Genomic DNA, 243,793 nt, shown 5'->3' with positions numbered 1-243,793 from the left:
AAGCTTGAGTTTCGATTCCAAAGGGCATTGGTGTTTATGGCTTCCACCGTAGCGCGAGCCCGATAGCCAAAACCCATTTCAAACAACACTAGTCGTGACAATTCAAACGAACGTTCCGCTCGATTTCGCGCGCCTCGAAAGTCCCAGCCTCGGAGAAACGCTGATACGCGATCCCTCGCTGGTCGATCCGTGCCACTTTCGTCGCCTCGCTGACCAGATGAAGCTCTGTCGTTGTCACAGTGATACCATTCGCCGTGCAATCGATCCTATTTCGCCATTCGACGAGCATCCGCGACAAACGTCGGTTTTCACGAACAGCGATGCTCGATCCCAACGTGATCGGCTTTCGTTCGCGAACGAAACGTTTGTCGACTTTCGCGTACAACGTTCTCGTTGCTCGTCTCGCGATTTCCCTGGATGATCGTTCCCATTCGATGGCGGCTCGGTCCTCTACTCGATTCCTCGAGCCCAACGGGACCGGTCCTGGCACAAAGTTCAGCGCGGGGCTAGTCCACGGCTGTCGCCGAATAGATCGCGTCTCGATCGATGCTGTCACGTGGACGTCTCGATCGACGATCCGACGTCGCCGACGGCGTCGGTCTGACCGCGTAACGGTCGACTCGTGCGCCCCGACGACTACATATGCTATAAGCAGGTCTCCTTCTGGTCGACCACGTTCACGACCACGGAGGCTTGGGTGGGCAGCTCCTTCTGGACGGGCACACCTGTCGGCACCTCCTCGAGTATTGGTCAAAGGGTCGTGGTCCTCGATACGGCCGCCGAGGGCGGGGGTGGCGGCGGTGGCGGCGATATCACCACGTCTGGCTCACCCGCCAGGTCGCAGTCGAATCTCCAGAGAATACTCTCAGGGTGGTCACCTCCTGCGCATCAAACGAATTTTGGTTTCGATTAAATAACAATTAAATATACAGAGTCCATTTTTGCTGATCTTCGATCGACTACACGTTGAGATACTACCTCCTTGACGTATGATTTAATTCCAAATAATTTCTCAAACGTACACTATTTAATTTTGTTTAAATTCGTACAAGGAATGGCCACGAAAAAGAATAGATTTGTTTTACGAATACCTCGTGAACGTAAAAACGTGTTGATTTTAATATACAGGGTATCCGGCCACCCCTGGGAAAAATTTTAATAGGAGATTCTAGAGGCCAAAATAAGACGAGAATTAAGGATACTAATTTGTTGATTGAGGCTTCGTTAAAAAATTATAGAAACATTTCCGGCCACACAGTATACTTTCAGTAAAGCGAATACCCTTATAATTGTAACGAGTCAGACTCGTCATTGTACGGCAAGGGGTTAATAAGATATTCTTCGAGAGGTTAAATAAAAATGATTGATTCGATACAAAAATAAGATCTTTCAACGTGTAAAGGAGAACGCTTGAAATGGAAAGGCGAAGACGTAAAACGTGACTTGGCAAGGTATTTGAACTGAAACGTTAAATGAACGATCGAAGAAAAATGAAGGAAGTGTACCTGTACGAATGTTATGAAAGAAGTAATTGTCAAACACTCGACAATATTAACCACGCGTGTAGAAAGAACAATTCCTTTAATAAAAACATATAAATGTATACGCAGTCTGTTGAAAAAGAGCTAAGTAGATAATCTATTTTATGGTTTCGAGAAGAAAAGAATTTAATTCTTTCTTTCATTTCTTAATAGTTGAAATTGCGAGAATTTTATCCCAGGGTCTCCTAAATTATTTTCCAGTAGTGTTCATAGATGATATATGTTAATAATAATGAAAATGTGAAGAGATGTTGAGATCCACTGACCTTGACCCAAGACGATGCTTGAAGAACCCCGTCTCTGTCTCGGTGGGGGTGGTTGGTGCTTGTGCGTATGACTGTGATTGTGACTGTGTGAATGTGAGTGGCAGTGTGTGTGACGCGTGTGCGTGGGCGTGGCTTTGCACGGTGGCGGTTGCTGTTGTTGCTGTTGCTGCGGCTGCTGAGGATGAAGATGAGGATGAGGCCTGTGCTAGGTGTTCCCGCCACGGGCCGCCGCCACTTGATCGAAGCTCAATGATTTCTTCATCTCCGTCATCGACAACGCACCACCCTCCTGCTGAGAGAAGCGGGCGCAGGTGTTAGCTATATCGGGGTAGTTATCTGTGAACAACCATCGTCGTGCAGCGACGTGGCCGCGGGCGGGAGAGTTATTAAAAGTTCCGTTCGGGATCGTTAAAAGTAGTTGGAACTTTTTAAAACGCTCGTAAAGAAGTTATTGCCGGATCACATGGCTCCGCGAATCGAATTGACTGCTTTACACTCGAATCGCTCGGTCGAAGGAATTTCGAAAAACTGTTCGAATTCGTCATCTTCGTGTTTCCTTCCCCGCTACGCGAACAGTTTTCTCCTGGGATTTGGGAAATCAAGCACGCTAGACTCTCCATTATTCGTATCAGAGTTCTTATTTCCCGCGGACAAATGGGTTTAAATTCTCTCTTGAACATTTAAATTATATGTAATCCTGTTCTTTGCAGCAGCGTTTTTTAACCTGTGGTTCGTGGGCCCAGAGAGGTCGTAAAAGCGTTGGCGATGATTTGCGATCTCGCAAAAGAAAAAGAAAAGCATAATATATAGAGGAATAGAAAAACTGTTCCTCGTATTTCATTCTTGCTAACAAACACTCGTTAAAAAGTTTCCTGTCGTCGGCAATAAAAACAAAAAAAAAAGACTTGGGGAAACTAAAAGCTCGAATGTTTGGAACTGCTCTTGAATGTTTTAGGAAGTTTCATCAACGCTGTTTCGCACTTATACCATATTCATCGGTTTTCGTTCCGCCTCCGCGTTCGAAACGATTAAACGCGGCAAGTTTTGTTAAATTTTTCGTCCACAATAAGAGAGTACAAGTATAAAATGGCCGAAGCTGCGCCACTTGACGAAAAGAAACTTATTTGCGATGAAAATGCACGTGCACGCGCCGAGGGGAAATTGAATTTCGATAAAATATTGAACGGAATCGAAAAGGGGCTTTCCAGGCGCTGCGGTCGGGAATTCGATGGATCATTTTCCGGGGTAGGGGGAAAAAGAGATACGAAGTTTGGAACGCATCGAGATGACCAGCAACGCGAAAGGTGTGCGGTCGGCACCGTTTCGATGGGATTGAGTTCGCGCGATTTTTCCAAACGTTTTCGAAATGCTTCGATTCGTTGGCCACAAAAGGCACCGAACGGAACCCAGCTGCGTGTAAACCCACCAAATCGGCGTTGAATTTTTTTACTAAACGATTTTGAATCTCTCGATGTTATTGGATCTGTACAACGATAGGCAACCAATTTGAGATAGTGGTTCGCTGTTGTGCGAAAGAAAATCTTATACGATCGAAACTTTTCGATTATTTAAAGATACGAGCTTTTGACTCGAACGAGAAGAAATATCGTTTACACGTACCAGGGAAGTTTGGAATACCACTGTACATATTCCGTGTCCATTGCCCGTCATTGGAAAGCAACGTTTCGAAACACCGATCGAAGCATCGAAAGGGAAACGATTGGAATTCGAGAGAGTTTGCCGTGACTGAGATACTCGTCTCCCGTTTCCCCTCCTTTCTTGTCCATGATGAAGGAGACCGGAAGACCAGAGAATCCGATTCTGGCGTAGTTTTGGGGAGAGAACTCGTAGATGAAATTCGATTGAGTCGCTAATCCAAGCCCAGGCCGAACTGCAATTAAACTTTAACCAGAGCGGGGACACGGCTGAAGCGAGTGTCATACGCTTCGTTCCGAACAAGATGACGTGAAGGGACGAGGGGAGGGGGCCGCGATATCCCGTTCGTCCCGCAGGAATTTGTCCAAAGTTGGTTTTTGCCGTATTTTCCGCGCGTCTCCTCTGGCGACGAAATTCACGAGATTCTCGCCTTTATTTCAGCGGAGACGAGAATAAAACGTACCGCTGCATACGAAACGTTTCCGAAAAGAAATCTAAGCTAATAGCGAAATTTTTAATTAAACCATACGATACTTCTGTTTTTGTAGTTTCGCTAATGGGATTACTTCGTACCGCGTATCAAACATATAATTTTTCACCCATCTGGTTGGATTTCTTGAAAATTATACGTTTACGTATTGAACCAGAGTTTAATTAATTTCTGACTTAATTAAATATCATAGAATCTCTCGTCCAGAAAATGCTTTGAAAATCTTTCGCGGCGTGATATCATTATTAATGTCGATGGGATCAACTTAAATATGCCGCGACATTATTACAAGAAAACGAATATCAAAAATTCACGACAAGATTAATTACTGACTCTGTGAAAAATTATAATGATTTATCGTGGTCGCCGCAAGATTGATGTTTGTTATAATGACTTCGACCGTCATTTCGACGCTCTGTGGTAAATAATGTTGTAATATATAAACGTAAATATTTTCTTACGTTTACTTATTATGGGATATAAAAACTACTACATCAAGAATCTTTGAAATGTTACAAGTAAAACGAAAATACAATTACAGGCAATTAAATACATGACAAGAGTAAGGCTACCGAAACAAACTAAAGAGGACATTCCATTAAAGTATTTCTACGTTTGTTTTTTATTCAAATAAATTATCCAAAACTTCTTTTACCTGAACAGTTTTAACTCGTCTACGATCTAATACGAATAATGGAGATTTTATTGTATTGCGATCGGATATGAAAATTCCCAAATCGATCCTATCGAACGTTTCTTTTGCTGTTCTGACCATACTGCCGGGATATTCCGGGATCCAGTGGTCCTGTACATAGTAACCAGGTTCGAGAATGTGACGCAGCCTGGAAAAATCACTTCCGCTACGATCAGGAGCACCATTCACACGAGTTTCGACGACGCCGGATCGTTTCGGCTCGACCACGTTCCCTTTCCAATCTTGTTTAACGAACACTCTATTCTCTCGCGATGTAACCGGTGGATCCGATATTTGCCGAGATCTAACGATAAGTAGCCGCCCACGAAACTCGATGGGATCAAATTTTACGAGTTATTCGATGCCAAAAACTATACGGAGAATTTTTATGCAAACAGAGTTTGGTCGAAGAACAAAGTCGTTTTCGGTTGGCTGTCGTACGGAAACGGAGTATAGTTTTACCGGTATGGCTCGAAGTTCTGTCGTTAGTAGTTCCGAAAGACCTTTAATAAACGTTGACCTGTCAAACTTAGCGTCTTCGACATACTGTTCGAACATAGTTAAATAACGTTCACGGAACAGTCGATTCACTCATCAGCAAAATATAATTTTGGTTACGTTGAAATTGAAAATTGTTAATTAGTATAAATTTGTTCTGGAAATTAAAAACTTTTCCTGTCAAACATGTTCAGACCTATGTTTCTCAAGACTTATTATTAATTCTCTGCTGGCGAAAAAGTTTTTGTAGGAATTTGTGGATTTTTTGTTCGATTTTGATGTTCTTTTAAATAGTCTTTTCAGACTCTTTCTGGACCGATCGATTCGAGCGAGCATTGGGCGCCGCCGGAGGCGTCGGAACGACGAATTTGAAATGACGTCGTCGTGGTACTGGTATTGCGATCGTCCGACAGCAGTTCGAAGCATGCAATCAAATATATAACGCGCATGTACAACGTGTGTATACTTATACAGAGGTGTGGTGTACTGCGAATGTAAGCGTGTGTAACTGAACTTTGCGCCAATCGTGGTTAAACACACACACACACAGCGGTTGAGTCGACTAGTAGCAATATACTGGACCGTGCCAAAATGCAGAATATATACAAAGTGACACGCTGAAAACAGACCGCACCGATATCATTGCTAGTTTAATTAATAGAACGAATCACCGTTTACGAAAGTTTCATGGTTTTGAGGGGCATACGAAACGATGTTAACTGTTTCTTTATGGGTGGAAACGTGGACGTAAACTCGAACATTAACTTCGAATCCGCGAAAGTTTGTAAATTATATTAAATATTGTTACAATAGTAAACGTTTTTGTTTTGATATTATCAGATGGTGCTGATAGGTTTCTCGAAATTACGGCTGGTTCTTGCTCAGCGAACGAGAACGTTGGTAAATGAATTTATTATGAATATTGAATATATTGTATAGAGTATATAATTTATTCAATCGTAGAACTAAAATTAGATATTTATGGCACACGCGAGCAGAATTATCTTATTTTGAGATAAATTAATCCAATTCGACCTGTTCCTGAAATGCATTCGGAATACAATAATTTCGTTTAAACCGAAGACAGATCAGATTAGAATATCTCTGTTCTGGAAATTCATTATTCTATCAAATTTTCTCACAGAAAATTAAATTATCCCTAAATTATCACCCACGATGAAACTAAGTCACGAAACTTCCGTGGGCAACGTTCTCCGTTATTCGAAATAGCAAAGAAACGGAGGTAACCTGTTTCCAGGATATCACTCTGTATATTCGTTACTTTGTACAGACGAACAAAAAGTTTTATCAACTTAACGCAGAACAGTGTCCAATCTAGTTAAGATATATCAGAGAGACGGATGAACTTAGACACAAATTACGAAGGAAAGATAATAAAGTGACAATTTTCACGCAGGCACTTCCCATTTGCAATACTCCCTTTCTCGTTACTCGGTCGTGGCTCGTATTTTCTCCCCCTCGGTTCCCGCGCATCGAAGCTGATGAAGAAATTGCGTACATTGTCGTTGGGCTTCGTGGAGGCTGTGCCTGGGTCACGGTAATTGGATATCACTCGTCTCTCTAGGCCAAAGATTATTCTCCGCGATTGTGTATCAATTTCGGAGCAGATCGTTCGAACGTACGCGCCTGGATACTCTTCGCGAATTGGTTGGAATGTCACCCCGGGAATTCAATTACCGTGAAATCGACACAACTCCGCGACCAACGATGGCTTCTCATATGAGGATCTTCCCGAAACGTTCTACATTCTCCGTTTCGCGTATTCAATTCTCAGTCGTTCGAATAATTAATCCCTGAAACTTTGTATTATATAAAATCAGAGTCCTAACGGAGTAACATTGTCGATTCGGTAGACGCGTAATTTTTATTTAAATGTTTCTGAAGTGGATTTGAGAATAAAGACAGTTGGAGAACAGTTTAACCCTTTGTACGTCACAAGTTTTTGATGTCAAGTTTCACAAGGCTAGTAACCACTCCTTGTACGAATTTATACAAAATTAAATAGTACACGTTTGAAAAATTATTTGGAATTAAATCGTACATCAAAGGGTTAAATCGGTTGTTTTTGAAAGCTCTTTTATCCGAGTTCGACTTTATTTCGTGAGAGTAATTAACGCGTCGAGCACACACATCGCGCAGTCAATGGATCGACTAATAACGGACTATAGTCGCCGATTGTAACCCAAGGGTTAAGTATAATAATGAACTGTACATGAAGTGTTTGCTCGTATAATACGCAGTGCTCGACTCCGCTGTTTGACTGTTTGTTTCTCACTGTTTGCTTTACTCTTACCGCGAATCTCTGGTGTCATCCTGACGTTTACGTTTCCCGATTGTGAATGTTCTCATACAGTAGTGTTAACCGTGCTTTTATCATTGCTCTCACAACAGTATATCTCCCTTTCACGACTATTACTAGCTCTTTTCGGATAAAATCCATAGCTAAATTATGTGTCTATCAAAAGTGGGTCCGCCCTACAGGTAATCTCGATAGTCCAAAAGGGTTACAAGTTTCAGTTTCCCAACAAAATTCCCAAGGGTTACCCGGAGTCAAGTATCAAAGTACATAGTACGCGTTCCGGGAAAGATGGCTAGCGTTCACCCTCGCTTTTGACACCCCTATAGTCTTCCAAACTATGACGACAATGTATGTTACCGGAATTGTTAAATCGTAAACTGTAGCAGGGACTTGAATGCCTATCGGACCTAGCCAACTTCTGTTTTTAATGTTTCGTTTATTTGGGTCCTGAAAGAAGCCATCGAAGGTGGTCGCGAGCCCATCGTGAGGGACAGGACTTACACCATTTAACCGCGGTATCTCGATGCTCGGTATGTAGGTGGTCTCCTCGTGGCCCGTCGAGCAATATCGCGTTCTCCTCCTGCTGGCTCGCGGACTGCAACGGCCGCATGGCACCGCGGCGTCGGAATTGCGCGCCTTCGCGGCTGGCCTCTGCCGCGAGCCGCACCGCACGGCAAACCGCAATTCCGAGGCCATCTCGGCGCACAGGGACTGCCGGACCGCGAAGTCGATCGAAGGTTTCCACGTGCGTCGTTTATATTTTCGGTTTGTCCCGTCGATGCACAGGCAGGCACAACAATACCAACAAATGATACACAAAACGATCGCACCACGAGCTGATTACCATGCGGTTACTCTCGCGCGCAAGGCCGTTTCTTTTCGCGCCATTTTCCTACTATGGACGTGGTTCTCGCGATATTAGGACGGTCTACGTACACGAAAGGCCCATGGAAGTATTCGAACGATGACATATTACTAATTGAAATTGACACAAACCGTACAGTATTGAAAATATTTTGAAATTGTTGTATATACAGGGTGTTTGGCCAACCCTAGGAAAATTTTAATGAGAGATTTTGGAGGCCAAAATAAGACGAAAATTAAGAATATTAATTTGTTGTTTGAGGCTTCGTTAAAAAGTTATTACAACATTAAATTTAAATCCTACGCATTTTCGAGAAAAAAATTCTTTAAAAAAAAACTTTAAACGTTAATAACTTTTTAACGAATGATGAGGTGGAACAAAATTAAGAAACACAATGATTATATCGAAAGAAGAATTGAAACACGAGATTGTTGGAATATGGCAGTCTATAGGCGTGAGTATTACGTCAAAGTTAGCATTTTCTATGGAAAATCGTCTCAGGGCTATAACAACGGCAAAAGGAGGGTCAACTTCATACTAAACGTTCGATTAGTCCAATCAATGTTGTTATTAATTAATATTAAATATACATTTCGAATGCTTTTGTGACTTCCGATATGCTATTAAATCTAACGAAGTCTTTCTAACTCAAATATGTTATTTCATTTTAATGAAATTTTTACGACAATTTCAAAATATTTACTATACTGTACGGTTTGTGTCAATTTCAATTAGAAATGTGTCATCGTTCGAATACTTTCGTGAGCCTGTGTACACACAGGGGCATTCGAGCACCTAAATATTTCTGTTATTTATGTTCGAAATGAGCAAACTACTCGGAAAATGATTACAGAGCACCTTTGACGATGTTAACAGTTTTGGTGAGTTCGGGATTCGAGGCTCCCGCGACCGGGGTTAACGTTAATATTTGTGGTACATAAAATACGAGTTTGCTAAAGGATATAATTTCGAAAAGCTGCACGAAACGGAGGGTTCATATAGGATATAAATTTTACATAAGTGAAAGAGGATAGAAAGAATTAAACGTACATATTAAGTTAATGAAACGATTTATTGCTACCGTTTGAGGATTCCGTGAATAAGCCACAACTATTTGTAAACTCTTGTAAAGCCTGTCCAAAATTACACGGCTTATACGCCGGAAGTTTCAAACAGTATCGACTGTGAACGAACCGCGAAAGCCTCAAACATCTCATTTCAAATGAAATCCGGATAGACGAGTAAGTGCATAACCAGACCAGAGAAATAGGATAGCAGAAACCGAAACGTTTATTCTGCGTTTTCTCTTTGTTTCCGAATGAAGGCGAATTCATAGTATACTGACTCTCCAAAAACACTAATTACTTGTAAATATTTTGCAAGATAACAGTATAAGAAGCCTACTTTGATTTGCATTTTCCAAGCAAGTTCTCAAGTATATCTCTTCGCGGGAGTCATCGTGTCGCGAACCATTAGATACGGTTAAATGCATTCGGTATCCATCAACTTCACCGGCAACGGTTCAGCTACGGTAAACGAAACGTAAATTACTGTAAAAAATTTGGCGATCTAACTACAAGAAACGAGATTCGAGGGTGTCCGGGCACGGCATGCAACTGACACCTCGAGCATAGAGCGTTCCAGCTAGGTACGAAGGAGTAGAAGAAACGGAAACACAGTGCTCGCAGAGAAACGGCCTTGCACGCTACAGAGAGAAAGGTACACTCATGCAGCACGTACACGCGAAGCACGAAATTGTACGGAATAATCTCGGTGCCCCGCACGCTTACCCTGTCCGACTGGACGTTCTTCTTGGAGTTCCAGCAGAACTCGAGGATCGCGACGAGGATCGCTAACGCCAGGCCGCAGAGCAGCACGACAAAGACACCACCTGGAACGAGAAAACCGGAAGCTCATTATTTTATCGCCGACGGGTATCTCCGTTTCTTTTCTGATGTCGGCCTAGCGCGACGGAGTTAATGTAACTGCCACCAAGGACCATTCCCTTCTATCCTTCCACCTATACATCACCGTCCAACCCCTTTTCCCGCCTCCTCCATTCACCCAGGTCCGTCTATTTGTCCATTTATCTAGCCATCTGTCTAGCTTCGACCGTCCATACGCCTCTGTCGTCTATTTACCCCCACGCCGAGGCCAGTCATTGTTAACCCCGTCTCCATCTTTTCGTATTTCCCTCTGTTCGTCTTCGTCTTCGCGTTGAAAGAGATTGACGGACGTCGAGGCGAGAAACTTTTATATCGCGGGTCAGGAGGACACGTTGAAGCTCAAGACGCTGGAAGTTGCTCTCGATGAAAGGTTCCCGCCGCGATGGCCGCACAATTAGACGAAGGAAGGCTGCGGCGTCGAAGTTTTTCGATTATTTATCGAGGACTGGCGACGTTGGGAATTTTGAGTTTGGCTCGAACGGGCTCCGGTGAAAATAATTGGACGCCCAGACACGAATGGATGGAGACACGCTCTAGCAAATAATTATTATTTTGAACGTATACGTTCGTTTTTGGAAAAAATAGTTTGCATTTATAGGGGTCGCCCTGAATATCGTCCACCTCTGCTTTTGGTATTGAAAGACTCGCATCAGCGAATGTTCAATACATCCCCCTGGGCTTGAATGAATTCGCGAGCGCTTCATTAAATCGTCAGGTACACTTGCTCCCGTATTTATGTTGATACTATCGAACGTTAAGAATTCATGTAGCTCATTCACGCTTTTCACTCTTGCATCTATCTTTTAGAATCGATTCAATAGCGTTTGCTTTGTTCGCTGAAACAAACGCTATTGAAAGCATCGAGGAATTTTGGAAATTAAGTTGCTGATGCCTTCGAATCTCTGGTTGTTTCAACCTCATGGAACTGTTTCAATAATGAAGCCATCATTGATGGTAGAATAAGGGACGCAAAGAGTATCTGTTTCCTCTCAACGTAATAATGACTTCAAACGTATATCGAAACGAATAAACATAAGGGAAAATCGAAGTAAACGTTATGGAATTGTTTCGTAGATTATTTTAAAATACTTGGACTGTCGAACATTGTGAATGTATGAAATTCCCATCTCCGATGCCAAGTTACTATTTTTGTTTTGCGTACAGTTATTTGTATCGCTGCTGTTATTTTTATTCTTGTATCTTGTCAAAATAAATATCAACGCGCGTGTCTCGCAAGCCATCCTCGCTGAAATTTCGCGATACTCGCATGGCAACGGCAGATTCCTCTCCCGAGTTGAAACCGAGTTCTCATTTCGGTGCTCGCGAAACGAGATCCGCGAAGTTCGGTTTCGTTTGTAGTCGCGAGGTTCCGCGTGCCTTCGTAAACTTTTTCGAATTGCTGCATATGCCGCTCTCCGCCGCGTCTGCATACTCTTGAATCGAGCCAGCCCCGTGTTTACCCCCGACTCGAATATCTGATTTTTTCGTTTCGTTCTGCGGGAGCGCTGCTCGACTCGTATCGCCCTTCAAAAAGAAGTCTACCGCGAATAAATGTTTCCAACAATTTCTGCTTGCCTTCGCGCGGAAACTGAGTTGACACCGATCGATAAAATGCTTGCTTTCATACGAAATTGATATTATTACGAAATCACAGAGCTCCAAAAACGAGAATTGATATTAGTTTGTTAATTCCATCGTTATCTGTTCCGGATTAAATTCACGAAACCGTACAGTTTTCGTTACGCCTTTTTCTGTTTATTCCGTGAATTTTTTATCTCTCCTCGTAGCTCTAGAGTTTGTTGATTCATTTGTTCAGAAGCACGCATGGAATCGTACGTTATTGCCGTGGGAAATAACTCGTCAAAATACGAGCGATACCCGTTGTTTTTAATTTATCCAATTCTGGAATTCGGATAATTTTCTTCTCGCCTTAATTTTTTAAGTTATTAAACAAGCCGGTCTGTTTGCATTAGTTTTGTTTGCCAGTGCCATTATTATGCGTTTTGGCCGCGTCTCGGGAATTTGGTCACATGGTCTGACGTGATTTAAGCAACGTCCAAGACAGCACACCGGAAAGAGCAAAGTTTCTTGCACGGACCCCGGCCTATTTCCTCGCGCTAGTAGCTAAGCTAATTCCGCGACAGGACGAGAAAGCACGTCGCCGTTACAGCGTAGAATCATGGCGTGCCTATGAGACGATTCGTGTTTCACAGCGATAAGTTTAGAGTTCGCTCACCATGTTAGGATATCCCCGAGTTTCGGCCTGAAGGACAACTTCCGCGGGAGTCTCTGAAGGGGACTAGCGTTCTCGTTGTATAACGGAAGAGCCTAAGTGATACGACGCCCCGATTAATTCGACACCGTGTCATTCACCTGGCGAACTCCACGCAAAGTCTCACCTGTCGTCGAGTCTATCCGAAATTGGATTTTTGTGAAAGTAATAATAATCGTCGACGTTATTTTATCGTTGTCGCCTTGAGAGGGGCGGGGGATGGTTTGAGAAATTTCAATTATAATTTAAAATTGATCATGTAAATATTTGATATTAAAAATATTTTAATATTACAGTTCTTGAAGAATTTTCTGTTCCATAAAGGGAAGTAAATATTTCTTTAGGAAACGTTACAGGCAATCTAGCGATAAATCTAGCCAGTCTCGACTCGCTTTGATGTTAGGACAACGCGTTCGAGAAAGGTTCCGGTTTTACAACGGGGCAAATTCTTTGATCGATTGGTCGTTTCGAAGATTTCGATATTGAAAATTGTTCAATATTTCGAATACTTATGGACGCCTTGCAGCTTGCATTCCTATCATTTTTGCATTGTATATATAGAAAATTGTGTTTTGAAGTTTATTATAAGTGCTGAAACTTCTTTAGGTATATAACGTCAAAGTAAATCTCAAAATAAACATAGAAGACAAAATAAATTATAAAAGCAGTTACGTTCATTGGATAGAGGATGAAATGCCCTTTAAAATGAGCGTTTGTACGAGTCGATAGCTTTATTAGTTCCGGAGATATGACAGTTTTAATTTCAAGTCGATGCGATGGCTAGTTACGGAGATATAAGGGTCCGAAGTTTGTTTACGTTTTTGTTGCGCCCGCGCGAGTTCATTCATCCCCCGCGCGCGTAGATAGTAGCGCGTAGTAAATTCTTGGAAATACTACGCCGCGTCTCGGTCGCGACAGTCACGTACGCGGGGTAGGTCAGCGCCACGCACGTGCGACAAGGAGGTCCGACTCCGCTAGACGAAGACAGAGATAGTCGAACTGAAAAAATTACCTTTTACATAAATTACGATATCTCGAAAACGGAAAGTCGGATCGACAAAAACCAAAAGCCATTTTAAAGGGGAGGCCTTGCCGCTTCTAACAGTGGTTCAATTATTAATAAAACACCAATAGTTTCGGAACTGCACGCGTTTAAAATTTATGTATTTTTAATACGCGTTAATAGGCCTGCGTAAGGCGGGGAGCGAGACATAGCGGAATTATAAAAATTACGCTTTTCTTTACACGATGATATCTCCAAAACGGAAAGTCGGATTGCCAAAAACCAAAAACCATTTCAAAGGGGAGGCCTTGCCGGTTCTAACAGTAGCTTAATTATGCATAAAATAATAATAGTTTCGGAACTGCACGCGTCTAAAGTTTAACTATTTTTAATACGCGTTGTTAGACTGTTTCAGTGGAAACTGATTCTCTCTCTTTATCTTTGCTATACATATATTTCCTACTTACATCGAAAGCTAACCAGAATTTGATACCAAATTTTTATCCGGTTTTTTACAAAAGAATACAAATTATCAAACCGGACAGACTACATATTTTTCTCAGAAAACAAACAATAATAGAAGTGAATATTGGAAAATTATGTTATGTTAGATATTCTAAACGAAATTTTAAAGACGGTCATTTGATCAGTCATGGTAGGTTCAGATTTGTGAGATACGTTACACTTTGTAATTTTGAAATATTAAACAACCTCGAAAGAATCGATACCAAAATATCGTTTCATGAAAGATTGCGACGCTGTGGGCGAGAAAAGCCGACAAATTCGGTTTCAGCGTTTAAAAGAAGCGTACAGAAAGAACTCTATTACTTCTGTTTCAGTTTCTTTTAGAAGCACTTTTTTTTTTGTCCGAGTCCTGTGTAATCTTCGCGTCCCGTGGAAAGGCGATTAGCCAGCTCGTACCGAAATCTCACAAGACATCCGAGGGCCGTCCGTCCTTCTTCCTGTCTCGCCGAGTACGTTCGCGCTGGCGGCAAAGTGGGCACTTACCTAAGTTACAGGCTGGCCTTCGAGAAGGGGCGAGAGAAAAAGGGAGAAAGAATTGCGGGGATTCTCGCCCCGGAAAAAAGAAAGTGGAAGATTCACCGTGGGACGGGAGGGGAAAGACAGAAACGAAGAACTTGTGACTTCCATAAAATCCGGAAGGGGTTCCAGTAGACTCCCAAGAAAAATTCCCGGACGAACTTTCCGCGAGATTTCTACTGTGCTTGAAAGCTCTGCTCGTTTCTCTTTCACTATGCCCCTCCCAGTCTCTCATCGACAACACTTATTGCGCGAAGCGTCGCTGTAACGAACTGAATTTTCAGGCCCTCCATTGTCACGTTTCCAGAAACTCGATACAAAAAACACACTGTTTCGTCACCGTCAGGTCCGAAAGTGTTAAAGGAATCCACCCCTTTTGAAGTTATTACGTGATTCTATAGAGGACTGAAATCTATTCATGGTTCATCGCATAACCTAACACGTTTGTCGAACGGTCGTAAATTAAATTAGTCACTATACGGTCTATAGAAATATTCGACAAACCCAGTAATTTCGTTTCATATGCGATACACGTTAGCCGCGCGCATTTCACTGCATGCGTCAATAACATAGTGCTGGATTATCGTTCTATAATCCAGTCGATAAATATTCAATAGAATTCATGTCAATCTTACTATTATAGAAATCGTTATTCAAACACATCACACTTTCCTGATGCATGTCCGGTCAATTTACTGCATCGTTGCTACTTCCCAATTATGTTTCTCGTTTAATACGAGGTAACCGACGATCTACTGATATTGTTCAACCGGCCGCAAAATTCATCGAAACAAAATCATTTTAAATTAGGTTAAAATGCAGCTTCCGTATTTTACATTATCCATGTTGTTGTTTGTAGGACAATCAACGAACACTGATGTTATGCACACGGTAGAAACGAATATTAATAATTTAAAGGAAAATTGCAATCAAATTTCACGTTGTATAGAATAATCTTCGTATCATATATTTGATCAACGTCGCACACTGACACGTCAGAGACCGTTCTGCGTAATTATTATCCCATTAATTAACGTTAGTACTTGGGAAGAAATTGCGAAATATTTCGTGTTGCATCGTTTACTTAATTAATTACTTCTCGCCGCGCGTCACGAGATATCGTTAAAAATATTTCGTTCCTTCGGCGCGCAGAAAATTTCACAGCAAAATAGAATAAAATCGTGGCGGTCGACCTCTACTTCCTGCCGAGCAAAACCGCTGATAACTTCGAATAAAAAATTCAGCTCTACGAGCGCCGGTTCTGAGCGACGTCAGATAATGTTCCCTCTGCCCCCTTTTCTCTGGCAGTAAATTTCTCCGGCGTTTTCCTGCTCCCCCCCTCCCCTCCACCACCTTTCGTCGCGTGAAAAAATTTAATTTCGCGAGCTCACCGATATTTTCGACTCCGAGGGCGTTCGCTTTGCTCTCCTTGCTCTTCTCGTCCCTGTTGCACACGTCGCCCGTGTTCTTCCACCACTTATCGTACAGAATCTGTATCACGCCCTTCTCCTGCAGCTCCAGAATCGCCAGAGATATTTTATCCCTCCAGGGTGAACCTGCGTATGAAACGACTCGGTTAAATTTGGTCAAGAATTCAAGTGTCTTCGTTTTCAATCATATCTACGAGTTAAAATAATATTTTTCACTTTTAACGCGAGAAGGAACCGCAACGAGCTAGATATCAAAGAAATTAGGGGCAGACAGAGTTGACGGTCTCAAAGACCAGACTCGTTTCTTCGAGCAACTCGCTTAGGGTATCTTTTGAGAGTCTTCGAATCGCGCCCAAAACGTAATTGCGCCACTTCTCCTGCGATTCGTTATTAAGTGCTGGAACGGGCGGCGGGAGAGGCGAATTAAAACGCGAATACGCTGATCCAATTAAGAAAAATTATTGTGCTCTAGCTACCGTTGACTTTGCGCGTAACGTCTCAACGTTTCTCCGGCGAAAACCGAGTCGCGCGGATTCAAAACACCGAGCCAGCTTCGGTTCGTCCGTGCTTTTCAAGCAGTTAATTAAGGCGTTCCCTCGTCCTCCAGTGCTGAGTCGAGGTTCCCCGAATTTGTGTTAAAAAACATTGCGGTTATTTACACTTCTTTTCGTCCTCGAAGCGAGCGACTCGCGCGACACCGACGCGCCCGAGACTTTACGATGTTTTCTACAAACAGCGTTGAACGCAGTAATATTGTAGCTGCAAACAACTCTCGAGGAAAATTCACAACGATCGATGTTTGAACGTTGGTTTTGCAATCCTCCGCGTTGATAACGTTCTACGACGAGAACGGGAGCTTTTATCGCGGCCGTGCAATATGCAACAACGTTCAACGCTTGCGTTGTCGAATTTACTTTACATCCATCGCGGGTTAATCACGTTTGCGGAATGTCCGGAGAATGGAAAGCGAATGGTGTTTACCGTTCTACGTTTCGCTTTACGATTGTAGCTTTTTGCAGGGAGGGAAAGAAGCGCGCCCATAGAGATTTTTATGGCGAGCAATTTCTCGCTCCGTTAAAGAATCCTAGTATAAGCGATCGCGTTTCGGGAGAATTGAAAACGAAGAAGCTCAGTGTTTGATTGTACGGAGGTTAAATTGGATTATGCGAACCTTGGGAAAATTCTGAGATAATAAAAGAAGAACCGAAACTACCTTCTCCTCGCGATATTGGTTAAAATGAATTAATAAACAGTACACAAGTTATTTGTTCCATTAATAAAAAACGAATCCTGACCAATCACGAGGGAATATGATAAAATTAAAAAAAAAAGGTAACAAGTTTTGTTTGCTATTTTACTCCCTAATTTTTTACCGTACTTTCCTAAACGGAGAGGATCATTCTCGGAGACATTGAACAGCTTTCACCGCAAAGCTGAAACGCTCGAACGGAATTCAATTGTTTTCCGATATTACCTTTGGGGGTGGCAATCCCGTAGCCTTTGCTGTCCAACAGGCCACCGATTTGCGTAAGATTGCAATCTCGTTGTACCGCATAATCGAGCATAGTGGATTCCATCAAGAAAGCGTAGTTGCTCTCCAGCACCTTCTTCACACCCTCCTCGTAGCTCTGCACGAACACAGACTTGGACTTTGATTCCATGAACCTCCACATCTTCTGGTATATCCCGATCTTCGAATCCTGTTGTTTCAATAAAGAACAAACAGCGAAATTATCGACGTTCCATAGAAGCCGCGGCGTAAAAGTATTCTTGGAAAACAAGAAGTCGAGCGGAGAGCTTTCGAAAATAATGACGCGTCCGGTTTGATGTTCGTACATTTTCGCATACTGACCTAAAAACGGAACACACGAAAGAAACGCGGCTTCAGTAACGCGATATTAACGTAATGTAATAGCAACACGCGTCGAAACAGCGTTTCGAATTTAATAACGTTAAGTGTGGGTGTTTAAGGGCTCTCGGAAATTTAACAGCGCTCAGTGTACGCAGATTTTATACCGGCGGCGCGAAAATTGCCGCGCACGTTTCGCGGAATAATCAGTCGAATAAGTTAGGCGAGCGATTAAAACCGGCAAGTTTATGGTTTTAATATCACGGAATGAGTTACGGGCACATTGGAGTCCCCTTCGCTCGAACGCTTGCAAGACACGCATGAAATATTCATGGAAACCGCGAGTATTCGGTATGCAAACGACAAGTGTACCTAATTTGTAACCAAATATATTTTTAATTTACAGTTATTATTTCCCAACAATAACATTTTACCCGATAGAGCGCTCGAATAAAACAGAATTGCATAGAAAGTTTGCTGGAAAGAACTGGCTGATGAGTTTCAAGAATAATTTGATTCGCTTTTACAGCGTTTAAATATTAACGTTTAGTTATGCGCGATCCCACTTTGCACCTCAATGTGCATATTTGATGACACGACCAATAATTGCTAACAAATCCGGTTATGTAACTATGGCGCGAAAATTCCAGCAATTACGAAGCGATTTCTGTTCCGTTCGGAATTATCAAAGTTACTGAAATTGAAGTACATAGAGTTGAAATTGATTCAAAGGAAACGCGGTAACCTGAATTGCACAATTTCAACCGAGTGGCGATAAAGGCTGGAACACAATAGAACGAAAAATGTCAATTTTTGATGTTCAAATTGGAATACTTGACTGTATAAATAACAAACTGCCCTAGTAGATTTAAAAATATTTCAAATATATTTTAGTTAAAATATTGTATTCGTCTCTGACTGTTTTCACGTGTCTTTCATATTAGCATACGTGGATAAATGTATTTTACAGTGAAAGTATCAAGCTATTTCTAAACTATCCCATCGATCCGTTAGTGTCAATTTCTTATCGTTCTACCCGCTATTAGGCTTTCCCATTCGGGAGTAGTAGTTCACCATCAATCTTCCAATACTTACTCTGAAAAATGTCATCGTGCTCCCGCCGTCTAAAGTGCCATAAGAGATTTCGGTTTGCTCCGCGAGGTCGGCTGCGTTCTCGATCGGCGTTATCATTCTCTCCACTGTTAAGAACGCGGCCAGGTTCGCCGTGTAAGAAGAGATGATGATTAGCGTGAAGAACCACCAGATCCCGCCCACTATTCTCGTGCTAGTTGCCTGATAACGACGATCGATACTTTTCTTAGGTACGAGAAAGCTACTGCGTACGCGAGCAATTCCTTTCCGTCGATTCTACGAGCTCCCTTTGAGTCTTTGAAAATTGCAACCCTCCGGTACCATCGTTACATTCTACTTTGAAACGACAAAGAATCGAAATAACTAAGGAAGGAAGAATCAAAGTCTCCGAAGGCGAAAGAAAAATTGAATATAATTTACGAGCAGACTCTAAAACTTGCAGATTCGTTGGTTCACGGACTTTTAATGGGGATATATTTGAAAATAAGATGAAACATCAAATTTCATTATTTGAGTACGTAAGCATTAATATAGATAACAATTAGTAAATTATTATCGAAGTCAGTGAATATAATAATAAATTTTCATTTGATTCGATATGTAAATCGCACACGTAAATGAACATCATTTACTAATTGTCATCAGCACCGATGCCTTTGTACTGCAATACGAGAATAATTTATATCGAAAAGTGATTAATATTCCTGTGATTTCGTTTTCTTTTTCAAAAATGAACTTTATACAGATTATAAATATTTCTATCTGGGTATTTCCTTGTATATAAAATTTTCGAGACAACTAGCCATCGTAAACGACGGAGCGAGAAATTAAAGGAGGATACGTAAATTCCTAAACGATTAATGGAGGATGACGCGATGGAAAGTATGCAGTTCCATCGACACTCGCGAGTCGCTCGATTGTTCATACGACGCTCGTAAGACAATCGCTTTTCTCTTAAACGTCGTTTCAATTTCGCGTCTACGAGCCGGAAACCCATAAAGAGCATCGGCGATCAATCGAAACCGCGTCTCTGGGGCATCGAAGCAAAGACGATTTAAGACCCCCGACGGGGGGGCTCCCGTCGAAGCTACATTCCGCGCTGCGACCGAAGAATGCAATATGCGGTCTCATTTATGCACCGCGAGATCGCTAATGGCATATTTCGAGCCATTAGCGGCACCGAGTCGATCGAGGAAACGACTTAGCGAGACATTTCTGAGATATTCCTTCGCGTCTGCTCTTCGTCAGCTTCCTGGCGCAAAGACGATGCTCCAAGTTGGGTTGCAATTATCACGGACCCTGGCAAGAGATCTAGAATTACACTCCACTGTCTTCCAAGGCCCGAAGTGTCAAACGAAAAAACGTTAATTATCTAGAATTAATGACACACTGCGAATGGAACGCGTGGGCGATTCGAATATAAATGAAACTCTTTTTTGAAAAGAGAAAATGTCATCCGTATTCGAACCACCCTTGTAAAAGACGAGACATAAATAATAATTCGTGGAACTTTAAAGTTTCATTACCATTTTCAAGATTTAGGATTTTATGTATCCGACCAATCTCAGAAAGTATTCTGACAATTTTATGACAGGTATACTCATTTTCGTGGATCTTTGTTAAAGCAGATGGGAATGAAACGCTAAAAAACGCGGGTCTGTGAATATACACGGCGATACTGGTATTATAGTCCTCTTCTAAGCGAAGATATGTGAACGTCGTGGAGGAAAATCTTGTATGGTCTAATGACCTCTATTATCGCGAGATACGGTTATTTTCCAAGAGCACCGGTGCACTCGCAAAGTGCAATTGCACTTTCCTTTTAAGTGGACTGATTTTCTGATTGCCTTTAAATCTCTGTCAAACATTCTTAAAATTATAACAATACTCTTTGTCGAAATATTCCAATTCCCACGTGTTCTCCTGTCTTTGCAACGTTACAGGTCCCATCTATTTTAACATGAAGCCACGAGAATGGCTGTCAAACGTATTGTCGGAGTACCTTCACGGAGGAATGATCTACAGTCACTGTGTCTCGTAATTTCAGCGGTTGTTTCGAGGAGAAAAAAATCTATTGCTTGTCCTATCGATCCCCCTCGTCGATTGCGTTACGGTGTCATCGTCGGAAAAAGGAATTGCCCGCCTCCTAGCGGCTGATATTTATTCATGTCGCCAGCGGTGTCGCCGTGAATATCCTTCGAACGCGAGGCACTTCGTTAGTTCGTCGCCTCTTTCTCGACGAAACTTCGTTTCGCGTCAAATTGGCGAAGCTGTAAAGTCCCGGGCCAGAGTATTCGCGTATTATCTCGCGCTGGAAGGATCCTAATGGCACGCGTATCCGTTCGTCCGAGCTTTTAATGCGAAGTTCTGGGATTCCCGCGAGCACTTTGCTCTCTGGGATCCGCCAGTCTCTGCTGCGAGACTGGATTATTCACGGCTGTTCGCAGAGTCGCAACGACAACCCCGCATGTACATACATGCCACCAGAGCCGGCTAGCACCATATGTCGTACAGGCGTTACCTTGTCTCTCTGCTAACTCTTTTTTTTTATTTTAATCGACAATAATCGCTCCGATAATCGTTAAACTACTCGTAGCTCGTAACGTTCGCATGTATAATACGATTCGACCGTCTCTGTTGACGAATATTCCATCTATAGGTCAGACAATTATTCTAGAAATAGTTTGACCCTTTGCACTCCGAATTATATTTCAATTTTGTTACCAGCAGCTCCCAAAAACGTTACCTAAAAAATAGGGCAATTTGAGCGAATAGAAGAACAAACGAATTCAATTAAACATCTGTTTTATTTACACTATTGTTATATTTTGCAATTTTCAAGTGTATAATATCTTTTTGGTTTGGACTTGAAAAAATGTCGAGTGGGACAAAGGAGCTCCTGAGATAAAAACTGATGTCGAGTCACACTTGACATAGGAGTGCAAAGGATTAAAGATGTATTTTTTTTAAATTGAAATTGACAAGAGTACTGTGGGACTCGAGATATTTCGAATATTATCCTCCTGATTCTTCTTTCGCCGTATTATCATCAATTAACCCCCTAATCATGAGTTTCACGACTGTCTAAGGAAATTACAGTTGTTGGGATTGTCGAATTGCTGCAGTCGTTTGAAGCGAATGGCTCGGGAGGAGGGAAGTGGCAAACTAATCAACTGATCCTTTTTCTCTTCGCACGTGGCACCTCACCTGGATGTGCTAAAAATTGGACGTTCTTTACTCACGCGAGGTTCGAGTACCTCTCGCTCGTTTTCTCGCGTTCCGATTGAACGCTAAGCTTCTTTTTCCAACGATACACGTTCGCGAAGGAAATTCTAATCATGAAAAAAACGGTGCGGTTTTTGCGACGCGTTCCTGACCGAGACGGATATCTGTCGTTCGAATTTTACTGGAAAAAGTGTTTAAGATGTGGTTTCCAGAATCGAGTGTCATGGTGTACATTTAATTAAAATGGTCGCGACGAAAGTAAAATTACTACGACGCGCGGAAAGAAGTTTATACGATCAACAAAAAATAAGGTGCTTGGCTGCTATGTGCATGCAGGGGTGACATGCGTTCTCTCGATGCGTCGATTCTCTACGTTTCTCTAATAATTCTTCCGGTGTTCATCGGTGCAACTAAACCGTGGAGATCACGATAAAAATAAAATGTGCCCCCCCCCTTCCGACGCGGAGAAATATTCGATTTGTTTCTAATCAAGATGGATAGCTTTTTGACAAACAAAAATATGACGTTTTCAAAGTTTTTGATATTTCAACGCGTCGAGTCAACGAGAAATAGTACCGTTCGATCGCATTTGATCTCCGATTAAAAATATGTCTCCAATAAATAACATCCAACGATTTCAACGAGATTGTCGTACAACACACTTTCGAGAAGGACTGCTTACGCGAGCAAATAATTGGTAAAATTTTACTCGCAGATCGAGCGAATCTCCAATATTTGAGTTGTTCAAATATTTCTATATAACGTCAACCGATGAACATCCTTTGTTAAATGAATACGAGTGTTGTTTCATCTTATCGTCTGTATTTTCACAATGTCAACATGTATTCATATGGTGCTTGAAATGCTTTCTGGGGTTCGATTTTCGTTCGTGAAACGAGGCAGCTTGTTGGATATCGTTTTACCCGCGTGTTTGTACCTCGTGTCTGAACGATTGTCTCTACCTTGAAATGTCTTGGAAAATAAAATTGCCTATTTTCGTGGTCTGTTGCTCGCGGAAAATAAAATATAAGACGAATGCAGGGCTTCCAATATCCACAGTTCCTCTCGTAACTGTCTTTTTTCCAGAATATTATACGTATTGAATAACTTAATGGATTCACTATTTGAAATTAACAACAGATTTTTTAGTCAGTCGATACACCAGACGTCTCTCCAACGAATTTCCAATTTATTTTTACATCAAGGATTAGTCTGTTTCGATTTTAACATAATTCTCTGCCGCCTTGTGTACATTAAGAAGTATTGCTAGGAGGTAAAAGGAGCTGCAATACGAAACGAATGAGTTTTCGGTCTTAGAATCTGTTACTCTTCCTAGGTAATACGAAACGCACTGCTCGGATCCGGAAAACTGGTTTTTCAGAATCTCCATCCGCGCTGTACGCAGAGCGTTTCACATGCTAAACTTGTTTTCTGTGTAACTATAAAATTCACATTATTTTTCTAGCGCGATCACAGGTTACATTCTATTTTCGATCATGTTCTACAGATTTTGCATTTGTTATTTTAGGGTCTGTCAACGATTTTATTATCGTTTCTGCGGCCACAGTTTTAATAAGTCGAACATTATTGATTATAATCGCATACAAAAATTCGTTTTTGATAAGTTTTCTAATATTTTCGTTACGAGAATCCAGTTTGTTCCCTCTTGGGAAAATACATTTGCATGCACGATGCAAAAATATTCCATTGCTAATGCACAACGCACATGAACGATATTTTTACGTTAAATGGTATAAACATTCTGTTCCAAAGAGAGCAGAGTTTGGAATCCATAGTGAAAACACTACAAAAGCTACCAAATAAAAGTTTCATGCATTTCCCGAATTTTTGAAAGAGCCACCCAAAACGTACTGTTAAATCTGAATAGTTGAAGTACGATACGATCGATACGGTTAAAATGGAGATTTTGAACATTACGTCGACCGTTCTAGCACGTTAAAAAGAGGAAGTAGTTCCGTCGAAATGCGTCGGGACCGACCACCCACTCTCGTGGTGATTGAAAAACAGAAAAAAGGTTCCTTGCGAGGACGGAAGGAAAGAGCCACGCGAAAGCAAGGGGAGTAAAACGTAGTCGGGGAGCAAAAATGCGCAGAGAAGCTATTGTCTGCGTAATTGTTTGGCGAATAAAGCGTAGCAGGTTTTTCGTAGCTCGTACGAACACGTTTTAAGCACGCAGTTACCTGTACGCGCGTGTGGGTTTTCATATGTAAAGGCCCCGCAACGACAACTAAATTTCGCAAGCACGTTTAAACGACCATCCTCGCGGCGGATGATGTCGTTACGAGGTACAAGTTATTTTATAGACCTGGTGATATCGTTACCGCCCTAGTTTTTTATCTCTCCAACCTTCCCACGTCGTTCACTACGACGTTAAATCATGCAACTCGTTTTACCAAGCGTCATTCTTTACCCATGGTGTATAATTTCACGTTTACAAATGATTTTTAACCCGAACGTCTTGCCTCGAACTAACAACTCCAACTTCGCTGTAAAGAACGACCGTGCTTTTTATCGTTCTTATTATTAATCTTTGAGTTCGACTTGTTCTTTTCATTAATAAATGTCGTCTGCCTTTTCAACCGTCGTAACCAAAAGCTAGGTATCGTGTTAGAGCGTTGATTTTCGTTTCAGTGAATATATTATATTATAACGCGGGGCTGGATTCGCAGAATTCCAACAAGCATCCTCGTGTTCACTTTCGCGCGATTACGCGTTTAAAGCGAATCTTTCCTGTACGCCGACTCTGTGGTGACACGTTTACCTTGGGGTTGAGGTCGCTGCCCTGTTGCATGAGTGTGCCGACCATAAACCAGAAGCTGTTGGCCAGGGTGAATTCGTTGACGGTTCTCAGCAGGGGAATGTCGTCGCTGTCGGGGTCCAAGGCGCTCACGTGACCACCCTGATGACAACGTGACCCCCGCCCAGTGGTGCAAAATATCAAGGACAATTACACGGGCTATTTTCGGATTCATTGCGTTCTGTACAACTCGATTTTAAAAGTGTCACGTCCATTGATAATTTCTACGTATATTCGCGTCTCTTTACGAATTCCTAATAACTTGTCAGAAAATCTGAAACCAATCTTCGTAGCCATAAAGAATGAAATCTGCCATTCATAGAAATAGGTGAAGTCTTAACGAACATGGATACGAAAATCCTTTCATTTGGATTCATGAAACATTTTCTACGATGAAATGTTACCTTCGTGCACGGTATATACTTGAAATACTCTCTATTCATTAAAAGGTAGTCGTGTTTCTTTTGAAAATTCTATACACGCGTAGAAACCTCGGTTCTCTACTGTTCTGATTGTTATAGTGTAATATTTGATGTACTATTTACTGTGCTATTGGAAATAAATTCAGTATTGCAAAACTTTACGTATAATCGTTTATCGTTTCTGTATCATAATATAACTGTTAGAATATAACATAGAAACCACCCCAGAGAGAATCCGATACCCTGGTATAGGGATATTAGTTCATATCACGTAGTGTATGCTTAACACAAACACAATATGGTGTATTGATGTGAACGGTCTTGTTATGTTTACTAACTAATAATTGATAAATCATTACTCGTTAGACCTCGGATAGACTGGTTGATTACTGTTAAAATAAAGCTAGAAAATACAAAAATGAACAAAAATTGATTCGTAATACAACGCGATAAAGGAACATATTTTCTCACGCGTGTCTATTCTTCTCAATACAGGGTGTTCTGTGTTTTTTTTTTACACACTTTAGAAGTGTGTTCTACAAGTAAAACTAAGACTAAAATATTGTATGACAAAAAATCCATAAATGCTTTGTTAAGGAGTTATAAAAATATAAACTGTGAAAGATGTGATAACGCTGTTTCCAATACAGAAACACGTACAGGAGATGAATTAATTGCAAAAATCAATATCGCGTGTGAAGAGGTTCGACAAAATTTCAAGAGGTTCGAAACCAACTAAAGTCAACAATAAACTCAATAGTACATCGATGCCAAAAGTGCCTCAACAAAGAAACATAGGTATATTCAACAGCGTCAACATCATATTTCATATTTTTCTCATAACTTCTTAACGAAGCATTTATGAATTTTTTGTTATATAACACTTTAGTCTTTACTTTTAGCACAGGCAGTGCTAAAATCTGAGACTTTTACCGTCGGAATGGCCCGGTATTAATATTCTGTACGTTTCGAAAAGTGTTGCGTATAGCCAACGTTTGTTTCCAATTTTTCCAACGTTTTGCAGATCCAATTACACGGTCCACGTGCACCACTCGACGGGAGCCTACCTGCAGAGGGCATTTGCAGCTCGGGCATGCTCTAGGTTCCACCCACTCGTAAGGGGAAAACCTTGCCACTATCCAAATCGCCAAGGAGACCATCACGTAAGCGCCCAGCATGGATAACCAGATCTCCACGGCGAGCGGATTCATGAACGAGAACAGCCTCGACGGCATTCGACCGGAAACCTGAAGCAGTTATACGTATTCCGGGTATTACTGACCCCCGAATCCGTCCTCCTCGTCGACCCCCCGCACGGTTCGCCGACGAGCCGATTTTCTCGTCGTTAAACAATTCACCTCCCTTCTTTGTATTGTTTATTCAGCATTTTCACGCGCGAAATGATCCAGGGAGCCGGCAGTTTCGCGCCGGCTGTTCTGCCAGACCCTGAATGCCGCGCAAGACGATCCTTTATTTCGCTGAAATCACGGCTCCGCGCTATTCTTCGGCCCGTCAGACGCTGCACAATAGGCAGCTAGAACACGCCGCGAGTTCAACCGTTATACGAGTTCCTTTATCCTTTCGTTTTCCCTTTTTTTCCTTTTTTTTTTATATTCCGCCCCTTGCTCGGGGTTCCGCCCGAAAGTGGAACGCGACTCGCGATTTCAGGTTACGAGCGTGGGCGAATCTGGAGCGCGCTGATGCCTCGCGTGGACAGTTTCGAATGGTTCGTACCCGTGGAACGACGGCGACGACAATCGGTGCCTCCAAACGTGACAGCTTCTGATTTTCCTTCTCTCGGTTTTCTGTTATATTTTCCTTTTTTTTTTTGCGTTTCTCGAGTCGAAAGATTCACGGAGGAACGGATAGTAGCACGAAAGGAACCGGGGTTATTCAAAGCAACGGGGAACGAGACCTCGAATCCACATCTGTCTCCCCGGAGATTGGGGTTTGGAAAGTTTGTAGATTTCGTAGGAGAATGGCCGTAAATAATTTAAGACTTGATTTCTTCGAGAGGGAATCCCATTAGGAAAATTAAACGAATTAATTTACAATGGACTTTTTGAGTATGTTACGAAAGCTAGTCTCATGGTCCACTTGAAAATAGTATTCATTACTAAGAAATAAATTCCCAAAAATTTTTGCAATCGAGGTAGTCTAACCCCGTAACATCGATTCTAGTCACCTCCCTTGGGCCCAAAATATAGTGCAAAACTCATTACACGAAAGAAAATTGTACGAATTGAAATAGTAACATTACAAATGTTAAATTATTTTATATTTATACATTTCATTTCTTTTGTATTCTACATGCAAATATTGAATACAAAAATTATTTTTAATGTCGTACGTGTGTTTAGTTTCGTTCCTGACTGTATTTCAGACCCCAAACGGCACCCAGCTGTCCGATCGCTGGGTGTCTTCAACGATTGGGCGTCTACTAGATGCTAGAAACGTCTCCACACGAAATCTACAAAGTTTCCGAGCAGTGGCGCGATCCAGGCATAGTAGAGACGCTACTCGCGACAGGGGTAGTCCAATGGCGGTGCACCTCGTTGAGTGTACCTTGGGGTTGAGCCCGCTGCCTTGCCTGAGGAACGTGCCCGTGATAAACCAGAAACTGTTGCTGACGCTAAACTGGTTTTCGACGACGTCGCTCTCCGCTAGACACGGATGAGGATTGTTCCACTCGTACGGGCTGAATCGGGCCATAACGAACAGGGTGAAGCTTACGAGCATGTACGCGGCCAGCACGTACAGCCAGATCTCGACGGCCAGCGGGTTCATGAAGGAGAACAACCGCGTTGGCTGGCTGGATGGCACCTAAATTACGTTACGCTACGATTTTAATTAAAACGGATCCCGTACCGCTCCCCCGCCGTGCGACGGGACCTCCGCGGGAACGTTCTACGCTGCTAGATCGGTTCTATCGAGAACCTCGTTCCATCTACCTGATTCCACCACCGTGTTCTTAGTATCACATTGTCGCTTGCTAAACCCTGGCTGTTTGGAAACCAGCTGCAATAACGTACGACCTCCCTTGGCCGATCGCTTTGAGGCAACTAAATCTTGTCGCGGTCGAACATCGATAACACGAACCCTTTCGAGTCGATTTTTACAGGATTTCCCCTTCAAAAAAATTCTGAACACTATCTGGATCTGACAAAACGTTCTCGAACTTTACGAGCATCTGTCACTCCACGGTTTGGCATTTAACAAGCAGATTTGTAATTGAAAAAGATACCGATGAAACGTTACGACGGGAACTTTTATTTTTCCACGCGCGATTTCGATCTGGGAACCGCGTGTTTTATTTCGAGTTTTTTTGGAATCGTTTGTACCGGAACGAGATTCTCGATAAAAAAATGCACCCTGTATTTGTGTGGTGATCGCTACGTTTTCCGGTGTTCGTGGAACAACGTGTTGGTATTACGGACTAAACCTAAATGAATGGTAAACGTAAGTTCGCAACAGACTCCAGCGACTCACCTTAAATAGAATTCCAATACCGAGGTTCATGAAGGGTTTGGTGAAGTCTATCACGCTCTCCCGAGCGTAATTTATCGTCATGGATGCAACAGCCAGGTCCGCCCTCTGCGAAGGAAAAAAAGAAGAGATTTTCGGTTAAAAATGGACCGACAGCGTTCTCGTGCCTCAGGGCGGCACAGTGGTTCGAGAAATTCTATGCAAGAGGCATCGAACTCGTCGAGCACGGAACGTTATCCGGCCTGTTTTACATTTTCATCGAAACAAAAGATTTATTTCAACCCGCGCGAAAATATATTTTCTTTGACTGGGAAATTTTCGCCCGACGAAACGACGAGAGAAAGGGGGCAGGAACGGCGTTTTCGTTGGCCCGCGAGAAATCATCGTCGAAGACGCGACGTCCTCGTCCGAGTGTTCGAGACTTAGGAGAGATGTTTGCCTTGCAAAATAGCAAATGCATTTTTTATAAGAGAACCGCGAGCATGGCAGGTCACCGGCAATGACGTCTTCCCTTCGGGACGATCCGCTTACGGTTTCGCTGGTTTCTGGGTTAAGGTGGAACACCCTTTCACGGGGGGCAGATTGCTTTGCATCATTTATAAACCGCTGATCTTCGAAATTCAGGAGTTATCTGTGTCGGGGTCGTGCTTAGTCGTGCGAAACGCGAGAATCGCCTAGAGACATTCTTTGTATTCCGATCTTCTCTCATTTTCCGAGGAAATTATTAATATTCGGGATGTTTCGTAACAGCTACTTCAGCGATGGACATGGGATATAAGAACAATCAGAGAAATTTGACTTTATTGGGCTAAAACGATTTTTCTACTCCCACGACGAGATTTTTCAACTTATAACTTGTAACTATAGTCAATTATAATTAATTATATCTTCTACGTACACGTACGGAAGCGATTTTCATAATGTCTGACCAATTTCGAGCCATACTACTTGCCACAGATCTGTCTTGTGGTCTGCGTCTGACATGTTATCGATATGTACTACTTCGAAAAGCGTTAATCCAAATTAGATAGATTGACAAGGACAGGATTCCATTTTCGTAGAATGAATACAGGTTTTTAGTGTTATACACAGAATACTGAACAAAAATACTTGATGATTTATAAATGTTACTGATAGAAGTAGAAATTGAGGAAACAAGAATAGAAAGGAAAGTGTAGAAATGCATTGAAATGCCAAAATGTGTAGTATCTATTTTGCAAATAGAGGCAATTCTATTCGATGGTAGATCCAAATGTCGACGGTAGGAAAATATTATTATTTATTCATAACATCATCCAATAAAATTCGGTATTGATAAATTTTACTGGATTGTCACAGCTGGCCGGGTTGTCATTAATAATGAAATCTGGGTCGGAGCTTGTTGTAAACGTTGATACTCGCTGTTACAGTTGCAAATGAAAGCCAATTTGAAAGATAAAATATTTAGTCAACCGGGAAAGTGATTGCAACGAAAGAGAGTTCTACACGTGTCAATGGTGATATGTACTTTGTCACCTACAGTTACATTGGTATTTAATAATTTGCAAAATTGTGATCTCGAAATTTTAGTACGTTCCTAAATACAGAATTCTCTGTCTAGAAAAGATCAAAAACGTTTCTAAATAGTTTGATTAATCATTAAAAAACAGTGACTACTATTTCAAGAAAATTTCTATTAATATCTTTCAAATAATTGTTCAGTCGTTTGTAAAATGGTCGCAGAAGCTTCTTCTCTACAAAGTTAATATTTTTCCTGATTACTAAAAAAAATGCACAGTGTAATTATACAAATATAATGCACAAATATTCTTTTGACATCTATTCTATGTGCAATTTTATTAAAGCAAGCGAACATTTGCGTATTATTTACGTTGTGTCGATATCGTGCACAGATCCCGGAATGTCTGACTATGACAGCAGCTATATCACTTAAAAACATCGTGTTTCGAGTAGTAACAAAGCTCGACGGACAGTTGAAAAACGGAATATACATTCGCGTTACCTACTTACAAAGTTTTACCTGATATAAGCGTGCTCTGTGTCGCGGAATGAGATAAACCAAAGGACAGAGTGACGAAGGCATTTAATGAGACGACAAAAAGTCGGTCGGACGCGACGCTGTTGATTTATTTCGCGTTCATTATTACGTTCGTAACTTGCTCGCTCCATTTCCCTAGGATTTTCCACACTGGGCAGCGGATGATAATACTTCCATCAATTTCTTTGTCGACTTCGCTCTTCCCGCGTTAACTGCATCCCTCTGTTTTAATTACTCCTACCTTCGCGTTCCGTGTGTTCGGTTATCCGTGTCAGTCGTTCATATGGTGTTCCAATCAACGCTCCACGACCAATTATTATCGTTACGAGAACGTTTAGTTCTGCAATTTTGACAAAATCGATCCAAAAATTGTCCACCGTTTTCTTCCATGGTTCACTTAGACACGTTATTTTAATGTCTAGATACGTATGTTAGTATGCGTATACGGTTTTATTATATAATTCCTTGCACTTTACAAGCTCTTGGTTATTATAGGAAAGCAAAGTATTTTGGTTATTAAGTAATTTGGTTCGTGCTTAAAGAGGGTTTCACCATTTACGATTTTGTTCGCTTTATTGTTTATATCCTTAAATATTCGCTGTAAAATTCTCGGTTAAAACTCCGCGACTAACTTTAAAATTCTCTTGTAAAGTAATTTTACTGGAGACTTTGTTTCTCTTTCGTCGTAAAAATTTAAAAGGTTGTAAAAAAATTTCTTCTACACGTGTTGTTAGGATTATAACGATATCCTTCATTATTGCTATTAAGAAAAGAAGTACAATTAGGATTCTTCTAGATATTTGTTTTTCCACCAGCAAGTTACAAACAGAACTATGCATGAGACACTTTAATAAACAAACTTGACGAATTTTAAATTAATCGATCGAGTATACAAATTCCTGAATTTTAGTCTTATTTCGGGTCTTTCGAGCATAAAACCACTATCTTTTTCGGACACCGTTCTCTGTGAACCACGTTGCACAAGTCCATCGAACGAAGTTGCGCAAATAATTCCGAATCATGGAGAGGAAATGAATGCTTTTACCATAAATCTGCCTCTCGCATCCGTCCTTTAACCATTATCGCGTCAGCTCTGCCAATGCACGATCGTGAAAACCGTGAATCGCGAACGGGCAGAGGATTCATACAAATAATTCTAATTTATGGAAGGGAAATGAATACTATTAGCAGTGCGATGCTAATATCCCGTCCGTCGAACGATCGAGGTTCATAAATTACTCGGGGACGTCGTTCGAGCGTCTCGTATGTCGGATTCCGATTTAATAACCGCGCGTCTTTTTACAATTCAGATGTCACGTGGCAACAGCTGCGTGACTGTCTATGAATCAGAATATCGGGTACGTTGTTACCCGTTACAAAACGTAAAATTAGATACTCGTCGCAGTATGCATAATGAAATTCCACCCTAGATGGATTTATAGCGACAACGTCGGCCGGGCCGTTTTGCATATAAAATTGTTCCTCCCCCCCCTCTTCGACGTCGCCTCCTTTCGCGTTTGTTATTTTTTCTCAAAAAAAAAGTGTAACTTTTTGTGCACGCTACCAGTAATTCAACCGCTGTTCCTAGAAGATACGCCGTGTTTGCGATCGGCGATCCATCGTGTCCTCCATCTTATCTGTATTTCATTACGTAACCCACCGTGAGATATAGCAGGTAATTGGTTACACGGTTAACACTTAGCAGCAAATTTCAGTAAAAAATTACCTTGAAAAATCGTTCTTCTTTATTCTCGTGCCATTTAAATTTCCCTGTATATTTAAAAATCTCAAATAGTTCGAAGACCCTCAAAAATTGATTTCTTGGACCCTCCAGGTCAGATTACCCTCTCAATATTTTGACGACTGCTGTCACGTGTATGTGATTTTATTGTTTCTCTGCGTCTATATCGACGTTGACTTCGCTAGGAATTATTTTGCCGCGAAATGGAATAAATTTAGGGGTTTCTACGAGAAAAATTCGATAGTAGGGAGATTACGTTCGCTCTGTTGCGCAGTTATCGACGTTGAGACAGCTTTGGAGCAAAGGAACAGCGGATAGAAGCTTTCCGCCTGGCGAATCGCATGATTCTTAACTTCTAAGAGCGAAGGTCCTTACCTTCTCCATGAGTTCCCGTACGATTCCGTTCCACTCCTTGGTCTCAGGGTCGTAAACGCCGTACATACGATCGGGCACCAGCCTTATGGCGTATTGGAAGCCCACCTGACCGGCGATCCACTTGAGCAAATCGATGCAGAATCCCTCGTACCTTGCGTTCCCCGTCAGATTCTTGTCTTCCTTTACCATCACGTACGGTTTTTCCTGCGAAAGATAAAATCCCTTTGACGGGTCATCCGAACGCAAAAGTCGGAAGGAGAAGGGACGGAGAGAATCTAATTCCACGATAAAGAACAATCTTGGCGATACGACTAACAGTAAATCATCGAACGCACCAATGCCAATGCCCGAGAAGATTTCAAGTTGAACGCTTTCTTCTTTTTCGTTCGATGCCTTTCATCTTGGAAAGTTAAGTGTTAGCCCTATCTCGGTGTCGATCGCCTTTGACAAAGAATCCAGTGAAATTAGTTTCTTTCCGGAAGCCCTCTAAATCAAACCGGAGAAACCGTAATCGAAGGCTAATTGAAAGCTTCGAACGTTTGATCGTTAGGAGCTAACAATTTTCTCTGCTCTCTTTTAATTCGTGTCGATTAAAATTCCTGGGTAAATTACGATTTTATAATTCGATTGTTCTTATTGAATTTTTAATATCTTAAAGCACACGAAGAATATGTTTTAGAGAGAAATTCAGGACCGAAGAGGTTAAAATAATTCATTAGCGAATCGTCCAGTGACCTGGGACTCGTGTACGACAACAAGCTTTTCGTGTATGCAAATTAGCTGAATAAAATGTAATACGTACAATGCCTTGTGATTTAACAAACCGCCGAATTTCGAGGCGAATAAAGGCTTCAGGAAAACATTTATCGTACGCTCGAGATTCCCTCTATTATTTCCAACTTTCCTCTGACCTTTTCGGAGCTTTATCTCGAGCTTAATTTGGCTTACGGTTGCGCCAGTATTATGCTAATTACCTCTATCGTCATAACGACCAGAGTAATATTGGTCGCTGTGGTCTCGTAAAAGGCCCCCACGTCGGTGACGTTCACGCCTGTCCCGGGTTTCCATTCGCCTACCTTCACCAGCTCCTCTTTCTTCAGCTTCAGCAGATCCAGCTTGAAGTTATTCCGTTTCCCTTCGTTGAATTCTATATGTCCGGTTAGTCCGTGTAAGCCTGCCTGCGAACAGAAATGTTCGTAACCCTAAATTCGAGGTCGACGTGACTTTGCAACCCCACGATTTCAAAATGTTATTTTCCCTTCGGTTGCTTTTGGAATATAAATGATAACGTGCTTGAAATATTTTGTTAAAATACAATAATCAATTCTCTTTCTTTCGTTACATACCACAAATAACATAGATAAACTGGGATCAAATAGTCATCGGTTCAAAATTAATTAATGTTTTGAACGTGTATTTACACTGTGTTATTGGTACGTTCATACGTTTCACCATTTATCACGTGTGACCAACATCCATCAAGTAATCTGTATCACGAGAGTGTACTAATGTTATCGATTATTAATATTATTACTTGTTTCGGATTCGCCGTTATTAAGACAATAACGGACGCGACGCGCGAGACGGTTAGACCAGTAAACTGCCGTCTCGATGGTTACCGGTGTTTACCGTGCAATAAATTTTTTGCTCCCGGTTTCGAATCGAACCGAACCGAAACGCTTCGATACTGAGCTCAGTTGTCGTATCGCCGCTGACCGGACCACTCGAAATAAACTGTGATTTCTATTCCGCTAGTGATATCGGTCCAATACTTTTGTAACTCATCTTTCCTCCTCGTACGCCAGTGGTCCACGGCCCTGACTCCGAAACCATGATCCATCCGTGTGCAGAAAGATATCGACTCGGAAATAGTTCAATCGAATCTCGCACATTACTCCTACGACGTTTAGGAAATTAATTAATTTTGAATTTACACGATGAAATAAACGCGGTAACCTAATGTTAAATAATTTTTTGTGCCTGAGAGATTTCAAGAAAGAGCAACACAACGTTAGTTTGCTCAACAATGTTTCAAATGCTTTGGAAAGTTTAATAATACTTATTTCGAATATTTTGAGGTTTACATTTTATACCGTGGTCTGATTATTATACGCTGAATTCAACAAGTAACAAAGACCCGACTATGGTGAACGTTAATTAAAACTCGTACAATATCAAGCCAATTTTATATAAACTTTCCCGAGTTCTATGCCAGTGTTTCTTACGATAAACTTCATTTAAAACGTAATCGAGTTTTTACAACATATCGAATTAGCCAACATCTTTCTAATCATATCATTTTCGACCCGATATGTAGATCTTCTTTAATATAAAGATCTCTAAATAGAGAAAGAAGTTTTAGAGTGATACAGAGTTCTGTTAAATTAGTTGTTTCCTTTACGCGATCTATCGTAACGTAAAAAATTTCATTTCCACGCAACCAATCACGATTCGCGGCTAAAATTCCGCGAGGAATCGGACAGAGACATTTTTCACATTAATTAGCTTCCGCGTTCTACAATCTTTCCAATTTACGAGGCGGTTTTTCCATAGAACGGCTACCGTCGTTCGGCCAAATTTTGGCTTGTTATATTTCCCACTTTTTTATCGAACGAACATGATTTTTCCGCCGGCCAGCGCGGTAACCCAATTTCTTTCGGCCTTCCCGCGTCGCAGGGACCAACGATTTCGAAATCCCGCGAGTGGACGAGACCGGGAGACAATAGAAATTAAATCGTTCGATTCGTTCCGTGTGGTTTTTTTACGCTCAGTGTGCTTTTGCGTGGCTGCAGGTTTAAAATGACGCCGATCGAGATCGGGCACATCGTCGAGGACAGACCATTTCCTGGCAGCTGGCGAGTCATCATCGCGAACACGCTGAAAATCCCCGGAGGTATGCCAGATACGTACGTCAAATCGCTACGAACGAATGCCACGGGCGCACGGTGGAACAAAATCTCCGAAATTTGACTAAAATATGTAATTAGGAAATTCCTCAAACTAACTTGGAAATGACTGATGACGGAAACACATTGTCTTAGAAAAATAGTGTACCGTTATGTCGAGTATAGAGTTCTTCTAAGCTCTGTTTTCAAAGTTTTGTTGTTTCAATATTATAAAATTACAGAGTTAATTTTATTGCAGTATTTTAAATGAAGATTTATTTGTTAAATTTCTGGTAAAATTAAAATTTGCCCGGAATTCGTTCTTAACGTTTTTATAAAATTTTTATAGTTTCTCCGTCTGAGTTTTCAGCGTACTTGTCTGAAAATTTTTTTAGGTTTCTGTACTCAATATTATTTAACAAACTGTTTTGTCTATTGACTAATTATCCGAGGAAGGGTGGAAAGCTGGAACCAGAGACTTCGGTAGTTTTCTTCTCTCTTTGCCCAATATGAAAAGTAACTTCTCGCATTGTTCGACAATAATCGATCAAATTTTAACCACCTTTTGGGAAATCTGTACCAGTGTGTGGCGGCTGGAATCGAACGGTACAACGGGCATCGTATTTTCGGCGCTCGCGTGGTCCAGCCTTGTACAGTGGAAGAGATTTGCCCGTTAATTCATTTCGTATTTACGGCCACGGTCGTGTAAACCGTGGATCTATATTTTCCGGTTCGTGTTCTCGAAACATGAGCGTGGAAATCTATCGTGCGTTCCGCTCGTCTACCGCTTGATCGAACGTTTCTCAGAATATCGTTTTCTGAAAATAAGAGACATCGACGCGAACGAATTTCCGTCGAATTTTCATTCTGCGAACTGTCAAGCAATGAATTTTCATTCTTCGTATTAACAAGCCCATAAATATGAATGTCGAGTTTTGACGTTTCTCGGAGAATGAAAATTTATTTTTCAATGTAGCGTTATAAATTTATGTTTCCTTTTGTGTACAAATGTTACGTAGGTATGTGTTTCGAACGATTTACCTACGTTCATGTAAATTTCTTCGTACTAACAGAGATACTTAAGATACCCTGAAACAAGTGGTGCAATCTACGCTCGACGAACTTCAATTTAGGATCATTTCGAGCTCTCGGGATCATAGTATCGAATCGACACCGGTTTCAGGGCACCCGGTACGTGGAGAAGCGTGTCCCCGATCCCGTATACACGAGGGCATGGGCTGGCGGAGTGAATTATGTTCTCAACGTAGCCCACATAAATCCATTTACAAACGTTCTCTAACACAGCATGCTTGGTGCACCGCGAATGTCCGTTCCGCTGTCCGCGCCTAACGACTGTGTACAGAGCGGGGCGAACGCGAGCGAGGCAAGAACTCGCAAACTTATATTTCCCGTGCAAACTTTTCAGGAGAATCGCGTGCCCGGATGGCTATGCCCTCGTGTTTGCTTAAGGGAAGATCGAGTGAGTCGACAGTGGGATCGCGCGAGTATTTGCGGAGCGTCGCAGTCGAGTAATCGTCGCTCGCGGAATGTGATTTCAACGCTTGGCTGATTCAATTTCGTCGCGCATTTATGAACGAGTACCTTTTTTAAAAATTCCCCTAGCTTTGTTCTGGTCCAACGACTGGACGTGTTGCGTCACTCGTCCTTAATAGAGTTCAAATATTAATCTTATCGTCGATAGTTTTCATTACTTGGATATTTTATATACAGGTCGCCAATTCGCGCCATCGATTGGTATTAGCTCTTTGATTTATTTTCATCGAAACTTCGTAACTGCTCTTACGACAAAGATTAAAATATTAATATATAACATGGTTGTATATTCTCTAAAAATCGAAAGGTATCGTAGGTTAATATCTGTTCATTTGGAAGAAGACTGAGAGTAGCGCTCGACTGAGATGTCTGACTATACACGGTTAAATCTACTTCGCGGTAGGAAACAAACCTTTCCTTTATCCTCCTGAACAATTGTTATAATATAATAAAAATTTCCAACTAATTCTTCGAATCTATTTCGAACCGTGTTCTATGATTGGAAAATCTACGAGGGTTAATATACAGGGTGTTCGGCCACCCCTGGGAAAAATTTTAATGGGAGATTCCAGAGGCCAAAATAAAACGAAAATCAAGAATATCAATTTCTTGATTGAGGCTTCATTAAAAAGTTATTAACGTTTGAAGTTCCGCCCGTACCGAATTTTTTTCTAGAAAGTGGGTAGGATTTCGGGGGTATGTCTATTGACCAAAAATTCTTGCAATTGACCCCCGGAACCGAAAATAATTTTTTTAGAATTAATTAAAAATTTTTTTTTTCGTCGAAAAATTTAGGCACCTACACCCTGTCGATTTTTCTTAAAAATTCATTTTTCATTTTTAGTAATTTTGTTTGACACCCTACAGAAAAGTTGTCTAATACTTTTTTGTAGGTACCCATGAGCTCTACTTCAGAGAAAAGTTTCATTGAAATATATTCACAATTGTAGGAGTTATGGCTGTTTTAGGGGGTTTTTCTCATTTTGCGAGGTGAAGGACCAACTTTTCGAATATTTTTGCAATTTGTACATATTCTCCATCAAAATACGCGTAATTTGCTTTTTTAAACATTAAAATCGTCCAATCCGTTCAGAAGTTATGACGTTTTAAAGATTCGCATGAAAATTCAGGCAGACATTTCTGGCCAGAAATTATATCTTCGGTAAGGAATTTTTTTTTCGAAACTGAGTAGGGTTTCGGGGGTATATCTATTCACCAAAAATGCTTATAATTGACCCCTGCAACCAAAAATAATTTTTCCAGAACGATTTGAAATTTTTGAATTTAATTGTTAATAACTTTTTAACGGAACCTCCATCAACAAATTGGTATTCTTGATTTTCGCCTTATTTTGGACTCTAGAATGCCCCATTTAAATTTTTCCCAGGGGTGGCCGGACACCCTGTAGAGTTCGAATACAAAGTTTACCCGGAGAGTGAAGTTTCAGAAATATCTCTAAGTGGCATTTGGTCTTGTATACGGTATAAACTGATTTAAGTAATCGTCGGTATTCAGCTCGTGCAAACCGATAGAGAGTTCTGAATTGAATCCCCCGACAGATCTAATTTCAGTATCCGACCTAACTGCGTTCCGTCATACAGTAAGTTTCTGCACGTCGGGGGCGGTTCAACGTTACTTCAGGCTGCGTTCTATTGTATAATCTAAGAAAAGTAACTGGATTTCACCGACTCCGTGTCGAGTTGCAGTTAACGTCGAATCGTGGAGGGAAACCCGCGAGCATCTCGTTTTCGCGATTTGCATGAAGCGGAAACGGTGCGTACGGCTCGCACTAGTAACGCAATGTGGTGGATTACGTTCTGTTATCTCTTACTTTGCGGCTGACACCAGTTAGCGTTCCTACCATCGTCTACGATTCACGTCGAAAGGGATATGCATAGTCTTTCCCTAATGCTTTCACGCGTGAAATCGCTGTACAAATCCTTTGTTTTGCGAGGATGCTTTGTTTCATAATAACTTATTGCTTCCAACAGTACACAGCTTAGACAGTGCACAGTAATCACAGCAAACGTTGAAATAGGAATTACAGAAATATTAGTCTCCAAAAAAATAAGAATTTTTTATATTCTAAAAATAATGATATTCTATAGATCTGAATTTTCAGACTGTGACTGAATGCTTTGTTTCTTAATAACTTATTGCTCCAACAGTACACAACTTAGACAGTACACAGTAATCACAGCAAACGTTAAAATAGGAATTATAGAAATATTAAACTCTAGAGAAATAAGAATTTTTCATATTCTAAAAATAGTAATATTCTATAGATTTGAATTTCCAGACTCTGACGCAATGGTTGCATCTGCATCGACTGCTGCACTTTTCGATCACGCATCGTGCATTTCTTCAGGTGTCCCTTGGCAAAAATCTTCACTTAACGTTTCTAAAATCCATTTCGATGCGTACTTCGCTCGCAACCGATACTCGATCCCGCATATCCATTAGATGTCTGCCGTTCTGTCTCGAACACTTGTCATTTCCATCCAGATGCGCGATCTTTAACGCCTGGATGTCACTCGAGCTTGCGTTTAGAATGTAAAAATGTTCCTCCAAACAATGGAAGAGTTGCAGTGCAAAAATAGTTCTAGAATTTACAGAACTTTTACGTACGTACATATAAATTCTAAAATTATGAAAGAACCGTGTATTCTATATGCACGAAATTAATTCTCTCAAACGTGGAACGTATTCGTTGTAATTGCTTTGTATAATTTCCTTCTATTTTGTGGTGGTGTACTGTTTATTTTGCGTAATTAACACTCTGAGCAACTTCAGAAATATTTTTGCGTTCGTTATAATTAAATGTTGTAATTGTCAGACCTCTATGAATTTTAGAAGACTTCTGTGTTTGTTATGAATTTTCATTTTACCAGTGGAGTACAACCAGAACTCGGGAAGTTGAAATTAAAGTTATCTCTTCGCCGTCGTTAATTAAATTTCTTGAAATACTGCGGGTACATCATAGTATAACTGTTTAAACTGTAGCTAACAGTAAATTTACGATCCCGAAGATGAAATCATTTTTATTTGATATCGAAGCAGATGGATTGCTGTTGTTTACGACGCACACGGATCAAAAGTTTCCCATTGCACGCATTTTACAAAATTCTCGTGTCCCCCCACCGCGACTTGGAGCGTCTTCGATTATTCCACCAGCGCGAGCGAACTTTCCACGAAGCTCGCGTTCAATTTTCTTTTCCATCCACCGTCGAAAAAGAGAAACTTTATAATGGCAGGGCTAGAGATGGGAAAGACGCTGGAATAATTCGCAGGAAACCGACATTGTACCGTCTTCTAAGTTTTCATGACGCGTACGCTCATTGCTTCCGGTTGCAACGCTGTCACATTGACTCAATTTTATTTTAGCCACAGTTAAATTTTAATAAACATAAAAATTATTCAAACGGAAGTTAATTTAATGACGTCTTCCTAGAAAAGAAAATTCATCCACTTTTTCTGCAATCTTCCAGAGACGTTACCACAAATGATTGCACTTTTACGATCATCCTCTTTCGTATCCATCGACGGAATATGAAAATTATTGTTCCCCTATGCTCGACGTTACAATTTCCGATCGACGAGCAGGACTATTTGCCAACGCGATCGCCCCGTTGACTCGATTAATTAACGGTCACGACTTTTTGACATTGAATAACCGCGTGTCGTTAACTCCATTATTTATCGACTATCCATAACAATGGGCCCGCGGACTCTATGGCAATTCGAAAATGCACAGATCATTGTGCACGTGGCAGCAGTTATTTTCGCGCGTCCGCACACTAAATTTCCTGTTCGTTTTCCGAGGCAACTGTTTAATTTACACCGAATATGTGTGCTGTACTTCATTAATCGATAAATGCGCCGACGTAACGAATATCAGCCCCGGCGCCATATGAGCAGCCGTTACTTTATCGCAAGTGCCATCCATCCGTATTTACACGTACAAAATTGTATTTAGAAACGTCTGTGAAACAACACGATACATTTTACTTTCACGGATGTAGCTTCTTCTGCTTATAAAAAAAGAAATAATCTATTACGTGGAAGGTTGAGTTTCTTGCAACAGTTTCAGATTCCAGACGTAGATCGTCGCCAATTAGTCAAAGACAAGGAAAGTTCAAGCATAGCACAACCACGTATTCAGCAATTTAGATCGACCACGCGAATTCTAAGCAAGCAGTAGCTAAATCAAAACTGGAAATTACTTTGCTTGTAATATTCAGTTAATAGAGTTCTCTACGTGCTCTGTCCACGAACGGAACGTGAGTTGAGGCGTCTTACGAGCTCGAGAACGTGTTGTTCGCGGCCATGGACGGGAAGACAAGAATCCAAGGAGGCAAGGGTGGTGTATAGGAAACGGGATGATTCCTACAGGAAACAGGAAATGGACCGAGCAAAGACACGTAGAACAGAATGGGAAAAAAGAACGACCGAAGAAGAAGGTTGGATTTGATTAAGAGTCAAGACGCGTAGTTCGGTAAGAGGAGAGCTAAAACGGTGGAATTTTCTTCTATGCTCCAGCTAGAATAAATTAACAGACCCCGTTTCACGATTTTAGTACGATTCGTTTGTCTGTATTTATTTTTCCTTATGAATTTAGTTTGCGTAAAAACTTCGTGAGCGAAGAAGAACTGGGTGTCGTCCGAGTGTGAAAAATAAATAGGAGGAACGTAGAAAATAAAACATTTCCTCCAACAAATAACAGTGCCGCGGTACTCTTAAAAGGTACGGATATTTTTGCGAGAGAGGGTGTGTGTGCAGGATGGTCGTGAAGCAGAAAGACCGTGAATCCGTAAAAGAAGATGGACAGGAGACAGGGAGGACAGGAATGGTCCATTCTCCTTGGCTATTTGCTAAATACGCTGTTCAATTATTCATGTGTCAACGCTGCTTCCCTTCTGCCGTTCTCCGTGCACGTTTGCGGCTTATCGCTGGACGCCTACCAATCTGGCTGCTTCCAGGTAGAATACTGGAGGCAGTCGCCTGGATATACACGATTTTCTTCCCTTGTAGCCCTCGGGCTCCTGGCCGTCCTTTTTTCTCGCTACGCCCGGAGAAACCGCGTTCCCTTGCTTTCGGAATTACACGGTATTTGCATTAAACGTCTATTTCCTGTTGCGTCTATAGCGACTTCCAATGTATTATGTGCACATACGTGTGCGCCGTATTACGAAAACCGGGACGCGGCTATAAGAAGGTCGATTCTCTGTCTCGCGATTATTCGATCACGATATTGGAAACTCTCATACTTGGAAACATGATTCCAAGCGAGGAAATGGAATATACAAGATGGCCACGAGATTATAGAAGTTATTTTCTTGGAAATTGTTAACCCTGAAATTAGCATCGATCGAATTTTACATCGTATCATTGAAAAATTCATCGCTTCGTAACGGAGTTATTAAAACACTCTGTACGTACGATTTTTAAACGTCAGATTGGGAAACTGCACTCGTAATGAGCTTTCGTGTATTCTGTAAAACCATACGCTTTTAGATTTTTCGAAATATTCGTAAATTAAATTCCACACGTCCACGCGTATTAAAAGATAATGAAATGACACGTAGTCGAATAATTAATTTTAATCAAGTCGCGCGAGAAGGGTTTGGTATGAAACTTTCAGTCATCATTACATTGATAAATGTAAATAAATCATGAATAATGCGTAAATCGTGGCATATTTTCCCGAACAGCCTATCATAAACTCGTAACTGTTCGAGTCTTATTTCACGTCTGTATATTGTTCCAAAATATTGTTCCGAATGTTCACGTTCGAAAGCGCGGATGGCGTTATTCGTTGACGGAACGTATCCTCCTCTCCTGTTTGTTCAGCGATATCGTGATCCTGGAAAACAGATCGGTTTTCGAAACTTGTAAATAAAACTGGCGGCGTTTCGATTAAATCTCGCGCGAACGTGGTATCAGGCCGTTCGTCGAGTAAAAGTGATGAAATACGTTGCGCTGACACGGAGCACACGCGATAAAATATTTGATATGTAGGTAACGATAAAATCGGGACTCGGTTAAATGGAAGAGAAACACGGTGAAGTGGCAATTATCCTGATAAGTGTAGAGGCAACATTCGAGGCTCGATCGCCACGCGAAAATTCAAATGTGTTTAATTCAGAATATTTAACTAGTCGACAGAGCGTTAACTCTGAGTTTTGATTTCTGATACGATTCTCCGCATGTACCATTGCATTCTTTCCTTAGAAAGTTACTTCGATTACTCCACCTGTCGAAGGTTTATTTTTTAGGACAGTTAGACTCCTTCAAAGCTTACGTTGTTTAAGTATCTTTAATTTTGTTATTTAATATAGTATGTTCAAACTGTTTTAAATAAATGTGACAACTCTTCTTCCGGCTAGAATAAAATTTCTAATCCGTTCTTAATCAAAAGTATATGATTTCTCGTCGAAATAAAATATATCTTAACTGAATTCCTCGCAGGGTGCATTGTATGTTGCAGAAGAGATTGAAATTATACACCGCCATTTAATCATTCCGACCCGATGGCAGATGATGTATTTCTGTCCCCAAGGATGACGCTAAAATTTGAAATATTTCGACCTAGATAAGTGGATGAAATGAATCGTAACTTTTTAAGTATTAACTTTTAGACGTGACCTGAATGTTCTGGTGAATAATTGGGGATGTTGGTATGCTTCCTATGAAATTAATATGTTATTGAACGCACTCTCTAATTAATATATATTGATGAGTTTTTTTATTCAAATTGACAAATATTCTAAATGGAAAAATTCTATTTCACTGTTATGGGAACTTGCCCAGCCCCACTTTTCTAGCATTGATAATTAAAAAATAATTAACCCATTTTCTATTATTCATATATAAAAATGCATTCGTTAAAGAATAGATTTCGTAAACTACTGAGTATCTATTTACGAAGTTTCGATAAAATTGGCGCATAACACGTCGCGTGGTATCCCTATTAGTACGCATGAAAAAATGGGAATCAAACTTTGAAGTCGTATATCGAAATAAACAAAAAGTAATGAATAATTTCGCCAAACGTGGCCCCGAGAGATCCTTTGTTTTAGATTCATGAATTGGGTCTTGGAGGATCCAGAACCGTGGATCATCGCGGAACTGGCACTTCTATCGCGACATAAAATGGAAATCGAATGCGAATATTCGATATTTCCACGTGTCCATATGATTTTAATGCCTGGTGAATGTTTTATCGCTGCTTCGATCAAATTCTTCATCCGAGGGTCGCATAGGACACCAAGCATCATTCTCCGAGAACAGATAACTAAATTGCGTACGAATAAAATTCTTTACAAATATAAATACAATACACATCTCTTTGAAGATCGAATTGAAACCAGGGAAAAATATTTTCACGTATCGATTCGTTACTTTGTCTCTTTTTCTATCAAGTTTAAACGACGTCCTCGCAAGTTTGGTTATATGGAGTGACCCGTCGGACTATTTGCGTTCAACGGATTTGTTTTATCGCGCTGTGAAACATACTAGCCGCGACGCTAGTATTGATCTAATCCTTGTCGAGGGGCGCGTTTTGTTCGCTAGGAAAACAAATATCGCATGTGCTCTGAAACTGGTAAACAAGAGACGGATACGGCCAGAACTTCGGTCTGTTCTATAAGTGCGAGGAAATACATTCGTGGACAAAAAGGAAACATGTTTGTGCTATCGCTAGGTTCTCAGAAATTGATTCAGAATTCACCAAGTTCGATAAATGGTACGCAAACGTTACCATAAAATAATATACAAGTTATATTTAGTAACCGAGATTAAAAATTCAAATGTCAATTTGATCTACGAAATTCTGCGCTCGCTATAGCTTTATTCCAAGATAACATCATGCATTTTTTCACTCGATAGAGCATGTCGAACTTCCACCAAGGAGCGGCGCGTAGTTCGAAAACTTCTTCGAGACCCGTTCGTTTTTTTTTCTCGTCCGGATAAACCACCGTCGAATCGTTTCCTGTTTATGCGGCAGAATGCAATTAAGGAGATTGGAATTGTTAAAGAACCGTCTGGTTTCAAGGCACGCAAGAAACGCGGTGAATCATTTCCAGAAGAAGCTGTTCGATTCGTACGGCAATACATATTCCGCGTGCGCTACCTCGAACGAAACTTTCGGTTACTTTTTGGCCGCTTTCGTTCAACTGTTGCATAATGGAATTCTTTTTTCGAATTCTCGAAATAACTTCAGGAGTTTATTGTCGGTGTTCGAGACATTTCTTTGCTACGTGTCAGTGCGCCACGAACCGCAAACTATTTCCAACGTCCCCGAACATAAATATTAAGCTGCTCCAGAAAATACTGTGCGTTTCATTTTAAACTTCTGACAGAATTATTTTTTAATATCTTAAAACCGAGGACCATTTCAAGCCTGATTGCTTCTTTCTAGCCAACTCGATGAAATAATTATAATTATTATTGCTTAGTGTCAATACAAAATTTCGTTGCAATGGACGAGGGTAATTTTCGAGGATCCTCTTGCCAGGTCTGCTTAAGTCGGTCGACGCGAGGATAGAGGAGAAGGAAAAAACTGTAAAATTTAAGCGTATTCGAAAGAATCGGTTCTGGAATCGCGATGGAACTGGGAGGTACGAGGGCACCGTTGAATGGCGTGCTTTGTCGCCTGGTCCACTACTCGTTAAAGAAACCTCGCCTCGTAAAGCACCGAACATTGTAAAGCGCTGGCCCATTGGTGGAATTTATGCTGCGCACTCCATTCGGTTCCTGCCCTTTGACAGTCGACCCCGATCGTGAAATAGTGTGGACTGCCAATAGCATCGGTCGCCGACGGACGGTCGCGTTACCAGCCGGAAAAAAATTATTATATTTCGAGGCAAACGAATTGTTCTTGTACTAAACAACGAATAAAAGTTCCCCGTGGAATCTGTGATGCGTTGGAACACTGATTACACGGAAAGGAGAACGGCATTTTGGTTTAATGAATTTCCAACGGAACGTGTACTGCGAGCCAAAAAACGTGACACGTCGATTGTTTCCCAAATTTTCGATCATTAGAGAAACTTTCGAGTTAGATTAGATTCGGATTATTTTAGTACGCTGACACGAGAAGGAAACGTTATTGTTGGCGTCGATGATGGAATATTTAGATTTTCTCTGTGTCGGTGACTCTTTTGTTTATGATACGTAGGTAGGAGTTGAGAGGGTTCGACTTTGACAGCAGAAAGACTGCATCGAACTTTGATCGAGAGAAGTCGCTTATGTCTTTTATGTACTTTGTGTCAAATAGTTTATCGCAATATTAAATAATATAGTATAGAATCATTGAATTCGATCACACGCCTGCAATCATCCCTGATATCCTAACAGTATCGTCCCATCGCAGCTTTAATTTCCCGCGTTCAGCTTTGACGGAGACGGAAAGGGAAAACAAATCAAAATACGTTTCATCGTCGAATTCGTTGAAACGATTTTCGATTCGTTGATTGAGTTTGTTAATTGAAACAAGATTAAAAACGCCGACCATCGAATAAGAATGATCGCCATTGATCGAGGAACGAGCGAAAGTTCGCCGAAAGGCAAATAATTTCGACAAGTATCGCGTCGGCGATGTTTTCTTTTAATTAGCCGCCGGAAACTACGGGCCACGAAAGTTTCCAATTCGTCGTCCATCTTTTCCCAAAGTACGTATATCAAACTGAACGAAGTCCCGCGGAAACATTGCTGGCCACTTAATTTGCGCGAACTCGCAACGAAACTCTTCTGGACGAATCATCTTTCTCCGAAGAAATTACTTTCGAAAGTTCTCGGCGTGCTCTCGCGTATATTCTATCCGCCTTGCGTTGTTTTTAATTCTCGTGACTCCTCCCGTCCGTAAGGTAGATAGAATTGGATATTCTTTACGAGCAAGTTGTATGTGAAAAATTACAGAACGTACGTACGGAGTTAATGTAGTTGTAGAGCGACAGTCCATCGTCCCAGGGTTCCTCCCTCTCGCAAGACAAATTGGCGGGCCTCAAATCGTGACTGCGATCCAACGCTGCCAAACCGTGCGCGAAAACCTGAACACTGTCGTACACCAAAGCTGGTTCTGCCTGAAACATACGGTTCCCTTCGAGTGAAAAGCTGTTCGAAATAACTCGTGACGCAAAACAAATATTGCTTTTACCCAGAGAAACATAATCAATATCGAGGTGGTTATCTTTAGATTTACCGGGACATTGAAATGTGTCTTCTCTGTCAATCAGGATATATATATTCGATATAATAAATGTTTATCAAGTAATATTTATTAACTCCGTAACGTTATGTATGAAATCTTTCGTAAATCAAGTAGTACGAAGAGCGTCGAGTCAGACGCAGGCTCCACCTGGGCTGGCTATGTCCGCGCCAGTACTACTTACAATTCCTCCCAAGATTCTTTTTCCTACTACCAGCCTCAGCGATGACAGTTTTATTTTGTAACTCTATCGAAACACTAGTTATTTCGAAGTTTATTTTTAGTATCAACTTCAATAATTAAATTAATATAATTTTCAAATAACGCTGCAGGAAAAAATGACTGAATTACGCGAGAAACGGGAACGAGAATACATTTGAAATATTGTTCAGAACTCGGTAAAATTGAGCAAGTAGTAGATAGCGCGATAAGTCAAACTGTAGTAAAAATTTCCATTGACTGCGTGAAGATTCCGCTTAATCGTCAAAGTCGAGGCATATAAACGCATAATTTATTAAACGATGAATGCTTGAAACGGCAGAGAAACGAACTTCTAAAGTGGGATCCTCCTTTACCTTTCGAAATGAATTTTTGATTGAATCTCGGATCGTTTTTGAATCTCATTAATAGTTCCACGGTTTCGGTAATCTCGTTACCGTGAATTAGCGTCTTCGTTCCGGAGTGAAATTAAATGCTTGATAAAACCGTGAATAATAAGTACACGTGTCGCGTCGAGACGAATCCAAAAACTCGGAAATAGTCCATTCGCGACTGTCAGTGGAAAACGTTTCATCGCGAGGCTCTCAGGAAGAAAGTGGGCCGTGCATCGAGCACGCTCGATCGAGCTGTCTTAATTACGTTGCAGCTCGCGCCACGACCAGAACTCGCTTAATTACTGAAATGCTGACAGTGCATTGGATAGTCGCTCGTCGTGGACACCTCTGTCGTCACTTTGATCCTACTTTTCTATTATTCTCGATCGAGAAAGTCTCTTCATGTTCTTTAAGGGAGGATAATGCAATAATAGCTTGAAACGTTCGTATATATTCAGAATGTTAAATTTAATCTTCGCAAAATGAAATTTAAACCCTTAATTAGCGTTGCAATGGAACGTGTACCTGACAAACAGTTTCCTGGTTGTTTATTCGGATCCAGTTGGAAAGTAGTCAAAGTAATCATATTTATTTCTTCAATACGATTGATTTTAAAAACACTAATTTGCTTGGGTTAGAGGATTTACTTTACTTCAATGCAACTGAGTTGATATTCAAAGTCTTGGATGATGAATTCGTACCTTCACAAAACATGTGCTTGCTTTCAATCCACCTAATTGGATCTGTATGCCATGAAAGGGGAATTAAATATTTCAAAAATATGAATGCAATAGGGGACTTCTCAGCCAATGAATAGCAATAAATATCCAGAGTGTTTAAATTTCACTTCAAACACGGTTATCTCCACTGAAAGATTCTTTTCATATTGGTCTTCCATCGTGGACTGCACAGAATCGCGATCGTCTCGATTGCTTTGAGGAAAGTATTATTTGACATTCACGGCATATCGATTCGATACAACGAAAACTGAAAGACAATTTCTGTTTTAAAACGAATTAAGCGCTTGATAGAATCTTCTGTGTAGCGAACTTCACAAGTACAATACAAACACGTTAAGATTAATTGCAACATTCCCGTCAACTTCGTCGTTGCAAGTGTGAAGTATTGTTCGAACTAGATGTTCAACGCCAAGCCCTAATTAGATGTCGCGCAGCGACAAAATCGTTAATGCCTAAACAACCGACTAACACGACACAAACTAACAAAGCATATTCTACGATCGCAAATAAACAACGCGTGGTACAATATTTATTCATGGTATATTTTGAAATTGAAAGCTGTCTGTTTTCTGTCCAACCCCACGTACAATGTTTGCAGCAAAATATTATTTCGCGGAGTTATTGATTTTTGAAGAACAAAACACAATAAATAGACTGAATAATATGAAAGTATATTCTTTAGATATTTATATCGTTTGTCCTTTATTATTAAAATTGCTTGCTATTGTTAGCAAATTTCCCATTTATTATGATTAATGTCGCAGTAACATTAATTTGCTGTTTGCAAAATTCTGTACGAATTGAAAGCGATCTTCTGAGTATTAAAAATATCGAATGACGAATTTATAGCTTAACGGAACACGCGATTGCATTTAATCCGTTCATTTATACGTTGCTCAATAATAGAGAATTGAATATTTCTCTCAAAAATATGAACACGAATGCAAACTTTTAATAAATTAATAGCATAAATACGTGGAATGTTCAGATACAATTTCAGTCATAATTAATTATATCTGACCGATGCTTTTCACACTCGTTTCTCGTTGTTGGAAATTTCGATTTTTTCAGGCGCTTCGTTTTGTATTATACACAGCGTGCATTGTGAATGTGAGCTAGAAATTTGGACCACTCACGGTATTTTAAAATACTGCACGATTTGAGTAAACGGTGCCAAAAAGAACGTCCAGTATAGGTTCTTTTCGCCTCTCCAAACTCCTAGCGATCCGTTCATGGAAACACCGAAAACCGTTTTCTGTTCCAACGAGCAAACCGAGTTTCCGTACGTTCCCCGTTGCCCGATAACCACGACTTCCGGTCGGGGCATACCTAAGAGTCACTTGAACTTTCCACCAACCTGGATAACTCCGGTTTTGTTGAGGATTGCGTGGCCAATCGGCTGGAAGCGTTCCATCTGCCGAAGAACTTCGGCAACCTTTGGTTCCTCGAGGTCCACCAGACGGAACGCAGTCATGTTCACGCTGTTGTACTTAAAGTCCTCGAGATCGAACGTTTCTATGTCCTGAAAGCGGAATTTTTCCATTCAGAATGCATACAAAATGAAATGGAATATTTTAAAGCATTGATAAATTCTAGGTTCACGATACGAATTACTTTTTAGGAATATCGATTTACAGTAAAATTTCAATTATCCGGCATACTTGGGACTGGGGCAATGCGGGAAAATGAAATATGCCAGATAATTGGATTATACCTACACATGAAGTGATAAAAACGAGGAATATAATCACAGACCACTGGCCATACATTATATTTGTGATAAAGAATTTTTTTCTCAATAGTGCGTAAGTTTTCGGGGGTATATCTATTCACAAAATGTGATTGTAATTAACCCCTGCAACCGAAAATAATTTTTCCAGAACAATTTGAAAATTTTTTTTTTCGCCGAAAAATTTCAGTGAAACATATCAATATATGGTCAGACATTTTCGGTAAGGATTTTTTTTCTCGAAAGTGCGTAGGATTTCGGGGGTATGTCTATTCACCAAAAATGATTGTAATTAACCCCCGCAACCGAAAATAATTTTTTTAGAATGATTTGAAATTTTTTTTTTCGTCGAAAAATTTCTCCATCTATTTTCTATATCCTTATTTATTTATAGTATTGTAGAATTAGAGACTATAACTTTTAACCCGATATTTCGACCGTATCAATTATAGTGAACGCACCAAATAATTAATTATTACGTGTTCATAGGTTTAAGTTCAAATGCATTATTGTATAAATACTGAATGGGACCGCATCCATGAGACGAAAATGGTAAATTAATAATTACGGTACTACTGTGAGTGGCTAATTAATTAATACGTATTGTAGTTTTGTGTGCGAACGTGCAAAGGAACAAAATACTAGTTACGTTATTATTATTTTCAATTTTTTAAATATTCGATGGTTCTAGAATTGGTGTCACTGTTAGATTTCTACACCGGCGATCCTTTGAGAACACTTTAGACGACTAATATTTTGCAAATTTTAATATTAAATGAATTAATATTAAATGAAGTCCCCAGCCAGGACTCTGTTTCAATTTCAGGCAAAATGTACCACTCTATTCGTTGTAACGTTACGAGTCGCGAGATATATCGCGTATTAATGACTGAACGTTTCGGAACGTATAATATTTCTACGTCAATAAAACGTTACTAAAATTGCTATTTTCACTCTATTTAATTTCGTCGAAAATGGGACATTACACAACATTTCCGATTCTTCCACGCGAATTCGCAATAAATTCATGCGATATATTCGCTAATTAAATCCTGTATTACAGTTTCTGAAATTGGGCGAAAATGCGACGCAGGATTACGATAAAAATTTTGAGAAAAAAATGGTTCTATTAAAAAACGAAATACTGTTATTCACGGAAGTTTATTTATACACATTTATCGTAGCGTTATGGGATTGTTTATTTTCACAACGTAAAAAGGTCGAAATATTAATACTAATTAATATTTTATACTAACGGTAAATTAATTTTTAATTTGAATACTGATGAGATATTTATTTATGTAAAAGTAATGAAAGTAATATAATGTAGATCTAATATCAGAACAGTAGGGATGAAAGGAAAATATTGATGAACGAAAAATTTGAAAATACATCAATAGGAGGATTTCAGCTAAACATATATTAAAATTATGCAAAGTATAAGCAATGGATACGTATATCGGATGGTAAGTATGAAATACAGAATACTAAATTATGAGTATTATTGCTCGCAGGAACTAATCGATACGTCGTTCAGAAATTAATCCTTTATTATTCATCGTATCACTTTCAGTGTGCATCAGTCATTTTGTTATTATAGCAATAATTACGGACGCATTTGGAATATTATTCGTTAAAATTGATACAAGAATCCATTATATAATTTTCATCCTTTCAATCTTTCATTATCTTCTATAATAAAACAAATGTGTATTGAACAAGAAACCTAATATTCACTGTAACTAGGTGTGAATACGAATAACGAATAGTACAGAAGAAAGAAATTCGACGACAAATGGCTCCCTACTAATGAGTGCTGATATAAATGAGCGCATATGTTTCGCGTGGTCCCCAATTACAAGCGTAAGGGGTTAACAACCCTGCGATATTTTATGCACATTTGGCTGACACTGTGCTCTGTGTTTATCGATGCTTTCTTATAAACGAGTTTAATAAACACGAAACAAACGTGAGCATAAATTCAACAAATTATTGAATACTCACAGGAAAGTATCCGGTAAAAAATGAAAGAAAGAATCGGAAAAATGAGTTTGAGAATTTATGGATGTTCCAATGCAACGGAATTCTGTTTAGCAATTGGAGATCTTTTAATGCTATTACTTAGGTGTCTCATTTAAGAATTCTAAAGTAAACAGTTTGCATGGGTCCAGATAGACCCAGCGTTCGATGGACGAATTTAAGAGGAACAGTCTCTCAGCCCGTTCCATTTGCCTTGGAAAGCAAAGAAGATTTTCTAAATGGAAGAAAAACGGTCGCGTTATTGCCGCCGGCGCAATTACCGTCTGGCCGACGTAGTTCGTTCCCCCTCGACTCCCCGGGCAGCCAAGCCTCTTCGAGACGAAGTCGTCGAGTCAGATATGATTTATAATAATTGCAGGTTGATGCATCGCTCGGCTGGGATCGTTAAAGTAAATAATGTGGATTTCAACGGGGTCATTGACTCGCGGCGGCTACGTAGCTAAGTCGCCGCGACAGATAAAGCTAGCTTCCGCTTCGAAAGAGCTACCCTTTCTCTCTGCAACCTTTTATATCGCTGCACTCTTTTCGGGGGTCTCTTTTCCGGTCCCGAGCGTGTTACTTCCCTCTCGAATTGCGATATCACCGAGCGAACCTGTCGCGGCAGGAAGTGGCGCCGCGTCCCGCTGGAAGTGATTTATTCCGTGTCGCGCGGTTATGTTTATGCAACATGCGCCGAAATCGACCACCGGGGCTCCCGCGAACGTGACGAAAATTGCAGTTCCATTTTTTCCTGTATATTTCTTATTTTTATCTCATTTGGAAGGCGATAAAACGGCAGATTTTCCTTCGCATTAAGAACGTGGGTCACCATAGGGAACGTTTCAATAAATTTTTAAAAATTAAAGAATCGTATAATGCTAATTATTAATTATATTTATGAAACGTCTATTGTTCTCCGTGATACGCTTTAATAATTTTTGCTCGAATAACCGGTTTCAGTAAACTCAGCTTCTCTCGAATGTACCGTACATTCGTTTCGCCATTCTAACCAATTCCAGATTCAATCATAAGGTCACCATTATTTGTCGAGGTTTTACCATTTCTTCTTTCCATAAATCGTAGTAGTAGCAAGTAATGTCATCTGAACCGTTCAAATTGAAATTCTTTTCATCGGCAAATAGAACTCTTTTTCATTTAACATTACAATTCGCTCGTTGTAAAAATTATAAACGTTTTCCTTTGTGCTGCTTCGTTGGACGTTTCATCTTCGATCGTTTGATACTTTTACATTTTTGACAAACCTGAACGTTGAATTGGTTTCCCATTGTTCTATTCTAAATTCATTTGCCAAACTTTGCAATTTTAAAAAGCTATACGAGCTTAGATTTTTCAATCCCAGTAATTTTAATATTTTCTACAATTGAAAAACCTTATGTAGTCAGCTTTGAACTATTATTTTTCCCTATTCGCCCTGTGAAATTGACGATTTGAGTACTTTGTGAAAAGCAAACAATGAAGTACAACGATATTTGACCGTGGTTTATGCACGTCAATATTTACCCCATAATAATTACAATTACGCGAGCGTTTCAGTATCGTAATAATCAGCAGTGCCTTTAATATTATATCACGCTGGTTTCATGGTAATTTAATGATAGAACGTGCAGTTGGTCTAGCAAGTTAGCTGCATGAAAGAATTGCGACCCAACACAGATAATTAATTAATTCTCCATTAATGCGTTTATTATCGAAGCTAATGCGTCACTCGATTATTATCTTATTATCGCTGATTGGCAATGCGTTCATCACACCCTCGATTGCGACGCTTCCTCATTACTCGAAATGGAAATTTGATTTCTCGTGAATTAATTTGTTTGTACAACATTTAACGCGAAAGTACATCTAAGACGCGACTTGCTGAACAAATGATTTTCAAGTTAATTGGTTCGCCGGTGCTGGACGCAAGAAACGCGATCGCGCGATTTGCTGCGTTAATTATGTTTCTAAAATCTTCGGGTTCACGAACGTTGCACGCGAGGTAGCTGCAGCGAAATTATCATCGACGAGACTGTTCGTCGGAAAGTTTCGCTAGATGCTGCGTTGAAAATTTGTTGGAATTATTCTATTTTGCGAAATCGTTGTCGTTGTACTGTTTCGTGGTCTGACGATACGACGAGAGTTTCTACTTTAATCTACCCATTGTACATATATTTTGATTCAAAGGGTACACAGACAATAGGACTCTGAAGCTGTTTCAGAGTTACTAAAGCAGTTTATAAAGGTATTGTTTAACAGCTTTGTGCGTAATATTTTTTGAATATTATATTCCACTTACGCGAAGCGGTTCGACCTTTTCTCTGATTACAAAGTTTTAGACCGGTGAATGGAACAAAGCACTTCCAATATGAATTAATTTCCAAAAACTAGCGAGGTCAAATTATAGTTGTATGATCGTAAAAAGCATTTAACAGAGCGCGAATCCGTGACCAAAAGAGCAACGACAGGTTAGGCGTTTCGTTACTGATATTGTCACTTATCGTTCTTGCAAAAGAAATTTTATCACGATAAATTCTGCGTAATCGCGCGAGTTTCGAGGTCTGCGACGATTATTTACGCGTCTATGCTGCAACGGATGACTTCATCGCCGGATTTACGAGCGAACGTTCCATTTATCAGACGAGCTCCGAGCATCGAGAGCAGAAATTGAAAATTGCAACAGAGTCAAAAGGCAGACATAGTCAAAGCGCGATAGGTGGATACGAGTAGCCAACTTTCACGGACCGTATTAAAGCGAGCTTCATTAGACCGACCAGTCCCATGAGTGCTAATTTACATCGCTGCCCTCTGTGTCAGCGGACCCGCGACAGGGAAGAGAGTCGTCCGTGGCTGGACGTATACTTACGAACGTGGTGAACATGTAGTGGTATCTGTAATCGTTCATCTGCAGCTGGAGTATCTGCAACAGAGGAAAAGGGATTAGTTAGTCGCGCGACTAACCTCGTTTCGGCGCATAATTTATATTATAGGATCCCTGATTTCGCTTTAATCTACGATTTATTCACCGGGAGGGAACAAATTTGTACAATCGCTTTCGATTTTTGTATCGACGCCAACTTCGATGACGAAAACGCAGTTGGATGGTGGGGAACCTGCAGGGGTATCCTGGAGGGAGACAGAGTCAAAGTGCAGAGAACGAGGAGGATAGAGAATCGGAACGCACAAAGAGATGGATCGTGGAAGGGCGGAATTGCACGAAAGTCAGGGCGTTTTTTGATTACCCGAGCAAAGAAGGGATATCCGCAGAAATCCCCAGGAGATGCTGCATGCAAATAACGGGGTTCCCGTCGACCACGTTCTGAACCAAGATTGCTTCTCGCCGGGGGTAAGAGGGCAAAAGGCTCTGAACTCGACCTGAAACGTCTTCGTCTATCCATCGACTTCCCGTATTAAAAAGTGGTAAAGTGGCAATTAAAAGTGAAAAAATTTCGTCTCGCCCTTCGACGAAAGTGCACCGCGATTCAAAACCGGATATGAAACGGTCCAAGATCGTTTTATTCAACCGTTCGTATCGAACTCGATCTCTATTCTTTGGATTTCCACGTAGATGCTAGCGTCGCTACAGAAAGTTCGTCTAAAGGAATAATCCTTCGGTTTAATATTCCATCGACGGAGTCTGTTTGTACGAGGAAAATTAGATTTTTCCCCCGGGAATAAATTCGCTGACAAGTCTGTCATGAAATTGATGTCAAAAAATACCGTGAAAATTTAATCGCTTTGACGTCAATTCGGCAGCTATCGATCGCGACAAGCGTGATACAAACCGAAATGCGGTCGCGTTTGTTGTTTCAAACTAGGCATTCTTTTTAGGAAAGTTCGTGGAAGTTGTGGGTGATTCGATTCACGAACGAGCGTGCACAAAAGTGGTTGATATAAATTTAAGAATAATTCAGAATGCAGATTTTATGCGTATGTTCAGAGGGGGGAAAAACGAGAAGAAACCATAGAATTTAGTGGAGTGAAAAACAAGAGTGGACAGAAGAGATTTGGCACGTATAAATTTGATTTAAGGAGCATTATACAAAAACGTGTGTCGTAACGTAATAGTTTTTCATTTTATCGATAAAAAAAAGTTACAAATCGTTTGGAGATTGAGCAACGAACGCAAGAGTATCGTCATCTACGTTTCGAGATAATTAATGTTAATGTAATAATACCTGTGTCTGACTCTGAGAGATTGAAACGCAAACTTTATTCCCCCACCGTAAAAACTAATCATGGATTCGTGAATTTTCTCCAGCCACGCGAATAAACGAGGAGCATTTTCGACCAGTGTCAATGAAACCGGAGAAATATCTGACCGTGTCGACGAACACCAGTTCATGGCAGCGTGCAGTTCGTCGGATTATGCAAATTTTTCTACGCATCGAACATGCGCGGAATCGTGAATAAGAGGCTCGAAAACAATAGGAAAACACAGTTTCCTTGAATGCGCATTAACGAACGAACGCTTGACTCTCGTGATATATTACTTTCGACTCTTTTTTTAATTGTGAAGAAAAATAAATCGAGCTTTTTTAAAAAATAACGCTACGCAAGCTAAGCATTAATATTTATAAGTTAATACGATTTTCGTATTAAGCGTTTCTCGTGTTTTCAGTTCTGCAAAAGAATTTCGATAGTTTTCTTTCAAACAGATTGAAACAATTTCGTGTTATAGTAACCGATAGATCGAATTCCAGTTGGAACAGTCGTATTCGCTTTTGGAACGAACGCGACGCTGAAACACGTGGCGAATTGTATTCCATCGTCGACAATTTCGGTTTGGAGGATATTGATTTGTACTTGAATAAAAATAGAGAGGCGTGTTTCCGTTTGCAGTGTTTGTTCGTTTAATATTTGGTGAATGCGCGCCGACCACGTGTGTGCTGTTCGATGTGTAAATTTCATTTCAAAGTTTTCTTTGCTTATCTGTAATTCTGCTCCCGCCTCTGATCAAAGATATGTTGGCTCATCTAATGTTTAACGAATGTATTTCTCTTTTAAAAATTTTAATTACTACGGTTTCGTTCAAAGTGAGCTTTTTAATCAGAGTTAATTTCGAATACTCGTAGAACCGAGTAAAGAAAACTCACACAATTCCTGTTGGAACATTTTATTATAACTTACAGTGTTTTGGAGAACGAATCCAAAGCTCGAGTCGAAACGTTAAATTCGTGTTTGCATTTAGGACCTGCCCGTCATTTTATTCCTCTTTGTGCGGATCTCTATTATTCGAGCCTCGAAACGAATAGAATGGAAACTGGAGGACCGTTTTTAGATTCTAGTGTATTTAACAAAAGTACAATAGTAGCCGCGAAAGAATTGTGCGAATTAAATCTCGAACAGTGCCGCCGGGAGAAGGAACTCTCCACGATTGGACGGAACAATACGCTTATGAGTCTTCAACGAGTGCCTCGTACAAGTTTGTACACCGAGTTTGCGCGGGAATACCGGCCTTTTACAGTAAGTAAACGGCACGACGGAGAAAAGAGAGAATTCTCCCGCGTTGAATTGCATTAATGTATTTGCTTAAAAATTGAAGATCCCTGCGAAAGTCGCTCGTCTCGACTCTGGTTTCCCGTCGCACAAAAATTCCATCGACTCGAAACGACCGAATAACGCTCCGGGAAAAAGCTATCGCGATGCAACCGCGCGTTCAAAGTTAAAATTCAACTTACGCGGAGCGAAGAAAAAGGACGACGGAACAACCGACTGACGGATGCACGCGAACAATACACGGCAAATAAAATTTACGAGCAACGAATTGCCCTTTGGAACGCCGCACGTCGTCCAATTCCTCGGTTCAGCGTTTCGCGTTTCGCGTTCTGTCTTTTTCACCAGTTTTAAGGATTTATTTCCGGAAAATGGAAGAAAGATGCCTCGCGAGGAAAAAGTGAACGAGATGCGCCGTGACCTTTCCTCGTAAGAAAAATGTGAGAGAAGCGTGAGTAACGCATAATCGTAATTTGCTTCACCTTCGTTGGTGCCTTCTTCCAGGGGAATGAAATTTATTTCTTCTTCTTCGTCCAGGAAGCGAACGAGTCGACTTGGGAAACTTCCTGCCAGTATCGAGAATTCTTCCATTTCCTGTTGCCTCGCTTGGCAGATTAGAGCACAATCGGGGATTCTATGGGATTGTTTTCCTTTGGCCAAGTTGATTCTTTCACTTTCTGGACCATAACCCTTCGCAGTCTCTGTTTCTTTAATATCTTTAGATTTCTATTTAAAACTCTAAACATAAACTGCTTATACTTTCCAAGGAGCTCTCTTCGAGCACTGCTTAATTTTTTTTTTTTATATTTATAAGGTAAATCGACGTTTGTCAATCGGTCCCTCCGGTATCGAAGTCTTTGCAGATTAAATACCGAGCTAGCAAGTATTATGGGTCTTCGGTTCTGTGTCTATCCCCAAGCTATACATATTTTACTTGCGGCGTCGATCGATAGCGTTCTCTTTTTCCGGTCCCACGAATAAGGATGTAAGCTTCTATGGGTTCCTACGATGCGAGAGATCTCCAGCGAGCTCCTTGCTCCTGGAGATCTGCACCAAGCTCCTTGTTGCAGGGCGTAACAGTATAATATTTTAGCTGACGTTACAGACGCAGGCCGGCCCCGAGCTACGATAAAGGAACTATCCGGCTCAAGAATTCGAGACTGCAAATTATTCTCGCTTGTACTACGAGACTCCAAAGTGGAGATTTACCGTCAGCAAACAAAGCTGATTCGGCGCAAAGGACAATCGGATCGATTAATGCTCGTCGACGGGGTTTCGTAGTCGTTTTGTCATCGTTTTTGGCCGTTTCTGTATTCAGAATGCAAATAAAAATATTACGTTCCAAGTAGGTTGGTTTCGATCGACTAAAATTTTAGGAGACATACAATTCGTACCTAAAAACAATAAATATTGCACGAATGAAATGAAACTTTTCGCCGTAGGTCGAAATGACTCATTCGACTACCGTATCGCTGGCAAACTATTTGCCTTCCGAGGGTTAATTGCAACGGGGTCTGTTTCGGACTGTTTTCAGCTGGAAATATTGGAACAAGAGGATCGAGGAGGAGGAAAATTTCAGGGCTTTTGTCTGTGACGGTAGAAAACCGATGTTAATTTGTATTCTCGTCTGCGCGGAAATTACGAAACGGTGGCGTTTATTTTAGGCTTTGATTTATCATCGAATTTTTCATTCTTTTTCAACACGCTTTCCAGCAAGAAATACTCTGCTGTAATTTGCTGCAATTTTAACGACTACTTCGATTTGAGAATACCTTGTTGAAATATTCTTGGTTAATTGTTCGCGGAATGCTGTTATCTCGAAACGAGCTTAACGTTGAAAACACGCAGGAAATTTTCAAACGGAGACGTTAGTATATTCGAGAATTAATTCCACAGGTAGATTCCGCTATTTCTGTACGAGCAATCCTCAGGATATCGTTCTCCAATTAAAGTATGCAAATTCGTAACAACTGCCGCGAAAAGGATTCTAGTTTCCATTAACAACTTACGGCTCGAAAAAATTGTTGCATGTGCGCAGGATCCGTGTCGACGATCAGCTTGTAAATCTCTTTGTGTCTGACTTCTCGAAGAACCTGTCTGTAAGATCCAGGACCTGCCTGGCGAATGTACATCTCCGTTCTCGCGGAGGGCGGCGATTTCACGAGGTCCTGTAGCTTGAACAATCCTGGAAACAGAGGAACGGAGAAAATATAGCCGATTTCCCATTTAGAAGATTTCTCGTTAAGTTCATTTTCGTGTTAGCTAGACTACGTTGCTAGAACTATTTATATCGAGACATCGGATCAGATAAAACATAAAATATTTGAGCGGTTTCGTAAAATAGTTACAGTACGCAGAACCCTCCTTGAAGCTTTCTATTTGCTCTACGGAGCTAAGAAAATATTGAATTTTCTATTTATCTCGGCGTCGATGGAAATGTTTCAGCGAAACTCGGGCGAGCAGCGTGCAATTTCGCGAGTGGCTTTGGAAAGATGGGTAATTTATTGGCACGTCGATGAAGAAAGCTGCTGATAATATGAAAAGGAGCATCGAGAGAGCGTTAGAATCGCGGAACTAATGGTTCCCGCGGAATAATTCGGACAAGCTATTTCCGTTAAAACCGTGAAATTGAAAGATAACAGACCGCTTCTTAGGGGTTTCCAATTATCGCGCCCCATCCTTCCGCGAACGTGCACGTACATCAAGCCAGTTTCGCGATACAGTACACATATATTTAGAACAACAGGGGTAAGCTGGTAACAGGGATGGAGGAATAGTGATACCAATACTTCGAGGGGAAAGTCTGCCTCGCGGAGCAACCATCCGACGTAAGGGATGGTTCTTGAGGTTGGAGATTTATGACGGTTTCGCACGCTACAAAAAGTACGTAAGATTCAGAAAGAATCCGTAAAAGATACATTCGCGTCCAGAGGGGGGCAACATTTCATTCGAATAATACCCGACTAATAAAACCAACCAGTGATTTATACGCGTCGCGTTTCAATAAATGATTAAACTTTCGTTTCGTCGTTACGAAATATTTAATTTGATGAAACGGAAACCACAAATATTTTTCTGCTCCGTAAATAATATATACCACCGGAATAAATGTTTCAGAGACCATGCAAATTTTACGTTTCCTGCCCGATGCAAAAGTGAAAAAGTTTGAGATTTTAATATCAGATTGCGGAATACATTTGCTACGCTTCGACTTTTCTTACTGTTTAAAGTACAAGTACAATCTGGCAAAATGGCTGAAACTTCAAAAATCTTCGTATTATTTTGTAGATTTGGACGAGGAATATTTGTTTAAAGATATTTCAGCCCGTCGAAACGAGGATAGCCCTTTATTGCGGCGGAGAGAAGTTTAATTCACGACAGAGTTTCATTCGCATCAAAGACCGAGGTCAGCCTGTTTAAAGACCGAGAATAGCCCTGAGCGGGTAATTAACGTCGAAGAATAATTGGCAGGGACGGCAGCGCGAGGCATCGTGTGCACGAGGTGTGTTCACTCGCCTGATTTACATACATACGCGAGTTTGTACCCCCAAACGTCGTGTCGTTCCGTGTAACAAACGTTGAAACGACGTGACGTCCCAGTGAAACATTAATGCGGGTCTACTACGCATCCTTCCAGCGCGAAAGAGTTATGTTTTGTAGTCGTATTCGTTCGCGTTGCTTCGGGCGACAAAAAAAATTAGACAGAACCCCGAAAGCTGGGTCGAAATGTTGACTTTGGCGCTCCACGAATTATTAGAATCTCGCATTTTCTAGGCGATATTTCACTTTATTTTAAATGTAACTTCTTATTAAAAAATTGCAATCTTAATGAAGTTTCGAACAAAATTCCGTTCACTGTGAAAATGGGGCACAAGTCCATGAATACGATTTTATACTTCTACAATAGTAATGTTACCTTTCAGAACTCGTAACGCGAATAAAACGAACATAATGCCTTCGTTACGTTCCTCGAAATAATTTTACAGTTCTGCAATTTAAATTTGATTTCCTTTTTTACGGGGTTAGAGTGGATGATTCGATGTTGTAACAACTTGGGGAAAAGTTGATCCATATTACGGCGATCAGGATGTTCGGAAGCTTTATCAGATTCCGAGACGAGAAATGGTCGCGTATTTCCGACGAATGCTTTCGTGGGACGAAACGACGGAAATGCTCGATGACGTGCTCCGTCGCGAAAGAATTTTCGAAACGTTTCTGTTCCGCGATGGCTGGGAATTTATGACTGGCGTGGACATTAAAGCGATGTAAAAAAAGGGAGATTCTTTCCTCCGTCGCTGCAAAAAACGCGTAGCTCGTATATCCGTCGCGATCACGACGTCTAATCAGGGAAAATAAATTCAACGAAGGATCGATCTCTTTCCAGACGATCAACCGTTTCGTAACGCAGGACCAATTGCAATTATTCACAATGTAGATTCTACGCAAAATAAAAGAACCCCGTTTACAAAATCTATTTCGATTCAAATTCACATCGCTCGTATCTCGATTTCAACGTTTAACGTCTGCAAAACTGTTGGCGTAGCGACGCTGTAATTCAACGTCGAGTTCTCGGTGACACGGGTGAACTGGGCGGTTTTCGAAAAAAAAATCAGCGACTTCGGTGTCGAATCCTTCGCGACCGTACGCGGAACAGCTCAGTTACGTCTGCGTGCGAATGACAGGCCGACATTTCGCTCCGTGGCGGCATCCACTTCCGCCTGCTGATTTCGACGTTCTATTTGCATAGGGACGCATCACTGAGCCGAACCGACGCGGAGAGTACACCGTGAAAAATAAAAAAAAAATACGGGTATGACACGTTACACCATCCGAGTGCGGTGTTCCGTGATTACTTGGAGAGTGGTGCTCGTATAGTTGCAAATCTGACCGCGCCTGGAAGGTTTATCGTTCGGTCCACCTGGCGAATTTTTCACCCTGGCGCGCGAACCCTTACGAGCCACGCGAAAACTACAAACGAAAATAATCACCGTCGTTCGTTTCCGTCGCGCGAACACGTTCGTTCGAACTAAAAACGGGAGGACGATGAAATATTATCGAACATCTATCAATCTACGGTTTTATGAGTACGTTTCCAGTAATGCACGAAGTGAATTATGTAGCAAATCCATTAAGCAACGCTATAATGCTCTACCTTGGCTGTCTAACGTGTAAAGTTTTGACATCCGGAACTCCTAACTCAGAACTAACCAAGATCTGTTTCCCCCGGAGTACTCGAGCTCGCAAATACACGCGGGTCGCTCGAATACGTTTAGCGTTATTTCTTACGAGATTTTCTTTTAATCTGATTGTTATTCTTAGTGGCAAGATAATTGATTTTTTATATAGGTGTTACGAACGAGTGTTTGATAGCAGTTGAACATGGTAAATATATTTTCTCCGCTTACCGTAGTCTTCCTCGTAGATGATTGCGACTCTGGTCCAGTTTAGGAAGGACATAAGATCCTTGAAAGCCTTGTTCAAGTGGTCTTGCGAGGGATAGAGGTTTATGCTAAACTCTTTGAATGTTGGCTCGAAGTCGACTCTCGCTTCCAGATGCGGGACGTCCAAAGCCTCGCATATGCTCTGTATGTGGGCGCCCAATAGAGGATCTGATGGCCCGAAGATCCCCTGGACCGATCTCGATAGCTGTTTGCAAGCTGCAAAACGAAGCACCGACTCGATCAGTCGTAAACTCGTGCGAAGAAATTCCAGATACGATTATAAATAGGGTCAGTTGCTCTAACATAGAATACGTTTTTAATTTGGAATACCACAATATTAAAGAATCGTGATTTGATGCTCGTAATAAATCGTTACTACATTTTACATTTGACTGTTACCAGTCAAAAGAGTATAAAATTTCCTATAAATTCGTAATATTTGAGTTTTTATAAAAGGCCATATTAGGACAACTGACACTATATTTAACTGTGCAGAACTGTGTAATGCTACAGCGTTTGATTATTTTGCATCATATAAAATGATTACTTCTGCAAAATTTGAAAAAAACATCCTCTTTAATAACTGTAATATACAGGGTGTTCGGCCACCCCTGGGAAAAATTTCAATGGGAGATTCTAGAGGTCAAAATAAGACGAAAATCAAGAATACTAATTTGTTGATGGAGGCTTCGTTAAAAAGTTATTAACGTTTAAAGTTCCGCCCGTACTGAATTTTTTTCTAGAAAGTGAGTAGGATTTCGGGGGTATATACAGGGTGTCCCGTAAATAGTGTAGGAGCCGGAAATGTGGGGTAGCTGAGACGATTCTGAACAACAATTTCCTTTGCAAAAATGTCGGATGGAGCTTCGTTTTTGAATTATTAACGAAAAACACTGACGAATCACGGCGCGTGCCTGCCGCGCGCTCAGGGCCGTCCGAACTAAGAGAGCCACCGTGTCGGGTAGGTAGCAAGATGTGCATCGGAGATACGTCGAGGAACGAATACAAATAATTAAAAATACTACCACTGCAACTGTTACCTCTGCAGATTGGATAAATCAGTCAGATAAATCGAATTTATTAATTATTTGTATTCGCTGTTTCCAAGAAAGAAGAAATAAAATGTGGGAAGATGCTCTCGGAATTTTTAGGAAATTAATTCTTCGCACCTGAGTGACGCTTCTCGCCAGAGTGTGTTAAAATTAAAATAAGAATTATTTTCAGAAAATTAAAATAAATACGGTAAGAACCATTTGTAATCGTTTGTTATTAAAAACTGTACTGGAAAAGCAGACTGGATTTGTGCGAACCGAAACATTTTTCGCATGCAAGGGGTTAATAGAGAATTAATTGAAATTCGCCTTACCCATTTACTTGCAAGTTGCAATAGGGCCAGTTAGTGCACCCCTGTCGATCATGGAAAGGTCGAAGACCCCAATAAAAATCAGCTGATGGGACGGCCCGGTCACTGCACCCGCTTCTTACCCCGAAAATGTAAAAGTGAAAAGTGCTAGTGACCGTACTGTAAAGTGTTTTCGGGGTAAGAAGCGAGTGCAGTGACCGGGCCGTCCCATCAGCTGATTTTTATTGGGGTCTTCGACCTTTCCATGATCGACAGGGGTGCACTAACTGGCCCTATTGCAACTTGCAAGTAAATGGGTAAGGCGAATTTCAATTAATTCTCTATTAACCCCTTGCATGCGAAAAATGTTTCGGTTCGCACAAATCCAGTCTGCTTTTCCAGTACAGTTTTTAATAACAAACGATTACAAATGGTTCTTACCGTATTTATTTTAATTTTCTGAAAATAATTCTTATTTTAATTTTAACACACTCTGGCGAGAAGCGTCACTCAGGTGCGAAGAATTAATTTCCTAAAAATTCCGAGAGCATCTTCCCACATTTTATTTCTTCTTTCTTGGAAACAGCGAATACAAATAATTAATAAATTCGATTTATCTGACTGATTTATCCAATCTGCAGAGGTAACAGTTGCAGTGGTAGTATTTTTAATTATTTGTATTCGTTCCTCGACGTATCTCCGATGCACATCTTGCTACCTACCCGACACGGTGGCTCTCTTAGTTCGGACGGCCCTGAGCGCGCGGCAGGCACGCGCCGTGATTCGTCAGTGTTTTTCGTTAATAATTCAAAAACGAAGCTCCATCCGACATTTTTGCAAAGGAAATTGTTGTTCAGAATCGTCTCAGCTACCCCACATTTCCGGCTCCTACACTATTTACGGGACACCCTGTATAATGACCAAAAATGATTGTAATTGACCCCCGCAACCGAGAATAATTTTTTTAGAATTAATTAAAAATTTTTTTTTTCGTCGAAAAATTTAGGCACCTGCCCCCTGTCGATTTTTCTTAAAAATTAGTTTCTCATTTTTGATAATTTTATTTGACGCCCTACAGAAAAGTTGTCCAATACTTTTTTGTAGGTACCCATGAGCTCTACTTCAGAAAAAAGTTTCATTGAAATATATTCACTATCGTAGGAGTTATGGCTGTTTGAAAATTGGACCATTTTTATGGGGTTTTTCTCATTTTGCGGGGTCAAGGACCAACTTTTCGAATATTTTTGCGATTTTTACATATTTTCCATCAAAATATGCGTAGTTTGCTTTTTTAAACGTTAAAATCGTCCAATCCGTTCAGAAGTTATGACGTTTTAAAGATTCACATGAAAATTCGGGCAAACATTTTTGGCCAGAAAGTATATTTTCGTTAAGGAATTTTTTTCTCGAAACTGAGTAGGAATTTGAGGGTATGTATAATGACCAAAAATGATTGTAATTGCCTACTGTAACTATATATAATTTTTTTAGTATAATTTGAAATTTTTTTTATTTCGTCTAAAAATTTCAGTACCTTATCGAATTTTTTTTTCGAAAGTGGGTAGGATTTCAGGGGTATGTGTATTCACCAGAAATGATTGTAATTCAACCCCACAATCGAATATAATTTTTCCAGAATGATTTGAAATTTTTGAATTTAATTGTTAATAACTTTTTAACGAAGCCTCCATCAACAAATTGGTATTCTTGATTTTCGTATTATTTTGGCCTCTAGAATCCTCCATTAAAATTTTTCCCAGGAGTGGCCGAACACCCTGTATAAAAAGGACGAACGAACACTGAAAGAACTCCAATTTTCATAATACTATAAAGCATGTTCTACTTTTAACTATTACTTTCGTGGCGCAGATCACATAAAACGAAGAATTCGGAAGCCACAGACAGGAAAGGGGGTAGAAACGCCCAAAAAGAAGCAGCTCTACAGTGCGAGGACGGAGATACGCGGATGACTGGCTCCGACGCGGCGATTTCATATTTCAAGATGAGACGCGCTCGCGTGTCTCGTATCAACCTAAACCCCCGACAGAAATTTTCACGGGAAATTTCATGCCTTCCATATTTCCTTTATACTGTTTCCTCGCGTACACGGCGAACAAGAGATCGATGGGGAACGTTTTAGTCCCTATCGGCAATTGTCAAGTTCGAGGTCGAGGTCGACGTTGGAAAAATAGACAGGAAATTGATACGTTCGACTTTCTGATCCATTATCCTTTCAGCTGCACGCCTTCGACCTCAGACACGGTTCTCTCTTTCGGTAACGATTCCTGGCACGCGTGTAGAGGCCCACCGGGAACGAGAATGGATGAGTTCGATTTCGGCACTGGGATTTCGGGGTGTTTAAGTATCCTCTACTTTGTCCGCGCGCGTTTTGAATTATTCAGGAGACTTTTTTCGTCCTCAGACCGTCGCGCTGAGAACAACGACGATCCTGACTCATCGTTCTTGCATTCGCGAAACTGCTTTTTTTAAAAAAAGAATTGTTCGAATAATTGAGGATTTATCAAATTCATCTTTTGCTTTGTTCCGACAATTTAGTTTAATCGTTAAATTCTAATTCTACCGTTCCTTGTTACTTATTATCTTTTTAATACGTATCTGGAAAATAATTTTACAACTAACAAACTAGAATTCTGTCTTAATTGAGGAGATACTTGATATGTATTCTATTTTTAAAAAACATTTTCCCTTTCAGTGTAACGTTTCTTCAGAATGTAGAAACATAATACCGAAGGAACTCGAGAGCTTGCACAAAACACGGGAACGTAGATTAAAGATAGACTGTATATAAAGTTTTCTCTTTAATTTCTGTTTTACTTAACGTTCTTATTACCAAAGTGAACAAAATTTTACTTTTTTTTTTATTTTACTTTTCTGTGGTCCTTGGATGCTAAAACAGTTTTGGGAAAAAAGTAACTCGTGTCAGGTAAATAATTAATTTCAACGTTCTACAGAAGATTAATAATATTCTATTAGTAACAATTTGTATCTTGGTCTCGTTATTTTCTTCTCTCAGTTTTCATAAGTGGTAGATTGTTTTACATTTCGCTTTAGACGTACCTCTCCAAAGGATGATAATTGATCCATTGAGTGCACATTTTTTTACTTCTGTAAAAACACCCTTAGTCACCACTTAGGGCACTGTGTGTAGTAAGTTATGCATGACGTTGTTTTACATGGTATTTTTTGAAGTTGTTCGCGCACTGTGCGAAAGTTTCACAATGACATTAAGCTTAATAAGAATTTTATAATGAACAGCGTAAAGTACCACGTTTTCATAAATTGTACGTCTCCCACAAAAATATTCTATGTTACGCAACCGGTGGTTTTCATTCTGGCAAAAGAACTCAAAGGAACAACGTTGGTGCTTCAACGAGAATATGTATACTTTTATCGTTGAAATTAAATATTGTTTGTTGAATGAAAAATTCAATACTTTTCTAAGTAATGCGAAAGTTATCTCAAGAAATTTAGAACAAAATTACGCGCATAAGTTTTATTCTTGCGTCATAATGAAATTTATTTTTCTTTTTCATAATGTTATCTGTCGAACGTACTATTGAATATATTATTACATTTCGAATCTCTTTGATCGATTCTTCGCGGTTACATTAAATACAGACGAAGTGACGTTAATGTCCCTGTGAAATCGAGCGAGGAGAAAATTGTGGAAAATGTAACTCCCATGGAATAGCGAGCTTTCGATGTTCCCGTGGCGCACGTCAGCGGAACAACGTGGTTTACGGAACAAATTTATGCCGCGTTTGTTCAGATTTATTCACCGTTAAACGTCGAATCCTGATCGCCATTTCGATGTGCGTGCACGACGTAACAGTGAACCGATGAAAACTTTATTAAAACACAAAATTCGAAAATAGTAACCACGTCTCGCGTAAACATTTTTATTTACTGCAATAAAAATGGCTAAATAACCGAAATTACAGTCATTGTTTTAAACTCCATCGACTGATAAAACATAGTCGGGTACAAGAATTTGTTTTTATATTGTATACGAGTACCAGAATGTTTAGTTGACTCGAATGTAAACATATTCAGAGTAAACTGATGCATATTTGTTATTTCCACGTGGTTTATTGATAAACGCAGGAACATCAAATATTGCTTCTCTATAATATTATGCGATAACATACTTTACAGGATAGAGAATCAAAAATCAAATTATTGAACCGACACAGAATATATTTGCTTCGAGCAAGCTTATTTATTCGACGATTTTAGTTACCGTATAAGAACCAACAAGCAAAAGGTTCGTAAAAAAAAGTATACCAAACTGATTGGAAGAACAAGGTTCAATAAATACGGCTGTAAACGAAAGCTAAATATTTTACTCGGTCCAATTCTACTTCAAAGGAAAAGTCTCCTCATTCCCCGTAATCTTTAAATATTTATCAAAAGTATCATCGTCGACGACCGAACGTACTTTCCCAAACTTTTCACAGTTCCCGTTACTTACTAATAAGTCAGTCTCTATTACTTTTATTAATATTTACGGACTCTTACCAACTATAATTCAAGGAGCTCGAAGTACGCTCGAACCGCCACAAGGAGCAAAAGCAAAGACACACAGAAACGAGGAAGAGAAACCATTTCTCAAATTTCATTGAGCAATTTCGAAGGCAGCTTCGATGCTTTCGTGCGGAACAATATAATGAATATTTTCGTTTATTGCCGGCAAAGTTTCTTCGCGTTCGACGATTCGAGAGGTTTTACAATATGGTAGAAAATGCCAAAATGGATGTTCTCTACCCAGCTTCGTCCGATATAGAAATACCGAAATCAATTATAATTATTTTTGTTCGTTAAAAATCGTAACTCGACGACTCTGAAATAAAGTTTGAATCCGGGTGTTCACAGATTTGAGCGTTAAACGTGGTCTTGATATTTACGCGAACGATATTGTTCAATATTTTTCATTTCGTTTCGCAAATGGTTAGAAATGGAGGAGGCTATACGGTTTCACGAATGAATTTCGCGCTTCGCGGTCGTTAACTCAGCATTGTTACGCAATCCTTAGGTCTCTGTTCCGTATACAAATGGCGCCTGGAATGCCGTTATGCGACCCCCTACGGAAATTAGCGACGAAGCCATTTCTGGATGTCATCGTACGCGGTGACGAGTCGCGGTTCTCGTAACGACCGTTCGAACGATGGCTCGGTGCATCCGTTCTCTGTCCAGGGACACGCATTTTGCGATGCAATTTATGGGCAAGTCCGTTGATTCCGTCAATATTAACTAACGAAACCTCTGTGTAACGATTTTACAATTAACGTGACAGCAATTAAAGCTCTTGAGTTTGTGTTTCCGGTCATTCAGAGGCACTTTCTGTCTTATGGACCACGGTATAACGAGATCCTACTGGTCGAGCAGCTGTAATTTCTGTTTGAAATTACTAACTAGCGCGTACCATACTGTTAATAAGCTCGATTCGAAGGATCGTTACGTACCAACGCATCTTGCAATGGGTAGTATGCGATGTAATGCAGAAGCTGCATCGATTCTCTACAGGACGATTCAAAAGGAACTGCATCACTTATTTTTGATCGAATTAAATCGAAGAAAAGCTTTCCGTCGTATTGGAGTAATTTCAGCCCTGTTTTCGATCAATGTTGCGTTGGTATATTTATTTAGAATTTCCAGAAGAGTAATTTAACGTGAACAATATAAAAACAAAACGTGAAACCACAGTACTGTAAGGAACTTTTCTTATTGAATTCAAAAAATTCTGAAATTCCGAATAGATAATATTTAAGTATTAATTTGTCAGTGTAATGTATATTTCGTGATGCAAGTTTTGCATCGGCCTGTATTTGATTCTCCTGTTCCAATGTTCCGCAGGCTCCCTTCGAATCTCTAAGGTTTCTTCTTGCATGTTGCGTGGCGGTATGTTGAATGTTTGCGATTGACGGAGATGGCGAGGATGAGGGAAGTGCTGATTGCAGACTTCTAGATTCCAGAGGCGGAAAATTCCTGCGGAGGGACGAGTTAGTTTGCCAGAAACGGGTGGAGAGGATCGAGAAGCCAACAACTCGATGGTGGTTGTCTTCGTGTACTGTTAGTAAAGACGTATGTTATCGTCAGACGCTGACGTAGAGTTTGGCTGCACTTGTAACTTCTCTGTGGTACTGAGAGACAGCCTTCTGAGCAACTCTGCTTTTCTACTCGGATCTTATCTCGGTTGTCTTCTCTCGTAATTAATACGATCTTTGCTCCGTAATAATATAATAACTCGAACGTTCCTATACGGGACGATCAAATTCTTCGACGAAAATTATTTCGTCCCGTAAAATAATTCGTGTATTAATGTTTTAATTTTCGACATAGCTCTAATAACTACTGGATGTTCAGAGGCAAGAGTTTTCCAGTTCCTGTGGATTAACTCAAGCAAAAAGTTCTTTCCCAGTGTTTTTCGCGATAACGTCGTAAAAGCATAGTCTTGATACGGACTTTTCTTCCCAGGTTGAGTTTACTGGGACTCGCAATTTTGTCAGCTACGTTATCTTTATTTTCGGTCTTTTCTATTTACTAAAGTCTTTCTGTATCATTCTTAACAACTACCTTGGGAATACTTGAGACTACGTACATTCTTAAGACGACAGTATCAGAATTCACAACACAACCACTTTTTGAGAAGTCAGTGAATAAAGAAATGCATCTCCGTGGTTTGTTCCCACGTGCATGGGAAATTTACGACAAATACTAGTTACGGAATTTTGTTAAAACGGCGCACGTTCAAGGTATAGTTTTGACAATATAATAGGGTAATACATTAAATCCGAGTACCGTTCGAAACACAACGATTGTAACGCGACGGCAAACGCGTGAACAGTTCGGTTTGTTCGATAGACGGTGTCGTTGTTCCAGAAATAACGGTTCCATTGGTCGAGAAATACGCAGCTATGAAAACCGCGCGACAGGGGGGAAATGAAGTGTCTTCGAGGCTCAATAATTTCGGCCACGTTTACGACGAAATAGATATTCGTGGGAGATAGAACTTTGTTGCAAATTTATCGACGACCGGACGGATTTACGGTTTGCAATTTACGTTCGTCGGCCATCTACGATCGAGCAGCAAGAAACATCGTTACGGTTTTGCAGCGACCGACTCCGGCACTCGAACCGTGGTGCTGCATAAATTTTAGCTTATGCTCGCAGTTTCATCTCCGCCTTCGAATACACGTATCGAGTCGCCGTATTCCATTCCGCGCAAACTTGAATCTTCCGCGACAAATTCGCTCTACGGTGCCGGAAACGAGTTCGTTCGTCGAAAACAATTGTAAACTTTAGCCGGCCAACGGCAGCGTCTCGTTTCTAAACACCAAGGAACGGAAATAGAGGTCCAAGTAAGGAAAGAAACATAGAAAGAGAATTTAATTTCAACCGAGGCTCGATTTTAAATGAAAATTTAATTGAAATTATCCGTTCCTTCGCTCGAGTGATCGTTACTCGTCATAAATACGCCGACGACGCCCGGAAAATGCAGGAATATTTTACTCCGCGCCGGGAAATATTACTTCTTATTTTTGTTATAAATATTCCATAAAATTCGGAGTGGCTGGAAACGCAGTCCCGTCCGGAGTCACGGCAATAACGTTGCGTACTGGGTGGAGGAAAAAAAATCTCGACGAAGCGTTGAGTACCGAATCTAAGTCGTGCCGAGGATCCCGAGAAGATAATTTCTCTTTGGACGGGACGGAGTAAAAACCTTTCATTCGTATTTTCATCGACGCTCCGTTCGCAGATGTCCTCGTTAACGCGACGATTTAATTCCGACGTTGATTCTCCTCCGTGAAAGATCCATTTTCCTTCCTCAATGAGTGCAAGATCGTAAGAACGATCCCTTGGAAAGGATTGCTCGCGTTTTAAGGAAATGTGCCGTAATTCGTTCATAGCGTGTCAAATGACTGATCGATATCATATATCATCCACGCCTTGACAGACATTCGATAAATCTTAAATTTCTCTGCGCGTACATTACGATCATACTCATCTTTCACACCTGGACCGTCACAGTGATATTTACAAGTTGTATATTTCTGTTGTTAGAATTGCTGAAACAGCTTTACTTTTACTTCGAATTATTCTTCGAACGCTCTCCGAGAAATCATTCGCATAGGTGGAGACAGAAGTTCGCCAAAGACAAAGTTCAGAGCATTTTCCTAATTTATGCAGTGCCTGGAGCCCTCCCATAACTCATTTTGGGAACTCTATCACGAGAGAACTGCGCCTGGAGCACTTAAGATTATAATATTTAATCGCGACGTCATTATAATCAGAATCGTAACCGTGTTGTGAAAGTTCGATAAAGAGTTTCACGCGTGATATTATTTATCTGGAACGAGTAAAATCGTTTCCAAAATAAACGGACATTATTTGGGACTCGATACCAATAGAAGGAGCCGAAGTTCGAGGGCTCTTGGTTTTTTATCAGATAGAGAACTCGTGCCTTATCGGCGCCCGTGATGTTTTCGTGTCGAGACTTTCGCTCCAGATGTTTCGAGGCGTTAAATACGTTTCGCTCCCCGTGCAAGAGAGGACGAACCAAAGGGAAACCGGTTACCCTGTATATGGGTTATCTCGAGAAAGAAAAGAGAGTGTTCTTGGCGGAAGAAGATGTAATACAGGAAGAACTCGTGCAGCGAAGGCGCGTTGCAATTTTTTTTCGGTGGTTTTTGGCACGGTTTCGGCAACGATGTGGGTCAACCTGTTTCAGGGATCGTAAAGTTCCGTCGTGAAATACGACGGAGGAAACTTCAATCGAATTTAAATTAATTTATTTTCAACTCGTGTTTTGCGAGACGTAGCTTTTATTCTTTTTGATATTATTAATGCGCGAAGCTATAGAAAGAATCTTAGAAAACGGCACAAATCTCAAGAACAACGATCAACAAACGGGAAATATATTAAAAGAACGTGTTTCATCGTAAATTAAAATGTGCATTGGATGCAGCATCTTTGCATAATACAAAGTCTTAATTATAAATCAGTCTAAGTTGCAGGACAATGGGCCAAGTGAATGCAATGGAACTCTAGGTTATTGATGTTATTTGTAATCCAGGAACGGAATAGTATTAACGCGATATAGCAATAGAACTGAGTTCTTTCGTGTATTGTTTGTTCGTTTATCGAGGTATTGATGTTTGCTTGAATTAATTGCTACTCACCTTTCTTCGACGTCCTGAATGAATCGTCCTTAGGCACGTATTGGATATCGTAGACCAACGTCGTGTTCGCCAGAAGAGTTCTATCCTTATTAATTTTGTAAATGGCATATTTGAACGCCAGCTCCGATGGACTATCTTTCTGATCCTCCGTGAAAATCGCACCTGCAAATACGAAAAATCGAAAAATAGGCTCTAAAATATAATTTAAACTTCAATATATATCGCGAACGTGGTTAAAAAGTAGTCTAGTAACATAACCCAAGGATCTTAAATGTTAGGAACGTTATCAACGCTATCGGGATACAAGTGTCTTCGGTATCAGTATCGTGTTCGCCTTACGAAACTGCGACAAGAACATTCATGAAACGTTTATCGTATTACACGAGTTTCCTTCTTTGAAAATAATATAGCTTGACGTTGATACGCGACAGGTGCAGACGTCGAAAGTTTTCCCGACCACAGCTCCAATCTACCGCTTTTAATTACATCGTATTATATTAATTAGACAGCTGACAACTTCCGCGAGTGTAATTATAGATCGCCGGCGATGTTCTCCATCGGCGAAACGCTTATAATCGAGTTTCCTCTTACAAGCTGGTTGCCTCGTGGGAGCATAATCGGAAAAACATCGTCGAGCGAGCGTGAATGAAAGCGATCTCGAGTGATCTGTTCAATGCAACCCCCGGAGCCTTGCGGCGACTATGGTTATAGAAATACGAAGTGAAAATTGCAAGGAGATCAACGATAATCAACGTACAAAGATTTCGAGAAAAAGAGGTTGAATTTCTTCGTAAATGAAATTCTTCATATCGTTACAAAGATGTATTGGCTCGATTTAAAATTTCTTGACGGAAAACAACGGAGTTCGTAAATTCGATTGGGGAAAGCGTATCCATTCTAAAACTGAAGCTCTTTTAAAAGTCTGTCTCACGCGAGTTTCGAAACCCGAGGAGTAATCGCCAAGTTTACCTTTATTATCTCTTCTCATTAAACTAAAGGAAATTGTTAATCTTGAAACACGGTGAAGAAAATAGGAGAGAATTCCTTTAAAACTTACGTCGACAAGGATGAAACCGGGAAAAGAAAAATGAACAACCGACGAAACTTTCCTCCTTCGCTCATAATTTTACACATCAAGCCTGGCCCTTACACTTTCAACTTTCCCAGCTTCGATAGTTAATTTTATTTCGCCCGGGATTCGTTGCACCTAACCGCGCGTGCTTCCATCCGAACGAACCAAGTTTCGTTCTCTTCTTACGTTCTTTTCTCGTTTAATTCGCTGCGTACGACGTGTTAGCGAGTTTATTAAGAGCAATCCATCTTAAGGCAGCCAATCTCGTTCCCGGGACGCTTTAATCTTTTTCCACGTTGGCTCGTTGCTCCTGGCGAAGTATCATCGTCCCCCTTCCCGTAAACTCGAACGAAGCTACGTTCGATTCGTCTCTATCCTTTCATCTCTTCTCGCTGACTAATGATGCCTCGCGACAGACATTTTACGCTACGCGCGAACTCGGGTGGATTATTAATTTACACGATAAAATTGTCAGCCGAAATTGTTCGAATCTATCCGCGTCATGGCTGGAACTTCCCCTCGGACGCGAACTTCATTCGGGAAGGTCGAATCAATCTCCATCACTCTTACAAAACGACCCCGACGATAATTGGCTAACCTGAATTAATTGTTTCCAAACGATCTTCGAGCTAGGGTACACCCCCTCCCATCTAATTATCGCTGTAGAAGCGATTAATCCGCTGGCTTTTCGTCAAATTACTACGCGTTTTCCCCGGATTAGTACCTTACAAATGATCCTGAACTTTGATTTTGAAGTCTAAGGCGAGAATTGTGTTTTAAATATGCTACGTAGAGATCGATATAACAATTTTTCGTACTTTTACATATTTTCAAGTTATTCTACAGCAGCTGTCGTTCAAAGTCACATTAAGGGTACGGAAACGTAGGGTGAGAGTGACGACCTGGTATTGGTTATATGGAGATTCCAACAACTTGATAAAGATTTCAGAGAATCCAATACGTATTCAGCTCATATTTTTCATATTTCATATTTGTAGTTACTAACACGTGAACACTCATTTCCAACGAGAGTCAAAAAAGAAGCTTTTATCATTTATTCGAGTAAAGTTTTGTCTCTGATATTTGTCACCGGGGCAGGTATTCGGCGTCTGACTAGTATAGCCCCATTTCACTTGCTCGGTGTGGAGCAAGCTTCAGAAGGCGCGCGTTACTTAAAGGGACCCGCTGGCGTGCTTTACGAATCGCTTCAAAAGTGAAACGTTTCCTAGGAAGCACGAGAAGTTGCATTGAAATTGAATGTCACGCTCCGAGGACGAGAAAAATATTATTATTACTCCTTCGCATCGTCTCCACAGTGGGAGAAATAAGTTTCCGTAAATAATATGTCTACTCGAAAAGTTCCCAAGTTTCTCATTGATGCTTTATAGCGATCTTCCTAAACGAACTGGAGCATGAATTTATTTTATTTTATTTTATTTTATTTTATCTGGGTTCGTGTTCGATAAACGATTGTGTTTGAGTTCGGTAGATCGTTGGAACAGTTGCCAAATATTCGCGACATATTAGAGAATGGATCAACATCGTGGCGACTCGCAGAAAGTGGAATAAAGTCGTAGCGATCGCGGTCGAGCAAATTCCCCGGAGAACAGAACAGTTTGTTATTTGATTCGCTCGACCCCGTTCCGAACCGTTTGTCCAGCAAAACCTCTCGCAAGATCTTGAAATATCGACCATTCTGTACCGTCGACGTTGTTTCTAATTCTTGACTTGGAATTCCGCGCATCGACCGGCTGTTTAATTGATGAGATTGCACTTTCAGAGAATCGTGCGTCGTTATGACAAGCAGCATAATACTAAGTGCCAATTCCGTTTTGGGAAATTCGTCGAGAGTGGCACTTCCGCCTTGCGAGAAGTTTTACAGCCAGCAGCTTTTAATTAATCGCGAGCGAGACGGTGCTTCTTGCTCTCGTTCTGCCTCTCGACACCGGCCTGAAACGGGTGTGAATAATTAATGGCTTCTTCTGGGTGATGCGTCTGCGCCAGATAAGACTAGAAATAACTATCATACGTGCGGATAGTGAGATTTAATCATCAAGTTTTATTTAACGACACACGGTGGCTGGGCCTCTTACTTCGAAAGAAGCGCGAATTTTCATGTATATAAAAATAAACGAGTAATTTAAATATTTTTATTAACAATCGTTAGAGTTCAGTAATCGTAGAAGTGTATTTTTATATCGTTTCACATGTACGATTTGTCTCGTTTAATAGGCTGCCTTCTTGCCATGTTTGGCATCATTTTCTGGACTAAACTGTTACGCTGAGTTGATGTCATTTCAAGCTATTGCACGCTCCCGAGCATATCTATTTATATTTACAGCAGACAATGGAGGCAGATACGAAGTATCGGTCGCTGACGAGGGTGCATACAAAAGAGGTCACGTTTATGCACGTTAATGCATCTTACATCGCAACAATGTACCACCAAGTATTTCATGGGAGTGTTTAGATATGCAACGGTCTCAATTTCATGACTCAAACATGAGTTAACTCGCGTTCAGAACTTCAGTTCGTGTTTATATAGGATTAGCGAAGCGTGCTGCTCTCTGCTCTGACTCTGTACACTTCGAAAGTATCGAACGCACTATGATCTTCCAATTCGTGTAAAAATTAAACCAGTGTTATACAGGGTGTTCAGCCACCGGTGGGAAAAATTTTAATGGGACATTATAGAGGACAAAATAAGATGAAAATCAAGAATACCAATTTATCGATTAAAGCTTCGTTAAAAAGTTAACGTTTAAAGTTCCATATCGATCGAAAAATTTTTTGGCCAAAAAAAAAATTTTGCATCGTTCTGAAAAAATTATTTTCGATTGCGGGGGTCAATTACAATCATTTTTGGTGAATAGCCATACCACCGAAATCCTGCGCATTTTCAAGAAAAAAAATTCAATACTGGCGGAACTTTAAACGTTAATAACTTTTTAACGAAGCCTCCATCAAATTATAATAAATAAATTGGCTGTCTTGATTTTCGTCTTATTTTAGCCTCTACAATCTCTTATTAAAATTTTTCCCAAGAGTGGCTCAGCATTTTTTTTATTCTACTTTAATCATCAATGAGAATTTGTATTTAAATATAATTCTTAGAGCGTTAAGCGATCTTGAAAGTACATCTTGTCATTGTTAACGATAGATTAATATTTCATTGAGTTGGAAAGGACAACGCGAGCTCGCGCCATTATCTTTCATTGACGGTACTCGGTCATCCGGACCGACAAACTTCGCCGACACCCACGCCTTGTCTGCGCGGCGTCGATCGAGGGACTACCACCAATCCCGTGACTTTACCCACGCCACCACTTCCGGCGAAACGCGATCGTGAATCGAGACCCGGAAGCTGGGATAGAGACCTACGCGACCGCCTAATGCGATCGCTGGTAACTCGATTAAATCCGCTGGACCGACGTCGGCACGCTCTTCATAGTACCGCGTGACCCGTGTCGTTCCCCTTGGAAATCAATTTATTAAATAACTTTCAGAAGAGCTAAATAGAAAATGCCTTTAACGAAAGGTTTTACGAAAAACGAGAAAGTTGAAAATGTTCGAGGGACGCATTTCGTTTGTCGAATTTCTCGAAAGCAGCTTGTAAATAAAGAAATTTGAAGAAAGATCCGCGTGGGAGAGAGCAATTCGCTTTCTGCCGGCGAAACGATGTCGAGTATCGTGTTTTGGCTCGAATCGGGGCACTCGAAGATCAGGAGAAATAAAGAAAACTCTCTTAGCGGGGGAAGAAAACTTTTATGGGCCCAGCGTGGAAGCATGTTAGAGTTTAAGTAGGATCGAGAGGCTCCATAATTATCCAACGAATCTTTCTCCCAGAATTTGGGTTAAAAAGTTTCTCTGTTGGAAACAATCGTTTAGTATCCGGATTTTAAAACAGGAAGATAATCTGTTTTTCGTTTCCCTGTTACTCGTTTGCCAGCGTGTAAAATATATGAGCAGTGTCGACCGATCTTTGAATATTCTATTAATACCGTCGTTGGAGTGTTCCTTTTTCTGCGAGCGCCAGTTGAATGCGCTCCGTCGAAGCAGAAGGAAAAACGAGAGGGCGGACAAGAAGTTCTCGCTATAATAAAGCTTCTTATTTCTCGCATTATTTAAATTTTTCTCGAGCCACGACCTTTCTGAACCACTTTGAACCATGATTTCTCGATTGCATCGCGAGACAAGGAGATATTTTGCATCGTCCTCGATAAGAATCGGGAAATCCTTTCTTCCAGAAGATAGACGAGCGCGAAAGGATTTGTTTTTCAGCCCCAAGAAACGTGGGGTGTCATAAGCACTTCGCGATATTTATTTATTTATTCATTCACGGGATTAAATATCCATTAGTTACCCATTAAGTAAAGAAAGAGATACAAGTATAGAAGATAGTTACGTAACAAAGATAAAATTGAATGTTATGAAGTATGAGACTGACTGTGAATAATTACAAGGAGATGCCAAGTGAAGAGCATTTAAATGATAGGGTATAAATAAGGATTAAATAATAAGCAGACTAAATTAATTTAAACGAAATAAGAGGTCCGGTTAGTATATTCTGCAGCTTTCATAATTACACGAGAGGATATAGAGTAAGTTTGTTATTCTCACTGTTTTCCTGAAAATCGATGAACTTGTTAATTCATTCCATACTAATTTTGTCACGTTCATTGTAAAAGCTTCATTAAATCAGCCCCATTATGATGTTTTTCAACCGTCCACCCTTTGTCCCAGTACACTCCACATATGGCTATTACATGGCAAGGGAAGAACATAGATTTCTATTCGTGGTTAACCAATCGTACACGAGTCGCAATGCATAAATTAAGTTCCAACTAGATTGTACCAGAACGTTTGTGCTCTGTGTAAATAAACACATCACTGGAGCACAAAAAGGATAAATGCAAACAGTACACATATTCTTAATCAATTATTATGTCCATTTCAAAGATGGATTCTATACAAGAAAATAATAACAAAAGTTCATATTAACATGTGTCCTATTTGAAGTTATAGCGAGTTCTATGTTGGAATAATCTAAAGATGAGAGTAGTTAAACTAATTCCATTCAACTGTTTGTGGACGGAGCCATTAGAGTACTAGGTGTCTGCTTATCAAAATACGTCGTGTATGAAAAATTTGTCTGGTCAACAAGTGGCAGACATGATCCTCGAATATGGACTTATTATAAATATTGCCTTGACAAACAGAGATGGTAAGACAGCCAATGGTAAAACGTTTCCAGATTTATGTTTAGATGCAAATAGGTAATATTGAACACCTACTGTGAAGGTAAATAGATACAATGAAAAATAGGACACATGTTCATATAAACTTTTGTTATTCTTTTCTTGTGTAGAATTCACATGCTACGGGACATGCTGTATATTGATCGAATTGTCGCGCATAGTGCTCGAAATCTGTGACTTGTTTCTAAACAGCCAGTCTTCGGACACGTTTCTTAAACGTAGATCTCCCGACGATCTTTTCAATCGTCTCGAATAACAATCGAGAGACGAACGCGGAAGCGTCCATTTTCTCAGGTCATTGAATTTGTATTAAATTCGTCGGGACGTAGACGAAGAATGTTGCGTCTCGAGGTTGAAAAGGGACGCTCTTAATCGGTGTCTGGCAGCCTTCTTGCGATCGTGAACCCGCCATTAGCGCCGCGAGAGGATTTCCGCGCGCGAAAGGCCTTATTCGAGGATCCGTTCGTTGCCGCCGCGAAAGACCACGAGAATTTATATGAACGGCTCGCTGCAAACAACGGGCAGCCGGCAAAATGGCGGCCACGACAACAAAAGAAACTGCGACTCGCGTCGCGTCTTCGTACAAAGCCTCGCCCGTCGCCGTAGAGTACAATATCATTTTTATGCGAAGGCTACAAAATTGCTTTTATCAACGCGAAATATCGGACGCGTACACCGAAGTTATTGAATCTCCGCCATCGCGTTGTTTCTCGCGAGTCTCGCGCGAGAAAATACGGGACGAATGGCAGACGCGTGTTTCGAATAGCTCGATGGAACGAGTGCCCCTTTGAACCCGTCTTGGTGGACGCTCGTTCAGAGAAAGCGAACCGAAATTGTTTCGTTTCCAGCAATTCTCAATGGAACATCAAATAATATTTTGTAACATATAGTAATTCAAACGGAATGCCGTGTAAAAGATTTTTGAAAATATAATTTCTTATATACTGTCATTTCTTTGCAAAAATATTATAATCAACGAGCAGCATGCTCAACATAGTAGTTATTTCACATAGAACACCATCGAACACTTTATAGCTGCTATCACATGGTTTGATCGATGTTTTTAATCATTCAATTCTATCATTTAAACGTTCTTTACTTGACATCTTGAAATTATTCACAGTCAGTCTCATACTTCATAACATTAAATTTTATCTTTGTTATGTAACTATCTTCTATACTTGTATCTTTTTCTTTACTAATGACTATTTAATCCCGTGAATAAATAAATAATTGAAGATACCAGAGAACGCTTCCCCTAGGATTACATATGTATCTTTAGCTGCACATTTTTCTATGTCTAATTTCCTCTCCAAGAAAGGCCTCGAGCTTTTTCCAAGGGAGTAAATTAGTTATTCGTATGAATCCGGACCGCGTCGTATTAGAAAAGGCGTTCGAAAAATGATTAGCAGCCACGAATACGACGAAGATTGGTATGAATCAATGATCAAGTACGATATTGAATTACCGTCCTCTGCTGATCACCTCGTTCAAGCGCATCAATCGCATCGCCTGGCAAGCTTCGCACACGCAATACGCTCACAAGCGTCGCACTCGTCGTCATAATGTAATGAGTTATTAATCCGTCGGACAACAACGCGTGGCTGATGAGTCCGCGAAATTGTCTGGGCGCCTGCGTTTATATTAGCATTATCGGCCTCGTACGTGTATGTATTTCCCTTGGGCATCGGGACAGCGATCGCGATAACTCAAGTGTGGACGCCGGGGCTCGTAAATGAATTACTTCCATCGACGCATCGAACTCGATTTTCAACGCTTAACGCGTCGTACCACAGACGAGGTATACAAGTAAACCTTTCACCTTATATATTTTTTCGGCCAGTTTCTCTGGGGCCATTACCATTTCCGTGTCACTTACAACATTACCAACAGATTTAGAAATGAATTTCAATCCCTTCATAGTCAATTCACATGTATTTACACACACTACAACTGACCACCATCCATGAGAAGAGGACGCTAAAATCACCCCCGAATTTTCAGGTCGGTATGGTAGTCAGATTGGGCCACGAAAGTCCATAAGGTGTAAGGTTTATTCGTATACCTCGTCTGTGGTCGTACTGACTGATTATACGCTACAAGGACGAAGTGGCACTCGCGCGAAACTCGGTCAAGAAGGAGGAAATCGATCGCCTCGAACGACTATCGGAACGAATCCACCCGTGTCCATTTTCAAACCGAAATTGAGGGGGTCTTCTATTGTAAAACATGTAAAACAAGACCCCCTTATTGCAAAGAAATTGTCGAAGCTTCGTATCGCGGATGAGAAATCGTGGGAACGATATCGCGACGGAACGGTTGATAAAGCATCGTAAGAGGGAATAATTAGCTTAAAATCCAGGTACACCGACGCGATAATCGTAACGAGAGAGAACCGTGCTTACGCGACTCGCCGTGGAACCATAATAACAAGTTTTCAGGTTTCGCGGAGGAACTTCTTATCGCTGCACCCTCGTCCCTCGCTCGCCACTTAGTTCATTCGCGAGGCAAGAATCACAGTGCACAACTACTTAGTAACTCGTTAGTGGCGGCGACGTTTTTTAATAAAATCGCGATAACGCGTCGCGAAATTGTACCGCACAGAAACGTTGGTAGATTGCGCCGTTTCTTTACGCGACGTATCCATAACGCGTTTCTTTGCGAACAAGTCGCGCGGGACAATTAAATTTAAACAAGCAATGCAGTAAATTACGAGCTTCGACTATTTAATTGCCGTTCGGTGTACAAGTTCGCGCGGGTCCAAGTCCGACGCAGACTGTTTGCTTTCGACGACTCGTTGACTCATCAGCGAGTTTCAAAATTTTCCAAAGTACACGAGTTCGCGGCTGCTAGCGAACGAACGCGTCCCCGTTGATTACGGAGCGTCGCGACGCCGCGCCTGGATCCCGTCTTTCGAGAAGAGCCAACATCCTTTGCACACAACTTCGACGACTCCCTTAATTACGAGTTCGACTTATCATTGTCCCGTGATCCGGTCCGTTTCCTTTTCACCTTTTCCGGTTTCTACGGTCGAACTTTCTCGCTGTTGATCATCCCCGACCGCGAAACGCGAACTTTTTCCTCGGGAACATTATTCGTGTCATTACTCGTTGCATCGAGTCGTTCGCTTGTTTCTTTCGGTTGCACCTTCGTTACGAGCTCTTCGAAGTCGGATTCTTCAGACTCTTGTCATGCAAATCGCGCCGCCGGTCGACCGGAATTCTCATCCAACTACGTTCTTTCTCTTCGAGTCGCGCGTCAGCAAGATTAAAACCGCTCTCTAGATTTCTATTTGAGAAAAATTTACTTTTTATGAAGAAACAGGTTCTAAGACCTCCTGATTACGTTTTTACTATTTAAGCACACAAAATTTCTTTAATTGCGACTCTATCTTTAACCCTCGAGCACACAACTGAGAAAAGTTCAGGTATTCCACAACATAGAAACCTTAGTCCTTGTATCACAGACTTTTATTTGAGCTTGAGGGTTAAAAAAAGTTTAATCTCACACAGAAATGTAGAAGAAACATTTTCAAAGTAATATTTACCTCTCAGTTAATTTCTGAAATTCGATGTTCGCACGCAGCTGGATTAATGGAAATAAATTAAATCTTATGTATGGGCTCGAAGTCCAAACGTGTAGGAGATTCTTTCGCTACGATGTAGATGACAGAGAAGATCAAAGACACTTTCACAGTGCACTTAAAGAGTTCATCTTGAGAAAGATTCTTGAAAGTAAAGCACTCTCAGAACCCATCACTTTCTTTTACGATGAACTAGGACACCGATCTATGTGTCCGTAGACCCCAGCGTGACGCAAAGACTTAACGTAGCGATAGAGAACCTTTGATCTACGAAATTGAACGGGACGGAGCGGTCGATGGACTTTGAACAGTGCGTTGTATACAGAAATTCGCATTCTTACGATTGCTCGAATTCCGAGTCTATCGAACGAACGAGTTAAATCAGCGGGAACAGTGCCGTATTAAGTCTGGCGAGACCTTCGCTTTTGACAAATTGAAGCAACTATACTTTCGACAAACTTGACCACTGTGGCCAGACATTTCGGCGACGCGCGAATTTGTCAATTTCAATCTTGCCCAATTTCGTCCCGATCCAATTTCGACGAAACGCAATCAACGGCACTGGATCGTTGGGGCGTAAAATCTTTCGATCCGTGACTAATAGTCTTCGATATATCTCTGATTCGATAAATAATTTTCTACGCTGATTTTTATTATTCAAAGATTAAAATAGAAACTCGTTCGATCATAGACTTTTGATCAGAGATCTCTCGAGCTACGAAGATTACTCTAGAGTCTCTATTCCCATAAAATACGCTATTAATTATCGGCTGAAGGATTGTTTAACAAGGGCCAATCTATTCAGCCCCCCTCTCTCAGTTTAAATGCAAGAAATACATCGCGAACAACTTGCAAAATGCCCGAGCGAAAGGACACTCGCCCCCAACTTTCCCAATAAAAATAACCAAAGTTAAATCGGGAGCCAACAAAGTGCTGAAAGTAAAATATTTTCGTTCCCGTTCAAAGGGTCCTCGAATCTTATTCCCCGTCCGTTCCGACGCCAGTGAATTGGCGTGGCTTTTTCAGTTCCAGTCAAGCCTCGATAGTCAACAGACAAAAGGAGACGCTCGAGGAGACAGCTTCCTCTTTCCCTGGAGCCGCTCCTTAACCAGCAACTTTGCTAATTACGACTTCGACTTGTCATTGTCCCTAATTCGCGACTCCGCCTTTATCCTCGATCGAGGCTTTCCCGTCCTTACGACACGCGGCCAAAATTTCGCTCGTGAAACTTTCTTTGGACTTTGTCGTTCGTTCCTGCTCATTCAAACCAGCCATTTTTAGAAAATGTTACCACGTTGTCTCGCAGATATTCCTTCACGGAATAAGACAAAAGTAATATATAATATTGCGTATGTATAATTTTCGAAGAACTCTTGCGGAATTCCAGTTGATTCGTATTAATTTAGATATCGTAATCCTATCGTTAATCATTAGTGAGCAATATTAAGTGGATGATGTATGAATAAGAGCATTTGCAGGATGGACTTTTATTATATCAAGATTGGAACTTCGACAAATCTTGCAATAAAGCCTCTAAGATGATTTATAATAGTTCCTTTATCACTTGACTGTAAAATTAGTCTCCAAACTTTGTATCACAAATGTAAATATTTTAAATAGAGAAGCTGTCTTTTCTGCGAATGTTTAATATTTGTATTAAAATCGTAGTCGTCTTGCGGCAATCTAACGTTCGTCCAGAATAAATGGCGGGAAACGCGCCAACGGTCAGATTAATTTGTACGGGGTAGGTGGGGGGAAATAACGGGAAAACAGGGAGCTCTTTCGATTAATATAAAGCCGCTGACGATCCACGTTTTTCCAGGGAAGCGAACCACCGCGATTGCGGAAAAAGTTCGTCGATGTGTTCCCCTGTCCGTGAAAAAGAATTAGTTTGAAGTTCGGAATTGGGCGTGGTGGATTAATGCATGGTGAAATAATTCAATGGCATAAATCACGAGAGTTTCAACCATGTCCTCGTAGAAACGCGGGAGTACGTTCCTCGGTAATTCAAGCGATTCATTAGTATCGCGGAATTAGCTCGTCGATTCATAAAAACTAAATGAAAACCGACAGAGACCGGGATCGGTTCGTCCATTAAGCTCAACGCGGAACTAGATCATTCTTCTCATTACGGTTAGGTACTCGTAACGAGGTAATCCGGCGTATTACGAACTTCGTTTAATCCTTTCAGGGATAATTGAAGCAAACAAAAATTAGGATTGATCCATGATGGTTATCATTCTCTTGCGTCGTATCTTTGAAAAATTGTGAATGTTTATAAATAAATTTTATTTTATTTTCGGAGAAGCACGACTAAGGGTCCCCGTTTTAAATGTCTGGTGGGGAAGAGAGATTCGTGGAAACGTCGCGAAAAAATTGGCTCGGTATCCTCGGCGTTTCCGTCACTAGCGAGACAGATGTAGGGACGTCGACGATAAAAAAACAACGAACGATTGACGTCGGCGAGACGAGCGGGGCGCATCGCGAAAGTTGGATGAAATATGCACCCCTGACCGCGTGGGCGTTCGCGTTGAACCGAATTCTCAATTTCGCGAATAAATCTCGATCCCGCTGACCGGCTTTTCGCGTAACTGCTGCGCCGTTATTGCGGTGGTTGGCAGTTTCCTGGCGGCGGACGATCGAGGGCCGCGCGCATACGGAATTGTTCCTTCGAGTCGATACGTACCAGTGGCTAACAGGGTGTATTTATCATCGTACGTTCTTCCAACCCCCCAGAGACATAGACGTAACGCTGTTCCAAGAGCGCGCGTGCTCGTTTCGAAACGAGTATCTTTCTTCGACGCGATTCGACCTTCGTGCGCGACGAGTTGAGTTGCTGGTGCATTTGTATCCGACCAATTTAATTGCGTAATGGCTGCTGCTAATGGCTGGGAACAAGCCACGGGCGCGTAATTGGTTCCTGGGGGATAATTATTCCTCGATTACAGCTTAATTTAGAGTTTCTTGAAGCACTGACCCCCTCGAGGATTTATGCGATTCTTTAGATTTTTTCGGTTTCTCGACGATAGAATATTCTTAGATTTTGTTTGGGGTCGATGGACACAAAGATTCGGTTCCTTTCGTTAATAGAATTTATTATAATTTAGTTAGACGGAAACTTCAGATATTTTAAAAGTATTTATTGTCGATCCTGTGCGGGGTTACAATGGGCTTCAATGAAAAACGTCAAAGAAATGCTGGATTTAATTGCGTAATGGCTGCTGGCAATGGCTGGATGGACGTAATGAATGCGTAATTGGTTTCTGGGGAATAATTATTCCTTGATTATAGTTTAATTTAGGCTTTCTCTAGTTTTTATATAATTAGAAAATTTTCAGTTAATACTCCCTGAGGACAGATTGTAGACCATATACAGAACATACATCATAAATCTCTACTGTTCGTGACTGTATATCTCGTCTGTATACTCATATATCACGCGTGTACGCTCATATATCTCGTGTGTAATCGTTACCTTCGACTGAGAGCTTTCAGAAATTGATTAGAACGTGTATTATATTTCGAAAGATTTTTCCATCGAAAACACGACCCAATTCGTAGAAAAAGGGGCTCTCTCCGTTCGACTGTGTGCAGCATCGACAAAGCTCAGAGCTTCCTTAACGGTTTCCCCGCGGGTGCTCCGAAAAGCAATTACGTGGGTGGGTTTATGCGCGGCGATTCGCTCGGCGGATATCTGCGTTCCAGAATGGACATTGTCACAAAGACCATTCCATTGGATGTTATTTTGTCCATAACGTTGCTCTTAGAGCGTCAGTTTATCGTTCATTGCGTACCTTTTTCATCCTCCTCTTTATGCGTTGTTTCGGTTTTATCTGTACCATTTTGGTCGGTTCATTAGCATTCGTCCGAGTATTTACCGCACCAGGCTATTTTCCGGTCAGGGTTTACGCGCGAGCCAATTTTTATTAGTAGAATTTCAGCGAACACATTCACTATTCGTACCGGGAAATTGACATAAAACTCACGCTATCGTTTAGACGATAATTGAAGAGGACTATTCTCTATAACGTTACACGAAAAATCCTGCCGATGGAGGATTAACGAAGTCATTTTTATCATTGTCTAATATTCAATGGAATATAAAAGGGACTGTTGCAATATTCGCCGCGTTCCGTCGTTTGAAACGCTGGTGGATTGTTCCGCGTGGCAATCAATAATTTTTTGGCAGAAATGAAAGGTTCATCGAAACCGCTGCCCCATTTGGCATTTTCCATCGTCGACGATGTTTGTCAATTTTTAAAATCCATTCCCGTGCCCGCGCGCGGTGAAAAACATTCAAGACCGGGCGCGATATCGACAGCCATATTATTTCGCGGGAATTCGAGTTTCGTCGAGCTTCCGCGGATCGGGAACAAAGAGGTCCCCGCGGGCGCGCCCGTTAAATCTACAAACGACACCGCCGCGGAAAACGAAACAGGACGAGGCGAAAACGTGCCCTCGGTCTTCAAAGTGGCTCGATACAGCCGGGAAATAAGATCAAATCGCGCGAAAAGGGACGCGGGAGGCGCGAGTACGCGCGAAAACCACTCTTTATCGAGCCTCGTCGTGCCCGGTAGCACTTTGGAATTCATACCTCTAGCCCCTTTTTACTGCTCCTTCCGCATCCGCGACGCTACCAAACTCGAATTTCCGCTTCCTCCGCGTCTCGGTTTCCATACCCCTGGGGAACTCCCACCCTAAAGCTCATTGGCTCCCTCTCGCTCGGCAGAAAGACGCTTTTATCGTTGTTTCATATTTAACAGAGGCGCAAAGTACATTGATCGTTCGATATTATAATAATAGATTATTATCATAATAAAGTCGGTTGCCCTGATATGGAATACGTTCCCAATTTAGTACACTGAAATATTAAAGCAATTATAGCAATATTGCTATTGGCGATGAATGCAATCAATTACGATTGTCATTTGTTGCAACCAGCGTGCATATGCTCGAATTTTAAAGCAACACGAGTTCGTAAAAGAATAATGAAGAAATATATCGCAGTCTGAGTTTTTGCAAGGTGATCTTTGATCTAATATACATAGTATGTACGATCATAGAAAAGATACACTCGGATCCTAGAGCAACATTATTTCGATTTGTTAAATAAATGCTTCTGATGCTTTTTTAATTTATTAGAAAGTGTATAAGAAAATACATCAATATCCAGCAAGTAGAATATTCAATTGTGATGAAACAGGTCCAACTATCGTGCAATCACGCCAACCGAAAAATCATTCAAGATTGGTTCACTTACATCAGCAGAAAGGGGAAGTTTAGTTACTACAGTAATTTGTATGAGTGCTAGTGGAATTTATTTATACAACAAGATGATAAATAAACTTTTCTGCGTTTTCTAAGAGATCGAGCACATCGATCTAAAGCGATTAACCGTGAATCAGGTTCGTTTCGTCGTACCAAAAATTGATACCAATTATTCCAGGAACGGAAAGCCGAATCTCCGGTGCGACAGAATCGTTTACGTTGCTCGTCGATCTGTATCATGACGTACGAGGAACAGATTGATGGATTTTATCAACTCATACGCCGTTCGTTCCGAGCGAACGCCTCGGCCAATCTGACGAGCACCGTCGCACTAAATCCACCGAGAAACGTTACAACGGTACCGAACGTGCAACAACTTTCGAAAACACCCTCGTAATCCATTTCCTGGAACTAAACTCGAGCGCGACTGCAAGTCTCGCGCTTTTAAAGAAGCCCTTGCCATTTCCCTCTTTCTTTATAGTCTTCCCTAACGGCGTAGAAGTTTTACCTTCGACAGTTCCGACGGCGCGAACCTGCGCGGTATTAAAACAAGAAAAACCACCGGGGGCTCAGGCGGGTACCATTATTCTTAACACCTCGATTTCGGGCCAAATTCCGTGCAACTTTCGCCCCGGAGTGGAATCTCTGTAGTCCCATCACGGAATTCGCGCGGGCCAAACTGCGCTTCGACAGGGGTCGAAAGTTTCCTCGGCGAACGATCGGAACAAAAGGGAACGAAACGGACGGGACCAACGGCCTGCGATAAAGAATACCGCGAAACTAAAAGACAGACGTCGATACTGGACGATCCTAAATATTCTAGTCCACTGGACGGTGAATAAATTTAGTTGCTCGAACATGGTACAAAGAACAGGTTGACGTTACCGTGCAATTTATTTTATTTCCTTGCGTGGACTTTGGTATTGAAAACTGTGGATACACAGGGTGTCGTTTAACTCTTTCACCTTAATTTTTCTTGCAAACTACACGTTATATAAAAATATGTTTCGAACGAAAGTTGTTTGATATGAAGAGGGGCGTACATGGCATTCTATATTCAAAAAACTTTCGAATGGCATGATTAAATGTCCCATATTATGATTAAAAAACTCAAGGTGCCCTTCATGTTTTCATAAAAAAGAAAAACAATATGTATACTCCTCTGAATACCAACATTTCTTTGCACAACATGTAGTTTACAAGAAAAATTAAGACAAAAGGGTTAAATGACTCACTCTGTATAACATCCCCCCATTTACGATTAAATACCAATGATCATGAATTTTAGATTCGATACAATTAAACAGGGAATTACTTTCAATACTGCAATATTGCTTTCGACGTTTGGTTCTTAAACATAAATATTAAATCGTGCTACTACCACTTCACTCGTGCACGTCGTTATTTTCGTCTGTGAAAACAGTGGGAAAGAAATATAAAGGTAGGTACACGAACGATTCTAGAGCAGGTATTTTTCGTTGGTATTGTTTACTAGGTCCGCTTCATTGGACGTGTCCCGTGCCTCGATTTAAGTCTTCTGGCGTTCTGCCCACGAAAAAGAGAAGCTCCCAGCTCTCCTTCTTCGTTAACTCGCGACAGGCCGGGGGGTAGTTTATATCCCGCCCCTGCGCTGGACTTCGTCGGCCTCTCGGTGTAATTTATCGCGACGTAAAAGAGTCTTATGTCCAGAGGCTGGGCCATGATACCGTTGGCAGAGTTCGCGAAATGGCTGCTGGAATCATGTTAACGGGAGAGAGGAACGAAGGACGTGGAAGAGTATTGATAAACCGGATATGTAGGGTACCGAGCTGGTATTTGTACAGGGATTGTCAAGCGTGTTCGGGGCAGTAAACTTTAGGAGTGTACGACAATACGCTCCAATAACAGCAGAGTCGTGTCTAACGAAGGACCAGAATAGTGGTCGCCACCAGATGTACACACCTTCGAATGATTTTGTATTTGAAATACATGTAAAGTACGGAGTATGTGGAACGTCAGCCCAGAAACATGGTTTACAACGGTGCTTCTGGTAGAAATAAATTGTACAGGTCTATCGTCGTACAGTGCAGTTTTTCCCCTGAAACGCAAACTTACTTTTTACCCGCTCTATACATTTTTTACGCTTCGATTATTACTGTAAATCCTCTACAGAAGTTAAATGCAAATAACAGAAACGAAACCTGTCTCCCTCATTGTGGAGAAACAAGGGGATGAAGTACTATACGAAAGTGGGTCAACGAATAAAAATCTGCACGTAAGATACGGGCGATACAAAATTTAAAACACAAGGATAATTTTGGAAAGAAAAGAAACGTTGTTACCTGCTATAAATTCGAACGAAGTTTCATGGCCTGAGAACAGCCTTGCTACTAAACTATCGAATTACTAAGGCTTGACTGACAACGATTATTACCGGTACAAAGCCGAAACTTACCTAAAAGTTAATTAAAACAAGGCGTGTGTAACCAGTCGAAATACATGGCCGTAATATGCATATGCATGGAACAGGTAATGAAGACTAAAGGCAAACTTATGAAATTTTAATTGGATTATTATAAAGTATCTTTGGGGAATCATAAACTACAGAATGAAACGCGATCTATCTTACGTGAATGTATCGCCTTTGTAATCGAAACACTAACCGGTGTTCTTAGAAACATACTACCTTCATCGATCTGGTTTTTAATCAAGCAGAAGAATATTGCTTTCGTCTGACTTTTCTATCCTCTACAGTACACGAATAAAATTAATTTTTAACAATCTTCAAAAATTATTCAGTTTGAAAACAGTCGATATTGAGAGTTTCAGCGGTACAATAATTTTACTCTCGCACGGCGTAAGATGAGATTTTGAGCAACGGGTATCTCCAAGAGATCCAATGAAACCGGAGCTCGTCAACGAACATGAATAACATGAATATCCCCGGGCGATAGAGCTACTTCTATCTTCACGGACCACTTTTTTCATAGTCTTCCGAGAACTCCGTTGTTCCACGAGCCCTCGTGAAACAAGGATAATCGGAGGGGAACGAGACGTTGCTAATTGGGTGATTGCCTCGGCTCTGGCAAAAGACCGACGCTTATTCCAGGCAGTTTTCAATACCGGAAACGGAAACAACCCCCGAAGAGGCTCGAACTCGAGCTCGACGAAGAACGAAGAACGAAATACAGAACACGAACAAGAAGCAATCCGCGATGCTTCAGTTTCTGTATGTGAGAGTTTCGCCGAAGGTGATGGCGACTCTCAACTTTTCTGGGCAAGATTTCTCTCGTGTACAGCGATCGTAAATGCATTTCGAACGACACAAGCTCCTACAAAGTCTTGACTTTACACGCGTCCCGCTTTGGCGTCGTTCCCATTTTCTGTAAACGTCTGTGGTTGCTTAACTTTGGGACGTTTAAGATCTGTGACACGTTCTGCGCGGATAAATTTCTTGTTTCGCCCACCAAATTACGAATTCTGTCCTCGTCTGCCCCGAGCTGGACGTCCAGAGCGTGGCTGACCTTCGAGATTAAATTTCGTTGAAAATATTTATTAATCAAAATATTCTTCAGCAAATACGCTTGGACCATCGTAAAATTAGTGCATTTCCATTATCATGAGACAAATCTGTATTTCATCGATGGCTTCGCTAATTTAACGCGCGACAACCGAATGGTTAATTGACGTTGCAACGTGCAGCTGTTCCTCCTATTTTATCAAAACGTTCCTAACAGGTATTATATTGTACACTTCTCGTGTTTCGGCCAGCAGATTTACCCGGCTCCGTCTGCCACATTTCCAAGAATGATTCGTCGTGAAGCCAATCAACGCCCCGCAAGGATAATGCAATTAAAGCGTTAATGGATACTTCGTTAATTATGCGTAATTATGTGCCACGTCAGTTTACCAGGCTGGCCATTACCGTCGACGAGCGTACGCGTTAAAGTAGCACCTATCTCGCTCTGATTCTCAATACGAGCCTGCATCCATATAAATACGACTTCGAATTTCCTCGCACTCGTTACTAATGCATCACGGGGGCGTTCTAACCACGGTGCTTTCTTCTATGGCTGTAATTTAAAGATTCAATAACGGCACGGCTTCAGAGGCACGTGTTACGATTGCTTGCAAATGGTCCCGGCGAACGGAGAGCGGAATAGCGAGGCGTGGCTCGGATGCAGGCTTCAGAAAGTAATTCGCGCAACGGAAAGTTTGCGTTAGCTGCAATTTGAATGACGCGAGGGAAAACGGAACGGAACACGCGTATCTGGTTATCGAAACGATCGGACTAATTCTAATAACAATTCTCATGCGATTTAATAAGCAGATACTCAGTCGAATTGTAACTTACTTTGCGTATACAATGCTTTTTAATATTATAGGTAACAAATTTAAAAATATCAACGTGCTAAAAACACAATATTTAATAACGTTTTAGCGGAAAATCAAAGAAGCTATATAGTGGCGGTATAATGGCTCGAAAAAATAGGTGAGAATTATTACGCGAGAAGGGGATTACGGTATTTCATAAAATTCAATGGTACCTTTGAAATATTGGTGTAAATTCTACTAAAAACTTCGGTACGAATTTATGGGACGACCCAATATATCTATGTGAGCAGTTTAACACTCTCATACACGCATTTTATGGTATTTTTTAAAAATTGTTCGTGTTTTATCTAAATGATTGCACAGTTTAGACGAAAACTATTAAAGGGGAAGAGGGACAAATAGACGCAAATTAATTTCGAACGATAGTAGAGTCAGATGGTCTAATATGGAATACGTTCCCAATTTGGAACACCGCAATATTAAAGCAATTATTGCAATATTGCTATTGGCGATGAATGCAATCGATTACAATTATCATTCGTTGCAAGTAGCGTGCATATGCTCGACTTCCAAGGCAACACGTGTTCGTAAAAGAATATTGTTATTATATTTAAAATTTGACTGTTACCAGTCGAAAGAGCATACCTATAAATTCATAAAATTTAACTTTTTTATCAAAGTTCTGCAAGCAAGTGAAACGTGTGCACAAAGAAAATATTACATAATGAATATAAATATTATCCTATTATCCTAGGAATTTAATTTTTCCAGGGATCTCTGTCATAGCTTCTGATCGAGCGTCGATGTGGTCGTCCTTTGAGCTGCGCTGGAAAATGGGAGGCGACGCGTTCGAATACAAACGTACCGTCCTCGCTCGAAATTAGCAATTTCCAGCTATCCGATCCTCCAAGATAAATATTAGCACGCGTTGGCACCCGGTAGTCGCGATACGAGCCGTGAAAATTGTCTCCAAAAATCGTTCGGGCGCAATTCCGTCGCGTCGATTTCATCGAGCACAGCCGCGTCCAAATCACCGTCGCCACGAACTTGCAAAGTCAACACATACAGACCGACCGGCGTTAAGAAATTCCTATCGTAAAACGATCGTGAAAGCTCTGGGGACGCTTTTCGTTCGACGAACTAGCTCTCGATGGATTACATCGCGTCCTCCAACCCTCCATCAGTCGCTCGAGTGACTCGTCGCCCATTTTTTCTATTTTATTTCCACCGTCATATTTTTCACTCGAGTCGCGCAACTTCTCCACCCCGTGAAGAGAATATGGTCCCTAGAGAAAGTGGAATGTGGACAACGGAAGGCCACTCTAACTTCCGGACCCAATATAATCACTTTTTCCGGCGGAATACAAATTGGAAGGTCGCAATGGGCGCGACGTGTCTGGCCCGAGAGATTCAGTTCCGCGTCGGAGACGTTTAATATAATCTTCTTTGGTCGTGAAGCTGCCTCAGCTCCTCTTTAACGCTTTATGCGCGATCGTAGGAGGTCCCAGCCGGAATAAGTTAGGGTGTAGCATATCGTGAGCGTCGCGAGAGGACGACAGCCGACGAAGCTGGAACGCGAACGCTCGTCTCGTGCGTTACGACGCTCGTTCCCGTCTAAGCGACGGCTTTAAGGAACGAGAAATACGAGCCACCGGGAGATTCGAGGCTCAGCCAGAAATGCCAGGAAGGCAGCGAAGGTGCTCTCTCACACTATGTCAGATTACGCGTACGTGAGCTCGTGGAGTTTCGGAAACCCGACAGAGACAAAATGACACATGCCCTCTTTCTCGATTCACCGAAGCTGCCCAAAGTAAGTTCACACTTCCCTACTCGCACTTGAACAACTAATATCCGACCTCCCGTCAACAGGTCTCCACTGGCCTCTGCTGACCGCTGCTGACCACTCCTGGAATTTCTGACAATGTATAACGATTACTACTGACGTCTGCTAGCCTCCGCTGGTCTCTGCTGACCGCTGCTGACCACTCTTGTTACTTCTGACAACGTATAACGATTACGACTGGCTACTGTTAGCCTCTCTCAGCCTCTGCTGGCCTCTGCTGACCACCACTTATATTTCTGTCAACGTATAACGATTACTACTGACTTCTGCCTCCCTCCGCTGGACTCTGCTGACCGCTACTGACCACTCCTGATACTTCTGACAACGTATAACGATTACAACTTGCTACTGCCTGCCCCTACTGGACTCTGCTTGCCACTGCTTGCCATTGCTTGGCCACTGCTAGCCTCTGCTGACCACAGCTGACCACCCCTGATGCTTCTGATAACGTATAACGATTACTACTTGTTACTGCTTGCCCCTGCTGGACTCTATTTGCATCTGCATGCCTCTGCTGGCCTCTACCAACATCTCCAGACGTCAACTGACCATCGCTGACCACTGCTGACCGTTGCTGACAACTTGTGACACGATGTAATATAATATGATATGTTTATATGTATTAAAGTGTTGTATAATGCAAATCTATGACAATAAATGATATAATTTCAAAGAATTCTATGTGTTCTCATCATTTTTACCCTTCTTTTCCTATCGAAATCATTCCCTTAGTTATAAGACACTCCGAATCTTTTAAAATTTTCTAAGTTCCCCGGAAAGATTTCAAATCTCCCGCCGCCAGGAATTTTTGCGAATTCCTGGAAATGACGTCATTACGTAATATTACGTAATATTACGTAACATTACATAATCTTTACCGAAAAATTCCAGCCGGAGAAATTTTAAAGAGCTATTACGTAATATTACGTAATATTACATAATGTTACGTAATATTACGTAATTTTTGCCGAAAAATTCCGGCCGCGAAAATTTTTAAAGAGCTATTACGTAATATTACGTAATATTACATAATGTTACGTAATATTACGTAATTTTTGCCGAAAAATTCCGGCCGCGAAAAATTTTCGAGAGCTATTACGTAATGTTACGTAATATTACGTAATATTACGTAATAGCTCTTTAAATTTTTGCCGAAAAATTCAGGCCGGAATTTTTGCCGCTGCCTGAAACTTCTTGGAAATTTCAGGGATTCCGAGAAGTTTCAGGGACGCCGGTAAGTTCCAGGGATCCGCGAATTTTCAGGATATCTTAGAAATTACGTCATTTCCAGGAATTCGAAATTTGGAGAGGGAAAGAGGGGTAAAAAATGATGAGAATACATAGAATTCTTTGAAATTATATCATTTATTGCCATAGATTTACATTATACAACACTTTAATGCATATAAACATATTATATTATATTACATCGTGTCACAAGTTGTCAGCAACGGTCAGCAGTGGTCAGCGATGGCCAGCTGACGTTGGGAGATGTTGGCAGAGGCCAGCTTAGGTCGGGAGATGCTGGCAAAGGTCAGCAGAGGCTGGCAGTAGCCAGTAGTAATCGTTGTACGTTGCCAGAAGTATAAGCGGTGGTCAGCAGAGGCCAGCAGTGGCAAGCAGAGTCCAGCAGGGGCGAATAGTAACAAGTAGTAAGCGTTATATGTTGTCAGAAGCATCAGAGGTGGTCAGCAGCGGTCAGCAGAGACGAGCAGAGGCATGCAGCGGCAAGCAGAGATCAGCAGGGGCGAACAGTAGCATGTAGTAATTGTTATACGATGTCAGAAGCATCAGGGGTGGTCAGCAGTGCTCAGCAGAGGCCAGCAAAGGCATGCACAGGCAAGCAGAAACCTGCAAAGACAAGCAGAGACTTGTAGAGGCATGCAATAGTAAGTATTAATCGTTATACATTATCAGAAATACCTGCAGTGGTCAGTAGCGTTCGGCAGAGGCCAGGAAAGTTCAGCAGAGATAAGCACACGCTGACAGAGATCAGCAAAGACCAACAGAGGTTAGCAGAAGTCAGTAGTAATCGTTATAGGTTGTCAGAAATATAAGCGATGGTCAGCAGAGTCCAGCAGAGGCAAGCAGTAATCAGGAGCAGTCAGCAACAGTCGCTGTATGGTGTCAAAAGATGTCGGGAGTTCTGTACTTTTGTCAGCACTGGTCATCAGAGGCAAATAGAAACCATGAGTAATTTGCAGAGTTCAGTAATGAACTCTAGGAAAGACAAGTTAAAATACCTGGGCAGTCGAGATTCCGAATTGTATGCCGTTGACGGGAGGTCGGATTTCAGTTGTTAAGAGCGAGAAGGCAAATGTGAGCCTTTCTTTCTCGACTCCCACGAGGCGGTTCGAAATTACTTCGGGCAGCTTCGGAATAATCGAGAAAGAGGGCATGTGTCAGTTTGCCTTTGTCGACTTTCCGAAACTCTACGAGCTCACGTATGCGTGATCTGGTATATGTGAGTAGGGCACCGGGTGCTGAATCTGGCATCTCTGGGCTCAGCATAATCATGGAAACGCTGGTTCGCGTCGACCGACACTCTATTTTTTTTCTTTTTATCATTCTCTCGACGCCCTACGACGGCTCTCGTCCAGTCCTCGACGTTCTTCGTTGGTGGAATTACATTCTGAAATATGGCGAGCCACTCGGGAGCAGAACTTTCCGGTTAGGAAGACCTTGGTAACGTTGGCTACGTGACCGGCGTGTCTGACCGGAGACCCAAGTTCTCCTAGGATCGCTGGCTTCTTGATCTTTCGAATCGTCGACGACGTGTTCCCCGAATGATCCCTTGATTGAAACGACCGTGGAAGAAAAATATATTTCACCGATGATTTTATTCCTCCTACATTCCCAATGTTATTAGTTTCCCCTCGAGCAAACGTACTCTACGCATTCTAAAAATTTCTCGAGTTATTAACCCCTCACCGTAGGCGTTTTTTTAGAGTTATAAATGACTAATCCTGTATATCACGTTCTATTTTCATATTAATATTTTTAATTTAACGAGTAACTATCGCTAGAATACAGTGAATATTACCTTTCGAGTCTGCGAACATGTTCAATTTGAGCGAGATAACCGAGAGCTGTGTTTCGTTTCTTCTTCAACCGCGATAAATAAAATGAAAATAATTGCGATTGAAGTGAACGCAATTTCGGTGAAACATCATTACCAGTGCTATTTCTAAATTTCCCGTTGAGAGCCGAATTCGCTGGAGCAATTATTCGAATTCCGTTGCGCGAGTTTTGGGGAATAACGCGCGGCCTGATTTCGGGCGGTCAATAGGAAGTAGTTCTTTATTGTTGTTGGTGAAAATAATTCGAACGTCGATGGAAAAACTAATTCCATTCGGGGGTGCGTGGTTGGCGCCGCCGTGCGACGAGAAATAATCCAGTTATAGACTGAAACGTATGCGGGGGGGATAGAAATTTGAAGGCAGAAGCGTGTACCAATTTATCATTCGATTATGCGCGGTAATTCGGGCCCGACGCGACCATGGACTCGGTTGTTGTCATTGTATAATTTCGTTCGGCGCGAATGGCGACCAGGCAGCCGCAAAAATATTGCACGCACGATGAAATTATGAAGCACGTTTCGCCGCGTTCCGGTTCCCTTAATGCCAGCGATAAAATCGCCGATGAACGCCGGCTTATTCGCGAAACTTTTCCCTCGAATTGCAACCGCTTCCTTTTGTATCGACTGTTCCCCGATTAGCGACGAGATAGACGAATAATTTTCCAAAAAGCAATCGAGCGCGTATAATCTCTATTTCAGGGGAGAGAGAATTCTCGAGGAATTTTTAAATGTACCTATTTCGAATATTGACTAAAAATTTTTACAAAGTTTGCGTGTATAATTTATACAAATCTTGAAGAGTCCAGTCTTCGTGCGTGGTTTCGATTTTCTAAATGACTATTATTTTACAACTATCTAGCAATCGCGCGACCCGAACGAGGCAACGAAGTGGCGATTTTCCGGAATTGTCCTTTCCAGTCCAATTATCTTACTGCTTGTACCGTTTACTCTGCCATCAAAGCGACGGAAGATAAACCCCGTTCGAGTTTAGCGAGACCAGTGGAGAAATTTGTAATTTTCACGAGTCTTGTGGTACAGTCTGTATTTTCCAGCGAAGCGATCGTCCGGAGAAAGAAAACTCGAAACGTTGGCCGTCGAGCGTCGTGGCGCGGACACACTCGTTCCGAACAGGAAATTACAGTTTCGTCTGTCCGGCCATTGGGAACACCGGAGGCGATTTCTCTGCCGCAAGACACAGGGAGATATTCGATTCTTGTAAAGAAGTTGTTTCTGGAATCACTTTTGAAAGGAAATAACTAAAATCGACCGGCGGGAAAGACCGGATTACATAAAATTAGTGCGTTGCGAATCGATTCGAAGCAATCGTTTGTTTAGTTACTAATAGACTGTGGATGTTTATGTGAATGAAATATGTCAAACTATGTAAGTGAAATATGTTAAATATGTATCAATAATATGCCAAAATATACAGGAATATGCAAAAACGTAATGATAATCAACTATAATTTATGTTACGATATGTTACGAGTATTTTTCCAATATTGTTAAGAGTTAATTGATGACTAAATATTGAGGACTGAAACGATGGGATCGACTATCTGGAGAATCGATTTCGAATCGAAGATCCCCGAGACGAGCCTGTCGGCGAGTGTTAATAAATACGTCGTGGTCACATGGAATGGCGTGCATCTTCCAGCGCGGTGCGAGCCACGTAGGATCAGACGCGAGCGAAGCCTGGGAAGCCCCTCGCTGGCACGATTAGTTAAGTCGACGTCTACCTATATAAAGCGGTATACGGGGTGTCCCATTTTGCACTGTGAATTTAGGAGCCCGTAGACAATTTTCCGGAGTCGAAAGAAATGAAATTTGTCATACATAAACATGTCAAAGAAAGAGCTTCCGAAGGGATGTTCAACACAGTGAAGTAAACTTTGCTCGAACGAAGCTTAAAACGAAGCTTAGAACGCTTGAAAAAGTTAGACAGTGTACCCATGAATCAGTAGTCATTACCACAAAAGTTAATAACGGTGCTTATCATGCTTTTCATAGAATAAATTTTCAAATATTCGTAAGAGCAAATTTTCTGGCGTATATGCATACCTAAGCTTTATCGACCAAAAGTCTGAGGGGCACGAATTTTCCAGGATAATCTTCTCAACAATGGCGTTAAAAAAAAATTACGAATCGTCGGGATTTTCCAGTGCGTTATTAACCGCTTGTATTTTTCACCCGCAGTCCGTCGAAGCAGAACGCCGTAATTCCCGGTCGTTCGACCCTTTACGATTGCCAATCGAAGCCCTCTAAATTGACGATCCTACACAGCAAGTATTGGATTTTATTGACCGGGCAGCGAAACGGTCGCTCGACGTCTCCGCGACCAGTGCTATTCGACGTTTTTCGAATTGCCTTCCGCGGCCTCTTACGAACGGGAAAGTGAAAATAAAGAAACGAAAGCTGTCGAGAGGATACTCGTGGTTTTGCAAACGGTTGGGTGGTTTACTTAAACGTCGAAGGGAACGGTTGGAGAACGAGGCACTACGAAATCGCGAAAGTATCGAGAACTTCGCAAAGAAAGCTACCTACTGAAAGTAATTCTGCTAATAACCTGCTGAACAGCTTCGTTTCTTCTCCCTCGATACGGTATATTTCGAATCGCATTCGACGAGAATTTTCATCCAGAAATAAAGTAATTTTCAGATATTGAACTCGAGTAGATAGAGTGTGTCGATGATCAGACACGCTCGGGGTTCTCACTTACTTCTTTTTCTTTTCAATCTGTTCATTAAACACGTCGAGCTTAAGTTTCTGTAGAATGGCTTTTACTGTACGCTGATGATTCGAAGGTGTTTCCATAATGATACGATTATTTAAATGTAACGATCAGAATTTGTTGAAACGATTATTTCGTTAGTGGTGAAATTTTCATTTTTAAAGGCGGAAGGATTTACTATTTCTGCTTGAAAAAATCCTCGTTTCCACAATCTTGGCCCATCGGTTGCAAGGGTAATGCAAACGGATGAATTTCGTGGACGGGATACGGAATCGTTTCCCGTGGAAATTCGACGATCACGAGAATCAAATACGATCGTACTCGGATCGAAATCACCGCTCCAGACGGGAAGCAACGGTTTATGAAGCAAACGCCACGTATGCGCGGAATAATTCATGGCCTGGGAACCGCTGGTGGACGGTTGTTGCCATCATGATCCGCCAGGAATAGTTCTCGCAATGGAAAATGCGCGACCCTTGGTCGGACGGTGCTCTAACTTTATTTATGTCACTTTGAGCCACCTGGATTTTTCGACAGATTTGTTGGGAATTCTGAAACACTCTACCGACGATCATCGGTTTTTTATCACGTAGTACATCGACGTTTCTATTCGCGAAGATCCGTCACGGTGATAGAAAAATTGTACAATAAAGAAATTAATAGTTTGGAATATTAGGTCGACCCATAAGTACCGTTCGACTTTAGTTGAGTCTTTAATTTTATAAGAATACAATTAGTTCGTGATATTGTTGTCGGACCTAACACGGAACATTCTACTTGGATCATTCTACAGTCGTCCAGAAGTAGAAAAAGAAGTATTAATAGATACTATTTACAAAAAAAAAACATTTAATAGAATTGTTACAAATTAAATTACCTAAAGAATTTACTATTTATTGCAATATTTCAATAAACAGTCTAGCAACGCGTATCAAAAGTATATAAATTTTACATGCGCACAGTTCTGAAATTATTCATGTTTCCTGCATAATTGAGCCACTGTTAGGAGCGGTAAGGCTTCCCCTTTAAAATGGTTTTTGGTTTTTGTCGATCGGACTTTTCGTTTTCGAGATATCGTAATTTATGTAAAAGGGTAATTTTCCCATTTTCACTGCTTCTCTGCGTCCGCCTTACAAAGGCCTGTTAACACGTATTAAAAATACTAAAACTTTGGACGCGTGCAGTTCCGAAACTACTAGTGTTTTATCCATTATTGAGCCATTGCTGGAAGCGGTGAACCTTCCCCTTTAAAATGGTTTTTGGTTTTTGGCGATCCGACTTTCCGTTTTCGAGATATCGTAATTTATGTAAAAGGTAATTTTTTCAGTTCGACTATCTCTGTCTTCGTCTAGCGGAGTCGGACCTCCTTGTCGCACGTGCGTGGCGCTGACCTACCCCGCGTACGTGACTGTCGCGACCGAGACGCGGCGTAGTATTTCCAAGAATTTACTACGCGCTACTATCTACGCGCGCGGGGGATGAATGAACTCGCGCGAGCGCAACAAAAACGTAAACAAACTTCGGACCCTTATATCTCCGTAACTAGCCACCGCATCGACTTGAAATTAAAACTGTCATATCTCCGGAACTAATAACGCTATCGACTCGTACAAACGCTCATTTTAAAGGGCATTTCATCCTCTATCCGATGACTATACCAACTACGATATTTTATGCTGTCTTCTATGTTTATTTTGAAGTACAAATATTAAATAATTCCTAATTAGATTTTACTTAATCTTAAAATAACTTTATTCCGTAATTCTAATTTTTATTTCACGTTTGATGCAGAAAATGTTTACGTTTTACATATTACATTAAATTTAGACTTCACAAAATATTAATAAATTGGTTAACAAACTATAATATAGAAAGTTTAATAAAACAATGTTTCCCCGTTTATTATAGAACTCGACACGAACTTATGGCGTGATCTAGTAACATTGAAAATAGCGCTCGCGAATACTAATTGGAACATATCCGCTACAGTTCGCAAACTAAGCGTAAACTAAGGTTGTCCGTTCATCGTCGCAGATAACGTGTTAAAACGTGTTACGGCATTGTCGAAGAACTTTCGTCGATATTTCTACGCCTGGGGTGTTCGCAGCTTGCACAGTCGATACTTCACGACTCGCGGACGAGGAAGATAACAATTAAAACTTAACCCTCCTCGAACAGTAACTTCGCACGCCTCTCGCTTCTTCGTTAACAAAATTACAATTTGCCTAATATATTCCCTGTAAGTATCGTTTGCTTACCCACGGACGAGCCGAATTACAAGCACCGATAATTCAGCACGAACATCGGGACGGATAGAGTCCGTCAATACATTTTTTCGCGACGAAACGACAACGACCGATGTTAGAGTTATGCGTGGGAGGAAACGATTACTCCAATTAGCCGAAGTCTGCGCTACTCGAATGACAATGTTCGAGTGACGACAACAAAATTTCGTATCAACGACCACCGAGCGTTAATTAAAGCCGTGCACCGCCGTGGATGCGAAACTACGGCGCATTGGTGTCTCGAAAATCGTACACGAAACGAGCCCGTTCTTTTATTCTCCGCAACGACTGTCTGCGCAAGCGAGGAAGAGATTAAGAGGCCTCCAAACACGACATTTTTTAACGAGCTTCCACACAGTGATAAAGCAAGAAATACTCAAGCTAAGAGTAAATTTTCGAACGTATTAATACTACGTTAACAAAAATTTGGAGTCAGTTTCAACTTTGATATTTTATGGACGGATGTGTCGATTAGGTTCGTCCGCGAAAAATACGGATGTGTCAATTAGGTTCGTCCCCTTGTAAATTCCCGCGAGACAAGCCCCAAGGATTATCGTTGATAAAATGGATGTCAAGCACGACGGGATATCGTGTCCGAGAAAGAACCGACGCTCCTACGAAGGACTTACTTTGAAACGCTAAGTGATTATGAGGGATCGAGGACTATACAAGGCTGCAAGCTCCGCGAAGATAAATGGCCTGCCTGCGTCGGGGTTGTCGCGGTAAAAAGGATCTGATTTATGGAAGAAGCAACGGCAACAGACAGGACGAAATCAGTCCCGCAGTCGGTTCGGGCCGCCGCATAATCGAAGGGTTTCCAGGAACGTGACCTATCCGAACGTGTCCTGCTCCTAACGCATCCGCATTCCGCCTTGCCTGGCATTTCGATTTACGAGCAAAGTCCTCCTGGCTCTCGCGAAGCTGTAAATTTACAAGGACCTCCGATTCCACCCTGTTTGCATCCGCTCAAATAGCGCCCGAGCTGAGACTGACGGTTATCCGGATTATTGGTGTCTTTGTTCGACTAAACCTGTCGGACGACGCTTCTTCCGCCCTTCGAAACGAGATTGAGAGAATCCAATGCGACTTAAAGAGTCTGGCTGTCTCGACGCATTCAATAAATTGCACGTATTTAGTAATTTCAAATAACAGAAACGCTTCTTTGGATCAAAATTTTTCGATAGAGACTGTGTATACAAACATTTCTTGGAATTCTCCTTTAACACGTCGACTGTCACGTCATTCGTATGTGGGTGACATAATTTTTCACTGAGGAACCAACGAAATTAATCTTCAAGATCAGATGTTAGAGAAAATAAATCTAGATCTTGAATTTTAACGAGGCTGTAAAAATCAGTTGACAAATTGTGGATATGTTAGTTTCAAATTGTTTGAAGACAAAGTTTCGTTTTTGTGATCAATCTAGCAAAGTTTGTTATAAAGAAAAAACATCAAACGTACAATATAATTTTTTATTCGAGCCATCGTCGGAAGTAGATTTTCCCCTGTCCTCGCAGAAATGTCTGCAGACAGAGGTTGGGAAATTAAGGAAAGAAGAGAAGGGTGGATTAACGCATTAGTTGGCACTTTGTACGTTTCTGTCGTAAACGAACGACTCGCGTTAGTTTCCCCCGAGTGTCCCTCGCGTCGCGTAATGAAAGAATTAAATCCACTGTTTTAAGAGCATGAAAATTCGTATTAAAATAATGCATTGCCTCAAAAAAATCCTAAAACTTTTAATATACGGCGCCATGGTGCTTCCTCGTTGGGGGTAGATAGAGAATTTGCCTCGTTGGGGGAATAACGGAGGGTCGCCTAGTCGGAGAAATGAAAAAAACATACCAAGAAATGTTGAAATAGCTGAACTGACATATTAGCTATACCTCAGGGCAATTCAGGTTTTACTGCGCGGAAATGTGAGTTGAAAAATGGCTAAGTCTTTGGTTCGACTGCCATTAATTTTGTTTACTGTTATCAAGACGAGACAATCATACGAATTCTTCGAATAAAATTCTAAAAAAATATTTGTTGTTTTGTGTATTGTTGTCAACGCGTGAATTTGCTACATAGAACATAAATTAATGTACTGGCGTGGGATGTTATTGCTCATAGAAACTCCGTCGTTCCAATCTTCTCGATATCAACATCCTTGAAATAATGGCGGCCCAGACCACTAACTTTGCACCCTGAACATCCAATCTTCGAAAATCCGACCGAACGAAGAACCGCGAAAGAAAGGAAGAGTTTCTTTAGGGGGAGATAGGAAGTATTCATTCGCATGGATTCAATGAAGCGAGCGAAGAAAAGCCCAAGAGGAGCCTTAGTCTAAAGTGAGATAAAGCGAAACGAAAGCGATGGGAGACTCAGAGATACGCGAGAAAAATAGAGATTTCGAGAACGAAGAGCGTCGAGAGACGAGAAGACGCAGCGCAGGTTTATTTTGCGCTTTTGCACGGGTAGAAAAAGCTATGTACTATATCGAATTATTCGACTACGTTGGACAGCTGCAGAATTACATTCTGGTTCCAAGCGAACACAAAAGAGACCTTGTTTCCTACGAGTCTGTCGCGTTGCTCCTAATCTTGTAATAAATGTTGAAACGAAAAACAATTATCACAGAAAAATTAAACGAATACATAGTTTAGACATTATTTTATTCATTTTATGATTACTGAGGCATCCTGTTTAAGTGTTTCAAGATTAATAAAATCCGCCTGAGCGGCTGCAATGCCTGAAGAAGCCAGACGTGGGCTTTATCGAGGGTTTGTGCTTCTTAAATAATTACGAAAATAGCAAAATCGTGACTCAAACGCCTCCTGTGATCGCGTGGGGTGAAACATGCTTCAGTTTGAATAGAATCTCCGACATCGAGGCGAGAAGCAATCGATTTCACGCAGAATGACCCGTTAGCGATACATTCGGAGGTCGGTTCGAGACTTTCGGCGCGATAATCCAGTCGGATTCAATTCAGAGAACTTCCTTGTTCCGTCGGCTGGTTTATTGAGATTCGTTCGCGAACGACGCAACTCCGCTGAAAGTCTGCTCCACGGAAAATAGAAGAGCCGCTGGATCAAGTTTCAGAACCGTTCGATTTCGCGATGTCGATTTCCGCGACGTCGAGATTGCCTCGCGCCACGTAGTCGCTGAAAACGGAAACCAAGTTGGCTTATCCGGCTACCGGAGTACGTAGTATGTATTCAATTAACGTCCCGTCGAAGTCGATCCATGCCAATTTGAATCATTTTTACGGTGGTTGGTCAATTTCCTATCGTAACTCTTTAGTTATGCATATCAAAGAAAAAGAAACTTTTACTATCTAAACACTCTTATTCAATCGTTTAAAAAAAAGTATGTTCGATGAAGTTACGATATGCAAATAGCTTGCTGATTGAATCTGCTATGACAACAATGACGAAAAGGTGTTTACGTTTACAACATAGAAAACTAATAATTCGTTTGCCATAGAATGGTCAGGGGAATGGATCCGCGCAACGAAAAATATGGCTTTCCATTTAAAGAAAGAATGAAATTCTTAATTGCACATGCACTGTTGAATTTGAAAATAATCTAAGGTCCTACAGATGTAGCGTTCTTCGAGCCATTTACCTTTCTTCTTTGGCATTTTTTCGTAAATAACGGAGTTATAACCCGAAACAGTTGTATGGACCCTGTATACTCGAGTATCTCGTTTCAAAACAAAATTTCCATGTTCGTAGCCGAGTCCATTAACTTTCCCTATCTCTTTCCCCCGTGCGTTTATCATCCTGGAAAGGCCACGAGAACGTGCCAACACGGACAGACCGTCGATTCGAAGGAGGCTGACCGCCTGGAAATCGGAGATCGTCGAGCCGTGAGCCGCAAGCAAAACCGCGATAAAAATGCCACGTCGCCGGTATCAGTCATGATCCGCGATGAATAATGCATGCAACGAGGAGGGCTGCGGTGGTAGGCGTGCTCTCGAGAAAAGAAAGACGGTACAACGAGTTTCGAAGCCGAAAGTTGCTCGGTCGATCTCGTCGACGGCTGAGGTGGCTAGCTCGGAGACGCAGGGTTAGCTAGCGCGCGTAAAATGCACGGGAGCGTGACATCTGACGCGTCTTGGGCCCTTCCAGAGTCGCATCAGTTATTTAAGAACCGTTTCCCATCCGTAACCGAACTTCGAACACAGCCGCAGACCTTCCAGGGCTCGGATGAAACCCAGCCAAACTTTACCAGCTTTGCTTCTCGGTTTTCGCGCCGCGACAAGTCGCGGGAAGCGTTTCTGGGATTTCTGGGGCTCGTCGAACGCTTATTGCACGCTTTGTCGGGCACTTTTTGAAATTTTTATCCGGAAGATTTCATTTTCAAACGTTCTCGAACCACCGTTTCCGCTCGTCTTTCGACAGGACAAAAGAATCACCGTAAAATAGTATACGTTTGAAAAATTATCTTTGAACGAAGTTTGATAACATTTTTTGAAGATTTATTATTATTCGCCGGAATTAAAAGCGTTCTTTGGAACGAACATTAATTCTCCGGACGCAGTTAGCGAAATCACACAGGATAACGATGTGTCCATCAACTCGAATTCCCAATCCGATGCTTCATGAATTTTCCATTCTCCGCCGTGCCCCTCAGAATTTCAGAGATCGTTCGAGATTTCAAACCTTTTCGAAACTTGCGCGCTCAATGGATCAGTCATCCCGCGTTTCTGTCGGCGAAGGATATTCTATGGGAATCCATTTTTCTTCGATTCTTGTAATCCTTTCGTCGACATTATAGAAAGTCGATGAAACAAGCTATCGGATCGATCAAAATTTTGTTCGACCGTACCGCTATTAGTTTTAGAACGTTTCGGTATTCGTAGCTCAATTAATTCCGATGAAAAAATGTATTGAAACTGCCGTCTTTGAAGATTTCCAATCTCTCGAATAAAAATCAATCGACGCTTAAATTTGTCGGGCCAAGGGGCGAACGAGACGCATTCAGTCAATCGGATTAATTTCATCGACGGAGTTCAGCCCGGTCTGGGTTCTTTTTCTCGCTCTCGCGGGAAACTTTCTCGCAGAATCCGGTGCAATTATTTCCCCGGAAATATATCTTCTTTCCCTCCAAGATTACGATTCGTCATCCCCCTTGCGATACACTCAAGAGGAAATTCTGCTCGAACGATCGATCGTTTAAATATAAAACTTATAAAGTTTCGATAACATACTTTCCAAAGATCCGTTTACACCAACGAAGAAACTTTAAAGCGTCTTATAAATACTTAGGCGCGAAAAGGAAAAACAGTCGAGCAAAATCATTTTACGGAGGTCGTTTCTCAAGTCTCCACAGCTTCTCGATTATAAAACTTCTTGTTTACTGAAACTCACACTCGCTATCCACCCTTTGCTCTCTCCATCGTTCGACTCTTCGGAAGAAGGGCCGCCATCTAACTTCTGCCTACAGGTGTCCGAGAAGCCATCTCCTACGTGTAATGCAGGAAGGATATCTTGCATTGGGCATGGTCGACTGATTACGCAATTTAATTAACGGAACGACGCAATTTTGGCTAAGGAGAAATTCAGAGCTGAGCGTTCCTAGCGTCATAGACGGTACGTCGCTTCGAACGTCCAGCCAATTAGCTACGTGATCTGCGTCCCTTTCGAGGACCAGAGACGTCAGACGTCTCTAACCTGCGTCTGTTGTCCCAGGAGCACAATAACAAACTAACCACGCTCGCTAAACAACGGTTAATGCAACACGAACAGGACTCCCTATGCCTCAAGCCCCAGGGTTTGTACTCCAAGTGTAATTACATAGTTCAACGCGCGGTTCATCGGTGACGCTGATTAATGCACTGGCAATCCTGACAATCGTAATCGCGACACTTGCACGCGATGAATAATTAGTGGGGCCTCTTCGTGGTTTACTTGGCCTACGGCGGCGACTCAAAATCTACTCGTGTATCGATCGCGGACCAATCGATTGATTTTAGGCAATTGATTAATTGGGCGTTAAGTATTCGATCTTGGAGGGTACGTCTCCAGACATGCACGTTACTAGGTCAAGAACAGGTGATTAATTTTGTCACGTTCGATTACACGTAAAAGTGTCTGTTCGACGGATGCACATGCTCGCAATCGACACGTTGTTACACGAAAACTTTGAACGAGACGACGTGTTTGTATTTTCAAATATTATAATATTAATTTCTAATTTTATGTTGTTGATTACGAGACGTTGAGATGCATATGTTTCTCGAAGTTACTTGAGACGATCTGTGTTTACACGACATGGATTTCTGCACTTCCTTCCGTGTTTTACTTTAGTACTCTGGCAACTCAATTCGCACCACCTGAATATTTAAATTTCTCAGGTTTTCGATACCTTTGCTTGCCCAGGTTACGATCAACAAATTTGCTTGTAATCAAATTCGATATTTGCCTACCGACATCGTTTAATAAGATATGTTTTTACTTACGATTAAAACTATTTGTGAAAATGATATTTCAAAAGATTTCCTTGTAATTACAAAGCAGGAGGAAAGAAACAACGAATTCTAGTATTACAGTATAATCGAGACAGAAACACAGCCTGAAGGTAAATGGAATACTTTACGTAGGAAACAGAATATTTATGTATTATTAAACTAAACTTCTTACTGTTTATAATTTTCTTCTGATGAAATCGATTTCTCAAGAGTCAATTGTTCCCATTTCAATTTTTCCTGAATTTCTATTAAAGGAGCGTTTCAGCAACTTATAATATTTTTTATCGGATTTTGAAATCCGTTACGATGAAAATCCCGTATAAAGTTTATTGTTTGCCGTTTGTGCAGGGCGTTAGAATTGTCGACGTTTTGCAGTTTCGACGACAAAGAAGCGCCGTTCTTTCATGCTTTATAGTACATTCCTCCGCGCGAAGGGACATTACCAGCTCGCGACTCTCGAGTTTATCGTGCACTTTGACACATAAACCGTGAAACGTTTTGAATACTGCAGAAGTTTCACGTTGGGAAGCTCTTAAGTCCGATTTGCCCGCGGTCGCCGTGGAAGCTCGTGCACGGAGTGAATACGTTTCCTCTGAACACGTAATTCCATCTGCCTTGAATACCCCGTACATCGTGGATCATTTTGTATTCCCAAGGCCAGATTCGTCTCTAAGCAGCCGGGCCACGCGCGTTGAATGAAAAATAGTCCAAACGGTTTCAAGCTCGATATCCATAACCGTAACATATTGCCATGAACGTCTTACAATCACTTTGGAAACAGTTTTATATTCCGATTTCTATAGTCAGCGATTTATACAAAGGGGAGAATCATTTCTGGAATTCCAGTTGTATTGGAAACACAATTGAACTTAGATTTTTAAATTTAAGATCTCTTGAACTTGTATGGGAAAACAACAAACGGATCAAAATAGGAGGTTCTCCGAGCGAAGACAGTTTGAGACACTGGCGAGTCGTGGCCATAATTTGAGATGATTCATAACGAAAAGTCGTTCGATGAAATTTACCGTGAATCTCTGCAGTGAGGTGAGTAGATTACTGTCCCATAATGTAAAGTCTGCAAGGTGCAGCTAGTTGTTGTCATCAATTCCAGGGAAGGCTCAATCGACCGGAAGAAAGCATCGAAGATATCAATAGAGCTATTAGAGGGTGGCTCGACCACTGGAAAGAGCGGTCTGTCCTTTTTCGAGCGGACAGAAACAATTCTGCCCATCTATTTCTCCAATCCCTGGCTTTGTTCCCTTTTCACCCCTTCCTCTTGTCCGGCTACCTTCGTTGTCCCTTTATTTTCGCGTTCTGCGTGATGCTGGCTCTGTACCAACCGCTACCGCACACTGTGTGTAACCACGCCCCATGGAACACGACGGTTATCGCCTCGAAATGACTTACGAGCATGGTTCCTGTATGAAACTGAACCTGTTCCCTCGGCTCCTCGCCCGTAAAAATCTCTCAAACACTTTTTAAACGCGAGAAGAAATATTGACTCTTCCAGTCGATTCCCTTTATTACGAATGTACGACGTAAAAGGATCCGTGTTATTCTCAGTACGTTCGATAAGAAACTTTTATTTTTTAACGATTATGAGGTTCAGTTTGTAAAAACTTCGCTCGCGGTTAGCAGCATTAACAGCTACCGTGAGAAAAATTCGTATTGCAATATTTGAAACCGACTCCCCGCGAGTACACTTCCGAGTAAACTGGAAAAGTTCAAGGCTCCTTTCTTTCCACATTTTTGTTTCGTTTTGCGCAGCAGCAACCACGATAAAACTTTGAACTCTTTATTCGAAAGATTCGACGCGGCAAGGGAAAGAATATTTCTCGACAACTTCGCGGCACCGTCGAAATCTCGAAGTTATTGTTCCAATCGATCTTCCTGAGAAAACATTTGTCCCTATTGTTGTTTCGACGAAAACAAATAACACTTTTTTTTTCGTCGCGATAGACCAAAAGTGCCGTTCTCGAAAACGCGCCGACCGACCAGTTACGCGACTGCCGCTCGATCATGAATAGCTTTTATGGTCTCCTCGTGCGTTACAAACAAATTCAGTTTTGTCATGGTACATTCATTTGCTCATTCAAGCTCTAACAGAACACCGCAAATATGAAATATAAAAAAGCGGTCAAAAGAATCAAACTGTAAAAAAACGAAAAATCGGTATTGGATTCGCGTGCAACCCAAATCGAAAAGCTAAATCGAAAATGCGAGATAAAATTTTTTTTACGCGAAGTTTCCGTTTTTGATGCGAACAATGGCCCGTAAGAAACGTATAAAAAATCTCTTAAGTGTATAATAATTCGAGGAATGGTTAAAGGCAACCTCTTTGAAATCTGCTGCCATAATCGGGAAGAAATCGATCGGGATGGTCGCGTGCAAATTTACCGCTGAGCTCGAACGAGGGAATTCGATCACGGATATCTAATACACGGGGAACAAGTCGACGAGAAGAATCGCGAGAAAAGTCACTCGTCGAACGAGGTCGATCGAACGAAATTGTCTGCTGGAAATGCGACAAGATCGTTGGCAGCGCGTTCGGGGGAAAACTGCTCCATTTCCCCGTCGACGACGTGGCCTTCGATCTTTCACGGTCTAGGAACTTCCTTGCCGATTCGTTCGCGGTCACGTCGTGCACGACTTATTGCAGCGGGGCTACGGTAGTCGAAGAATGGTGTTTAGAAGTTTTTAAGCGCTCGTCGAAGAAGCTGTTGTCACTGGTAACAACCGAGAGTTCAGTCAACCGTTAATGGATTTCTGTCAGTGACGTTGATCAATGCTTTCCGAGGCGGACGTGCTATATTCTACTTGAGGGGAAGTAGATTATGTACGTGCCTGGTCAGACGCAACGAGGTCATTTAAGTTGGGGAGTAGCTACGCAATAACAACGATTCGATTATGCTCTAAGATCAATTAGCGCGTTCAGAGGCAAATATTTATTATAAAAATAAAATTGACTAGGCGAAACATAGTATGCTTTAATATTAGATTATTAGCAGATACAGTGTTGGTTGATTCGAAGTAAATATTGCTGTTGAAATCTATACGCGTGTAATTCAGACCTGATATCGAAGTACTATTGATATTTATGGATTATTTATATTGGAATATCGAGGATTGCCGATGAATGCCAATGAATTCCTTTTATAATGCAACGAAGATGGGCATCGATACTGTCAATGCTGTATTTGTTCTCGAAACGTATTGAAATCGACGAACAAACACAAGTTTTCAATCCGAGATCGTTGCCAAGTACGCTGCAGCGAGAAATATTTCAAAAGGAACTGCGCAACGATTATTCTAAACGATTGCTTTCGATATTTTTAACCTCAACGCGTCTGCGATTCGACTAGAAGAGTCGGGTTTCCCTCGTCCCGAAGGATCCGTGGAATCAATTTTAAGCCGTCAGAACTGGAAGACTTAAAAGCATGCCGTAGACTCGGATTAACAAGATCAGGCTCGATCCGCGTAAAGTGCGAAGACGTATTTCCTCGAACGGATTTTCCAGGCTGCACGGGCTTTCTTCCCCATCCGGCGACTGCAAATCCGACGATTCGAATTCGCGGCGAATGGCTAAAGAGTTCCCGAAGAATCCCACCGGCCAGGACCCGTCCCGTCGATCTCTTATTTTCGCGCCACGGGATTCATTGATCCGTTCGCTGCCTTCAGGAATTAATCAACGTACCCGGATTCCCGGGATGACCGAGCTTGTCTCGCAGACGGGACGCGAAACAAGTTCGAAATTAGTTTACACCGTCCGTATACAAGCTATGCAGTCATTCGATGGGAAGATTCCTCCGAGAACGTTCGCGCTGTCTCTTTCAAAGTTCACGCGAAACGAATGAAATCCCTTTCTAGGACAGGCGACGTTGAAAAAGTGCAATTCAAATGGTTCTTCTTTGCTACTTACGACGACAAATAAAGTTACTGTTTCTCTTAGAAAATCAAAATTAAATGTACCTGACTAATTTGTAGGGTCAGTTGCCCTAATACGGAATATGCAATCGATTACGATTGTCATTTGTTGCAACTAGCGTGCATATAATCGAGGCACACCCTTCTGATTGGACTCAGATGGATATCTTTATTAATTGGTTTAAACATTTTGTAGAACATGTTAAACCCTCCAGAAATGATCCAGTTCTACTAAATTCGATATATTATGTTATTCCATATTATGAGCACTGTGAGCCTAATACGGAAAATGAGGACATCAGTAAAAGAAGTAAACATTTCCTAAACTGTTATTATATTTTAAATTTGACTGTTACCAGTCAAAAGAGCATAAGATATTTAAGTTTTTATAAAAGTTCTGCAAGCGAAACATGTGTATAAAGAAAAGCATTCCACATTAGAGCAACTGACCCTAGTATTGCACGAAAAGACGATTACTTCATCCCATTCTCGACGACTCCAATCGTCTCCAAACGTTGCAGCCCGGAAGGAAGCGATAAAATAATTCTCAAGATAGCGTCTAGAAGAGTATCCCAGGATGTCTCTGTTAATGAAAATTGCAGTTCCGCGAATTCGGAGCCTCTGGAAAGGACGTTTAAGTCGGTGCAGTCCGTCATCGTTATCTCGAGGCAACGTTTCGCCGACAGAATGTTATCGTAGATATTTGCGGGCATTTGAAGACGGCATATGGGACTACGGGAAAGTACTCCAACGACGGTTACCACTTCTGGGGATCACGGCCATTCTCCTAACTGTTATTAGCGCGCTTGCAAGGTCCTAACGTCGAAATTCTGCTAATGCTAACGTGACCAAAGAGAACAAGCGGAGGATCGCGTGCAATTCGGTAACGTATCCGATGTTTAAAATCAAGTTAACGGGATAATGGCGTCGCGGGGCCCGGGATAAAGCCACACCTGTCTTCGAGACCTGACAATAGCGCGGTTTAAGTGCGCTGTTCGGCGCAGAATTTCGTTTTCGTCTACGTGGAACGGCCTCGAAAGTGCAATTCAGGGACCTCGGCCTCGCGGAACACGAATCTCGTTACGAGTCGCGTCGATTATCGGATTAATTAACCGAGCAGGGCAAGAAAGCATCCGAAACAGCGTGTCTCTGGTAATTGGCCCTCGACCTTTCATCGGCTCTCGTAATTTCGTTCGTTCCAGCCGTTCGCATATTTACACAAGACGAAGAAACCACGGTGCACTCCGAGCACGGCCTTTGTTTCGACGCGCAGGCAGACGTCGCCCACAAAGGGCTGCTAGCGACGAACAGAGGCCGGATAAAAAGAACGTTGCGCAATACGATGATGAAAGGGACTCGTGCGAAGCTAGGTCGAAGCGGGTCCTTTTCACGCGCCGCCATCGGAAACGGAGTCAAGAGACGGGTAGGATTAAACATACTTGACACCGTGCTTAATATTCGACCGTATTCTTACAGTTTTCCCAGCGTTGTCGAACCGCGCGATAATTTCTGAAAAAATTCCGGATCGAAATTTGCGGGACGCGCCAGTCGATGAAAGTTCGACAGAGCTCGACGGAACCAGCGATGTACGAATCTTTATCTTTAATTAATCGCGAGCTTACAATTTGTCCAGACGTTACTTTAGGATCGTCGTTCGATAGCTGCTCCCCTTTCTAGCATTTTTTCCGTGTCGATACGCGGCTGATTGAACAGGATAGAATTTTTTCTTTATGTCATTGGAAGTTTTAAGGGTGCAAGTAACGGATCAAAAAACTCAATTTTTATAATGTCAATGTACTCGTTTCAACCCCGAATAGTTTATCGTTATGGTTAATCGATCGTGTAAAAATTTCAAAGTGAAATATTTAGTCGTTCTTGAAAGAAACCAAGCAGGAACTAATAGGTGGTGAGAGTGGCAATCCCAGATGAGCGATTCCAAGTGTTTAATTTAATATCTAACGAATTCTAGACTAACAACTTATGGAAGGAGTTACCTTAACGCGAGCAAAAGCTAGTAAATGTGTTAAAGTCTTTAGCCTCCTCGGTACGAGTGTCGACTTTAGACGACAGCCACCAAATGTACACACACGGCCGCCTCGACGACTTCAGCCGTCAGTCTATTTTCATTCGTTCAGTCATTCGGAGCACCTCGTAGATTGACTTTACAAGAAGTATGTTGACTCTCTGTCTACACTCGGTTCGAATAATTGTACTGCGGTTGGACTACGTGTTTGATATACGTAATATTATTAGTAATTTGTAGATTCACAATGTCTTCGTGGAAATTATACGTATCGATAATATTTTATTGAAATACGTCTCTCTTATTGCTTCTTGCAAAATATACTTCTGCAGTTTAACGCCTCGTTAAATATATTTCCAGATAAATATCACGCACTCCAATATCAGCTGTCAGAGTACTCATTTCAACCCCGGATGGTTTACCTTTATGGTTAACGAAAGCACCGTTTCGATATTTCTGAATTCAGTTATTGGAACAAAACGACTGGGGATATTTCTTTTCGAAGGAGCCAAGCACTCGAGACTCCATAAACGTCTCTGACACTACTTCTCGCCATAGGGTCCTCGATATCCCGCGAGACTCGTCTTATCGATTTCGCTACTTCGATGTCGCCATTATCGATTCGTTGAATTTACTGGAAACCCCATAAAGTTCAACCCATAAAGTTTACAATTAACGATCCCTGCAACCATTATTTTCTTTCCTTAAACAGTGATAAAACGTCTTATCTATTATCTTAACCGACTTGAATAGAAAAATAATTATACATTTTCTGTTTCTGATCAAATTTCCAAAGTAATAAAATTGGTTCTGCAACAATGCCTGTGCAAGATATCTTCAGCTGATCAACTGGACGAAATCCAACTCCGGAACAGGTGAGATTCTTCACTAGTCACGTGAGCAGATTGTACCATTACGTCGATCGAATACTCAAAGCACTGTTTACCAAATGTGCCAAGCACGGTGCGTTCGTCGATTTGCCAGCAAACGGAAGGGCTCGCGGTTGGTTGAACTAATTATAGAAACCGGTTGTATCCGCGGAGATTCGATTGACTTGATTACACGGAGGTGTAACGTCTCCAGGCACGATTCACGCCTCGGACAACAAAGCTTCGTCGAGCTGAGTCGCTCCTCTGAGGACCGGAAACACGAGGGACTAATAAATGGAGGCAAGTTCTACCGCTTTGAAACACAACTGTCTTCCTTTGTGCGTCCTCGCTTGTTCACTGGCGTGCGAATTACTCGTAGCAACAATTCCCGGTCAAACGTTTCTCAAACAATTTACGAATTATGCGATTTGACAAAATACACGCTAAATCGATGTCACAGACGGAGTTAAAATATTTAATTTTACGATTTCTCTCTGAACTTCGTGAAAAGCTAGAAAATCGCGCTGCTTAGCAGAAACTAACAGAGGTTGTTCATTGTACTCTAACTAACTATTGTCCCCGGCTAAGTGTCTGTACGTCTCCGAGAAATTCTCGATAGAAAATATTGACGTGCTCCTTGTATTCGTGGAATAAACAGAAACCGTAGATTTCGTAAGAATAACAGAGTTACTTGAAAACACAATATTGGAAAAATTTCAATTTTCTTAGAAAAATATACGAAGATTGAAAAATAAATTGTAGACGTTGAAGGTACGGTTGTATTCCTAGAATTTTTGACAAGTGCTTCCAAGATGAATGCTCTCTACCCGATACTGTTTTGAATTTAAAGAACACCGTCGCTTGTAAAACGAGTCCCTTAAAACGCTTGTCAGGAAACTGTCTTCCTTTCCGCAGGAAGTCTTATTCGATCCTGGTGTATCCACTGTGGAAACTAAATCTCGCGTGCACCCTTTGCATCAAAACGTCAGAAGGTCTTTTTGTCCGTGATGCTCCCTTTGTCGGTTTCGAGGGCCACTGATCTTTCGGTTCTGGTCGCGAGCAAAGGTATCTTTTCGAAATGAGAGCGGAGAAAATGAGATCACCCGAGAAGGGTATCATAGGATGGAAATAGATTCCTTCTGGCTGGCGAAGTGGAAGCGATTTCGAGGCCTCCTCAGGCTTCTTAAGCGCTATCTTCGTTCGACCCTCGGCGCGATAACGCCCGCCGCGGTGAGTTTTTTGCGTGATACAACGCGGAACCGCGTCTGCGCCCGTAAAAAGGTTCTAAATTAAAGATATCTCCCTCGGGGTAGATGTTCGCGGGGCTGTGTTCTTAGAGTCAAGGTTACTTTTTCTCTTGCAACCTATTACGTCCTTGAACAAGCTTTCGACGTCGACGCCGAGATAAGGTGTACGAAAGATAAAAAAAAAAAAAGAAGCGGGCGAAGGCTGCCCGAAAATAAAAAAAATCGTGGAGAAACTGGAACGGTGTCGTACGCGTGGGCCTCTGGCGATCAGGGCTATCCTTCGTTGCAATCTCTTGGACGCTTTTACACCTCAGATATTTTCATCACAATATGACCAAGATATCCTTGGTGCACGAATGTTAAAGACAGGTCACTTATGATAACTCGTTTATTTTTACTAACTTCATTAAATGCAATAACAATATTGATCTTTCCTCGCCGTAACGTAGTTGCAATTATCTTTTAGAAACCGCGATTACGAATTTTTCTTTAAGAGAAAGTTTCTTTTTTATAGAAATTTCGTATTGACGTATGCAATCTCGGCATTATACGGCGTTCGTAAATTTATGGATTCTGTCGGTCGTGGACGAGGAAGGAAGAGCGCCGAAATGAAAATTCATAACCGTAAATCAAAAAGCGCGCTCCCAGTCGCAGGGAACTGAATTGTTCACGCGAGTCCGTAAGGCGCGCATTAAATTTTCGGAGGATCGACGATCCGCGACCGCGCTCGCAATTAAACAACGCATTTCATTCTGCTCAGGAACGTGTGACATTTGGTGGCCGCCCATTTTCCAAATGACAGCGTAAGAACGGCCCAGTAATAGTTCTCGTATTACGTATTAATGCCAGGCCACGCGCTTTCCTCGTTTCCACGTTTATTTCGTGCCTCGCTGACATAACGGTGAAAGTATATAATAAGAGAACGAGCATAATCGATTAGCCAAGCTCCGCGCGGCGTTTCCTCGACTTGCTCGGCCGACTACGTTCTCTCAGTCATGTCCGATCGGGATTTCTGGACGCCACGATGCGCGAATTCGAATCGCCGTGGCTGTCGCAACGGAACGCTCATCTTCCTGTCGACGCGAACACGCACTCTTGTTCCCTCGGTCGCGTAATTACCCGTTGTTTTACCCGTTGATGCGACCCGACGTGCACCAACATCTAATCCAGCGGGCCTGGTAATGACGAAGCCAACCAGATGCTCGTTTCGCTGCGAAATTCGGGGAAACAACTACGTACGAACGCTGCTTCGAGTTACGTTTTGTTCTCTCGACGCGCGTACGCTCGAATTAAAAGGGGAGAAGGAAAATGGTAAAACGAGAAACGAGTTTTGGCAACTTTTTCACAGCATAAGCATATTTTTCGTATCCAGGAGGCTAAAGACGTCGATCACTTTTTATTTCGCGTACTAGCTTTTGCTCGCGTTAAGGTAATTTCTTCCTGAATTAAACACTTGGAATTGCTCTTGGGTGGAAAATGTTTGGGATGGCGTCATATCAAAATCAATAATTCAACTCGAGAATTTACAAAACCCTTCTGGGATTGCTTTCCCTACTGCTTCTTGGTTCGAGTTCAGTACTGAGGTCCAAGCGTTCTCACAAGTCAGTAATAGTGGAGAATTTAAAGTGTACGTTACGTATTTCAAAGTGAATCAAGAAAATTAAACACGAACACGAAAATGGAAAACAGAAGTGCTTTCTTCCTCTTATGGAATCAATTGATTATCGTGGAATCCATCGATTTGGGGAAATTACGTATCATAACCAGTAGGATTAGATACTAAAAAATTGAAGAGTAGTAAACTCCTGACGGAGCACAACACAATTTATTATCTAAATAAATCAACTCATGTTATTGTTTTAGACATAAGGGACTATAATTTCACTGAAAAATATCAGTCGACAACTTTGTTACAAGACGATACAAGTGCATCAAAACTCTGATTTAAATGCAGCACGTGTTCACGTCGTCTAATCTCGCTGAAATTTTGCGCAGATCTTTTTCTCACTGTCACAATCTGGGGAGTGCGTCAAAAAGTAATCGAAAGTCGAAAAATAAGAACCACCGTGAAACAATCCCCACGCAGCCCGAATAAATAAGACGAATCTTCCAGGCTTCGTTTCCACGCGAATTCTCGACACACCCACGCTTTAACAAGGCGTAATGAAACAAATCTCTCCAGTTTCGCGAGTCGAATTCTCCCCCGTCCGAGTCAACAACCAAATTGGCCGCAACGCGCCGCGGGTAAGTGGTCTAGTTATCGTTTATTTAACCAGCCCACGTCCATGGAAGTTAGTTCTCCATTAGTCGACAATTCCCTTGGACTCCGGTGCCACTGGAATCCGTGTCTGCGGAGGCTCAAGTTGGCGAGTAGGTGAACGCAAACCCCGGCTCGTTCTTACCGGGCTGTAATTATTGTTGTCTGGCCGGTGATGTATTGCCGTGGCCGGCGGCCACGTGTTTTCCGCCGATATTTCTTGTCGCGTTCCGCGGACATACGTTGTTTCCGTGGCCGCGCGTCGTTTTTCTCGCTCTCGCTCGTTAGGCTGGAAAAATCACCGGCGTTTCCGCTTCTCCTGTCGCGCCGCCACGCATTCCGCATTTCGGTTCGCCGTGCGTTCGCGGAATACGCGAGATCGCAGCGTTCGATCCTCGTTAATGGGGGAATACCGCGTCGAAAACGTAAATAGTCGCGATGCGGACTCGAATGCCTGAAATATTTATCGCGACGCGTTGACAACATTTGAACAAAGAAAAATGAATATTCTAAAAGCTCTAGCAAACAACAGCTGGGGGGAGTCGATCAGGAAATTATCATAAAAACCTATCAGGGAATCAAGGGCACCGAAGAAGCAACACTGCTCCCCTCGGATGGAACCCCAAGACAAATTCCATATCAAGACCTTGCTGTTGCAATAATTCACGTTACAAAACAAGAAATAACAACAAATAATAAAAAATATTCGTTTTACGTAATAATAATTGTAACACGATTCCTAATGGGGATCCTCTCAAATCGTTCATCTGTCGGTCGACGAAACGCGTACAGGTTCCATTGGTCATCGATGTAATCGCGTGTTACGGCCACGATGAGGCGTATCATTATTTATGAAAATTATATCCCGGATAATGGTCTAAATACGCGCTTATCGTGGCACGACTATATTTCACGGTTAATGCGCGGCGATCGCGGTCGAATCAGTAGGTTCGAGCCAGCTGACGCTTCTGCAACGCGACCTATTGCTTCCGTGAACCCGACTGCTTCGCGTTTTTCGATAACCACACGACCAAACGAACCTGTCGATAATTCGATTGCACTCTTATTGCGCACGTGCTGCTACGGAACTAATACGCTTCGTCCAGCGGCGCGAAGGAGCGATCGTATCCTCGATTACAAATATCCATTTGCTAACCATTCGATTCTTTCTGCACGCAACCAGGCGAGAACGAACACCTGATAAATAGACATCGATTTAATCGAAGTAAATACACGTCTCGAAAGCAAATGGATTAATCGGAGATTGACTAACGTTGAATTTATTGGCATTTCGAGCAAATGAAAATTCTTCATTTCTTCGTAGGTCCATATTCTCTATAAATCCGTATCTCTGAATCACTGAGAGTTCCCTGCTTCTCTGGCTCATCACTGGGATGTAACGGAGCTTAGAGTGCACTACCCGCGGCGTTTAAATAATAAATACAACGAATGTACCTCGCAGGGAAACTGGAACTGGTCCAACAACCCAGCCACTATTTACTCGATGCTTTGCAGTTTGCACACCTGTGGCGGCGGTTGTGTATCATCTAGCAGAGATCCGTGACGTTAAGAATCCGAGGAATCCAGCAGAGAAATTTGAAATCGCAAATACGCTTTTTTCCGGCGCGTTTGATTCGATTCAACGTCAACGCTATGAAATTTCAATGTTAACAAAGAACGTTCTAAATTCTCTTTACGATCTATTACTTTTAAATTTATTAGAATCTCTTCTCAGACAATCATATAAAACTTTGTAATGCCACAGATGACACAAACTCTGAGTCGAAATGTTTACTGAACAATCTTCGCTTACCCAAAAAGTGCGCAAAGTTGCTATCGTAAACTGGAGTTTGCAACGCGCGAATTTAAACGCGAAAATCCAATTGAACGAAGTGATTTAATCAAATGATAATTCAACCCGGGGAATTTCAGGTCTCGGCGAATTTCTATTAAAGCTGCGCTCGAAATTTATTTCCCACTTCGCGAACAATGAGAGAATTGTGTTAACGAGAAAATTAGTTCCGGGTGAAAAGGGTCTACTCGGAGGAGAAACAAAGTGACGTGGAAGTAGAAATCCTGGGTAAGATACATTGTACAAGTCTTAATCGAGTTTCTGTTACCGTTCCTAGCGCAACTACTTCTCGAGATTTATTTGTCACTGGAAAACAGGGAAGTGGTATCGATACGGGAGTCGATTCCGGGCGAGAAATGTCGGCCGGGATCGAGAACGAAACGATACGCACGGTATGTAGCTTAATTACCTTTGAAATTCAATTTACTCTGCCTTCTGGATCCAGATAGTATTCGAATTAATTTATATTTCACTTTTAATTTGGCGTACATGTGGAAAACAGGTCGATAATTAATCATCAACCAATCTCTGGGCTGTTATTAAATTCTCAGTAGGAAAGGGAAATTCATAAGCAACGCGAAAGCTGATCAAATTAATTAGAACTGAATTTCTTATACAATTAGTGCTCCTTGTAGGCAGTAACTTTGTTCTGGTAGTAGCAAAGTTTAATATAATATAATATAAACTTCCAAATTGGAAGGAACACATAGGACTCATAGGAATACTAAAGACTAAAATAATGCTGTACTACGTAAAATATGAAATTTCAGTATATTTTTTATTATCAGTCTTTATGAATGTACGAAGTATAGTTCCAATATTCCCCTCGAGAACACAATCTTGTAAATATTACATTTGTATTTTTTAATTTTCTTTGATGATTTTTTTTTTTATAGACATACGAGTGCAAAGGGCTAAACCACGAACTTAAAGCAAAAAGATAGAGTATGGTGTAAAATTATTAGCAGTCCAGACACAATGGTGCATCCGCACATAAACAATTTTGCTCCTTTCGAAAGGGATCGGGCGAGGAGTCGCGAACAGAATCGTAATCCGATCCAGCGAAATCGTTTAATACCCTCCGGGTGTCTGTCTTTGACTCGCGTCTTAGAGAACACGGCCGACGAAATTTACGGCTGTGTATCCATAAACCTAACGCTAGTCGGAGTTCATCGCTTATGTCTTGATCTCTCTCGACTACACCGGGCACGGATTACAATACCGGGGGGCGTTAAATCTCTCGCGGCGAACGGATAATCGGCTCAAATCGGGCTAACGAGTATCGTGATTTACGCGCCGGGCCGGCGGTTCTAGTTTTCGTCTCCTCGCGCGTTTATTCCGCGTATCGCGTCGCATTATCGCGACCGTTCGTTCATGCGGAACTCCGGCCAAGTGATAACCGGTGTTTGTACCGCGCGAAACGAGCAACTCCCGTTGTGCAATTAATAAGTACTTAGGCTGCGAGGCGACGAGATAATGACGCGGCCCGGCGAATCCTCCATTTATCTGGTTCGCTGAATTTCGAAGCAACGGATCCGAACCAACTCGTGTTCACGCAGACATTGTACGCTCGTAACATAATCAGTTGGAAATTAAATTTAAAAAAAAAAAAAGTCAAGAACTACGGTCACCGGTTGACCGCCGTGGCTTTGAGAGTTTGTCGACGCCGATCGACCGACGCGACGCGTTAGGACGTGTTAACAGGTCAGAGGTCGCCTTGCGACCACGACAGAAGTTCGCGCGAGGCTGACCACGCGGTTCTGACGGATGACAACGCGATGTTTGCGCGTTACGCGCGGCTAATTTTCGTACACCCTGCGGGGAACTCGTAATTTCGTACCGGCCGTGTCGCGTTACACGTAGTCGGATAAGGTTATGCGTTTTAATTACGGGGTGAATTACAACGGCGACGTAGATTCGCCCGCGGTCGCATTCCCCGGTCTGTTATTTGCATAATCCACTCGCGGGAAAAAATTCTGTCCCACAAAGGAACTTCTCTCTTAACTCCAAGTGCCTTTTTGTTATTCCTCGGGCGCGAGATCGTAATTTGCGACTCCCGCCTTGGGGGGGCGTTAAAACGCACACGCGGTGGAAAGAAATGTTTATGCTTCGCGATACTCTCTAATACAATTACAAATATCACTTAACCTTCGTATGAACTGTGGCGGTTTATTCGTGCATGTGGGAGTTTCGTACTATTTCTTGGTAAAATGTAAAGCATCGGGCGGTGAACCTAACTATTAGCACAAAGTTTCTTTCTAAAGAAACCTCTGTTGCTCGAATTAGAGGATTCAACAAATAAAAAATTATGAATTGTGTGTTACTTATTTCCTTATATCACTTACTTTCCCACTCTAAAAGTGTAAATTCAATATATTATACTATTCCATATTAGGTATATATAGCATTCCATATTACGAGCACTATGAGTCTAATATGGACAATAAGGATTTCAGTAAAAAAAGTAAACATTTCCTAAGCCGTTATTATATTTTATGCAAAGGAACATAAAATTTTCTATAAATTCATACTATTTAAGTTTTTATGAAAGTTCTCCAACCAAGTGAAACATGTATATAAAGAAAAGTATTCCATATTAGGACAACTGACCGTATTGTATTTACAGCATGAGTAAATGGAACTGATATACGTCTGATACTTTATAAGTTCATTTGGTCTCGAATAACCAGGATGACGTTCGTGTATCACACAGTCAAGAAGCTGTTGGAAACTTTGGGCAAACGGAGGGCGCGTGGACCGCGTCTGACCATCGCTGTCCGCGACTACTTGAATCCCCAAACTTCTCAGCGCGCGTTTAAACCGAGACGAACGCTGGTTCTCGCAACGAGGTAATACCTTGGTCGTCCGTCGTATGCAAATGAAATATCAGGCACACCCGCCCGCGGTTCCCATTAACGTCCCACGGCGAACGAAAATCCCTTTAACGGCCGATCCTTAAACGTCGTTTCCGCCTTTCAGAACGCTTTAATGACCCGGCGGAATTGCCGCGAGGATTAATCAAGATTGATTTAACGCAGCAACGTAGACAACGGGGTAGATTTAGGTGGCGCAGGAGATAACGGGGAATATTCCCAAGGGCACGGAACATCGTTTCAGAAAGAGCTCTCCCGGGACACCAGCCTGCTCGCGGATCCCTTTACTCGATTGGCTTTCAGCCAGGATTAGGAGATTACCGATATGACTCGAAATCGCTAATATTGATTCTGAGGAACACTGACACAGTCGAGAGGAACATTAATTAATGGGGAGAAGGAATCGGGCAGATCTATTCCCAATTAACTGCTATCTGCTGGCCCCAGAGCGAAGTAACTTTGAATTTACTCTGAAACGGTGTGTCGTTACCGAACACCACCAAGTTCCTGCTCCTGTTACACAGGACAAAATCAATTTGTTTGTCGAATAACGCTTTGGAAAAGATTAGTCTAGAAAAGACTTTTCTCGAGACTAGTTTCGGAACATGTTAAATTCTCTCGTTCTTAGTAGTCTAAATTTCTAATCGAAAACGATGTACTCCATTCTCGGTTCGTCGTCGATCGCGAAACAGTCTTGGAGATTTTATTCGCGCAATGTTGCTTACGATGATTCTCGACTGATAAAGTCCAAGCTGTCGATGGGCGATAATTTCCCGCTGGATCGATGGATCAAGTCAGAATAGTTGCTCATACTACGGGGATATTCGTGATCCGATTTGCGTTATCTGTTCTCTAAGACTCCTTCGCGTAATGTAGATAGTCCCACGGTCAATCATCGATCGACCCCGATTCTCGATAATTACCGGATCTCCGTACGGAGCTTAATGTCCACTGACAGCAGTGACAAATGTTTGAAGCATATTTTCGAGATAACCATTCTGGCTAATTATTCCATCGAACCGTATCACCGAAAACTGTGTTTCAGTTTATTGGTCGAGTCGAACGAAACACAGTTTTGTTAAATAAAGGAAACCTACAGATAATAAAACAAGACCTTATTAACACGTCGACTGCCAGTCTAAGACCGTAAAATTGTTTACCAGACTAAACCTTTGAGTTTAGTTTTAGTTCCATCATGGATGGTAGTCAAGTGTTAAATAAATAAACGAGTTTGGTGCTTTGTCTGCTCGGAGTTCACGTGAACGAGCTAATGAAAAAGAAAGTGCAGGACGTTATCTCAGAATCGTCAAGATGTCGCAAGCTATTATTCCAGCGACCTTTTCTAAATGATTATCGCGGTTAATTAAGTACTCGCGCCGCTGTGGAGTATTTACGCGAGAAGGGAGAACGACGAAGATGGACAAAGGGATGGAAAAATGTCTCTGGCGCAGGCTAGAGCCATTTTATCGGTGCGCGCTCGTCTGCGAGTACGCCAATATTACGGCGTAAACATCGTTACGATCGATCCCCATTGTGCGGCACATAATTTAATTCGGCCAGTTTGCGGAGATCCCACCGCTCGTGGGCTGGTAGCGGGTAGCGAGATTAAATTGAAAGCTCGAGGATCTCTTCGGGAATTGTTGGCAAATAATTCCTTCAGTCGGGGCGCGGTGGCCAGCGGGATTAGTATGAAGTTTAATCAAACCGATTGTAAATTCTGCGAGTCGGCTCTATGAAAATTCATTTTCATACCTGTCCCCCCATGTTCATGCGCGCCGTTAAATTGTTAATTAAATCGAGCGGGCCGAGTTTTACCGTTTCCGCCATTCCACGACTCGAATTAACCGCTCTGCCCCCCTCCCCCTTTGGAACCCACCGATTTGCATTTAATTTCTTGTCGAGTATGATATTAGCAAGAATTATCCCCCGCGATCTCGTTGCTCCTTTGGCCGCTGGGGCGCCTCGTAATCAACCGTTACGCTTTGTAATTGCCCCCTTTGCAACGGGTTTTGTTTGTTTTTGCATTCGTCGCGATAAAAATTCGAAGTATCTCGATTACACGCTCGCGATTCAATTAATATTCAATTAAACAACGACTCTTTAGCGGTACATAAATATCCCAGTGATATTTTGGAAGAAAAAAAACAAGAACGCTTAAATAATAAATTACAGAAGCTACTGCTCAGTTAACGGTCCCCTGGTTTGCATTTTGAATCCAAATGGTCCAAGAAACTTCCACAATTCGCCCCGGTACACGTTCCCCGGCGGGACGTAACCGGAAAAGGACCTCCCCGCGGAAACTTTTAACCGCGTTTTGCGAATTTTCCACCCCCAAACGGAAGTATTTACAGTTCCAAGTCTCGATAAGTTATCGTCTCGTCGATTTCCTAACCCAAACGAACGAATCTGTTTCCAGACAAACGAACCGAATAATCACCCCGATCTCGGGGACGAGGGACCCTCCGGAGCATTAAATTTCGGCCGATAATTAATTGTAATCTCGTCATCGGGGATGAATTCCATCCCGTTGGAAACGGACTAGACGCGTTCAAAGCCTGCGTAGGATATTCGCGTTTCAATCGCGGAACCAGACAGGCCATTTTTCCCCCTCCGACGTTCTCCTCTCGCCGTCCTTTGCGGCCCTTTCATCTCGCCGACGCTCGGCGATGGAACTCTGCCAAATGTAAGAATCCCGGCTTTCTTTGACCGCGCGCTAGAGAACCACCCCTTTGTAACGCGGCTGGGAATATTCAGCGCGGCCCCCGTGGCTTCGTTTTTCGCCGTGGCGCGCGCGGTTATGGGAACGACGCGATTTTCTCACGACGGAGGATGAACGTCCTCGAAAGTAATTTGCATTGTTAACCGAATCCTGATTTCCGTTCGCCGCCGGCGGTGTTATGGATTCGTGTCGCGGTTACCGAGAATCAATAGCATAACTGAATTGCCATCTAAATGATTACCAAAGCTCGCCTCGCTGTGCAATGGATTCGCGGAACGGTTCGTTGTTTCTATCGCGATTTAAATTGTTCCGCATTAATCGGTAATTGGGACAGTAGCTTGTTTGCCCACGCATAGTTTTTGCACGTTATATTATAGCGGTGTGCAAAAGACAAAGAATGTTGTTGTTTAATCGCAACGGTCCGTTGCTCCTTGTTATTGAAACGTATTCCATATAAATTTGCAGTTTACGTCGCGAGTAATTATCGGTCGTCTCGTTCGGGACCAGATAAATTTACCATGAAAAATTAAAATACATTTATTGCCGTCCGGTGGAATTTACCTTTCAGCGTATCGCGCAATATTGTGTTTCCAATTCAATAACGCTTATGTTTAATTAATTCGCGTATTAAAAATCGCGTATATACGAACAAGCGAACACTATCGTGTTTCCGAGTAACGCTACACCGGCGAAATTATGGTGGTATTTGCGATCTGGAGAGATTTAAATTATGACGGAATATTTATCGTTCCCTTGTTTGGCCCCGGAGACAAACAGTTTGCACGTGTAAATAATTATTCGAATTTTCAGCGTGCCGCGAACGAAACGCATTAATAATGTGTAAATGAGGGTACCTCCACGGTACGTTCCCCAATCGCCATTTTTATTACGACCGGAAATCACACGTGATAATCACTGTCGATAAATAATTACACCCGAACACGTTTTGTTGGAACTCGTGAGAATTTTTCGAGCATTCGAGCTGTTAAATTGCAACGCTTTAGCGAGTTTAAAAATAAAATATGTAGACTGTCGCACCGACCTCGCTGTATTAAAAAAATTCGTTTCGAAATTACGAACAGTCTCGGCGGAAATAATAGTGTCGCGCGAAGAAATGAAATTCACGCGTAATTGGCAAACAGGAAGTCTCGGTTAAAGTTTACGAGAGGCAGAGGCGCCCGTTGAAACGAGGACTACGGAAGTCCATTAGCCGGCTGCCATCTTCGCTGAACAGAGTCATCCGAAAGGCAGGCACGAGTTAATATTTTCCTTTTTTTTTTTCTTCGCTGGCTGATGGAACAGCCCGGCGCTACCCGAAAAACGGCACGCAAAGGCGGGCGAAACTTATGCAAATTCCTAACTTCATTCATACGTAATGTTTTCGCCTGGCTCCCAGCGTGAATTATACCGTCCCCGGTTTCTCCCCTTTCTTCGTCTTTTTTGGGATGCAAATCGGTCCCTGGGGATAATTTAGGAATTTCGTTCTCGCGGAGTTCAGCTATATTTCAGGACATCATCCACGCTCCTGCTCCAAAACATCTATCCACCATTTTGTTTCGCGTAAAACTTCCTACGATAATTATACAACTCACAAATATAACATTTCATGTATAGATAGATACAAGACAGAATAGACCATGTATGTGTTTTACAATAGTTGTTTTGTTTTAGTCGTAATGGTGGACCTGTAGCGGAGCATGTTCAATAAAAGCTACGCATTGTTTTACTGAGAAAAGAAAGAATAGACTAAAAAAAAATTCCAAAAATAAAAAAAAGGAGAATAGAGATGAGTGCAATACGAGAAATGCAAGGAAACAGAAAATGATGTATAAAAAATGTACAAATGGTGTCACAGAGCTGTATATACAGCGTCTACGCACCCAATAAAAACATACCGAAATCGAATATAAAGTTAAAATAAATACAATCGATGGGCTCTCGTGCATCGTCGACAAACGTTTCGAAACTATTGGAAACTCGTGCACGCGTAACGAGATTTTTCGTGTTACGTTCTTCTACGTGTCCACGGTTTAAAAGATTACCGTTCGATCTGCTCGTTGGGAGTACAGACAGATCACGGAACGCTGCTGGAACACGTCTCGTGTTTACATCGCAGAGGTGCTCGTCGATACGTTAACCCGAGGAAGAACGGTTCGGAATGTAACTTCTCCGTGGGCAATCACCGCCACCCTCGCGGGGAACGGTGAAACAATTTTACGAGTCGGCGAGGGAACGCCCGGAATCGCTTGAGTGAAAAGGGCGTGCATCGAACGCCGGAGATAGGCCGTGAATTATGAAGCCCCGTTTGCTTCAGCGCGACCTGCGAGATAGAGGTGTCATCGACGACGTTCGTTCGTTACCCAGTCGTAAACTTCCGAGCACTTGCCCTTTCCGGGCGATTTTTGTTGCAAAAACACAGAACAGCGGTCCAACACCGGATAGATAAATCGATTTATCAGACAACGTTCGTAACAATCTAGATCAATATCAATCATAGACAAGCATCCTGCATTATTTCGATTCTGTGAAAAGCTTCTGTGAATATTATTCAGTTTAAAATTAAAGAAGAAAACAAATCTAGAGTCCCAATTTAAAATACAAAAAAGCATAAAGTGGACACGTCGATAGGTTTCTAAGATTTTGTTTGTTGCCACGTGTTATGTGGAGAAATTTCTTTGAATGGGATTGACCAGCATCCGATGCATCTAGAAATCATGGCGAAATACAATTGGAGTTACGATCCTTGTTCCCGGGAGCGTCCTGAATTACAACGGAAGCGAAACCGTCGAAAACGAGTCGAGAAGCAAGCTGCTCCTTCCGATGGCGCCCATTCTTCCGTTTCAATGGCTATTGTGAATCCACTTGGCGTCGTCGCAATCTGCTCTTCCGATTATTACGCGTGCGTGAAACGTATTAGCGTGTTCGCCTCGCTGGATCGCAAAAATATGGTATGTTTATTGCCGTAATAAATTCGCCGTTGTTGCCATTCACGGCGAACGTGTTGCGGTCGTAACGTAAATATCCTTTAATGCGTGCAATTGCGCAATTTCGCCGGGCACTCTGGCAGTTCTCGTTTTAAAATGCCGTCGCATTAACTGGAACGCGTAAAACAACCAGTCGTCGGACATTTTTGTAATATCGGCGCGGTTTGACCCCGATCCTTTCGACATTATAAGACGAACAGTCTCCTCGACGAGACAAAAATCACAGAGAACGAATTATATGAAATTACGAATCTTCCGCGAAATTTCGAACACGCTGCGCTTGTTCTAAAATTATCGCCACCGCGAGAACACGTTTTACGGTCGGAAAGACGGATTTCCTTCGTCCCTAACAAGTTTCAGAACACGGTTGTCGAAGTTTGTAACGCCTAGGAGAAGAGGTGGATCACCAAAGTTTGTCGATAATCTCACGGTTGTTACGATCTAAACCCCTGTTTCCTCGTCGTTTCGCGAGCGTCGCTGACCGGTGTAAATTTAATAAAGCCCCCAAGGTTCCTATCTAAACGACTCCGATTCGCGCGATATCCAAGCACGACTATAAATACGATGTTCAAGGGTTTAGACCCGTGGAGTTCGCTCGCTGCTATCTCTATCGACGATTTTGCTATCGAGGTGTGGATTCTTCCGACCGTAATCCGTCCAAAGAAGAACTCGCAGCCCCTCCGTTCGCACAAAAGACCGATCGTCCCATATTCCCTGCTCGATCTCCGGCTTCGAGTCGAGAAACTTCTCGGTTATTTTTGTCGTCGTCGTAAAAACTGGTCTGATTGGATCGTCGAGGTGTCGGGAATAGGTGGAACGAAAGATTGAAACTTAATTCCCTCTCGCGATGAATTCGGATCGTTTCTCTCTTCGTGTTCTGTTTCAGTGGCAATTTAATAACGAACTCCAAAAATTATACAATATGAGCGACTCACTGACTGAACGACTGAGGACAAACGCGATTGGTACAGGCCTACGAGATACAAGTTTCTTTGAAACGAATTGCAGACTTCCTCGGTTTATAAGTGAACTAGATATCTCGCAGTCGAGTGAATTGGCAAAGTTAATAGAAGATCTAGTTTGTTTTCGGACGAGTCCAATTTTGTCACTCGAATGCGTTATTGTGTTCACTGAATGATTCTGACACCCAATAATTCGTTTCACAACGTTAGCTCGCACAGTTAACACTTCGCCAATCGTACACGTTTTAGCCGCGTGTGCAATAATATGACGCAACTTGAAATTTTATACCGCGTTTACTTCCGGATGGTTATACAAACGTTAAGTAATACTTCATCGAGTATGAAACGTTGGGTAATAAAACTATTTCCGTATTTGCACGTTTATCGTGGCTATTTTTCCCCCCCACTCGATGACTTCTTAATCACGGTTATATACAGGGTGTTCGGCCACCCCTGGGAAAAATTTTAATACAGGATTCTAGAGGCCAGAATAAGACCAAAATCAAGAATACCAATTTGTCGATGAAAGCTTCGTTAAAAAGTTATTAATAATTAAATTCAAAAATTTCAAATCGTTCTGGAAAAATTATTTTCGGTTGCGGGGGTAAATTACAATCATTTTTGATGAGTACACATACCCCCGATATCCTACCCACTTTCGAGAAAAAAATTCGAGTAAGTGCTGCAAGTTTTGGATGAAAAAAAAGACTTTCGAATCGTCTTGGAAAAATTATTTTTAGTTGCAGGGGTCAATTGCAAGCATTTTTGGTCAACAGACATATCCCCGAAATCCTACTCAGTTTCGAGAAAAAAATTCCTTACCGAAAATATAATTTCTGGCCAGAAATATCTGCTCGAATTGTCATGCGAATCTTTAAAATGTCATAACTTCTGAACGGATTGGACGATTTTAATGTTTAAAAAAGCAAACTACGCGTATTTTGATGGAGAATATGTACAAATCGCAAAAATATTCGAAAAGTTGGTCCTTGACCCCGCAAAAATGAGAAAAACCCCATAAAAATGGTCCAATTTTCAAACAGCCAGAACTCCTACAATTGTGAATATATTTCAATGAAACTTTTTTCTGAAGTGGAGCTCATGGGTACCTACAAAAAAGTATTAGACAACTTTTCTGTAAAGTGTCAAACAAAATTACTAAGAATGAAAAAGGAATTTTTAAGAAAAATCGACAGGGGGGTAGGTGCCTAAATTTTTCGACGGAAAAAAAAATTTTGAATTAATTCTAAAAAAATTATTTTCGGTTCCGGGGGTCAATTGCAATCATTTTTGGTGAATAGACATACCCTCGAAATCCTACTCATTTCCTAGAAAAAAATTCGAGAATGTGAGAAATTTTTGCCAGGGGTGGCCGGACACCCTGTATAGCTGTTAAACGAGACTGCTCTTTGTAGAATTTGACCGGTATCACCGAAGGAGAAAGCGTTATAAATTGTATTCGACTATGCCTCGAAAGAAATTGAAATAGTTTGGACGTGGAATACTTGTCGAAAACGAATTATCTTCGACGTTGGGTAGATATTAATTGTTCGAACAGATAATTAATGACGACGGATTCGCACGCTCGCAGACTCCGCGGTGGCGTAATTAGGACGCTGCGAAGAAATTGGGTTCGCCGTAGCGTCGGACGCCCGAAGAATTAAGAGTCGTCAACGAACGGCGAAAACGTGTTTGGCAGCGAGACAAAGCGGCCCTCGCCGCATCTTCAATGGGCGCGACGTTCCGCTGCCAGCTCCGGAAGGACCTCTTATTGTGTCCAAAGTCGCTTCAGCCTCTTTCCAGACCACTCTCTCGACCTTCGAGGACTCGTCGCTCCATCGCCAGACTCTTGAACACGAAACTGGATTCCTCCGGCCCTTCAGCGTCGCGGAATAAACTTCGTTGCATTTTTTCCGCGAGCCCCTCTCCTCGCGCGGATTCCCAGTCCCGCCTACAATAATCCCTCGAATGCAAACCGCGCCATTCGTGCAATCGTAACCTTACGTAACTCGTTTCTTCTTAATCTGCGAACCTTACTAAACGAATGAAGACTGTCGCGTTGATAATTACGTTAGGAATAATTATCAGTATAGAATGAGAAATCTGTGTGTTTGTGACTTCCCTATAGCTCCTTGTATCTTTGACAAATTTTACTGAAATTTTATTTAGATGCTCTCTATATTCCCATGGAAAATATAGACTGTTCAATTTTCAGAAAAATATTTTAAACAACTTCGTGAGCAGCGAAATAATTCGTGTTCTTGCCCCTGCACCATATTTACATTTCTGACATTGAAAAAACAATCGGTTTTAAGTGGAACGATTACTGTTTCTTGGATAAACGTCAGACCGAAAAACGTCTCGTTTTTAAACACCCGCTTACGGGATTACCGACTAATTAGAAAGTCCTCGGACGCCCGTACGAGCTGGTAGAAGAGTTTTCATCGCGCACTTGCTTCCGTGGATCTTCGTTGCCTTCGTTAACGTCGACCGTTTACCTTGTGGCCCTCGCGAAGCGTCGTTTGCACGCCCGATGAGAAGTCTTAAAAAGCTAGCTTGTTACAGTGTGCCAGTTAGGGACGAAACTTATCCTCGTGGTCTTGCCTTCTAAACTGAGACGTTCTTCTTCGTATATACTTCTATCTATATCTTGTTGCTTTAATGCCTGACTAAAGCATCGTGTCTTACTACCTACTTAAATCTACTTTGTAGTTGATACAAATATGAAATTTATAAGCTTGAAACGATCGTGCAACATCGAAGACAAGCACCGAAACATCGATCGCAAGTAGCGGAAAATTGCCAAGGCCGGAAAATGGATGAAACTGCAGTTCCGATCCCGTTAAAAGGAAGAAAACTTCTGTCGAACTGTTCTTTCCGCCCTATCAACACGATCCTCTTACGATCCTCCGCATGGACGTCCCCAGACATGTTCGTCCGTCGTACTTTTTGTCCGGAGGAGTCTCATCGAAAGGATATCCGTCGCTTTTCAACGAGCTGTCTCTCTCGTTCTGCGTAATTACTTTACGCGAAGAAAGGGAAACGCGCGTTTTTTGACAATACCCAGAACCCAAAGTGAAAAACTCGGAGCAGGAGCGCCAATTGTAGACGAAAAGTTCCACGACAGAGAGGAAACGGAAGGAGAGTTGTCGAAGAAATATCCTACACAACGGGCCACCCGTTTGTTAACGAAAGACGTAGCAAAGCTGACGCGTTCCATTGTCGCTCAGTGAAACTTTCATGCGTCTGACATCGAAAAGCCGCAGATCCGGAAAACAAGAAAAATATTCCGTAGTCGTTGATACCTCGTAGCGTCTCGCGAACATAAAAATATCTGTAATGCCAGCGACGGTGTAATTTTTCGTCGAGAATTTCATTACCTTGCGATTTCTTGACGTTCCTTCCGTTTCCGCGACTCAAAGTACATAAAATATTATTATCCCTCGCGATGTAGCGCTTTATTATTCTTTCAACCGGCGAATACCGTTGGGAACGCATAAAGTATTCCGCGCCACGCTTTCCCTCTACCGTTTGCACGCGGGGGCGAGAAACCACCGCGCGAGAAATAACTGCGTCGAGTGTGCAGACGAAAGACAATCGTCTCGCGGTGGCCTCGATAGTTTTCTCGTTCTCGATAAAATCGCCGAGAACTCGTAGCTTTGGGATTGCTTCGCAACTCGAAGTCAACTCTGACGGAAGCTGGAAGTGTGGAAGAAATGACGAAGGTGACATGGAAAGCCAGAAAATTTAATAACTATTACCGATGCGTTCCCTCGTCAAAGGTTTGTATTTTCAAACAGGTAAGTCAAGCTCTCTGCGTAACGAGCTCGTAGAAATTTTTAAAGATCTTATTAGAAAATGATGACGAACGCTGCTCTTTAGATTTCCCTCAACCTTCTTCGAGTTCCGGAAACTTTTCACTTTGCGTTGTGCTTCCAAACTTTTCCTGACACACAACACGTGTCCGCCAGTCCCTTATCTTTAGCGACAGTACGAAACTAGGAAACTTTGGAACATTAGTTACAGCGTATAATTTTCAAATTGTTATTAACTTTTAATTTTGTTTGTCTCCTTTGACTTCGTACTGTTACTCGAAGTTTAAGAACTGGCGTATGCTTTTTCTATTTATGAAACTCGAAGCTTATTTTATCCTTATAATTTTGTTAAAAATTCTCGAGAAATTTTATCTTCGTCGACGCGATACGCGCCATCGAGTTGCGAAACGTAATATTCTGAACGTTTCTGAAAATTTCGAACAAAATTAGAGTCGGAACCTTCCAAGGAAAGAGGTTAACAATCTACGAAGGCGAATTGAAATGCTACGAAAATTACTTCACTGAATTAGTCGTCGCTACAGGAGCTTCATTTCGTAATGGAAGCATTTAATTATCATTTCAGCAATTAAAAAGGAAGAGCGCCGCGTTCGACGAGAAATTTTGTTAATTTTCTCGAATATCTACCATTTCATCGTACGTAATAATTTCGTTCCATTATACACGTGCCAAAGAATATTCGCAATAATTGTCAGCCTCCATATTCGAGTTCCGTCAAACGTTTCGCTATCAGTTCCTTTCTGTCACTCTCATCGGGGCTGTTTTAAATAACCCATTTCACCGTTAATTTTGTTTCACGTTTGCAGCTCCGCAAACACGAGGCAATAATACAATAATTGTAATCACTTTGTACGCTGTTGACGATCTAACTTTTGCATTATTCAAAAGTTGGTCGATGATTTATGTATATCTGTCAAGGGATGCTGGTACGTAATAATTAACAGGCACGTGCAATGGGAATTGGATAGTTTCTACATAAGCCATCAATAAATATATTTACGTTTAATGGATGCGTATTAAAAAGTCTCCGAAAAATGCATTCGACGTTTGCGTTGCAACTTACTATGATTTATAGAGAATGTAACACGATTTGCATGCTGATTAATTTTTCAATTTATTTATCGTAAAGCTACCCTTAATTTTCTTTCTCAAATTGCCTTCGAAGACTCAGACTCGCGTTTGAAATACTGTTCCATCGAGGCTCGTCGATAAATCACAGAGCCACGTTTTACCAAACCGCTTAGAATACTGCTAATTAAGCGGCAATTAATTTTACGGTGGTTCTCCGTAACGAGGGTGGCCCTCTTCCGCTTTCGATACGTTCACCCCCTCGAGTATTGACACTGTCGCAATTTACACTGCTGTTCAAAAGTTTTCGAGCATAGATCATTACTAAGATACATAAAACTTCGATGATTAATGGAGGTAATCGCTATAATTCTAAATAAATTTCCCAATAATGCGGCAATATTGTTACAAATATATAATTTTCATCCAAAGTTATTTAATTATATTTAATCGATGCTCGGTTAATATGCAAAGATGACAGTTTTGATGGTATGTTTGCTTACGTACGTAAAAATATTCGTCAATTTGAATGATCGAGGGGTGCTCGAAACTTCCGAGCGCCGGTGTAAATTGCAACCGCGCGACGTTTCCAATTAAAAAGTATCGAATGCAACTTCGACGAGGCGTATCGATTACGATGCCCGGGCGATTCTCAGATTGGAAAGTAAATGTAGGAAATTCGAGACGAAAAAACGAACTGGAAAAAGAACAGAACGACCGAGGGGGGAGGAAAAGAAGAACGAGCGGCGACGTTCGATTTCTCCAACTCTGCGTCGCTGTTGGAAACAATCTTCGACCCTCCAGCGTCTCCTCCGAGAAAAGTTCTCCGTGAAAATGATAAGCTCGACTGACTTAATCAATCTTCGTGCTCGTTTCACGGCGATTATGGATCGCCGTTAATTCGACGTTGCAGACTTTTCGCGGCGCAATGCGGCTCTCCGTACTTTGAATTGGATAATTCGTTCGAGCAGCGAATCGATTCGGGGTCGCGAGGTTAATCTTTAATCGGCGTTCCAGCCAGCGGCCGCGAACGAAACGTCAGCCGCAGCCCGACGAATTAACGGCTTGTTAACGAACTTCTATTCCGCGTCGATCGAACTAATTCGGTGCCACGATAAGAAGGGGATTTCACACCGGTGACGTCCCAAACGAGATTCTGCCTGTAGTCCTCTATAGCCGCCCAGAAACGCTCTTCAACGCGTTGACTACAGTCGAAGTTCGCACATTGAACACTCGTAAACGTTTAGCGTACACAGTCGACCGATTGAGCTTGTATAGGAGCTTCTCGAAGTCAAAGGGTTAAACGAAACTATGTCCAGCTTTTCGTAAAATTGTTGCTGTTTTAGTGCAAAAAGTATTGGAAGTGTCAAATTTTTTTTATAGTGCTTAGCTTCTTTTTTAAAGTTCAGAACTATCAAGGTGTTAAAAAACAATAAATTCAGAAGCCTGTTCGAGATACTGAAGTCTGTAGCTATTCGCGGAGGGCAGAATCGGTTCCAAAATGGTATACAAACTGCTTATCGCGTCGGGTTCTTGCACGGACGAGCAGGCAGTCACGAACTACGCGATTGGCTTCTGATCCGGCATAATGACGACGGCGCGTCTGACCGACGATGTTCAACCGGCGAACTTCTTGCGAACAACATCGGCGTATCGTCTTGAGGTTAGTTCACAGAGAACGTTAGTTACTCGTAGGGGGCGTTAGTTCACCGAGTTAGGAGCGGAAAGGCGGAAAGCTCGCCTCGAGAGAGCGAGAAACCGGAGTTAATAGCTCGGAATGCCAAGGTATTTCTGACTGGAGAGATCCAGCCGCGGAAGAGAATAGGGATGTTCTATCGTTCCTTTGTGCCCTTGAGCGGAACCCGTGACGCGCACAATGGGACGCCGTTAGTGCATCGCGATCGCTGAGATAGGATTTTTATCGATGTACGTATGTCCGAGGAATCGCGTGGATTGAATGCACTCGGCGATAGTGCATCGCGAGATGGATCAGAGAGGCGACGATTCTGTACCTTGGTATTCTTTGTCGACGGAGTGGAATGCCAGCCGAGGCTCGCGGAGAATAGTAAAAAGAGTGCGAATATTTGTTGATTTTTAACGTCGAACGTAGGGAAGCGGAGAAAAATTTGAACCGGTAGACGATGCGGAAGAATTTCGAATCGGAGAGGGAAAAGACCAAGCGGATGTTTTAACTTTGCGACTGGGGGTTGCAAAAAAAATAAAAAGAGTCGAAACGAATATTTTAAAATCGTACGTTCTCTAACCCTAAATAATCTAAAGTAAAAGTAGACATTTGGGAAATTATATTGCATCAATTTCTTTTCGAAGGAGTCTTCGAGGCGTTGAGGTTGGAAAACACTGCTGTGACGCTTTCCTTTCTGGTCTAAAATAAAAAGATTTTCAGAGCCCGTTGTGAAAGAACTCGAACCTCGAGAATCTCAAATTAAAAGTTGCAATGTTCCGTTTGTCGAACAAAACATTCGAACGTTTTAATGGTTCGCTAATGACTACGATTCCTTTTATTTCACCTGTTACCTCGAGGACGCAGTTCGCTATTTAACAGCCCCTAAAATTTAGTCTCCTGAGTCGCAGGATCGTAGTTGCGTGAAACACGAAAAAAGGACTCCCGCGCAGGACATTCGAGACTCGACCGATCGAACAAATAAAATACGGCGCAGGGTTCGACAGGCTGATCTCATCGCCGAAATGACTAGTTGTTCCACACCCCGCCCGACAATATCAGCCTGCTAACCCTGCCCCTTCGATGAACTTCCCAGCTTCCGTTCTTTCCGGGCGTATTATCGCCATTATTCCAATGAAACGCGACGTTTCATCGCCCGTCCTCCTAATCCAGAAACGAGAGCGATCGTACGATCGATCGCAGCGTTGCATTCTTCCAGCAGCGATATTCAATTAATTAATTGAATTCTGTTGCAAAGTATCGATTTATTTATTGAATCGTTCGCTCGTATCGTAGAATCTCGAGAAATTTATGAATATCGTCCTAGTGAGATAATGTTGACCCTTAGAAAATTTTCGATAGACATAGACTTACCGCTGAATTCGTGTTTGTAATTTTGAAGCGACTCGATCGTTCCTAGTTCTGGATTTAGATTTCTCCATTGTCCAGGAATCCTCGAACAAAGTTTCTCGTTCGAAGCCTTTTTACCCCGGCGAAGTTTTTCAATTTACGCGATCCGCAAGTCGAGTAACGTCCGCAGGAATTGCATTTCCAAGGAATCGAGGACAACATCTCTCTCTAGGAGTGTCGGGTAAAATATAATGTGATTCACGGTGAATGATTGTGATTATCGTAAATTGAATTGAATTGACGCTACCGTTTGGGTTCAGTAACGATTATTCGATCGACCATTGTCATTGTCGCGAGTATTTACAGCGAGGAGGTGGAAAATTAATTAAAAGAAAAACAATTACCAGGGAACTCTGTTTTCCAGAGAGGGTAGAGTACTATCAGGACACTTCTCGCTGAGAAACGGAGCGCAACTTGGTCATTACGGGGACTTCCGCTCCAGTCGCGCGTACGTAGAATAATGCAAACTATAGTCGCCTCTAATTGCACCCGAAGTACGTCAATTACACGGACAATAGATAAACTTAGCCCGCGTAACGGGAAAGTTTCCGTGGATGCGCGGGACGGCAGCGATTCGCGTAAACCGGGGAGTTAATTTGGAAAAATAACCCAATTAAGGCATTCCCGTCGCGCAAAGCAGCTTTTCTCGTTTTAAAGAAGCATTCCATTTGCTGGAGATTTATTTCCAACGATTTATCCCTTTGCGTTTCCGCGTTCGAAACGGCAACCAGTGAAACGCGTACGTCGGATACGAGTCTTTGAAGTAATATTGTTAAAAAGATAGAAAACAAGAAAATATCATTGGACAAGGTAAATACCATAGCATGAAATAACACGGTGTTGATTAAAATCGCGTTATTCTGAGAACTTTCAATGCTATCAGAGAGAGAAGTTCCATTATCGTTTCGACGATATCAGCGCTGATTAACCGACGAGCAGAATAACTTTTTCAGCGTACACATCATACAAGTATTTATTTCCATCGATAAATCTTGGCAAACGATGAAACCTTCATCATAGTTTCAATTATCGTGCTTTTAATTGCTGTAATATCGCAGGCCCCCCTCACTCAACAATGAATCAACCCATAAATCAAAACGATTAACATCGCGGTTACGGTACGAATTAAAAACAAACATCGTAACATTAAATCCGCCCAATGTTAATTAAAACCGAGGTTACGATTCAAAGAAATTAATATAGAAAGAAAACATTCTCGGCTACGATCGCTTACACAACTTCGACGAATCTTTTTCTTTGCTAAATCCACGAATCCTTCATCTTTACCAGCGACGGACGATCCAAGTTAAATGGAGATAATAATTCCTAACTCGCCAAGAAGAATTTTATTTCGATTCGTTTTGGTAGATTATTTCCTCGCGAAGCAGCGAAAGAGTAATTCGAGGATTTCCCTATCTCGAGGAGCAGTGAATCCCGCTGCAACACATTCACTGATTCTCCAATTGCCATCGGATCCCTCGACCGAATGCTTAGTCGATTCGTAAAAGAGAACGATTAATACGTCAGCCGCGATATATACTTCAAACGTTGACGCAGATATCGCTCAGTCGGATTGCTACGTTCGCGAGATTCTCCCCCGTAAAATCTCGTCTGTCTCGCGGAAGGATTATGTTCGCCCGCATCTGGATAAGCACGTTAGCTCGGATTCCAACCGTCCTTCCGTTTTTCCCTCTGGCATTTTATCTCGCTGGCGTTTTCGCCATTCCCCGCTAATGGTCTTCGTCGTTCGATCAACTAGGAGGAGACACGCGCGCGTACGCGATCGTCCAATCGAGGATCTCGATTTCACCGCCTCGGATATGAGAAAATATTGCTCGATAACGCGGGCAAATATTTATCGACTCGAGGATCCTTCGTTTCTTTTTTCCGTACCCTCGCAGAGTTTCTCGCGAGGAAGTACGGCTTTTCCATTAAAACCACTTCGTTTGAACTGTGACGGCTGGGTCTACGCAAATATTGTGATATTCTATGAAAATATAGTAGGAGCCTCTCGTCTTTATCGTAGCGAATTTGTAAACGTTAAGAAATTAGAATCGAGTGAGAAAACGGTCGACAGTTTTCTAAATTTTCTTTTAACGTTTCCTTTATCGGATTTTACTTGCAACAAAGATTGTTATTCTATAAGAAAAAGTCGATATGATCTTCATTTGCAGCGAACATTCGTACAAATGAAATATTTCATTATTATTCGAACGAAATTGTGAATATGGAATGATTTCTGTTTGACCTTGTGTATCGTGGATTTGATTTATCGATATTAGAAATTGCAATACTATGCTGGCTGACACTCGAGTGTATAAATTGGCTGTGTTTCCTGCGGTTGTTTAATCGTACTTGATAATTGCGTTGATAACCAACAACCGTGGGCCAATTTGATTCCTATTGTTATTGGTTTGTACAACCGCGTTTTCGTAGAGATCCCAAGTGGTTGATACTAGACTTACTTTGTTATTTATTATGTTCGAGTGTCTACATTGTAATGGATTTCTCATACGATAGCGCGTGGGAGAGTTCAGAAGAAAAGAATTATTGTAACACACGCGTCTACCTCGTAATTTATATCGAAATTTAAATAGTACAGAATATAAGAATATAGCCATCGCAGAAATTGAATCTAGTTCTAATTCTGGTCTGTATTATTACATTTTGTGTCCTGTATATTTCTGCAGGGGATCTCAGACCCAGTTGTCGAAACGTAGATTAATTATACTAACAAAGTAACGCCTTAATTTTTGCAAATTTTCGTAATATCATTGGAATTTCGACGACGAGCGCCAGCCAGTCTCGTGCCCCGAATAAACTGCTTCTGCGTTCTGCGTGGTAGTCGTACGAAAATGTAACATGGCTCTCAGTTAGGAGGCCACGGAAGCATGTATTTCACATACGCGTGGATGATCCCGTCCAGAATATAAATTATCGTCATTTGTAACTGGAGTAAATGTATCTCGGGAACCTCTATTTTACACATTTCACGGGCAAATATTTGTACTTCGCCCCGGTCTCTTATATTTTCGAGTGCACTTCTGTTAATTTAAAATCCAACCGATGAAAGAGGGAACGCAGCACTTCGCGTCTAAATAAATTTAATTAACGTTCCGCTTTGAACAATATTCCCGACAGAACGTAAACAACACGGCCGATTCTCGTTTTCGTTCGTATTTGCGCAATTAAAGGAACTTCCTCAAATGGTCGCCAACACCATACTCTTTACATAAGTACACTCTGACCGGGATAAAGTGACATAATCTCGACGCTTCTGTCGGTCTAGTAACTTCCACTCGTCCCCTCATTCGATTTCGTGCCCCTCCAGGAATACAAAAGCTGATTATCCCTTTCTTTATTATCTCGTTTAACGAACCTCGCCAGCAGAACGACGCGCGTCTCGGAATTTCTGGCGCGGAACGCACCAGGCGACGAGATCAATTCGAAAAATTCTCCCCTCCCGTATTTTCATTGATATGAGAATTCTTCGTCGACTTCTGGCTGAATCTCGCAGACAACTTCGCGGAGAATAATCTCGAGTTTTTCGAAACGCTGCAGAGAAAGAACACGCGATATCGAGGGAATCGCGAGGATAAACGGAATCAGTCGTCGATCCCACACGCTTCCAGGCTGATTGAAAATAGTTCTTTTTCTTTGATCCTTTCGCTCCCAATGTAATCCAATTTTCATATGATTTATTTGCTTGTCGCGTTATCATTTGTATTTTATAATGAAAATGTATTAGTTCCTCTTAGTTTTGTACAAACGACGATGACACATATTTTACAAGAAAAGATGGTATAGCAAAACGTAAAGCGATATCAAAGAATGGAAAAGCATATAGGATGTATACACGTATTCTTCTTTTCTTCCCCGATCCGTTGCATTTATGTATCACAAAGAAATTGTAGGGATTTCTTTCTTCCTACTTTTCTTTAAATATACCATGTACAGAATTTTAAAGTAATCTATCTCAGCGAACGTGCTTTATACGAAACTGTAATCCCTGTTCTCGCTAACAAAATAGTTTTTGCAATTTTACTGAAGACTAGATTAAATTAATTAATGGATTTTATATAATCAGAAGTTTCGCGACGATTCCGAGCTCTCGCTAAGCGAAACTGCAATAAATTGCCGCAGTATGAAAATTGCGTAGCTCTAAATGCTACGCCATGGTATAATTTTCAGCACGGAGTTCTACGCAGGGATAAAAAGGAAGCCCCTTAACGCATTGCTCTACGAAATATTCGTTGCTGGATTATCCTTGAAAATTTTGCAGCAGCGTCACGCGCCAGGATAAAAAGGAAGTCCCTGAAGTATTTGGCAGCGTAAAACACACGATTCTCGACAAACAAATTAAGTCTGCTTTCTGAATATTGTAGAAATTGAGTTTTCGTGCAACACCTTACGAAAAATTCGGAACAGAATAGCGTATTACTATATTTGAGAAAATGGATAACGATGAACAATTTTTCACTGTCAGACTCATCAGACCCTTTAACGACGATGAACGCGATAATCGTTATCATACTCGCGCATACTCTGACCAAACAAATTTGTCCGTAAATAGGAGGACCGACTCGTCGATAAATCGCTGAAACGTCCATACGATTCACGGCACAGCATGCATCATTTGAACGGCCAAAATACACCGGCAACGTATCCGAATATTTTTCGTGCGAATAAATCGTCGCGGCGGCTTTCACGCTAGGCGCTGTACGAACTCTGTTGATAAACTGGTCTGCCAGCGTCGAAAGCGTGCTTTTCCCCTTTCGAACATCGCCGCAGAATTTACGCGAATTCGTTTCGACAATATCGTCAAGGACCTCTCGGCCCGCTCGAAAGCGTAACGTCGTTGTTTTGGACAAAGTAACGACTCGAATATGGGTTTTTTTGCGTTTCTACGAAGGAGAAATGTTTGGACTTCGAGGGGCAGATTCGAAAAAATTGTTTGGCACTGGAGCATGCAGAAACAAGCGCAGAAAACGATAAAAAAAACCGTGAATTCGGGGAAATTAAATTGCAATTCACTGGGAACTTTTCGACGAGCTTGCATAGTTGAAAAAAATATAGCTACTCCTTTAAACGCAGTAGGGAGTCAAAGCAAATTAATATAGTGGAGTCAGCATCGAGAATGAATTGCACGTGAAAATGAAATAGGAGTCTAGAACTGGCTTTAGCTGTTTATTGTAACTACAGTCTTCCCTGAGTTAGTATAACAGCTTCAGGATCGAAACGTTATACTAAGTCGTGGCTGGGTAAGTTGTCGAAACCATCTAAAGCAGAAAATTTATGGTTGCTACCTGACTCCACTTCGACCCACAACTCTCGATGTTATATTAACCCTTTCCCGATGAATGTCAGAGTAGTTTGATTCCCCCTTTGGCTGTTATTGTTATCCTAGTCGTTGATACGCAAGGATCGAACGAAGATCAGTGAATTCCTTTTGTGAATTTATTAAAATTTAAAAAAAAATTTCAAATCATTCTGGAAAAATTATTTTTGGTTGCAGGGGTCAATTATAACCATTTTTGGTGAATAGGCATACACCCGAAATCCTAACCATTTTCGAGAAAAAAATTCATTATTGAAAATATAATGTCTGACCATAACTGTCACCCTAAAAATTGAAAAGTTTCAAATCATTCTGGAAAAATTATTTTTGGTTGCAGGGATCAATGACAATCATTTTTGGTGAATAGACATATACTCGAAATCCTACTCACTTTCGAGAAAAAAAATTCTTTACCGAAACTATAATATGTATTAATTATCCCGGAATGAGGTGCTGTGCACCCCAATAATCCTCTGTTCCAACAGTATTTCGAAATGAAATTACACATTCTAGATTACTTCGAAGTTTATCACCCTCTGCAAAACAATCAACAAAGATATTTATTGTACACGCCTCTCCAATTTATATAAAAATTACTTCTCGACGCGAAACTCAAGCGTGTCTCCTGATTCCAAGCCACGGTTCGTTTCGAATTCCCGGGTGACAACGCAAGAACAAAAAACACGAAACGCAACCGCCCGTTTTCTATTCCAGCTAATTGCGACATTTAACTCGACAAAAAAAGTATCCACGCGAAACGTACCAGGATTTCGCGCGATCGCGTCAACATTGACAGCCCCGGAGTCGTGCTTCAAGGCGCGAAGAAGCTTCCCGCGCGTCGAATCGTGAAAGCTCTCAAAAAATACGGGCGATCGTTCGCGAAAGCGGGCTCGACACGATCTCCTGTTCGCGCGAGCAGCGTCTCACGTACGTGAACGCCGCGCCTGTGTGCGCAATATGGATCAAGGCCCGTGTCGATACTTACCTACTAGGAATTCCGATATTGCAACTCAGCGTTTTGCGCAGAGGCGTTAGAGAACCTGACGCGAGTGTCTGAGTGCCGGCACACATCGCGTGTACGTGTGCAAACGTTGCACGTGCAACGTCTCCCCGGTGCATGTGTCCCGATGCGCGTGCACCGCGGGCCAAGAAACCGAGGGAAGTTTGACAGACCGCCTGGCAAGACTTTCGAGAGCTGCGGGGGCGGCATTTGCATGAAAAGCATCGCGGTTCGATTAACGGATTCTGGGTTAAAAAGTGAATTATTCATGCCGGTCGACTAATCCCGGTGTTTAGCTCCCGCGAATCGGGAGCCTCTGGCTAAGTGGAGAGTCGACCATTCGACGAAATTTAACCACAGTCGGGAGCTCGGGAACGCAGTGTACAAAAAGTTACACGGATCGGTGCTTCTCCAATTTCAACTTTTCAACGATGGGGGGATAAATTTTGGCGAACGAGGAAACGTCGAACAGCCGAGAAAATTAACCCTTCGTGCTCAGCCGTCCTGAAGGGACGTTCAAGAATCTTGCAAACGTCTCGAATGTCGCCTCTGAGGAGACTCGAAGAAATTATGTTGGACAAAATAATTTTTGTTTCTGTTGATAAGGTCAGGCACACTTAACGAACAAATTAGAAATTTATCGAATAAAATATGCGGTATGCATAAATAGACATGCAATGACGTAATGGACGATGTAATCGAACAATATGACCAGTTCAAATTGCTCGCGAATATCACGGTTTTATCATTTGAACAATGCCTGAGAATATTCGTCCCTCGTTCTAACAGGTTCTATATAGGAAATTTCCCTTTGTTTGTGATTTATATATATTTTGCCCCAGTTAGAGGTAAAGTTAGGTATTATACATTGTAGATTCGCGAACCAACGCAGTCGAAGAAAGAATCCGTATTTCCAAACGCGATAAATATCTCAAGGAGCAATCTACCCATCATTTTCCGAGCCTGAGACTTTTCCCGTGACATTTATTATTATTTCCCTCGTGCCGTATCGAGCGGTGGTATTCAACGACTGTCAAGAAAATAAGATATCGTTAAGGCACACCGGCGGAACGCTCGAATGTTGGCTGGAGGTGCCAGTGAAAGGTGTTATTACGAATAATTTCGATCGCTCGGCAAGGAACACGCAACGCGTTTCGCAGTCGGGCGCGTATAACAAATTGATTTTATCTGACTTCGGAATACCACCGAAGTCTCGGCGTGTAATGAACGAGTAATTAACTTCCAACAGGATGAATAATTTCACGGTGTTTGAAGTTACGCGCACGCCAGGTTAACGAAGAAATTGTCCCTGGGTGGCAATTCAGATTCTAAATATTTTTACCGAGGTTGATGTTTTTATGTAAACAAATACACCTTAGCAATATAAATTGCACATCGAATAAAATTCCTTTATCGAACAGTGAAACGGAGTTCTGTCGTCGAATGAATTATTTATTCATTCGATACGACGACTTTTCGATCCGCTTTCTTAGAACAGTCTCAACATAGCAACTATGTTAAGACTCGAAGAGGGTTCGAAGAAAGCGGATCGAAACGTCGTAGTGCAATATGAATAAATAATTCATTCGTCGAGGAAAGATCCCCGTATCGCAAATTGAATATAAGTATCGTCAGACTCGTAACGTTTGATTTAAGAGTTACCAATATCCTGCAACACGGACTCAATTATTTCTTTTTTCTATTATTTCCGAGTAACGCGAGCAAACGGTCGTGAATTTCTAGTTCGATATCATCGTCGGGGATTACGCGATCGTCGAGGGTCTGCGAGAACCGACGGAAGAGAAATCGAGAGGAACAACGACGGAAAGACAAACGAAGTTCCAGATCTATGAGAAAACTACTTAAACGAATGATAAAATCTAACTAAACTCGTTCCAAGCAATTTTCGCGAGACTTTAATGGAAGTCCCAGCGGGTACTCGCCCAGATAAAAATGCTTTATCGATTGCGCGTCGAATGGTCTTGCTATTTCCGAGAATTAGAAACACCGGTAATAGAAACGCTTCTCCATAATTCAGAAACTCGTGTAATTTTAAAACGCGTAAATGTTCGAGTAACCATTTTTCTCCGTGAAACGTGGGCCGGGCATTCGTATTCATGCAACGTGATAAAATCTTGAGGCACTCTTTGAAACAATAGACGCTCCTAACTTCGCGTCGTCGGACCAAAACATACCTACGCTGCGAGCAATTTTTCAGAGTTGCCCGATTCAGACGTTAAACTTGTTCTAGAAATTTTTAATCGTATAAACTGTAAACTCCCTTTATCACGACTTATTAAAACGTTCTATAAAAAAAAAAAATTTGACAAATCCTAGTTTATTCCTTGGCTGGTCGGCTAGGCGCAATCTCTTAACTATGTCTTTTACGTCGAAGCGCGGAGTCCTCTTTCAACAGAGACGCGGGTAAAGATTGTTGAAACATCAGCTTCTTGAATGACGCTGAACAACCACACCTTCGTAGAGCTTCTAAGCATATTATAATTCTCGGGTAGCTGGTCGTTGGGTTGCAAACCTTTAATACTGTTAGCACCATGGCGACTCGCTTCCGCTCCGCGTTCATTGAGGCTCATTTATAGAAGGAAGTCGACGGCGGAATATTCAACTGGAAGAACCGCGGGGCTCGCGATAATTTTCCGATCGCCTCGAAAGTCTTTTCAGCAGCTTCGAAAGGGTGACCCCGTCTTTCGCCATCGAGGTCGAGCTTCGCGGAGCAACGTCGTTACTACGTGAATCGAAAGATCTGTTATCACGAGGACACTTTGCCTCGATTTGGCCGTTTCAATTTGGCTGCGATTTGCTAATAACTGTGTTAGAACTTTATGATTTCAGTGTTCCTTGCACGAGAGCAACGTTACGATTTTAAGCTAGAAACAGAATGTGTCTAATTTCTGATTCTAATGTCACATAGAATATCCCACAAAGTCTATCTGCAAGGGGTAGTTCATATTTATACTCGTAGACGGTATTTTATGTACTTTACAGTCTACAAATAGACTTTAGAGTTACTCAAACCCGTTATGTAAACCAAAGTTGCATCTCAGTAGGATTAGGGTTAAATGCTATTTAATGGATACGGTGGTTTGCCCAATTCTAGGAACAAGCCCAATGTCCAGTATAAGTTGACAAAATATTACCGGAGTTTTAATGACTCCGGGTTTTACTGGGATCTAAGAAGGGTAGAAACGTTCAACATGTCAAAGGTCAATGTGTTCAAACGTCCACCTGCGTAGGGTAACCCTATTCCGTTAACGATATCGAATAGCAGAAGTGTAAAGTAAAGGTGATATCAGTTAATATATGGCATAAAATAAAATAAAAAAACAGTAGATATTAGAAATTGAACATAAGAAACACCATACTTCATTATATTATTAATAAATTTCCAGTATTATTCGTATAATATTGAAAATTTATTTGCGTCCATTTCATATATTCAATATTAATAAACATTAATTATGATAAAATATATATTTCTCAAACGGTCATATTTTATGTAGAATCGAGTGCTGTTTGTTTAAGTAGAATTGCATAAATAAACTGGTATTTCTCGTACCGAATTATAAATTGCGTCAAATAATATTCCATTTTATTTAAAAAATTATTTAACGCCCAACAGGTAACTGAATAATATTTGAAAAATGCAATTAATCAGATATTCGAAAACGTCCGATGTACCTTTGCGATCCACGTGTCCTACAAATGTAATATATTTCGCGAGAACAGATTCGAGTGGCGTTGGGGTAATTAAAGCCGCGAGTGTGCGCCCCAGAAATTTGCAAACTTTTATTTGACGAACGTGCTCGCGCGTGGAACATTTGGGGTGAAATGCTCGCTCGACGGTCTCGTTACGTGACAGTATCCTCGAGGCGACGCATTTACTCGACATCGCGTATTATTATACCCTGTATCTAGTCGAGGAGAAGAAAAATAACACCCCACCGCGAGATAATTAAAAAAATGGACGTCCATCCTTACTACAGTAACGCGCGAGGTATTATTTAAACCGTTATCATATCCGCTATCCATTAGTGCAAAGGTAACAGAATATTGGGAAATGTAACTAAAAATAAATTCAAACGAAAACGAAATTATTTTCACGATTCCATAGCGAAGCTTTTCGACCGTTACGAGTTAACTCCTAAAAAAGTTACTTGCAAGTAATTCCAGAAACTCTCATCATTTTGGATAAAGCGTTCCACGGTCGGGTAAATTCTACAAATTTTCGTCTAACACGGTACAACGTAAGTTTAACACAGTTTAAAAGTAATAAAACCAATGCAAGGGCACCATTAATCTTCTCAAAAGACTAGTTTCCATTTATTCCGCAGGTTTCGCAACTTAATCTCCTTCCACTTTCCATTTATTATTCTCAAATCTCTGTTCTCTATCTGTACGTAGAAACAGAGCGTGCAATTTATTTGAAAAAATACGCGAATCACATTAACCGAGCGATCCGTGGATCGTTTTCTCTAGTTCGTGTACCAGTGTTATTCGCGATTTACAACGGTACTTTTGCGGAACCAATCTACCACATAAATCGGTGGTTACGCGTACGCGGGATACCCTATGCGCCAGCTCTATGCTGGAATTTCCTTTATCACATAATCTTTCAAGCCCTAAAGACGCTCGACGTTAATTGCTTTATTCGCCGCTAACGTAAACCGTTAAAATAATTTAATACGAAATTTCCCGCTAAAATGAAATTTCTTGAAACCGGTTTTTCTGCAAGCTCGCGATATCATGGTCGCTGGATAACTCAATTTCCAGCGTTTCGTGCAACCTCGCCACGCGTAGGCACTCAACAAGGAGCATTCTGCTCGAGAGGCTTTCGCACAAACAACGAATCGACGCATCGAGGATTCCTTGAGCTTCCACGAACCGACAATGAATCGAGCGACTCGGTATCGCGGGAATCAAGCCAGAATCAGTCGATTTCCGCGCGCTGAATCGCGATGAGGACCGCCTCGCGGATTCTGTCGATAGACAGACTTTTCGGGAATCGATGAGACAGTCTAAACGAAATCCGCTCCGTAAAAGGGGGGAATACGATTTCCGTGGCGGGCGACGGAATGACAATGCGTCGAAAGATTGATCGCGGAAGGAACCGTCTCCAGAAGATTCACCGGAAGGAACCACCACCCCCCGGAAGATCGCGCGCGAGTATCGATGCGATTACGGTAATCAAGCGACTCAGACAGGATATTGCAATTCTCTTTGGTGCCACTGCAAGCAGAATGTCGTCTCCGTCGGCTAAATTCCAATTAAATTTAAGAGGGTTCGTTCGTGGGAGCTGCTCGCGGAGGATCAGACATCGCGAACCATAATTTTCGAATTGGGATTAAGGCACATTCGGGACACTCGAGCTGCCTACAACCATCGTCCAAACTTGGAATCTCTTGGCACTCAGCGTCCTTTGTCCGTCGATCGTTATAGTCCGTGGAAGTTTGTTGTACAAGGATACTTTGAATTATTACAACTGCAAGGAAAGAAGTCGTTTAGAATCGTACGCTTTCGCAGCCCTGGGTCGAATTTCCTTGGGTATTCTTTCACGGTAAGAAGTTAAAAATGAAATATCTGCTTTCTCCTCGATTGCACAGTACAATCCTTTGAGAAAGGTCGAGTCGTTTACGGAGTAAATCTAGAATCTACCAAGCGAGAACTTCCATCGACCTCTGAATGTTCCCATCGAATTCCTTTATAAACCGTTTTAAATTATTTATCGAAATCGAACACCTATGATGCGGTGCTTGAGAAAATGGACACTCTCAGCAGGTTTAGATTTCCACGCGCTGAATGTAAACGAGTGTTTAGGTCTGCGCGGGATAGGACCGTGTGGCTATTTAGAATCGATTTCGGATGAACTGCGTCCGATTGGCTCTAGGAATTCGCGTGCAGCATGAAAATTCCAAGACGAGCAGTACTATCGTATTATAATAGCTGTTTAAAACTTTTTAAACCTGAATCCACTCTGTTCGTTTCGATCAACGATCGAATAATTCCTCCTTTGGTCTAACTCGTGTCGTTTGTCTTCGTCGAGAGGAGGGATCCCCATTGCTGTCAAGTTTCCTCCACGGCGGTTCGCCACGTTGAAATTTATCTGAATTATGACGGAAGTTCCCTCCGCGCGGAGGACCACAGGGTGGCCGAAAGGTGCTTTCCGGGATGCTCCAGGAGCAGGTTTACGGACGCAGGGTCGGAAACTGCGAACGGAATAGCAAAGAAGCGGTCTGATAAAGTCACCGGGGCTGGTAACAGGTGAAGAGTCGATCCTCCGTAGCCACTTCACGGGCTTCCATGGCGTCTCTTTCGCGTCGCGGACTTCCAAGTACGGTCACGTAGTACGGACGGAGCTCTCAATTTTTCAGTGTCCTGTTTCGAAGGAATTACGTCCGCGATCGTGTACCAGGTCTCCGAACGGCGATCGTGCGGCTAGCTTAACTGGTAAGAAGTGCTCGGTTCGAGGGACGAATCGTTTGCTATTAAACTGTCTCGCCAGGATTTCGTGGCGGAGACCACTCCTTTTAAAGCCACCGTTCGCGTAGCAACCCTGCTGCCGATGATTTACGGCGGCGTTCTCAAACATTTTTCGAACTAACGTTCCCCTTCTATCAGGCTGCAACATCTAAGCTGACTCGTAGTAGGGTGACTGCGACGTCGAAAAATTCGAAAATTTATTCTGTATATTTTTAAAAATAAATTCTTCAAGAGATTCCGATGAAGTATGACTGTTATTCGATTACGTAAAATTTACGTCACGAGGGCTAGAGTTTTCTTCCTGTTCCAAGTATCGCTAACTACTCGCTTGTTTTACTGTTTAACCGATTCTCAGTTTTCGAACCAATGCTTGTGTAAGCATTCTTTTTTGTTGTGAATTCTACGTTGCGCTCGAGAAGTTTGTTCGTTGAAAGTTCAAACGCCTAGAGGAACCTGAAAGGAACTCGGGGGAAACAAAGTCGACTTGAGAAGCTAAGAATCAACAATAAAACCCAAAGATATTCCACATTCCTACACTCGACTATGACTTTCAATCAGGATGCAAACGCTTCGCCATGGTACTGTTCGCTTCGATAAGATCAAATAAACGTATATTATTACGAGTGGTTTTCTTCGTTCGATAATTCTCAAATAATCGAAACTGAGAAAAAGAAAGTTTAATTTATTACACATGAGGGGGCTAGTGATTAAAATAACGACTCTACGATCTGCCCCGCAATTATTAACTGTTTATTCGCGGGTGTGGGTGTGTAGCCACACATAGGTTAATATTACGAACGTCTTTACCAGACTGATGTTATGAACGCGTCTTTTCAGACTGAGCCTCGTTCCCTCGACTCTTTCTCAATATTTTCTTATCCTAGTAGCAAAGGGAGAGAAAAAGAGGTAGGACAGAAAGACGGAAAAACGAAACTGGAAAATACTTGGTGTAGGGACAGTTTAGTTACAGCGGAAGAGAGTCATAAAAGTGAAGAGGCTCGCAAAATTGGCTCAAAGCGAACGGTGTTATATGCAAGTATCAAATTGGCTTGATTACTAAGTTTCTGATTGGCATTTTCGAATTACGGTGTTTACGATCACGGAATTTCAGATCTAATGGAGCCCTTAGGGCTTACTTGAACCTTAGTTTGTTGGTTAAGTGGTCCGTGGGCAACGAGGTGGATTCTTATTAGAGCAACACGTAGGTAGAACGCGGACAGGGACAGAAAATTAACTTACGCGATGGTTAATTAGCCAGACTATGAAATTGAATTTATCAGGGACGAAACGTCGCGCGTTAACTGCTTGCTGGCAGTCTTGTATCGAGCCGACGGTGAAAAAATATTACACGGATCGTTAATTAGCCGCAAAGGTAATTAAAATTTGGTTACTTTTGACAGGGCTGTCAAAGATAAACCTTCGATTAATATTCGCGTTGGAATATTTTTGCCTTGACGTCGTCTGATGAAAAAAATCTATGTGAAAATAGCTTGGCAAGCCGATAAATTTAATTACTCTCTCGAATATACTTGCCTCTCGTAAACGCGTTGGTATAGCACATAAATTTTGTCACAATTTTACGATTAACGAGATATATCTGTCGGCTTCATATATCGTAAAAGACGAAATTATTTTACGTTCGTCGATGGGGAATATCCAAATTCAATTTCAATAAATTGGCAACATTTTCACTCGGTCTTCTATAAATAAACTCCTTGTTTAATTTATAATTTCACGTTTAAAAATATATTTACTTTAATCTCTGATCGTTTCAAGCTAATTCTTCTTTCCACGATAAATTATTAACCGCGTTCCCCTGAAAATCCACTAGGAGCTTATATTCGTTAATTAAAGTAAATGGATAAGCAAGTGTTGAGTTGATGTTTTTTAAACTGTTGCTTTAAGCTCCTAGTTTTATCCTATTAACTTTAAATGTTCTTTCCGGGTATATTGTAAATTACTTTAGAACGAATTTTCTTTCGAATTATTTTATGCTGCGTAGTACAAGTCATAACTTCCTTTTCGGATTAATATTATACAAAAATTCATAGGAAATTACGACATGAAACTATGAAAATTGCTCCTAAGTGACGTGCAGGATATTATTGATCGTTAGTCCCTGAATTTATGATATGTAATTCTGACTAATCATGGAATAACATTTTCTACTAATTTCCATCACTGAATCTGAATTTCACCCAGGAACAATCTCGCCGGTTCACCTGTTTGCTCGCAGCAAATATTACACAAATATTGGTAAATCAAACACGTAGAATAGTTATTATTAATAAGAGTAGCGATTCATGCGGTAGGAAAATACTTTTAAAAAACAGAAGCAATTCTGGAATGACTATTACAAAAGAGTGTGCCATAACAGGAGTGAAATGTAGCTAGTTTCCTAACAAAAATAAAATATTTAATTCGCGTTATTTAAATTCTTATTCTTTACTTATTTATTCTATTTAACATATAAAATATGTACAGAGGAAATATGTCGAGCAAGTTGAATAGGCGAGATTCAGGAAGGTTTTAAGCTTAATCCACGACTAATGGATAAAAAGTGATTTGCTTTTTATCCGGAATTTGCATTTAGACAAGAATTTTCCCCATTTCCTAATGTTATCGAGCAAGCTTTTCTATTTAAATTGCGAGCGATTCGACGATCGTACTCACCGATTCTAATGACTGGCGGCAGCGACATGGCAGTGGTGACCAAGATGACTATGATGGCGAACAACAGTGCCATTGTGTCCGACGTGACTTGTGCTTGCACCTGACTATGACATCTTTCTTGCGCACTTCGTCGCGAGGCAAACTACGATGCTCGTCAACAACGGATACATAAATACACGGAACTAGATCGTTCACGGACACTTTAACACTGAACACATCTTCGTAAGCTCGTGACGCGTCGTTACGAGAATCCTCAGAGAACCGACATTGACTGCATCTGAAAAAAAAAACGACAAGAATATTAATAGACTTCAACTAACATCCACGCTGAGAAAGAAAAGTAGCAAACAAATAAGTACTGAATTTTCACCATCGATATTACGATTTCACAGCGCCAATTTTCTTGTTGTTGCAACGCGAAAAACCTAGGAACGAGAGCAGCGCGTCGAGTTTCGTGAAAAGCAAAAGCTCAGACCCAGACGTCCAACATTCTCATTAAACGTCGATCATTGAAAAAATGTCGGACGGTTTCTTTTGGGTCGTTAGCTGATACGTTCGCGTCAATGGCGAACATGTTCGTCCGTGCACATACCGGGTCCGCCATTATGCAACATAGCAGTGCACAAAGTCTAGCCCGCGGGCCTATCCGGTGCATTCATCCAGTCAGCGAAATAAAATTCAAAAAAATGTACAATGTATATAAGAAAAATGTGGGGACGGGCAATTTACAAATTGTATGTTACACTTTTGACTCGTGAATTTTAGTTTCAGACATTTTTGTAATAAACTACCGGAACGTATTATCTCGACGATATTATATTAGACGAAAATATTTTACTCTTGTTCCAACCACCATGGAATATTATTTTCGTTCGGTTTGTCGAGTAAGTTGAACGTGGACCCACTAAATGGATATCAATGCCTATCGGTTATAATTTCGCGGAAATCGCGAACGGATTTCACGTCCATCTTCCGCGTGTGTGCAAAGTTGCCTATGATACCTAATGGACGCCATCAGTTTAATGGAAACCCACCAGTTATGTGTGGCTCGTGTACATAAATGTCGAGACCGTCTTCCATCCAATTTCTCTGCATGGAAAGCGATCGTCGAGAACGCTCTGAGATGAAACACGAACCGATTCGGGATGGCAATGTATTAGGGGTGTCTCGGGCAATATTGTGTATCAGGGAACTTTAATTTATTAAGCAGATAAGCATTACCTCGTGAATCTCCATTATTTTCTGTCTGCTTTTTCATCGAGATAAAGTGCTCTGTTAATAAATGAGAAAAACAGATCGAATACAATAAAGTTCATTTACGTTACATCTCGATAGCTCGTTTAATTATATCGAACATACGCTTCGACAGAACATAATGGGTTGCAACGAGAAATATAAAAAAAAGAGAAGAGACTACATGAAATTAAAATATCCGATTGGTTTTTCCGGAAGGCAGCTGCGCAAAGCGCAGCAGTTGGAACAGATTTTTTGTTCCAGAGACGTAGCTCCATAAAACGTTCTCGGAAGGGTCAGTGCGTAAAATAACGAGCTCACCGTGTTTCGTAGGTGAATTAATTCGTTTAAGCGTCTCGCCGTGGTCACAGACTGCGTTTACAATCTGGATTCGATGTAAAAGTCTCGGTAGGGCTCTGGTTCCATTAACACGCGGACAAGTGATACGATAACGCGTTTACGCGTTCAATTTGCTCGCGCGAGGATATTGCTATTGAGAAAAATGACCAGGTGACGAAATGGGAACCCGATGCTTCGATGAGCGCCGTGATTGCATTCGAAGTAGCTGCTTGCGTTACGAGTCCGATAGTCTACTGTTGATATTGACTGTTTACAATTAGCCAAAGCAGTTATTTAAATCAATTGGTAGCACCTTTAGGAAAATACGAGAACGCGTTAGAATGTTGTTATTACGGTAATGGGAGAAGCGTAATTTATGGATTTAATTCCGAAAAGCTTTTGTTTCTGTGTTCGTAACACAACGACGAAGTCTACTAGAGAAACGACAATTAATTACGTTAATAATGACAGTTACTTGTTTACACAAGGCGATGTCGGGAGATAATTATGCGAGCTCGAACGTGGATGTTATTTCTGTGTGCTAACGACGGTGTAGTAAGAATGTGCGCAACCCTGAATTTCTTGTTTAAACATCCATTACGGTGTTGTTTCTGCAGATGTGTCATTATGCAAATAACGAAGAAATTAGCAACGAACTCTTGGCTCGTAGGCGTCTTTAACACTCTACGTACCGTGTCTAATTCGCGAGATAATGCAATTTGATTAATTGAGTCTTTAACAGGGAAACTACGAAATGCCGTTAGCTAATTTATTTTAGTCCTCTTCGGTGAATATATCGTATCGTTGCATCAAGGTAACCCTGCGTGGAGAATAAAATTTTTTTCCTCTTTGAATTTTTCATACCTTCGCTTAGAAAATAATTAAAATTTATTTAAGGACGAGTCGTATGAAAATACGGTATTTCAGTAACACGTGTTACAGTATATGAATATTGCCGTAATATAACAGATATTGGATTCTAATTTTATCATTACCGGGAATGAAACGGCCCACGCTACTTGCGACTAAAAGTGGCTGAAGAGGATTTAATTCGTTACGACCTCTGTATATACAAGTATAATATAATATATTCCTAATGAATATATAAAGATGCTTTTAGAAAAAGACCTTTTCAGATTAATGAATAAAAAGATGAAAATAGTTTTAGCAAGAAATTCTACACTCGATATTATTAATTTCCATCAGAACGTATTTTAAGTTTCGGATAAAAATGACTCGTATAAAACAACAATTTTGTTTCTATTTCATCGAGGACAAATCTTTTCTATTTTCGGGTTGATTCGCATAAATTTTTCATTCATTCTCCAGGGTGTGGTTCTCGAGACTAAACAAGGGGAAAGAAAAACATATAACCCTTGTTCGCTCCCAGGTTTGTTTCCTCAAAGGCGCGAGAAAATCGCCTCTTTATTTTCAGAGAACCACCGACGTTCCGTGCCCTTATCGTTTCGGTCAAGTTGCCAGTGCCTGCCCCTGAGGGGCAGTTTTCCACAACCCTCTGGGAGCTGTACGATGTCGATGGAGAATAACACGATTCAGAACTGGCCGAACATGTTGACCGTTTCAAGCTTTCTAAAGTAAATACGTATTATCGGAAATGAACCTTGAATTTCGCGCGTATAAATTTCTCCACGAACTTGTTGCAATAATAATACGTACTTATTGCGCAGTGGAATACTCTATTTACGAAATAAAATATTATTTGATATTATACGAAACGAGAAACAACGTCGAAAGAGAAGAGAAAGCAATGCAAATGTCATTTGTAATATTAAAGGGTGGGAATGAATTATTTTTTAAACTTCCCTTTATGAAGCTTAAAAGAGAAAGATATTTATAAAAGATGATTGGTAAAATAATGTACGTAGTAATAAATATAAGAAGAAATAGCAAGGGGAGAGCTGAAACTGGAAACGAGAGAGCGCAGTGACAGTGGATCGTATATGGTCAGACGCGTTTTACACCGAACATAAAAGCGCCGTAATCTCTGTAACTTCTAACACGCTACGAATACGCGAAAGCAATTCGAACATTCGCTAACTGGTTGTAAAAGAACAAAAATGTAAATATACAGTCCGTGGCGTTCCACTTAAAAACAATCCGAAGACGCCGGAATAGGTATCGCATTTATTACGCGAATGGCTGCAGCGAACTCCCAAATACGAAAAAAGAATTCGCTATTCTCGTGAAAACAGTTCGCGATACCTTGTATGACCTACTTTGTTCGATGCTGGAAGTAAGAAAGAAGTCGTAACTGTATTGTACAGGGAATACCACCAAACTTGTACTAAAATAATTTAAATACAATTTTCCTTTACAGAAATTTCGGTCATCAGAATCGATTGAAACACAATCGCGAACAAAATGTTATCGCGTCCATTGCCGTCGTAATGAGCTGATTATTATTCTTGTGTATTTCCCTAATTAATTTAATTTAAATTGAGAGTTAATGCCTGCACAATATCGGTCGGAAACGTTCAATGGAAATAAAGGATTTGTTATCGTTACAATAAATAAATTATTTGCAAGAAATTATATTCAGCGTTGGAAATCGTCATTTAATTACCCTTTTTGGAGATGGTATCGAACATATTCGCGATCTTTGGATCGAAAGGTTGCAGAAGCATGCCTCGAAACTGTTACATACGTTCGATCATAGTTGATCGATAGGAACGTGCAGGCATAAAAGGGGTTCTCAAGCCTGATGTCGCTGCCACATGCGACTCACGCTTCCGCTATTAGAGTTAACGTAAACGGATCTAAGCTAACCCAATTTAACGAGGGGTAACTTCGCCCTCAGCCGTGTTTGTTTGCCGTTTCTCTCCGAGCAAGCCTTAAGCGCCCAGCTTGATTACATAGGCGTGTCCGTGCTGTCCGAATCGCCCTCCTTTTTCTTCCGCCCACCTTTCCAAAACCAACCCTTTGAACGTTTCCTTTCGACGACTCGTGCAGCCACCGCGAAACCAGTTTCGAAAACAACACCATTCGCAAGAAACAACCCTTATTTAAGTAAATGAAATCGATCGTTTCAAAGTATCAGACTGTGACATCCCCTTAAATGAATCTTTTCGGTGCTCGTTACCAAAATAATAAAAGTTCGTGACAATAAAACTCGTAGTTCTCCCCGAAATTAGTCAGCCCCCGTTTATTTTGGTCGAACGATCTTCCATGGCGCGTTTCGGCCGACCATAACTTTCAGCGATCGTCGGATTCAGAATTCGGATTCGTCCAGGAAGAAACATACCGCTCACGAGCGACGTGATTCAAGGAATTGATTGCTCGTTGCCTTTTCGCCATTTCGTCGGAATCTGGTCGGTTTCCGCTATCTTATGGCTTTCAGCTTTCGTCGTAATATTCGTCGCGATCGTTATCGGCGAGCATCGTCGAACCGTAATTCGTAAAATTTTCGCTATCTCGAGCATTGTTACAGCGAATCGCACGAAACGTGGGTAAACAGGGTAAACGGAGATTGAATTCCTTCGAACCCGCGGGAATATGGGTCGCCATTCGAGCCGTTCCATCTCGCTCGGAATACTTTTCCGCGCGATTTGGAATACGCGGAATCTCGACGAAACGGAAACGCGTTCGCGCACGGTTACATAACGCTGGCAAGGTTTTCGCGAACGTTTGAATGGAACGCGTACAATCGTGTCTGTTCCTTAATTTGTTGCTGGTTCCTAATTAACGCTTACCTGACGCATTCGAGGTCGTAATTGAGGCTACGTTTCGACAGAATTTTCGCCTGCGTTTCGCCTCTGAGACCCTCACGTGCTCCGAGGTACACTCCATTTTCATACTCACGGTTCTCTTTTTACAACGCTGGATACGCTCCAAAGAACACCGCGTAAAGGGGATATAATACAAAGTAGAGAATTTGCTCCACAACTTTCAAAACCCGTGTACAAAGTAAAAGAGCAGACCCGTAAAGAGTAATCCCGACTAAAGGAATTTTATGTCTCTGCGATTCTTTCTCCAGCATTGTCAAAGAAAAAGAGTTGCAATGACCCGCATTTGTACCAGTAGTGCAAAACGGTTCCTAGAAAAGTGAAATAGTATATTCTCGTAAAGTAGACTAGAACGTAGAGGCGAGCAGTAAAGAACGGATTTATGCGTGAGATATCCACGAAATATTAATATTAATTTGTACGAGCGAAGTCGTAGAAAAATTGCATTTCTCGGGTGTATCGTTTTGTTTCTTCTACGCTAGACTTTTTTAGTAGTTCGTACGACCAAACGACGCCATCGTGATATCGAAATAGTTGTCGCAAAGTATCTATGGAATTTGTTTATCGGGCGATGATGGATAAAAGAGAGGAAGGAAAGGGTGAATTCGCCAACACTGTAAAGAGTGGCTGGTTCGAGGGAGGTTTTACTGCCGAACAGAATTAAATCTACGAAGCGGCCCGTGGGTCGTAAACGAAAGTCGGACATCAAACTCGAACGTTTCGTCGTAATAGTTAATCCTTTTTCTGCCTCGCGTGGCGCCTGAAATTGAAAACAACGACAAAGACGGGAAAGGCACGAACGAGACGATGAAACAAACCGTAAGAAAACCTGGAAGAAAGGATTGAATTTATGTACGAGGAACGACACTTTAATTAGTCACTTAATTAATTTCATTCCAGCGTGAGTTATCGGCTGGCGAGAGCTTAAGAATCAGCTGAATCATGACAGGGTTCAACGCTCTCAAAACTTCGCTACGTAACATGCGACGAGAAACCTGATTAATATTAACGTTTGCGACCCCTTCATTTTTGCAAAACAACGCTTGTCAAAACAACTGAAGATTTTTCAATTTTATTTAATTTTAAATAGCCAATTAATCAATTTTGGAATGTTTTTAATTTTATTTAAAGGTCTTTGTTAGATAGCACTACTCAATGTTCACAGGGTTTCTTTTCGCTCCAGACAATACTGATGAAGAATCTAGTGGAGTTCACTCTGGTCAAAATTCAACATTTCAATTTATTTACGCGTTCGTTTCGACTTCAAAGCTGGCCCTCGCCGGCGCAAAATAGAAAAATAGCCTCTGCGAACGAACGTCGCTCTGCAAATACAGGTATTTGTAATTCAAGAATGATAAAAATTCACTTGAAAATTATTTCCCCAAAATGGCGTAATGAAACAATCGTGACTATTATTGCACAACCAGCTGAAATAGAAATCTAAATAATTCTTCTTTCGATATTTAGAACTACAGCTGGAAGAAGTACCCTCGCGTAAAGATTTCGCCGTGCTTCGATCTGTTTCGGGATGACGGAGAGAAGCTTCCGAGTGTATTCTGTTTGCAAACCACTTGTAGTCGACTGTCAATGGGATCAAATGCAAAGTGGTAAACTTCCCATTCAAGTCAAATGGCATGGCTCGATCTGATAGGGACAAAGCTACTGATATTGTGGTGGTACCACCTGCTGTTGACAATAGTGGACTATTCGAGTGATCCCTTATCCTAGATCCTCAATCTCTAACCGATTGATTTACAGGATACTTCAGAGGATGATTTTATATTGTTCATTCACTACGTTATATCTGCTTCTACTTAGATTTTACTTTTTGCTCTTTCACTGATCTTTCGTTAATTTTATTATTATTACAGTTGTATACTCTATTTTCTTATTCAATGCTGTTCATCACAGTAAAATCTTCATAGAACGTAAATTCTGCCCGTCGAATAAATTGATCTGGTATTTTCTTATTTTTGGCTAAACATCGTCTTTGTCGTCCCTTCAGTTTATATTATACGATTGTATTATGCGTTACGGTGAAAGAGATAAAGAGTTCAGTGTCTCTCGAAATGACAGATTCTGTGTTCATTTCGCCACCCTTTCGATCGTTCCGCTTTTCTTCCTTCAACTATTTCCTTTCGAGTCGCTTGGATTTACTCTGACGGGTATAATGATCAGTAACGATCGGCGAACGTTTAACGAGGGACCATTATTTCACGATAGCGCAACGACTACGTCTCACGATTGGACCGGAACGGAATTTTGAAATTTCCGCCAGAATTGAGCCGCCTCAAATAATCGAGGAATTGATACGACTTTCCAAAAAAAATTTCGTGAATTCTTTAAGCACGGAGCAATCGACTATTTCGTCCCAGCTATAAGCATTTGACTACATACTTTGAATTATTCGATAAAGTACTTTTATTTTGAGTTTAGCTGCAACAAAATGAAATGAAGAATAGGAGTTACGTTTCCAGATAGACCGCACGAGTTTCGATAAATCAAAGACAAAGTTTCAAAGTTGAAAAGTGTTTGAAAAATAGAAAGATTCGGTTTCTACATTCAGTATATAAAATTTTGTAGTATGACCCACTTCTCGAAGTGTCAAAGCGGGAAGCTCTTTAGAGAAGAGACTGAAACGCTAGCAGCAATGGACGAACTTCGTTTCGAGGTAAAGAATTTGGCGAAACAGCACGTACGGAGCTTGTCAGTGCGGCCAATTCTTCCAAGATTTTATATTCCCGTCTCGACCGTCTCTTCTTGACTCTACTGACACCTCGCGAACACTTTTTCCCGTTCCAGACCAGTCTGGAATTTCAATTATTGTCAACCTTTTCAGGTTCGACGAAGCGTGGGAAGAATAGAGGACAGATGACGCCGGGATCATAATTCACGTCCGAGTTAAAAATGGTACGCCAAGGTGACTTTTCTTCGAGCTCGATATTTCAAAGCCATTAATTAACCCTTTCATTATACGCGAGGGTGATTCCGAAGAAAAGCTCGTCGCGGGGATCGAATATTTGAGAAAAATAATTTTTCACTTGTCCTTCGTCCTATTATATTTTCGCTGCTCCCTTCGCCGCATCCCGCCTTTATTCAACGGCGAAGAGTGCACGAGGGGAGAACGAAACAAGAGGAGGATAGAAGGAAGCGTTAATCATCGAGGATGGCCCTTCGTCTAGCTAGTTGAGACACTCAAATTTTTGCGCGTTTCGTACGTTCCTGCATATACAGAGTGTCTCATAACGCGTGGGAATCGTTTCAGCAATTAATTCTGCGCGTAAGAATAATAGAAAACGTTCGTATATTATTCGTACTCGAATTAATTCCACTTGACTATACGTATGAGTCGTTAGAGGATTGTGTCAGATTATTGACACAACCAGTTTAGAAAATTTAGGAGGTAACGTTTGATAAATACTTCCCAAAGCCTAATCTTTCTCTCGATATTATTGTATTGCGTGGCTATTGTGGCCTATGATAACGTATCAATCACGACAATTTATTCGCGGAATATTGAGCTCTCTCCAATTAGTCAATTTTGCTCAATTAATCGAAACCCTGTAGCCAGTGGGTTAATTACTGCATTATAACGTATTAACATTACAAATTAAGATATAGAGATATTGATCTATTTCAACGAACTCTGGAAACCTATTACGTAAATACAACAAACGAACTCGTGAAATTAAGCAGCTTAGTATCAAATTTAGTAATAACGTTTGCATTATCACGAATATCATCCCATCAGAGGTAATTATAAAGGAAACCCCCGGAAGAGAAATTACGTCAAAATCCGTACGAATTTTTTAGAGACAATGATCTTAAATTTAATAAACGTTTGCAATCATTTTCTTTTTTGAAAGTCGACACCGACGTCGAGCAATTAGCTGGGAAACGGGTGGTTATTTTAAAATTTACGCGTTTAAAAAATATTATCGTCGACGACAGTGTACGGGGTTAATCCGTCGTAATTGAGAATAAACGCCGAGCGAAGAGGAGGGCTGAGAAACGTTAAAAGCGTCGGCGAAGTTGGGTACGTCGGTCGGGTGTCGTTATCGTTGCACAGTAATCGCCGTTATTCTTCGGGGCGACTCGTCCCTAGCGAAACCCGGTTCGCTTGTGTGGAAGCCCGAGAAATCGTCGACGAGCTTGCTCGTGGAGCAAGTCGACCGCGTTAGTACAACCACGTCCCCATCGCGTGGCTGAAACGCGACCGTTCCTGATAGAAATCGAAGCATCAGGCGGAATGGAATCCTCCATCCGCGGTTCCGTCTGCGGTTTCGCGTGATAGTTAGAGGCGCTGGAAAGGACCAAGGGCTTATATTTAACCCTCCGTTTCATAGCGTTGCACACGCATCGTTCAAACTTCCCTTTTTAATTAAACAAACCCTTCGTCTATTCTATTCTGTAACGTTCGACTGACCCAAGTTCCCCCTAACAAAATTAGATTCAGAATTATATTTACTCTCGATTTACTCGAAATATTGTCCCCTCTGAAGGGACATATTATTTGTTTTAAAGAAAAAAAAGGCATGTTTACTTGGATATTTACTATCTATTTCGTAAGAAAGTGTGTTTGAGTTAGTAGTAGTCGAAGAAAAGTCTCAGAGTGCAAAGGGTGAAATAGTAAAATCACGGGGGTCTTAGTTTCTCTTCTCTAGGACGTCTAGAAAAAAATATCTTTGTTTTAATTCCACTGTAAAAACATTACTATCGATCGAATCGATTAGTCGCGGTGGTGGTTCGCGGTTTTCGTCCCCCGCAAATTGCAGGAACCAGAAATCCGTCCCAAAGGGGCAGAAGAGCTCAGTCACAGCTTCTTCCGGATTGTTTCCGAACTCGGTTCTCCCACATATGCGAAAACGTTCGGAATTACGCGATTTGCAACGAAGTTTCAAGAGATTTACGGGCGTTAAATAGAAACCGCCGCGTCGGTTCAAGTATACCCGCGTTCAATTAAATTAAACGAAAGTCGATCGCGCGGAGTTGGACGAGTAATTGTGCCTTTCGAGCGTGCCTTTGATACCGAATCGTCCCGGAAGCAATTTAATCCTCTACGCAAAACCTGGCGTGGTTCGCGGGCAGAATCGAAACGTGGCCGGCGAATTAATCGTTGCCACGGTGCAAATGGAAGAACAACGGGGAATCGTAAATTGTAATCGCGATTTAGGATTCCAATTGTACACCAGCTTTGGGGTAGTTCGACGCCGTGAAGTATTTCGCACGATACGGTTCACGTGGACAACTTTCTAACGGAATTTTCCCGTTCAATGGCGTTATTGCCTTCGATTGGTATTTTCTTCTTCCAAATTATTTTCACGTTTCTACGATTCCACTTTTATTACGAATTATAAATTAGTTGGTTGCACAACAAAATTTTATGGATCGCTCGTAAACCACTAAAATGTAACAAGACCACGATCGAGCCCCAAAATAAATGATTTTAATGGAGAGTAACAAATCGAACGTTGGAGTCTGTCGATGATATTCGCAAGTTTTGTTAAACCCTAAGGTAGGAAAGCAATCGGAATGTTGATTGGATGAAAAAGAGCTGGAGGGTGCCAGAGTGCGTTCCAATGACTATTAATTGTCAATCAATTGGAAATGGGATTCGCGCGTATCTTATTGTTAGTGTTTCGAGTTGCATCACGCGAGAAACGCTAATACCCAATCGTCGCGTCAGTATCTATTGACGGTTGTAATTGATTTAGACCTCGTTACTCGTAGATCCAGCGAACTACTGGTAGAACCAGGTTAGGTGTTTAGAATTTATGATTACGTCGACCAATTTCACTAATGACCATATCTCTCAAGATCTAACAATAACAATCTGTTTTTAACTGATTATTCTCGATGAAATAATATTTAAACTGAATTATGTTAATTCCCCAAGTAATTCCAGCAAGGGACGACGATGGTGTGGCACTGTGCAAATATTTAACAAATCTTTTGTTACGAATGTTCGCTATTTAAAAGATTCTCGAGTCTAATTATTCCGATTCACAAACCTAGTTGTAGTTGGAAGCCAGAAACTTCAGGACAATTTTATTAATTAATATAATGGCCAAAACTACTAGGGACTTTCAAGGACGTAACATGTAAAGAGGCAACGCGATCATTATAATTTAATAACCGATGCATGAGAGGCTAACAACCACGTAGAAATATGTTCCAAGACGTTGTTCGTTACGTCTATCTCAGATTCCTGAGTATGCGAATGGTTGTCGTATTAAAGTATTAAAACCATAAGTTCCCGCTTGAGAGCTCATATCAGACGCGTTTGTTACTTTGTAGACACTGGGGAATCTCCAATTTCTTTTGCGCGCGGGGAAATCACCGTGGCATGCAAAGTAGCGGTTCAAAAGAGGTCAAAGTGGAGGGTTTAGGTAAAATCGTGAAAAGATTCGAGGTTTCGAGCGTTCGAAAATCCCATCCCTACGAATAATAGAATGTTCAGGGATTAAGGTTTAGTTATAAAATACTATAGGATTAGTTTTATTTGCCTGAAACAACCAATTTTGTCACATAATAAATTTCTAATAATTATTCTAATGAATACACTGTTTAAGATTTTATATATTTTACAGAAAACTAACTTTCTATAAGAGAATCAAAAACATATTTAATAAATTATGACAAAATACAAAATATTGTACGTTTCTGCGAGAAACCGATAGATTGTGTTAAAAACTTCATCCGAGTCTAGCGCCACGTAAACACGGTTCGCCTGGGGTGTTCGTCGTATGGACTAAACAGCGAAAGGGTTGGTACACGTGTGACAGATTTTCTAGGTTTATTTGAAAAACAAAGCCTCGCGTACAAAATTTTGATGCTACGTAGCATCACGATTGCACAGAAATCCTGTTTACCAATTGTAAAACGTTCTCCTAAGTGAAATAAATAAAGAAACAAAATGTAAAGGTGTTAAGTGTTTCTGGTAGAAAATTGACCTAAGCTAGTAGATTCTTTTCCTATCTATTTTTTAACTGGGATTCACCGTTTAAGGTTCAAAGAGAAGGGATGAAAAATCGAGCACCTCAGGCGGGACAGAAACGTATCAACTACGAAATTTAGGTCGTTACCCTAATTTATACATTGCCTACAGGCCTGATGCATGCATTCTGTGTGTAGCCTCTGCAGACGTTGCACAAGAGTCCTCGATTTCGAGGTAACTAGGCCATAAATTATTCCTTCGGTCGCTGCGTATAGGCTAACGATACTACGGTCGTAATCGAGAGAAGCTAGACTGTTCCTAGACGAAGATAACTGGTATTTTCCAGTGGTCCACGAGCTCTAAAGGAACATAACAAACCGTGAACACGCCGCGACCTCAAAAAATAGCATTAGCGACGCGATGTCGACGCTATCCTCGACACCAGGTTGGAAGTTGGTCTGAAAACCGAGCCACGAAGAGCTCTTTCGTTATCCTCTTGAACCCGTTCCGTCTATCTACTCACGTTTCTCTCTATCCGGTGAACACCGTTCAACATTCAGCTCCGACGACAGCACCGAGTTCTATTGGGGGCGACGAGTCCGTCTCTTTCACCAGAACCACCTTGTCGAGAACACCAGACACTCACGTTTCATTCGACCTCGATCACCGCGCTCGCGAGGCTTGTTCTGCGTAGCATGCTTCCGTAGAAAATCTTGGAAATCCTCGTAGCTCCTTCGAAAAACAATAATCGTTCCAAAAGAAGATGATCCGATTCAAGAATCACAGGCAGATGCTTCCTCTTCGCGAACAACGGATAATCGATTGGTCGTTCCCATCGAATCGTGTCAATCTTGTTCGAAACGACTCTCGTTATCGTCCCCGTCCGATACGATCACCGCGAATGTGCATCCCGATAACCATAGCACCGCATTATCTCGGTCAAGTTCTCGTTATCCCGAACATTACGGTGCCCGATCGAAAACTTTCGCGTACGATCACCGATACTTCGTTAACGTTCCAGCGTAGCAGCCGCTCGCGGTGATCACGGGGACCCTGGATCACACGTGGAGAACTTCTCCTCGATCGTGGATTCGAGATCTTCACAGTGTCCTCATGGTCACGGTTAACTCTCTCGTTTGTTCGACGAATAACAAACTGTCCTGATAATCCTACTTTCCGACGAGCAAAGGGTCCAGGTTCCGAAGATCCACGAGTATCAACGAGCAGGAAACTCTATTGCCTGTTTGAAACGTATAATGGCGTCTTAGAGACACTTCAACACTCTGTCACACTGTGTTAATCCTCAATGTAAACGAGGCACCGTTGTTGTTGATCAACGTTCTCCGTTGGAACGATTTACTCGACGGTCGCGACGAGTCCTCGAGGGCTGACGGACACGCGACGAAGTACACCTTCCCGTTTTTCGTACGCGCGGTCCGACGATCGCGAAAGACGCGCGGGCACTGGCTGCGCCAGGACTATCTACTACCCCCGGACGAGTGCGCGTACCGGTTCCGAGGGGTTGGAGGGGGTTGCTGGATGGCTTTCGAAGGGATGGCCGCGCAAGAAAGAGAGACAACGGAGAGACCACGCGACGTGGTGGGGATAGAAGCGAGACGGAAACGCGCACGCAACGCACGGGATCTACGAAGCGCGGCTCCCTTTTTAGGGAAAACGCCACCGACGAACCACCAGACTCGTTATCTGGGTTACTGGACCCCCCGCCGACCCTGACCACGCCGCGAATTAAACCTGTCGCCATGCCATGTCGTTTGACAGCCCAGAATCCGACTCCATGACGCCCGAAAGCGATCATTTGAGAACAAAATTCAATTTTTCAGCCCCCATATTTTATGGAAAACTCTTTACCTACAGACTAAGAACAGTAGAGGAAATTAGTTTTCAAAAATTCAAATTAATACCCTCAGAATCTACCCTCAGAATTTGTCTCTTCGGATGCAGCAATGTTGTAGCAAGAGAAATCAACGCCATTGATGGTATATGTTCTCAGAAAACAGAGCTTACATCGTCCGTTTGGATAATCGGTAGACTTTCCTTATCCAACCTTGTGCTTAATCGATGTTCTACGCCACCCGTGTTTATTTCGTTACGAGATAATCGACATCAGGTACAAGGTGTCAGATATCAGGCGTCTAGTGTCAAGTTTCAGGGATCAGATACGTGGTATGAGGCATTAGGTGTCAGGCGACAAGCATCCGTTGTTGGACGTTATTTGTAAGGTGTCGGGTTTCACGTATCAGATATGAGCTATGAGGAATTAGGTGTCAGGTGTTAAGTATCAGGAACAGACGTTACGTAAGATGTGTCAGATATCAGGTATTACGTATGAACCATGAGTTGCCAGGTATTCATCATGACAGAAACGTTGGATAAAATAGGAAAATGTTTTTTCCAAACATCGAGAATAGTACAGTATACACGAGAGCTTACTAAAAAATATACGATCTAAAAACCACGAATATTACTTCGATGGGAAAGAACAAACCGCAAAGAGCCCAAAATAAACGTCCGATTTTTCGTGCGCACCGATAGAAAGAAATAGCTGCGTAGCAAATATTTGTTTAAGTTGGTAGGTAGAAATATCGGAACTAAAAAACTAACAATTGTAATAATTGACGTTACAGACCATGCTTCATGGAAAATCATGCAAAATGATTTCGAACAACACGATACGACTCCAAGCGTGAAAAGAATAAAGCAGAGTATAAAATTATTATTGCACACTGCGCTAAAGAAATTATCAACAATTCATGGAAGACGTAAACATGTTTACCATGGAAAAATTCCAAAAGGAGGACGAAGTAGTGTTTATGAAGGCAAGAACGGTGAGTTGGAATCATTGTTAGTCAGAGCAACGCGGCACGGTATTAACATACCAGGATATTAAGTTTCTTCGCTTTCCTAAGGAAAATCCTTTCTTCAATCCGCGCCTCTGATACGATATTTCCACGACGCGACAATTTGTTTCAAATGCTAATTGAACTACTGCTTGCGTTATGAATGTCTTATAGAGGCCATTGAAAAAAATTCTTTTCAAGAAATAAATTATAAATGAAACACGTGTCTGTTCATACTTAAATTACTACTTCGTTCTTTAGATTTATTGCCTGAAATATAGACAGGCAATCATACGATGTATTCCGTTTTAATAAAAAGCTCCTCAAGATTCTTTCATTTTCATTGTAAATATATTGCTTCCTCTTGAAGGGAGCCGTCGAGAATAATTTGTATTGTATACAATACGATTCCCTTGCATCCATTATCAACACTTTTCTACCTTCTTTACACAAAGTCAGATCAAAAGCGGGGAAAGAAAATCGTATTACTCTTCTTTTATTTTAGACGTCTTCTACGATCCATCGCAACTTAACAGACAAAATTCTAGAAATCGCACGAGTCTAATATTTTTCTGTTGCTCTATTTTCCAGACTTATTCTCCAGCATACTGACGATCGTCCATTGTATTCGGAAAGGCATGGCTACCGTGCGAGAACATTTTGCAGTCCAAGAAACGACTGGAATTAATGAAAGAGCGACGAATAATACAGGGACGGTGGAGTTCGATCGCAGTCGAGCCATGAAGCCAGGCAAAAGAGACGAGTAGGGCGTCCATCCAGCAGAGCAAGAAACCGAGAGGGCGATGGAGAAAGATAGAGATAGGAGGTTTCTATACTGCAGGACAGAGAAAACGCGTGCAAGTCGTCGCCTCCTTCCGACACCCCCTGGAGAACCGAAGATACCATACATAGAGCCAAAGTCGCTTTATCTGGGTTAGTGGACGTCGACCCTGACCACTTTCTACGCAAAGAGGATTGAAATAAACTTGCATTTATCAAACGTTTCGTCGTTGCGTAACACCGCGGACCAAGGCATCAGTCTCCATGAAAATCTCCAAGAGATTACTTCTTTCAATTTTAACCCTTATCGCTCCAACCAGCAGCAATGCTGTCAACCTTAAGTTGGCTACAAATCACTCTGTAAAATTCTTGGAGCGATAAGGGTTAATTTTGGTAATGTAGAGCCAGTTATATTGGGTCAGACGTTTCAGTTAGCCCTCAAAGGTTCAAATTACTCGAAAATGCTGCTAATTAATATATCCAAAATGTACTGTGGAAAATAAAACTATCATACTAATTCTCTGTTCGAAGTTCTTATTTATATTAAATTATACCTTTGGTGGATCGGATTTTCTGTGACGCTCTGATATGTCAGGTGTGAACCGGTCGAGACGATCTCGGAATATTTTTCCCCATTGCCAAGAACTTTCACGAGTAACTTTCCTGGGAATAAAGTTTCCCTCCCGGCAGTGCCGAAAAGCGACTGAATCCACCGTGGGCCGAGTTAACTTTTTATTCGGAGCCACTCCGTGGAGAATCTCCTGCGGGCTTTTGCGCGCGATCGAGCAACGTCAATGGCGGCTAGTATTAATTAAATTGAGCGTGGCTCCTTTTTGCCGACTACTCCCGGTGAAAACAAGATGGAAATGGTACTCGAATTGAAGAGGGTTCCATCACTGGAGCTGTTGGAATCCTCCGCTTCTCCGACTGGTTTGTCGGTTCGAGTTCGCCTTACAGCCATTCAACCTCTTTGGGGGTTGCTTCTCGTTGTAACTGTAAAATCCTTTGTGGAACTGTTCCTTCGGTGACTCTGGGATTCTTCGTTCTGACGGCAGATTATAATATTAACGACTTTCCTTGGTACTGTGGGGGGCATTCAACATGTCTCTCGACAACCTGTGGAAGGGTATGTTAACGCTCTGACAATGAAATGCTCGTGCAAATAACACAAACCCAGAGTATTTCGCTTAAAATTTATCTTTCATTTGAAAGAAAAATTCCATTGAAGAACATTTTGTTTATAAACAGCAGCGTGGGGTTTACGTATCTTAAAAGTAACCTTTTTATTCGATTCAGCTGTCAGTCAGTTTGTGCAACATTCAATACATCAAAGCGTGTCAGCTATAAAGGGCTCACGTCACAACGGCGAAAGAATTCAGAGCGCTAAGCTGTTAAAATGTTTCACCCGTCAGGATGATCCACCGGTTTGACTTTGTCGCGCAATTTTTCAGTCTGTACATGGCTTTTCCCCTATTTTAACAACAGCGCCTTTGGTTAGCTTCGAAACGTTTCCATTTCCGTATCAGGAATTTTCTGATTCGATAATAGATTGCAAAATGGTGCTTTTTTCCAGCCCCTTCCCTGGTAGTTATACAGATAGCGACAGAGACAAATCTTTCTCGGCGCATTTGTCACTGTAGCAGGAAATTCGTGGCTCGGCGAAGAAACAAGGATCAACGATCCAGTGTCCTCTGACGGACGACGGAAGGCGTACTGCTGTTTCCCAACAGACTCCAATCGAATCGAAATCCCTGACTCGATGGAAAGCTGATGGCCAGTTTATTTCGTTTCTTCTTCCATCGGGCGAACGCACAAAAGAACATCCTAACGTGTGTCTGGATTGCTATGAATTTTGTTGGTTCCGCCGTTTAAATAATTCGCTTGGAGGAACCGTGTCATTGGTTCCTAACTTTTTAGAAACCATTAATAACGAGCAAAAATATAGATTATACGATGATAGCTACATTTGTGCGCAAGAAGAATATTTTCAATCTTCTTATTTAGGATTACGAACGCAAGAGTGAAATTTATAACGTTAAAAGTATTCTAGGGGGAGAGTACTTAGGGTTGACGACCAAGGAATTAAGTTTCCCCGAAATGTAGATCCTTTAGATTCGTTTTACTTTCTGTTGTTTAATTTAACAAGTGGTCTGTTAGCAACACGTGCTGTTTCCCGTGGAGTTGAGTCTCCCAATAAAACCAACGTTACAAATGAAAGGAACTTCCTTCGCGTACACCGAGTTTAATCATTGATTTAGTGTCATAACTGTCGCGAATGTTTAACGAACAGTTTCCTTGATAAGAAAAGTAGCTCTCGGGGTATCGATGTTTCGAAAGAATTACATCGCGTCGCGATCGTCCTTGTTTTCTCCCCGCCTTCCAGGCTTTATTGAGATGAGATGCAATGGATTTTACACGAACGTCACGATTTTGCGACGTCTTCCTCCTGCATCGAAGACAAACATCTTGGCCGTGGCCCAAGAAAACTGCTGACACATTTCCGCGGATAATGTAACTTGGTTTGCATGACGTCGCCGCTAACAGAATGGCAAGTTCGCGTGGTGGCCGGAAGGCGAGGAAATAAGGTATCGCATCATACCCAATACTTTACTCCTGGCACATATCATTGTTATCGATTTGGTGCAACTCATCCCTCTATCGAATGCATTTCATCAGAAACATCGTCCGTTATCGTTTTTCGCCATTACAAATATGTTCCCCAAGAATCTATAATTTTAAACGCTGACTAACGATGTGAAATTTTATATTGTACAACATGCAATAAAAAAATGCTGGCTAATAATTACGCAAACATACTGTGTACAAGTTCAAATTATTTTTCAATTAAGTAAATAATTTATAATCCAGCTTTATCGCAAACCAGTCGTGTAATCAATAGAAGTTGCTGAAACTTTGTTGAGTATGTAGCGTCAAAGTAAATGTTAAAATAAACATAGAAGATAGCATAAATTATAGTAGTTGGTATAGTCATCGGATAGAGGATGAAATGCCCTTTAAAATGAGCGTTCGTACGAGTCGATAACGTTATTAGTTCCAGAGATATAGCGATTTTAGTTTCGCGTCGATGCGGTGGCTAGTTCCGGAGATATAAGGGTCCGGAAGCGTTTGTTTTCATTCTTACTATGGCCTTGTCAAGGTCGTTGACCGGCACGTGACTCGTAGTAACTAGGTCAGGCGGCCACTCGGTCACGAATCACGTACGAGACAAAGAGGTCCAGCGCGACGCGTCAGACGGGGACAGAGATAGTCAAATTAAAAAAATTACCCCTTTACATAAATTACGATATCTCGAAAACGGAAAGTCGGATCGACAAAAACCCAAAGCCATTTTAAAGGGGAGGCTTTGCCGCTTTCAACGATGTGGAGTTAGGCAGAAAACATGAGTGGCTTCAGAACTGCACGCGTTCAAAGTTTTAGTATTTTTAATACGCGTTATGAGGCTTTCGTAAAGCGGACACAGAGAGGCAGTGGAAATTGAAAAGTTACCCCTTCATGTAAATCACGATATCTCGAAAACGGAAAGTCGGATCGACAAAAATCGAAAGCCATTTCAAAGAGGAAGGTTTACCACTTCCAACGATGGATCAATTATAGATAATGCACTAGTAGTTTAGAAACTGCACGTGTCTAAAGTTTTAGTACTTTTAATACGCATTGTTAGAGTGTTCAAAGATTGTTCTCCTCTCTCTTCTCATTCGACCGATCGTGGTAGATTCAACGTTAATACATTTTACTGATACGTTCTCGGTGCGAGTTAATTAGCGAGATTGTTTATGCTTCGTTTGAATAGCGATTGTGCAGCAATGAGTGAAATATAAGATACAACATTCGCACGTATCCTTTATTCCACCGACCATAAAGGATAATTCGATTCTGTGTTCCTTATATGCAACGTGTGCAATATTTTCGCGTTACAAGTACCGAAAACAACGCGTTCCCTTCATTAATGCCACAAAACAATGGCACTATATGATTCCCATCTACCAAACATGTAGCTGCTCTTGTTCCACGGGGCACAAAGCAGCGTGTTTCCGAACGAGCATAAATTACGCTCAGGCATTAAACCTTCCTTGTCCGAAACTAAGGAAGACTCTAATAACCCGCGAATAATTCCATTCCCCGTGTTTGCTGTACGTGAGAGAGCGACATTTTTATTATTTACAATTCCTGGTCTCGCGAATAGTTATTTGATCGCGAAGGTTCGAGCGTCGATTGATTGAATAACAAGCGATACAGTAAATACATTGTTCGGGGATCCATATTTGCACGGCAAAGAGTTTTCGCGCATTTATCCAGATCGCGCATCAAACAACGCCGAGTACCCTGGATGGAAAATTTATTTCGTGATCCTATCAGCTCCCGATCCGTTTCGCGTATTCGTATTGTTTACTATCCGATTAAACAGTGTAAATAGTTGTGATACGCGCGTTGTAAATATTTACACGAGTCACAGGAATGAATTTTCAGATCAACGACAATGAGACATTTAACCCTTTGAGCTATAATTATTTCATTCGTTTGTTTTCAGGTGCCTCTTGCTCAATTTGCTCTTGGTCAAATGCTTCGTCCTTGTAATCCGACGTAATAAAAAGAAATCAGAATGAAACTTCCCGATCTGCTGGAAGGAAAATCGATATGACTGTATCGTGACACGATGTTTTAAACTGTCCGTCGTTTCAAAACTGCGCTGCTGGATTGTCACGCGTCTCGACGGACGTATCAACTACGAGCAACATAATCTTCATTCTTTCAAAGATAGTGTCCCGTGAACGTTGGTCTTAATTTTCGTAAACATGATCGTCCATGCCAATATTCGAAATTGTTAGGGACACTGACCGCGGAAGATTCGTTTTGAGAGAATGACGTCAGAATTGGGACGCCTTAACGGGTGATTCTATTTCACGCGTCCACGAATCGGACAATATCGTCGCGCCGTGACGAAGATTGCTTCTTCATCGGAGAAACGCGAGACGCGTAAATCACGAATCGCGAAAGGATGTTCGCGCGACGACGCTTTTTCTCCCGCAACGTTCGCGAAAGAGGATCGTCGACGGGTCGCGAGAAAAAAAAAAGGAAAGAGAAAACATTACGTATCGCCGCGAATTGCTTCCTGTTTCTCGGTCTCCTCCCACCTAGCAATCAAGCCGCTCCAGTTTCGACGACAGTGCTTTGCCTTTCTTCCGTGACGCCCGACAGAGGAATCTATATCCAGGATTCGTTGCTGTTTTTGCCGCTGAAGCTGTCTATCGTTGTTCACCCCTGAATGCTTCCGCGATTACACGCTCTCGTTTCTTTGGTTCCATTTTTTTGCCGGTGTCGATATCGATGGCGAGTCGATTCCAAGCGCATCGGAGTCAAACGAGGCGGAGATTGACGTTGGTTGAACTGATAAGGGTTGATCGTTTCGGAAAAAAATCTCTCACTTCGCATTTTCCATTGGACAGACATTGCCGACCGCGTATTTTTAATATCGGGTCATTGAATTTTTTGAAATACGATTCTAGAACACAGCGAACGGAACGTTAAATAACAAATGGCTTGTTCAAAACTAGAGAAATAAATTGTACCTTGTAAATTTTCCGCTGCTCGTAATTGATATCCCGGACGAGATTATTTTGGCCCGTAAAAACCGTTGGAGCTGCAATTCACGGATTTTTGCGGCTCGTGTACGATAAAAAAAGAAGGAACTCTCGCAGAAAATGTTTGGTACCGGCGAATATCACGGATTCATAAATACGAGCATTATCTGCAGCGCGGCCCACCATTATTTGTCACGCTCGCGGTTCCGAATTGTTCATTTCGTAAAATCGTTTTTATGTCCCCGATAAAAGTATCCCTCGTGAAACACAGTCACTGGGCGCCCCCCCCCCTACCCCACGGTTCTCAGTTTATCGCGTGACGAATTGCATTATCTTCCCGATAATGCACTGTTATCGATAATCATTGCGCTTTCGCTCGCGATTATTTAGATTAATGTCACCGCCTGAAAACAGTAATCGCGAACGTTAAGAGAATTTATTAAGTCGGCTGTGATAAGAGTAGATAGCGTACGATTCATTATTATTATGATTATTATCATTGTCATTATCATTATCATTATTATTATTAAGAGAAGACGATTTTTCAAATATACCGAATATGAATTTTATGCAATTATATATTTTTTGAGAAAGGCTGCACTTGGGAACACGTGTTTGCACCCCCTCGCACTCTGCATAAATTAACCCTCAGACTCGATGGACCGGAATTGAAGCTTCGCTGATTCGCGCCGATGCTCAAGCTCGTTGTTCATAAAGGCTCGCGTGCTCGTATCGATTGTCGGTGAGCTTGGATCCACGCCAAATCGTTCCTTCCTCCCCCTACCAGGCACTGGAACGACCTTCATCCCCGATTCTTGCGACCCTTCTGCTCCACGCAGAACCCTCCCTTATCTACCACTGTACTCGTGGATCCAGTCAAAGAAATAAGTAACCTCTATTTTACACTCCCTGGCAAAAAGATAGCTCGTATGTGCTGTGATTGAGTCTTCAACCCTTTCGAGACAAATTTTTTTTGAAGAAAATAAAAGGTATTATACTTAAAAATAGACTTGAAAATAGTGATTATATTTAGGGGAAAGTTTCATTAAACTTGACTGGAACATATGTGTCCCAACAGTCTCGAAAGGATTGAAGAACAGGACGAACGAAACATAAACATTAGCTCGATAGACTATATAATTAAAAATTAACCATTCGTTGAACGTGGACAATTTTGAATCGATACTTGAAAGCTTAATGACCTTTTTGCCCAGGAGCGTACCATCCCTCTCGTCCTCCATTGGAAGATTTACGACCAAAGGGGTAAAATAGTGTCGGATTAGAGAAAACTATGTTCCACCGACTCAAGAAACACACGTTTCAAAGGAAGCTTACCTAGAAACTTGCTTCGAAGTCTTCTTCTATAGGGTGCTTTATTAAATCATGAAATAAGAAGACGAAGTAAAAACGGGTGGCTCCGTCTTAAATCTGTCATCGCGCGAACCTTAATTATGAATGGAAACCGGAGTGTTATTTATCGCTGAGCGGTTTGGAGTTTCAACTTTGCCACCCCCGCCAACCAAGTCAGCTAATGCTTCTTTCCGGTGTATGATTTATGGCGGATTATATGTTCGAATGGCAGCAGAGTTTTATATTTTATATCCTCGGCAGTAATGCAGGCCGTAAAATCGTTCGACATATGGAAACTTTACGTTCGACAGTTTACGATGCAACGTGAGAATTGGCGAGTAGCGTGCGATAAAATGGAGGCGAATCGTGGAAATAAATTGTTCGCCGACCCCTTCAAAGAAAATTCGAAATTTTGTAACCATGGTGTTCGCAGTACTTTGGATCGAGATTCTCTCTTTCTTTTTATCGAAGATGTGCATTTTTCGCGGCAATTTTTTTCATGTTTGGAAACAAATACTGGCTCGAGGGTGCCAAATCCTGGAAACACGGAGGGTGGGGAACGATTTCGTAGCACAATTCCGACAATTCTGCCGTTAAGATCGCGGATGAATGAGCTGGCGCACTGCCCTGGTGAAAGAGAACCTTTTTTCATTTAAACGATCGAGTAATGGCGCGTACTACCCTCCAGTTATTATTCTGCTCTCTTCCAGGTAATCAATTAAAATGATAAGTATAAATATTTCGTTTTACGTTTTCTCGCGTTCCCAAGTATATTTCGCGTAGTCTGCGCCCGCTTGGCACGTCTAGAATTAGCATACGCGAGAAATTATTATATTCAAGACTTTTGTACGGTGTTAAATAGTCGGAAGAATATCTTTTCAAGCAGTCACGCAACACGATCGCCGGCCATTGCATCGCGAACCACACTGGTATCTTGGGGGAAGGCGCAGCTGTCGGGTTTATATTAGATCTCGAAATTCGATACTTCGCCCTTTAAAACGGCAACTACTTTCTCAGCAACTTCCACCCTCAAATTTCGTTGCACCTGGCCCGACGCGGTTACGGGGAACTAGATTTATACGTGCGAAGAGGTTCACGCTCTCTTCTTATTCTGTCATTAGGAAGGTCGTTAATTGAAGCTGGCAAAAACGAGAAGCACGGAGCCATTGAAGAAACGGAGACCGAGGGCGCAAGGTCAGTTGATGGGACGGCTTGCAGCGTGCTCTCCTCTTGATTGTCTCCATCTTTTACGCTACTAATTGTTCTTACCTTCTGTCTGTACCCATTTTATTCGAAAAGAAAACGCTCTTAATATCTCGTTTAAGAGTTTTATAAAATTAAACCTTAAAGTTTGATATGAAAGCTTCAATCTATGTCATTTTCAAAGTTGGAGCAAAGTGTCGACAAGTTAATCTTGTTCTTTCTGTCGTTTGATAGGTCATCGTTATTGAAAAAGGTTGGGAACGTAAATGTGTATCTTTGAACTAGATGAATAACGTGACAGTGACTTCGTAATGAGCAAGAGTGAAAAATGTGAAAGAAAGAAAAGATCTGACTACAGAGCAATAAGAATGCAAACAGAACTTCAAACGGTTAAAATTTAAAAGTTAAAAATTAGTTTCATCATTAATGGTGTCATTCTAAAGCGGCAGAAAGTAAACGGATGGGCTTTGTTAGTTCTGTAGACGTCACGTTCGTGAGCTTGAAAAATGCAGTTTCGAGAAAAACTATCTCAAAGTTTTCGATCATTAGTCTATCTCCTAACAAGTCTGCATCGAACTCCTATAACTTCGTCAATTTGTATAATTTCCAAGGACTATAAAAAACAAAGTCCACTTCTTTAGTGGTATAAAACAAAAATCTTCTCGATATGGATTGCTTGATAACGAGGGCACTACAAGAACTGTGTTTATTACATGTCTATGGTCTCCAAAGTTTCTGTAATTTCTCTAAATAATTTTGACGCTTTTCGCTCGAAGGGTTGCCAACCCCCGCCCACAGTGCATCGTAACGAAGTGACTAACGACGTCTATCGTTCTCTCGTCTTTATTTCAAGGCCGAGACGTCTGCCTTCCTTAGTGAATTCGTCGTTAAGGCGCCACGTGATTAATTAAGCGTCGCTTAGGCCACCAAGTTCATTCTTCTCTCAAAGCTCCGTCTCCGACGAAGTCGTCCGAGAAGGTGGCGCTTCATCAAGAACTCGTTTTCATATCGTCTCAAAGGGCGACGGTCGATCGATCCGAAAGTGAAAGAACTGAGAAATCGGGACTCGACGCTCGCGGTGGTCCTTCGCGATTCTTTCGCGGTTTCGATCGAAAGTGGAACAAACGGACCCCAGACGGAAGCATTCGATATAGATGAGTTTCCCAAGTTTACCCTGCGAAACTTTTCATCCCGAAGATTCGAAGAATTTAGAAAGAGATATCGCCCGACAGGAAATAGTTTCGTCGGATATCGACGCGAAGCCGCGCGGCGCGATCGCGGGCATCAAATTTCCGCGAAACTTTTCAAAGATTGTTTACGAGCAATTTGCGGACCGCTTAATCGTTCGAAAAGTTTGTTAATCTCGGAGTTTGTCATGGATTTACCGGGATCAGCGGAAAATAACCGTATTAAGACTCTGTAATCTGTTGCTGAACTCAAGATAGCGGTGAAAATTGATTTTCCGCGGTCTACTTGTTGCGTTTTCGTTACAACGTTGTAAACAGAAACACGCACACAACATAGAGGACGTAGGATTCTAAGTAATCTTTACAAAATTCTGTATAAATCTTTACAAAGCACTGTATAATTTTGCTTGCACGTTTGTTCATCTTCAAATATCTCCGAAAGGAGAAAGAACACATTTTTAGTAGATAGACAGTCCGCTGTGAGGTCTTTGTGAACAGATTAAATGGTTTTTTCGCATTCGTATTCATAAGAGAATGATATTTGAAGTTCCAATAACGATATTTACGCACGTGCAGGGATTCAAAAGAACCGTATTTGTAGAATTTTTGTGTACTCTTTGAGGTATTAAAAACGAACTGTTGCACAGGAGCGTTGACATTTTTTAATTTACCAAATACAGCCGAATGTATCTGACAAATATAACGACTCGCACTTTTCAGGTTGTGTTTGGTAAATAAAACTAATATAAATGGTGCTTTGTGTGCCCTTTAACGCAACGTTTGTTAATTCGCTCCAAAATTTCCAAGTATTGTTTGAATTTTTCTCATATTTCGACAAGCGTTTAAACCTCATTTATTGTTTAAAGGAATTATTTTGTATTCAAGAATTATCTTAAAGTTTATGTAGATTGTAATATACAAAAGGTCTGAAGGAGATGATATACGAGGTCGATTCGAGCCAACGCGTATTCACGAACCCGACAAATGACAATGCAACATCCACGCGGATGGCAACGAGATAGCGCCGAAAATTCATCCTGATGCCCGACGATTCTGCTTCGAGAACGTTCACTCTATGAATCACGGTTTCGCCGAGATACCGTGGTAATGTCTGCAGCTCTGTTGACTGCTTCCAACACTCCCACTCAGGCAATTTATCTCTATAGAGGTGTTTTCTGCTTGTCATCGAACCCGATGCACCTTGCGAGGAAACTTGAAAGCGACCGTGACTGAGCGATTCGAAACTTTTCTGCTTTAATTACATCCATCATGAAAGAACAATACAGTACAACTACCATGTATTTCTAACCTTTGCATCTATAAATCGCTAAACATTCCAGCATGGTTTATAAACAAATAGGAGTCGAGCAATGTTAGTCAAGTGCTACAGAAGCTGTCACTCGCAGAATGTTCCCAATTTCATGTCCTCTAGCAATTTGCTAAAGTATTCCACGCTCCAACTGTGAAGTCCCGTCTATGTTATCATGAAAATGGTCCTCGTTCTTAGAGTACTTTCCGAGACTGAGAGGATAGAAGATAAAATGTTGCGCGACGTTATTTGTTTTCGTTCTAACCGCTAAGCACGCTTCAACCTTATTTTATTTTGATTTTAATCGAGTTAAAATCGCACGTAAATTTAACTATAATCGAAACTGTATTAATCGAACCTCTGTCTAAAATTTAAATTCGCGTTAAATACCGACTTACTAAGTTCGATAAAATAATTCCTACGATGCTGAGATCTGCTCAATTCGCGCAGCAATTGTCTAGTAAACAGGTCTAACTTCAGATTCCTTTCTAGCAAGCTAAGCAATCTTGCACGTTGGAGTACCATAGCTCCACGTTCTACTATTTGACCCCCCCATCGCAACCATTATCGATTAACCCACGAAATTATTGAACCTGTCAATATTGGGGATATGTGCTTTAATGTACCATAACCTACTTTAGACTAATGTTCTATCTGGCGATTTAGGGGAGGTTTGTCTAGGATAAATACGAAAGCCCATTCAAAGTAAATTTGAACTACTAACAGTTGTAAATTTGCAAGCTCTACGCGTACTCTTAAATCATCCACGAAAACATTTGCGTATTTTTATTTTAAACGACTCGAAAGAACGGGTCTCGGGATTTCTAAGAGAATTGAAAATGGAACAAAATTAAAACTGTTCGAATGCAACAAGGCGCCATCATTTATTAATAGCTTTTTAGGCTGAATTTGGTAACGAAAGAGTCAACTGGAGAGCGAGACAGCATTTTCCCTGTAATACTTTAGCGTAACTACGATCGAGGCGAAACGGGGGGAATGCTGTGACCACGGCCGATCGATCACATTGAATGTTCGATAAAACGCGAACACCCCAGGACGCGGTCGATTACGCAAATAAATTCGTGCCGCTTTTAAATACGACCGCGACCGGTACGCGTTGCGGTTCTCACCGCAATGACGGACGGTTGTGGGAATCATTCGGGCGTGTCGACGGCTACGCCTCCGTTGCAAGGTTACCCGACAATAGGCCAGATCTGCAAACTAGAAAACTCGTGGGTGGAAAACGATATTCCGGGACCGGGTGTCGAGTTTCGCGGAAGTCAACTTGAATTTCGACGGGCCGTGAAATCGCGACGACGCGACAGAGACTCCGGGATCGGTGGACGAAGCTGCTCGATAGACGAAGTCAACGAACCAGGCGGGCGACGTATTTAGAGCGTAATCAAGGTGATCGAGGAAAAACTGACTCCACGATGGAGGATCTCGGACAGGAATTATTTCAAAGTCGAGGAAATTCGAACGGAGATCCTTCAATCCTCCGGATGACCGGCTGATAGTCAAACGGGTGGCCATCTTGGATTTATATAGAGGATACATGGAGTAAATTTTAAAGAATTTTAAATTTGTATTTGAACTAGACTTTTTTCCGCTGGTGATTCGATCAATTGTTAATAAGAAATGAACCTTTTAATGTTTTCTAATAAGTATGAGCATCGAAGTATTCGAACGGCCTTGATCGCGTTGTCTCTTTGGCCCCAGTTCGGTAAAAGGAAAGTGAAAGTTCCCCATTCCTGAGACCAATTAGCACTAATTTGTATGAAATATCGCCGGATGGAAATCGATGCAGCGAGCGATACCAACGCAAGTCCAAGATCAAGTTTCACGGAAGACAAACCACGATTTCGTCCAACCATGAAATCGTACACGGATCCGGATAACTTCGGCGTTCCCAGCGATTACGAGGCTGAGAGAGAAACAGAATTTAGAAGAATTTCTCCTATCGGACGAATCTATTTTTACCCTCGAAGGATTTTTCGAAAAATACTCGACCTTCGTACCGGGAACTCGTCGGATGGAAAACCTTGTTTCTTGTTGCGAGAAACTGCGACGCCATTTCCACTTTGACGAGCCATTGTTCCGCTGGAACGGGAATTTTGCAGGTGAGCCTACCGGAGGCAGAAACAGTTACGACGATTCAGCGAAAGCGCCCGCGGGCCACGTTCAACCGCCTTCCGTTAATTTTCTAAACTGATATCGCCCACGACAACGGTGAAATCACCATCTCGAACAATCGTCCAATGGTCACCGGGTGGTTTGCGATCCCGACATTTTCAGCCTCGTTTAGCTCGCGGAAGTTCGAGTCCATCGAGCCCAAAATCTACGCTTTGGCTACCAGAGAAACCCGTTTCTTGTCATACTGCGGAAACAATCCGTTTTGTCGTTACATAACTCAACGCGAGCACGCTTGTGGGCGTATCTAATCAGTCTTGAAGCTTGGACGGCGCGATTAAACTTTCGTGGTTCGCGAAACTTGTGGAATGTAAAGGTTAAGTATCGTAGTACTCGAAAAACTAACACGTTCTATGGAGTGAAACTCACCCACGACGATTTAACGAATCGAAATAGAAAAAATTAGATATATCATATTATATTATAATTATTGACGCTTGACCTATAGGACTATATTTTACGCATACAAGCGTTATTAAAGTTTCGTGTCGAACGCTAGAAATTGCGCAACCGAAACGTCCAATAGTTTGTACACATTCCCCTTCGTCTTTCGTAATTTAATTATTTGCGTTCATGGTCGAAGCACCTGGCTAGAATAAAAGAATCGTCTTCATACGTGCAATTGATTTATTCCCACGCGATCGGTGAACCGAGAGAAACTTCTTAACCTCGATTATAAACACACCTATAAACTTTACGGGATAGCAAAGAGTACGCTCTCGTAAAGAATTGCAGAATCATGATTGTTTTCACAGGAGCGTATTATATCATGCGGACGGTTCGTCTGGAAACGCTTTAACATTTCATTCCCACTGTAGTTGGTAGCCGTACATGGCTACATTTTTCCAACTATTCGATAAAATAGTCTCAAATCTACGTAATCGTTTAAATTTCAGTCGTCGCGTACGCAGTCTCGCTTCTCGCTGTATATTCGCAAAAATTAATTCGTCGTCTAATAAATAATTCGCGAACGAAATTGTTGAGGCAGAAGCAATGAATCTGGTCTGGGTTACAGGCTCGTCGGGTTAAAGGTGCACGGATTTGCTTCAATTAGCGACCGAGTGATTTCATAAAGCATTAAAATTTTTTCCCAGCGAATCCCACCGTTTCATTACACAGTCGCTGATTAATTGTCTCGGCTGTGCGAAGAATCCACCGTGGAATTAATCAGCCGACGTCTACTTCCAAGATCGGTCTCGCATTCCTCGTTACGGGATCGCTCGTTAAACATCAGACGTTTCGCCGCGCTTCCTGTCGCTCTAAAGCTCCTTCGTGATGTAATATCGCAGCCGCCAAGGACCTCCATATTTTAATCGGAATCGCCGCTGCGCAATTTTCCTTTCCTTCCATCGCGTTTCTGCGTCGTTCGCGACGGAGCCAGTGTTTCGTGCGACAGAGAAGCAAAGTCCATCTTCGCGATCGTCCGTTTCCTCGACTCGAAGGATCCGAGTGGCGAAAACGCACGAATCAAAAGGTTCTTCGAGGGGAAACGGAGTAAGGACGTTTCCGCGCGAGACGCTGATCTCTCCGTGTCGCTGGAGAAGGATTTCGACAGTGTCAGACGTACTTTAAACTAAAAGGCAGTGAAAGTGTTCCTGTGGAGCATGACGGGAGTAATGACACCACCACAAACGCAACACAGTTGTACCTCTACGGGCTAGGCGAGCGATCTGCACGAGCATTACGACCAATCCACATCCACCGGAATTTGAACAACCGAGTCTCAACAATTTATTTCGCGACTTATTCTCAACCCTCCACCTTTCTGAGCCCTTTCGTGAGCTCTTCTGGAGGTCCATCAAAATTCGAGCGAACCTATTGCTCAACCTCACAATTTTCAAGCAGCGTTTCTTACAAGGATCGAGCGGCGGTCGCAATACGGGAAAAGGCGTAAACGCGAGGTCCGGTTTTATTACGGGAACTTGACGCAAAACGCGCGCTGGCCAACTCCTGAACACACGTACACACATGAACGTACAATGTGGCCTACAGGGCGCACGTAGCGACCGCATGCACGCGCCACGTGATTATCATTCGATACAGAAACTCTCGGGTCTCGATTATTCCGTGAATTGCTCCATTTTGCCTCAGCGAACACGCTGTCGCGCAGAGGAGAGACGGGGTTTCCACGAAATTCCGAGAATTACGTAATATTTGAAATTGAGAATATATCGCGACGGATACACTGCATTACAGGAATTACTTATTTGGGGGACCGATTAATGTAAATGCATAAGACTACCGTACGAACGTTCGAAGATCCTAACTGGATTCTATCTCCGTAAAAATTAATTAAAAGCAACAACACGTGTCATTTATTTCTATCAAACGATTGGGTTTTTTGTATGGACTCCCCCAGCGTGTCGTTCAATTATTTATGTTCCTGGAGACCTCCCGCATAAAAATCGACATTCTAACAAGTTTATCGTTTGTAAAATCGAGATAAACGAATTCGTACCAATTAAACGGTTAAAGCGACCGGCAACAAAGCATAACAACCACGCAACAATCCGAACGATATGTTAGCTCGCCATTCGGTGATTGTGCCACGAAAGTGAAAACAATTTGATACTGTTTGCAACGAACATCAATTCGTAACAACCAAAACATTTTCACAGAATTAATATAGTCTCCCAGTGCCAAATATTCTGCGACCCCCGGGCCTAAGGCAATTCACTCCTGGAAATTGTTGACGCTCGCCTCTTGAATTCGCGCGACAGTCGCATTTGTGCTGGTAGACGCGTCGACGAAATGGTGGAACCACGGGAATGCAGGCGGCTCGTGCATCCACACGCGCCCACCCTCGCCTCACGTTCCCCTTTTAACTCCTTCGCAGGTGCGCGGGGGTTATTTAGCCGGCCGGAGAGGTGCTCGAGAAAAATGAAAACCGCGAAAGAAGCGCGACGCCGAGTCAGTCTGGGAATTATAACATTGCGAATTATTCGGATGGCAGATACGGCATGGAGGCAGCTGTAACTTATTGCCGGGGGTTTTCGAAGCCCGTGGCGCGTCTCGTTACGACGCACTTGTGGGCCGTAGCTCACCTGGTAAGCACGCCCGCGAAATGAGAACAAGCATGGACTAACGAGCGATGGAAATCCACTAAACTGTCGGCGACAGGGAACGCGCGGGACGAAGACGGAGGGAAAAAAGTAAGTAGCGAACTAGTCGGCGCGAAAATTGCATCGCGTCGTAAAAATTCCGCGCGAATTATCGTGCTTGGAGGACCACGCTAGCGACACGGAATAGAAACGACGCTGATTCGCGTCAAGTTCGCAAAACGAGCGTTACGCAACGTCTTTTCGCGCATTGAGCAGCGTTCGAAAAGGAAGTTCGACCAATTTATGCGATTGTTTTCGTCGAATTCGACCCGTTGCTCCGATAACGAAACCGACTACGGGCTTTCTTGACCATCGGTGCTTGTTTTAACCCTCCACGGACGAGTTGGCATCGTGCACGGCCAGAATTCTTATCAATATTTCGTAACTGTTCGATCGCATAAATTTTGAGGAGCGTAATGCGATTGGTTTAGGTAACGCTACTGTGCGTTCGCGAGAAGTTGGCTAGTGGGAGTGCCAAAGCTTGCTCCGCCCATCCCCACTTTCGTCGTTTCGACCAATACGCACGATAGGGCGGGAATCTAGGCACTTATCAGACCCGAATTCCTTTCGCTTGCCAACTTCTCGCGTACTAACAGTACCTATGAAAAATAAAATCCATAAAAAGTAAAGATAAACAGTCCCATTTAGTCTAGTTGCTAATAGTAGGTGGGACATTTGTTCGTAGAACGTTTTAGGCGAGTCCTAACGAAGAGTTTCCCGGTGCAGAGACGCAGGATAGTTGGAAATGGGGTACGTACGTTTCGATAGGTGAATCTTCTCCCGATGACCTTAGCTCGAATTATTGTAAGTACCAAACGGCGCCAGACTTACGGACGATAGCGTGTACGTCGCGCAGAACGTCTAACTCCTGGGAAGTAGTCTCGAGTGGCACCGTCTCGTCGACGGCGTCCTTGTAGCTCCTGAGGAACAAGGACGACACGTTAAACATCGGTTCTCCCCGAGGAGCTCGAACAGCTCACCTGGAAATCCACTCTATCCGCTCTAGGTGGAGGAAGCGTCGCTAAAAGAGAAGCGCGATAAGTAATTGGTTCGAGGAAGAAGAAGGAAATTCGTTGGGCCAACGTCACGGATTAACTTGCTAGATTGCCTTCCGGATTTTAACAATTTAAGCGGCCGCGCCTTTGTGACTGCCCCGTCCACGGGATTCGCGATTTCCTTTGTATTTCTGTGCCATCTTCGTCTTTCTGCACGGACGTTCAGCTCCCCCTTGTATTCTTCCTTCTTGGCGAGCGTATCTCGGAATCATCTTTTGAGGAAGCTTGGCTCGACTTATCCTCTTGCAAGCTTCCTCGAATTGTGGCGGATTTCTGGCGTTACGGGCTTGGTGATTTCTCTCTTCTGACTATTTTCGACGCAACCGTCGACCTCGTTGACCCGCGAGTAGACGGGAACCGACGCGAGAAAATGGAACGATTCGAATCGATCGCTGGACCGACGATGTATGGCTAAGGACTCAAAGACGAGGATGACGAGATTATCGTCTCGAAGTTTCGTATACTCGGTAAAATTTATTTATTTAATCGTTGTTGGGGGAGCTATCGATAATTCTAGCTTTGATTTAGCGAAAGGTTCCTATGAGCAAACTTCTTGTCCCTGGTATTCACCATAGTATTAGCGACTTGGCTCAAAATTAAAAAATTATTATCAAAGTCTCGTGGATCTGACAACCTTTGACGAATGTACAGACTATTTCTGATTTCAGGAACAGGAAAAGTACGTCGTTGCAGCTAAATATTTTGAGATTTCGAGTAACTCGATTGGTTCAAGCCAGTATTAGATAGACTCCTCTAACGTGGCATTTGTTGATATCAAGATGGAGGCCATAGATATATTGGATATCGGGCTTCGATACGCTGGTTCGTTGCGTTCTGAAGGGTCGCGAGCATAGCAATCAGGGGACAAAGGTTAGGGGTTGGTGATGTCCGTGCCGAATCGGTATATTATAGAGGGACGTAGAAAAGCAATTTCGGGGTCGAACAAATTGAATTACGAGGCCTCTGTCACCGTTTCTACGATGACAAAGTAATAATACAGAGCCAACTAGCTAATACAATTGAAAGGCCCTCTGGACACTGTGATATTAGCCTGTTAACAACGAACCTGGAATTAGTGTCACCAGAACTCAACAGATTCAGTACTAAATATCAACATTGATGCATTGTACTTAATTTAATATTAAATGTATACGTTATCTTGGTTAAAAAACCTGCGTAATTAATTCAGTTCTTTATTCTGGTTATAAGAATACGTGGACCGTGAATTTTATGGACCGCGTAAAGCGAAATGCAGATAAGAAATAAATTCTTTTACTTCTATTTAGGAGGTACGTTTTTATCCTCATATAACGGTCACTTTGAGATACAATAACGGAAACAGTAAAACACGGACGCCGTAATAATTATTCCAGCTGCGTTTTTCACGATACGGATCTAGCGTAACGCCTATTCGGGTTGCGTAATTCGCCCGTATAGAAACTTATTGTCGCGGCAAAAAATCCGCTGTTTTATACGCCGATGTGGAAATCAATTTAGACTCGCGATAATCCGATTACGGATACCGATCGCCGGCCTAGAGTTTACTTTCGCCTCACCCGGAATAGTTTCCTTTTTGTCGCCGATCGGAGGAAATCGTTCTTGTCGATCTGGCAGGGACAGGGAGCTTCGTTACGGCTCATCGAGAAACGAACGCAAGGACGGTGCGGTTCTCCGGCGATCAAGTTCACAAAGAAACCAACGAACCGTCTCGGGTGGATGAAACGAAATCGTTACATTTAATAATCTATCGTAATACGGACGTTGAATGATAATTTCTTCGCGTTAACTTCGTAACTTCCTTTAAAGTACCAAATCAAGGCAATATATTTTCGTAGCAAGTTCGCAAATTTCTAAAACAATATTTCGAATCGAGTGTAAAAGCGTGTACAATTTATCTTGGAATCGGTATACCGAGGGTGGCGAATATGGTTCATTTGCGAGGACAGTTTTCATCCGACAAATTCTCCCAGGATCTCCGCGGTCGAGTAAAAGAAAAAAAGGGTCGTCGAGTCGACCGAACCCATTCATTTTCCACGTTTCTGAATGAAACCTCGAGGAAGCTGCGGCGGTTCCGGATTCGAGACGCGTTAGGGAACAGTGCCGCGTATATACATTTTCTTAGAGACGAGCAGAATCCCATTAGGACTTGAAATGAGCCTCGAGATGGAATGTGAATCCCCCGTTGCCGACCATCCAGGGAGAAAGCCTCTCGAAGGACGTTCGCGGAATAATACGAGGGCGCATAATGTCGTTGGATATTGAAACGCCGTAAAACTTCTTGCGTTTCCGCGGCCTTTTTCCTCGCGGGTTTTATTACCACCACCAGCAATATGTGCAAGGGGATCTTGAATCGAACAGACTCTTTTCAACCGCGATGTTAATTCCAGCACCGGGATCGACGGTCGAAAACGGATGTTTCGTTAATTAATATTTTCCCACCGCGGTCTTCTTTACCTGTTACGGAACATGTAACGAGTCTTCGGAATTTTAAATTCAGAGTTACGCGCGTTTATTACTCGACCGGATGCTATAATAGTAAACTAACGAATGGAATTCGATTCGATGTGGGAGAATGGAGTCCACGCTTGTTAATGCTCGAGAGATGGTCTTTGTTACACGATCGTAGAAAGATGCAATGGAATTGTAAATACGGAACCGTGTGTCTTGATATTTCACGGTGTTACGACGAAGTAATCAGTATTATATAGTTATAGAATAGTATGAAACGATTAGATGAATTTAAATCATTTTTCACTGTTTAATTTCATCGCGAAAGGGTTGAATCCGAAGATCTACGATACATATACGTATTGTATACTTAAACAAAGATGGCTGATATAAGATTCCTGGATTGTACTTGTCAGAATAATCAACGATATAAACGATTTTATATCGAATCACGATCGTCGATGACTTTTTTAATATCCAGTCTTTACGCTATCGTCGCGAAAACATAACCGGAAAACATTACGATCGCGGTATTGCTTTATGATCGGAGATGTATCTATTTGCGTTTACGAGTGTACTGCTACCTGTTTGCGTAACGACAGTAAAAACATGGCGGTGCGCAGGTGTACGCGTACTCCAGTCTCGGTGAGCGAATATAAACTCACTGAAAAACGAATGAAAATCGAGATAATAAAACGGGGAAAACGGGAAACATCGTATTATCAGCGAGGACGTAAAAGTTCCATCGAATATTCCTCTGTGAACTGTTTGCCCGCTTGACCCATTTTCTTTTTCCCTTTAAAAGCAAATCTGTCCAAACGACAGGGCTAGTCGCATCTCGTAATCCTCCTCCACATTTAGTAGCATCAGTATACTTTTTCTTCGAATGCGAGTGGTGACAGAAACTGTTGCAATAGAAAATGCATCGAAATACCACTCAAAGAGCTTTTACAAAAATGATTCAGTGGAGAGTTCTTTGCGGCCCACGGTAAAGTATTTTATAAAAATGTAAAAAAATCACAAAATTATACTATAATACCTACGTTACTCGAAAGAAATCAGTTTATATTTATTCTTATAAATTTTCGCCGAAAAGATCTTTTATTAATATTAATGCAGCGCAGAAATATTCTCGACGGAAACGAATGCCCGCGGTATCTGTTGCTTTGCACTCAAGTTAGTAATGATTCAACACAATTTGCACATTATTTATTTTATTCGTCCCTATTCCCATAACAGTTTCCCAGAGGCGAATATTTAAACTCCTAGCAACGCGTAAATTTGTTACTCTCGAGGCAGAGGATGCAACACTTCCGGCAATTAAGCATCCTGTTAATTGTGAACGAATGGAACTTTGACTAAACACCATTTTCCGGGCATTATGGCCTTCGTCTCTCACTGTTAAGATATCGATTGCACCCTCGTTAGTTGTTGCACTTACCAACGATCATTGTTACTTTTTACACACTCTGAAAACCGATATTTACTAATATTTAACGAAGACACACAGTTTCACAGTTTCTTTAATATGTCAAATTTGTTGACGATACGAGTTATGTTCCAACTTAAATTGCAGAGACTCTCGATGTAGAAACTCCCACGAAAATTTAACTCATTTTTCATCTAGGCCGTATTACTTTGACGATCCGGTTCTAATAATGTTTCCAGAGCGAAATTAACTAAATTCTTCGCAGTACCATGGCTGATGGGTCGTCTTAAAAATTTCGACCGCGTCGCGACCTCCTTTTTGCTCGAGCAGCCACACGATTCCGCCCTAACAAGCACAGGAGACCAATTTGCCGGTCGGTAAAGGGTGGTGCTCCTTTGGTCCCGTCTTCGAGTTGTTACACCAGGTAAACCAGCGGTGCCAACAAGTTTGCGTCGCTGGATTTCACCGTGGTCCGGCGCGAAAATTTCACGGATGACCAAACGCGTCCATCTCGTCATCTTCGGTAACACGTTGAAAGGAAAACCTCGAATGATTCGTCGTTGATCCTCCTACGCGGTTCTAAAACATCCCTCTCTCTCCGATTTCAGTATCCTCTTCACAATTCCAGTCCCACGAAGTTGAACAGTTCTTGGAATATTCCGTATCGCTTTGAAGATTTCCGATCTTCGATGAAACCTTCGAACCTTCGTTCGAAGTTTGCCTTTCGATTCACAGAGGTTGAACTATTCTTCGACGTTCCGCGATTCTCGAGAAACGAGAAATTAAATTGGATCTCTCGAGAAAATCTTACGAAAATCAAAATAATTTTCAAAATGTACGAACATACTACTATTCGGTAATTAGATACGACGTTTTTTCGTTTTCTTTCTCATTTATGTACCCACGTCTACGTAACTCGTTCCATAAAATGATCGTTAATGTCAGGCTCGAGTAAATTCGAACACAATAATCATCGAGCGAGCAAAACCGTGGTTATAGCGACTAAAATAACGAAGAATAAAACTTGGATAAGAAACTTTTGTGCCTCCGTAACCGCTACTAAACGACCACAAATCGAAATAAGGAACTGTTACAATTTTATACCGTCTTGTGAAAAAAAACTCAGCGGTAAAGTGGTTAGTTACTTAATTTAAGTGGCGCGTTAAAGCAAATTCCTCGTTAACGTTTAAAGTTGTACACGAAGGAATACATCGTTACCTCGAGTCGTTTACCGTCAGTCTACGGTCCTCGTCAAATAATTTTAAAACACGTTCGTAAGGTGCTTTATATCCTCGTTTGCGATTCCAAGCGTCGGGGTCGTTAACAAGTAAATCAGGTCCGCTGGTGCATAGTATTCAGAAAAGTGTGCTCTTGTATTTGCTTAATAAATCATTTAATCGCTCGGAATACGCGAGCATCGCCCGGAAACTGGTATGCAACAGATTTACTTCACCCTTTAATGCATCCTGTTAAGCCGTGTAACTAGTCAGCTACCCTGGAAGCGTATCCATATTTAATGCACTTTTTCCGCGCCCCTGCGAGCGTGTCGACGAACGAGTTTCAAGTAACGAACTTTAAATAACGAACTTCTCTATTTACGACCCCTTCTCCACTGCTGGGGATTTTTTTCGTCGTTGCTCGGCTCTGCATTTGTTGATCATACATTTTTACGAGGCGCCCAACAATGGCGCGGAGGATCACTTCAGACGCTTATGCAAATTGAAGAGATGCGCGAATCGCATTAACTGTGAACATTCAGAGAGGGGAGATCCAATAATTCCCATACCAGCATAATATTTTTTTCTTTATCGAACTATCGGGTGCTCGCGCGATAACAAATTGTATTAATGAAAATATCTGTGCGTGTAATATAAAGGCAAATTTTAATTAAAAAAAAGTTTCAATGACTTATCGATTCTGATATCGTGTCAATGAATATAAAAAATGTCATTTCGTAGAAGACGCTTTTAGAGTTTGGTGCACAGTGTAAGTAAAACGGAGTTCATTTTAAAGTCCTATAACATTGTAACTTTTTAATTCTGCCGTAAACCGTTCACCATAATGTTCTTAGGATCCGATGCTTAAAGAAAATGTAAAAGTAAAAAAATAAATTTTCTTTATATTCAAACTAGACAGACCCTTTAATAATTTTTACAAGCGAACTTTAAACTGTTGTTCGATGATAGAATGTATTTTGTAAAGAATATTTACGACATGCAATTTTTCTGTTATTTCCGAGATGCATTGAGTATATACTTCTAACTGCAAATAATTTTCTTTTCCATTTTACCAAAAAGGTTTTTGGTACGAATCGATAATCAAGAGATGAGTTCTTACCCTCTCGAGCGAAGTAATTTTTTAAAGTAAATTCTGCTTCGGTTTTATTTGTCAATTAACCGAATACCCCTCGCATGAGCAGAGCTTTTACAGGCATTCGTTTGAATTGCGAAAGAGTCTCCTTTCAGGACCGACTCTAATTGACCGAATCTTAACTGAAAGGATTTTAAATTCGTGCAACGTTCCCATCGAAAATGAACTTTTCGACGTGGGAACAAAAAATTTGCAATTGATTCGTTTGGGAAGATCGAGCATTTAATTTAGAAACTTTTGATACCAATATCTCTTAATTGAATCAATACCACTCCAGGCGAGTGCGGTAATGCAATTCGTACACCGAGAGCTCTTCTGTCGTTTCTTTTAGTTTCTTAGTTAGAAAAATATTCTCGTTGGACTTTTAAATGATTCCAAATGTCGAAGCTATCTGTGGAATATTATTTTTCCAGTTGTTAGTCACTATTAAGTACATGGCAACAATTTCTAGAGTACAAAATTTGAGTCCCCGTCAGTATATGCTGCTCGAGATTTGAACCTAATCGCTGGCGTATGCAGCCTGAAGCGTAGTAAAAGCTCGGAGACCTCGAGACTCTAGGCTAGTTTATTTCAACAACACTACTGGGAATTGAATTCTGTATCTTGCAGCGCAAAATCGGTTTTACGTAACTATAGCTTTTATCCAACTACGCTTACCCTAATTTGCAACTATATTCCTCGTATCCTTATCGACCTTTCGAATCGGTGCAACGCCCACGCTCGGTAATTGCAAAACGTCTCGCGTTCGCATGTTGCACGCGTGGGTAAATTTACAAAATGAATAGCAAAATTGTCGCAATCGTTACGCCGGTAGATGATTTCCATTTTACGAGCAATTTGCACGCCCCTCGAGCCGTTGTGCGCGCATTCTTTCGCTTTGGGTTATTAATCTGGATGCCAGCGCGTGTTCAAGTGCAGCGCAACGATTCGAATTGCGAATTCAGTCCCGGCGGGCACGCTTTCTAAAACGAACCTGTAAAAAACGTGTTCGTAAAAGTTTGATAACCGTTACATAATAGGCTGTCGTCGATTCTTATGGTTCCGAACGAGGTCTAACAATTTTAACAGCGAAACGAATGCTACGAAAGGAATCCGCAAATATAGACGTTGGCTCGACGCAATAGCGTTATTTATTAAATTTAAAACGATCCTCGAAAATTGCAGTCACCAGTCGTATCGAATAAACATCATTTTATACCGTGCTTTGGATGTTGGAAGTTGTCGAAATCTCTATATTTTTACGTCAAGAAATATCGAAAATGGTCCTTCCCCTTGAATTGCAACGAAATTGAATTAAACGTTACGTAATATTGGATTTCAATTCCCCGGTACGCACGACTTGGCGCGCAAGGCGAGGATTATAATAACAAATTCAGAGTCGGCGCGCACAAATGATCGCGAATGTCTGAATCGAGCCTGGAAATTCGGACGTAATGGAATTCCAATAATCGTTACGCAATGGTGTTTCCCCTTTCAACGCGAACACTTTCGGTTTCGAAAAGTTGTGCAACGAAAGATTCTTCCTCAGCAGCACCCGGTAGTGGTTTTTCATGGTTTTAACGGAGACTTCCGCGAGCTCCTCGGAGTTCGTTTCGCCGTTTATTCGTCGATTACGAGGAAACCGTAAAGTCAGCGAAAGTATATTCGAAACTAATTCCGGTCCGTCAACGAGTCGAATATACTTTTCTTCTACAACGGAGAGACCCCTGGCAATTACTTAAACTCTGTCGCCTGCCCGTAACTTCGCCCTTAACTTTAATGTCCCTCGGCGCAAAAATCGAGCCCGCTAATGTCGTTGCCTCGTTCCAGTATTCTATCGTTAATTGCCCTCGCCTGAACAATCCAGAATGGAGGAGAAGGAAGATCGTAGCACTTCCGATGGGTAAAACGGTAGTGTCAACTCTGTTTCCCGTAATCGGACTCGGAATGATTTATACTATTAATTTACGAAAGGAACAAAGAGGGCGTTTAACTCTGTTTGGTTATCTGAGGAAATATTGACTACAAATTTATGCAGAACTATGAAATTCTTTAATTTAATTTCTAGACACGGTATGACCAACAAAATTGGATATCTGTCGTTCCTTTTCCATTCAATTGTACCTTGATCAAAAGGAAATTAAAAATTCATTGGTTTATGCTGTAATTTATTAAAAGGGAAATGAAATTACTTGAAACAATTGGGGTGTCATACTTTGGCAGAACGTACCAAACAGCAGGGATGAAATATTGCGTAGTACAGAATATTGTAATTCCTCCAAATGTATAATTCATGTATGTACATCCTGAAATTAATTTAACGGGTGTAGAATCTATCACTGAACCATCATCCTGACAATTCGTTGATTAAAGTTCGAAGAGGGTTGCAAGTATAGTCAAAACACAGTCTCTGTTTTTAGCTCCAGTAATTTATAAACCATTCTGTTGGTTGCATACTTTCGTTGAAGATTATGTCTTGCGCAACGGTGTTCATAATGTTTTCGTTTATCGCGGGCAAACAAAACTCGTTATAAACGTTTAATTACTTGAGAAACCGAAGGCTATGATCAGTCGATGGTTTCGCGTACCGTGGAAATCTATCGTTTGATGGAAAACAGTATCCTCCAAATTTTATTTCCTTTAAACTGATTGCGTAATCGCATGATTTTGCCTCGCGTCGCCTTTCACTTGTTCGTAAAAACTTAACGACATGGCGGCCATCGCGTCTCTCCCCTTTGGACCACGGGGTGTCGTCGACTCGCGGAATTATTAGACGAACGCGTCGATATTTCACGAATTGCAACGATATCGAAAAATGCGGAAGCTCGCGTTTCGTTGGTTGGAGAGACGAAAATATTCCGCGAATTTATCTTGCGCATTCTTCTTCCAGGAACGTAATCGCCGGATGCCTTTGATAAATACCGAATTATTATTTTCTCAAAATTCATGTTTATTTTCTGTACCATTAGAATGCAATAATTTTCTTCTTTGCGATCACGATCGTAACGGATGACGTTCGAGGCGAACGGAACCGCGATTCCCGCGAGTACGCGTCGATTTTTAACTCTCTAGTCATTTCGAGTGTGAAAAACGATGGGAAATTGCAAGACTGTCGTTAAAACGCGAATCGTAATCGGTGATCCCGTTTTTCAGCTCGAATAAATGACGACACTCGCCGAGGGGGTGGAAATCGATTAATATGCGCTCGGCGGAGTCGACAATTTTTTTCTGCTGATAAGCTTCCCCGGACTGCTTAATGTAAATACAGGTTCTTCGTGGTTGAGCTGCGCTATCGCGACAATTTTGTAATCAGGCGCGGAAATACGCGCACCGAGAGGATTTAGTCAAACTACACACGAACGACCGATTGGGTTTACTCCCCGTTCTGAACCTTCCGAAAGATTAACGCATAATGTTCGACACATTACTACAGTTACGCATCGATTCCATTCAAATTATTGAGATTTCGAGAAGACGACAGTATACGAGACATTTACCAACAGATTTTTCAAGGATCGTCTTCAGAAACAAAAATATAAATGACCATTCTACTTTCCAGATGTTTTACCAGCATCCGTTTTCAATTCTCTTTTCGCAACGCTGGCCGCTCATTAAGGAGAACTATCGCCAATTAATTCGGCCGGTTGCTTAGCCATTCTTCGAACGCGTTTCCTTCTCCGCGATACGTCGCGCAGAATTCCGGGAATTTTCCTGCAACATTACTATTCCGCGGCCGTCTCGAAATGCAAGAATGTAGCTCGCGACACGTGGAGCCAATCCACGCTGTCGCGGCCCGTAAACGCGTTTCCCGGTACAAACGCGGATTCATTTGCCTCGCACTTTCCTTCGTTTCTCCAAGTTTCTTCGAGTCGCGGCTCGCTCGACCGAAAGAGAAATTCCCTGGCTCGAAACTCGCGATTCTAACGCGATGACAGCCGAACGGTAAAAACGGCTGCCGCACGCCAGCATTTTTCAAACTTTTTTCACCGTGATCCGACCGCAAGAAATACATTTTACAACGCAACCCAATACGCATATGGCATAGCAGAAACAAATTAATTCACGCTTTACATAAATCTATCGTTTCCCGTAGAAAGTGCTGCCGCTTTTTTTTTTGGTAACTGCATATTTCAAATTTCTATGCTCGTTTCAAGTTTGGTCTGCCAACTTTCGCGTAACGAGAATTTTTACTATTAGCTCGGCTGTGAAATGAAATTTTAATAATTAACCCTGAACGAAGGTAAAAAAATATCGCGAAGGGAAACTCTGTATATGTATTGTTGATCTATCTAGTATAAGGAATTAATGCAGAATTTTATTATAGAACGAAGAATAAAATTAATTAAAGTAAGTCCAGTGTCTAGGTAGGGCGAGAAATCGATACAGATGGTCACAACGACTAAGAAAAGATTCATTTAAAATATCCAATTGCCTTTTAAATACCTGAATGAATAATTGGGTTGATCTTGGTCGACGAAGAAAATGAATTACCGCAGCTTCAGTAGTTCATTTACACTGACAAGAATAGCGAGAATGCTTTTAAGAAATTAAGTCTGTTTTCATGCTGGACAAAGATGAATAGAAGAACATCCATTTTCCAGCAGAATGACTCTATTGTTACGACTGCCATTTATGACGACCTATTTACATGAATTGTGACTCGACACACAAAAGAAAGAAACTGGTTTACATTTTGACTGCCTCGCGAATTATTAAGAAAACTCTGTCGGACCACAAGGGCTGTATAAAGCGAGTTTCTAAGAATGGAATAGGTCTCGATACATCTGTGTAAAGGTATCGGCTCCTTTACGGAGCAAGGAGTATGTAAACATAATCACGTCCATACCGAAACGACCAAAGGCAGTCAGTCGGAAACCATTAGTCGAAAACGAAGCGTTTACGAACAGTAATAGGCTTATAAGTATACAGGGTGTTCGGCCACCCCTGGCGAAAATTTTAATGGGGGTTTCTAGAGGTCACAATAAGACATACCTCCGAAATCCTATCCATTTTCGAGAAAAAAATTCGAGTAAGTGCTAAAAGTTTTGGGTGAAAAGAAATACTTTCGAATCGTCTTGGAAAAATTATTTTTAATTGCAGGGGTCAATTGCAACCATTTTTGGTGAATACACATACCCTCGAAATCCTACTCAGTTTCGAAAAAAAAATTCCTTACCGAAAATATAATTTCTGGCCAGAAATGTCTGCCCGAATTTTCATGCGAATCTTTAAAACGTCATAACTTCTGAATGGATTGGACGATTTTAATGTTTAAAAAAGCAAACTACGCATATTTTGGTGGAGAATATGTACAAATCGCAAAAATATTCGAAAAGTTGGTCCTTGACCCCGCAAAATGAAAAAAACCCCATAAAAATGGTCCAATTTTCAAACAGCCCTAACTCCTACAATTGTGAATATATTTCAATGAAACTTTTTTCTGAAGTGGAGCTCATGGGTACCTACAAAAAAGTATTAGACAACTTTTCTGTAGGGTGTCAAACAAAATTAGTAAAAATGAAAAAGGAATTTTTAAAGGTGCCTAAATTTTTCGGCGAAATTGAAAAGTTTCAAATCGTTTTAAAAAAATTATTTTCGATTGCAGGGGTTAATTACAAGTATTTTTGGTCAACAGACATAACCCCGAAATCCTACTCAGTTTCGAGAAAAAAATTCAGTACGAGCGGAACTTTAAACTTTAATAACTTTTTAACGAAACCTTCATCAACAAATTGGTATTCTTGATTTTCGTCTTATTTTAGCCTCTAGAATCCCCTATTAAAATTTTTCCCAGGGGTGGCCGAACACCCTGTATATTTCATTCTTAAAAAGTGCAATCTTAGAGTAGTAATTACTGTTATAATCGTTAAAATGATTACTCCAAGTTTGTACAGTGTCGAGAAAGAGCAATCAATCATCGTTTCAGTGAATCAAATACCAGCGAAGTAGAAACCCTTTAGAGCAGCGTTTCTCAACCTATTCTTAGCCGGTTCTTAAAAGTTGTACGAGCGTAACCGAAATTGATGCATGGCTTAGTCAGTTTCACTATTAACCCTTTCATTTCGAAGTTGTTAGCCCTAAAATTTATAATTGATAAATGCATAGCATTTGATACACGAGATTGTGGATAACTTTCAAACGATTCACTCTGACAATAGCCACTAAGGCAAGGAACGAGTTCATGTTACTGACAAGGAAACATACCGAGGTATCAATCGACAAATTTAAAAAATAATCTACTGATTTTGTTTAAGCATTCAAGACCTATGTACTTTTAGATTCTACTAAACTTTAGGCAGTATAATTTTCTCCTATATCTTAAGAAACTATTCTAAATTCGCAGCCATTAGCTCGGCCTTGCCCGGGAGAAAAGTATTCAGAATACTTTCGTCGCGGGTAAGACCGATTACCAGGTCCCACCACATGGAGGTTGCTGCGACTGGGGACCCGAAGAGAGAGATGGAATCCAAGTTTCATCTCCCTTTTACATTCGCAGAAACTAGTTTCCGCAGAAAACAGAAGCTTCACCCCTTCCAGCGAAGTACCATTTTCCATCACTTTAGGTTACACATCAGTTTGAATACTATAGAATTTGTACACAAACGTATATAGCAATTTAGTGTCTTTTACATCTTAATAATACATAAATTGCAGTCGACCCAACTTTGTACAAGATCCAAAGTCAAGTTCGCGATGTTTAACAGAAACGATAAATGGCTACTAGCAAAGTTGTCGCTTTTACTTCAACGAGTTAAACATTTTACAAGTGGCTAAAAGGTGTACGAGAAATTAGTGCCAGTAATCGTTAAAATAAATGAGAACTTTCGTACGAGCACAAGTTCTGAACAATGACGATTGTTTCTAGGATCAAATCCGTTAATAATACAGCTCCGAACGGCCTACTTGAATCCGACCACGCGTCGGGTCGCCAGGAATTCGTATAATGAAAATAACAGAGCGCCACGGTGGTTACAAACCACACAATTATAGTCGATTGCGTAATCTCGTTTCTTAATTGCAACCTTTCACGGTTCGGGGATCTTTTCAGCGCGCGCTGAACGTTCCCCGCGCTGAAATTAGACCGCGTTATTTAGCGGTACTAAGCAGATGTTAATTAATTTACGGTCGATCCAGGGCGTCGGCGCGCGTCTTTGTAATCGCGATAATCGCGGCGTCGTGGTCACGCAACAGCCTTAGAAATCCGAGAGCAGCGTTATTTCCCTTTATTATACCGCTGCATGCACGCGGTCAGATAAAAGTTACGCAACCGATTTCTCGCTGCATTATCGTCCTATCGCGTGGGGGTCCGCGGATTTGCGGTAATTTTTCTTTCTGACAAGGAAATTGGTATATCAATTGAACGATTTCTTTTGTAAAGAATTTATTAGAATTTATCGCAGGAACTCGTATTTCCTATTTAATAACTAGCATTACACAAGCCACGCTTTGCTCGCCACGGTTTCTTTTGTTGATTTAAGTAACGTGCAATTATCCATTTGTAGGTGAATCGCCAAGGTTAGCCTGTGCAGCTAAATTAAGTTCATGATATAGAGTAACCTTATCAGAAATGCAAAATTAATGTGGTTCATAATTATGTCGATAAAGCAATGCCCATAGAAAAGCGCATGCGATTATTAAAGTCGAAAACATTCGCGTTTTGAATTGACAGAATTTACAACAATCGTGTTTCACGAATGGACTGGAATATAATGTACAAGAAAATATATTCAGCAAGAATTCATGAATTTCGACGAGCCAACAGAGATGAATACAATGGTACCGATTCGTTGGTCCCGTAATTTCCGACTCGATGCAAAGTGTCTTAAAAATATAGCTCATCCGTGTACACGGCACAATGGACGTCTATTGTACCAAAATATTCAGTTTATCCGATTAATCGTTTGCGTCGTTCTTCTATTTCCCGCGTGTCGAACACGACTCGACGAAGCTGTAATTACTTGCGCGTGGCGAATTAACGATGGGAACCCTGTACGTATAAAATATTCCTACCGCGGCGCGAAACAATAATAATTAACGCCCACCGCGAGAAAACTGCATTCCGAATAAATCATTGCATCGAACCGCCTCTGCTTCGTTTCGCTGATTTTCACTCGTGAAAATACATAACCGTGACATTACACAATTAGTCGAACGTTAGGCTTACGTCACGTCTGCACCCGGAAATAGACTAATTCTTTAATTAAATCGAGAAATATCCGAAATCAGGTGCGCTCCAGCTCGACACGTTGTGAAGACACTATTAAATTTATAATAAACATCCGAAAACAAGTAATCCAAAACTAGTTGCCCAAGTAAGAAAGATTTAGAGAAAATAGTAAGTTCGAAAACGTTCGAAATAGGATTTTAAAATAGGATTGATTGAATCACAAGATATTCGTAAAAAGACAATCAAGTTTTCCTAGTTTTTGAGATAGCAACGTTTCTGATCCCGTAGAGCTCTTTATGAGATTGATAGCACGCCTCAATAAACATCTCCGATGAATGTCAGAACTTTTCTATTTATTCTTTTCGTTGAAACTTTGTTGACTGAGCTATTCCTTTCATTTCCCGGATTCCTTTCTTTGTTCGAGCGACCTCGCAAGTTTAATCGACCGCGGAAAGTCGATTTTTGTGCTCTCGCGGTGCCGAGAATAGTGGCACAGTTACACGCAAATAGGCTGCTGAATGTATCGCTGATGTGTGTCACGAGTCTCGTTTTACAGTTAAATGAATTGTGACCTTTTGATACGATTACTTAAACGGTGCACGAGGAACGCAATTTTAAAGAGATTAGTAGGATATACGAGAACGCTTTTGGACGAGACGCTCGGTAGATGATCACTGGCGTCTATTCGAACGCTAGCTAATTGCGAGCAATTGATTACTGTATATGTTCGAGAACGTTGACCAAAATACGCTATTATACGTTTCTGATTGATCTTAGTATCGTATAATTAGTTAGAATCAATTAAATCGAATAATTACACATCGCACTCAATGTTCACAAACATCCACGCAAGTAGAATGAATGTTCAATGATCAGACACTTGAGGCACGCGTGCTCCAACGCTCTTGAAGATCGATTTTCTCGAACCTGGAACTTTGAAAGAAAAATTTTATTCTACATTATTAGCTTGTTTTTAGACGAAGAATCGCCCTCTTTTCATGGCATTCACTTTTTGTACATAGGAAGGCAAATATATCTCGGGCTGAGTATGAGTTTAATAAAGTGTAACCGCTGAAAGCGCAATATTGCAGGAGATATTTAATATATCATGTCAGGAAATTGCTTTGTTACAGCAAACGTTCAAGTATAATACCATTAGTTCAAACATCTACTTCCAGGCGTAATTACATTTTTCATCATATTGTACTCGTACAAGGGTAGTTTCAATTTTACCTCGCGTACGAATGGTCGAAGCAAAAGGTTGCGGATACGCTGTAAAAAGTCAGACGAGATTAAATGAATGAAACAATTCTTCTAGAATTCTCAATTAAAAAAATTTACTTATTCGATAAATAAAAGATGAGTTATAACTATGCACTTGGTAAATAAGTACGTGAATATAGGCCAAATTGTTTGGTCTTCTTTGAATTAGAAAAATGTAAGTCCACCTGTCTACATGACAAGACGCGATCCCGATCGTCCGTCATATATCGGAACACTACTGTTCGCATAAAAACAAAAGTGTTGGGCATCGTTTAGTCCAGTATCGTGGAAGTTACAAAATCGTAGGACGTTTCGTTGAACCCTGGTGCCTGCTTGCGAACAGTCTCGAGCCTGTGGCCCCTATTACTTCGCAACTGCTGATCGCATGCACCGTTGAATGCGCAAGGTCTCGACTGGAGAGGAGTTAATCGAGCGTGGATGAGGCTGGCCGAAGAAGAAATCATCCGGAGCGGAGGAACGACGTTGAAAAAAACGCGGCCAAATCGCGCTCGCGCGTTCCCAGACGCCTCCCACCCCTTTTATTCTTCCCACTCGGTCGCGCGACGCTCGTTTCTTTGTCTCTTTCTTGCGGCCCGCCGCCGAAGCCAGTTGAAATTAACGACTCGGAAATTCTAATTCAATGGCAAGGCTGCCGAGGGAAGACTCGTGGCTTTCTTCGGGCCGCGGCTTCCTGTCCTCGCCGGGTCTCGTCCTCTCGCCACTCTGGCTACTTCCTACTTTTTGTCGCGCGCTTCCTTCGTCGCCTGCCGTCGAGAAAGAGGTCCCTGGCTCTTCCCTGGCCACAGATACGCGGGACTCGCTTGGTCGAGGAAACGAGCCGCTCATTATGCCCAGGAATTCTCTGCCCGAGGGATGCTCCAGGCAGATCTGCTTTGTTAGATCGCGCCTGGTCTTCAGAAATGAACATCTTGGGCTTATTAACGCGTTACTAAATAAATGTAGTCGCAATCGTAGCGTGGGTTCAACGCTGTTTGATAGCGTTTGAACTATCGCGTGAGCATCGAATTGTCAACGGGGCGTGAGGATCGCAAAAATCGAGCGTTCGCACGAGAAAAGGCGACGCCTGGCCTGATCTAACCGCGTCAATTAATCCGCCATTGTTTCGCCCGGCCATCCGTCGGTTTTTGCACGATCGCGCGGAACGCTGGGCAACAAAAGGCCGTGAAACGAAAATTTCCACGGCCGTAATGAATTGTCGCGGCATTAATGCAATTGCACGTGAACGCGGTTCCTATGTTACGTATCACTCGACGCAAGAAATTCGCAATTTCCAGTCTGAAAATCGCTCGACGACTCGTGGAAATGTCGAAACTCTGTCGTGGAAAAACGGCCGGATGCGTTCAGATGTATCGACCGCCTCGTAATCAGATATAATGCTTCTTGAACGAACAACGTAGCAGAGTATCGAAATCAGAATTGCGCGATTTCGAGTCTCCCATGGAGTTTTGCAACGTCGGAGATGGTCGTGCTTCGACGATTCCTTTGTTCGCGTTTTCTCTGCACACCGAAGATCGAAAATTGACTTTCGATTAGGGTTGCGTTCGCTCCTTGTTTCTTTTTTTCGCTCGCAGTCGACGTGACCGTAGTCGTATAGTTGAGAGTCTCTCGCGTTTTTGGTTTGAAAGTGAAACTTTATCGCAAATAAACGATAGGATTAACCGTCTCAAGCGTTTTATCGTTTATTCAGTTTGTTTTCGCGATCCAAAAAATACTTTTAAAAAAATTTATTTCAACGGAACTACACGGTGCCAAGGGAGGATGCGCGTTAAGGGCACATAGCACGGCTGAATAATTAGTCGCGCGCTCGATTAAGCTAATAATGCGTCGCACGAACGGAGAAAATCAATGATTGCTCTATAATCCGATTAACTTTTCTGCCGCGCGCGGATTCATCGAGCGTAACTGAACTAGGACGGTCTCTGGTTTCGACGTGTTGCAGGCTGCCATAAATTTCGACGCGCATATTCACGCTCGATCGTGAAAATGAAAATACCGTAACACGATACGGAAAGTAAAAGTTGAAAAATCGTTGGCCTCGCGCGAAAAGTTCTGCTTCTTCGCGCGAGATGATTGCACGCCATTTCACGTCAAGATCTTGGTTTATCATGCTCGATATACGTATTTATAAACGTTACGTTTCAATTTTCAAAGGTCACTAAATATTTATAACCTCACAACGACAACGACTAAATAGAATGTATGAAATAAAATGGCACAGAATTATTTTTCCGAAGAAAAGTATCAGAAGGAAAGTCGATAATTCACCATTGGCTTTTAATCAACGTGCATATTTATGCTCTCCAGCTAGTAACTTCTCCTCCGACTGGTTCATTCTGTAACCTTTCAGCTTTCTCACACTCACTGTTTTATACTCCGACATTTCCCCCTCCACCCACTCGCTATCCCTTCCAAAACCCATTCTACGACTTCTTATTACCCCACCAATACGCGGACGACGACGATGTTCGAACATTATGCCTGCTACAGTGCGATTAACTTGTCAAAGTCCGATCCTGTTTCGCGAAACAAGGATCGATTATCGAGGATGTACGGAACGTCTAGTTGGAAGAACGGACATTCCAGGGAGTAAGTTCGTTCGATGACGCGTGGAATGACTTCGAAGCACGTCGGTTAGAACTGTATTAGCCAGCGAATAACGAAGTTACCGAACCTTGATTTCCACTTTAGCATTTTAGTTCGATTTCACCCGTGATCGCCACATGTCTGACCGTTTACATAACGCACAACCACGCATGCAAATGCTATCGAGTCCTACAGAAAGTTCCCTCGTTTTTTTTTTCGAGTCCGTACATTTCAATGTTGAATATTCATTTTCCGTTGCCGTGGGTTACGCGTCAACATTTTCGTCTAATTATCGAACGATCTTCCGAATGAATTTTATTACGAATGATTTTAGGAAAGAGACGATTCAAAATAATTTTGCGTTTATATAATTAACGAATAAATAGCAAGATCTACGCTTCTGTTGTTGTTATTGTCTTGTTTTGAAAAACGAAAGAGCTCGCTGCGATTCGTTAGGAAAATTATGGATCGCGACCACGCGCGCTACGGTGCACGCGAACGGAATTCTTCGTTTCCTGTGGATCTCTCCGCGGACGATCGCGATCGAATCTCGCTGGTACTTGTTATGCGCGCGCGCAGAAGCTCGTCTCGCGGTCTCGCGAGCGTGTAAACATTTCGCGGGGAAAGCTAGGAAGTTGCCCGACCGCGAGTGAAATCTGGCGTCTTTTATTTTTGTATACATCCAGCGACCCCGATCGCGTTTCAGCCGCGCGAATTCCGTACGCGTGACTTCCGTTGCGATAAATGGCATAAGCAACGTGACGTAATCGCGCTGGAAATGTGCTTCCTTCGGAAGAACTTCTTCTCGCGAGGGAAAGTCTCCTCGCGGGTTGTATTTCGTGGAAAATCTTAATTTTTGGGACGTCGAGATTTTAGACTTCCGGCCCATCGAAAATGTCTACGAATTATCGATGGTGTGTAAGACGTGCCAACAGTTTTCGATAAAACTTAGAACCATCTGTAAAGAGACTTGTGTGTGAAGGATCATTTATCCTGCAGGATAAACTTCCGGGGTAGCAAAGAACTTTTTCGGCTAGATTAATCACAAAAGTCTATGAAATAACACGACTACTTTCGAAGGATTATTATTACAGTGTCAACTTTAAAAATTTTGTTGAAAGAAGTAAAAACTTAATAGTATCAATTTATTGTTCGCAGCAGTTGTACATTTAATAAATCCCATGTTTTGGAACCTCATGGAAAAGTTATTTCTACTTATTTTTATAACATTTTCACTGAGGTTCTGAAATATAGAACACATTGAGTAAAAGTATTGGAAACACGGCCGTGCTCTCGGAATTTTTAGTTAGAGTTTCGAAGCCGTACTCGTGTTCCCAATGTAAAATATGTACTCCTAAAGCCATTGCTCTTTTAAACCTAAACCACCAACGAGAAAATAAATTTAGTTAATTCTAATGTGGACGCTATATACCTTACGTCTTTTCAAATTAATTATGTTCACTGCAATAACGTTTAATTTTCGATTTAATGAAGACTGCTGAGAACCGCGATGAATTCTCTTGGAATAGTTTCATCGCTAAATATCCAAAACAGAGGCTTTGATAGACGTCTCGACGTTATCTATTATCAGGGATCTATATCAAAGAGAGCTGTTTCAGCGAGCAATATTCGGCGAGGCAGAACTAATTCTGTTTACATTTCAATTTGATCTTGTAATTGACAGTTCGTGGATAATTCCGCTGCTAAAATGTTTCTTAATCTCTCAATTCTGAGAGCAATCAATTTCATTAAGCTGTAGATATTATCACACGGTGAATATAATTTTAAAAATTGTACATAAAGTTCTATCATCGCGTATACGTATTATACTTTTGAGCAACGAAATGCGTATAATTAAATTGTAATGTATTCTTTAATATTGTACGTTACAAGAATCAGAACGAATTGCGACTATGGTTGTCGACAGGGAATTTCAAAATGGCTCGTAAATGACTACTCCATTTACGCCACTCGATTAACAGCGCATTAATCAGCGTAACATATTCAGAGAGTGCATGTATATAATTTCGTAATGGAGACAATCTATCCCCATAATAAAACCCGAATTACCGTTCGCAATTCGATCCGTATAATTCGTCTCGATATGCATTTTTCAGGATCGAGAAATCGAACATAATTCAATTTAACACGCAACTGGATTCTCGGTGTGGTCAAGGTGAACGATTATCGTCGATTTGAAGCTGTTAAAACAGATAGTTCGATCCGGGTACAATGTTTATAACACTGGTGCATATTAATGCTCATAAAATCAACGATTAAGCGGAAAGTGGAATACTTGAGCATTCTTGGATGTGTAATACACAGTCTGTATCTATTTGTTAATTGAAACAACAAACATATGGTTATTCGACAAGGTATTTTTAATAAAACTCGAGTACAGAAATTCTACAAAAATAGAACAATTTTATAGAAACTATTTTTAAATGTGATTCCGAATACAGAAATTTTAAAAGGAAAAATTAAAGATAGGGTAAAGGGTTTGGCAAACATATAGCTATTTTTAAGTCTGATCCATTAGGAAGTACGAAGATTGAAAATTAAAATGTGGTTTGTGCGCGAGTATCCGAGTAGCGTACGTCGGATGATTGTAACAGGCCTCGTTAATCGTTGAGGCCAATTCTCGTATTGCCGGGACGAAATGATCGAGCGATCGGCAGCTGGATCGCTCTGGATCGCGGCTGCAGCGGCGATCGGCCGGTCGGTGCACCGACCAGCTCCGACTTAGGCGTGGTTCTTGCGTAATGCAAAAGCGAACGTGTTTGCCAGCTCGTTTTATACATGTATGCATTCTACGTAGTGGCGGCCGCGCGACCTATGCGCTGTCCCGCGGCTCTCGTAACGCGCCGATAAGAGCAGAAATTCATATTCGCACGCGAGATCGCGGCCTCCGAGCAGCGGATTGTTATGGAAGCCCGGTAGAAAGTAGAAAGCATCTACAGGGTGTGAAACTTTGTGTAAATATTATCTGAATTTTCAGGACGTTAAACGCAAAACAGTACAGTCATTCTTCTGCTCGTTAGTCGAACAATCTTAAACGTAACTCGTCGAGCAATCTACGATCTCAAACGTAGAATTCCTTTAGTCCATAGTCCAGCAATCCCCTCGATTTATCCGATCGTTTAAATCGCTAGAAATTATTCAACCCTATTTCCAGCCCCATTCAACGATTTTAACAAGCAATTTAAACCTCTCGATTGTCTTCGAGAAACGCGTATCTCATTTTCAGCATCTGAGACGAGTACAAGGAAGCAAGAAATTGTCTTCCGTAATCTAAGATCAGTTTAAGGAAATAAGAGTTTTATTCTACTACATAGTTAACTCTTTTAAAAAGAGAATAAAACTGTGAAAAAATGAATAGATTGTCTGTCTGTAGTATAATAATACTATGAAACGATAAAATTAATAAATATAATTAACAGTTTTATTTAATTAACGTTGAAGTCGATATTTACTACTTCGTTATAGTTATGCGGTATTACGAAAAACATTGCTTTCTCGCATCGGCGAGTAAATATTTCACTGGAATAGAAACGATTTCGAGATCAGTGAAGTGGGTCGCACCAGTTAAGAAACACCCCGTATATTACTTGGCGACCGAAGGACTACGATTGTATTTGCTTTCCTTCACTTTCTCTCCGCAATTACATCGACGTTTCTTTCCACAATTTTCGAATGATCGTAACTTTCAACGGACGCTTCGATTTACACCCTGTGTGCCATGAACAGTGACCTTCGAAGAATCGAAAACTATATGACGAAATTGCAGAATTCTTGAGAACTCAACCGTGGAACAATGAAAAATCTAACATGGTTATCGATCGTAGAATATCTTTTCTCTCGGGCATTTTTTAAATTAATTTGAACTCGCTTTCGTGTCTCCGAACAATACGGTTTCTATTTTACATCAGCTTTCGTTAATATTCATATTTCTATTAGCGTTCTGTTTTAATAAGAAGGAAAAAAAAGTATAGGAAATAGGGGTTGATTCTATGCACCAATATAAATTGGATTAAGAAAGTATTACTCTTAAATACACGTGACTATTGACTTCCATCAAAGGAGATTATAAAATTGTGATCGAAAATTACGAGTGAAGTAAAAACATGCTTAATTAATAGTAGAGTCTACTGTTTATCAACAAATAAGGATTTGTAAAAATCCATTTCTGGAGCAATAAAGGTAGGATTGCATAATGAGAATAGAACACCGTGAAAGTCGCCGGAGGAAGTGAAAAAATAGTCGATGTAATTAAAATTGCGATCGATGGTAACGAGAAACAGAAGATACGGGAAAGGAATATAGGTCGTGTGCATGCTAGGTCCACACCTACAGCATTTGCACTTGGTGGACCGAGTGAAATGGAACGTGGGACGAGCGAGTATTTCTTAGTTTTGTACTAGATGAACGAAAAGACAAGGTGTTCCTGGAAATTGTGGTTTAAACACAGTCTTTTAAAGTTATGTAATCTTTTAACGAGAATACTGAAACAACGTAGAATTTTATTCGATGCTTATCATTAGTGCCCATTAACATTCAAATATATTAAAATTACCAATTTATATGCCCTAATATCATGAAAAAATATTTCTTATTTTTTCCTTTCTTTTTTAAGTTTTTACTTCAAAAGAAGGGTTGCCAAGCGGAGAATGAAATAATGAGAGATCTAAATGGTCATAATAAACTACATTGCTTGTCGGTTGTATAACATAATTTCTAATTTGCTTGAATGTAATAAATAAAATTATGTAACAGTTACATAGATCCAAATGAATAAGCAGACTCGACTGGTTAATTAAGGAAATTTTCTGATTATAGAATCGTGATATCGAAATGTAGAGATCAATGACAGAAACATATGCATATTCTGATACGAATAGTGAAGTTTCTACTGTATACATATAAAGCAATTTAAAATTTATCGATCCCCAACAACTTGTCTTCATCAATCTTCGCTAATAGTTTCCGTTTTCCAATACTTCAGACTCTCTTCTTCGAGTGTTACCTCTAAAAACATCCCAAAAATCCTCGTACAAGGAAGAAGAATATTTATTTTAAACCACTGTTTTCTTTTAGTAATTTTAAAGAAATTGCAAATAGTATTAATTGCTGGTGCTATTCTCAAAGCTATTTTCTAATACATCGGATTTCATTCTTCAAATGCTAACTCCTAAAACGACCCAGAAACCCAGGCACAAGGAGAGAGACTAGAGTTATTATTTTCTTGCGCCCATAGATTCTAATGTAAGGAAGAAAAATATCTATGCTAGAGTTCTGTATTCTTGTAATGGCATTTTGTAAGTGACGTTAATTATTGGCTTTGTTGTTTTTGTTTCCTACAATGAATCGTCAGGGTATCATTCCTCTGCAATACATATTAGCTAACGTGTCCTAGTCAAAAGGTCAACCTAGACCAATAATAGTTTACCAATCTCCAATTAGTCGTGCTTACACAGTGCAAAGAGAAACGTTAGCTCGGCATTCTGAATCCGAAACGATAGAACTAATAGGGAGTGTGTTCGGTTAAAGAAATTTTTTCAACATTGATAATTTTATTGGATACTCGTTCGTAAAATTGGATATTTGCACTTCGAAAAATTCAGTTTTTGAACGACCATAGGGCTATCAAAAGGCATACTAAAATAACACGTGGATAATAGAAATTGTAGTCTATTGAAAATTTTTTCACATCAACGCCCGGGCACAGTCTTCCAAACTCTGAAAGGCCGTTGCTAATTTATCAACGTCGCACCGAGTGTGAATTTTTCATTTCAACGCCCTTTTGAGTCCCTGCTTCGCAATACTTCGGTCTCAGAGAACCCTTTCACACGGTTCATAACGACAACTTTGCAGATAATTTGCTCGCGTTACATCCAAACGTGGCATTAGACATATTCTCGTCTCTAAAATTTCAATTTCTCTCCCAACAAAAGTTCCACATTTTTGCAATGGCTGCACGTATAGATAACTGAGATTGTAGCCTATTGAAATTTCGTTCCCATCAAGGCCCAGATCTATCCTCGCTTCGCTAAACTCCGAAAGGCCGCTGGTAATTTGTCAGTGTCGCTCGTAATGTGAATTTTTCGTCTCGACGCCCTTTCGAGTCTCCGTTTCGCGCTACTTCTATCCCAGAGAAGCCTTTGACTCGGTCCACAAAGGCAACTTGACGGATAATTTCAGGGCAAAGCAGCTCCCGCTGAATGGCGCCATTGCTCGGAGCGCGTAAGCACGTTTTATGCGCCCGCGTAAAACTGTCAATGCGCGCGGCGAAACGCAGCGAGGGTAAATCAATTCCCCGTAACGTGAAGTGATACGGCTGTTGATCCACGGCCGCCGAGACGCGAAAACTTTTTCTACCGGCGCGCATTAAACCGTCGTTGCATTATCTCCGGGTTTAGCGTACGCGTGTCTGCAGGGAACAGGAGGAAAGATAAAGAGGAATACTCGGCTGAAAACGCGTCCACTGCGTCGTAATAACGTTTTATAGGGGGTAATTCTAAAAACTGGAACGATATGTAGCTCTTTTCCTCGCGGAATGGGTCCATGATCACGCAAATACCTCTTTTTTTAAAATGCTTTGTTCGATACTTTGTTCAAGTATGGTAAATAGTTAAAATCACAGATGCCTTTCTGAGGTTAATAGAGAAGTGAATTAATTTCACACGGAAATGTAGAGCACCGGGGATTGGAATAATACGCGTGAATTCTCGCTCGAATTAGACTGTTTAGTCAAAGCAAGTAAGCTCCACGTTCTCGTCTTCGTCGCGCTTGGAATAATATTGAACTAAGCTTATTTGAATAACTAAGTCGTCCTGATCTGATACATCGATAAAAATAATATTAATTTTCCTCCTTAACCGTTTTGAAGGCCACGTGAAATTTTATACAGCGGCGCTCAACATCCTATGACCCACGATACTATAATAATCGATGCACCTACCGTGTGCAGGTGCGAGAGTTCCTAATCTGATCTAAATTTATCGCAAACATGAAATTTTAGCGCGGTTTGCGCGAGCCTCCGTGTTATAGATCGTTAAGTGCGATCTACAGACTATCAGCATACCTTATACTGATTTTAATTGTGATACGGTTAGGCAACGCTGCGTCAAGCCGATGCAACGTTACGCGAATTGTGCCACTGCAGATTATGAGCGCAGCAGCGAACGTTTGTCATCGAACGTGAAAGTTTTACCGTCTCTATAATAAAGCTCGAACAAGTATATGCAAACTGTTCAAGTTTACAATATTTTCAATTTTCCACCAAATTACTTTTGGTTTTTTGAAAATATCTGTACGAAGCCTAGAGCTTTCGAGGCGTTATTACGAAAGAAACAGTACCGGTGAGTGGATATTTCAAGACGAATCGGACAATACTCGTTTATGTTTCACCGATCACGCGTTGGCGAAGGAACGTCGTACGAGAAATTTTCCAGCACCGACGAGACAGCGTAGGACGCGATTAGATCGTTCTGGAACAGTTTCATTCTTGTTCGGAATGATCGAAACAACGTGCGGGCTGTCGGTTGCCGGTGTCTTGCGCAATGCAAACGCGATCAGGCGACCGATCGAGCTCGTTACAGGCGTCGAGGTCTCGTTTTATAACGAGAAGAGGTTGCTAGATCGCCGGCAGACCGGTCTCCGGCGCGATTCACCATCCACGCTGATTGGACGCTAATGCCTGCGGAGGTTTTGGTCAGAAACCGGGGCGACCGGGGTTTAAACAGCGTTTCCTTCTTCTCAAATTCTATGCTCGCGGTCTACCCGCTCGTTTATGTAACGCCGCGCGCGAACGCGACGCCGGATCGGAAACCGCAGCCGGTAAAGATCGAATAATGCCGTTTGCGGGTTATCGATTACGGTCAGACCGAACGGGACGAGTGTACGATTACGTAGACGACGCGACGTTAATTGCTACTACGCGATCATCCCGTGGAAATCAGATCTACCAGGAATGCGTCCGATGCGTGATTTTTGGGTCAAGGTGGACGCTACAAACAGCGAACTTTCGAACTCGATGCATTCTCCACCCCGCGACCAAACGATGACACACCCAACGAATCTTGCTATTATGCGGTACAGTGATTCTTAAATCCAGCCCCAGACGTGGCTCGTAAATTATACGTTTCTATCGCCGTTGCATCTGCTGATACAAAAAATGAGCATGTTAATCCCAGAGCAAGGTTCATTTCGCAGAAAAAGTTGTCGCGTTTGTGTGAAAAATAACACGTATGAAAAGTGAGTTCCAATATTTAGTGTCGCGCGCGGTTCGAAGATTTCGCTGCCGTGGCATTAATTACTGCGAGTATTTTGGGGTAAACAAATATTGCTATCGCAGACGGTAATTGTGCGTCTCGTTCGTAGCTGACAAACGCCACGCCAGCGAGAGAGACTCGCGCGGGCGCGCTACGAACGATGAGTTTAATTATCATCAACAAGCAACAGGATGGCACGAGACTGTGGAAGTGGTCGCGGGAGACCAGCGACAGACAGATCCACGGCGTCTCGGTACAATCCCGTAGAAAGCCAGCGACGTTAATTTCCAGGATCGTGTGAGATATTCGTTGCACCTTGCACGCACCAACTCTACTCGTAATTCACTGATTCCGTTGGATTTACGGCTGCAATTCTCCGAATCCCACGACTAGTCGCGGATACCCGTGCGCGTCCCGGCGAAATTGACGCAGGTCTGCACGAAACCATGCGCGTTAATTAATTGTCGCGGCGATAACGCAACGCGACGCAAAATGAAGCTGAGCGCTCTACCGATCGCGGTACCATCGAAAACAGGCTGAACTCTTTCTGCAAAAATACATCGAAAACATTGGTTGCTTGGAAAACAGCTCCGCAAACTTTCGCGTCGAGTTTTCTAACTTCCTTTCTTTTGAATTATAGGTCGAAGAATGCGATTGACAGTCATGAGACATTGTAAATGTTTACCCGAGTTCCTTGGTACCAAGTCAGGAGAACATGTGCCACTAGAAATTGTCTGACATATTTCCAATACTCCAACAGATATATTTAGATATTTTAAATTGATTTAAAGTTAACGATCAGATTTTCACGAGTACTGAAAATGTTAAAGATCGTTGAAAGTTTGAAGCTCTTGATACGCTGCAAAAATTCATTTGACAGGGTCGAATTTTGTCGTGGTTAATCCGGAAAGTGATCGAACAATTTTGATTGTTTCGTTCGGCGCTACTGTACGTACATGGCCGTTTTATGTACGGGGCTGTGCAATTCAGAGTATCTCATGTCGCTGAGCAACGACTACACGTGTACCAACGTCGAACACGCGTGGCAGCGACGTTTGACTTTGACAAGTGGAATGCCATCCGTAGGAGGGGAAAGTTTTACGAGCAATTAACGACGAAAACCGATCGCTGGTATTAATTAACGCAACCCAATGGGCAATTGAACGACGTCGAAGTTAGGTCCTTTGAGACTGAAACCGATTGAAACTTGTCGACACGGCTGTGCTCGCAGCGCAATTCGGTTACCACCTAGGTAGAAGTCGAACGCATACTTTTCGTAAAAGGGCGCGTTCAAACGCGAGCACAGGCTGTTCCTTGCAGACATCGTGAACTTCCCCTTTCATCGATAACGTCAACTGTTATGAAAATGTTCTGAATAACAACGACGATTGATACGAACAGTCGTTGAGTAGTTTCGTCCGAAATAGAACCATAAAATTCTGTTCTCCCAAGGCATTTACGAGCCAAGTTACATTCTAGCAATAATGTTAAAGCTATCGACCTTCGGTAATTTGTTTCAAGCAACGAAAGAATATATATTTCAATTCTAAAAGAATTCTTGTCAAATTCGTCGAAGATGTTTTTTATACGAGGACAATTTATTAGTATGAAATATCAAAAAAGAAGTCATTTGCATGTCCATGAATTAAGCAATACTTCGACTAAACAATCGATCAAACCAGTAGAGTTATTAAATGTCTCCATGAAAATAGTATCGTGGAAAAATTCCGTGAAATTGCTTCGTCGAAATTTATTGGAAGTCTTTTTATTGAACTATGGATCGGATAAAGTTATGCAGAAGTTATTTAATTATGAGCATGTTGAATTTCTATATCCTCGTTTTTGTTAGGTTTTTTTTGATAGCAATTACAATGGAGCATAGCTTTGTTCTAACAAGGGAAGGAAAAGATAAACTTAAATTAGAGTGTGAAATATAAAAATGCAATTTTCCTAAATTCTTTCGTTCTCTCTCATTCTCGAAAAAAAATATTCTTCGTACCATTGCTTGGGAAGAATACCTGTTTAGTTCGTGACTAATGGTAATCGTGTTCTAGACTAGAGTGGGACACATGCAACTACCTCGATACGTTCTTAACACGTTGACTGCCAGACGAAAATAGTAAAATTTTCTACTAGATATAAGCTTCCTATGATGATTTATCAAAGAGTCCTGTTCCCCTTTAGTGTCTATCACCTAAAATACTTTTAACACAAAATCAGCTTACATCGATAACAGTTTCCTAATCCCCAATTACTAGATCCGTAGAAATTTTCCCTTTCCAATTACCAAGACACTTGCCGTCCAATTACAATCTGTTTTCTCGTTCGGAGTATCCTAAAAATCCCATAAATCTGATCGGTTTCGATATCCTCCAATCGCGATAATGGAACATTTAGCTATCTCCGTGAGCTATTGTCGATCATCCTGGATAAATCGGCCGAACGGTAATGTGTTTAACGAGTCCCGGTGGAGTACCAACGAAGCTTCCGGAGCTGGCGGAATAACGCGAGCCTCGGTGACTCCTGGAGACACACCAGCTGGTTATAAGCGCGGTAAACGCCTTCGGCCTGGATTCTAGAGCATGAACTTATCGGGAGCGAGCCGGCGAGCGCTATCATTGCGCAAGCAACGACTCACAATGCCTTCGGTCCGAGCAAAAAGTGCCCGGCGAGCGAGCGAGCTGCTTTCGACCGATCGAACTATCGAGGGGATTGGTCGATACGTGCACGGCAACCGCGCAGAAACTGCACCGACACCGTGGAAAGGGAAATCGGCTTCCACGTCTCGGGCGAAAATCGCGGCTGCGATCGACGCGAATTTTTCCTAGCGAATCGCGATCGAAACTCGCGGACCAAAGTAGCTAAAATTATACGACTCGACGCGTCCACTGCCGCGACAGTTTTCCACGTTTCGCGATGCCACCCGACGTTTCTTTATATTCTAACGTGAAAAATGAAAATATTCAACGACGTACCTGGTTTTTCATAGCATTCCAAGCGACAGTCGTAATTTTTAATTTTAGGAATATTAGTTTTAGGGATCTTTCACTGTGAACAATTTTTATGCTGCGAGTTTGAAGCGCCAGTCTCCAATTATCACAGGGGAAAAATGTTCCATGAATTGATTTCACTTTTTTTTTATTCCATTGGGGATATATTATAGATTATTTCAAAAAATTGTTGAAGTAGCGCGTTAGTAAATATGACCAATTTATTTCCACTGCACTGTTTGTATAGTTTCAGTTTTCCCATGGGTAGGTATTTTATCGAAATTCTTTTCGCTACAAGTTTGTAATTTAAATATTGTTTCAAATGTCAAAATTAAAATTGTGTCAAATGTTTCGTTATGAAACTGACCATTCTTCTCGAATCACTGTTATTGAACACAGTGTACACGATAATTGCTTAACAGATTACCTAACAATTTGATACCAATATTCCCAATAACATTTCACAGTGTTTCAATAGCGGTTTCCCTCAATTTTACTACTATTCATTAATTATTGCGAATTAGAAATGATCAATTAAATTGTCAGAAAAATGGAATTTTAGCTTGTTAATCAACAGTTTTCACATAAAACCAATATTGCAGAAAACTTCAGCGATTCGAAATCAATATTTAAAAATTTTTGCTTTTTATTTCTAATAATCTGTACATGTTATGCACGGCTTCTTTACAGTCTTGTAGACTATTAAAAATAGAAAAACTGTAAAACGAATAAAATTATAAACTATCGAAGCATTAGAGTTAAAACATTAGAGATTAATTTACGAAATAAAATGTAAGTAGAACTGCATGTGATGCAAACTGTCTGGCAAGATACGTAACGTGGGTATGTTTTTTAATTAATTGTATGTTTGCATTTAAATAGACAGGAAAGGAGAAACGGAATAAAAAACATAACGACATCCGTTTTCATGGTAAAAAAACATCTTGCAGTGATAGTTCTGTAGCAGAAATCGTCGGCGGATTAGAGGTTAAAAAGAACAATGTGTTAAGCTGTGATGAAATAATTGTATATTATTAGGAATTACCTGTGTGGTTATACTATTCATTCAAAGATGATAAGTATCGCGCCAAAAGAACTTTCATTGTCCATAAAATGCAAAATGATTTCAGATACAATGATGCGTGTGAACGTAGATCTATGTATAACACGTATGGTGTCAGTAATGTTGAGATTACTATCTTTTAACTAGACATTTATATTAAAATATTATTACATAAAAAACTGTCATCTTATATTTCCTATTTAATACTAATTTGTATATAAATTTATATTGGAAATATTTGTCTATAAATTTCCACAAGTTTCACGAACCCAGAATGTGAATTTTACGTACCGATTCATGTTTTCTACATGTACTTCGTTGCAAAGGTAGCGAAACTAGTTTTCTTTATTTAGAGAAACGATATCGCGAAGTATCTTGTCTACTTGGTAATATATTTAAAGTCGATTTGCATTTATAACTGGATTCATATTTATTATTTCAATGTTTTTGTTAATCTTAACTTCCTTCGCTGATAATGATATTAAAATGAGATAATAAATCGTACTGTGGTGATGTAAGCAATTTCATGGTTCCACGACTTAGAAAAAACGACAACTTTTAGAGAAAGTAATTTGCTTTATTTTGGACATAGCGAGATCGATAAAGATTTTCCATTCGTCGATTCAAGCACTCAACCGTCGAGCTTTAACGTTTGTCAAAGCAGCACCCACGAACGCTGATCGCATCGTAAATATTTCGTCGTGCGTCGCGTTTCTATTTTTCGAAACACCTGCCGCGATCGCGTGAATTATTGGAATAATTCAATCGATCCGATTGCAGAGTGTTACGTTGCACGTGTATCGTTTACAACGAATAATTCCGTGGGATGGGAAATCGGCTTCCCTGTCGCTCTTCGTCGTGGATCAGGCAAATGGAACGGAATTTTCTCGCGTTTGATGTCAATATTGACGCGGGAGCTCTGCGGCAACCCTTAGCGCGCTACGCGTCGCCTTTTGTCTTAAATATTTTCATGAAAACTACGGCAAACGGGGCCACGCTGACACGGATCGACGATCGAAACTCCTATAAACGAAATCGAGAAGATGCGAAATAAATGATATAAAATATAAATTTATTTAAAATCAGGTTGAAGAAAATTGTTTTGCTCAAAGTACAGGGTGTTCTCAAACTTTTCAGAGCCATCGTTCCAAGATATAATTTTTTTTGTAGCACAAAGATAGGAATGCAATGTACTTGTTTTTTTTTAAGTGTTTCTATAAGAAGAAATTAATCGAGCGGTAGCAAATTCCACGATCGTTATGACTGCAGAAGGACGACTAAAATATAGCCGAACAGCAACGTTTTTGCCGAGAGTTTTATAGCTCGTAATCGTTTGGACATTAAGGCTTCAGGCGCCATTACGCGTTCCGAAGAATTCAGGTTTCGCGTGTTCCAACGACATCGACTCTTCGATTTTTATGCGCCTCCCGGAAACCAACGACCCCAGGAGCCCATGATTGACAATGTCGCGAATATTACGATACCATTAACGTTGAATATTGCTTGCCCCATTAACGCGATAACGCATTTAAACCCCGTCGTGACATCAAAGTCGCGCATGGAAGGAGGAACGTTAACCGAACGTAATTTATTAATAATTGGAAACGTTAGTTCCGCGACGTCGATGTCATCGCCCTAGTACCTCGAATATCGAGTAACCACAAATTGATTCTTTGCCCCTTGTCGTTTCATAACTCTTGTCTCGTAAAATTATTTCGAAGGATGAAGCAAACCATTATTTAAGCGAACAAAATTCAATTTTTTCGGAAGTTCACCGTGCCTTAACCCCTTAACACGACGTCTGTCGTTGCGCCAGCGTAATAAAAATCTGGAAGGTGTAAAATTGTAGTCGTTCGGTCGATTAACGAGTAAAACGCGAGTGAAATTGTGGTGAGGTAAGAACGCGACCGTTTAGTGGCGAGTGCCGTTTAGCAACGGATGCGTAGACGACGGGAAGTCTCGGTTTCATAGACGCACGAATTATTATGATGCACGGGAACTTCGTTCCGTTTCTCTTTCCGTCTTTCTGCCCCGCAACGCGAAAATCGCGAATACGCTCGCGGAACCTTAAGAGATCTTGTTGAAAAGCGAGAGCCCAGGGAAGAGGCATTGTTCGGGCGATTAACGAGCGGTTGGCACGCGCACAAATCTTCGCGTTTCCGTCACCGGCGTCAGTTAAAGAGGTAACTTTGTTTCGCGACTCGTGCGCTTACGTAAAAGCGTGGTGTTCCGTTGCATTGCCGGCTAAAGCTGCCTTTGACAATTTAATTGGTTACCAGCTCAACGAGAAATGTGTATACAGGATGTTCGGCTACAGGTGTCCGAAACTTTGAGGGGACTTTCCCATTAGAAACGCAATCGTTGCAATTCTTTTAACGAAAACTATAAGAAATACGTATGTGAACTTTTGCAGAACGTGTAGTCTTAATTTTTTAAAGCTATTCAAAGTTTGGTATAATTTTTTTTAATATCAAGAAGGTTGTATTTGACGATATATGTGAGTATTATACGGTAATATAATCTCGTTAATTTTTACGTGACTTCTGTTTCCAAACTGATCGAAGGAATTAAAGGACCTCGAATACTACGGAAGTATTTGAAAAGGTTCACGAGGCTACCCGGCGAGATAGACGACAAACAAACGTGGAGAAGAGGAAGAAAGGTTGTACTACTTGCATCTGCAATGTCGTCGAACAGGTGCATCCTGTTACGAGTCCTGCAAGGCAACCGGCATACCGAACAGTTCCGTCAGCAATATGTCTGAACGCGTAACAGCAAAAGCATCAATATTGGCACGCTACGGCAAACTGTACCACGGAGTTTCCGAGAAATGTACAATTCTGCGTTACTTGCTGCTTTGTGAATTGGCCAGGCACGCAGTGAGAGTGCCGGATCTGGTTGCCAAGCACATCAATTAGAAGCAGGGGAAAGCAATTTTCTGACAAGAAAAGCATTCGTCGCCGCTTCGACGTGAGTTTGTGTCACGTATCGAAGAATCAACACGAACGGGGGATATTTAATTATTAATTTTAAAAATAAATATTTGTTGCAAGTGTTGTCGCAATTCCTAGCCCACCGACTTTCGTTCCAGAAACGTAAGATCGAGAGCTCTAGAAAAAAGAAGCTCGAAGCGTGGATTTCGAGCCAAGAAATCTGTCGACATCGCGACCTTATCGCGCGTTCCGAAAGTGTACTCAAATTGTCCTGCCAAGAATTCTGAAGAATAGCGATCGACGCTGAACGCGGGCAGAGAACGATCTATCGACGTCGCGACTCCAACTGGCAATAGACAACCGTCGTTTCTGCGCCCGTTAATATATACACCGATCTGTCGGTGCACCAGGAGTCGGGTATGCACACTTTGCTAACGTAGTTGCTCCAACGTAGGCCACGTCGACCGGAATGCAGTTATTATTCAACGTTTACGCGACACGCTCGCCTGGCCGCGAGTACCGAGTGCTGGCATGCATTAATATACGGTTAGGCATGCGAAAGAATTGTAGCGTGTCGGGCCATAGCCGCTGATCCGTAGAAAAATATCGATATGGTGAACGGGAGCGATTACGGTGGCCTGTGTGTCACACTTTTCCGCCTTGTTCCTCGTCCTTGCGACCGTAGCGCGCAGATTTTCACTTACCGCGCTTTTTATCCGTCGCTGCATTTTTCGATCGAGCAAGTTCTGGTTCTGATTTCTTGCCCCGAAGGGAAATGGGTCGCGCGAAATTGGTTGGAAATGTACCGACAAAGTGCCTCGAAGACGACTGGCGACGAAACTCGCGACCGAAGAGGCACTCGTTAGTCGAAGGGGTTACGTCGTTACTAGTTAGGGACCACGGATCGTCATGAACCGAGCATTCCAACGACTCGCGGGGTTTTGTAATAAGATTCGACGCATAGTTTTTGCCCAGGAAATTACTCGGGAAGCTAGAGGTTGGCCGCTCGGCCGACTCGAGCGATTCGATTTAGTCGAATATTTGCAATAAATGCATTCGACATTTCTTCTCGAAGGTTTCCGGTCTCGAAATCCTTTTTGCAGACGTAACGTTCAAGTTAATATCTGAGATGAAGGATGAGCGATTAGAAAATTGCTGTAATACTCGTAGAATTAACGATCCAAGCTCTTCGTAATAATCTTGATTAATTGCATATACCATAAAGCTATAGCTTATGATAATAAAACGCTTTAATTGTGTATAAAATTGGGTAGTGTATACAGTTAATGATATATCTATCAACATCATTTTTATTGATATGACTGTTCCTATGAATAAAGGAGAAATTGTTTTATGAAAGGAGAATGTTTTAATGAAATACCGCACGGTGTGAAACTATAATAGATCTATAAAGAAATTTCAGCTTCGTAAATGTCGAATCCAATTCTTCCTAGATTGCTAATATACTTATCAGAACAATTTATCCATAGCACCGTTTAGAAAGTTATTATCTCATTCAGTATTCAGTCGATAAGATACACGAAGTAAAATTCTTCCCGTGATAAATTTAAGTATACCATAAACATGTATTGTAACTAGTACGCAGCAATTTTACGCCGGATTTTGCAACCGAACTTAGGACAGGGTCAGTCGGGTGGGTCCTGTTTGCCAATCGATCGAAACTCGGAAAACAGGTTGCAGGCGACCTCATCGATAGACCTCCTGCAATCCAGTTTCACATTCTCGGGAACCGGGTTCGCGCAAAGTATTAATTATGTAGACAGCGGCTGTTTGGAAATGAATTTTCAGCGCGAAAAAAATCTGCCAACCGTTGAATAACTCAATCGATTAGGTCAGAGGTCCAGCAAACTGATATTCTGGATACGAGAATTAGAGACTTGAGTTTCTAGATAATTTCATCATCCTTGATTTCTGAATCTATATTAATCCGTATTGTTATACAAATTTTCAGTGGTTCGAGTAAAAACGTAAAAATGATTCTCTTGAAAAGCTCACAAGATACCTATCGATCCTTTTCTTTAACTTAGGATCAATTTGTCCGAGTTCTCTAGAGACTCCGCGTGGATATTTGGAATGAGCTAATATTATTATTCTCGTTAGTGTTATCTGTTCTATTGCAGTTCGAACTTGAGTACAGCTGAGCCCGCGAGCGAAAGAGTGCTTCTCGACGCTCGAGGAGTTCTAGCTTCCTGTGGTCGTTCGTACGATTACGTTTGCCGCTCGAGTCAGTTAGCGGACGGAAAACGCAGGACGTAATTCGGTGGACGTCAATTTGTCCTGCTCGCTGCACGGTGAACGGTTCCGTGCACGGCAATTCGAGGCGGAAAGTGAAATGACGAGCGTGTCATTCCGTGGGAGCGAGCTTCTTTAGAAACCGATCTCCGTCGGTCGCGTAACGAACGATATTAAAACACGCGCGCGCAGATCTTGCGTTTCCGGCAGTTGGTGAAATTTAAACGCCGCTCTCCTTCTGCCATCCACTCCCGACTTCCGTTTTGCGCCCGTCCGAATTTTTACAATGATAGAAAGAAAAGCTTTAAAACCGCTTTTATTAAATAAAAAGATCTATTATCTGAATTTCTAGCGCTTCGAACAAGGTCTATATTAGCTTCTTAACCCCTTAAGCAGGATATCTCAGCGTCGAAGGTACAATCGAGAAGGGGTGATAATAATAATTATCGATAGTATGACGGAGTGCAGTCAATCCTTTAATTAATTAATCTGATTGTGCATTCGTATTTGCGTGCAGCTTCCAACCGAGGCCTGGCGAGACTCGCGGACCAATTTAGCGTAGCAGTCAACGTGTTAACTGGATAACCATACTTTCTTGTTATCGCGGAGCTCACTACGGAGTTCCGTTTAATGAAATTTTATTGTGACCTCCACCCCCTTCTTTCGAGCCGATTCCCTGCGGCGAAATCGACGTTTTCTTTTTTCTTTCTTTTAGTACATCGGTTAGCAATGAAAATGAACGTCGCTGGTTAGCCGCGGATATTATCGACATAGCCCTGCACGGATACGCGAGATATTTTCTGGTATCTTTCCGGAGCAAATTCAACAATTCTGTTCTCCATTTCTACACAATTGCCCTCAACGTTCCATCGATTAATCGTCAATTATAACATATAATAAAAAAGATTCGCCCTTTCATCCGACCAAATAATTTTTCCCATTGATCGATGTTCCAGCTTTTATTGGATATTTTTTGACAATTTTCGGACGCTCTTATTTTAATGTCATCGAATATACGTTGAAATAGAACAGTGAAATACTGTTATCTTTCGTAGTTTTTATTTAAATTCAAAGTTCTTCCTGTTAAATGATTTTTAATCCTCGGTCGAGTGGACGTAGCGTTCGCGCGTCCTTTCGAATCCATGAATATCTTCGTCGTGTCTCGAGCCTTGACGAAGGAACTGTTCAGAGAAATCGAACGAGCGCCATGCAGTCGGTTCGGCAGTCAAGGGACAAGCGCTGAGGCGAGAGGGTTGGCGATAGAACGCCGCGATCGATTTAATGGACCGATTTCCTTTGTATCGCGAGGGATTTTCGTTCCCCGTATTTCAACTCGATCGAAGCATCGCCAATTGCTTTCAGACGCTCGACGGCCGCATTGTACCCGCGAGCTCGAACCGATCATCAAAGGGGGAAAAACGAGCCATCGAAAAATATCGCAACTCGCGAAATGGCTTCGGTTAGTCGAGTTTCTATCCAAGTATCGCGTTCACGAACGGTTTGCCGCGATAATGGCTCTTCGACTTCGCCTTGTTATGTCGCGTGAAAAAATTCCCGGGGACAAACGGCGCTTCGTTCCGCGATTCGTCGCGCCCGATCCCGCGCCGCGGTAATTGAAAGTAACGTCGAGCACTCTGTCAATCAATTTTTGTTCGCGTTGTAACGTTGATCGGTAGCTGGTGATTGCCAGGACCGCGTCAGCCCGTTCGCTCCTCTTCAATTTGTTTCGCTTCGCGAACCTTAATTGTATAATCAAAATTGCTATCCGCTAGAATTGCTTTCTCCTCGGTTAACCATTTGATACTCGTTCTGTGATCTAGATTAACCCCGTAATGTTAAAGATTACCCTGCAATTTCGTTTTCAATTATTCTCTCGCTAAGATCGTCGACCTTTCCATCGTTACTGCGTCAATGGATACTCGTTTGTTCGCGTCCTCTCTCGCGCTCGAGTCTAATCCCTCTTTCTTGGACCGATGCACGGTCTCCTTTTCATCGTGGTCCACTTGCTCCTTCCGTCGCGTCCAATCGAGACGATTCAGATTTTCTCCCGCGGTCCAGCGATCGACCAAACGGTCCGATTAGAATTTTAAATATCCATTGTATACTGCGCCGTAGTGGATGTTCGCGTTTCTCGTGGGTATCGATTAGCGGATCGATTGGAATTTTAGATATCGCTGCGAAGATACTCCGATTCCCCCGGGTTGTAAAATCTATCGATCAGCCTGTAACCGTATAACAACCGTCGTTTGGCACAAAAGCCACTGCGGGGATCAGCCGGATTTCGAAACGAGCCACTGGAATCCGTAATTTCCACCATCGACGGACGTCGTTTGATGATTCCGACTTATCCGCTGACTTTAATTTCTGGTGATGCGATTCCATTCGTTCTGTCTCGCGCAATTCCGGATATGCAATATTTATTTGCATTCGCTAAAACTGATAACGGAAAATTAGGATCAATATTTAAAATTTTATACCGAAAATTAATTTCACGATGTTTGAAAATGTTAACCGTACGACTGGGTTTCGTTGCTATTACCACCCACGATAGTAATGCACGGTTGCACGTAGGATTGCTGTCGTAATAAGCCACGTATATTTTATAGTGGTACCTTGGTTTCTATAATTTAATGTAATACGTATCTATAATGATATTCTTGTGTAAGACTTTCTCTCGATCGAGACGTTCAAATATTATACTACTTCGATGGGCAAAATTTTGTAGTAGCGCTTCAATTCCTTCTCGCTAATAAAGCATCATTTCTGCAACTTAACACGCGAATAATTATCCATTGTGTGGTACTTATTGTATGCCACTCTCTCCAGCTCGTGAAGACCGATCACAGCCAGTTCTGAGGCTAGATCACTTTCCAAAACAAACCGTATCGATTCGACGTATCGTATTTAAACCGCACGCGATTAATACTATCGTCAACGTGCCTGATATTGCCGACAAATATTTGCAATATCGAAAGAAGGATCGACGTTCAGGCGGAAGATCGACGAATTCCTAAATATTTAAAAATCCGTGGTCTAAAACGCGTCGATCGAAAAACGTTAGAAGCAGATAGTCGGATTCTGAGGCGTTTCATAGCCAGACGATTGCTCCATTTCGCTCGTATCGGGCCTGATCCCGATCGGCCCAATCAGTGTCACACGTACGCACGACGAAAACTAATGTTTAACGAGCTCGCGTGGAAACTCGTTCATTTTTGTACACGGGGACCGGATTAATGTGATCGAGGGTATTTCCAAAGCGCGAACCGGAGCATTTTCTACGCGCTTGGACATGCGGTCCATTACCGATCGCCACATATAAAGCGTAAGCTAGGCGTGTCCTGCTCCTCACGGGGAAACGAGAGACAGACGAAGAAAGGAGGAAAGATAAGGGAAACGAAGGAGGAAAGACACTGCATGAGAAAGGTAAACGAAACAGAGACAGGGACGGGGAAAGAGGAAAAGAGACGGTCGGTCGTTACCTACCCTCCAGCACGGTGCTCAGAGACCGGAAGAACGTTGCACAATCAATTAGCATACGCATACCGCGTTGACTGGTGCAACCCTAACTCCAATTCCAATCTCAGGGAAATCGATGCCAGGCTCTCGCCGCTCTATCGAAAGAGGTCGCGGATTCTTTCCACGCTCGGCGATTCGCGGTGATCGATTAGGTCCGTGGCTGCCAATTTTCTCTCGATCGGTAATCTCTGACCTCCTTTGAAAATGTTCTTTCACAGACGCACGCTGGTCCCCGATCGATTCGACAAAATTCTTTCCGGACAACATTCACTAATTTTTCTGTTTCCCAAATATCCATCGACCAAAGTGAAATCAATTTCAGGGAAGTCTGCGATCGTTTGTTTCGATGGGATTCGTTATTTCCTTCTACTTGGAACAACCACGGAACAGCATTGAATTTTTTATAATTGTTTCGCGCCTTTAGAAATGGCTCGAGCGGAGTTTTTCATGGCCGATTGGGTCGCGATCGCGGTGAACGTGGTCATAGTCGATTTAACAATCGGAAACCGCTCGTATCCTTATCGTCGTTATCGGCGCGTTAATTATTGCGCGGTCCCGGGTCTGTAGCGAGCGTGTACACGGTAATTCTAGTTCAGTGGCACCATAGACGCGCGGAGAGTCACGAGGAAAGGCACCGGCTACAGTCCAGCGGACTCGTTCTCGCAAGCGGACGGCGATATTGCAGCAGAAAGACGAAAGGGAAAAATGGCGCGTTGCAGAAAATTCCATGGGCGTTGCAGTTTTTCCTTCTCGTAAGTTCCGCCGCAGGAACTGCTGCACACGGTCCGTACATCGACGAAATGTTGCAGTTAATGAGGGCCGCGCGCGTTACTCCTGACCGAGCGAACATCTGACGTTTTTATTTAATTAAAAAGAAATTCGTCGCAGAGGTCTCTGCTCGCGTTCGAGCGTGGCCGAGCGACATTCGAGAGGAAAATTGTGCGCCTAGGTGCTCGGGTTACTTGCTCGCTTTACCCGTTTCTCTTCTTTAACCGCTGAACACTTTACCCGCGGTCCATTTAGGTACGAATACGCGATAACGAGTAACCTACGAAAGTTGAACGAAATTCTATCCGAATAATGGATGACCGATAAAACTTTTTCCACCCGCTAAATTTATTTATATGGACAGTCGTTTCGATGATCTACAAATTCTTTGTTAGACTCTGTATTACTTTCGATTAATTGTCAAAAATAAAATCAAAAGGAAGATAAGTGAACGCTAGGGGGGTAAGGTGCTGAAATTTTTAATTAATTCTAAAAAAATTATTTTCGATTCTGGGGGTCAATTCCAATCATTTTTGGTGAATAGACATACCCCCGAAATCCTACTCAGTTTCGAGAAAAAAATTCCTTACCGAAAATATAATTTCTGGCCAGAAATGTCAGCCAGAATTTTCATGCGAATCTTTAAAACGTCATAACTTCTGAACGGATTGGACGATTTTAATGTTTAAAAAAACAAACTACGCGTATTTTGATGGAGAATATGTAGAAATTGCAAAAATATTCGAAAAGTTAGTCCTTGACCCCGTAATTCCTCGTTTTTATAACTTCATATGTAGGCATAGTCCAATTATCCAGTATTGCCCCAGACCCGAGTATGCGGGATAATTGGAATTGTACTGTATAGTGAATACGAAATCGAAACGTAATTTTGAAAGTCTGCAATTACCCTGCAAGATCTATCAAGATAATAAAATACCGTAACTATCGTTGTGAATAAGATTTAAGCGATTAGAAGAAACGCGTGTCCTTCGCGGTGTTAATTTTGCAACAAAGCTACATTTCTCAAGCAGCAAAAATTATAAAAAAAAAAAAAACACGTAATCCAACATTGAGTTTGAACAGTTGAGAGTCTAACAATAAGTAGGCATGTTTCTTCGATCGTGACTGGAAGTATTGCTACGTAGAGAATCCTCCTCCCTCGACAAACTGAAGCCTGGAAAGCAACAGCGTTAGCGTGAAGCACGGGACAAAAGCAAGAGACAGCGGTTAACGTGATTATGCGTGAACACGCGTGACCGTGCGCCAGTTACAGGAACACGGAAATTATATTTCGCTTCCACAGCGTCCTCTGCGCTAGGATTACATCGTCTCGGGGCTGTCGTAAGCGCAGCCCGTTGTCGATGGGCTTAAATATCGTTGACGTGAATCGCTGCTCGGCGTACCGACTCCACGCGAAACGCAGAAAGTACGGAATTAGCATAAGAAAGTAATTATTATATAAAGTACCATTAACCGACTACGAAACGAAGCTCGGGGAGAATATTTCCTCGCGACGCTAACGACGTTCTCACATCCTCCTTTTGAACAATCGCACCGGAACGCGATGAATTGCGTCAATAGAACGAGAAATTCGCGTTCTTAATGGGGGCGCGCGCTTCTGCCAAAGACAGAAACGCCTATTATTATTGCAACGAACCGGAATCGTCTCATCTGAACGAGGTATACAAATGCAAAGTACAGAAGTTATGGTTCTCGTACGCTGCTTCTCCCGTATACTATTTTGTCTGTGATTCATTCTGTGTTTTACCGTGGAAATATGGTAAGGGCAGCGTGAAGAATCGAAGCACTTGACTTTAAAAATTTTAAACAGTAGCATGAGTGTTCTTGTGCTCGAGATTGGTGTTGGAAGGCAGTTCGAAAAGCTCGACGAAATCTGGACTAGGATCGCGATGCCCGATGGAACTGAAGCGGCACAGAGAAACCAGCTACGCATACAACGTAGCTGACCGATCGTCGGTGTATACACAGGCCGTGGCGAGTATTCGCTCACGACCGAGCGGCCAGCAGAACACGGAAATGATGGACAACCTCGCGCTGAACGACGGTAGCCCACACTATCCCGCTTCGCTTATTGCGTAAGATACTTTCGAGTCTAGTTGCCGAAGCGAACCGACACGCCGCGAGCGGAGGCGCGCGTCTTGCCGTCCTTTGTGCTCGATTTTCCTTCTTTCAGCGCGATTAACCCTCCCACCGAGCCCCCACAACAGAAGAACTTATTTCCAAATCATTCCCAACTGCTTAAGCTTGAAAAAATATTTCGTTACTATGTATTTTTGATTCTTACACATTTTTAATAACGAAACTTCTCATAAAAATTCTCATAAAATTTAAAGAAATTTCATACGTAGTACACGGGCCAAAAGTGAAAGATGAATCCGAAAAATTTGAAAACATATGACCTGATTTCTGGAGATTCTCCTATGAAATATATAGCTTCTAGCGCGACCGTATCATAATTAGCATCTTAATTAGCTGTTAAAGGTCGCGATGTAACCCGATTCGATATAAAAATCGGCTTTGCATAGAAACTGCTCTAACTAATAAACACATCTAAAGTAGGATCTACTTGATTAGCTTAATTGCAGAGTTTGCTATGGTAATCGCCACGCGAAGTGACCTGCCAAGGTTTCTACGTCCATGCTTGGCCTTGACAACCTAATTCGTGCGACGTCGCTAAAATCAAAATACTCGAATACAATGGATCATACCAATAAAAACTTTTTCAATTGTTCGATTACTTGGACAGCTACCCTACACGATGAATATCCACGAAAATTCCAGAAAGTGATTTTCAAAGCTTACGATCGAGGAACATCGAGTATAGAAAGGATACCGTTCCACGATCGTCCGTGATTCCAGTCGTTCTTCCGGTTCGAACTTCTTTTCCCGCGCCACTTCCGGTCGAGGATGCCCCGACGGAACGCAGGCCAAGTGCACGTCGTCGTTTTTCGGATTGGCGAAAGTACGCGCGTGCCGCGGGAAGGAACGGCGCACGATTTTGCGATGATAAAGCGATAGAAAGCGACCCGACGCTCACGTAACGGCAATTATGCACTTTTGGCGATCCTTGTCGCGGACGATAAACGCGAATCTGCTTGCAACCGTCGTTGTAAAAAAAAATGTTCCGCGATAGAATCGGTAGCATTAACCGAATCGGATGCCAATTGGTATGAAATTACTAAGTTTCGAAAGAAGAATGGCGAACTTGGTCTTGCGAACAAGGAACAGATAAAGCTTCATTAATTAATACGAATCATGCAGTTTGACTCGTGGTACCTACAGACGTGATTTACTCTTACGTTTTACATCTAGGTCTATTTAGGTTCTTTTATACTAACATCAAACGTTATAATTGTTTACATTTTACTCGTCGTTCTAAGTTTGCATCTAAATCGGATTATTTCTCATCAAAATAGGATTAATTCCCGTCTGACCGTCATTAATCATAGCCAGGTTTCGACGCTGGTGCGAGATACTGCCCCATCATAGGTCACGCGGCTGTTGAAACTTCGATCGCTAGTTCCCATATTGTCGATCGTGGGCGGGGTGATCTCGTCGAAACGTCCGAGATCACGCGCCCGTACGTGCATTTCACAGCAGAGATCCTCGGGCCTCGACGAATAGGGCAATTCGGGCAAGAAGCATAGCGGTAACACGTGTGCATAGTTGGTAGAACAAATATAGTGATCTACTTAAGTCAGCTCCGCGTGGTCTGTTAAGCGATACCGTTGGATACAAACCGCTAAATAGGTATTTCTCTGCGTGATATCGGTTTGTTGGCTATAGGGTTACACGTACCACTGGCTGCCTGCAACGCGTGCTGAATTTAGGTCCTTAGGGCATAGGTACATGAACGATTGCGTTGACATTTCCTTACCGAACGTTACTTCCGCGATTTCCCATGTTTTAAAATATTCCATAACATCTTCAGTCTTTTGTCAAATACACACTCAGCAACACGGGTAATAAATTATATTTAAATATAATATTTTATTATTCCATGCTTCTAAGTACTGTACTAAAGTATTGTAAAATAACAAACAATATTTCAATAAATATCGGCTTTCTGTGCATACATATTTCGCTTTAAAGTATTTCCCTTTAAAGCTTTCATTAATACGGCGCTCGTAAACTACTTGTATGTCTATTATTTACGACGCTTGTCTTGCTCTTAAAGGCACACTTGCATGATAAAGTTCCATAATCTCCTCTAGTCTTCCTATCATAATTATTTATGTTAATGCGTTCACTGTAAGACCAAATTTACCAAGTTCAATACGAGGCCAAAATATTGCTTTTAAACCAACGGAGTCCTTATTTTTGTAAGACTCTTTCTCACGCTATCTAAACTCTTAAAGCACTGAGATGGGTGCTTGACGCCAAAAAAAATTGAAAAACACTGAATTTGGTAGAATTAGTTGTAGTATTATGCTTCCAAAGAGAAACAATTTACGGGGTACCATGTGGAGAAAGGGAGTATTACTCGATACAATCGACCGTTGGTTCGACTTACGGTGGCGACTTTGCACGCCTGACTTAGTAATCGTGTCACGAAGGTGGCGTTGCTGTATTATGCTGCATTCCACCCAGGATTTTTCTTCCAAGAACCTCACAATACTAGACGAGTTTGCGATTAATAATTATATACCGCAAAAATGGCTAAAACTCGGAACCAAGATCAAACGAGGTACAATCTATGTTCGTTATTCTTACGTCTTCCATTCCCCACTGAAGTAAATACCACACGTTACGAAACACTCTGTAGAACCCGTATTTATTTTGTATACGGTACCCGTGCGTAAAATAAAGACGTATAATAATAACAGTAATAATAATAATATCAACGCAATCGCACCGCGTCTGACGACGTCTACGCCATGGTAGACCTCCACTATCGTCAATGGCGGCACACAACGGGCGCACTATTCCCACGGATCCCCTAGCGCGCGACTAAAATTTCTCCGGTTTCACATCCTGATGTTACATAAAAATTGGAGCGAACGCGCATCGTCGTCGGCGACGCGCCTCGTTGTCCGCGCGTCGTCGTCTTATCGGGAGTTTCTCCCGTCGGAGGTCGAGACGAACCTCCGTAGACCAAGGAATCTCCTTCCTTCCGAAGCTTGGATAACTTTGTGACGTTCTTCGAGAACGACTTAAGGTCGATCGAAGGGAAACAGAAACAACGCCATATCGTTCTGGGTGCACCGACCCTAATAAAGACTATAACCTGAAGGGGTTATTGCACTAGGAATTATTTACTCCTAGAAAAATCAACGTACTTGGCTCTTTCTTACTGACAGTCTATGGATAACTCCCCCATTTTTAGAATTAAAACTAAAAAGACTCGGAGGATTCTGGCTGGTGCATCATGATTGAGTAAATTAAAACATTTATGGTGTACTGATTAAGATAAAGAGGATCGCGTGTACCCTGAGTACGTGTCGTTCGAAGCGTCGTAACTATCGACCATTCGTGTTGAGATCCGTTTCCGGGCGGACGATGAGGTCGCCAAGGTCAGAACCGTTCCGTGAATCCTGATGGATCGGTTCGAACGCAAGGGTTGTTGGCGCTGTGGACCCGTCTTAAGGTCCGCTCACGGCTTAGAGAAAGGGACACGCTCCGATTGGTGCGATCGATGCATGAGAACGGCACTGCGGGCCTCCGTTGTGCACCGCGTTCGCGAACGCGCCTTCGATATCAAAGTTCATCGCGGAATCGCGGGAGCATGGAGGACTTTGCGAACCAAAGGCGCACCGTTACTTTTTCCATCGAACGCGCGCGCTAGCGGACGAGGTCCGTCGAACGCTATGATGATTTCGTAACGTTCGGCGTTTTCCGCCGAACAGCCGTTTAATTGCATCGCGTGTGGTAATACGATGCGCGCGGCATGAAAGTCCGTTCGCGGCCGCGACGCGAGGAAAAGAACTCGCGTTAATAGAATCAGGAAAACTGGGTCGTTATGAGTTACGCGCGCTTGTCCGCGCCATACTGAGAAAACGTGTGCGGGATCGTTTTCCGAATTTCAACAGTCTCTTTTAATGGGACATGTTTTATGCTCGTGGAAAAAATTTTTTCGTTGATAGAGTTAAATATATTTAAAATAAGACTAACGTTTTGACCTTGTATTAGGCCCTCGGAACACCGAGGAAACTGGGGCCATTGATAATCCTATGTGGGTAAGGCATGTAAGTTTAGTCAGAATTTTATTTGAATTGTGTCCCACCTCACTTGCGTAATAGTTAAGTTTTGAAAAGTACAATGCAAATGGGTACTTCGAATAGAAGAAAACAATGAAGGTAATATAATTTTCCAATTGCCCTCCTGCGAGGAATTCCCACGCTGTGAAGTACTGGTTTGGACGGTCGCATCTATTATACTAATGGAAGACTACAGAATGACTTACACCTCTCGTTTTTGTGCTGTACCGACTGCCAACTTACCAGCATCGCAAAATAACTGGGATAATATGCGCATCTATAAATTCTAAACACGACTGAAACACTTCCTAATTATACATGGAGATATATCTTAGATATATCTGCACGATAGCACCCAACCTATTAATAGCCAATAAACACTACTTGGTAACGATCTATGGAGGATCTATACCTATACGTTCGGCAAGCCTTACGTTTTCTAGAAAGCTACTTCGTCAAGAAAATGGCGGAAAAAGTTCCTGCGATTCGGGAGAGGCAACGAGGTTGGAAACTGTAACTTAACAAGTTAAATAAGATTTCTGGAGTCAGAAATGCTGACTTGGACCTGTCTTACATGATCTTACTTCTTTCAACTCTTTATGGCGCAAGAGTCTGAGTAGTTTTCAGACTTTGCATTTTCGGGGGGGGGGGAACAAGTAGGATAAAAGTGATGAAACACGATTACTTATATTCTCGAGAACAAAAAGCACCTGTACTAATGTATTGAAAACGAGAGAAATACTCATTATTAAAGAGTAAATAATACGGCAATAATAATAACGTGAATATAATAAAACTCAAAACTATTCAAAATGATGAAAATTCGTATACTCCGTTTTTTATCAAAATCAAAGCGAGATGTGCTGTGTTATTTTCTGATACAAAACATCTAGAAATGAAACGCGTAAATCAACGTCTAATGTAAAAAAACCGGTGGCTGCTAGCATTCGGGTGTTGCGAATGGCTGTCACGTGCATGCACAAATCTGCATCTGTTAGGCGTGCCTGTGTATGTCACGGACATGTGCGTTAAGGGTTTAATCTTTTTGCGCACACAATACAGTTTATACAGACAAAATCGGGCTCTGTTCTTAATTACGAGAAATTAGAGCAACGATTTCGAGAGCTACAGAATATAGAAATTCATATCTTGGATCTCGAGACCCACCCTGAAGAGTCAAAGCCACCATTGTAGAAAATACTGTCGTTTACATATTTTTTTCATTTAATCAAAATTATGTGAGAAAGGAGCGTACATTTGTTGGTCAAAGAATACTAGTCCAAAAATGAAATGGCGTTTCGTTTGTGGTTTGTAGGCAGGATTAATCGTTCGAACGATCATCTACTTCGAAGACTTCGAAACAAACTTCAAGAGAAGATAGCGTAGTCGCGTCGAGAAACGACAGTGTCACAATGTTAACAGTTCTCATCGATCTATCCATTGTTCTACGATTGGCGTCACATCCTTTTCCTCGTTTGGCCCATCATCGAAGCACGAGGAACAAGTAGACTGTAGAATACTTTGCTCGTTTCTGTGCTCCGAAAGAGGTTTATTTTATATTTACGAAAGCAAAGCTGGCCATATTTCGTTAGCGAATAGAAAATAAAAAATTTAGTTTCCTTCGTCAAAATGCCGATTTAGAAAAACTCTGTTTAATCAGACAAAATTGAACGGTACATAAACTATGCAATTTCACGAGAAATCTATGAAGTAACTTGCGACCTTCCAATGTCGAATAGTTCCGTTCTCCTCAGCACGTTCCAAAAAAACGCACAGTTAATGGATTGCGATGTTTTTACCGAACCGTGATACCACGGACAAAGAAAACGATTGTCATTGCGCAACGATAACCGTTCGTTAAATAATCGAGCGATCTATGTTCTAAAATAGATCCTTGTATTCGTACGTGGTCTACGTAGAAATTATTGTACGAAAAGTCGTTACGCCCGATGTCCTTTTAACATCGAGCAACGGCTAATTGCGTATCGCGGCAGGAATCGATCCTGCTACCGTTTCGAGGGTGAACAGAGAACGAAAAGAGCAGCTAGCAGCCGGCGTATCGCTTTATATATTCGAAACCGGTCAGGGCTGGCGAGAAAAGACACGCGCGGGCGACTTTCGCGATTGATCGGCATTTTTCGCGGACACCAAATAATATAATGGCTTTCACTTCGCGCGAACCGGAAAACTAGCCGGCCGTGATACGGCTCGAGAGGAATATGCGCCAAAACGAAGCTAATTAGGTTCCATTTAATTACCGTCTCGCGTTCATCCGCCGACGTTGAATTAAGTCATCCTCGCTCGCCCGTTTTTCCCAGGGTCGTCGTCGCGTTTTCCCTTTTTCTTTTCCGTTGTTTTCGCTCCCCGACGCGTACGTTCCGTGACTTAGCATTGAATCGAGCCGCGCGATCAACGATAAATACCTTCGAGGGCAGAAAACTATCAGATTGTAATATAAATAAGCTTTATTGCGAGTATAAATATGTTACGATTCTGACGATTCTATTCGAACGATATTAACCAACCGCCTATCAAATGGGATTAATTAATAATGGAAATTCACGTGTCTTACGCAATAGTCTTTCTATTATATGCGACGTCTGAAATTCACGTTCAACGATCAACTTCATAATTATTGAATGGTACAAATATGCTTGATAAGAATGGATCGTAATATCAAGGATAACCAAAACAGTGAGGGATAATTCGATTTTGTCCAAGGGGTGAAACTACCCTTAATGTTGTGGAGGAAATACTTGAATAAAGTAGAATTAAGTATATCTCAACAATCAAAATGTAAGTAGTAAGTACCGCCTATGGACAAACCTTTGAAACTATCACGGGTTTGGTCCATGTAGACAAAAATTTTGCTCGTATCGAAACGTTATGCTCGTCAGTTTATTGAACGCGAGCTGGCAATTTTTTTATGCGAGCTATACAGCTACGATCGGTGGTTGCGCAATTATGTAGATCGAGCTGGCTCCGGACATTGTGGAATGGCGTTATCTGTGTGCGAATATAGGGTATTCCGTTTGAAACGGCTCACCTACGCACGGAGAATACTAAATATACAAAGTATAAAATAAAAATTGTACGTATTAATTGACAGAACAATCATTATGTACGCTTCTCCTTTATAAAATATTTTTCCTTATCCTTGCAATTACAAAAGATTAAATGGTTTGTTTCGTGCAAAACACCCCATATATTTGAGAAAAGTCTGATATGGTAATGTGGAAACGGCGATGTCTCCTCTTTGCTCCGTAAAAATGAAAATGAGATCTGTGTTACCGGAGATTCTGACGAACGATACTGATTACGTTCATAGAGTCGGATCATGTACGCACGCTTTTATTGATAATAGCACTTTTATGGAAGGAATCCCGTGCAAAAGTCTATCTACTATCGATGTGCTCGCTTTCTAACGTTGATCAGCGTCCAAAGTGAAATTTGTGCTTCTATTAATAGTATAACTTATTATTATCTAAGCTTGGAGTTCAAGTTCGAGCTTCTCGAAAAATTACGACAAAATTTAGGGTATGTAGTTATCAATTGTATAGACGTATATATACCTAAGGAATAATTTCTTACAACTTTACGAAAATATAATGCAATTAGAGGATTAAACTTAGCGTTTCCACCAATGTTCCCAAAGTACATGGATTCTAGGATTCGAAGCCCTACAGAGTCCTATTGAGGATTACCTTTGCCCAAACTGGCGATCTCGTAATCTCAGCTGACGCGGGATTCCGACGAATTGCACGAACTCGATGAAGTCGTCCCTAAATCACTGGCTCAAGATTCTCTAACTATCACCATCGAAACGTTTGGCCCTAGCAATGAGATTGGTTTGCTGCTGAATTGGACACAATATTAGAAAATCAATATCAAACGTTCAATGTGTTTTGATATTTTACGTACAAGACTGTAACCAAAAATAAATTGGTAAAAGAGTCTTTATCGGAAATAATAACAGATTTCAACTTGCATATCGTTCTCTAATTTCCGACATTTTCATGCTTTCTAAACATTTTATTTTTCAATAGCAATATCGTCGTTGGTTTCGTCTCCAATGGGAATTGCAAACAGGTACAAACTTGATGCAATTGATACGTATCGATACGACAGTCGCGTGTCTCAATAAGTCTCAAACCGTTCGTGAACATTCAATTCAATGGATTGATGCAAGAGAATTAATTTCTGACGTCACGTATGCGCCCCAAGCGCTACCATCGAAAGGTGCTATAGAGATACATCGGAGTTTAGAGTTTGAAACGGTCGCTCTTAATCTGTTCCAGCTCACGTCGTAGTTTGAAAGATTCTTAATCTGTTTAGGGTCACGGTACATTTTAGAATGTCGATAATCTCAATCAACCGTTATCAATATCTCGATCCTCCAGTTTGTAATCAATTTTGATAAAATAGAAAAAATTATAAGAAACCAACTCAGAACAAAGGACTTCAAAATCCCAGTATAAATACTCCGATAGACATTAATTGTGAATTTATTATACATATCAGGAAGGAGAGTATTAGCTACTAATGATCTCTAATTATTCGTTGAATAATGACCTAGCAGTGTATATACATACACTAGACTGTAATATTTCTCTATCCATCTCAAACTGTACCGATCAGATTACCACTATGAGAATTTTTTCCTTTGGTATTCCAAACGTAATTAAGTGACAGCAAATGGGTCTTTCACCTATCGTATCAAACTTCGTTGGCTAAAATTTGTACTGCGAGATCTCAGTCCCATCGCTACTTGACCGTTTAACGCGTCGAGTAACCGGGATCCCAAGAGTAACTTCGTTTTGGAACGAACGACACAGTCGAACCGTAATTCAAAATTATCGGCCGACGGTGGAAAGCAACCCTCTGGACGGGAGCTCGATCTTATTTCCAGGCTCCCGCATAATGCAACGTGGCAGCTGGAATTAGTAGGTTGAGGTAATAAGTAACGAGCGACGGCGGCAACGGTAGGCAATCTATTTAGAAAAGAATTCAGGTTTCTTGAGGCTATTCAACGACCCGTAATTCCAACTCTTTAGAACGTTTCACGTTCGCCACTAACGCGAAACTCCTTTTCGATGCGAGGACCTCGTTTCCACGTAACGAGCGGGCCATAATCTGAACCGCGCGTGTCGCCATTCCTGGACCCACGTTTTTTCCCTTCATTTTTTTATGTTTTATTTGCCTTTCTTCCTTCAGTCCACAGACGATAAAAATTTTTCGCTCATCGGGCCGTAGGAAATCCTCCGTGCCTCGGGGATTCGGTCGCCCTCTCGGTCGGCGCAAATTCACGCAGAGATCCTTTTCGTGTAATCGAGTTGCCACAGATCTTTCGTTAGGAAACGAATGCGTTCAAAGGCTAAACGTGTGTTACTCCGACAGTCAGAGTTCTCTGAGGCTCTGAGAATAAATTGTGCTGGTCAGTGGAAGATATCAGTATATTCTGGTTCTCGATGATTCGATGTTGTCAAACTTTTCAGCTGGGAACATAAAGATTTTCAGTCAATGGAACACAATTTCCATAAAAATTTTGCATGACAATTAGCCCGTTCGGACATTACTATGCAGCTCCGAGTTAATTTTTACTTATTCTTTGAGTTATCGAGGATTTGCAAAGGGACACGAGTAAATTTCGTCGAAGATAAATCATTATTTAATCCTTGCGAGCTAAACATTATGCGTACTGTATTTTGTATGACGTTTACGAATGAGTTTGTAGTTTCCTTCGATACGAATAAATAATTTATATGAGATGAGAAAAGAAGAGAGAAATGATTTTATAATGTAAACAAAAGAAAAGGTAAAGGGAAGCTCCGAGCAAATTAAATATCGTGGATTATTGTCGAAACAAAAACTGATTTTCTATAAAGTGTGGAATACGTATATTTTTTCGCGAGAGATCGCGTAGGTGACCACATATGGCGCATGGAAACGTGGAACGAGAAATCATTGTGTCCCATATATAGAGCACGAACAGGGAAAGGATTAAGAATGAGTGGTCCGAAGTCCAAGGCCTGATACCTTACGGTTCAGACGCACGACAGTAAATCAATCCTGGAGAACCGGAGAGACTATGCTTGGATGCAATTCTGATTTAGGGATCAGAAGTTTCTAAAAAGATTATTCCGTTATTAGTAATCGAAAATGATTATGGAAACAAAATTTGCGTTTCGCCCAGGTTTTGACGATTGGATTTTGATCTATTCTAGCTTCAAAGTACTTTGATAGAAACATCAACAACAGACTGAAGATCTCATCAATCAGGCACAATCGCGTCACGCAGATCGCTCAGGGCCAGGTCGTAGAATTTCTACCGCGTTAGATGCAATTTCGAAGGTACCGTTGCAAGGTGTCCTGCATCGATCGATGAAGATTCAACCAATCGGCCAGTGCAGGTGCACCACGACCGGGAAGAAGCCCAAGAACCACGTCAAAGTTTCGTGCGACGTTCTCGCGGGTACGGCGTGCACCACGTCTGCACGAGAGAGCTGGATAACGTAGGTGACCAGGTAACCCGGGTGGTGCCTGATTGCACTTGGTGCGGCCTGTGGATGCCTGAGCGCGTAGGGCAAGATGGTGGGGCGGGTGGAGTAGGAGGCTGTTCGTTAGACACGGCCGAAGCCGCGGTGTACCCCGCGAGCAACCTACAACGAGCAACCTCTATCGACGGGCGCAAACGGGGGGGCCCCCCTTTGGCCCCAAAGCAGCTGGTGGGACTACCTTCGTCTATGCCTGGCCGCTAGCACGGCGTGGATTATAGTTTTTCTGGGGGGAGGGTGGTGGAGCGCCTTGCTTTCGAAAGGATGGTGATTGTGGAGCGTAGCCAGAGTAGAGTTAGGCGTATATAAGGCCCGCCGGCCCGGCCCAAGTCAGTCATTCACCGGACTACCAGCCCACCACACACACACCAAACATGAAGGCCTTTGTGAGTATCCACCACAGGGTTGGTGATTCAACGGGGTGTTCTCGATCCGGTATCCGAATGTTCACGGGTTTTCCGCGGCGTTCGCTGGTTTCTTTTCGAAATTAATCCTTGGTTCTTCAACGGGTTCCAATTCGACAGTGTCTGAAACGTTCTCGCTTTCCACCGGGATAGATCCGCGGTAGAGATTAATATATTTCCTCGTGATTTGATCGGATAGCACGAATTTTCTTTCGCGACTTTCTTACATGATTCCTAACGGTCAAACGTCTCGGGATACAAGCATCGTTCTTTCCCCGAGACGTTAGCTCGCCTAGCTAACGACGGACGGTAGCTACTCGATCGGATGATAAATCGGCCTAATCGGTATCTCTGGTTACTCCGCTGGCTAATGTTACGGCTAAATACTCGCGGTGTTCCTGGGTTTCGAGACATCGCGGCGACAGACCGGTAACTCAATGTCACGGCTCGGATACTCGCGTCCTTTTTGCTCCGCGGGACGAACAAACGGACAGACTTTGCCCTTCTTACGCGTTCCATTCATGCAACAAGAAGTCTATCGTTCCACGGTACACTGACCGCGTCGCGAAACCGGTTGTAGTAGTATCATCGTCATTCAGTAACGACCGGTTCTCTGCTCTCGGTGCATCTTCATTCACTAATACCGTTCGACGTCGATAATCCGCTTGCTCTTACTCTCGTTAACGTCTCCCGGGTGATCCCTTCGAATTAGCTCGAATCGGTTTCTGAACGATACCGTTTCTTGCCGATTTATCGCGATCGATTGACCCGACGGTCCGAAAACCACGACCGATCGTCGTCGTTCTTAAGCTGCTTGCGCGATTCATGCAAAGTGCGCTCGGAATCGTTTCGAAATCGTCGGTGTTCCGATCGCGAGAACTCTCGGTCGACTACGTCGCACGGGTGCCTCGTTCCGCGTAAACGGGATGTGAAAGTTTCGCCAAGTCGTTGGATATGCATAATACCAGGTCGACACGGTGCCATTTAAGTGCAACTTAAGTTTCCGATCTACACGCTTCCAGCGTTCGATCGTTCGCGATTTTCTCCGACCGATTCGTGGTACATCGCGACCGGTCGTTTCCAGCAACAGGAAGAAAAATCGCTGTCTAGAATTCTCCAAGATTTCGCGAAATAAATCATTGAGAACTCGGATTTCTTAAATATAACGCGTTCGATTAATTAACGAATCTCCGCGGTGCACGGTTAAACCTACGATTACATTGATTCTCAGACATTAGGCACGCGATTGCATAAAATTCTAACCGTTTGAACGACGGGGCAACCCGACGGAATTTCGTCCCCTAATATGGTCGTTAGGCGTGGTAACTGGCTAATTCGGATGGTGGGGGTTAGCCTTTGGACACGGTAGCGCGAAAGCGTAATCGGTTCGCGATCTCTGCGATTGTGAAACGTTACGTTTTGCGCGTTTTCCATCGCGTCGGATTCATCGGCGCGTCGCCGACAGTTACGAAACACCCGCGACTCTATATTAACTGGAACGGTTGCGTCGGTGCTTTCACGCTCGACGCGGTCGAGAGGCGATCGGGATCGGTTTCCCGGGTGACGCGGAATCGTTTCCCGATGTCGTGGAACTCCGCGCTAGCCGTCCATCGAAAGTGAAAGTCGCGGTTATGTTATACCCGAGGCACGTGGTAATCGACTAGCAGCCAATGGGAGTCTGGATCCGCGGCGATAGTTACGACTCTTCCGTAAACCGAAACTGTTCGTCTTCGTTCTGGTCGTTTTTTCCGCCGGGGTGATTTCACCCGATTCGATATTACCGCGGCTTTCGCGGCAACCGGTCAACACGACGGAGGTAGCCATTTGCTTCCGAGCAAGGATGACAATTACGAGGAAGGATCGTTGACGAATCGACCTGTTCCCTGTCGCAGCTTGTGTTCACCTGTCTGGCAGTAGCGACGGTACGCGCCGGAATTGCCCATGGTGGTGGCATTGCTCTTGCCGGAGGTCATGGCGGCATTGGCTATGGAGGAATCGGAGGCCTGGGCATCGGCAGAGGTTTGGGAGGAATTGCCAGTGGCGCTAGTCTGACTGGAGGACTTGCCGCGGGTGCGGGTACCGCGAACGCTCTCCAACAGAGCGGTGCGTCCAGCTTGGGATCCGGTGGACTCGGTGTCAACTATGCCGCTGGAGCCGCGTCGGCGGCTGGAGCTGCTGGTGTACAACAGATCGTATCTGGTGGTGCGTAACGAAGCGGATCGTTTAGTTACTGAAATTGCCACAAGACGTGTTCCATTCACGGTGGGATTGGTTTGTTCTCGCGCAGGAGTGCTCGGAGGCAGGGCTGACATT

At 41.8% G+C, this 243,793-nt stretch overlaps 2 protein-coding genes across 10 annotated transcripts in view; one reads left to right on the top strand and one right to left on the bottom strand.

Annotated features, from left to right (window-relative positions):
• Positions 1–740: 740 nt before the first annotated feature.
• Positions 741–169,069, bottom strand: LOC143345503 (glutamate receptor ionotropic, kainate 2). Of its 9 annotated transcripts, none has more exons than XM_076772681.1 (20): positions 168,142–169,069; positions 155,367–155,643; positions 74,272–74,433; positions 63,694–63,945; positions 60,298–60,473; positions 55,659–55,712; positions 50,405–50,569; positions 47,437–47,589; positions 34,043–34,246; positions 33,069–33,272; positions 28,918–29,022; positions 26,496–26,675; positions 24,971–25,108; positions 18,967–19,164; positions 17,497–17,722; positions 15,984–16,148; positions 10,121–10,221; positions 7,969–8,176; positions 1,808–2,099; positions 741–881 (listed from the first exon to the last, which is right to left on the bottom strand). In XM_076772681.1, exons 2-20 carry the CDS (start codon positions 155,437–155,439, stop codon positions 875–877), a joined length of 3,063 nt encoding a protein of 1,020 aa, XP_076628796.1. In that variant the 5' UTR covers positions 155,440–155,643; positions 168,142–169,069; the 3' UTR covers positions 741–874. The 9 variants fall into 9 exon arrangements, with proteins under 9 accessions (XP_076628796.1, XP_076628797.1, XP_076628798.1 ...); XM_076772682.1 differs by having other exon boundaries at positions 1,808–2,096; XM_076772683.1 differs by lacking the exons at positions 24,971–25,108; positions 26,496–26,675 and adding an exon at positions 27,994–28,251.
• A 72,331-nt stretch (positions 169,070–241,400) lies between these two features.
• Positions 241,401–243,793, top strand: part of Apd-3l (apidermin 3 like) — a 4,278-nt gene continuing 1,885 nt past the window's right edge. Inside the window, exons 1-3 of the mRNA XM_076772816.1 lie at positions 241,401–241,462; positions 243,373–243,682; positions 243,768–243,793. The exon at positions 243,768–243,793 is cut by the window's right edge and continues 361 nt beyond it. Of these exons, the coding sequence (XP_076628931.1) occupies positions 241,451–241,462; positions 243,373–243,682; positions 243,768–243,793 (348 nt within the window). The 5' untranslated portion in view covers positions 241,401–241,450. The remainder of the gene's footprint in view (positions 241,463–243,372; positions 243,683–243,767) is intronic.

This window comes from Colletes latitarsis, chromosome 9, assembly GCF_051014445.1.
Source record: "Colletes latitarsis isolate SP2378_abdomen chromosome 9, iyColLati1, whole genome shotgun sequence".
NCBI lineage: Eukaryota > Metazoa > Arthropoda > Insecta > Hymenoptera > Colletidae > Colletes > Colletes latitarsis.
This window is presented reverse-complemented; position numbering and strand designations above follow the sequence as displayed.

What these genes read in the sequence shown, in the direction of transcription:
- LOC143345503 (XM_076772681.1), bottom strand. Translation starts at nt 155,439, where the DNA reads ATGGCACTGTTGTTCGCCATCATAGTCATCTTGGTCACCACTGCCATG. An exon ending in ACTACATGTTCACCACGTTC is followed by an intron (nt 50,570 to 55,658) that starts GTAAGTATACGT and finishes TTCCGCTTTCAG; the next exon opens with GACATAGAAACGTTCGATCT. An exon ending in TGGTCGTTATGACGATAGAG is followed by an intron (nt 33,273 to 34,042) that starts GTAATTAGCATA and finishes TATCTTTCGCAG; the next exon opens with GAAAAACCGTACGTGATGGT.